Source organism: Pezoporus occidentalis, unplaced genomic scaffold, assembly GCF_034315485.1.
Source record: "Pezoporus occidentalis ecotype Australia unplaced genomic scaffold, CSIRO_AGI_Poc_V1 ctg97, whole genome shotgun sequence".
NCBI lineage: Eukaryota > Metazoa > Chordata > Aves > Psittaciformes > Psittacidae > Pezoporus > Pezoporus occidentalis.
In genome coordinates, this window is record NW_026916336.1 from 1,072,513 (window position 1) to 1,360,870 (window position 288,358).

The 288,358-nt window shown below is 44.5% G+C and overlaps 4 long non-coding RNA genes across 4 annotated transcripts; 2 read left to right on the forward strand and 2 right to left on the reverse strand.

Moving 5' to 3' along the window:
• The first annotated feature begins 47,208 nt into the window (after nt 1–47,208).
• Nucleotides 47,209–209,688, forward strand: LOC134157498 (uncharacterized). Its single transcript, XR_009962339.1, has 5 exons — nt 47,209–47,342; nt 200,308–200,402; nt 206,225–206,265; nt 208,315–208,406; nt 208,517–209,688. It is a non-coding gene; the product is annotated as an uncharacterized LOC134157498 (long non-coding RNA).
• A 27,649-nt stretch (nt 209,689–237,337) lies between these two features.
• Nucleotides 237,338–241,963, reverse strand: LOC134157489 (uncharacterized). The gene is made up of 3 exons (XR_009962335.1): nt 241,363–241,963; nt 239,804–239,907; nt 237,338–238,582 (listed from the first exon to the last, which is right to left on the reverse strand). It is a non-coding gene; the product is annotated as an uncharacterized LOC134157489 (long non-coding RNA).
• Nucleotides 241,964–265,729: 23,766 nt separating this feature from the next.
• Nucleotides 265,730–283,285, reverse strand: LOC134157492 (uncharacterized). The gene is made up of 3 exons (XR_009962337.1): nt 283,140–283,285; nt 281,275–281,819; nt 265,730–265,873 (listed from the first exon to the last, which is right to left on the reverse strand). It is a non-coding gene; the product is annotated as an uncharacterized LOC134157492 (long non-coding RNA).
• On the forward strand, nt 283,064–285,074 carry LOC134157491 (uncharacterized). Its single transcript, XR_009962336.1, has 2 exons — nt 283,064–283,172; nt 284,728–285,074. It is a non-coding gene; the product is annotated as an uncharacterized LOC134157491 (long non-coding RNA).
• The last annotated feature ends 3,284 nt before the right edge of the window (nt 285,075–288,358 follow it).

A 288,358-nucleotide genomic window follows, 5' to 3' on the forward strand; every position in this document is an offset into this window, starting at 1 on the left:
GCTGTTATGGCTGCAGAGAGAAATCTGTGCTGCTTATGGAGTGATGCAGAGCTGCTCTGGAGCTGCTGCAGCTTCCCTGTCTGCAGCAAAACATTCACAATGGTGGCCTGAAAGCCTGCAAAATAAATCATGCTTCCTCTTGCTCCTGGTGTGAGGCAGCTGCTCCTGCAATTAAGGAACATGCATCTCAGAAAATACTCTGCCAGGCTGGGACATGGGCTCATGCTGAACCAAAGGTAAGAACGGGCTGAAAAAGAAACAGCAGTTCCTTGTCAGTTTGCAAAACCACCCATCTACAGCCCAGCACAGCTGCCCTAACACACTGGCTGTGTTACTGCCAAGTAGGGATGAGGCAGCTTGTATCCATGGGACCCTGCAGATCTCAGGCAGGTCAACGTGCTGCCTCCAAACCTTTCATTTTCTGGGACTGCCACCTCAAAAGCCTTTTTGCAGCAGCACAGAAATGGGGACTCAGGGATGTCTCCTTGACTGGCAGATGACAGGCTTTCCCCTCATATTAGAGGTCTGGGCATCTCAAATCTCATTAAGGCTGCCCTAGAGACCATGAGCTATTGCTTTGAGTTGTCAGCAAGGAAGCTAACAAAGCTTTACTGCCCTGCAAGAATACAGCATGGTGAGGGAGCCTGAGAAGTCCAGAGTGGCCAGGCAGTGATTTGTTGTGAGAACTGGGAGTCAAACTCCAGCTAAGTGGCAATTTAGTGAAGAGACTGGACTTAGTCTCCCTCCTGCCTTCCAAGGGCGATCCCTGGCCAGCCTAGTCAGAGTGAGGGGCTCCCATCTGTGCCCCCAACCCAGCAGCTCCTGGCATTCTGCAATGCTCCCCATCATATTGCAACCAGCAGCTGAGAGGAGTGTGAACTATTGATTAGCGGGCATTGCAAGCTCACTTAAACAGATGGGCTTTTAGAAGTAAATTAGAGGAAGTGTGCAACTAGAAAAGCATGAAAAACGTATATGGTTCCTTGAGCTAATCACAGCAATAATGCATGTTTACTGACAAGGCTTTCTTCACTTACAGAGCAACCCCCATTTATCCAATTTATCCATTTATCTGAAAAGCAGGTATCACGGTAAACAACAACTTAGCAGCAAGTCCACAGCAATAATTCAGCATTTTTTCTGAGGAGTAAGTAGAAGGCTAGGCCTTGGCATAACAGTTTTGCACCTCAAGTAGAAATTGCTCAATTCTGAAGTCTGAGAGGATGCTGGCAGACCTTACATGTAGCGAGCGGGTGCTGAATTTTAGTTAGGCTTCTTCTTCATTTACCATGCCAGCACCAGGCTCAGAGTTCAAAATATTATCTTTGCTTTGCTTTAACAGAGGACCGTACTCCAGCTGAGCATCCCCATTGCTTATAGGAAATTACAGTATATTCTTATTACTTTTCATGATATCCCTCACAATTAAATCACTTCTCATTCTGCTCTCTAGGCCTAACGACTTCAGTGCTTGTGATGCCTCTCTGCATCATACTGTTCTGGTTAATTATTTTTTCTCACTGCCAAAAAGCTAACAAACAGAAAGGCAGCAAGAGAGTTGGGGCGGGGCAGGGGGGAAGGAAAAGAAAAAAAACATGAAAATCTGAAATGGTTGCAAAAAGATTTACTTTCTTTGCATGAAAGGTGTCCAGTGTGCGTTAATGTTTCTAGATTCAGTAAAGAATAGTAATTTCTGCTTGTAATTAAATTCTTAGAGTCTGCATTCAAGTTTGCCTTTCATAAACAGGAAGGCAGTTAATGGCTTTCATTAATGCTATTTGTCTCCTTCTTGTAAGTCTGCCTGACAGGGAAGCAGTCTGTTACAAGGAGGCGATACCTGTTTGGGACAAAAGGATGCCTTTTTAGGAACATGGATTTCAAGTCCCAGTCTTCGGGTGATCTATATTTACAGATCCTATCATATACTGAACGATTCATTAATGAGAGATAGACAAGGTAGAAGCAGGATGGGAGATGCAATAAAAAGCCTATTTGTTATTCCAGCAGCCTGAGAAACATCTTGATAGATTGGTTTCCATTAGAAAGAGGAAAAAAAAAATAAAAAATCCTTCACTTCTTGTGCTTAACCGTGGTGTCTATTGCTGTTAATGGAGATAGCCAACAATCTCCTCTCCTCATCAATTTTGATTACCAATTGTTTCCTGAAGGTGGAGTCCAATTTTTGTTAGCAATGTTTGCCCACAGGACAGCAAATGTCAGGTTGACCTGAGAGTTGTTCCTCACTGTCTGTCCTTTGAGTGCTCTTTGTTCAGAAAGTTGTGTCCAACTTAACTTCACCTTGGTTACAGTCCCATGCATCATCCTCTCCCAGTTTTTTGTCTACCACAGGCATCACACTGCCGTGTGTTGACAGACAGCCCACGTTTGCTGGTGAGTTTCCTGGCAGTCTTTAAGCCTCTTAAACCAAACACATGAGAGCATTTAGCAAGCTACATTTCACTATAAAACATGTTCCTGGGTAGCATTCACACATAAGCATGTCATTGATGTTCCCAAAGCACCAGTCTTGCCAGATGTGTAATGGGGAAAGCTTCTGCTAAAGCTCAGCTTCCCTCCAGGATGCTGCTTTGGCCTCAGGAGGGGAGCAACTGAATGTATGTGTCAGCTTTGTGAGCATGTGCCGCCAGAAAGCTTGGTGGCCTGTCTGCAAGATGTGCAGGTCTGGGTCCCAGGGCACAGGAAAGCCTTCACAATGATGAGAAAAGCTCTCTTCTCGGCTGGATGACCTGCTGAAAGCTTATGTGGCTACAGTGAGTGGATTAGAGCAGCTCCCTGGGGAATGTGAAGTGAGAGTAGATATCACTGAACCTCCTAGCACAAAATTCTGTGACAGGTTCTACTTTAGCATAAACCTGATGAGCTAAAAGAAGTTTTGGGGAAGAAATCGACAGGGCAGTTCTGGCTGGAATGCTCCCAGAAGAGGGTATGATGCTACCTGAGAGGAGGGTCTGGGAGGGAATGTTGAGAACATCATCATGGAGCTGGGAGAACATAGTTATTTAAAGCAGTGTGTTAGCATTTCTAGACAGCGTGTAATAAACTTGTTGAACAGAAAAGATAAGTGAAATAAAGAGTGAATGGCTGGCCAGAGAAAGGGAAGCCCAGACTTCTACAAGCATTGAGCAGTGAGGGGATCTTCTCTGCCACTCAGGTGTCCAAGATCCCATATCCTCTCAATTTTAGTGCCGCTGGTTCAAAGCAAGTCTCTAGCAGGCTCTATTTAGGATTGCAAATGCCTGGCACACCTGCAGAGCCAGGGATGGAGATCCTCACCCCTTCACGCTCAGTGGTAGGCCTCTGAAAGCTAAATATCCTGAGCCGAGTAATTTCCAGTTGACCTCTAGAAAGTATGAAGACAGCTTCCTGGAATGGGTTGGATGAGTCCCTGTGGAAGAGTTTCTCTCACATCACATTGGCTAGGAAAGGAGCCCGGATAACTGCTTGTTTTCAAACATTTCATTACAACACTTGCTCTTTAGCTCATGCATGAGTGTGTGCATGTGTGTGCTTAGGGAACCTTCAGGCAGGGGGCAGAAGAGCAGCTTCCAGTGCACAGAGCAAAAACCACGTTCCTTCCAGTGCACCCCTTGGAGCTCATGGAGAAACTAGAAGGTGATTTTTAACTTCCCTGCAGCCCAGTCCATGGCATTAAGGAGAAAACTAAAATGGTTCTTGTGTCTTCCTGTGCACCTTCCCAGCTTCATCTCCTCATCCGAAATCATGCTCTTTGACATCCTCAGCTCCTATCCCATCTTGTGTGAGCTCCTTCCTTGCGCGCTTTCCAGGCCTGTGCAACTGCTACTACATCATCCTTCTGCTCTCTCCTTTTTCTTCCCGTTTCTTCATTGGTTTTCTCCTTTAGTTAGAGCCCAGCCTCTAAGGTTTCAGCTTCCAGTCACCAACAAACAGATAAAAGGGATGGTGAAAACTGGCTTTTTCAGGAGCTATTGACTTGGAATGAATTGGCTTGAGTGAATTTCCAAGAGGCCACCATTGGCCTCAGCTGCTCTGCCAAACAGTGGGCTTTTTTTGCCTGGGAAGGTAGTAAAACTGTTTAAATGTGAGAGGGGAAAAAGACAAGATTTTGCTTACTTCACTTGCCAAGAAAAGCTGAACCCTGCCAGGCACCCAGCCAAGCAAGTTTCAGCCCAAAGAATTAAAATCTAGCAAAATTATAAGCAGGTGGGTTTTTATATATATAAAGGACATACTGTCAGAAAACTGTAAATAGAAGTATTGGTGCTTGCTCTGCATGATAAGGAACAGTAATAATTGTGTACCATAGATGTGCTCTCATCTGCTTTTTCTCTCTCAGAAACAAGCATTTAAAGTAATTTATTATGAAGATACATTCATAAACTAAGAATTCTGAATTTATTATTTCACATTATTCATATAATGACACCACCCTAAGTTTGCTCAGCACTGTGCGGAAGGAGAGGAAGATAAAGCCTCGGGCCCAAAGAGACTTCTAATACATGGAAATAAGGTTTAGACCTGTTTGTGTGTGTGTGTGTGTGTGTATAATTTTTAAACATAACTGAAGAAACTGTGGGAGAAAAATTGCATTATACATCAGCATATTCACCACCAGGAAAAGGGGAAAAAAACGGGAAAGTCTGCATGCTCTTGATAACATTTTAATAATTTACAAACTCAAATTTCACCCTGGGAGTGGCTTTCATGAGAAGTAAGAAATCCTGTGACTGTAAACACAGCTGGAAATAAGCAGAAAATCATGGTGAATCCTTCACATAGGGAGAGGAAGTGGCAGGAGGAGAAGGAGGATGGCTGCTGTTGCCTGCGGAAATGGGGACACTCTTCGTGTTCCTTATTGGAGAAGACAGTAGGGATGGGACAGAGCACTGGCCTCCCAGAAGCCCACGTTTATGTCCCTGCCCACATTACATCCACCCATTTGCCCCTTCCCCCCCCCCCCCCAAACATGTATAGCCTCACTCTGCATGCAGGAAACAAGGTGCAGAAGTGGTAATGCTGCTGTGCAAGCAGGATTTCATTCACCCACAAGGTCAACTGTGGGCTTCTGAAAGCGACAGCTGGAGGGGGTCGAGTGGCTGGGGGTTATCTGCCCATCCCATAATTGGTGCCTTGTCTCCTACTGGCTGCAGCAGGGAGAAGGTGGCAGTGATTCAGAATGATGTTCACCATGGGTTATTGATGAATACTAAGAGCATAACAGTGTCTTACAGTGTGCTTATGGGGCTGTGCTCTGCTCTGCCCCATCCCAGGCCTGCCTTATCTGCTTAGGTGGGCACCAACCCCATGGTGGCCCCTGTGGGCACAGAGCTTAGGTTTTGGGAAGGCCATGATACAACCATATGGTGCAGGATCAGTGCCAAACCCAGGGCTGAAAGGCTGTGGAGAGCTGTAACACAACTTTGTGTGCAAACTGCTGAAAGTGCCTTGGCGTGGGGCGGTTGTGGCTTTCCCACATTGCTGATAAATCTGTTTTCAGCCAGGAAAATGGTAGCAAAAGTGTGAATGCTGTCCTTTAGCTTCCCCTGGCTCCTGCCTGCAGTGCTGCAGTGCATGCAGGTGCCAGGGGACTGGTGACAAGAACACCAGCACGCATGGATCTCTGTGATTACTGTTTGCTGCTTGTTTGTGCTTCTCAGGCTGCTTTTGTGTGAATTTCTTCATCCAGCAGGCACTGCGGGACCTACATTTCTATTTGCCAGAGAACACAGGCTTGCTGTATTCATTGGAAGTGGTGTGAAAAAACCTTATTGCTACTACCCAGTCACCCTCACTGCTTCTGTTTCTGGGTGGTTTGCACAACTGTGATAATTTTGTTGACCAGGGAAGCTTGAGGAGGATTTCCAGCTTGTCTTAGCTGGAAGAGCTGGCACACAGTAGCACCTAGGGACCACGGCAGGGTCTGGGGCATGGCAGCAGTCAGCAGCAGGGTTTAGGAACCCAGCCAGGAGACAGGGACACCAAAAACAGAGTGCACTGAGACATTGTCTTGTCTGACTGCCTGCAAGAGGGCAGAATGCCTGCATCTGCTAAAGGGACATCCCTGTCAAAATCCCTGTCACTCCCTGCTGAGAGTGGACAGTGGGTGTTTTTGTTTGGAGAAGGTTTTGTTGTAAAATGACTCCTACAAAAGCCACCTTGGCAGCATGAGTGGAAAGCAGCGGCCTCCGTACAGTTTTACAGGATGCCCCTTTCTCCTTCCCCATTAATATGGGAAGAGGTCACACTGGGAACTCCCCATCCCCACTGCTTGGCACCTCCTCCTGCCTGTTCCTCTAACGTTGCTGAGTGTCTACATGCATGGGAGGCTGCACAGGTCTTTGTCTACTGAAACCCATTGTTCCAAGCCCAGAGGAGACCATAGAATAGTTGCCAGCACAGGGACTATCAGAGCCAGAGAGACAAAACCCAACAGCATGTTGAAAAACAGGAGGGACCATGTAATTTATTAACAGTGTCCCATGGAGCAGTGATGATTGCCAGTATCTTTTTTTGCCCTGCAGAAAGGCTGTTGGTTTCATCCATGGAAGGTGGCCCTTGGAGACAGTCTGTGGTGTCTCCTGCTCAGCCCCACTCTGCTCAGTTCGGGGATGTACAGGATTTGGGCTCTGGAAGCCACTAGATGTCAGGGTTACTCTGTTGCAGCTTTGACACTTGCCGGATGTGGCACAGCTGGCTTGACCTGGAGGAGACAGGTCCCCTGTGTCCCCACTCCCAGGGCAGGCCGGGGCCAAGCAACGTACAGGAGCTGTAAATCATGCCAGGAATTCGGTGGAAACAGAAGAAAGTGGGATGAAGACTTTGTCCCTTTGCTCACATTTGCTATATGCCTCTTGAACAACAGACACGGTTCGGTTTGGTTTGTCCAGTGAACTTCTGACCATTGATGTTGCAGGAACAGCCACACCAAATGGTCAAAAGCCTGTCCTAAAGTCATGAGTAGCTTCAAAATTGAGCGCTGGTGGTCTCCCACCAGCATGTGGAATAGGAATGTGCATTTATAACCAGGGTGGGTTTGGATTAGCTGTTGGAGACATGTCAAGCTGTCATCTGAACACCCCACCTCTGCATTCCTTATGAGCAACTGTAACCCCTCAGTCCACAGCCTGCCTGTACCACTGCTTGGCTGGAAACATGTTTTGATCATTTAGCCCTTAAAATCACCCTCTTATTTGCTTAAAAACCTACTGAATTGGGGTGGGAGGGGAGAGAAAAGTTCTAGTTTTACAAGTCAGAAAAAGTTCACATTTTGCAGAGACTCCAATGTTTTCCCTAGATTAAAAGCAATGTAAAATACAGAGTTTAGATGAAACTGCACAATTTTCTGAAACGTGACAATTGTTTTATTACATTTATCCTAACATTGTAAACTGAGTTAATCTCATAAATAAGGGTTAGAAAGAACTCATTTTAATGTATTAGAAACTAAGGGAAGTTATTTCATTATAAACAGGAGGATGTAGCAGTAGCAGCTTAAATGACTGAGACTTCTTTTCCCTGGAGAAAATGTTCACCGGACTGGAGTTAAACAGCAGATACAGGGATATCCAAGCTTTGGTAAGTCACATGCTCAGCTAGCTTCCGACCTTGCTCCTCACCACATACTTTGTAAAGTGGGACAAGACCCTCAGTTTTTAGATATTTTTGTGTCCTGCCTAAAGACTTATCTTGATCTATAGAAGAGAGTCACAAACTTGGGATATGCAACTTCATATCACTTCCAAACCCTTTTAAGCCATAGCTATAGTGATTGTGGGCTTCTGACTACACATTTAATGCCTGAGGGGGGTTTTAATCTTGCCATATTCTTGAGCTGAATGACTTTCTGTGGTGAGAAGTCCCATGGACTAATTATGCTGTATATGAAAATCTGTTTTCCTTTATCAGTTTAAATGTTCTGCCTTCATGGGAAAGCAGGTTATTTATTGGGAAAAAATAACTCCGTGGCTTTTTGTAGTTCTAGCTTCTGAGATCACTTTCTCACTGAAGGAATCAACAATTAAAGTTGGCTATGAGTTGCATCACCACTTAGTCATGATAGATATGCAATTTCATAGTTTTCATTATAGAAAATAGGCACCAAAGTACATCAATAAACTATATAATGTGAAGGAATACTGATAAAAACATGCTATTAGGTTCATTAGTGCTAATCAGAAGAAAAGCATCGATGGTTACTCATTGACAATACTCAGTTAAAAAAGCAGTTTCTTAGGGTGAATGATTTTCAGTGATATGGGATCGTTGAAAAGAGTCTAAAAGAAAATGTCAAACCTGCCTCATTCATTGAGCATTGCCACTAAAGGAAGGGAAAAACCCCTTAGATGAGATCATACCATTAACATTTTTATTACAGATAAGGGCAAAGGAAAGAACATAATGGCAGCAAATGAGTGAGTGTAAGGAACAAAGAAGACAGTGAAAGTGTGGATGAACATTTCTGTTAGTTGGTATGTGAATGGCACTGCTTTGTAACCACAGCATCTTTCAGGGGGAAAAGATGTGGGTGTGGGGGATGCAGCCAGAGGTAGAGGACAGCCTGGGACCTCCTGGCATACAGAGGAAAGAAGAGGACAAAAGAACAACCCCACACCTATAGATATGACTGTGGATATGATGAGAAGGTTTCTTCAGGCAGGATCCAATTCCACAAATTCATTGTCATTTTAGACTTGCTTGCTGCTGTTGGATTGGTCATAGAAAACAATGCTGGTGACTAACCATGAGAAGGCTATTTGAAATTGAGGGGGGGAAAAAGTAAATGTAGATCTCTCTCAAATTCACAAGGACAAACTTGGGGGAATCCAGGAAACTTGTTAGAAACTTGTTGGAAAACTTGGAAGCCTGAAGGTTAGAAGGCAGTCTGGAAGTTGTCTGACAAGTAACAAGGAAAGTGTGTTTGAAAAAATTCCAGCTATGACAGGATGACTAACTGTCTCTAAAAATATATTAGCAGTAAGTTGAGAACCTGCAGAAAGGAGAGAAAAAAGACTGATCATCAAAGAGAGATGTGACATAGAGGTCAGAAATTGTAGAGAGAAAAGGGAAATTGAGAAATTCAAACTTAACTGGAACTTGCAAAATAAATTAAAACCTCGGGAAAAAAAGGTTGCCTCTAGAGCCACAATTCTTTCTTGTTCTTTTCCTGTGTAGCTAGAGATTGTAGCTAATCTAAGTAGGACAAAACTGAAAATGAATGTGTTTCTAGAGATTATGTTGAAGGCTGAAATGAAGGCAGAGTGGAACTGCAGGAAAAGAAACGAGGTGGATGCAGAATGAAAATGTCAGTGCACTTAGAGTGGTGGGGTGAGGGTGGGAGAGGGACTGAAACAGCAAGAACAGTCTCCATCTTGAATGCTGAGATCCTTCCCCTGGTTTTGCAGGTCTCCTGGCAAGGGTTGGATGTCCAGTTGGTGGGGATATCATCCAACAAAAGAACAAAGGCAGTGACTGTATGAAAGAGAAAAGCAATAACCGGAGTAACTACAGGTGAGATACTCTGCGTGCGATGATATGCAAGACTGTAAAGCAGGTCTAGAAGGAAAAATCAGTTATTTTAAAGAAATATGTGGAAAATCAGGGAAAGAAAGAACATGGATCTCCTCAAGCTAGAATGCCTTCTAAATAGTGCAAAGCAGGCTAGGCACAGGTAAAACTACATGGTGTTTACTGATGGGGAAGGAGATCCCTACAAGACCCATAAGGTAGATAATATGACAGCAATGATCAGCCACTGCTCCTGCTAAAGAGCTCTCCATTGTCAATGACAGCCTACTGTATCTAGTTGAGAGGGACTAGCCTAAGACTTTCCAGCAGCCTTTGGTATGTCTGCACAATGCACAAAGGAACCACAAGACAGCTTGCCTTCTCCTCCAGGGCATCACATTTCCTACCAGCATGTGTCTCAACATAGTAAGACTTATCTGAAAGGTAAGTGAGACTTCGTTTGTAGCATCTCACAAAGACAGAAAGGATCTAATCCTTTGGCTTCAAGTCTACCACAGCCCCTGACAGGGGTACAGGGTTCCAATACAACACTCAGCTCTGCCATCTCGCTTGGCTGCCCTTTGGCAAGCTGCTTTGTAATTCTGTTTTCCCATCATGTAAATCACAGGATGGCATTACCTTGCTCTGCATGTACATGTGTCATCTGGCACCATGTTGATTTTATCTTGAAGCCTGCTAGTCTAATCATGATGAGAAGGACAGCTGTTGGCAGAGGCAAAGTGTCAGATCTAAAATCATACAGAATTTAGTGAGACTGCAGGACTTTTTCTGAGCTATGGACAAATATTGACTGGGGCCAGTTCCAACAGCCTCCTTTCTTAATAGATGCTCTAACATTGAACACGAGTGGTGACAAACTGGTGCAATTACTCACCGTGTTACTAATCACACCATTTCCCTCCCTCCGTTATTGATTTTGGAAACAGTTTGAAAAGAAAAAAAAAACCACAACCCTTTGTTGCTTGTAAAACCTAAATGGAAATTTAATCCCTCTTCCATCTACCATCCCCTCTCTGCGTTTATTTTCAAGACACATTCTGATTGTTTTGTTTACTGCTTACTGTGTTTATGATTATTTTAATAGGAAGTGTTATGTGATACATTTTGTATGAAGGTCACTGCTTAGATATTCTCCATAGATGCTTTATTCGAGCAGCACTGATTCATAATGAATTCATGCCAGCCTCTTGCAGGGGGTTCTTTCCATTTCCAGACGGGGGTCCCACTGTAATTGACATTAGCAATGCACTGAATAAATAAGATTATCTGCTGCGGTATTTAGCAGTCACTGCAAATAGTGTAAAGGCCACTGTGAAGCTGCTGAGGCCTATCATTTTACCCAGGGGTTAATATACTGTCAATAAATGGGGACACAAGCAACGCTGGAGCAGTTAGCTCACCAGAAGCCAGAGATGTGATAAATGGAAGATTTCATCTTCTCTCCAGCTAGAGAAACGCCAAAGGCGTTCCCCTCCTCTCAGTGCCAAGCTCCAAATGAGCTCCGAGACGGCAGTGCTCACTAACAGAAGACTGAAATCTGGCTTTCTCAAGTGCCCATTTCTCCCCAGAGGATTTCTCTCAGTCTGCTGAAATCATCAGTGTTTGCTTATCTTCTGTGCAGAGCTGTGAACACTGTTGTGTAGTGCTCAGTGAACCCTTGATTCTCCCCAGGCTCCCACTCAGCTTTCTCCCTGCACCCTACCAATGAGACAAGATTTGTTTTGTCTTCTTGACCTACTTGCAACAGGTCTCCCTCCTGGGTCTGACCTCCACCCTGTGCAGTAATGAACACTTAAACTGCACTTATGGCAAGAGGTGTTGTATGAGTTGTAAGGGATACCCTTTGCCGGAATATTCTTTTCATGTACTGAACATAAGAGGCTACATCTGCTTGGATTCACCTGGATAAGGTGTAATGACCATCAGAGAGCCAGTCTTTCCCAGCTGTGAAGATAATGGCTAGCATACAAGGATCTAACATAATTTCACAGAAGTTTTAGTGTATTCTGTGATGTATTCTGTGAGGACTTGTACTAACCACAGAGAGGGAGAAAGCCTGTACTAGCATAATTGTCTCTCTAGACCTTGGCAGATTAAAGTCTGTTTGGATAAAGGATCTATTTCAATGTGGATTATGTTCTGAGCGAGGTAATGCTCCCCACAAACACTCCCTCGGGCTCCAACAGCAGGGGTTTTGTTGTCCATGTGCAATTTCTCTCTATTCATGATTTCTCCGCCATGGGCTTGTCTACTCTGCTTTTGCGTGCAGGCAGCTTCTCACAAGTCACCATATCCTTTGGTGTACACAGCATGCAGAGGAACCCATGCCCTTCTGTTTGTCCGAACCAGCTTCTGTTCACTTCCTTTGCAATCCTCTTATTCTTGTATAAGAAGGGAAGATTTTCCAGGGGTACCACTGGGTTTGTAGCTCAGGTTGCTGTGGAAAACTTTGCATGGGCCTTGCTCTGCTCCAGCATGTCTTTCTTGCTCCTTATACCAGATACGCAATGGGGAGGGCCCTGATGTTCTCATAGGTGTGTACCCTTCTGAATCCTGCTTGAAATGGCTAGATCCAAACTGCCTTCAGACCCTTTCTTTCTTTCTTCCTGGGAACTGGACACTGAAGGGCTCTGGGCTTGGTTCCCATCTCCTGGTTATGATTAGATGCTCAATAGCTCATCACTGGCAAAGGAAGAGATCCCTCCAGCTCTCCCCCCAGCTATTATTGTTTGGTTTAGAGTGGTCTGGGATCCATTAGCATACGGGAAAAAAATCACAGATAATAAAAAAAAAACCAAACAAAACACAGCTCCTAATGATTTTATGCAGTCTGGCTTCTATTTCAGTAAAACACAAGCAGAACTATCTTTCCAAAAGTTCCCAGAGAACAATCAGACATAAATGCTTGACTTCGCTATACAGACTGTGTGCTTTCATCTCAATACATCAGGAGACACCGCGTTTATCTTTGCATTCATCATCTTTTATTCCTACCACTTGCTAATACCTGGAACCATACCTGGACTGAATTTTTGCCTGTTTAGTAATCTTTTTCTTTTCTATTATTGTGTTGCATAGCTCTATGCTGTGTTTCATGGTTCATTTTCTCCAAGAAGGGCTTTCTCATTTAAATATTCAGCGATACAGCCTCTGAAATATAAGTGGGCTTTACAAAGAGAAAAGCATCTGGAAAGGTAAACCCCTGGTTTAGCTTAGCCATTCAAGAGTTTGTTCTTCCCTGCAAGGCAATCTGGGTACATGGCCAGGAAGGTTGTCAGGTATCAGTGGCACTTCCCTGTCACAACAAAAAGATGTACATAGGTACAATCAGGAAGGAAAAGACATTCCAAGGAGTTCCCAGAAACTGTGGTTGCCAAAACCATTCTTTCTAGTTTCTTTAGAGAACAGTAGAAGCAAGAGTAAAAGCATGTCTGCCATATGGCCCTATTCTATTATATTTGGGGCAGGTTGGGGAGAATTGTAGCCTAGCATTCATGGCCAAAGAGGTCCCTCCTGCATTTGACACCTCATTCACGAGTCAGAAAAAGCCTCACTTGTCAGCTTTGTGAGTCTCTATTCCAAGTGAGAGCTCTAATTGAAGTGCCTCCATTTTCCTCCTTTAAAATGAAATAATTGTCCATGCTTTCTCAGACTTCATGAACAATTTTGACCAGGGACTGTCAGCACCTGGCATTTAATCTTTCATGTTCAGACTGGAAGGTGAATCTTTTTAGACTTTGTCCAGAGCTGGTGGTAAGGACAGACTGACTCCACTTCTGAGTCATTCCCAAGAAGACTCCCTCTTTCTCCACTGACCAGAGAGGAAAAAAAGGATTCTGACTCTGGCAGCACAGGCTTTGTGTGACAGACTTTGCAGAGGCACTCCTGAGTAATTAGCAGGGACGACTCTGGAAACTGTTCCAGTCCTGGAAGTGAACAAGACCATTTCTCACACCCTTTCTATCGGCAGAGCTGGGGTCTTGAAACATCAAGACTGAACTTGGTGTGCTATTGCTCCTCCTCCCAGCTGCTCACCTTTCAAAAAAGCATGCTTTTTAGCACAGAAAGATGATGTTGTGGGGATCAGGGAATGGAGGCTAAACTGGTAACATGAGAGGCAGAAAAGATGACTTCTCCCAAAGTGCTCAGAACAAGACTTCCCAAGTTTGCCACTGCAGATCTTGCTGTGGTACAAGGGGTGCATTGGACAGGCTGGGGAGCATTTCTAGGTGTGTAGCACCAGATTTTGATGATCATTGCTTCAAGACCAACAGGAAGCACAGGGCAAATTCAAACAAATCTGCTCTCAAAGCATCCACGTCTGGAAAGCCACTTCATGATGTAAAGCTTAAGGAACTCAAGTGAGCTCCATCAAGAGAGGTGAAAAGTAGGGACCATTAAATTATGTAGGAACAGGGTGCTTGCTCAGGATTTTTTTTTTTCTGCCATGCCATAAATCTAAAAATATATTGATATCATCCTGCTGTCTTCTGCTCTTGTCTGTAACAGATATATTCTGTCTTTAGGTTCAAAACATTATCCATAATTTGTATTTTGGTTTGACATAGATGTCTGGGTGACCTTTACCAGCCTGTGATATATTGAAAAGCTGATTACATGTTGTTTTGTTTCATAGGAAGGATCAATAAGAACAAGATTGGGAAAAAAACTGCAATTTCATTTGTATTAAACAAATTCTGACAGTGGTTTATTTGAGAAACTCTACACCTCCAGTGCTTGGAACAAGGGTTTGAGAACTGGCACAGAGTCACTCTGCTGTCACAGATGTGTCATTTGACATAGCTGTAAAACATCTGCTCAGACTCATCCAGCCTATAAACCTCTAAGGATCTTCCTTTCTATGGGTTCAGTTCTTGCTTCAAGAGAAGGCGATGAGGTCTCTGAGAGCAAATCTTAAAGCATGAGAGAGATGAGAACCTACTGTTCTTGCAGCCCTGGGTGGAGGTTATCCTCTACCACATTGTTTTCTTTTTTAAACCTCTCTACAGCATTACATTTCCTTGCAGTCTTCTTGGTAGCAAGATTTCTCTTGGTAAGCCACAGCCTGCTGGAGCAGCTCTCCCTGATTTCCATCAATAGTGTTTTCAATGGTAATTCAGGTTTGGATAGTAGGAGACTCATTTCCAAGATCTAGAGTAAGTGCAATCACAGTGGAAGTGCTGCAGAACAAATTAGGAAAGGCTTTGAATGTGTGGGCTTGTCCTTCACTTCCAGACATCATGAGTGTCCAAGCTGTTTTGACCTGTAAATCCAACCCTGGGACATGAATGTGCAAGAATTTGCCTCTGTCCTATCAAACAATTATCTGAACATCCACGTCTTCATCTGAGCTAGTGAAATGTTGCATCTATGCACACAGATTATACTCAGCCTCCCTACGTAAAGTAGGATTAGGAGACTGCCTGCTTTCCCTTTGGGAATGCTCTGCCAGCTGGCAGTGGAAATGTTTGCTGTCTTTTACAGACTAGCGGCAAAATCTGAGGGACTTCACAGCACATTATGAACACATTGCATTTCATCTTCAGCATGAAATCCACTCTCCCAGCTACCCTCCTGCTGCAGTTCTAAATGTGACTTTCTTCATAATCTGTGGAGACTGAGCAAGTTGAAGCAGTTCTTGGCCCCTGGAGCCTTGGAAGAAAGACCAAACCAATTTGTAATGCTCAAGAATCTCATGATGCTAATGAAATAATCAATTGCAGTCCCTTTTGTGGGGATAAAGACGTTGGCTGTAATCCCTTGTTAGTGCCTCCCATCATTTCTGCAAGTCACCCAGACAGGTGAGCATGGCAGTGAAGCTCACAACCTCTACATCTGTCCTTTGCTGTTGACATGCCTTCTCAATAAGGATGATTATTTCTGCTGCCGGGGTGAGCAGCTGTGCTCCTAATGCCAGCTATGCTATCTTGTGTTTTCACAAATAAAGGCAGTGATTATCTCATTTGTTTGTTTTCCCTCGCAGATAAATGTATTTGTTCCATATCCCCCAAAGACTCAGGAGTTTGAAGATGCACCTGCAAACATAAAGAGAGTCTACTCTGTTTCCCAGGAGGACTTCAGGAGAGACTGAGATCAGTCCTTCTCTGTCATTGGAATGTAGCAAAGTCATTACATGATAGAGGAGGTAAGCACATCAAGTACAAACCTCTCCCTGATCTTGCTTCTTCCTGTCATCTGGCCCTGGCAAGTTCAAAACAGATAATGGGCCCTGTGAAACATATAGAAATGGTTTCTCATTTCTACATATAGAAATGGTTTCTCAGAGAATGCTTGCTTTAGCTATCAGTGTATGCTACCACCACAGGTCTGGTCCTTTCCCCTGTGCATGAGGTTTGGGGCTGTGCATAGCACACAGCGTTTTGATACCTGAAGTGGATAAATCTGATATGCCTTGGAAGAGCATTTCAAGGAGATATTCACAGATCAAATCTATGTTTATGCTTACTAAGAAAGCTTTTTTTGTTGTTGTTTTTTTGTTTGTTTGTTTTTTCCTTTGCCTAAGCAGTTACCAAAAAAAACCCCCCAAAACAACAAACCAAAAACCAAACCCCCAAAACAACAACCCTGAGAACTGAGGCATTTGTAGATCTTTTCCCCCCTAAAAGAGCTTTTAATCCAGAAAAGAGAACTACATCCTCATTTGAAAGTAAGGAGAAACACATTAAACAGTTGAACAAACTGTTTTGATTTAATACTAATTAGTCAAAGGCTTGAAGGAAGACTTGATGCTGTTTAAACTTGGAATCAGAGCTAACTCTTTTCTAAGGCTGCTGGCACTCTGAACTTCTGTTTATCTTGTCCCATCTTTCTGTCCACCAAATGAACCTTAAGGTGATTTCAAGAAGGGCTGGTCAGCGTTTTGGTTAGTCTGAATGTTCTCAATTCCTGTTTGTATTATTTCCTGAAGCCCAGGATTGCACATTTTCCCTGGCTTTTTTCTGCAGTGCTTTTCACAGTGGACAGGGCTGCAGGAGTTACCTCTACAATTCCCAACCCATCTCTGAAGGATTGGGTAGGGAACTAGGTGTAGCTGAAACTTGGCTCAGCTTTGAGCTGATTTGTGGTACTGTCCGCAGGCAGAAAAGGGACCTGGGTGATTGGTTTCAGTCCACAGAGATACCCAGGATCATTTGAAGGAGTATCCAGCCTGGGCTCCTAAAAGACACTTAAAGAAGGCCTATTTCCCATAGACATCTCAGATACCTCCAGTACCACTGGGGGACATGGCTGAGGATAGAATATTGAAAACAAGACAAGTTCTTCCATGTGAAGGTTAATGTTCTCTTCCCACATTAACTCCCTGTTCACACTGTTTTTATATGAAGAAATGAAAACCCAGAGATGTTTGCAGTAAGTTTCAATGTGAGCTCTGTGCCTAAGAGGTCTCTTCTTGGCTCCTGAATTGTTCACAGGCATTGCTGGAGAACTTTCCCTACCTGCACCTTTCTAGCAATAGCCGCTTGTCCTTTCCTGGCCCACCTTTCTAAAAGAATTCTAGGTACATGCACTCCTGAGTCAGTGAAATACAGAAAAAGCATTTACCAAGATGGGATTGGGAACAGAAATGCAGTCAGTGCTGAAGTGTTTGTGCGGTGGCACAGAGCCAAAGGCAATTAGCAAGCTACATGAATCTTTCTTGCTCGCCACTCAACCATGTGCAAATGGCACTTCTTGTCCTGTGGGTTAAGGAATGGCAGTTTAGTCTGTCAAGTCGTGCTAAAGTTTGCTGATTGAAGGGGTCTGGGGCTGCACTATTACAAAAACTATGTTTAAAAAAAAAAAAATTGCTCTTAATCCCTATTTTATGAGGCACACGCTGAAAAAAGGCGAAGCCTTTTCTTCTTGGAAAAGTAGCAGAATCAGCAGCTAGGGACAGGAGCACATTCTACCCTCCAGTTTGAACAAAGTCAAATTGGAAACTACAAATAAAGGTGTTTATGAACTTGTGAGGGCTCCTACGAATGATCTTAGGCTTTCACTATGACCAGAATAACAGCTCAATGAGGTATTGGTTTCCTGTCCTGCACCCAGCCTCATTTCTTTCTCTCTCAGTCCTTCTTTTTTCACCTTTTTAACCCAGTGATGTGGTTTTATACTGTGTTTTTTCCAAGACTCTTTGCCGCTAGAAATGCCATGTCCCATTGGTGGGGAGCAGAGGAGAGGCCAAGGGATCAGATCTTACTGCATGACTGAAACTGCACATGAACTTACTTTTAGCTGCGGTGAAGAGATGATATTATGCTGGGGCCTTTACTTGTTTAATAGACTTTAGCCAATATAACACTACTAATGTATTCTTAAACCACTTACACTCCATATGACTCATTGATCATATGGGATGAAGGGCTGAGCTGGACCCATCAAATTAGCTACAGGCAAGCCTCCAGGTGCTAGGAGATTTGCTTTGTCTCTGAAAAGAAGCTGTACTTGTGCTCTTCGTGCTTGAGCTAAGTGACTCTATGCATTATTTTGTGGTCCCCATCCCCTCCTCTTGCTCTCTTCAGGCTCCTCTGACCTGTTGTTTTCTGCTTTTGGGTATTTTTCTGCCTGAGCCCAGCATCCATCCTCTCTCTCACCATGAACAGACACGTGGCCACTTGCACCCCTTTCATGTTTCACAGAAGAAAACCTTATGGGATCTTTCTTTCCCTAAGGACATGTTAACCTCTCAGCCAGTTTTAACCTAAGCCACTGGAAGAAAGGAGCTCCTCTCCAAAATACTAAATGTCCTAAAAAAAGTCAGAGGCACATGAGCAGTACCCTGGGAGCTGTAGCTTGAGCTCATTCAACTCTCATCTCCCCTATCTAAAGCAATATGGGTCTTTTAGACACGGCTGAAATTTAGAAAACAAGCCACTTCAGAAGTAATCCCCCTTTTTGTTTTTCAAGCCATGATAATACAGAAGGTGCAAATGCACCCCCCCAGTGCCTAGGAAAAGCTGTATGGGAAATCAGCAAGCAAATGTGAGAACAGAACAGAAAATGGACCCAGGAAATAAAATCTTTTAATGCTTGGGGCTTTTCAAGCTACCTACTAATTTTCCCCATGTTTTAAAACATGATAGTGAGTACTACAGAGAAATAAATCACCAGCTTGTGATACAGATAGGCTGAGGAAGAGGAATCATCCTCTAAAGGTTAATTTCTATGTGCTAACTTTTTAATTGTTTTCATTACTATGCTGATGTGTCCTGTCTCACCCCTAGCCAGAAAGACCTCCCTGGCAGACATCAAACACTTTCCCTTCCTTCCAGTAACAAAAGCTGTTAATAGTGCTTGAAAGCACACTAAGGTGAGAAATGAAGATGTGGTTTTGCTCCAGCCCCATAGCTTTTGTGGTTTCTATAAGCCTTTAGCACAGGGTGGGGAATTGCAGCAGCACCCCAGGGGTTGGCAGCAAAGTGCAACATGTGAGCGCAAATAGGTTGCACGCTGGGTAGGGTTGAAAAGCACCTGAAGCTGCTGTGGTTGCTTCTCCTCAGCTCTGGCTCCGGTGCTGGGTCTGAGTGTATTTCTGCTTCTCTATTTCAGTGACTGTGAAGGGCTGGGGCTGGCCAGCAGAGCTGGGGGGCTCCAACTCTGGTTCGGGAGCTGCTGAGCTGCAAGTAGCTGAGGAGCTTGAGTTTCCATTTGGTATTTGGACTCTTACACGAGCTTCTATTCAGGCTTTTCATGACAAGATACAATGTTTCAATGTAAAGTGAAAGTCAAAACTAAACCGGGAGAAAATCAAACCCAAATGTTTCTACCTCATTGAAATGAAACATTTTGATACATTTGTCAAAACAAACGAAAAAGTTGAAACAATCTGTTTTGATACATCCGAGTCAAAATCAAAACGGCTCCTTCCAAATGTTTTGGTTTCAGGCGGACGGCGTTTTACTATGGGGGGAAAAGCCCACAGCATTCTTCTGAGATGTTTTCAACTGGCTCTAGTGTTGAATTTATTACAAGAACCTCGTTACAGGTCTAGAGGGCTGGTTAGAGAGCAAAATACCATCAGATTAGATATTGAAAATGCATCCATTATCACTGTATTATGATAGGAGGAAAAGGCATCCAGTATTACTGCATTACAATAGAATAGGAGAAAAAGACATCCAGGGCTTTCAGTGTATTACGATAGACTAGGATGGTGGCCCCTAGGAAAATAGGATGATGGTGACATCTCAGGCTCTTTGACCTCCAAATGGAAAATGTTGTCCTGCAGAAGCCAGAGCCATTGGACTCTTCATAGGGATAATGGGATGAAGTGATGGATAGGTAATGGGACCAGAGAGGGAATTTGCGTAGATAAATCACTTTGAATGTAGAATAAGAGCGAAGAAGGACTCAAGGGAAGTTGCCACCAAACCCTTCTTGGTCTTACGGGATGACAATGACGGATGAAGTTGCAATTGCAGTATCTGAATTAATTTCCCAAGGATGAAGTTGCAATTGCAGTATCTGAATTAATTTCCCAAGGATGCATATGCAGCCATCACCCGGGTGCTTGGATTTATAACCTCATCTCTAATTGCAGACCATGACCTGAGGGAGGGAAGTGCTCCCTGGGACCAGTAACTGAAGGGCTGGCTTCATGGTGACCGACAAGCACTGAGCCAGCCCTTGCACTGGGCGAGGTGCCGCCAAAAAGAAGCTGCCAGCACCAAGAATGGCAGAGGAAGGTGCGGGAGGCCTCCTGCTTCACAACTAAAACCCAGCCAAAAGCTGAGCAGCAGTTTTTGCTCCTCTCTCTATCTGCTGCCATTTTGGGTTAACAAAACCACCAGGAGAGGTCAGTGGGCTGTAACTCAATCCAAGGGCTTTGGGTGGGCTCCCAAACCACAGGAGCGCAGACTTCGTGCCCTGCTGCAGCCTCACATTGTTTTAGAAGTATCTCATCCCTCCATCCCTGTCTGTTTCACTCTGATCATCTGAGAACAAAAGGCAAAGTTTTATCAGTTTTCTTTTAACTCTGTTTTCTGACAGACCAGATGCCTCCGATCCTAACTTCTTGGCACATGGATGGCTTAATGTACATGAGACAGGCATGGACTTCATGACATTCCTGCGCTGTTATTATCTCTTGATCTACTGATTGCATAAAACAGATAATTCCTTTTTTGTGTTGTGTGCTCACCCAGGGTCACCCACGTTCCCCTCAGGAAAGAAGATTTCACCATCATACTCAATGTGCAGTAATGATTGAGCTGCTCTGGGGGTCACGGAATTAAATCATCCTCTCGTGGTGGCATAAGAGGAATGCTATTACCCCCACAGCAAGGTCAGATCTTTTTCCTGTGTTAATTAATCAGTAAAATTAAATAGCTTGCTCAGTTAACATTAGTCCCTGGGAAACCAAGTCTCTTATTAAAATGAAGCAGGGAGCCAGGTGGAGTATGACATCCACCATGGAGATCTGTCAGTACCTCTCAAGCTCACCTTTAGACACAGTCCTGACTGTTTCAGCCAGGCATTTCCCTTCAGTGAGGTGGACATTGCTGCTCCATGACATGTCATGCTGGGGAAGGAGGAATTACCTGGGGCCTTCAAGGTCTTATCCATGGGTGAAGCAAGTCTGTAGAAGGACAACTGTCATGGTTTAAGCCCAGTCGGCAACTCAGCCACACAGCCACTCTCTCACTCCCCGCCCTTTCCTCCCTACCACTCCTGGAGGGATGGGGAGGAGAATCAAAAGAATGTAACTCCCATGGGTTGAGATAAGAACAGTCCAGTAGCTAAGGTATAACACAAACCGCTACCGCTACCACCAATAATAATAATGATAAAGGAAATAAAAAGGGAAGAGAATACAACCGCTCACCACCCACTGACCGATACCCAGCCCGACCCCAGCAGTGATCTAGCCCTTCCAGGTAACTCTCAGTTTACATCCTGGCCATGACGTGCTGTGGTATGGAATACCTCTTTGGCAAGTTTGGTCAGGTATCCTGTCTCTGCTTCCTCCTGGCTTCCCCTCCTCCCTGGCAGAGCATGAGACTCACAAAGTCCTTGGTCAGAGTAAACATTACTGAGCAACAACTAAAAACATCAGTGTTATCAGTGCTGTTTCCAGGCTGAGAGTCAAAACCACTGCACTGCACCAGCTACTAAGAAGGAGAAAAATGACTGCTACTGCTGAACCCAGGACAACACCTATGGAGATTAACAGACTTTGAATCAGGGTGTAGAAGTCATTAGTTGCTTGAAAAGATAAGTTCAGGTTTGGCAAGCACAAAAGAGCAAGGACAATATCTAGGAAATAGAAACAGCTTCCTTAGTTTCCTTCCAGAGGATTGAGCTGCCTTCACCTGAACATGGACTCTGTGGGGAAAGCCTGTGCCAGGACTCAGGCAGCCCTTATCAACAGCAGTCTATGATGGTATTCACCTTTTCCTGAAATAGGAAAAAAACCATAACGCTCTCATTTGGTTGGACAATTCCCTCTCTGAGCTCCATTAACTTTATTGACTCAACTCCACCAAGTATCAAGGGAGAGAAGCTTTCCTGGAGGAATCTACGCCATAGACAGACATCTAAGTTAGGTACGATGAAGTTGACTCCAGGAGATCGGTTTCTAACCTGAAAAGAGGTTTCTAACCTGGACAGACTTTGGGTCCCAGAACAGACCCTGTGTGCTAGGGAGAAGTTTGACTGTGAGAAGCTGTTGATGCTCGGGATTTCTTTTTATCGACTTGAAGGAAAGTCTGGGGTGGATCTGCTTAGTTGCAAGTTTAAAGAAGGCAGAGGGGGAAAGAGGTCTTCCTCAAATGATGTGTCGCAGTGGATTCCACCTTAAGACTTGAACTGCATCAAGATCCAACTCCTGTCATCAACCTGGCTCTGCCTGATGACCCAGACTGCTAAGCAGCATATTTCCCCTATAAATCTACAGAAATACCTGCATGAGAAAGCACAACATTTTCATAAGTCTCTGTCAAAACAAAGCTGCGTTGAAAGGGCCCCAAAAGTAAGATCCTTGGCTCTGAGCTGGATGTGCATGGAAAAGTAAGACGCAGGCTGAACAGCAGCAAGTATGGTTTTTAAGTCCTCCTTGCCTGCAAGGCTTCCTGCTCTGCACTGCACCCTCTCCCGCATTGCTTTCACATGTTTTCTAACCTGAAGTTGTAAAATACCTAGGAACAATGAGCTTGTCTTCCTCACAACATGCCTGTGAGGTCCCCCAGCATCTCTGGGGTGGAAGGGAACTATATCCCACCGTGGGAGGCTGACACTTCAGCAGAGGCAGCACATGGAAATACACAACCCAGAGCAACAGAGGGGAGCTGCCCTCAGTGAACACTGAGGTTCTGACTACTGCAGTCAGGATTTGCAGTCAGATGCTGAAAAGAAAAAGAAGACAAAAAATTTCCAACCTGTCAATATTTTGCAAAGAACCCCTCAGACAGAGTTTATCTATGTTGTAGATGCTGACCTCCTGTCCTGACTATGGGGGCAAGGGAAGGCAAAGATAAGGGAATAGGAATGGACAAGACTGCAGAGTGCTGTCAAGAATTTGAGTCTCAAAATAGAAATAGCTATAACAGGCAGTTAAAGATGCACTCTGCACAGAGGGGATCGCCAAGGGGCTGTGGGACAGTGGCTCTTGGGAGCACTGCAGCTGATAGCACAGACCTGCTCACACTGGAGTGCCTGTTCCAGCTGGACATGCTGACCTCCCAGCCAAGGGAGATAATGGGATTCCTTCTTCAGGCAGGAGGGAGGGGAAATGCTCTGCCTTATCCAAATTAGCAAGGCCTGTAGTGACAGGATGTCCTGGGTTCAGCAGTAGCAGTCATGTTTCTCCTTCTTGGTAGCTGGTGTAGTGCTGTGTTTTGACTTTCGGCTCGGGAACAGAGCTGATAACAAGGATGTTTTGGTTTGGCCAAGGACTTTGTGAGCCTCATGCTCTGCCAGGGAGGAGGGGAAGCCAGGAGGAAGCCGAGACAGGACACCTGACCCAAACTGACCAAAGAGGTATTCCATACCACAGCACGTCATGCCCAGGATGTAACTGGGAGTTAGCCGGAAGGGCTGGGAGACTGCAGGGTTGGAGGAGGTATCGGTGGTGCTTGGTTGGGCTGAGGGGGGGCAAGTTATCAGTCGGCTGGTGGTGAGGTGTTGTATTCTCTTCCCTTGTTATTTCCTTTATCATTATTATCATTGGTGGTAGCAGTAGTGATTTGTGTTATACCTTAGTTACTAAACTGTTCTTATCTCAACCCGTGGGAGTTGCATTCTTTTCGATTCTCCTCTCCGTCCCTCCGAGAGCAGGGGGAGGGCAAGAAAGGGGGGGAAGTGAGTGAACGAATTACCTGACTGGGTTTAAACCACGACACAGGACAAGGGGGTAATGGATTTACACTGGCAGAGGGGAGATTTAGACTGGATATTAAGAAGTTCTTCCCTGTGAGGGTGCTGAGGTGCTGGCACAGGTTGCCCAGAGAAGCTGTGGCTGTCCCATCCCTGGCAGTGTTCAAGGCCAGGTTGGATGGGGCTTGGAGTAACCTGGTCTAGTGGAAGGTGTCCCTGCCTGTGGCAGGGGGTTGGAACTGGATAAGCTTTAACGTCCCTTCAACTCAAACCAGTCTGGGTTTCTATAATTTGAGCTTGAGCATGACCATCATTTCCAAAACCCAGCTCTGATTTCTCTGAAGTATTACAACTCAACTCTGAATGGCAGAACAAAGTCATAGATAAGTCTCAATACAGCCAGTTGGCAAAGCCTTCTACTTGTCTCCAGAAGGCTCTAGGACGAAAAAAAGGAGTTGTCCTTTTCATTTTCCCAGGATCATGCTACAACTTCCATTACTTTCATTCTCAAAGACTGTTTTTCTCCCAAACTCTTTTTTCCCCATCTTTTCCCATACTTCCAGGTTTAGTTTATTTGATTTTAAACCAGCAAATATCAGTGAGAATGCTGGTTTAGCCACCTACCTGAATTTCATTTAACCTCTTATATGCAAACAACAAGATTGTTTATAGTACAAGATGTGGTGGATTTCTCAGTGACCCGCTTTGCAATGAACTGTCTTGATGTTTCAGATATGGTTTCTTTTATTGGAAAATTTCAGCTGTTCTTCAGTGATTTAAATCTCCTTTCTCTGATGCATCTCAAGGTTACTGTATAATCTGCTACATACTTCACAGTTAGATAACAATTATTGGCAGATATAAATAGACGTTTTCATGAGCAATATTGTTTAGTATGCTAAATGTTGCTTTAATTTGCTGGTTCAATTTAAAGTGAATTCCTGTCATGCACAGAACAAAATAGATCAATTATATTACTACTAATTATTGTTATTATTTTAAACTGTGCTTCTCAAGCAGATTTAACAAATTTGACAATCCAGCCTGTTCACCTTCTTGAAACTGAACCTGGCAGTCTTGCATACAAATTACTGTAGATTTTCAATGAGCATCGATGATAATTGCAACTGTTTTGTAATTATCTCACCCTAGACTGTCTCTATTTATCAAATCTAGGCCTAAAGGCTCCAACATCTTCATCTGCCAAAAGTATTGATATATAGTCCTATACATTCATAGTAAAAAATTGCATCTTGCAGCAATCCTTACTGTCAGAGTCAGAATAAATAGGCGGAAATACAAATACTTTGAAAAAAAATGTATTTACAACTCAGTCAAAAAAATTCTTGCTGGAAAACCAAATGTTTTCAGCAATATTTTGAGGCAATATGTTAAAATTATCGGAAAAGATCTTCCTTTTCTGCCCAGCTCTGATAAATAGCCTTCTAGATTTCTAGCATCAAAATAGAAGTTCGAAACCTATAAACTATGTGACATCTCTCCTGCTTATCTATAAATGCATGTTTTCTCCATCAGGATATCTTTATCAGAAGGTCATAAATCACAGCCATTCACACTAGAGTGGTGATTCTGACAGGCTGTGCTAAGGCACGTTTCATCTTAAGGTGTTCATTTTTGCAATTCACCATTGCATTATTTACTCTTTTGCTGCAATAATCCATCTCAGGTCAAATATATGTATATATAAACCAGCCTCAGTCCTGAAAAAAACAACAACCAAACCTGTGGGTAATGGTGATAGGTGGACAGAAATTCTGCATTTGTGAAGGATTTTGAGGTCTCTGGGTGTTTTGATTTCCCCCCCAGTTGGAGTGAAGCTATGTTTATAAGCCATGTGGAGGCAAAAAGTTACAAAAGAAGTGAAAAACAGAGGCTGTTCTCAAGCATGAAAGATGAAGAAGAGCATACACCCAGCCAGAGTAAATGTGAAAGCTCATGACAGATGGGACAGGCATGGTGAACGCATGAAAACTGAAACCACAGACCTTTCCAAACACAGCAGAAACAGGAAGCCTGCAGAGACAAGCAGGGGCAATCAAGGAAAAGGGAAAAGAGAAACAGATTATTTTGTTCTTTGTTCACAAGCAATACATCTCCAGAAACCATGGCCCTAAGCTGCTGCCAAATACTGGATTCAGCCTGGGCATCAGGGAGACAGGCAAGGCAAATCTTTAAAACAAGCTCGGGGCAACTCAGCAAAATACAGATCAGCGAGGCTGGTCTTTGGGTTCAGAAATTTAAGGATTAAGGGAAGGGTTAGCAGCCCTGGGAATATGAGACATTCTAGGAAGGAGTCGCCACTCTTTGTAACTGGCACTCATGTCTCACAGATCTAGGAAAATATGAAGAGAAGAGCAGTCTGGTAATGTGCTTTCCTGCAGCTTCCCAAGGCTTTTGGCTAGATCCTGCACCACAAAAACCCCAAAGTATCACAGAGGGAGGCCAGTCTGTTAGGGAAAAAAATGGTAGGAACAAACTGCCAGCTTTCACAGAAGGACAGACTAGCCAGTTGTGACCCAAAAAGGATCTCTGTTGAGACCTGTTTGGATCTGAAGAAGCCAGAGTGATGGAGGACCAGGGGAGCATCCCAGGTTCCAGTGTTTTCTAGGCATCCAGGTGTCCTCTAAGGTATGGAAGTGGGAGAAGCAAGAGCCTCCTTGGAGGCACTAAAGGCTGTGTCTGAGGTTTATCCAGCACATGCAGCCATGTCTAGAAAGACCCTTTCTTCAAGGATGAAGTAGAAAAGGAGTCCTAAGTCCTTTTCCTGACCTTTTTATTTGATCTGCCTCACTCAGCTGCTCAATACTCTGTGTGCAGTACTACCTTGTTCAGATGTATTATATTTGTGCACACACTAATAAAACACAGCTTTAACCTTTGGGGTGCCTTGGAAGGAAGGGATGCTGCTCTGCCACGAGGTGCAGCTGGCTCCACATCCCATTTTGTGATACTGAGTTATCTGGCTTCATCACTTTCAGCAGCGAAGAGCTGTGGTTCAGCCAGAGAAGGAGCTACAGTAGTAAAATGGCAGCTGACACTCAGTGTTGTTAAAAGCAACATAAAGCACATGGGGGGAAAATAACCTGGCTCTACGCTCACCATGAAAGGGACTAAATTGGCTATTACCTCCAAATTGAGATCTGAGTGCGCTGTTGTCTCTGGTTGTGAGCCCAACATGCTGCAGCAACCAGCAAAGGGGCTACAGTGACAGGAGCTATAAGGGGAGAAAGAAAGAGAGAAATAGAGAGTGCAATGCTCCTGCATCAGGCAGTGCTGCTCTTTCATCTTAGGTATCGTGCCACTCCAGAGCATATCACAGAGCAAGGTAAAATTCAGAGAGGGTGGCAATGGGAATGCAGGAGGGAAGCAGCATCTGTCCAAACCCAGGATTTTCAGTGGGAGTGCAGCAGTGACACTGTCTGCGATATTGTCAGTAATGCTGGGAAAATGATTCCTCACCTCCTGAGATTATAGATTGGGAAGGGGGTCCTGCCCTCCACCTCCTTCCTTTCTCATCCTTTTTTTTTTATCCCAAGTTTTCCCATCCAGTCTACAGCCTAAAGGAGCAAACTCCTCTGACTGATCACCCTTGTCAACAGCAGCCTTCCTACCTCATTGGAGTGCATAGTCTTGGATAGGTATAAACAGATTTTATGCATGTGTTCAGACAATACATAACCAGGTTGTGCCCATGGCATAATACAGAGAGAGATGCTCCACAGCAGATGTGCTACAGTGTGCTGCTGGTGGAAGCCGGTGCTCGGCAAGCTGCCAGGCAGAGCAATGGGGTGCAGAGGACCAAGCGCAGGATGTGCGTACATTGTGTTTTGCTACAGCAGATTGCCAATTTTACACATCTCCATATCTCAAAACCCATGTAATGAAGAGAAGATGTTTAAAGCAACAAAAATACAGGAAATGTAATAAATGCAAAAGAGAATTATGTGGAAAACATGCCGGAGGAGTGTTTTCCTTGCTGTTGAGATGCTTACAGTCTACTTGCTTCATGAATATTTAGAAACAACAAGGTTTCTTCCAAATGTCAGTCTAAATGGACAGTTTTCCTTTCTATAAATATTACATTTTATTCCAAGACAGCAGAATGCAGAAAATAGCCAAGACCTCAAAATCCGCTTTTTTCTTGCTCCTCAAGATGGGTTCATTTGGACTGTAAATTCTTCTGGGATATGCGATAAAGATACTTTGCTTTCATCTTCTTCTAAGGTTGCCAAGTCCAAATGATAGGTTGACCTGGAAAATAAAAAGGGTACTGTTGTAAATATTTCACACTTGTGGAACCATGACCAACAACTGCTAATGCTGAGTGGAAGTGAAATACAGAGACTGGCACTACCAAAGAGAGTATCACGCATGAGAAGAGCTCATCTTTTTGGCACCTGGCAAATTAAGATTTTCTCTTTTAAAAGAAATACTCTGTGAGGAGATGATACCTGATTTGTAGAGGATTTGTAAATCAGATGTATGCAATTACTCAGCAGCTCAGCAGGACATTAGTCCTCTAGTCCTGCTCCTGGAGGGTAAATTTGGGGTTCTGTCATTTGTAAAGACAGCCAGGCTCTTTGGGTTTCTGCCACTGAGGAGAATTTTGATGGTCTTGAGTGAAGGAGAAGTAGGCACTTTGATGGGCACGGGGAAAAAAAGCCATTGTAGTATGTCTTTGGATGGCATTCTGCTCAACAGGCAGATCAGAATCAGACACCTCAACCCAGGCAAGACGGGAGCCTTGCTGGAGGAAATAATGGGAGGATTCCCCCTGCTCTCTGTCAAGATTGTATGTCTGCTGACTGTTAATGAGATTTACAATCTTTCCCTAGCCCCGTCTGCTTCCAGACCCTGATGATACACAGTAGCCAATAGGAAAGAGCTAATAATTCATTATGAATCATTTATTTGATGAATTATATTTTTTTTTTTTTTCTGTTTTTTAAATTGCCTCTGAGCAGCACAGTGGTTTTCTTATTCTTGCAACTTGAAATACTTGCTGGCTGATTTCTACAAGTAAATCCTGGCCAATAGACTTCCTTCCCAGGCAGCTGTCATGAATGGGTGTGATTTCCACATGGAGCTATGCTAAACCATAGCTGCCCAAAAGCACCTGGCCTCTCTCTCATGTCAGTCTTCCTACACTGAACCTACACATCCCAAAGGAAAAAATACCAATAAGAAATTATTGATATGATAGTTCTTTGCACCAGAAATGGACTGGGTTTCCCAAGTAACCTGTTTGGATACTCAACTATTTCAGAAAACAGGTTCAAGGATGCCCTTATGCAAACACTAAGGTGCAGGCAAATAACTAATAGTCTTTCAAACTGTTTTCTTTCCTGAGGGCTTCATCAAGAAAATCACTGTTGTTCTCTGAACTTGCCCAAGACCAAACACCTGAAAACTGCAAATGTAAGACTAGGGGCTATTTCAGAAAATGTAGGGCATAGCTTTAGCTCTTCCATGTTACAGTTTTTGATTAAAAAAAATGCCAACAAAAAAGATGTTTGTTTGAGATAATTCTCAAAAGAATGTGCATCGACAAATTCCCAGCAAATGGAATTTGGGATTTTGTTCTATTTATACTCTCAGCAAATCCACAGACAACATAAATGAATCTGAAATACAAAATGGAACGTATTAGCCAGACTAGTGAGAGTCACATATCCTTCATACAGCAGTACATAGAAATCTGGCCAAAATATTTCAGAACTAATTACTGTACAGCCTTCTAATCCCTAGTAGAGAAAAAAAGAAAACCACCCTATATATTTTTGGAAGTTCATTGGAAGCATCTGTTTAAGATGTTACTAATCCGTCATTCCAGAATCATTGACTGGATGATAATGAAACAAGTCTTGTTTGCACTTAGTGTGTTGAGACCTAAAACTCATCATGGTTAAAGCTGATTATTTTGAACAAAGGAGCATAATTCATTCCCTTTCTTCTTAGTTTGCTTTTCTTTCTTTTGGTGGGAACTTTTCACTCCTACTTTGGTTTTGTAGATGTTGGCTGTCAGTAGAAACTGATCAGCTTAAATCTCAAATTTCAATATTGATACAGTGTGGGTACTATTGATTTTGGCATGCCTGCATGACCCCGGGCGTTCACAGCAACCAAAGAGGACTTTTGATGTTTCTGGAACCTCTTCAGTTAGAATTCCTAAAAATCCCCCACCCTTTTAGACGCCAGCAGTGCCAGAATAACTTTCTGTGCAGCCACGGTTTGAGTAGCAGCACAGTGGTGTCTTGGCTTGGGACACCTGCAGATCGGGTAGAGAAGGCATCCCTCTATACCTCAGAGCAAGGGAAGCTGAAAGCATGCCATTGTGCCTAAGACAGGTTGAAGGAAACTTTTAGACCCTCATTTGCTTTCATTGCGAAACAAGCACAAATCAGTATTGGAAATGCAGCCAGGTGAATTCTGGTTTTTGCCATTTCTGTTGAAAGTGCATTTGCAAGGAACCTTACATCTCAGGCTTCCTAACCTTTGAGTACTCGACTGTGTGACTTCAATACTGTTTAACCATATGGGTTTCTCTAAAATTCTAAATTATTTTTTTTTAAAGGTCTGGATTTAATTCTCCTAATAGCCTCAGTGTTTTCACGCTAGCTAAGATCACTCCTTCAGTTTGGTGTAAGTTTGGGACGTTGCCCAGAGCAAACAAAAGAGGAGCTGTGAACTTTTTCTTTTTTCTTTTGTATTTTTTTCTCCTATAAATTTTACAAATTTCAGATTTATGTTTGTGGAGTCTATACTTTTGTTTTTTTTGTTGTTGTTGTTTTTTTTTTTAATCTCATTAAAGATGGCTGAAGAAGGAAATGGATTGCTCTGCCATGCACTGCACTCCAGTACAGCATCCGTCTCTTCCTCCAGGCTGTGACCAGCTAGGGACGAATAAAAAGTGCTTTGGGTGCACACATTTTTGCACCTATTGAAGGCACCTGCACTTGCATTGGATGAGTCACCAGGTCAAGGGGCCTTCCTCTCCCCCCCCCCCCCCCCAGCAGCTGTAAAAGCTATGTGACCACCACAAAGATGACAGATGTTCCTGGTGTGTCCCCCACGAAGTCTGAAAATTGGATATTCAAGAATAAAAGGAATCATTTCCTTACCTCCAAGAAGCATTTCAAGACACTTAAAAATGAGGCTTTTGCAAGAACTGGTATTGCATCTGGTCCTGCAGAACAATTCTGGAGGACAGAGTGCAGACTATCTTCCCAAAATATGTGGTTTGTTCTGCAATGGAAGAAACTGAAGAAAGGGGACAGGTTTGAACACAGGGTGATGCTGGTAATGTAATGAAAAAAGTCTGAAGAATAAAAACAGAGTGGAATTTAATGGGGATGAGGGCAAAGTATTGCTCTTCAGACAGCAGAGAGGAGCTCCTACCAACATTAAGTGGAAAGGTCTGGGTGGGCTATCATCCATCATATCATGGCTGTCATTCAGCAACTTCCCATTGCTGTGAACAGGGACCAGACCCTTCCAGAGTTCTAAAACAAGGAGGCAAAAATTGTGGGATAATGGGGGCTGGGCAGGAGTTTCCAGGCACAGTCCCCCACTGTTTTATCAAGGAGCTGGGCTAGGGGAAGCCTGGGAGGAGACAACAAGAGTGGTCAGAGGCATAGAAAATGCACTATTCAAGGAAAAAAAATAAGAGAACTGGTACTGTTTAATTCACAGAAGAGAATACTAAATGGAAAACACGCAACACTCTGGGAATGTATATTTAGTGTCAGTGGAGAAGAGGTTTTGTTCACTGTGTCCACTGGGTCCATAGCACAGCAAGTGTACCGCTTTCTGAAAAGAGGACAGACAACCTTTTAAAGAACATTTTAAAGAACACTGTGTCTTACACAGCTGCTTTGAAATTTCAAAAATGTCTCCATGATGGCGGGTGAAACTGGAAATTTTGGGAACGTCAGAAACAGTAAAGGATATTTCCAAATAATGGTCAAAATGTTGTCAAAAATTGTGAAAGAGGCTCATGTTTTTTAGTTTTCCTGACCTCCTCCTTCTGAGCAGGCAAAGCAAGCCCAACTATGAAAACTTTGCCTTGTAACACACTGAGATTGGCAACTTAGCTTCCTGCATTCAAATTGGCACACTTCTGCAGCTAAAATAAAACAAAACATTGCTGGGAGGGGGTGCCTTTTTGGTTTTTATTATTATTATTTAACTGTTGAAATCCAAGATGAAATACTTCATCTGGTCCAATCAGCAACAACAACTGTTTCACATTCTCTGCTTTCTAAAATGTGCTCAAGCGCAGCCAGACCCCTGCTGCTCCAGATTGGGGTAGGATGGAGGGGGAGAAGAATGTGTCTGGATTCTGCAGCTCATCTTAGGGTGGAAGAGCTGCTCCCTGCTGTACTTAGTTTTCCAACAGAAGTTTGAAAACCTGTTTCCTTGCAATGTTTTGTGTGTGTGTGTTTTGAAGTGAGTGAGAGCAGTGTCTGAGAATTTCTGAGAAGAAAACCATCTTGTAAATACTTTCTTGGTGAGAGAAGCTGCTGTACGTGGATGTTAGAGAGTTTCATCTCACATTTCACTTATCAGAACTCTTCCAATTGCTTGAGGTTTTGGGATGTTATGGCTCTGACAGGGGAAACTCAACTGTTAGTGATGGGGTGCAGCACGCGCTGTGTCATCCCAAGAGTAAAACTCATCTGAAAACCTTGAATTCTGGAGAGGTAAAAGATCTGGGAAAATATAAGTTTGCGTCTTATTAAACCTTAAGATTACTTTTTAGCTTTCTAAACTTTGTAGACAACTAAAGAGATTGCTTGAGAAAAGGCAAAAAGATAACAAACATCTCCCTTTGAAAAGCAGAACAATAAAGGCTATTCTTTCATCATTTGCATTTCTTACCTAATGAAATTGGATACAGTCTGAAATCCCCCATAAGCCAAAAGCTAATTCATTTCCACATTTGAAATGCGTGTTATCAATTACTGACTGTAGATCTAATGATTTCCATAGCTAGTTTTTATTCTGATTCAAGGGGTTTTGAGAATTTATTGATGACGAGTATATAGAAAGTCAATTCAGAAATGTACACTGAATTCATCTCTGCAGTGTACATGCAGCTATTGGATCTTTGAACCACAGCTCAGTCAGGCAGATAAATATCTTCTTCTCATCAGCAGACTTTAAAGGCAACCTACATCTAAGAGTTGCTTTTGAATTCTCCGTATCTCCTGGAGGCCCAAGTTCCACATGAGGATGAGCAATGGGTATGGGTGTGATGCAGGCATGTCACAGGAAAGGTTATCATCCTCTCTTACCCGGACTTGAAGTCAAAAATGTCCACAGTACCTGTTCAAACTCTAATATTTGTGATTCTCCAGTGTAATATGATCATTACACAATGACTTTTTAAGGAGAGCATAACCTCAGATTGCTCACCAGCTTTATTTTCAGAAACAGGTGGATTCCCCAAGCTGAAACATTAAAATACTACCTCTACCTGATGTAAGCAGCCAGAGCAGTAGCCTTCGGTTTGAATATATGGCTTTCCATACCAAAAATAAGCAACTGGGTTTGTGGTCTTATCACAGGAAACCCTATGATAGAGATGAGGCACGCTGTCCCTCTCGCCTGCCTGCACCATGTCAGTCTACTGCATCTTCACAAATTCCTTTCAGAAAAGAGTGGGGTTTTTTTTTCTTTTTCTGCCTGTCATAGCCATGTGCACAGGTTCATGTTTTCATGGTGACTCTGAGGAACTTCTGTAACACCCTGCTTTAGCCTGAAGGGGAAAGTCACAAGGGAAATGAGGACATCAAGGCTGGCCACCAGCTCCAGCTTACTCTTGGCTGTGGGGACAATGTACTGGGAGAAACTGGAGTGGGTTTGCCTATGGCTGGGAATTTGGGAAGGCAGTATTTTTGTCTGTTTTTACCAGCACAAAAGCCACTCTGTCATTAGTTTATTACAAAACTCGTATATATACATGGCTTATTCTCAAGAGCCTCTGGTTTTCTAATTCTCCCATTTGCCCTTGGTTAATGTCTTGTATTTGACTTCAGTGTTCAACTGGAGAGAAGGCTACCAATCACAAGACTCATTCTTGCTCTTCAAGAGCATAGGGATCATAATTTATGAGATTTCTTGATGTTACTGTGAGCACCTGTGTCTCATCAGAGCTGGTTATTGAGGATCCCAGAACAGCCCTGCAATGCACTCATCCCATCAGACATGGGATGTGCCATACCCACTGGGCTCTTTGGGACTTTTATTCAGGGTAGACACCCCAGCAGAGGTAGGCTTTATGCAAACAGAGACAGTCAGAGCTGCAGGAGCTCCCATGGGTAGGTCCAGTGGGCTCCTACTAAAGCCAAAAGATGCTGATATAATTATGAGAATGGTTTTACTGGGTTTTATAAAAGACCTGATCCCACTCACATTCCTATGTCCCTGCATGGCAGCATACATTCTTTTTTTTTCTTTCTTACTGTATATTAAATAGCTGGCTTCATATTTTCTTAACAGAAAATTTCTAGGACAAAAACTCCAATCACTATAAATCAAGCAGAGCAAGCAAACACAAGGAGTGAAAAGTAAAATCATAGATTACAAATCATTCAGTATTAATAATCTTGGTTGTTATTTGTAGCCAGCAAAGGAAATTGGGCTTTTTAATATGTAACACATTAACCTAAGTGTCTGCCTAAATGGAGCTGCGATTTTAATGTGTTGACATATTAACACAAGTACTCTTTCTCTAATTCCCCCAACCTTAACATAACAATAATATTGTTAAATCATTAGTGGACCTTTAAAGAAATATTAATTCTCCCTAATAAAATATTGAATAACACTTTTTGCTGTTGCCTAGCCACCCCGAATAAGCAGCATTCACCTGATCACTCCTGCTGGGGCTTAGATTTCATAGCTGCAGAAAGCATAAGCTTATGTATGCTGAGAAGAGGTGCAACTTTTTAGCAATAATCCCAGGAGTTTGGTGGACAGGTTTGGTTTGGTTTGGTTGGGTTTGGTTTGGTTTGCAAATATCACAGAGAGCAGGAAAGCTGAACCCCTATTCTTACTGTGTGTTTTCTCTGATGTTGCAGTTTATTGCCAGCATGGAGGAGGTATGACCAAAGAGATAATCCTTATGCCTTCTGCCATCGCATGAGCTCCTGAGAAATCTGCCCATGCTCTGGTAGCCCATCCTGAGTTCTCCAAGTCTGTGGTCAGCTTGCGGCCACAGCCACAAAGTGCCCCTTGTGAGAGTCTCAGAGAGTCACAGTGGATACAAAGGGAATCTGGGACTCAGGCACTGTCTGACTGAGCTCCATGGAGCTCAGCAAAGCAAGAGGACATAAAGCTCATACTACATGAACCAGATACCAGGTATCAGGTAAGGAAGACCAGAAAATTGCTACCCATACTTACACTGGAGAAGTGGACAGTGGTCTGCTCTGTTAATCCTCCTCCTCCCATGGCTTGCTTTATTTTGATGCATTTTTTTCCATGTTTAATATGGTGGTTTTATGAGCAGAATGTGCTCAGGATGGTGTATAATGGAGCCAACTGTGCAGAAATGTCATGCATGCGAAACCTATGCAAAGCCCCTGCTATGCTTTTGCCTGAATCAATTTAAAGAAGACGCTCCATAAAACAGGATAAAGCCAGATTAAAGTGCATACAAATGAGGGAGCCCAGGCAAGGTTTTCAGAATTTGTTGGAGGCAGATGGAATGCAAATGGAGAAAGAGATTGCATTGGCGCATGTGTAAAACGTGCTTGACACATCTATCCAGAGAAGTTGGAGGTGAGAGAAACAGCCTAATGGGAAATCTCCTCTGCAGAGGTTACCTGAAGACAGAAAGGACAACATTAGGCCCATCTTTACAGCTACGTGGTCTTCGGTTTTTCAGCAAAGTCCCTGGATAGCAGCATAGGCTTCTGTGGCAGGCAGTAAAGCCTGTGGCAGCTTCATGAGAAATAGAGGCATTAAATGAATTCAGTGGAGGGAAAAGCTGATCAGCATTGCTGCCCCAATGCTATTTGTTTTGCTTTTGCATTTATTTGATATTCTCCTATCATTTTCATTTTTCAGCCTGCTGCAGGTTTTCCTACTGACAAAGTGTAACAGTCTCCACAGGATGGTAATGCCATACGCGGCAATGCTGGTATGTAAAATATACTGTGAAATAAAGCAAGCAGATTGGGAACTTCTGTTCTTGTAATCTGAGGACGAGGGCAGTGCATTGAAAACTGATGAAAGGAAATACTTTTTTTTTTCACACAATTAGTTGCTGTAAATCACTGCCAGGAGATTTTGCCGAGGCTGAAAACTTGGCAGGCTGCAAAAAATGAATTGTACGTTTATGTGAATGGCAAACACACCTAGCAGCAGGGCCTTAGGAGAGGCACAGCAGGCTATATAGTCCACAGAGTTACCTCAGTAAGGGGTTCTTTTTTGGTTCAGCTTCCTGGGAAAATGCAGTCCCACCACTGGTTTGCAAGCCTGTGTCCATGTGCCAGCCATTGGATTCTTCCTCCATCTAATAACTTGTGCATCTTCTGGTCATGTCCCACTGGAGGTGACAAAGGGCTATGTAATTCAAAGAAAATTCACTTTCTAGCAGAGCTGAGAAATACCAGTGGTCAGGTAGAGATGAAGATGCTTTTCCAGTGTGTCTCCTGTGAATAAACCAATTCATCCATGCCTGGGTATAACCATTGCTAAATCAGGAGGCAGACTCCTCTGACACCAGAGCCTAGTGCTGCAGTACTCATGGAAACTCGGATATTTTCACAGGTACTTTGGGAAAACAATGTGTCCTCAGACTGCTTAGAAAGAGAGCTCAAGGTCTCCAAGCTTTGGGCTTACAGTCAGGAGTAAAAAGCCATGTGAGTAGGAGCTGCTGCTGTGTTTTGTTCATGTCCTTAGGAAGTACGGGCTAGCAGAGATGAGGGTCTACCCCACATAGCACCAAAAACCCCATCTGCTGTTTTGTTTGGGGGCATATTTTAACAAAAAATTTATTCTGAATCTATTTACACAATCCTAAATATTTCATTGGCACTGTTTAAGATATTCCCACAACTTCATAGCAAGCATATGGCCCTACGAGGAAAAGCGGAATGGTAAATAATGACTATCAAACTCCAAAAACGATCTGCAGTCCCTTTTCAACCAAAAAAAAAAAAAAAAAAGGAACATTTAATGCCAATTATTTCAGTAAGTTAACAATAAAGAAACTAAAGTATCTGGCAAGCCCGGATGTATATTCAGTTTGGTGGTTGTCTGCAGAAGACTTTGTTTTTTGTCAAACTTCTTGTTCAACTGTTCAGCCCTATGACAAACCTCATGTGGCCAATGAACACCCCAAAATGCTGCACGGGGTGGCAATTTGCCTTCTGATGTTTAAAAACAGGTTGCCATTCATCGTGATTAAAAATTGGAAGCTTTCAGAAAGGCTGACTTTGCAAGTGTGAAAAGCTGTTACTGCTCTTCAAGAAGTCATTTTTTATGAGGAAAACGGGGAGATGAAGAATGCAACCTGTAAAAACACATGCACCACCTTTTATTTGATTGCCTCTGTATGCTCCTGTGAATAGCTGTGCCAGGGACATGGCCATGTATTATCCTGCTTGAGAAGAATGGGCTCCTGTAGTCTGCCATGGTGGCTCCATCAGCTATGGGGTGCAAGGGCCGAGTCTGGGAGGAGGAAGGAAAAAACATTTCTCCCTCTTCTGCAGCTCTCACTATTTCTAGCTGAATAATTCAGGTCTCAGATTTTAATTATGGTGTCTCTGAAGCTGACAATTTCACTGCCATCTCCACAACAACAAGCCTTTCATTTAAACAGCAGATTAGTTTTGGCTGGAAGCCTGAACTGCTTTTTGTCGATTTGAGGAGTATCCAGAGATGCCAAAGGGTCACCAGATGAGATCCTGTGGTCTTTTCCAAGCAGTTTAAGGACCTCTACTGGGCCCAATCTATTTCCCTTTCCTTCTTGCTTTTAGCCCCAAAATAGAAGCATTTTGCTTTGGTGGGAAGAGTCCTGAGACACTCTTGAGGAAGCTAGACAGATTTTTCCTCAGCCTAGGACAAAGCTTCAGGAGCAAGAAACTTGGTATGGGGAGTGGGTTGGCGGCTTGGTTCTCTGTGGACCTTGAGAATTGTGTCTGTGTGCTATTTTACAGCTATGTAATTCATTGGTGGGATGGGAAGCTCACCCCTACCCACTCCCTCCGTGAGAGAATGACTGCTCTCAGCCTGTCTCAGCAGTAGGTATTTCACACACAAGTGACTTTTTGTCTGCCTTTTCTCCTTACAGACCAAGACTTTTCCAGTCGTCCTCTGCCTTCTCCCCTCCCATGAGGATTCCTGTCCTTTCTGGATCTCCTCATTGTGCTCCACCAGGGGAGACTGTTTCTCAGTGATATCTCCTTTAACTTTGTTACGATATTGAACATAATGCTAGCAGAGTTGTTTTCATTGAAATATTATTTTCCCCTTTTCCCATCCTCTCCAGCCTAAATGCTTTTAAGAAAGATTTGTACTTCACCTGATGAACTTTTTCTTGCCAAAAAAAAAAGGAGAGGAGAGAGACAGGGATGGATTTTGAATTTGTGAAAAGTACTGTTCCAGGATTTTCTTCCTGTGACATGGCTCCCTTAGGAAATATCTTGCTGTTTTCATTGCTCAGCCTCTCAGAAATAGTATTTCTTTGTTTAGAAACTGACCCATCCAGGAACTCAAAAGCAAGGTTGTTCTTGGTACTCTGTGCTACATGATCTGCATCACCTTCTGTTAGGGTAATGCCTGTACCCAAGGCTTTGTGCTGCATCTTTGCAAAAGCAGACAAGGGCTTTGGGATTCCCTAAGAAAGAGAGCATACGAAAAGCAGAAAATCCTAATACCAAGAATAAAATATATTATTATAAATGTTTTTTTTTGTGGACTCCACTAGGACTTGGGAACATACATCAGGTGAAATGTCCCCATAGAACTGGAACCAGAGGGGTACATAAAGTCAGTCCAGCCATGTCTAGGCATCCCTTGGGACAAATATCACATGAAATAGCAATCGTGAAGAAAAGGAGCACACATCACATGCAAGGCATTCCATGGAAATTCATACATCCCTAAGGAGAGATAATTAAGAGCTTCCCTACCAGCTTTGTGAACTGGTGTGCTGCCAGACAGCAAAAACAAAGGACAGCTTACACATCAGACACCATGTTTCCTCCTTGATGGTAATCTCTGGTGTCAAATTCTAGCAACTGGGCAGCTTAAAATTAGGGCCATAGGTTCATTAGAGTTGATAAGGCACAGAGGATTGGAGCCTGTAAAATTCTTCCAGCTCTGTCAGCTCCAGAATCCTGGTGAAAAGCTGACAGTTTCTTTCTAAAGGCTCTGCTCCTGCTTCTATGTCAGAGAAGGGTATTTAGGCACCACAGGCATGGCTAAAGAGGAGGTTAATGCTGTGGGAGCCCCTGGGGCCTACCTGAGTGCTACATGGCTGCAAGAAACAGGCTAATGAGAGAGCTCAGTTTCAAGTGCTTAACAGAGAGACTCCTGAGGGATATTTCATAAATTGCATCTTACCAACCAGAAACTGATGCCTAAAAATTACAAGTTAGTCTAAGTACAAGTAGAAAGTCAGGATGGGCACAAATCTGGCTCTTACAAGGGCAAATGTGGTGCTTAAACTGCCACATCTTCCTTCCCAGCCCCAAAATGTGTCAGACCTGGGAAAGATGATGCTAGTGACTTCCCAGTAGAGAGGAGGTAATTTATCCTGATGAAAATGGACCGATCACCTCTGAGCTGCATGCCCTTTGAGGAAGAAACTCCTATACTTCTCAATCTCCAACACATGGCTTTTATATTACTTATTTCCTCCTTCTTTAAATGTGTTTTAAAAATGGGAATATCCAAAATGAGATGCTTTGTCCCCTCTTTGGCTAGCAGAGAGCATCACCTCCCCTGGCCTGAACGTGATGGAAACATCCACCCCAACAACTACTCGAGCCAGGACACTCTGGGTAAGGTACGTACATTGACTCCACTCCTGCTTGTGATGACTGACCTTCATGGAAAAACATAATCTTAGGAGCTGCAGGTAGGGAAGTGAAGCCATATTTTCTTCTTGCAGGAACAGCTGCCTTGTGCTTTTTTGTATGCTGTTCATTTGCAAAGTCATCCTTGGTCATTTATTTAGAAACATGCTGAGGAACAGATGCTCCAAAACCAAACATGAGAAATCCTCCACAGGGCCCCTTTTGACTTTGTGCAGGGAATTTTTGATCAACAGGAAGAGGAAAAGGGTGAAGGTGACAGGAGCTGTGCGGGTCCTGGTGGTTTTGTACAAAGAATAGCCACAACAAGCCTGATGCACAGTTGCTGCTGGAGCTGCAGCTTTGCTCAGGGGTTGTGGTTGGAGATTAGGTTCAGCCAAGCTCAACTCCTTTGGAGCATATCCTGCAGCAAACTTAATAAGGTTTTCTGCTGCCTGCCTGTGTGGGACTGCCTCCTTCTTGCCCAGGTAGCACTACCTCATGCTCTGCTGTACAGCATACAGGTCAAACAGGCTGTGAACAGCCCAGTGAAGATCAGGGGTTGGTGTCCAGGATCTACCAAGTAACACTGGCTTCCCAAAAAGGCTCCTGAGGGCTCAGAAAAACATTCTTTGAAAGGAAAGGAGATAAGATTGCTCTGGTGAGATAGAGCAGAAGATATGAGCAGTGTGTGGGAGGAAGACCCATGGTAAGGTTGAGGTTAGTCTTCTGAAGCAGAAGAGGATATCTTACTGAAGCTCACAAGTGGAAACAACTCTGTTGCATAAATATACAAAAGTACTTTTGGATCTTCATCCTGGCTGGGCTGAAGTTTGGTTTGGAAGGACCTGAATCTGTGGCTGTGCTTTTCACTAGCAATTAGTATCATTAAATTCTTCCCTGTGAAGGTGCTGAGGCCCTGGCACAGGTTGCCCAGAGAAGCTGTGGCTGCCTGATCCCTGTCAGTATTCAAGGCCAGGTTGGATGGGGCTTGGAGCAACCTGGTCTAGTGGAAGGTGTCCCTGCCTGTGGTGGGGGGTTGGAACGGGATGAGCTTTAAAGTCTCTTCCAGCCCAAACCATTCTATGATTCTATGAGGTTTTCAATACGAAACAAAGATAAAAAGAAAAGTAAAAGGCACAGAGAGGAGGCTGGAGGGACTGAGATCTTTGAAGGTCCCAAGGAGTTCAAACGATGCTCTCAATCTCAGTTAAATCAAGTAACCAGCAGTGAGCCTAGACTGCACTGGGAGCTGTTGGTCCCTAGTTCAAGTCCCTGGCTATGGATGGGGTTGGCTAATCAGAGGATGCAGGGGTCCGCACAGCTCCAGGAAATGACTCTATGGCTCATTGCAATCCCCCCCATATAGGAAAGAGATGCTGGGACAGGGGTCCCTGCTATCTCCAGTGGCCAGTCACGAGGGTCACCACGCTGTTCACCAGACCTCCTTCAGTATACAACCCTGGAGCTCCCACCTCGTTCCCTTTCCAAATCCATTTGCAAGACTGGTGTGCTCAAACTCTATTGCTAGACCCTGGCATGCTTCTGGAGGCCCTGCAGGAGAGGGCTGCAGCACTAGCTCTGAAAGCCACCTGAAATTCAAAATCCAACACTCTGCGGAGGGGGGAAGCAGTGAGGCAAAGCAGATAAAGATTTGCTGTAACAAAGGAGTTATTTTTTCTGTTTTGATTTTTTGTTCCCCAAAACAAAGGAGAGACTGAAGAGCGCCTGTTTAATTTGTGAATTTCACAGATTTGGCTCACCCAAGAGAAGGGGGAAGAATCAACAAAAAGCCCAACAACAGGCATGGAAAGAGCCCCGAGTATTAATGGCAGCTGATCAATAACTAATCCGCAGTGTTCCAGTTACCAGCTTCATGGAGAAAATTCATGGTGCTTAAGTAATTCCAACTAATCTTAATGAATGCCTCCATGCCTCCATGCCTGCAGAGCAGTGTGAAATTTATAGAAAAATGTCATTTCGGTTCTCTGAATATTTTTTTTTCCTTGCAGTCATCAAAGAAGCATAAAAAATGCTCTTAGAAATCTGCTATCTCTCTCTGCCAGATGAGGGCTTCAAAAGGCAAGCACTCATTTTTTTTTGTCGGAAGCAGGGAAGATTATGAATACATTATCTAGTTAACATTAAAAAAAAATCAAAACACCCAATTTTACATTCTTACTTATTTATCCCAAGCCTCTGTCCCCCTTTGTGTGCCTCACCCATTTCCCTGCTGAAGGAAATAATGCCAAGTAGACAAATCAGCTACAAGTAGAAAATGTTGATACATATTTTAGTTCTATTTTTATTTGGCACTACTTAGAAAAATTTCAAAGGATCAGTATGGTGGCTTCAAGCCTTCTCTGTCTTTCCCTGCTAAAAGTTGATGTGTTCCTCTTAAGTTTCTTAGCAGCCTGCAGAAGAGAAGCCTCCCGTAACTTGTCACCAAGCCTGCAAGGAACTTGCTGGGGCTAGCAGAAATGCCGACACCGAGAATGAGCTTTTGTAAAGGTGGAAAGGATGGATGGAAAAAGGCTGGAAAGGATGAAAAGAAGCATAGTGGGCTGGAAATCTTCCAGTGGAAGTTTATTTTCCCCTGGAAAGCCTAAGATGGGGACTTAGCATGGGAATGGAGGGAGCAGCTACAAACAGGATGCGATTTCTGGAAGAGACAGGAGGAAAACCTTGCTCTGGCATGGCGAAGAGCACAAGGGTGATGAGGGAAACAGACTGAAGTTCCTGTTGCACAGATTGGGGTCCCCCTGATCTAGATGAATGCCCCAATCCTAGGTCCCACAATATTGTTAATGAAGAGTTTCACACCCCCACCAGCTGAGTGACCGGTACTGAAGATCTGGCCCTGAAACTAGAGATACCCAGGAGTATTTGGAGATGGATAAAGGAGACGTCACTTAGCCATCACTTCAGGTCACTCCAGCTCTTCAGGTCACTCACCTGCAGCTTAAGACACAGTAAGTAGTATTCAGCATAATTAATTTTAGGGTGTCGATCCTCCCACTTGAGAAACCAGTTTCACCTTACTAGTAAGGCTGCCTGTCTTTGGTGGGCAGTCGTGTCCATGAAACTCTTATTACTTACTGAAAATGCTTCACATCAAAAGGGTCTCTTTTTCTCCTCCGTTTCCCTCAGGGTCCAGCTATGACTCTGTCATAAATTGATGTACAAAGTATGAACAGGATGGTGGGGGTTTTTTATAACAACTTCAGCAATCTTTGTAGTTCATAACTAGGCATGCAGGGTTTTTATTAATTTAAAAGTGTTATTCCCCTTATGAAATATTCATCCCATAGGATTTCTGTGCACATGAAGGTTTTGAAGAAATTGATCTGCAATGCAGTTACTCCTTTAAAAGAATGATTTCTCTATTATCTCTCCCTTTCAGTGATACTGTATATACGAACACTGATTAAATGTGTGATCAATCTCACAAAATCAAACACGTATGTATTTAACTGTGGGTGAATTTACTGTATGAGAGGGCGTATTTGGACAGCCCAGCATGCTGGATGCTTTGCCATGCATCACTTTGTCTGCTCCTCCTCTGGCATCTTTGCAAGCCCTTGGCCTCCCCACCCTGTGGAGATGCCTTCACCCTGCTTCGCATCACCATGCTTGCCAGCTTGGCCGATGCTCCGTTGTCCCATCAAATGGCACACATCTGTTCCCTGAGAGGGCTTTGTGATTGTAATGAACTGTGCAGGGAGAGGTAACTGTTCTTGGGCCATGATACAACAAAACAATTAAGCTTAGACATTTCCCTCAGTGTAAGCTGAGCCCTGTTGACTTCAGTTTCATTGTCATCTCCCCACATTCCTGTGCTGTTTTACAAATAGCTGTTCATTTCACTGGTGAGTGCTGTCATGTCCTTTCTGGACTGCCTCAGGTGGGTAATGATAGCTGGTTTCCAGCCCGCTATGAGTACATACCATGAGATGAAATGTTTCCTGCAGTGCTGGACTCCAAGCAGGGTTCCTGAAAGGTAAGTGAGTCTTGTGTGATTAAAGACCAGAACTTAAGGCCATGCAAAGGGGAGAGATGTGAGTTATTTTGACACCCTTCACAGCAGGATCCTTGCAAGGGCTGACACAGCAAAGCACTGGACTAAAAGCTATCTGATACATCTCACAGGGAAAGCACTATCTCTGCTCCAAATACCCAAGCATTTCAGTCACTTTTAGCCTGCACATGATCCTTGCAAGAGGTATCATCCTGCTCCATATCATGCCAGCAGACCCGTCCAGCTGCACCCTCATCAGTCCCCTCCTCCTTCTGTCCCCACCACACCAGCGCTTGTTTTGGCAGCTTCTGTGCCCTCCCGCCCTGAGCAGCATTAAGCTGTGCTCCCCAGGCCCCCAGCACAAAGGGATAAAGAATAAAGGGCTGAGACTTTACTTTGAGGCATGATGAGAGTCCTCCTCAGGTGCATAACCCAGCTATTACCCCTGTTTCTTCCTCTCAGGCCACACTCTGAAGGATATCACCCTTTGAGATTGGAAAATGTCCCCTTTTACCCTGCCCTTCTGGCCCTCTCCCCTCTCCTTGCACAGGGATACTTTGAACTAACACTGCCAACCCCCAAAGGAGCTAAGTGCAGGAGATTCGCTGGGCATTGTAGGTATTTCTGGAGGGATGTGAAGCCCAGATGCTGTTTGAGGCCATGTCTTGCCTGGTCACTGCTCAGTCTTGTAGTGTCCCCTGGTGTTTGAAGACATCAGCTCAAAGCAGCTGGAGCTGCAGTGCTTACCCCAGGGTTTATTTACCTGGGAACATCCAAGGAAGTACGTACACCTTGGAGATGGACCTGCAGTGCAAAAACCCTTCTGTCATCTACCACTGTATTCCCAGGGACATCCCTGGTAACACTGTGCTCCCAAAAAGGACACTGAATGATCATTTTCAGTACAAGCCTTCTCAGAATTGATATAAAAAGCTCACTTCAACATAAAACCATACAGAAATGTTTACATGGGGGGAACCGGAGGGATTTGCCTCTTGATTTGGGCTCCAGTGGACATAGTGTGGCCATACTGTGCCTGTGCCTGTTTTCCTCCCCACATTAACTCTGAAAGGCTGAAATCACTCAAATCCGAACGGGCACAATTCAGCTCCTACAAGCCTGGCAAGAATAAGCAGCCCTGCAGAAAATATTAATGGCTCTTCATGCTTTCACCTATTTATAAATTGGGCATAAAATCTCTGGTGGGATGTGAGAAACAGAGGGAAATACAGCCTGGGATCATGGAGCTTACTCCATGAGTGAGAAGAGCCAGGAAGCCTTGCAGAGAAAGCCTGCTGGCTTCTCTTGTGGGCCCCTTCCCATGCTAGGGAAGAAGAGTAATATGATGAGCTGAAAAGTTTCTGCATTATGAGCCAAAGGATGTAAATGCAGGCACATCCCAAACTCCCAGTTTGAGCAATATATATGTGCACAGCTATATATATATGTATACACATACTATTTTGGTAGTTAAATCAATCCCTGTATACTAAAGCCTCTTATGTGTATACTAAACCTTATACTGAGAATCTCAAAGGATCAGATTCCTCAGGATTGATGTAAGATTTGTGGATCCTTATCTTCATGGAGGATCAACTTGCGATAAATACATGTGAGATTTTCACCTAATAAAAATCCAGATGGATTGTGTTGTTATCTAGCGTAAGTGCTTGACCTCAGCACTTGCTATGGCTATAACCTACAAGGCAGTATTGTATTTAGAAAGCATGCCTTAGGTTTTGCTGTTCCAAGTTGGTAAACAAAACTGACTGGAGAGACATGCAAGTCTTGGTGAGCTAAAATGATGCTCACGGACAAAGTAGGCGTCCAAGACTGAGAGTATTATCCTAGGTAAAATTTCAGCTGAAACAAAGTTGGTGTTAAATGTAGTTATCTCAAATGAAAGAATATGACCTACTGAAATTGCATTCGAATATTTATCTGATCCCTACAACTAGTTTGATACTTTTTAGCTTCAAAATTTATTGGCACGTCAAACTAGTACTATTCATTTCTGTATACCTTTTTGAAGACAGAGGTCATTTACTGTCTTTGCATACCACCTGATGTGAACTTCGGTTAGTTTGCTGGACATGAGTTTTATAACAAGCCAAACTTTGTAATGTTGACTGAACAGACACATACCTCCCTTTGTATCTTATTAAATCTCACTAATTTTCTGTGCTTTAGTTAAATTCTCTTACTTTTTTTTTTGTTGTTTTTTTTTTTGTTTTTGTTTTTTTTTTCTTGAAGAGAAAACAATGACCTGGGGAAAGCACTGACATCCAGCACTTTCTGTGGCACTGTTAAATACCATGTTGTGTTTCTCTTTAAAGCAAGACAGGCACACATGGAGAGAGAACAGCAGTGAAAAGGCACAGCCCCAGTTCTAATGTGCACCGTGTATGAGCTGGAAATCCATTCATAATCAGGAAAAGATTTGTGCGAGCTCCCATCTACTCCCAAACCTAGAGAGCTTTTCAAGCTGGCTCCCAAGTAATTTCCCTTTTGCAGGGGCACTGCAGCAATTGCAGATACTTCCAGGAGGTGGCAGGAATATTTTTTGCAGAGGAGGAGGAGAGAGAAGGATAAAAAGGAGGAAAGAATACACCTGGCAGCATCAATCTGAAAAGCCTTTTACTCTTCCCATGCTGAGGGGGGTGCAGCTCTCTTCACATGTTGGCCTCTGGGGGACATCCCTGGTCCGAATCACAGAATCATAGAATGGCTAGGGTTGGAAAGGACCTTAAGCATTCTATATATCGCAATTTTCTAAAGAGGGGATATAAAATAGTTTGGTCCCCATTTGGCAATGAGTAGACAAGCCAAGAGGGTTAAGGGAGAGAATCTTCCACTCTGCACTCATTTAGTTAAATGCTATCAGTAGCGCGACACACAAAAGCCTTCAATAGTCTATCCTCTCTGGGAAGTTACTGGTCATATACTGCTTACTGGCAACGTCGAATTATGTCGGAAATACTTCTGATGGGAAAAAAAAAGCAGTGTTTAAGCAGAAAGGGAACCTGGTTCTGAGGCTGTTCTATAGGAGACAGGTGGTGAAGGGCTTAACTAGGTGTGGTGCAACACCCTCATGGGCATAATGGGCTACTGAGGAAGGTGATGGGCTGCTGTTGGGGGTGATTAGGCTATCAAGTGGATGCCTAACGGCCTTCAATGCTGCCTAAGCCAGGTGGAAGAGGGAGTGGTGCTGTTTCATGGTTCTGTTCTGCCCATGGACAGCCAGACCAGGGCTCTCATTATCCCTCTTTTAAATACCCAGATGTAAGGAAGTACTTCTCTGCACCATTCAGGGCAGCAGCACCAGGTAGTTTGGGATTTGAACTTTGCTGTCAGAGGATAAGAGCATGACTTCACTTTGTAGACAAGTTTGTTGGCTCCTCTATCCTCCCCAAAGCAGGGATGCCTCTTTGGTAAGTTTTGCACCTGAAGCTACATTGGATGATACTCTGTGAAACTAAGCTTAATGAATTACCTGTTGGCTATGTTTCCATAGGAGCTCAATTAATTATTAGTTTGCTTTGGGTTTTAGCATTAGCACGAGTGAGTTTGTCAACAGCCATTCCCAATCTGTATTTCTGTTGCTTCAATGAACCACGCTATTCATGAATCTGTAACCATGGAAGCTCTTACTGAGTGTGACTGTATTATTGTGTTGAATTGGTTGTGACTAGAAATGAAGCCTGGCTGTCCCCAGCCCCTCTGATCTCTTGAAGAGTGACTGAAACTCTAACGTTTATTTTCTGCTCGATTCCTATACTCAACATAATGTATTACCCCATTCCCTTAAGTACAAAGGAAGGCTGGAGGATTTCTGAGCAGATCTGGATTCTCAAATGTCTTTGCTCTTCCTACTTCAATTTATAGGTCTCATAAAGGTGACTGCATGTATTGTTATCTCCAGGTATCCCAAGATGGACAGGTGACCTGAAAATCCTGTCCTCCAAAAGCATTCTTTTGTGCTTTGAACTTAGAGGGACCCAACTCTATTGTTAGTATTATTGTCATTACCCCTTAGTAGCATCAGGTGTTGCTGTGGAGGATCAGCTTTGTTGTACATGCACTACAAAACCAAACCATTTTTCAGGGCCTCATTCTCACAGCTGTACCCTCTAAGCATGTAACCTGAGTGCTGCTGAAACACTGGAGTTTGTAGGGTGTCCTCTGAACTCAGCCTCTTGAGACAAGCTGGCATTACAGCAGCAGGGATATTTTCTCAACGAAAGACTTCTCTATTCAGAAATTGATTTTTGACACACTTTAGTGGGACATTATTGAAACCATTTGTAAAATTGCTGTGCTGTATTCATATTGTATCATGCAGGAATTGGAGCAGTAGTGTGGAAATGAACCATTTCAATCTCAGTTAATATGAATTGTTTCAGTCTTATTAAAACACTTTAAGAAGGTCAAAGGAAAATATTGTTGCAATATTTTGCAACAGGGAAGATTTGCCTTTGAGATCACATATAAGTGTGATCATTCCCCAAACAACATGTTCTAAAAAGCCTCACAATAAAGAACCATTCTGCAGGGTAAAGTTAGTAGTCCGAATTTGGAGTTGTTTGACCTAAGAATTTTCCTGCATATGCAGCATCTTAGGAATCTCAGTAAACTATCAGGAAATACTTGCTGACCATCATGAGGTCCTAATGGTGGTTCTCCATCCCCTGGAAGCTCCTCTAGGTTCATTTTCACTGGGTTTAGTGACCACTGTGTAAGTTATTTGGGCTGAGGCTGCACCCTTGATGTGCATTGACTAGGATTCTGAGCCCCAAATTTCATTTCTACCTGTGTGTGCCTATGTATTTGTGCAAAGCCAGAGGTCTGTCAGCAGACCAAAGCATTTGTGGGTTAGTTTCAAAGTATGTGGGTGGTCTAAGGGGACCAATGTGAGCAGTAGATCTGATGGGGTAGTTCCATACTGAGACCCTGCTGTCAGCATCTTTCAAAGCAGGTGTGTTGCGCATGCTAGGTGTGATCTGTAGAGACTCTCTTAGAAAACCAAGTTTCTGCTTGAAGTGTTGATATATCAAAAAAGCTTTAAAGCCTTGAGGTGGACTTGGATTCCAATCTCTTGTCACTTTAAAGGAAAACAGCCTGAATTAAATCAAGGAGAGGTGGAAAATGTCTATTACACACTTGTCTTGGGGTAATGTAACTGCATTTTGTGCTCATCTCTCAGGGCAGATGTGTATTTTAGCTCCTGGTTTTCCTCAGCATTTGCTTTTCAGGTGTCTAGAAGCTCTGGAAAAGGTATCAGTATTCATGTTCCTGTCTTAAAAATGCTGGAGAAAATGTGCCTACCTTTGGGACCAAGAAAGGGAGTGAAGAAATGGAGACACACCAGTCTAAGAAGCTTTCTGTATGCCACGCTGATGGGCTGTTGCCCTTTGTTCAGAGCACAGTTCGCATACCTTCAGACCCTGAGACAGAAAACATGTGAATGGTCTCCGTCTGAAGCATGGGCCAACTCATCCCTGTATTAGGAAGGCCACTGCTTTTCTGTGATCCTGTTGTGCAAACTTTCATCACACAGATATCTTCAGGTTGTGTCTTCTGCCGCTCAGTTTTAGACTGACTGCCAAGGCCAATCACTGACCTTCTTCTTATCCTTTTTTAAACCTTCCTATAGTAAAACTCATCACTTATTGAAAATGTAAGCGTTTTATTTTCTACTTTATCTTCCTTCATTAATCCCCTTTGTCTTTCACCCTCATTTGTAATACAGGGGAATGAGAAAACATCTCTCATTATTTAGCATTAATATTAGTGTTAGGTTTCTATGTGTTCTTTTGCAGAAGCTACCAGAACCTCCTTCAAAAGACCAGTATGTATCTGTAACCAGGGTTTGCATTTCCAGATCATTAACAAACATGGATTTATGAAATTCTGTCAGTTTGTTTCTTTATCACCGAGAAGGAGAAACAGAAACCCCTTCTGCTGTCATCTCCTTTGAAAGCATTTAATACTTTCTCTTCATAGTTCCTCTGCAATTCATGCCAAGAAAATATTCCTGCAAGGTCAGGTCTGCTGGGGAGGCCAAATGAAATGTTGGACCTCAGTGGTATTATGAGATCATCTGGACAGGTAATATTGGCCTTGGGAAAGAGCCTTCCTCCTTGAATTCATAGAGCTGGCTGCAGCCAGCTTGTTTTTTTTAGGAAATAAAACAGTCTTTGAAGGGCCTTATCTACAACTAACACTCGGTAGCTTAAGCCTAAGAGACCCTGGGCTACTATATCTAGTTTTTCCTTTCTCCTGCCTAGCTTCTGACAGCACCTAACCTTGTTGTATTGGCTTTCTTTCCCTAGGAAGTGGGAGAAATGGCAAGCTTTGCCTTAGAAGGCAAAGAAGACCAAAATATGCCACAGAACTATAGGCAGAACTGTTGCAGCAACTGCAGCAGGTTTCTTCTTCTGGTCTCTGCACCTATCTGTAACCATAGTTATTTGTCACCAGAAGACCCAAGGCTGGATATAAAAATCTTTTTTTCCCCCTGTGTTCTTGCTTTAGTCTCCCAGACTAAAAACACCCCAAGCAATCTGATAAACAAGGAAAAAGCTGATATGATAACCAAGTCACAGAAAGCTTGCATGGGTCACCTGATTATCACACCTTGCTCTGTGACTGTTGAGGAGAGAACAGCTGAAATGCATTTTATTGCGATTTCATCCAGAAACAAGGGAAAGCCCTAAATTTGCTCAGAAACACCTGAGCTTCCCAGTGTTAAGGAGTCATTCAAGGCTGGGCACAAGTGTGGGGATTGATGAGATTGCTTTGGGCTCCAGGCAGTCCTTCAGGGTAATGCTAAAGCTTGTTTTTCATCAGAAGAGCAGTTTAGAAAGGAGTATCCTGCTTTATTAATTCTGTGAAGAGTTGTGCCCGCCTGAGCTAAGCGTGGAAACTACATGGAAATATCCATTCAAATCTTGACTGTGAAGGAATGAATTAGTGAGCTAATGTCTTTTTGTGGTCCTTGCCCAGCTCTCTCAGCCCTTCTTCACAGGAGGAAAAAGTTTGTGGGGATGCTGTATGGGTCTGTTTATGTTTTTCTGAGTGGGTCTTCCAGTTAATGCTCCTTTGAGGTGAATGAAGCATTTCACATCTTTCCTAGCATTTTTTTCCCTGCTCTGTAGGTCAAACCAGCCACCAAACTGGTCTTGGCCTGTTGCTTTGAGGGTTGTGGTTTTGCTGTGTTGCCAGAGAAGGAGCTTGTTTTGCTGCAGGCAGGGTAAAGGGCAGCCTTAGAGGAAAGCCAGCCTCAGATGCTGCTGTGTTGTTTCATGTTTAATTAATGTGACTTTGGTTTGTATTTTTGAAAGAAAGCTTTGTTTTTTTTTGCTTTGGTGCTGCATTTGTTGGGGTCTCCTTAAACCTGCTTGTTCCCCATAGGTGATTACAGCTGCTTGGGTACCTCTTTACATGGTGGTTTGAGAACAGTGCTGGCCCTTCTGGAGCAGAGGGAGGTTTGTGCAGGCACTCTTTTCCTTGTCATCCTCTTGTGAAGGGCTGTGAGAACCTCTGTAGTGTCTGTGCCACTGGCACATCCTGCTGCTGCCAGGCAAAGCAGCCCCTGCAGACCTCAAAATGCAGGAGGAAGGTTGCTATTTCTCCTTGGAACAAGCACTCCCATGCAGCCTTAAGGGAGTAGGGGAAGGTATTCCCACTGTTTTTTCTTCCTATTTAAGGTAGTGGGGATCATACTTTCTGAAACATACTGGAATTGGTAAAATAAAGTTGGCCTTCTGAAGAAACTTGCATTTATTTGAGTGATTTTTTTTTTTTTCTCTGATTGTGTGGGTGTGTATATATGCTGGGAAAGGCAATAATGTTTACTGGAATTGTACTACAAATGGTTGGTAACTTCCAATTCGCTACACGATAAATATCATAATTGATACTACAATACGTTAACATTCAAAGCATAAGCTTCTCTTTCATATGGATTTATTTTCATGCATGAATAGTGTGGAAGGTTTTGAAGACATCTTCTTTCAAAGACTAGGACATCTTTGAATCTCCTGTATGAAGAGGATGATAAGACCTCTTTTATGAAGAGGTGGATATTACTGGGCTTTTGTATATAGAAATAAATGATAGAAATTGTTAAAAGCATTTTTTAAGTCTGCAGAGCTGGGTTGAACAACTTGCACCTATATTAAATCTTGGGAACTGGTCAGCAAATCTCAGTGCTTTCACTTCTGTCTGAGCAGGTAATATTAGACTTGTGGTAAATGATGGAAACTATCCGGTCCATTGAAGTTTAGACCAGGTGATCCTTGAGATACTTTCTAACCTGGTATTCTACGATTGTGATTCTGTTGTCATATTGCAGAACATGGAGGGGAATCCTTCCTTTTAAGCTGTAATATAACTTGCAGAAAAAATATGATTTTAGCCATGTGTGAGGTTATGGGATAAAATCAGTGAGCTCAGGAAGGAGGGATTACAGCAGTGTTATATCTGCCTCTATCAAACAACTGGTTTTAGACATGGATTTTAAATGTTCCTTTGCAGTATGTTTTTATACTTGGACTCTTGGGTTCAGATACTCAAATTTTTATTTTGGTGATATATTTCTATCAAAATAGGTAGACATCTAGCACCAAAGTAAGGCTGAGATGAATGTCATGCTTTGGGACTCCATTTATTTTGTGTGTAGAGCCATGGGTTCTGATCCATCATAGCAACTCTTGTGGGGGCTTTCTGGCTCATAACTATTTTTTGAGTGACAATTTGGTATAAATTTTGCTCCCTCTTAAACTAGAGATAGATTTGCATAGAGAATCCTGGGGGCATTTTACAGACTTCTAAACTCATTGTTAGTTATGTTAATAAGCAAATAGCCTTTCTATGTATGTATTGCTTTTTAACACAGTAGCCCTCATTTCATGGCCAGGAAGGTCTCTTGCAGTTTTATTTCCTCAGGTTAAGACAGTGTTTGAGGAATAGTTTACCTATAGATGACTTTTTCTTTCCTTTTCCAGTTTTCCTGGTATTTTGTTTGCAGCTTGTGGAGATCTGACGTTTATGGCTGTGTGTTTGTTTGTGCTCTGCAGGTGGTGGGGGATATGTTTTGGTGGGGGTGGTTTTGATTTTGTTGTTCTAAAGGCAGAACTGTTTCTTTAAGTCTGAACTCAATCTCTTGTTGAGGGGGTTTGCTGATTTTAATAGTAAAATGGGATTAGGCAGGGTTTCACAAAGAAAGTAACTCTTTTCCATATTCTGGCTTTGTGCCTTCATAGAATGTGAACATGTAAAGTCCTTTGAGATTGTTCTCTTTTTATAGAGAAGTAGATGCTTAATGTTACCTCTGGCTTTGGGAGGATTTTCATATATCCAATCTGTGCTCAAGTATTAATTGCACATCTCTTCTCGGATTCAAATCACCCAGTTTGCACAAACCTAGATGTTATTTCTATGTTCCCTACTGGAAAAATAACCTTACACATAGGCTGTTGGATCAGTTAGTTTCACAGCCTGAGGCTTTGGGGTTTATTTTTGTATGGTATCATAATAAAGCCAATATGCCTTCCAGACTAGTGATCTCTGCTGCTTCGTTGTTCTCCTCAGTGATTTCTATTACCTGTTTATAAATAACACACTTGCTTGGAGGGTCAAGTAGAGGGAGAAAGCATTTTATGTCATTTAGCATCAAAAGATGGCACATGTGGTGGGACTAGCAGGATCCTGGGTACCTGGAAACCTTTCCAAGTGCCTCTTTTTCAGGGACAACGCCTCGTTAGCACTATGCATCCCACCCAGGTGTTTTAAGATGAAAGCTGCCTCCAGAGGTTAGGCTGCAGGTGGCAGCAACAGTCTTTCCCTGCGGCAGCTGGAAATGCTGCAGCGGCCCTCGCTGATGCCTGCGCATAATTCAGCTCCTCGCTAAACCAGCTCAGTGGTAAAACAGAAAACTGTAAGCAAAGAGTGCAAAGATTGTCGTCTAACCACTGAGATGTGGGGACACTTCATTTTCCCCTCCCTTTTCTCCTCCTTAGGAGGAGAGGGTGGGGGAGTTTCTGCGTTGCACAGTACCAGGCATACGTGAGAAATCACATTTATGTGGAGTGATTGGTCTGGCTGGGCTTGCCTGAATCCTCTGTTGAGCAGCTACAGGCTTTTTGTGCTTTTGGGTGTGTGTATTTTTCTCTTCCTGCTCCTTCTGTGCTTCACTCTGATAGCAGGGAGCTGTTATGTCATGATACCAGTAACTAAAAAGCAGCAACATCTTTCTATTCATTATTATTCCAGGCAGAGAGATGGACCTCAGAGCTCTGGGGTTTTGAATGCTTAGTACATGAACTTTCTGGATGAGAGAGTTATCACTTCCCAGAACTCCTGGTTCTGGCTGTTGTACCTGCCCATACATGATATGGGTTGCAGTAGTTTACCTGCAAGTGTTGCTTGGATCACATCTGTGCAGTCTTTGTGTGTTACTTCCTGCAGCTCTTGAATGTCAGTGCTGTCACTCAGAGAATCATCTCTATGCTGCTTGGGGGATTTGCACTCCAGGAGGGGAGACCCTATCTGTAGATGTGTTAGGTTTTGGAAGCTGTTTGGAGCTAAATGTTGTAGATGTTGTCCCATAGCTGGGCTCATATTAGCAGATATGCTGTTTCTGTCTCTGTTGAAGAGCTGAGGGAGTTCCATTAGTGTGTTGCATGAATTTTCTGGCTTGCCTCAGGATGGGATGGAGGCATAGATACCATGCGTGCTCCAGCCGGTGACATCTAGTCCAGGGAATGATGTCATCTGACCCATCCCTTTGGCAGAAGGTTGCCAACACCAAAGGAGAAGGGAAGATGTGCTGGGGAACTGCTGCCTTCAAGAGGCCCTCAACTGGGACACAGCTCCTGCACCAAAATGCCTAGACTGATACACAGTAATGAGATACCACCTGCAAGGACACTGAGGTTATACCTCTTTTCATCTGTGTCACCTTATAGAATCACTTAGGTTGGAAAAGACCTTGAAAATCTCAGAGTCCAAGTCTTAACCTAACACTGTCAAGTCCACCACTAAACTGTGCCCCAAAACACCACATCTACATGTCTCTTAAATACCTCCAGGGATGGTAACCACTTCCATGAGCACCCTCTTCCAACGATTCATAACCGTTTTGGTGAAGGTATTTTCCTGATATCCAATCTAAACCTCTCCTGCTACAGCTGTAGGCCATTTTCTCTTGTCCTATTGCTATTGCCTTGTTGGACAGCCCTTGAAGTCCAGAACTGGTGCAGATGTGAAGTGCTCAGATCCATGTTGGGACTATACTCTTATTCATGTTGATTGTATCTCAGATGATAAGATTCTGTTGCTTGCTCATATGCAACCAGTTGCACAATTGGCCCTTTAGCACAAGCTGTGGGAATACTGTGTATGATACAGTAAGTTGTTGTGGCAATAGTTGACGCAGTGTGCAAACAGCAGTGGTATGTGCAAACCAAGTGCTGGAGAATTACAGAAAATGCATGGAATAGTTTGGCACCCTCTTGATAAGAAGAATATGGTAAATGTAAAGACTCTGTGGTGGTTAGGGGGAGAAGGCCAACAAAGCCTCTGTATGCTTAGTGATTAAGTGAGCATAGAGAAGTTAAATTCTTCTAGTACCCTGCAAGCTAACAGTGGCTAACAGAAGGTGCATAGTTGTTCTAGCTGTCCCAGTGCATAAAATCACACAGGGCATTCCTGAGAGACAGAGGAATGCAAAGCATGCAGGTGTATGATAATTACTTGTTTCAAAGTGAGATGCCTGCTAAAGGCAGCTTAGGTCACACTTCTACATCCAGAAACCTGCAGAAATGGCTGCAGTCACCTTAGGCTGTGCTTGAAAGTCCAGCATCTAATGATGGTCATGAGCTGATGCCATCCCCTCATGAATGAAGGGCAGTGCTACCCTGTAGTTGCTACTGTGCTGTATGGGTCAGTGTAGGGCAAAAGTATGTCCTATAGGAGGACAAGAGGGAGAGAGAAGCCTGTGGTCACCGTTCCTCTTTCCCTCATGGTCTGCCACAGGTCAGCCAAGGGAGGGGTAATTCTCTGCAAAGCCATTTGAAGTGCTTAAAGGAAACTGATTACTTACCAGTTCAGAGCTGGGCCCTCCTCTGCTCATAGGAGCTGTGCTTGGAGGCATTTTAATGCATTTTATTTGTTTCTGCACCAAATGAAGATTTGCTAACACAGGTGCTAATCATGACTCTTAAGTGATTGCACCAGATTGTTTTATAACAAAAACCCCTGGGGAGAAAAATACAAGGATTTTCTGCTGACATTTTTGCAAACTCTTCCTTTTTGCTGCTTTTCTGTTGAGCTGACTTTTCATTTCAGACCTTTCTTTAACTTCTTTGAGAAGTTTAGGAGCATTCCAAAAGGACTTTTTCAATTTTGAAGCAGATACGGTAGTCAAGCCAGAATAGGTTTCTCTTTGCTCTCTTCTTCTTTACTCCAACTTCCACAATGTGTAAATCAATCAAAGGAAAAGTATTGCTTGTCTGTTGGACTTCTCATCTAGCAGCTCTTGGGTAGGGTAAAGTGATTGGATTTGTGACCTCTTGGTTCCGAATGCCTGGTTGACAACTCTTTTTTTTTTTTTCCCGTTTGCTGAGGGGCATGACAAAATCCTGAACTTGTCCTTGTTTTGGTTGTGAATTGGCTCAGAAAGATGTCTGTCTGTCTGTCTTTGCACTGATGCATGCTTGACATCTCTAATTCCAGCAGCAATGGGTTAGTAGTCAGTGTGCAGGTGGAAATGCTGGAGCAGAATGATCAATACCCATTAACTCCAGAAACAGGGTGATTTGTGAGGCATTAAAGTATATTTTCTTGTGTTTGAGCAGTCTGATGGCACAACACTAATTACTGTTTATGCATCTTGAGGCACTTCTGTTTCTTCTGTCACCCTTACAGCAACACTGAATGCTTGCAATGTAAAACATAAAGCAACATATACATGGGCTTCCAGAAGTTTAGCTTTTCTAGGTATGAATTCCCCTTTTTATAGGGCTGCCACACTGGAGAGTGGTGGGTTCAACTGCAGCATCTACTCTAATGCCTCTTTAGCAAAACCTTTTTGCTGTGTGAGTCTTTCAGCACCAGCTCCTGAGGATGGCTTGTTTCTTTCCCATCTTTACCTTTCAGTTGTGATGAGTGACCTCCAGAGCTGTATCAGTGTTGTTGTTAGCAGCATGAAGGAGTAATGCTGTGGCACAGTAGAAAGTAAGCATACAGAGCTTCAGTAATGCAGAATGGGTATTAGCTAACTAGATGAATACATAAATGGGTGAATTCATCCTGCTCTGCCAGATTATCCAAATGGGTATTGGTCCTGGTTCTGGCTGGGATAGAATATATTTTCTACCTAGTAGCTGGTACAGTGCTGTGCTTTGGGTTTAGTGGGAGAGTAATAATGAGAACATGCTGGTGTCTTAGTTGTTGTTTAGTAGCACTTGCCTGATCAAGTGCTTGTCAGTCTCTCATGCTCTGCCAGTGAGGAGGGGCACAAGAAGCCAGGAGGGAGCATAGCCAGGGCAGTTGATTCAAACTAGCTAGAGAGAGGTGCCAATTGCTGTGATGGGCTGGGTATCAGTCATAGGTTTTTTTTTGCCTGGTCTTTTTAGTTTAGGGTTGTGATGTTTTTATTATTTTTTTTTTTAATTATTATTCTTTTGTTATTCTGTAGAATAAGGATTACAGGACAGGAACTGGCAAAACCCTGAGCCTTTCTAGTGGGGTATACAGGCAGACAGTTGCAGACTGCTGAAGGGATTGTGAGTAAATAGACAAATTGCTGGTGGCATAATTTCTTGGAAATAAACCTAGCAAATTAGACTTGTTAAAGCAACTGCTGAAATGGCTAATGCCATTGAATTGTCAAAATAGAGAACTGCAAAGATCCTTGGTTCATTTACATATCACCAAAGCAAAAATAATGGAAAAATAATGAGCAATTATTGTCCCTGGCTCTCCCCATTCATTATTTGAAGTAAAGGCATTTATCAATATGGAATTAGGTTGGCAAGATATGCATGTGACATAATTATATTGGTCAGTCAAAACTAGAGGAGATGATGAGGGATTTTGGAAGCACCCATTAGAGGATGGCAAATGGGCAGCACCACTAATATTCACTGTTGCAAGAAACCATGCATCAGAAGGAGCAGTCAGGGCTACTGAAATGTTTTAGCAAGGGCTAGGTCACTTAGAAGGGCAAGAGTTGTATTTCTGAAGGGGAAAAATGAGATTTGGTTCATGTAGAGGACAAATTGTAGTGTAAAATATTAGGACTGTGTCTGGGTTTGGTATGTACTGGTCTTGCTGATGTATCATGGTGCCTGCCAGCTTCTGGCAGATGTTGAGCATCCTGTTTACTCCATAAGCCCTTCAAAAGCTGCTGCAGTTAGGAGACCCCTCCTGAAGTATACCAAGTACATTATCACCCAGCCTATGGAATACACTGGATTGGAGAACATCTTTTCTTTTAGAAGCCATAGAGTGAGGATTTGGAGACCTCCCATCTTTGTGTTTGATGCCAGAAGACCATAATTTGTATTAGAATAAGGCTGCTGAAATTTGGGCTGTGTGTGTCTGCAGGCTGTCTCTGAACTGAAGGTGTAATAGCCCTGCAGGCAGGAGAGGCTTCTGTGCCTTGGCTTCCAGTAGGAATGGTTCATCTGACCTTTAAACCCACCTGCCACTGCCTTTCTGGTGATTACTGTTGGAGCCAGTAAGGCAATTCACAGGGCTGAGCATAGTTTGACTAGCACAATCCCTAGCTCTGCAATGAGGTTTGACAGATGCTATCAGTGTATCTCCCCATAAATAAATATGTAATTGGACTGCGTGCTACACTTTCACATCCTGAGGAGGGAATTCTGACACGCCTGTCCTTTCATCTCTCGCATCCCTCAGCAGCTGTGAAAAAGCCTCTGACCTCGGATGTTCATTTTTATCATTTCATTTCAGCAGGAGTTGGTGCCTGTGGAGTTTTGTTACTCTGTGTTATGAAGGAGGAGGAAAGCAGCAGGCATTTTGTTTAAATTCTTAATTGCAGGCACTGCAGGATTATGGAAATGTCAAGAGGGAAGTGACAGGGAAGACCTGACAAGCACACAGGGCTTTGTTGAGTCGCTGCTTTCTCTTTCCCATCAGGGTCGTGGGTGGGTTCTGAGTCGAATGGATCTTATGTGCTCACTGACCACCCATATGCCAGACTGGTCTCTGTGGTGTGCAGTCTGATGAGTTTAACAGGCCTTGCTCAAGACAAGCCAACGGTTAACAAGAAAGAACTAGCTTGCACCAGCAGAGCTGAAAGGAGTGCCAGAGCAGAGTTTTGATCCCCCTGTAAATGTATACTGATGGAGCCAGTGCTGGATGCTGGCAAAGCACTGTGCTGTGCCACATTCCATACAGTTTGCTTCTCTTGCTCTGTGGGCTCTGAAGCAGGAGAAATTCAGAAGGCTCATTTCCAACTTGTCTGCCTTGCTTTGATTTAGAGTGTTTTACTATTCTATTCCTCCTTCTTTTCTCCTGTTTGACTTCTGCACAAGGCTTTTTTCCCTCATCTTGGGAATCTAGAGCATGGAAGCTTTGTGGGCATGCACTGAGATCGTACTTGAGTTGCTGCCTTCCCTAGACTGTGGAAGAGGAGCCTCTGCACCACTTGGCTCGCCACTCTGAAGAGGGGCAGACGAATTATACTGCTGCTGCTGTGGACTCCCCTGGTGCCAGAGTCTAAGAAGTGGTACACATGGGATTCAAGCTTAGAGCTGCTGCAGAAACGGGAAATTCCTTTAGTCCCTGGGGGGCTGTTGTCCTGCCTGTTATGAGCAATCCTCTCCAAAGCATATCCAGCTGCTGTGCTTGATGTTCCAGTTGCTTGTCAGCATTGAAAGACGGACATGAGAAACCTTTGTGCACCTAGTTGGACTTCATCTCCCAGAGTTGTCTCCAGTAGGTCAGTTATGTCAGCTAGTAAAGCTGAATGGAGAAGCAGAAAAAATGCAGTGGGAGGTCACTGTGCTATCCATGCGGTCTAAGTAGCAGGTTCATCTTGGTTCTGACTGAGCTATAGGAATGAGAGCTGCAAGAGAAGTGCCTCCTGGTGTGAAGGATGGTGTTGTCCCACTGATCTGGACCATGCCAGGGGTCTGTGCATGCAGTGTCATATACTGAAGTCTCCCACAGATCCTCATTTCTGTGTTTATGGTGATATAAACTGGTGCCCATTTCCAGTGTGTGTTTGCTACTGTAAAGACAAGTAGTGAGATGCTCTCATTCCTCTGCTGTTTTCACAGCCAAGTGGTCTGCCAATAGCTGACAGACATTTCTGTGAGTCTGAATGGGCTGTGTTAAGCCTGACAGTGAGTTAGGAGAGACTGTCTTAGTTGGCAGCTACATCTCTTCAGTGTTTTTGGGGCCAGAAAGGAGAAAAGAGGGAGATAGGCAACAAATGTTTCTAAGAGAGAAGACAGTGGGTAAGGGTCAAAATGTGTGGCTGCTATCAGGGGAGAAAAGGGAGATGACAGAGGAGAGAAGGGTTTGCAGAGGAATAAGGTGTCTGTAAAGGGCATACTGGGAGGGTGCCAGACATTTGCAGAAAATGGGTAAATGGGACCTGGAGCATTGCTGTGCCGGCTCTAATTGTGTCACCTCTTCACAAAGGCCACGCTGCTTGATGATATTATTATATCACTTAATATTGAGCCCTCAGTTAGGGTATCCCTGATTTTTGTAACCTGAGTCATTTTGCAAGTCTGTTTGCATGTGTTTTAATAAACTTTGGGAGCATTGTAGGAAAACTCTTGTAGCTGTACTTCTGAAACTGGTCAGCTTAGGAAGGTAGCCAACATGGACACTGGGGACTTATGCTGTGATCTGGGATCACTATGAGACCTCTTGGAGGACAGAGAGTGTGAAAGGAGTTTGGTGCCTGATTCCTGGGTGCTTTGCTGGTTCTAGTGTGGATGAGGCACATGCCAACTGGATTCTCTGGCTCTGGGCCTACCTGGGTCACAGGGAAGGCTCCAGTGGAAGGGCTAAGACTGAAAGAGACACCAGTCAAAATTATATGCAAGGGCTATTTGCAGTAACAGACTCCAGGCACCCAACACTGGCTCTTCTGATGTCAAGATGAAGCTGGGGCAGAAACAGCCTTGTTTTGCTATCAGCTTTGATCTTGAGGCTGTGAGGAGGGGTGGCTAGAGGTCACAACTGGAGGGCATTAAACATTTTCCCACTAACATGAGTGGAATTTGTCTTAGACCTTAAACATGGTGCTTTTGGTGTCTGACCTTGCTTATTTTCACGGTTGCTGGGGAGGGTTCCTGCCTATTGAGGCTGTTTTGCTGCCCTTTTGCTTGCTGAAGAGGTGTTTTTCTTTGGTAGGGTATTAGAAAGGTGTTGACATTTTGAGCTAAACTTTGCTGTTTCAGCAGCCAGCAATGAAGGTGATGCCAGGCAATTGTTCCATAAGCAGCAGAACTAATGAGCCACCGGATTTGTATCCTACTTTCTTAACCTCTGCCTCTCCCTTCATGATATTAGCTCTTCCCACATGACCACTGGGTTTCTCTTTCCTTCCTCCGTGTCCTTTAACTGCTTGGCAGTCATGAGCTGGTACTCGCTGTGGCAGGTTGCTTCATATGGGCTGATGCTGAGAGGCCTGCTTGCCATGAAAAGCAGGTATTCTTTTTCAGCTCGCATGACAGCTGAGGCACTAATTTGGCTCTGTCTCTTCCCATTTTCAGCATATTTTTTTCCCTAGGATTTCTCGGTATTTAATTATCTCTGAACCTTCTGTCAGTCTGAGGGAAAATTAAGTTCCTAGAAGTAGGAATCTGATGGTCAGATGGACGAGCAGTTGTACAGACAGCATGAAAGAAGCTTCTGCAGAATAAATTCCTTTCCTAGAAAAGCCTACATGGTATCCTTTGTCCCTGTAACCTGTATGGAAAGCCAGATACTGCCATGCTGCTGACTGCTGTGGCTTAGACAGGAATAGCCAAGGTATAAACAGAAATAGAGCAAAGAACTGAGCAAGGTGAACAGGACATGAGGACAGCAGACATGCTTGGGAGAAAAGATGAGATGTTTGGGATATCCTAAGCAGTTATCTTGTACAGAAGGAGCTCTTCCTCAGTTTCCCAGAGAAACTGTCCCACCAGTATCATGTACTTCAGGGCATGCCATCCCTTCCCATAAGGTTAAGATAAGCTCTAAGCAGGAGATCAAATAAAGCCACTGTGAGGGCTCAGGAATGAGTGGGTGATATACTGCTTATGTCTTTGTCCCTATCAAATGTTGTTCTTACTGGGATGCAATCAGAAGTCAGAGCAGGACTTTTCCCTGCACTGTGCCCTTGTAATATGCAACCCCTTGCATTAATTTCTCAGCCCAAGTGTTGATGTTCAACTCTTTCATCAGCAGTGCTGCAGCCTTTGCACTGCCTCATGAGGCAGATGCGAGTTGAGTGAAATCCAACTTGTGATCCTCTCTAGGGCACAAGGTTTTGCTGTGGTTTGGCTCAGTGTCCCCTTGCCCTCTAACAGCAGGCTATGCTTGTCTTGCACCGTGGCCTGTAACCCATTCTGTTGTATGGACAGGCATTTGGGGGCAGATGTACTTGTGACAGCAGGGAGTGCAACGCCTGAGGTATTTACCTGTGTGCCAAAATCAGCCTCCAGCATTTAACAGGATGTGGGAGAAATAGACTGGAGCAAACTTGTTTGCAGCTTCTTTGTGCAGGCTCTGTGCCCAGTGGCCCAGCACGGGTATGGATTCTGATACCACTTCTCACACAAGCCCTGCTCCAAAGCTAACTACAATTACTAGGAGGACTCTTTCTGTTAGCTCCACAGCCATTAGAGCAGGTCTGCTGAGCATGACCAAACTCATTTTGGTGCAGCTGGGATTCAGACATTCAATACTGTGTCTGTTACTGTGTATCTGAATGTGACTCAAGCCACTGAGGAAGAAGTGGTAAAGAAGCAGGGGTTGCATTGTGCCTGTGAAAATACATTTAAAGTCAGTGTCCTGAAAGGGCCCAAAATTTATTGTGCTGCTGTTGTCATTTCCCATTCACTGGCCTGACTGAATAAAGGAGTGCTGCACAGAGCTCTGCATAACTTGTTTGACTTTAAGAGTTAGTAAATGATAGATGTCTGTATCCTTGGATGAGGATAATCCAATTGTACAGTCTGGCTGGATTTCTGCTGCTCTCTGAAAAAGGAGTAGAGGATTGAAATATTTGCTTTTGGTACTTCTCACAAGTGGAGATGACAGAGCGTGGGAAAATAAAAGCTAGTCCTGGTAGGCAAGGGTTTCAGGGGAAGAGAACTGGGGGAAATCTAATCTGCTTTCTGGTAGAGAAGGGCATAAAGGGGCTTGGCAAGAAAAGAGCCACTCTCTTGGCTTCTCAGAGGAGTGAAATGAAGGCAGCATATTCAATGAACATAACTCCACAGTTGTCAATGCAGTCAGGTCTGTTTATGCCAGTTGGTCAATTTGACCCAGTGCTTTGATTAAAAAAAAAATTGCCCAAACATTTCAATAAGAAAAAGTTATGAAAAAAACTTGTGCTTTGGATGAAGAGCACCCAATTCTGGAGTCATTTGTAACAGCTGAAAGGATTAAATGTCATCAGGGAAACAAAGAAGAGAGAATCTGTAATTAAATGCTTAGCCCAGCCAAATCAGTATGGCATTGCCAGGTTGAATAATGTATAGAGGAAGCATTCCAAGATCTAAGCGTAACTTTCAATTTTTTCCATTAAGTGAATCTATATTAATACAAAACAAGATTCCTGGGTGATTTTCAATGTACTCTGGATTTGTTAGCATTTTGATGATACTGCAACTCAAAAGCTTCAGTTGAGATCAGTGCCAGCTTGCGCTTGGAGTTATGCAAACACATAAAAGATCTGATATCTGCCAGAAAGAGCAAACAGGAGAGCAAGCAAAACCAGTGAAATGTCTACCGACCCCTGGTTGTGACAGAATTGTGTCTGGAAATCCCTGGCCAGGGCATTCTCCTTGTTACCAGCCTTGCCTGTGCAACTTTGCACAGATTTGTTTAAGAATTGGGAGCAGACATAAGATTTCTTTTTTTAATTAATGTTATTGACTAAACATATGCTGTTCTTTTGCATTGTGATATCAAAGAATATGAGAAATGAATGATCAAATTCAGCTTATAATGCATAGCAATCAAAATGGTGTAAAAAGGTCATTAATTTAACTTGGTTGTATGTTATGATTGTGAGCAGACTGTTTTTTGTCCAAATATGGAGGCTTAGTGCCCAAGATTTGAACTCTAATCAGGCTTACCTATTAGTAGAGGCATTCTCAGTGACAGTTGTCAATTAACCTCAAGATTAGAAATTCAGGATAACAGGAATCACTGCTTAAGCTCATGTCAAAGTCAAAATAATACTCCATAGTATTGAAAGAAACCTTCATCAAATTTTACATGTGTGCGGATAGCCACATCCACATGCTCCAAGCCCCCAATGTACCTGCTACATTCTTAAACTATTTTCCAGTTCTTTTGAAACTTCATTGCTTTGGCAGCTAAATAGTAGTATTAACCTTCAGAGCTTTCTGTCCCACTTAAGCTAATCGAGGCAGCAGCAACTGTTTTTTAGATTGTTGATTCTTCTGTCTCTAAATAGGTTATTTTTCCTGCCTCTCCCCCCAGCTCTAATTGTGTTTGTGGTACCAGGCCTTGAAAATATTTAAGTTTTACCCGGTCTTTCATTTTGCTTCTGCTGTAGCTGGAAAGCACATGCTTGGTTTTTAGAATCAGAGACGATAAGTGTCTTGCAGTTAGAAAGGGATTGCAGTTTGCCTCCCTTTCTCTTCTTCCACCACCTTCCTACAGAGACAGCTAAAGATGCAGGGTAGATGAAATGCTGAATATCAGTGATTAAGTTTGGTAAACCTGCAACTCTTGCTGTCACTTGCCCTTTGATAGGCAAGCAAAGTTATTCCTTGTTCTAATTTTAGTAAAATTGGTTAATAAAATTATGCACAGACTGAACATGAGACTCAAACTATCATTATACTAAAGTAGTGCTTTGTGAAAAAATTGCTTGGAAATGTGCAAAAATCAGAAGCTTCTTGACATGAATCTATGAACAGGAAAAGGAATCTAGAACTGCACAAGCCTGACTAACGGGCTGTCAATAACATTTAGCTTTGGGCCTTGGCAAAAGAGCCTGAAGCAAGGGAGCGTGGGAGGTGGTATATCCTGAAGAGGATACTGTCCTTCATACTAAAGGCCACCTTACTGAGCACTGTGCTGCTAAAACAACTGTCTGACTCTCAGGTATCTGCTCTGCCTTGTTAGACAATGTTGTGTTAAATGAGGGTTAGGTAAGCCTAGAATTACTTTAGAAGATGACCCTTGTGTTCCCAGGAAGGGTGAATTCTTGATGTAGAAAACCTATCTCCCTTTAAATATATGCAGTACTCCTTTAGAGGAAGGATGGCTTTCACTTCCAGTACATTAAAAGAACCATTTAGGTGTGATTTGTGTGAAAGCTTCTGCCAGAGGTACTGGTCAACAACTGGTCAGGCATAAGGAAGTCAGCTTGAGATGGCTACAGTTTTAATGTAGGCATCAAGACTTTGTGCATCTCAGCCATGGCTGAGAGCTCGCTATGTGTGTTGGGTGAAGGTGTGCTGGTGGCTTTGGGCACTCAGCCAGAAAGAGGAGAGTATCTGTACACCCAGTGCCTATGATGAAGGCGCATGACATCATTAAGACATACACTTTATTTTAGTGACCTCTGGGTTACAAGGAGAATTTTAATAGGCTTTGGGTTACATCTCAAGAATTCTGCAACATTTTCAGGTTAATAATGCTGACATGTCTTATCACTCCTTCTCTATCAGAGCTATAATGGGGAAAACCCAGCATATTGTTAGGAGTTTTAAAACTGCCTTGAAATCTGTCAAGGGAGATAAACTATCTTTTATATCAGAAAATAGCTTCCCTCTTGCTATCTTATGGAACAACACATAGCTTCAAAAAAAAGATGCTCCTGCCTAGCAACTTACTAGGAAAAGGGTTCACTCAGACTCCCAGGGTGAAAGGGATGAGAACTGAGGGGGCTTTTGTGCACCACTTGAAGAGGGGAGACTCTGATTTCAAGTAAATGGGATTTCAGGTGAGTGAAAAGATTTCTCTAGAAGGACAACTTAATGCACACTATTGGTACATTCCATAGCAGCATCCTACCTTGCACTCGGTGAAGTGCCATCTACAATGGGAGATGAGATGCTCTGAAGATGAGGCTGTAAAGAAGTTCCATGAATCAGGAGATATATGGTTCTGCTCATACTCATCATAGTGAAAGAGTGGAACTGAACAGTCTGTTTTGCTGGAAATCACAGTATTGCACAAAGATCTGGACAATATTTTTATATGGGCTAGACTGAGATATGGCATTGTGGTGGTTTGGAGAATGCTGCTTTTTGAGTGCTTGAAATTATTTCTGCAAATGAAGCATTTCCTTCCAGGAAATCATTTTGCAATGAAATCCAAAATATTCCATCTGCAAAAATATCTGAGATGTTGACAAAATCTGTATCTAAATTACTTGTCTTAAATGTGTGGCTTTATTGAGTGAAGGCAAATGAAGCTGTAACAAAAACATTTAGAGAAAGGCATTCTTGGGATGGGAACACTTCTGATAGTGGTGACAAGCAACCAGATGTTTGAAATCACTAAAGAGTGTGAGATTTCCAGCTGGTAGTCCTGTCAGGCACTGCAGGTGCCAGCTCAGACAGACCAATCTGAAAAATTGCTGCTTCTTGCAGTTGAGACTGCATCTCACACACCACCACTCTGGATTCCTGTGTCAGCTCGGGGACCATCCTGGAAGATGAAGCTCTTCTGCAAGGCTCAGTATTTGAGGGAGAAAGGCAAGCAAAGCAAACAGCAATTTCTGGCAAGAGGTCCCCTTGTAAAAGACATTAATGAAAAGATTTTGGAGCTAAGGTGTTTTAATCCGAACACATCCCACTCCAGAAAACTGAAACTGAAATCAGAAAGTAGACCTTGGCTCACAGCATATAATTTTGTCAGAAACCGAATTTTCCTGTTGAAAGGCGTTATGCTAATGAACATATCTACTTCATTCACACAGTGAAAGGCATTTCCTTGGCTTCTATTCATTACCCAGAGTTCCTCTGGGAAATGCCACACTCACTCCAGCTCCCTGCTTACTGCAGTTTTTACCATGGCACAGATTGTATTTGGAGACAGGTTTGGAATCACCTTGTTTCATCAACAGCCATCCCCTTCCTGCTAAAGAAGAGGGGGCAACAGGACACTTTTTGGACTGCTTAGTTCTGTGATTGTAAGAGTTAAAATACTGCTGCTCCTCAGCATTTTCTGTGTAATGCCTCTGAGATCCTCTGCTTCAGTGTTGGTGAGGACCTGGTCCTCTCAATAGCGCACATATTGCATTGGCAGTACAGGATGCTTGTCTGAGGAGATAGCTGCACATGGAGAAGGAAAGTTCAGCAAGATCTTGGTGGCTGTGGGAAGACTGTGGGGTGCTGGAAGTTTGTCTCTCTGGATCTGATCTTGCTGTAGGCTGGGACCTGTTCCTGGGAGTCTTCAAAAGATAAAGGTGCCGTTGTCCCATGTTCAGCTGCTTCATGTGAATGGATGCTTGCTTCATGAGCAGGATTAGAACTTCAAATGGACCCTCAAAGCAGTCCATTATCACTTGCAACCTGAGATTTTTCTCATTCATTCCAGTTTTCTCTGGGGAGCATTCCCAATTTAACCTCTGCTGGTTTTCTATCATGATCCTACTTCCCACTAGAGACTCTCTTCTGTCCCTTGATGGGATACAGCCCACTCCCTTCTGGGAATCACTCTTCTGGGTGTATGGACTCATACCTTCAGCCTGCGGTCCTCTTGAAGACCTTTCTTCTGTTTCCTACCCAGCTGGAAATCTGACAGTCTGCCCCTATTCCCAGTGGCTTTCTTTTAGCTTGTTGGCAGAGAATTACTAACTATTCATTGGGCCTTTTCTAACCCTTAGCATGGTTGTAGGTACTAATACCTTCTTTCAGGTATGGATAGGTAAGGGCCTTATTCAGCAAAGAGATGCAAGTATTTTTCTGGGTAATAAGATCAGTATTAAGATGTTCAAAACCCTTCTCTGGCTGATATCTTGATTTCTGCAGCATGTCAGACACTAAGTTGTCCTTGTCCTGAGGCTGCCAGGATGCTCTGGATCAAATCACCAGCAGGGCTTTCTAGCGAGGTTTCCTTTCCCTCTGTTCATTACAGAGCCAGATCTACACACCAGGTGTATCTGCATATTGGGGCTTTCACTGGGTCAGCAGAATGTGCCTCAGACTCATCCTTGGTCTTTAGAGGACTCTTGTGGGAGACCAGTTTGCAGTCCTTGTGTCCTGGGTTCAGCAGTAGCAGTCATGTTTCTCCTTCTTGGTAGCTGGTGCAGTGCTGTGTTTTGACTTTGGGCCTGGGAACAGAGCTGTTAACAATGATGTTTTGGTTTGGCCAAGGACTTTGTGAGCCTCATGCTCTGCCAGGGAGGAGGGGAAGCCAGGAGGAAGCAGAGACAGGACACCTGACCCAAACTGACCAAAGAGGTATTCCATACCACAGCACGTCATGCCCAGGATGTAACTGGGAGTTAGCCGGAAGGGCTGGGAGACTGCGGGGTTGGAGGAGGTATCGGTGGGTGCTTGGTTGGGCGGGGGGGGGGGAGTTATCAGTTGGCTGGTGGTGAGATGTTGTATTCTCTTCCCTTGTTATTTCCTTTATCATTATTATGATTGGTGGCAGCAGCAGTGATCTGTGTTATACCTTAGTTACTAAACTGTTCTTATCTCAACCCGTGGGAGTTGCATTCTTTTCGATTCTCTTCTTTGTCCCTCTGGTAGTAGGGGGAGGGAAAGAAGGGGGGGAGTGAGTGAACGAGTTACCTGACTGGGTTTAAACCACGACACCTTGTTCTTGCTGTTTTGGGTGATCTTGATTCAAAAGGTTGGTGGCACAGCAGCAAGCTCAGCCTGTAGATTAAGGTCTGTGATTGTCTCATGCTGGTCATAATGGAGAAGCTGTGGTTTCCCCTTGGATGACTGTGTCATGTTGTGGACAGTACTATAAAGACTGATACACAGGGGCTCTTGAAAAGTAAGAAAGTTCTGTGGAAAGGAAATCTGAGACTTTTAGGCTTTAACATTGACAAAAGTAACATTGATAGTAATGCCTTGGCTGCGGGAGGTGGGGTTTCTCTTTTATTTCTGGTATGTGTAGAGACCTTTCCAACACTAGTTTTTTGTTCTGAATCTATGTTCTGGGTGTTAGATTTTTTGGGAGTGGGAGGTTGGCTGCCCTTTCCTCCAGATGGCTCATCAGAAGACTTTCTCAGGGTATTCACTTCCATGGAGAGGAAGCAGATGAGATAAAAACAGCAAAGCTGAAGGTCAGTTTCTGAACTAGGTTGGTTTTTACTGCCATGAGCCAGGAGCTGCTGTTGTGTTTGTGCTCATAAGTTGGTTAGTGTAGGAGGGTAGGCAGTAGGAAGGGTGGGGGAAGCAATGTTTTTAAATAGATATTTATGGAGGATATCAACATTTGGCATTTCCTGATTTCAGAACAGTGGAGGAGGAACCAAGAACTTCATCCTGCATCCTCCTTCCCTCTATGCCAATTAGGACCACAGTCTGCTACCCTTCACCACATGGAGCAGCCACTTACTAGCTTGTGCCTAGCAGCACCTTTCTTCATGAGCTGTTTTCCTTTCATTGGTTAAGAGATGCAGACCTATCCTTGGGAGGTTTCCTGTATGCTGGGTATGTGCAAACTGGCTGTTTCAGTGAATTAGTCTAGTTTCAAGATAATCTCTTCCACTCCTTCTAGTGCAGCTACCTGTTGCCCCTTAAGTGCTTTCTGTGGTTTAAACCCAGTCAGGCAACTCGTTCGCTCACTCCCCCCCTTCTTTCCCTCCCCCTCGGATTGCTTTTTTCCGAGCTCAAGATCAGAGCATCCCGACATGTAGGAAGTCAAGGAAGAGGGCCAGGAGACCTGCATGGCTAAATAGGGAATTGCTGGGTATGCTCAAGTGGAGGAGGAGAGTTTACAGGTCATGGAAGGAGGGGCTGGCCACTTGGGAGGAATATAAGGCTGCTGCTAGAGGATGTAGGAAGGCAGCTAGGAGGACTAAGGCCTCCTTAGAATTAAACCTGGCGAGAAGGGTCAAGGACAGCAAAAAGAGCTTTTTCAAATACATGGCAGATAAAACTAACACCAGAGGCAATGTAGGCCCACTGATGAATGGGATGGGTGCCCTGGTGACAGAAGATACAGAGATGGCAGAGTTACTGAATGCCTTCTTTGTCTCTGTCTACTCTGCTGCAGGCAGCCCTGAAGAGCCCTGTACCCCTGAGACCTTAAATGAAGTCAGCTCAACAGAGCGGTTTGCCTTAGTCGATGAGGAATGGGTTAGAGACCAGTTGAGCAATCTGGACATCCATGGGTCCAGATGGGATGCACCCGTGGGTGCTGAGGGAACTGGCGGAAGTCATTGCTAGACCACTCTCCATCATCTTTACCAAGTCTTGGGAAATGGGAGAGGTGCCCGAGGATTGGAGGAAAGCAAATGTCACTCCAGTCTCCAAAAAGGGCAAGAAGGAGGACCCGGGTAACTATAGACCGGTCAGCCTCACCTCCATCCCTGGGGAAAGTGATGGAACACCTTAACCTTGGTGCCATCTTAAGGCATATCAAGGATAAGAGGGTTATGAGGGGCAGTCAACATGGCTTCACCAAGGGGAAATCATGTTTGACCAATCTCTTAGCCTTTTATGAGGAAATAACACGGTGGATGGATGATGGCAGAGCGGTGGATGTGGTCTACCTTGACTTCAGCAAAGCATTTGACACAGTCTCCCACAGCATCCTCACAGCTAAATTGAGGAAGTGTGGTCTGGATGATCAGGTAGTGAGGTGGACTGCGAACTGGCTGAAGGAGAGAAGCCAGAGAGTTGTAGTCTATGGGGCGGAGTCTAGTTGGAGGCCTGTAACTAGTGGAGTGCCTCAAGGGTCAGTACTGGGACCAGCATTATTTAATATATTCATCAACGATTTAGATGAGGGAATTGAGTGTACTATCAGCAAGTTTGCTGATGACACTAAGCTGGGAGGAGTGGCTGACACGCCAGAAGGCTGTGCTGCCATCCAGCGAGACCTGGACAGGCTGGAGAGCTGGGCAGGAAATAACTGGATGAAATGTAACAAGGGAAAGTGTAGAGTCCTGCATCTGGGCAGGAACAACCCCAGGTTCCAGTATAGGTTGGGAAACGACCTGTTAGAGAGCAGTGTAGGGGAGAGGGAGCTGGGGGTCCTAGTGGACGACAGGATGACCATGAGCCAACACTGTGCCCTTGTGGCTAAGAAGGCCAATGGCATCCTGGGGTGTATTAGAAGGGGGGTGGTTAGTAGATCGAGAGAGGTCCTCCTTCCCCTCTACTCTGCCCTGGTGAGACCGCATCTGGAATATTGTGTCCAGTTCTGGGCCCCACAGTTCAAGAAGGACAGGGACCTGCTGGAGAGAGTCCAGCGCAGGGCAACAAAGAGGATTAAGGGATCTTAATCCTCCCTTATGAGGAAAGACTGAGGGAGCTGGGTCTCTATAGTTTAGAGAAGAGGAGACTGAGGGGTGACCTTATTAGTGTATGTAAATACATAAAGGGGGAGTGTCACGAGGATGGAGCCAGGCTCTACTCAGTGGCAAACAATGATAGGACAAGGGGTAATGGGTACAAACTGGAACACAAGAGGTTCCACTTAAACTTGAGAAGAAACTTCTTCTCAGTGAGGGTGACAGAACACTGGAACAGGCTGCCCAGGGAGGTTGTGGAGTCTCCTTCCCTGGAGACATTCAAAACCCGCCTGGACACATTCCTGTGTAACATTATCTAGGTGTTCCTGCTTCGGCAGGGGGATTGGACTAGATGATCTTTCGAGGTCCCTTCCAATCTCTAGCATAGTGTGATACCTCTTTGGCTAGCTTGGGTCAGGTGCCCGTCTGCTTCCTCCTGGCTTCCCCTCCTCCCTGGCAGAGCATGAGGCTCACAAAGTCCTTGGCCAAACCAAAACATCGCTATCAGCTCTGTTCCCGAGCTGAAAGTCAAAACACAGCGCTGCACCAGCTACCAAGAAGGAGAGAAATGACTGCTACTGCTGAACCCAGGACTGTGCTGAGGTCTAGGAGGCAGTCATGTACTAGGAGGCAGCTTTTTTGTTTACACCCTTGGAAATAGGTGGCCCTTTCTGACCGAGGGTGATTAGAGCATCTGAGTAGAACATCAGTTCTCTCTACAGCCAGGCATGTGGACGCTTCCCACCAGCTCTAGAACTCGCCTATGTGTTTGGATAAAGTATCATATCCTGCCACTCACCACCTCCCAGGTAGTTGCTGAAAGTCCCCTGCTAATCTGCATTCCTATGAGCTGCCTCCTCTAGTCTGGAGGTTCCAAGTCTCAAGCAGTCTTTGCCTCTGTTCTGGGCCAGTTTCCCAAATATTTGCATTTCCTTTCTCCATATCCTGCCATCACCTGCTGCCACTGCACTTTGCATCTTGGCAGCCTGTTTCTGTCATAGGGATTGAGCCAAAACATTGCAAGGTGTTGGAAAATCTTAAATGCATTGAAATGAGAAGCTGTTATTTTAGCAGCATCTGGAGCTTCCAGCTCCTGTCTTTGCGGCTGGTGATTTCAATTGCTGCTCCTTGGCAGTGGTATAAAGTACCTGGGGAGCTCTTTTCCCTTATCGTCTGGTGAATGTGCTAAGCATAGGAGTCTTCAGATCATGCATTGCTCTTGGCACAAGAACTGATTTTCCCCTGGGTGCCTTGGACTGTTGCTTTTGGGGTGCATGGATTGCAGTGATTTATGCTTTTGCATTTTGGAGCTCCTGCACCCAGAACTGTTTGTGGTCAAAGCCTAGAGGAAGCTGGTACCAAGCTTAAAGATTTTCAGCTGGTCCTGAGTGCTGCCTGCCCCAAGTTGTGCTTGAAGGGCTATGGTGGAGGACAGAGCATGGCCACTGCTTCAGCTTGTTTGGGGAGTTGTGTAGTCAGTTATAACTTTCTGAAGGGTGCTCAGAGCATAGAGCTGAGAGCAGAGAAACTGGTGAAGCTGCTCAGTGAACTGAAGGATAAGGTAGGACATAAAAGTTGCTTTCAAGGCTGAGGTATTCAGGATTAATAAGGAAGGGAGTCATGAAGGGATGCCTGGTTCTCAGTTTAGCCTGTATGGAGGGAGGAAGGGAAGAAGAGAAATGACACAGAGCAGAAATCAAGAGGCTTTTATGCATAGAACATCCTCTTCTGACTCCACTTCCACAAGGAAGATGTTTTTCAGTGGTGCCCTCAAACTTTTTTTATTCCTCCCAGAGCTTAAGCCTGAGCCATTCTTTAATTCCATTTTAGTCCACACCTCTCTTAGCTACAAAAAATGGAAATCCTAGTGTGACATACCTAGGTGAATTCCAACACCAAAGCCCCCCAAAAAGTAGACCTTTATCCAGTAAGATAAGGTTACTTTGCAGGGAATGGGATAGTTCCACTTGCTCACTTTTTTTTTTTTTGTCTGGAGGATGGATTGCAAATTTTATTTTGCTTCAAATTGTCTCACATTATTGAGAACCAGTGTACAAATTTTCTAAATAAATCCTGTCCTCTTTGTTTAAAAGGGGATGAATCTAGCAGCAGGGAGTTTTTGAAGAAAGGTATGTGCTCTGTTTGGATTGCATTTGAATGTATTATAAATATCTAAGCCTTGAGGACTTTAGGATCAAATACAGCTTGTGAAATCAGAAGTAAAACTTACAATTAAAAAAAAATCTTTCCTATTAATATTTGCCTACCAGTTGTGTATGTATCAACATAGCAGCTTGGAAAGAACTGGAAACAGGATTTTTATCCCTTTTATATGTGCTCATTAAAGTCAGCATAAAAGTCCTGCTGATCGGTACTGTGGTGTCAGCTGGGAGCTGTCTCTTGTGCCAGCACAGATGCACAGGACAGCCCAGCTAACACAGCATGGAGGGATTTGATTTTGTGATGATTAAAGAATTTGGTTGTGTTTATGTTTGCACAGGTTAGTACTAAGCCCATGCTGTCCTGAATCAGCAGTGAGGGATCATCTGCATTTCTAATTGAAGTTCCTTTGATTGCCTTCAGATCCTTTTAATGATTGCTTTGTGGGAGTTGCCGTGTTTGCAGAAGGTGCCCTGGAAAAGCCAATGTACTGTGGAGCTGGGGAAGCTGAGGGTTTTGGCTTTCTCTGTAGCAACCAGCTAACCCATAGCTCAGGGAGATGGACTGAAGCATCATGAAGCCTTGCCCCAAGCCTGGACTTGTTGTGTGCCCATGCACAGCCTCTTTGTTTGCTTTCATTTGCCATTTCCAGGGACGTTTTTACTTGAGCTGCAGACAGTATTAACACAAAAGAGTCTTGCTATCTGGGATACTGTGGGTCCAGCAGACTTTTCTGTACACATTACTCGGCTGAAGTTGCAGCATTTCTCCCAGATACTGGGACAAGAACTTTCTCTCTTTCAGAGAGTACTTATCTGTATGGAAAATGTTAGAAGATCTCACTGCTCATCAGTTCAGCAGGATGGGGGGAAGAAGCAAACCAAAGTCACTGCTGCAAACTAAGCAGATCATGCTCTTATTGCAGTACTCTTCTTGTTTCTGAGTGATCTCAGTTCACAGATGGAACCCGAGCTCTGGCTTCCAGGCTCTGCTGGTAAAGCCTGGCTTTGCCTTCCCTGAAACTTTGCTCTCTGGTAGTGTGACAACATGCTGTGGCATCTCACAGGGCTGCTGAGATGTTCCAGGAGAAGGCAGATAACAAAGGAGACTTGGGTTATACCATGTAGCTGGACTGCTTCTGCTTAAACCTCTGAGGGGCAGAGTGGAGGGCAAATAGTCATAGGAAGAAATGGAGAAAGTAGTGGATAACCCAAAATACTGTCCATCTGGTCTGTTTTACTGGTAAGGTGTGTTGTGAGCCTGGTAGAATTGGTACTTGTGGAAGGGTCCAGGAGCTGACATTGCTCTAGAGGCACATAGATGTGGAGCCCTTAAAGCCCAACCTTACTGGTCTGAGCATGATGATTGTCTTTATGGTAGCTTGAGCTGCTGTCACACCCCACTGAGAGAGAACCTGTATAATTTAGAAGTGGTGGCATCTCACTGTGTTGGGACTCAGGCCAGCCTTGCTGAGCTCCATGTTGCTCATCTCCTGAGGCTGCCCCCAGCCAGGCTTCCCAGAGCTTGGCTGGATCACCATTTACTTGGGAGAGGCACTATAAACTCCAGACTTGTTTGCTAATAGCTAATGTGTTTCCAGAATTAAAGGAAGTGGCTAAGCTCCTATCTTCCTGGGCTGAGGGATGGGATTTGACTCATTGCCAAGGGTCAGAGCTCAGAGCTGTGAAGCTGTGATGGCTGGAGTTTGCTGTGCACAGAGCATCAAATTCTTACAATGACCAAGAAACATTTGGCTCAGTTTTGGGCCAGATACACCACCTGGTAACACAGAGCCTGGAGTAGATAATATTCCATCAATGGGCAGAAGAGGGGTGGGATGGAACCACTCAGTTTTTTGTTCTCCTTATCTTTGATGGAGATGGAGACTGTATCAGACAGGGGGAGGATGTGGGAGGAGAAGCTGAGGGTTTGTCTGATGTCTGTAGGCTTCAGAAATGAATCCAGAGGGGATCAAAGACAGAGCCAGGAGTGAATGGCAGGGAGCATTCGATCGAGGCATCAGACACTGGTTGTCTTTATGTGGCATTTCAGACAGTGTGGGCAGTTTGCTCAATTTTTCTCTGTAGACACTGCTTTGTTTGGAAGGTTGTAGACACATGTCAGCAGTGATGGATAGATTTGTTTGACTTCCTGTCAAATCAATGATTACTCATAGAAATCTCTTTTATTAGTTTATCATAGGAAGTTCTATGTCATTTATCCCAACGGAGGCTTGGCTAGCTGATGTCAGTGAGCAATTCTGTGAGAGTTATTGCTGATTTTTATTGTGTTGCTGCTTCTCTTTTATTTTTTTTTACACAGTGTTTATTTTTGCCTTGGTTTTACACTAGGGAAGCTTATACCTCTTGAGGTGGGTATGATACGGCTACATAGAAACACACTTTGTGTGACTTTGCATTATTCACTCTAGTGTAGCCTCTTTTCCTCTCTCAGGGCCAAAGATTTCAGTGTGTTCAAGGGATGTGGTTGCCCTGTTACTCCAGGAACTCCTAAGTCAAGCTGGGCCATACTTTTAATATGTTGACCTTTGACTTCCACAAGGAGAGGAGTATCTGCAATTTTTTCCCCTCAAAGAGATGTACTTTCATGGTAGGGAAGGCATTTTTGCCACTGAGCTGGAGGGCGACTTGGAGCCTGCTTTAGATTCAAGCTGGATAGGACGCCTAGCTTTAGATGGATGGCTACTCCTTAATTAAGAGGCAGGTGGATGCTCCACCAAGTGCTTCTCATGCCTGTTTCACCCTCATATACAGTTCCATGTCTTGGTCCTGGTTACTTGTTGACCTTGAGCTCTGTGCAGCTGGATATCTGGAATTTGTACTGAGCAAAGCAAACCTAAAGGGAGAACAGTATCCAGATGATGTACTGTGTCATGGTTGTGACCAAGCTTGGAGTAATTCAGGCTGTGGGGAGAGGAGGGAGTCATTGAAGTTTTTGGTGTAAAGATAAAAGCCTTTTCTCAGATCAAAAGCAGTGTGGGAAAGGTGCACTTTTCTTGAAAGCAAATAATGAACCAAGCTACCAGTCTCCAAATACTAGGCTTGGATTTTTCTGTCGCTGAGCTGAAGGCATAGCATATCCCTACATCAGCAGCCAATCCCTTGCTCAGAAACAGTAGCCTAACAACAAACAGCAGTTGCCTCCCTTCTGATGGGTTACTAGAACTCTGTATGGTAAGAAAGCAATAACCTGTTGCCTTCCCAGTAAAGGAATCTGTTCCTTCTGATGAGAAATACTACCAGAGAGAGAAATCAATTTGAACTGTTATCAGAGTTTTCTACCCAGTAGTTAATGTGACCTAACATCTGATTTGATTTTCAGGCAGTTCGCAAATTAGTAAGTAGCACAGGGTGTTGAAGTCACCCAGAGAAGGAACAGAAGCATGGAGTAATCCTTGGGAGAGGTGCCCAGCATTTGCTAGCCCAGGGGGCCCCATTAATTTTGCCAGCATGTAATGCAGAATGCAATGACTGCTCCAAACAGAAATTATTTAACCTTGAATGAGAGAAACATAACTAAACAGTAGCAATGGAACAATAAAGAAATTCCATCTCTGATCTCTTGTGACCCACGTTCTGCTCAAATGGCTCAGATGTCACTGATACATTATTTTCATGAGTGACTGTAAGTGCATTATGCATGAGTGTGTGGCCACTGGTGAATAAACTAAGAATTCTTCAAGGGAGCATATATAATCTATTTGATTTCATGGAGCTGGACTGTATTCCTTTATTCTTTTGAAAGATGTTTGCCACTTGGAGGAAGAGTGTGATTGTGCCTATGTGAATTTGGCACCAAAAGGGGTTTCTCATACAGTTCCCTGTGGGTATGAATTGTTGCAGACCCCAGCAAGAGGCTTTGCTCTTTAGCTCAAGTGGTAGCAGCATGTTTGGTGCTCTGTATATGTTGGGTTTGTTCTCAGTGCGTTGATATAGGGTGAAGCTGAAGCATGCACATCCCCAGCTCTTGGCATCTAACCAGACAGTTTGTCAGCTGGTGGCGGTGTGCTTGCTACCCCTCCTACTGTAGGGGAAATGGCACTTTGCTGTGCCAAGGCTAATCCAGTGCATTTTGCTTGTCTGAAAGAGGCTAGGTGCTCTCCTACCACATGGGTTTAGGAAAGCAAGACATATCGCAAGCTAAACTGGAGGTCAAAAGGTCTCATGGACAGCCCGAAGCACAGGAGGTCAAATCTCACTTGTGCTGTTTTGTTTCCTGAGCATATTGCTCTGACTCCTGCCCTGCAAGGCAATCAAAGCCGTTCTATCCACAAGTAAAGGTAAAAAAGGATGCGTAAGCATGGTTTAGGCAGAGTGGGGACTGTTGGCAGTCCTGGCTCTCGCCTGTCCATTCACATTACTTGAAGACTTCCACAATCCCTCATTGTCAGAGAAGCATCCTGTACCAGAACCAACATCCTGCTTTCTAGTGTAGTAGTTGTAAGGAAGTAAGTGCCCATCCTTCCTGCCCTCTGCCTCTCCAAATATGTGATTGCTGCATCTGATGTTATAAGTTAAAATACTCATCTGTAGTAAAGAAACCAGTCCCACTAGCCAGGCTGTGTCTGAAGAGCTGTGGCTATGCCATAAGCATATAAGCTCTACAAGGAACAGGTGGTTGAGAAGTGGTCCTCTGTATTGTTGAGCCTTCTCTGCCTTGGGAAGATGTAGTAATGAAGCGTGCTCCCCCAGAAACAGGCTGAGAGTCCAGCAGGGTTGGCTCCAGCATCTGAGTGGGTTCATCCAGCTGCCCAAAGAGGAGCTGTGTGTGAAAGTGTTGAGACCTGGTGTGAGACACGATGACTAGTGCACAGGTATGCACTGAAGTATTTGGGCTTGGAGCAGGCTGGTCTAGTGGAAGGTGTCCCTGCCTATGGTAGGGGGTTGGAACTAGATAATATTTAAGGTCCCTTACAAGACAAATCATTCCATGATTCTATATAGAATAATAGCTGCAGTGTTACAGCTCTGTGGGAGATCTGTTAGGTGGTAGGAGGTAACAGTCTGCTAAATGAAAGCATGTTTTTTCATTAGGTAAAACAATACATCAGAGGGAAAGTGAATTTTAAACAACAAAAGGCTCACAGCATATTTTGCCTCATCTAATCTTACAAGCTGTGTTTGATAGGATTATATTTTCCATTATAGTTTACATTCCCCTAGCAAAGCTCAGATTCCCCTCCTAGGCTTTTATTCTGCTTTCCCCAGTGCTCCCTGGGATCATCCAGACAGTCTCAGGCCAAAAGGCTGTCGGGTGCCCTGGAGACAAAAAGGTTGCATCAAGTGAGCTGTTGTTTGGCTGTGGATCTCATGGGCCGCGCAGTGCATCAACATTGCTGCATCTGGGTAGCCCGGAGGGAGTGGTTTTCCCCCAGGAACTTGGTTTGGCTGGTTTAGTTTGCTTTGAAACTGTTTATACTTTTCCCTACCAAAGGGCTTCAGCTCAGCAGCTAGTATTGTAGAGGTTTAAGAGGTTGGTTTCTTTTCATTATCACAAACATTTGTCCCATGCCATGGCTTAGGTACAGTTTGTGGTTGGCTTGAGCCACAGCTGAACTGAGCTGGAGGCTGTAGACCAGGAATGGAAGACTGGAGTTGTATTTAAAAGGGATTATTCAGTACTGGTTGTGTCACCTTGCTGGACTGTTCTGCAAAGAGGTCAGGGAGAGGCACACAATTGGTCTGTAGGACTTCCAGTTTCCAAGGGACACTCAGGAGCATCCACCCTTGATACTGTTTCCTCCAGGAGCAGAAATAAGGGAAAGAGGCATGTGCTCCTGGGTGTTCAAACCCCTTCAACTTTAGGCTTCACTGAATTAGTTTCTGCTTAGTGAAGCTGGGAGAAAATGAGCAGTACTATTTTCAGCAACCCTTACCTGAAAAGTTCCTGCTTTGGTATCCCAAAACATAGTAACCCAGCTGCACTGATGTTGCTTCTGAACATAAACAGGTAGTTGTAAGGAATCGGGGGAACTATTCTGTAGGCATGTAGAACATCTTGCAAAACCAAAATGTCATATATCATTGTCTAAAAGTGTGAGGCACTGGTGCAGGACACTATTAGCTTGTGCTTGCTGTCCCCCCAGAGACTGGTGTCTCCCTGCATCAGTGCTGGCGTTACCAACCTGTAGATGCCAGAATTGCAAAAGAAGTAGCCAGAGCCATTCTTCAGCAGTTCCTGTTACTTCACGGCAATCTCTTCCATTTCAGGTCACTTTATGTTCACTTTGTGTGGGATAAGAACACAGCACTAATTAAGTCAGAATCCTGAGCAGTTTTGCATCTGTATGTTGGAGTCTGCTGGTTGTGATGGGATACTCTTCCACTTCTGAGACTGCAGAGTAGTCTGGAGCAAAGAGCTGTGACATTCCCAGATCACCACAGGAAACAAACTGGCCCCTAAAACAGTATGCACGCAGTGCACAGCGCACCAGGCAAAGCTCTGACTGACCTGAAACAACGCGCTTCATCTCTTTTTCAGCTTTTGTCATATCCATTCTCTTGTACGTGCTCTGGGGCAAGAATTTCCACTTGTGTATGTGCATGCAGAATGATGAGTCTTTGATCTCAGCAGCTGCATCCTGTATTACAGCAGAAAGAGCATTTTAATAAGAGTCAGAATCCAATTAATAATTTTAAATGTGTATGCATATGTGCTTCTCTAAGACACATGCAATCCTTGTCTGGTTCCTGCAACAAGTTTGTATTGGGAGTGCAAATGAGACACTTGCCCTATTTAGAAAGTCCGTACCTGACTGCACAAACACTCGCTATAACAACTGGAGGGGCATTGTGCTTTTTTTGTCTTCTTGTGACTGGGTTTCTTTTCCTGTCCAAGTGTTGTTTAAAGGCCACTCAGAGCTCTGCAGTGACCTATCAAAACATGCCCCAGCTAGGACATGAAGATGCTGTGTGAGGAGATAGTGCTACCTCCCGCTTTGCAACACTCCTATGTTGTCATGCTGTGGCCTGGCTGTAAGCAGGTTTGGTTGATTTGAGATGTGTAGATGCTGTGCAAGGCCCTGGCCTCTCCTTCATTAGCCTTGATTGAGATGCCTCCCTCTCCATACAGAGATGAAGGGCTGTCTCTCATGGCAAGAATTTGTGGGGACAGAGTGTCTTTCCTCTGTTTCTTATTGAACTGAAGACCAACAGTGGTGTATTTTCTACAAAATTATTTCAGGAGATGCTTCATAAGCTCAGGAGTGTTACCTGCTCAGCCTGAATGCATGCTAAGGTGCTTGTGAAGCCCAAGGAATGCATGGCTGCCTTGCTTTGTGAAGGGAATTATCTGTGCCTTGTACTGCAGATGTTAAAAGTGAGCCTGACACATCTCATTTTCTCCTTGTGCCTTTGTCTTTTAATTTTGTAGGATGTACTTTTCCTGACCGAATTTCCAATTCGGTTTGTTTTCTGTCTGCCATGGGAGGGGAGGAAGAGAGGTGGTTTGAGGGGCTTGCTGCATGTATTATTAATTGTCCTCAATTCAAGATAGCGTAGTCTTTCTGCCTGATATTCCCATTTTCTCCTAACTAATACTGGCTGGAGACTTGAAAGAGGCTTGGCATTTGAAATGATACGGATTTCTTTGTGATGGCAGTGTGTTTACAGCTAGAGAATGAGGTTCTTCTGTTTATCTGAAGCTAAAATGGCACTGTATTAATCATCAACCAGTTGAACAGCGTGTTGTAGAGCAGTTGATTATTGAGGTGGCCTATGTTTTCTGGGCTGCTTAAAACATCGCCCAAAAGATGTTGTGTCAGAACCTATCCACTAGACATCATTAAATCTGCAGAAGCAGGAAGATGTTTTTGCTCATAGATGAACAGTTTTGGGTCATTCCCATCTCTGTTGATCCTGTTACAAGGCAAGCGTGGTCTTGGAAAATAGGCAGTTTTTCATGTTGAGGCTATGTAGTGCTACATGTTGATTTTTTGGGTCTATCAGCTCATCTTCTGACCAAGCTTAGGGTCCCAGGTAAAATGAGTGTTGTGATTTCAGCCCAGTTCCTGATGAATGCTCTCACATAGCAGGATAAAAGCATGTTTCAACTCAGTGGAACATGATTCAAGTTTCATGTTGCTAAAGCTATTTAAATAAATGAAGCACTTCAGCCTAAAGGAAGTGAAATCCAGAATGCCATCCAGAGGGACCTTGACACACTTGTGAGGTGGGCTGATGCCAACCTCATGAAGCTTAACCATGTCAAGTGCAAGGTCCTACACCTGGGTCGGAGCAATCCCAGGCACAGCTACAGGTTGGACAAAGAAGAGATTCAAAGCAGCCCTGCGGAGAAGGACTTGGGGGTGTTGGTCAATGAGAAAATGAACATGGGCCAGCAGTGTGTGCTTGCAGCCCAGAAAGCCAAGCGTATCCTGGGCTGCATCAAAAGGAGTGTGACCAGCAGGTTGAAGGAGGTGATCCTGCCCCTCTACTCTGCTCTTGTGAGACCTCACTTGGAGTATTGTGTGCAGTTCTGGTGTCCTCAACATCAAAAGGACATGGAACTGTTGGAACAAGTCCAGAGGAGGGCCACGAGGATGATCAGGGGACTGGAGCACCTCCTGTATGAAGACAGGCTGAGAAAAGTTTGGGCTGTTCAGCCTGGAGAAGAGAAGGCTGCGTGGAGACCTCACAGCAGCCTTCCAGTATCTGAAGGGGGCCTATAGGGATGCTGGGGAGGAACTCTTCATTAGGGACTGTAGTGACAGGACAAGGGGTGACGGGTTAAAACTTAAACAGGAGAAGTTTAGATTGGATATAAGGAGGAAATTCTTTACTGTTAGGGTGGTGAGGCACTGGAATGGGTTGTCCAGGGAGGTTGTGAATGCTCCATCCCTGGCAGTGTTCAAGACCAGGTTGGATGGGGCCTTGGGTGAGATGGTTTAGTGTGAGGTGTCCCTGCCCATGGCAGGGGGGTTGGAACTTGATGATCTTAAGGTCCTTTCCAGCCCTAACTATTCTATGAAAAGTCTCTAGACAGCAGTCTTGGGGTCAGGGTGACCATTCAGTTTCTATATGAGCCACACTTGAAAGAAGGTAACAACATGTTTGCCAGCAGAAGTAACTAACCTGTTAATGAACCTGAGAGGAGCAGTGGCAAACTGCACAGGATCAGCACAAGTCTGACTCCTGCTTTTCCTACCCCTCTGCCTATAATTCTCATCTTTCCTCATAAGTCTTTTCAAGGCATTTGTAATTTCAGTAAATTTTGGACACAGTGGCTGGGTATGGGTGACTGCTACTACATTTCAGATGTAAAGCAAATGGGGAAGTGCCTGCTGAGAGCTAAGAACCTTCCTCAGATGTATGTGCAAAACATGGCAGTCCCTGGGAGGAGAAGATCTTTCAACCTACTACTGAACTGTCCAGGTCTCTCAGGTCAGCAGCCAGCCAGTGTCTGGTAAATTCTCTCCTGGAATGAGCTGAGAAGCAAGGGGGCAACTGGGATTCTCTCCCACCAGAGCTCCATCTAGGATGACTTTCTTAGTTGTTGTGGGCCAAGGTAACAGCTGCACTACCCCTCTCTCTGACTTCATCTTGCCTGGCTCAGGCTTATCTGCTGGATACCAAGCCTGCAGTTTGCCCCTTGATCATAGTGCCATCCCCATGTCCAAATAGTATTCCTTGTTAGCCTCTAAACAGCATCCAGTGCTTTGTAGTCTAGACAGACTGTTCATGGGAAGCAGCTCTGCCCTGGCCTTGTTTGCACCAGTAGTTCTGCTGTTTCCCTGGCTTTCCTGGAGCTAGTGTAATGGGATTGTCTTCTCTTCCACTCACTAGCTCCTTTCAGCTCAGCCCCCTCCTGTGCTGTCGTGCAGTTTGTTGTCTCTGCAGTGTGCGGTGCTGAGCTGCGGTGGAATCCAGCCATGCTCCTGCTACAAAGGCAAACATCTAAAGCCAATCAGAGCATGTCGAATGGGATTTGTGGTGCTTCCAACCTCTGTACGTTATTGACTCGCCCTTTCAAGTGTGGCCAGGACTTTATCTGTTGGTAATAGGGAGAATTAATAATTTCCTTTAAAAAAAAATCAGCTTAAACTCTCCATCTTTTTATTTATTTATTTTTACATAAAAAGGCAAGTAGAAGACATAATAAAGTTGTTAAAAGTTCAAAAGGAACGCTAATCCCTGTAATGTGGGCTAATCAACTTTTATCCAGACAATATCTTTCAGGCCTTATAGTGTGGTTAAGGATTCCCACAGGCAAGTGCTGGGCTTTAACTCCTTTAGAGCTGCTTTAAAGCCTATAGTTACTCTTCCTGGAGCAATACTGCCATACTATCACTCAGAAACAGTCTGGCATGTTGTTAGACTCAGAACAGCTTCAAAGGTACTTGAACTTCCCAGGCTAATCTTTCAAATAGATGTGGAAACAAAAAGTTCCTTTTCCTTGGACAGAGAAATCAGTCCAGTGTGGAGATCTTTAGTAGAGCTGCTCCAGCTTCAGTTGTTTTAACTGCTGAGGATAAAGTGACATGGAGTCTAGGCAGAATGCTTACAAGTGAACAGTTCTTCGGTATGGTGACTCTAAGAACAAGCTCTCTGGCAGCAAACATGTGCTATGTAGGGCATAATGGCCGGTGGTGTCAGCTACATTCAGCTTGTGTTTGCTTAGATGCCTGTTTGCTACTCCAGCCTTTGTCACACTGTATGTGTAGACATCTTGAGGGATGATAGACAGCCAGAAATGTGTTCTTTCCTTTGGCAAAGATGATGCTATTTGAAGAGGCCATCTTCAAACAAATATCCTAAGGTGTCTGTTATCCCTTGTGTTAATTTAGTTTTCATTGATATCAGGAAGAAGCAGGGTCTAACACCTTGACTTAAAAAAAATACAAGAGAGGTAAAGGTTTGTAGCATTCTTAGGTCTTGGAGTAGTAGATATTCACTGGGCTTTACAAGTGATTCTTTGCTGTCTTCAATACTATATTAATATCCCTGGATGTTTTGTGTATTGCAATGAGACTTTTACAGCTGCCCAGCTAAAAACCCAGGTGGTGGTGATGGTCTTTTCTGGAAGTGGAAGAAATGGAGAAAGGCTCACCTGCAGAGACAGATGTATTTGTGCTCTCAAAATCACTGCCAGAGGTAGACATAGCCACACTGTTTCAGGCTTAGTAACAGTTGTTAAAGTAAAGCCTTCTGCTTCTTTTACATCTTAGACAGTAGGATGTTAATCTAATTGTTCTTTACTGACAGGCATTCAGCTGTCACATTTTCTCTGGCAATAGCAGACCCTGTTCTTGTGTTTTGCTTGTTTGCTGGAGTTTGAGCTTGCACAATGAGTGGCATGCAGGCAACCCCAAGGAGCTTGCACATGTATGCCTGGTTCTTAGGTACTAAGAATGAGAAGATAAGCTTGATCTTCTTTGCTCTAAGCTGTGTGGTAGCAGGGAGTGGTTGTTTCCACTATCCAGAAACATGCAGCTTCTCAAGAGGTGGTTTATTGTTTGTGATCTGTGTGAATAGGGATGTAGTTGAGTTGGTCTCCTTGAAATTCTGAGCATTTATTAACAGTCCAGCCCCAGGCATTAGCTGAGGATGGACTTCCCACCATGTCTCCTCAGTGCGCGGTTTCACTTCACTGCTGTGAGCTGTATGCAGACTGTAATCCACTGGTGCGATGCAAAGCAAGGTGTGATTGCACCCTGGCTCAAATCTGGCAACTGGATCCCAGCTGGTGTGAGAGACAGCTGGAATGGGTTTGCCTTTAGCAGCATGTCAGCTTACATCAAAAAGGATGAAAGAATAAAATTGAGGCAGGGTAGGAGAAGGCAAAAGGGCTACATCAGAGGAGCTGCTTGTCACCAGCAAGTGGGTTGCCCTTATACAGCCGTTCCCTGCTGTGCAGTCATCCAGACATCAAGCTTCTTAAGATTTCATGGTTACTTTGCCAAACTGTGATAAAGATCCAACCAGTCATGAAGCAGGTTCTCTTGGAAGCTGGTATACATTGAGGAAAACATTGGAGCATTTCACAGTATCACAGTATCACACTATGCTGGAGATTGGAAGGGACCTCAAAAGATCATCTAGTCCAATCCTCCTGCCAGAGCAGGAACACCTAGATAACGTTACACAGGAATGTGTCCAGGCGGGCTTTGAATGTCTCCAGGGAAGGAGACTCCACAACCTCCCTGGGCAGCCTGTTCCAGTGTTCCGTCACCCTCACTGAGAAGAAGTTTCTTCTCAAGTTTAAGTGGAACCTCTTGTGTTCCAGTTTGCACCCATTACCCCTTGTCCTATCATTGTTTGCCACTGAGTAGAGCCTGGCTCCATCCTCGTGACATTCCCCCTTTATATATTTATAGACACTAATAAGGTCACCCCTCAGTCTCCTCTTCTCTAAACTATAGAGACCCAGCTCCCTCAGTCTTTCCTCATAAGGGAGATGCTCCACTCCCTTAATCATCTTGGTTGCCCTGCGCTGGACTCTCTCCAGCAGCTCCCTGTCCTTCTTGAACTGAGGGGCCCAGAACTGGACACAATATTCCAGATGCGGTCTCACCAGGGCAGAGTAGAGGGGAAGGAGGACCTCTCTCGACCTACTAACCACCGCCCTTCTAATACATCCCAGGATGCCATTGGCCTTCTTAGCCACAAGGGCACAGTGTTGGCTCATGGTCATCCTGTCGTCCACTAGGACCCCCAGGTCCCTCTCCCCTACACTGCTCTCTAGCAGGTCGTTCCCCAACCTATACTGGAGCCTGGGGTTGTTCCTGCCCAGATGCAGGACTCTACACTTTCCCTTGTTATATTTCATCCCGTTATTCCCTGCCCAACTCTCCAGCCTGTCCAGGTCTCGCTGGATGGCAGCACAGCCTTCTGGTGTGTCAGCCACTCCTCCCAGCTTAGTGTCATCAGCAAACTTGCTGATGGTACACTCAATTCCCTCATCTAAATCATTGATGAATATATTAAATAATACCGGTCCCAGTACTGACCCTTGAGGCACTCCACTAGTTACAGGCCTCCAACTAGACTCAGCCCCATAGACTACAACTCTCTGGCTTCTCTCCTTCAGCCAGTTCGCAGTCCACCTCACTACCTGGTCATCCAGTCCACACTTCCTCAATTTAGCCGTGAGGATGCTGTGGGAGACTGTGTCAAAGGCTTTGCTGAAGTCAAGGTAGACCACATCCACCGCTCTGCCATCATCCATCCACCGTGTTATTTCCTCATAATGGAAGGTTTAGATTAAAAAAATCAGTAATATTTTCTGATTTAATAATTCCTTAAATACTTTGTATATAGCTTTAAAAAAACACTCAAAATTTGGGCTGTTGTGTGGTGCTTTTTTTTGTGTGTTATTTTTGTTTGGTTTGTAAACTTAATTCTGCATCCCAAAATAATTTTAGGGTTTTAGATTTCCTCTGAAGGTATCTGGGCATTTTTTCTAAAATGACTTCCACTGCCTGGAGTGATTTAGGGGTTAACAGGTTAATTAAATGTTGGAGAAACTCACTGAGATGTGAGCTGACTTTTGTTATCACTTTGTGTTTGAAAATCAAGATGGGACTGGTGCAGAAATCCCTGGGCAGCCATCTCCTCTCCAGAAGGGGAGGTGGGGTAGATGGAATTACTGCAGTGGGCACTCCTTTCTATGCAAGCTCTGATCTTTGGGAGCATTCTCAGAGGACATCCCTAGGTACCTACTAATTACCTCTCCTCTGCTGTACAGATTTCCCTCTTGGGTCAAGCTTCAGTATTGACGCTCTCAGACAAAGCCCACATTGATCTGCTGTGCACCGTGTGGTGGGAGGGGAAGGCTGGCTTCAGCAATATTGCTTCTGTCTTTGTGCTTCACAGCAAAGAGTGTAGCCACAGTGAGTACCATGGAGGCAGGAGACCTTTGCTGGTGCCATACAGCAGCAGAGCATCCAATGCTTTTCTTAGTCCTAGTCCCCACAGCAGCTGGAGAAATGGAGAAGCACCACTCCAGATCTGACCGACTGGGAATTTTCTATGAACACATTACACACAAAGACTACAGGGTTAGCCATAGCCCTCACTTGAGGGTCATACATCCTGCCAGCTAGAGAAATTGGTGCTGTCTTAGGGATGGTCAAGGCCATACATGGCCTTGTAGTGAGCCTTCCACGCACACACACACCCTCTGTGCTCAGTGTCGAGATGGAGTGAAACCTTCTAATTTATTCCTGGAAGTGAATGACTCAAATATGCCACATCTATCATTGTATCTCCTTAACTAAATGGATTAATTTTTTTGTCCTCTTCACAGGCTTAATTAGCAATCTGTAGCACAAATTAAATCACTATCAACTAATTCCAACTATCCCTTCAGAGTAGCCATTAGCTAGCTAAATAATCTGGTTAGCATTGAAATGAGCCCGCATCTTACATTGCAATCACACCACCGTGATTCACAAAGCTGCTTTTTCTTTCTTTCCTTTCCTCCAATGCTGATAACGCTTTGTCCTTCCTAATGAGGGCAGCAGTCACTTGTGCTTGGAGTGTGCTTGCTTGCAGGCATTTAAGCAGTGTTTGAGAGTTTTTGTTGCTGTGTGTGAGATGACAGCTGATCCGTGGTGAGGGTTCCTGTCCTGATAGGAAGAAGGAACAGCGAAGACAACTCTTTTCCCGCAGTTACGGACTAACTCAAGAGCAGTGTTCCTTTCATTGACCTGTAGGCGAACACAGGGATATCTAGTGTATCAACCTCTGTGGGCAAATGAAACATCACACATATTAGTGTATTGGCTTAAATATATGAACAAGCCTTCAGAAACTGCTGGAAACATTAAGAAAGCTGCATAAGCCTGTGATCCTTCAGGCACACAGCCAGGGCCCTGCAGACTCTATCCCACTGTTTCTCCTTTGCTTTGTCTCTTCCATTGTCAGCACCATCAGCAAAAGCTGGTTGTAAAACAACAGTTCTCATCTGGCACAATTTTACAGGGCTTGGACGAGGACAGGAAAGTCTGATAAAAGTTCTGGGGCAGTTCTGGCCAAAGACTTTGCCAGAAAAAGTTGAAAAAACTGGAGAGTGCTGAGGTTCCTACTGAGGGATTTTTTTTTGGCATTTCTGCTTAGGTTATTTTCTAACACTTTCTATGTTGCTGGTGTGTGAAGTGCAAGGGGATTATGACTTCCTCCTCCAAATCCTTTTAGTCGTGTTTGTCCATGCTCTTGTTTTTGCTACAGCCAGAATGCAAGCTGTTTGGGTATGGATGTTAAATGTACGTAGTTCATAATCTCCAGGGTCCTTATGCTTGCAATAACAAATCTACAGTAAACTTTTGCTATGCCCTTCCTTCCCATTTTGCTTGGTTATTGCAAAAGGAATAGAAAGAGCAGGAGAGCGGAACTGACAAACAGAAGTGGTCTTGACTATCCAGACTCAGTTGTGAATTTATTGGCCTTCATGATTTTGGAAGGGAGGATTCAGATTCATGAGTTTCTGGAGAGACAAAAGTGGTCAAAACAGTGTTGCTACTTTCTTCTGGTCACACAAGAATCACTGGGGAAATGTCTTGGTGGAGATTCAGGAAGACTGCTTTACTGCAACTGGGTATCAAGTTTCTTTAAGTATTTCCATGTTAATGATTTTACATACTGCTTTGGGTTTTGGAAGGAATTAGGCTGGAGCAGCATTTTCTTCTGGACAGAGGAAATGTAAATCCCTAGTCTGCTATAATAATACCTTCTGACAAAGCATGCAGTTTTCAGTGGACATCATTGCTTTGTATAGCTTGCATTTGATTGTTAAGGAGAAATAGAAGGAGGATATTGCTAATAATATTTCATAGTTGTGCCCAGGAGGTGCCAAGGGGTCAAAACCCTTATGTCAGTTTTCCTCAGTGGATTATATAAAGCACAATATCTGGGTTTTCTTTCCCTCACAGATTTGAAATATGGAAATGTAATTTGGATGGAAGCATAGAGTGAGTTCTCAAAGGTTTGTGTCTCTGAACAATTTGGTGTAGGGAGTAGAGGATGGCAGAGATCAGGCAGGAAGGCAACCTTTTTTCTTTGTCTCTGGCTATACCATTGCTGTGCCTCACCCTCTATGAGTCCCTCATTCTCCTTCCTCATAAAAGCTTCTCTCTGCCTCACCTTCTTTCACTTTAGGGGGTAAATTACATGGGAATTTCCAGTTGTGATCTTTAGATCTCTGAATGCTGTGCTGTGTATGTTAAGAGGTGGTGATGCTGCAGTTGAAATCGCCTGTCTTTGGAAAGGGAAGTGGAGACCAAACCAGCTGCTTGTTCCTCTTTAACTGCAGGCTTAGAGCTATCTGCAGTCTCCAGACAAACTGGTCAGAGCAGTTGGATATGGGATAAAAGCACAGGGCCTGCCTTTCCTTTGTAGTAAGCCTAATGTCAAACCTTATTCCTATATCTAAGCGTGTATTTAAATGCAGTAATGTAGTCTGTAGGAGACAGAGTACCTGAATAGCTCTTCAGGAATCCAGGTGGCTTTGAGAGAGCCTTTTTACTGCTTTGTGCTTCGTTTTTTCCTTCTTGTCAGTGGGGCAAATAACACTGGTTCTCTTCATGGGGTTTTCTAGAAACCTCAGGGCAGAGGGCAAGTGAAGTGCTGTGTGTGGTGTTGCTTTTGTACTCAAAGTCCTTTTCTTTTCCCCTGAATAAAGAGGGCAAAAAGAGCTCCTACCAAGTGATTGAATAAGGGACTAGAAGCAGAAACAAGTGAGAGAACTAAATCTGGGAATATACAGAAAGCAGACTCCTCTGCTAATTGTCTCTTCACATACTTTGCTGAAAACACTATGCAGCAGCGAGCCTCTGAAGTCTCTTCCCATGGATAATAATGGAAAGGTCCTTTCCAACCCTAACTATTCTATGATTCTGATGCAACGTGACACTCCCTACCTCCTTTTCTCATAAAAGATTAATGCACATATTCTTTCACTCTTTTCTCTACCCAAAGCATCACTGACAAAATTTTGCATAACCAGTGTGCCACAGACTGTGCAAAAGTTTATTGCTTCCCCAGCTCCTGGTCAGCATGAGGAATGATTTAGTGAGTTAGTATTGCTACCCCGTTAGAAATGACTGTAGCACAGGCTCTGGTGGCACATTCATTAAGTGCTCCAAGCAGCCATTGGTATGCAAAATGACACTGAGTTTAGTGCTTACCCTTAATAGCAAGTAAATTCAGAGTTATACCTGTTGGGCTCTGCCTATGGCTTTATTATAAAACATGGCTCTTCATTTGACGAGTTTGTTAAAATTTGCCCCCAGCTATGTCCTAAACTTAGTTTACTATTTTAAAATTAGCATATGTTTTTATATATGTTATAAATATTTAACCTGCTGACCACCATTAACATCAGCCCCCTAGCCTTTGCAAAATAAAGTAATTGCAATGTAAAGCAAACTTACAGAATGGAAGGATGTCTATGTCAGTATTCCTCTGTTTGAAATGGTTTCTCAGACTTGATCCTGAAGGGATGAATAAAATCAAACTTACTGATTATAATTTAGGCCAAATTTACTTTCTCCATTTGGAGGAAGGAGCTCTATTAATCAGCTTCATTTCCTGGTTCACGTGAAGAGTGATCCTGTGTACCTTTCAGAAGCTTCGTGATAAATACATATAAATATATACGCATGCTTGAGCATAAATATATAGATGCTAAAATAGCATTTAAGTCTTTCTGTCATCTGCTCCATTACTGCTGTGATAGGTAGAGAGATAAAAACCCTCAAGGTTAAATTTTCACATTTCATTTTCTCATTTCTTGCTAATTTCCAAGTACCTGGACCCGTAAAGAAGCTGGGCTCTTAAGAAGTGGAATTAAAGGAAAATTTCAGGCTTGTGTGTGAAACAACCACCAATGGAAATTTACTGAAAGGTTAAAGGAGAGGACAAGAGGCAAACCGGGAAAAATCCTTTAAAAATCTAAGCATAGTAGATGTTGTTTCCTGCACTTTAGTGCACATAAATTAAGACAATAATTCTAGGAGCTGAAGGCTCCAGTTTAACACTTGTGGTTTCTTGTGGCCCTCGAGTCTCTCTGTGGACCTGCAACTTCATTATGTACAGCTGAGGAGACATTATTCTTTACATTATCTACTGTGCTAACACAGTTACCACTGATGCACTAGTGCTATTTGGATTCTCAAACGTAATGGGCAGATATGTTCTGCAACCATTTATGTGGCTTTTCTGCCAATTTGCGACTGAAATGACTTTCATTGTTGAGAAAAGTGTATTTACCGCATCTAATTCCTGTGCTTCTCCAGGTTTGCTCAGCATTTCTGTTTGGATGGATGATGTGGGCTGGTCCAGTTATGGGTTGAGTGCCTGTGAGCTATGTCCTAGGGGAAAAAAAAAGTGGTACACTGATGTTCAAGAGAAATACGTATTTTACTTTTTCTTATGTAGTATGTGGGGTTTGTGGTAAATTCTCTGAATAATCTTTCCCCTTTTACCCCTGCTTCTTTCTGTATACAAGATGAAAGTCTGAGTAGGAAGATGGCATTTCTCTTTTTTTCTGAGGAGGCTTAAATGTGCAGGTTAAACAAATAGGTCCTTGTACTTTCGTGTAGGGGAAATTTTAGGTCAGAAAGAGGCCAGTGAGCTTGTGTTAATTGAAAACAGTATCTCATGTCCTGTAGCAAAAAAATATCTAAGTTTGGTCCTGGATTGCTGCAGAGCTCAACAGAGTCTTGATGGTTTTTCAAAGAGATTTCATTGTGTAATACTGGCCTATTTCTCTTTTTCAGCAGGTCATTTAAGACAAGAGAGTTAAAAACATGCTCCCATAAAACTGCATGAAGCTGAATTTGGTGCTTGGGGTATGTCACAGCAGCCTGAATGGGTTATGACATTGCAGATGACAAAGTGAAGCTGTTTGGATTGGACAACTCTTAGGGCATCAGCTCCCACCAAGGGGGAGGCCTTGGAAACCCTGGAGGGGGATAATCTGGAAAAGGTTGAGGCAGGCATAGCTGAGGTTTAAATCTGCAGCCCAATCCTGGTTATCCTCCTCTGGGGTAACCTGTGCCCAAGGACAGCAGGTGTTGGCCGTGCCAGAGACATCGTCCATGCTGCAGGAACCTCCTGGTTCCACCGTTGATGCTCTGAGTGCAGATGGCTCCATCTCTAATATTCCCTCTGTGATATCAATGAAATTTCTGCAAGACCCCAGGTCTGCCAGGATTCCAGAGACCTTGGGGGGGGGGGAAGGAAGAAAGTCACATAAGGTAGCTGACCAGAGGAAGATGCTGAGTGGCTGATCTCTGATTTTGATTTTATTTTTCTTCCCTCTGCATCCTGAAGTGTTTGTTTGCTTTTCAAGCCCCAGCTGTTGGAGTCAGGGGATCACACAAGAACATCAGGTCTCCTTTCTTAAACAAACAAGTGCAGCAGGCTTTACCAGAGGAAAAACATGAAAGTGCAAATCCCAGGGGCTAAAAACCCTCTGGAAGACAAAAGCTGCAACATTTATTAATTTGTTGAATAACCTGTTGGGGCCTGACTTGATTTTCAAATAAATAGAATTAGAATATCAATACCAGAAGGCCAGGTTCCTAAAATATTCAAAAGCAGCTTGCTTTTATGGTAGTGCCTTTCATGGAAACTGCTTCATAAGGTGATTTGCAGTGCTAAATAATAAATAACAACACACATACACACACAGAGACATTAACAGCTGTGGCCAAGGGAGGAAAAGATGTATTTTCAGATGAGATGAAGAGAGAAACGAGGAGTCAATGAGGCAGAGAGATACAAGAGGGGTTGGATCTGGGTCAGCTGTTTAATTTTGACCTTGGTAATTATTAGTCATTGGAGATAAAATATAGCTAGTGTCTCCAGAGCGTTCTCCATATACTTTGTATTGCAAGAACCAGGAAGTATGGAGAGAAAGAATCTGGCTGGATTCTGAGCAGGGAAGGCTAGATAGGATAAGGTTTTACTCTTATAGAAGGCAGCTTGCACTGAAGCAGACTCCTGCTGGCTGTTCAGCTGCAGCCCGTGCACATACATTTACCTGATAGCTTCAAGAGATTAATATTAATGCTTAAGCCATAGAAGACTAAGCTAGTGATTAAGGCAGGTACAATTTACGTGCACAGATGTTCACCTTGAAGGAAAGGACCAGGAAATGTGTTTCCCACCCAGAGCTTGAATCTTGATCATTTCCCATGTAGCAACAGCCATTTCCCCAGTTTCTCTTCTGCACTTGTTGCTTTTGGTGCTGAGTGCCATTTCCTTTGCAATATGTGTGCTTGTGTAGAATCAAGTCCCTCTACCTCATGCTTCTTACTGGGAGATCACACCAGCCCTTTGAGACCCCTTTCAGTCTCAGCACTAAGATTTTTGGGCTATTGTAAAGCTAAAGAGCAATCCATCCTCTGCCAGTCCTCAAGTAGGAAACTGCTTGAGTTTTCCTGGTGCTTAACTTGATATGTACAGTCAGCTGCAGTGGCTTTATAGCGCTATAAGAGCATCAGTTTTATGGAAAGTGAAGATAAATTATGAATTTAAGCAGTAGTTGTGCACATGGTGAGCTCCAGAACCTTCAAAGGCAGCAGTATTGTACTTTACTTCCCTGCCAGTGAATGGGGAATGTTAGCCATTCCCTACCCTCAGAAGAGCTGGGACAGTATACTGAGACTGTGAAGCCTGTACTCATAGAAGTGAGTAGTTAAAGAAGTGCAGCTTTCTCTATCCATGCATCCTGTGTATGAGTGAAGAGTTGCAGGTGCGTATGTTTCCTCTTTCTTTCTTAGGGATACTCATAGTTTGCAGAAACCTTGGATACTCTTTATTTTGCCTTTGTATTCTGGGTTTCTTGAAATACATAATTCTAAGTGGGGATGCAAGTGAAACAATTCCTTAAAGGGCTGTAGGTTCCAGTAGTATTCCAGAAATGGTCACCTTAGAGCAGAAATCACGTTGTTTGCTCAAATGCTGTAACATACATATTTTCAATTTGGTTTTAAAAGAAAGACCTCTTATGAACCTAACAGGATTCATACCGACCTCTGGCTGGTTACTTTCTCCCAAAGTCCGGTTTTGTTTTAATCTTTTGGAGGCAAACCTGGTGGACTTGTACCTTTCAGATGGTTTGGAATTGACTAGGTTCTTTAAACAGGCTTTAGGCCATAAATACCTTTTGTTTCTCCTTCCACTGAGGGCTTCACATAAGTGGAACAGATTTCTTATCTGGGACTGGGGTCACTGGCCAGCTCTTATGAGGCTAATGACAGTGAGTGCTTGCCATTTCCTTGATAATCATGTGTTACCCTTATGCCTTGGGTCCTGTGCAAGACTCTGGGATCTGCTTTACAGAAAGAATCAATATTTATGAGCCCACAGAATGTAAATTAACACTTGTTAGCAGAGAGAACATGTAGAAGTGGAATAAAATACCAAACCAAAATATTTGCCATAAATCTTCATCATGTATTATCCTATTTTCTGAAGTTTATCCTGGTATCTACTTAGTGGAAATATTCATTTAAATGTGCTTCTTAGCAATTGCTTGCAGCATTTGCATCTTTAGATGCTTTCTGTACTTGAAGGATTGCTGTTTCTGTTCTAACACTGTGCTGATACTCCAAAGAAATTGTCCCTGTGGTTTATGGATAGGTCCATTCATTATGCCTTTAGTAAAGTATCAGGATGGTAATACTTTAGTCCCAGCTTTTATCAGTCACTTAGGTACTGGCAGTGGGGACTGCTTACAAAGCACAGAGCTGCTCTGTGGATCTATACCTCTCTCCTTGGAGGTGAAGAAGGGAGTGCTTAGCCCCCACAGTATCATTCACTGTTGTAGAGAAGAAATAATTTTCTTATCCTTACACAACTGATGATTAAGAAAGCAGCAGTGATTACTCTCCTCACCTAGTCACTGCCTGTAGTGTTCAGGGACAGGAAAATACCCCAGGGACCCAAGCCTTGGTCATACAAAGCAGTTCAAAAATCCACTAGAGTGCTCTTAGCATCCTGTGATACCTCAGATTCATGCTGATTAACCTCTCTTTGAGGTTCAGACCCACAAGAGTCCCCAAAACCAGGATGAGCGCAGTGTGTTTCACAGGGGATATTTCACGTGTCGGATACCACAAACCTGCTCATAGCCTGCTCATCTTAGCATAACTTCCACTAGCATGCTGCCTGTCAGCTCCCTCCAGTGAGTACATAAGTGTTTCTGTCCTCTTAGGTGATGTGGTGTAGGTTTAGTCCTGTAAATGAGGGCACAGGATTCCTACGAAGCTACTTCACACTGAATCCTAGCTGCATGCTTGGATTGCAGTCCTGGATTCACGTTTTTAACAATTTAGCACATAATGCTTTCTAGATAGAACCTCTGGGATTTTCTGCTGACTTAAGGTTTCAGCCAATGCCAGCCTGTATTCCAGCTCTTGTTGGGGAAATCACGTGCAATTCCAGCTCCCAGTCTGATGCCGTTCCACATACAAAGTGGTTCTTGGGCAACAGTCAACAGAATTGCTGGGTGAGTAAAGGCTGAAGGGTTGTCGGATCAGGTCTCCAATGGCAATTTTGTGGAAAACAAATAGTTTATTTTTGTTTCATATCTCCTTAAAAATATAAGAACTTGCAAGAAGCACTCCTGAGCAAGCTAAAAAGCCATGCTGCCCAAATCACAGTTCAGTGTGTAGGGTGGTGGGAAAGGCTCTGGCAGGAAAGCAGTTTGGTTATCAAATATCTGAAAACCTTTTATAGTTGTTTTAAGCAACCTCTGTTCTTGCCTTTTGGTGAAACAATTACCATGAAGCAGTCTGTTGCTGGGCTACCTTTGAATTGCTCTGCCCAGTTGAGTGATGTGATTTGGTGTAAAGCTTGGAGTTCTCAATCTTTATTTCCTTGCTATGTCTCCTTTCTCATCACCAGGAGCTTTGGATTTCCCCTCTGCACTGCAGATCGCTTAATTCCCCACATGGAGATTATACTTTCGGTGTGTTCACAACTGTGTTTGCTCAGAGTAAGTCCTTCCTGCCACTGCCCAATTGTGGAGTTTCACTCAAGTGGAACAAGTAATGACAGAAATATACAGCTCTTGCTGCCTTCATTTGGCTTCTTAGGTGGCAGGGAGCAAACCATTTCTTTCTCCTGCAAAATGGTTAACTGGGGCTTTGGGAGAGGAGCTAGAGGAGGTTTTCATATGGCACCAAATGCAGATAAATAATCCTCTTTGGCCCTTTGAACTTGGCATTACTCCTGCGGCTGTTGAAGAGGGCGAATGTTGTGAGGAAGGGGAGATGATAGCAGCAGCTCTTAATGTGGCAACCCTCACTGTGCCTGTACTGAAGGCTGGGGACAAAGGTAGTGAGCCTGGCACTTTAAAAAGGAATGGGTTCAGTGCTAGGTTGAAGGTAGCATACCACGTTTGATAACTGCTGCCATGAAGTCTGTACCCTGCAGTGGGGCACATTAACAGTGTAAGCATTATTTGTACAGCAGAGCAGCTTCTGGTCAGAGGGAAGGAGGGGGTGGTGGAGTGGTCAGGGCTCTGTGCTGGGTAGATTTTGTCCTTCTCTCTTGGAGAATCACTGTCTTCTGCTTTGCTTTCTAAGCTTGAAGATGAGGTTGCTAGCATTTCTGCTGTTCATGGGACTGCAAGAATGAGCTGTCTGAAGAGCTCAGAGGCTAGCTTGAGCAGGCTTAGAAAAAGATGAGGATGCATTCTTCTATTTGTGTGCATGAGTAGCACCTCTGAATCTGCTGTTCCTCCTACCCGCTAGCCCTGGGCTGTCCTTGCATGGTTGATTTTCTGCTCCATGTGTGGGGAGGGCCAATTTTATCAGTGAAGCAGAACAAGAACCACCCTGCCCAGCAGGTGGAGAGGGACAGTTTTAGTGTGATGCTCTGTGAGACAATAAACACCCTGTGAGACATAAAGAACAGTAATTTGGCTGTTGTGATCGCATATTTCTGAAGGAAAAAAAGACCCCTTTGGGGCACGTAAGGGCAGCACTTTCCTCCTCTGCTGCCTGGGATGAGAAGAAGAGGAGGGAAAGACCCTCTGGGGAAGGTGAAAAGCTGCTGCTCCGATTTGCAGCCCCTACAAGTGGTGTTGCTGGTGGAGGGCACTTGTTAGCAAACAGGTGCCTGGTTCAGTCTCTAACTGAGAAAGTGACCCCTACCAGGAGGACAAATTCAGCCTCAGCAACGATATCTGTTTCAAAGGAAAACACAAATAACAAAATTGAGTGCAGTGGTGTTGTTCCTTTGAATTGCTGTTTGATGCCCTTGGGCTCTAACAGGCTGGCTGGGATTGGGAGGGGAGAGAGGGCAGCTTGTGCAAGCTGTGTTCCTGCGATAGTGTTTTAATTTCTTTCTCTTCTGTTCCTGGTTTACACTTTAACATAGTTTAATTTTAAAGTCTCCTCTTTTTTTCTCCCTCTTTTTTTTTTCCTTCTCTTTCCAAGGTGAATCTCGAGCAGTAATGTAATGAAAAGTTGACAGGCACAGATCTTTTTTAATAACTCTTATGTTGCATAGCTTAAATTGGTTTAACTATAGCTGAGCTGAATAATAAGTGAATTCATCTCATGAACCATGAATACTTTTAAGTCTACTTTTGGAAAGGGTTCGATAGCTCTGGCTCTCATTCTGAAAGAATGGGACCATGGTTTGTTGGTCACTGTGTGAGAGCTGGGAAGAGTGACAGATGGGACACAACATCCTCAAATTGAAGTGAGATGAGAAGGCAAGTCTGCTGCCTTTCAGGCAGCTCAAGTTTCCTCTGTACAATGTAGAGCTGCACCAGCTCTGTAGGGTTGCACCAACAGTATCAGTGGGCAGCTTTGGGTTTGAATGCGATTTTGAGAGGGGCTGAAAACCAAGATGCTTTCCAGCCCTCTTTTGCAACACCCGTCACATGAAGCTGCAGTATAACCGTGCATGGGGGAGACTCTGGGACAGCAGAGGGAGCTGAGCGGCAAGGTTAAACCGTGCAGCTGCATGCGCTCAGACCTTCCACTAGACCACGTTGTTCCAGGCCCTTTCCAGCCTGGCCTTGAACACTGCCAGGGATGGGGCAGCCACAGATTCTCTGGGCACCCTGTTCCAGTGCCTCATAGTGAAGAACTTCTTCCTGATGTCTCCTCTCTGTCAGTTTACAGCCATTCCGCCTTGTCCTGTCCCTACCTGCTTTTGTCGAAAGTCTCTTCAGATTTCTTGTTGGCCCCTTTATGAGCTGGAGCTGCTCTAAGGTCTCCCTGGAGCCTTCTCTTCTCCGGGCTGAACAAGCCCAATAGCTGGATGCAGGACTGCAAGGGTGTCTCAGAAGAGCACGGTAGAGTAGGAAAATGTCCTCCCTTGACCTGCTGATCATGCAGTCCAGGACACAAGTTGTTTCTGGGCTGCAAGCACACACTTGGGTGAAATCGGTGTGCTCAGCTCGCTCCCTGAAATGTCTGTACACCAATGCGCGCAGCATGGGAAATAAACAGGAGGAGTTGGAAACCTGTGTTAAGTCAGGAGACTATGATCTGGTGGCAATTACAGAGACTTGGTGGGACAGCTCACATGACTGGAATATAGTCATGGAGGGCTATGTCCTTTTCAGGAAAGACAGACCAGCCAGGAGGGGTGGTGGGGTTGCTCTTTATGTGCGGGAGGAACTACAATGCACCGAGTTCTGTCCGGGGACAGATGATGAGCGAGTTGAGAGTCTGTGGGTGAGAATTAAGGGGCAGGCTGGCAGGGGGGATACTGTTGTAGGTGTCTGTTACAGACCACCGGATCAGGGTGAGGAAGTTGACGAGGCCTTCTACAGGCAGCTGAGAGAGGCCTCACAGTCACAGGCCGTGGTCGTCATGGGGGATTTTAACTTCCCTGATGTTTGCTGGAAGGACCACTCAGCAACCCAGCCGCAGTCCAGGAGGTTCCTCCAGTGTGTGGATGATAACTTCCTCCTGCAAATGGTGGATGAGCCGATCAGGAGAGGAGCGCTGCTGGATCTCATCCTCACTAACAAGGAGGGTCTGGTCGAAGCAGTAAGGGTAGAGGGCTGCCTTGGTTGCAGCGACCACGAGATGGTGAAGTTCAGGATCTTGTGTGGTAGGACTAGTAGAATACCAAGTAGAATTGCAACCCTGGACTTTAGCAGGGCAAACTTTGGCCTTTTCAAGCAATTGCTAGGGGAAATCCCATGGGCGAGGCTGCTTGAAGGAAAAGGGGCCCAAGATAGTTGGCTGACATTCAAGGACTGCTTTTTCCGTGCTCAAGATCGGAGCATCCCGACACGTAGGAAGTCAAGGAAGAGGGCCAAGAGACCTGTGTGGCTAAATAGGGAATTGCTGGGTATGCTCAAGTGGAAGAGGAGAGTTTACAGGTCATGGAAGGAGGGGCTGGCCACTTGGGAGGAATATAAGGCTGCTGCTAGGGGATGTAGGAAGGCAGCTAGGAGGACTAAGGCTTCCTTAGAATTAAACCTGGCAAGAAGGGTCAAGGACAGCAAAAAGAGCTTTTTCAAGTACATGGCAGACAAAACTAACACCAGAGGCAATGTAGGCCCACTGATGAACGGGATGGGTGCCCTGGTGACAGAAGATGCAGAGATGGCAGGGTTACTGAATGCCTTCTTTGTCTCTGTCTACTCTGCTGCAGGCAGTCCTGAAGAGCCCTGTACCCCTGAGACCTTAGATGAAGTCAGGTCGACGGAGCGACTTGCCTTAGTCGATGAGGAATGGGTTAGAGATCAGTTGAGCAATCTGGACATCCATAAATCCATGGGTCCAGATGGGATGCACCCGCGGGTGCTGAGGGAACTGGCGGAAGTCATTGCTAGACCGCTCTCCATCATCTTTACCAAGTCCTGGGAAACGGGAGAGGTGCCTGAGGACTGGAGGAAAGCAAATGTCACTCCAGTCTTCAAAAAGGGCAAGAAAGAGGACCCGGGTAACTATAGACCGGTCAGCCTCACCTCCATCCCTGGGAAAGTGATGGAACACCTTATCCTTGGTGCCATCTTAAAGCATATCAAGGATAAGAGGGTTATGAGGGGCAGTCAACATGGCTTCACCAGGGGGAAATCATGTTTGACCAATCTCTTAGCCTTTTATGAGGAAATAACATGGTGGATGGATGATGGCAGAGCGGTGGATGTGGTCTACCTTGACTTCAGCAAAGCCTTTGACACAGTCTCCCACAGCATCCTCACGGCTAAATTGAGGAAGTGTGGACTGGATGACCAGGTAGTGAGGTGGACTGCGAACTGGCTGAAGGAGAGAAGCCAGAGAGTTGTAGTCTATGGGGCTGAGTCTAGTTGGAGGCCTGTAACTAGTGGAGTGCCTCAAGGGCAGTACTGGGACCGGTATTATTTAATATATTCATCAATGATTTAGATGAGGGAATTGAGTGTACTATCAGCAAGTTTGCTGATGACACTAAGCTGGGAGGAGTGGCTGACACGCCAGAAGGCTGTGCTGCCATCCAGCGAGACCTGGACAGGCTGGAGAGTTGGGCAGGGAATAACTTGATGAAATATAACAAGGGAAAGTGTAGAGTCCTGCATCTGGGCAGGAACAACCCCAGGTTCCAGTATAGGTTGGGGAACGACCTGCTAGAGAGCAGTGTAGGGGAGAGGGACCTGGGGGTCCTAGTGGACGACAGGATGACCATGAGCCAACACTGTGCCCTTGTGGCTAAGAAGGCCAATGGCATCCTGGGATGTATTAGAAGGGCGGTGGTTAGTAGGTCGAGAGAGGTCCTCCTTCCCCTCTACTCTGCCCTGGTGAGACCCCATCTGGAATATTGTGTCCAGTTCTGGGCCCCACAGTTCAAGAAGGACAGGGAGCTGCTGGAGAGAGTCCAGCGCAGGGCAACCAAGATGATTAGGGGAGTGGAGCATCTCCCTTATGAGGAAAGACTGAGGGAGCTGGGTCTTTATAGTTTAGAGAAGAGGAGACTGAGGGGTGACCTGATTAGTGTCTATAAATATATGATGGGGGAGTGTCACGAGGATGGAGCCAGGCTCTACTCAGTGGCAAACAATGATAGGACAAGGGGTAATGGGTGCAAACTGGAACACAAGAGGTTCCACTTAAACTTGAGAAGGAACTTCTTCTCAGTGAGGGTGACGGAACACTGGAACAGGCTGCCCAGGGAGGTTGTGGAGTCTCCTTCCCTGGAGACATTCAAAGCCCGCCTGGACACATTCCTGTGTAACGTTATCTAGGTGTTCCTGCTCTGGCAGGGGGATTGGACTAGATGATCTTTTGAGGTCCCTTCCAATCTCCAGCATACTGTGATACTGTGATACTTCTGGGTCATGATGAGTTTCTCATCAACACCCTCAAGTCATTCTTCATATTGTTGCTCTCAATGTTAACTACCAGGTGGAAAGAAGAAGTAGAGGCTGCTTCAAAGTATTTTAGTGACACATTTGAGCAAGGCTAGTGAGGGCCGAGGACCCCTCAGGGGTTTTGTGGGGGAATGGTGTTGCAGATCCCAAATGAAGAAAGACAACCTGCAGATAGGAGGGATGCTTGGCTGCCATGAGAATGTTGAATCTTGTTTTCTGGCTATAGCATGGCCAAAAGAGGTTTCTAGAGGACTGGGAGCTGAGGGACAAAAGCTGTCAGTCCTTGAGATTTGTTTCTGCATAGGGAGTGGAGTACACATAAATCCCCTCTTACCTTAAGTGTTTCAGTTCTAGTGAAAAGCCAATCCTACAACACAAAATCTCTCCCCATATTCTGTCTCTAGGTGTTTCGTCTCTTCTTTTTTCATCTTCTCACTGAAAACACCATTCATCATCCATTCATTCCTGGTTGTTTTGGTTTTTTTTTTCAGGGATAACTTTGTTGTATTTCCTCAGTTTTAGCTCTTTCTTCTGAATGCTTTGTATAAATTTACTTCATTCTCTCTCTCCATCATCATGGCAGCAACAATATGGAGAAGCATCCTTCTGACCTCTGCTATGAGCAAAATGGGTATGAAACAGGTTCCAGTGAATTCCAAAGAAAAGCAGCCCCTGTGATAAAAAGTGTGATGAGGTTACCCTATCAAGCACTTAAGACATGTCCATTTAGGGGCTGTTAGGAGTAGATCTTTATTTCATCTCCTCTGCACAGATTTTCTCTTACACAGCCTTTAATACATGGCCATACATTACTTACTCTGCCTGCTACCTTGCTCAGTGCTTGCAATGAGAGCTAGTTAGAAATGTTCAGCGTCGCAATTCCCATTGTAAAATATGGCTTGAATTAAACAGTATTTCTTGTGAAATTGTATTTCACAATAAAATGCCTGCAATACTGGAAGTGCATGCTTTTTAACATTAATATTTTGCATTTGCTTCCTGGCTATAGGGTTGTTTTTTCTTTTGGATTGGAATGAATTTTACATTAAGGACTTTGAAACCAGGAGGGTTGATCTAAAAATGAGACCTTTCCTTTGACCCTGAGCAGTTCTTTCGCCCTGAGCTCATTCAGAAAACAACTTCAGCATTGTGCCTTTCAAAATGGTGACTTTTTAAATCCCTCAGGAAGTCCACCCACAGAACAGCTCTGCATTTTGGGTGCTGACATGTGATGCCCTGCACTGTGCATAAGAGGGGCGTTCCTCTAGGAATGGTGCATGGGTGGTGCAAAGCACAGCACGGGCTGTGGGGACAGGAAAGAACAGCCTCTTGAAGTCATGGGCTGGGTTGGAAGATAGGAATCACTAGCCAAGCATCTTCTGTGATGCAGAGCAAGAAACTGAACTTATTAGCAACTGCATGCCTCGTCTTCTGAATGCAGATTGTAGGGCTGATGTGTAGAAATGCAGATAACTTCAGTCAAAAGCTTATTTGAAGGTTTAACTCAGTATATTCGAGTCAGTGACATGCTAAATGCTCTGGAGTTCATCAGACTGATGCCTGGAGTATTACAAAATGAGCTGTTATATTCAGTAGCTTTAATCTCCGTGTGCTTCAGTCTTCGCTTTTATATCTGATGTTGCTGAGAAATGAATTTATATATGAAATCACTTGCACATAGTATGCTGTGCTGAGAAGAAAATGCTCTGAAGTTTTCAGCTACATCGGTTAGAAAAATCTAGCCAGGTTCAAGAGGAAATGCGCAGTTTTCTGCTTGAGACAGGGTTTGGATGTTGTATACTAAATAATAATTAGGGTGATAAAAGTCTGTAGTGAACGATTATCCATTCAGCAAACAAGGCAGGTGTTTTGGAGGGGGGAAATAGGAGGCAATTGGGTAATTAGACTGTACCATAACATGTGAGCACAATAAAATTTGCACAGGCAATTTTAAATCTGGCACAGTCTACTCTCTGAGCGCCTGACTCAGAAACCTGAGTACTTCGACATTGCTTTTGATGTAACACCACATTACCAATTACAAGTATTCCTGAGCAAAATTACTCGGTGATTTCTGGCTGAAACTCAGGCACTGTAACAATTTGAGCTATAGAAGAAACAAAATAATTTATGGTGTCTTGGTGGTAAGAAGGGAAATGCTGAATGGATAAGCATAAGAGAGGGGAGAGTTGGCTGTTGCATGGTGACTAGCTTGGGTAAAGGGAGCACATTTGTTGATCCACCCTTTTTCCTTCAGTTCAGTTCACTGAAAGTCCATCCCCATAAGAAAAGAGACAGGCGTACGGGGATTATTTGCTGCTTTGCAAATAGAGAGCTCCTGGGCTGGTCAGACAGGCTTACAGGGAGAGTCCTGACTGCACACACTGTGGCAATGAGACTTTGCTGGCAGCCCTGGTACGGTGGAGTCAATTATTCATCCCTGCCACAGGATTTGTGGAGTGGAGGGAAGGCAATCCCTCCACATCCCTGCTCCCAGTGTGCAGTGCTTCGGATGTGGGCAGCCTGTGCCAGCCTGCTGATAGACTGTGGACATCAAATGCCTTGCAGATGCCTTTGCATGCCCCTGCAGAAGGGACTGCACAGCTATAGACTCACTACCTTGCTGGCTGAAAATGTTTCATCTCAAACAAACACTTGTCTCATTATCTGGCTGTGCTAGCTTTGCACTATCTGGTTACTGCCTGGCTTGGAGACACCTGTTCTGTGTCCAAGCATTTTAGAGGGGAAAAAAAAAAGCTATCCGAATCTGTCAACAGACATAAAAAGGCTGCCTGTTTCCATGGGAACATGCTCTGCTGAGCCCTGAGTATAATGAGCTGCTCCCTGTGCTGCAGAAACACTGGACCTTGCTGAAAGAGCCAAGGGGATTGTTCACGGGGCTAGTTTAGAGATGCAATTCCCTTCAGTGGCTGTCCTGTTTGAGCAGTGTTCAAGGAGAATGCCTCTGGGGAGACAGTGCTGTGTCTTGGCAGTGCCTGTGGAGAGGAGGGACATGTTTTGCAGATAGCAAGATGGAGGATGGGGATGGTGGTGTGGGTGCCTGTGCTTGGAAGAGTGGTGTGTGCACTGCTCGCTGCTGGGCTTCCCCTATGCTTGCTCCCTCTGGAGCTTGGAGATTCCAGCTTCTCAAAAGTGGTGTGTATGACGGATGGGAGAGTCAGACAAAACAACATCATGTGAGCTGCTAAAAAATCATTTTTGTAAGAATTTTTTAGCCATGGGTTCTACGTCTCTTTCAGTAATGAAGTATTGGAAGAGTTCTTGTGGTGCAACCTCAAATGTATGTCATGTCCAATTTGAGTCTGCTGTGGCCACTGTTTCCTTCTGTTGCTGTAAGCACTTTGAGGATGAAGGCAAGTGATGCCTGCAGCTGAGGGCTCAGAAGATTAGGTTGCATTGCATCCTTTGCTGGGGAGCTTTGTCTCTTCAGCCCACGCCCTAGTAATTAGCACTTTTAGCTCTCGAAGACTCCCTATCAATTCATGATGTTTCAGCACAGATGAGAGACTTTATGCTAATGTGTCTACAGCCTTTTTACCATGCCACAGAATCATATAATGGTTTGGGTTAGAAGGGATCTTAAAGCACATCCAATTCTAACACCCTGCCAGGGGATGAGACACCTTCCACTAGACCAGGTTGCTCCAAGCCCCGTCCAACCTGGCCTTGGACACTGCCAGGGATGGGGCAGCCACAGCTTCTCTGTGCAATCTGTGCCAGTGCCTCAGCACCCTCATGGTGAAGAATTTCTTCCTAATATATAATCTAAATCTCTCCTCTATCAGCTTAAAGTCATTCCTCCTTGTCCTGTCACTACATGACCTTGTAAAAAGGCCCTCTCTAAAGAAAATATCTTCAAAAAAAGGTTGTGCAAACCATATTGCAAGTGCAGAAATTACTAGATCTATTTGTGAGTCTTAAGGATGGAAAAGCTGAACTGCAGTGGGGAACTTTTCAGTTAAAACTGCATTGGCACAAGAAGTAGTCTTATGAAAAGCAGCTTATGTGATGGTGGTTCTCGAAAGGGCTCTGTGGAGGTCCAGGGAAAGACTTAAACTGGGATAACTGGAGAAAAGAAAGAACTGGATCAACATGCAGCTGGATAAGTAGGACAGTATGTCCTTTGGAAAGGGCAGGTATCAAGCCTTGCAAATCTCTTGAGAAATCTTTGAAGGTGTCAGAGAGCATGTAGACAAGGTAAGTCCAATTGACAAAATCCACTTAGATTTCTGGAAGGCTTTTAATCAGTTTCCTCAGTGAAGGAGCTTAAGGCAACTAAGCCACTATGGGCTAAGAAGAAAAGTCATCTGATAGGTAACTGCTTAAAAGACAGGAAGAGCCACACACCTCTGCAAGGGAGGGAAGTCAGCAGTGGTGCTCTGCAGAGACCTGTGCCAGCAGCACTCATGCTCTGTGTATCTTAAATGATCTGGAAGACAAGTCAAGACTGTGTGAAGACTGATGATGATAGTAATGGTGGTAAAAAGAAAGCCAACTTGAGTGACTAGGCAATAAATAGCAGGTGAAATTCAATGCAGATAAATGAAGTGATGCACATGGGGAAAGGCAGTTGTCAGCTTTTATGCAAAATTGAGTTCTGAGCTGGGATCTTACTCCTCAGTGACACTTGGGAGCTACTTGTAAATTATCCTATGGAAATGGCATTGTAGAGCCCAGCAACTGTCAAAAGGTAAGAGGCTTGATGGAAAAGAATCAAAGAGCAAAACAGATTATAGCTAGAGCTCTGTCTTCTCATCTGAGTGCTCTTCTGTACCCCCATCTCAAAAATGCCTTCTTGGAGCTAGGAAAGGCATAGAGGACCAGCAAGTGCTAGCAACATGGGAAGCACCTGAATGTAAAGAATGATTAAATAAAACCTATACAGCAGGGGACTGCAGATCACTAGTTGTACAATACTACTATGCGTGGAAGGAGAATTGGAACAAGAGGTTTTCTATCTCTTACAGCACAAGAACTTGGGCCATAAAAAGAAATGCAGATGGAACAGTCAAATGAGAGGTGACAGTTCTTCATAAAACATGTAACAGGTTTCTTGTAGCTATCTTGAGTACTGCAAGTTCAAACAACATTTGTATAAATTATAGGGAGCAATACATCAAGAAGTACTCGCAAACCTTTTCTGGTGCTCCAAGTCCTGGAGGCTTGGAACAGGTATTCAAGAAGTATTAGTACATTACCCTTCACAGGGTACCTTCAGACTGGATGTTCAGTTTGATAGACCTCTCATCTGATGCAGCATAGTCATTCCTCTGTGAAGAGAGGGATAAAAAAGGAAACAAATGATATTTTCACATTGTTGGGTTTCCATTTCATACTGTGGTGTCTCACTGTTAACATAAAAAATTGCAAAAGCCCCGGAATACCACTTTGTGCCATTCATCAAATGTTTTCTATATAGTTCATGGCCCTTTAAAAGCTTTAAAAAACATGTTCCTCTCTCTGTGAGGCTTCTGGTTTTCTTAAGTGAGATTAGACAATGTGTAAAATCATCAGACCTTTCTGCAGAGAGAGAACAGTGAAGTGTCAAGCAGGGAAAGAAGGAAAACCACTCTTGGGAGCACTTGTCACTTCTATCTGTTACTTCAGGTCTCTCAGGCTCCTGTCACAGCTTCAGAGCAGTTTGTTCTGTTTATCTGATGTTCTAGTCCAAAGTAAAAGGTGAACTGGGGAAGTGATTGTTTGCATTGGATGGCCATGATCCCAAAGGAGGTTGAAGAATTCCCATTTGCTGCTGGTGAGTGGATCTCCTAAGACCCATTCCCAGCTCAGAAGCTAGTTATCAGATATATCTAAGCCCAAAATAAAGCTACAGGAACCAAAAGCCATCTTAGTGCTCAAGCCTGTAGCTAAAGTGCTGTAGGGATTATTCTACAGCTTCTACTGATTTTCATTAGGAGTATTTCTGCTTTATTGCCCAGGAGCCATAATTGTGCACTGCCACTCTCATGTTAGATGCTGTAGGAGAGTAAAAGCAAGCAAGTCTAACTGTGGAATAGGTCATCCTAATGTCAGAGATATTAGGTGTAAGTATGCTGCTGATAGGATAGATGTGGCTAGCCCCAGGTCAGTAAAGTGTATGATGGTAGAGCAGAGGACTGCTGTGTGCTTAATGCTGAGAAGGTGCTTCAGTGCCCTGCCGTGTCAGGGCTTAATAATTTGTCCCTGTTCAAATCTCTGCAGCAGCCTGGCAGTGCTGGTGCTTGATCTTCTGCAAAGTTGGTGCCTTGTCGTGGGGAGCCCTGAGAGCTGACTGCAGTGGTGAGGGTCTCTGCACTGCGAAGTGCAAGACCCTGTCCCAAAGGAGGAGCCTGAAGTGAGATTTGTTACCCTGGGCTGCTCTTTTAAAAAAACGACAAGAAAACAGACCCAAAAGAAAATTTAAATATAATAATGAAAAAAAAGTAAAAAAAAGTTAGTTTTGCAAGAGGCTGATGGGGTTGGTGAAGTGTTCATTATATGCTGTATCAGTAAGTATATGAAATGTCAGTGTGAAGGGAATTCATTTCCCTGTAACAAGCATGACAGACTATTGAATTGCACACAGAGGCTGTCTGCAGGTGGCAGGGTGGGGAGGCCCTCATCAGGATCTCACTTTGAAGGAGTTTACTTGAACAGCATGCTGGTTTTGAGCTTTTAGAAGTCCAATTTTTTTTGGCCAAAAGCATTTTTGTCATTCCTCTGTGCACATATGTGCTGTTGAGAGGAGACTCGGCATTCATGGGGTGGGGTGCTCTGGGTATACCCTGGCTCCCTGCTTGGCTGCAGAGGGATTGTCCCTTTTCTTCTGCTCTCTTTCATTTTCCTGATGTCTTTTGCTTTTTCTGGACTCGGAAATCCCACTGGGTATCTGTGCTCACCTTTCAAGGACTTTGTGCCTTCTAGTATGAAATGGAAAACCTCTTATGGGCAAATCCTTTCCTTCTATGGTGCTCTGCTGAATTCAGCAGTAGTTGTGGACTGGGGAGAAGAATATTATCTCACACATGCTGTGAAGGGTGGGAACACAACAGCAGAGACTGTGAAGAGAGAGAAGGGAACAAGCTGAACCACAGGGATGAGAGTTTAAAGGTAATTGGCAAGCAAGGGCTAAATCTGGACTTACGTATGTGCGTCTTGGCCAAAACCTACTTCACAGGGTCAGGCTGGAGGTGAGGATTGCATGGGCTGTGGAGATCAGTCAACACAAAAGCAAATATACACACACAGATAGGGCCTTTCAGTAGATGGTTGTGCCAAAGTGGAGTCACATGCAGAGAGGAGTGAGACACGGCTTGTGATTAGGAGCTGTTTCTCCAGAGCACAGTGCCCACTGACAGGAGGATTGTGGGCAGGATGGCATACCTGGGGAACCTGGGCTCACCTGGCCAAGCATGAAGCTTTCACCAAACCACAGTTTTAACATCCAGAATAAAACTTGCTTTTCGTCTGCCTTAAAACCGGGCTGTAGTTTGAAATAGCTCATCAAACTCTTCAGTGAACTTCAAGAGGTGGGATGGTGGAGTGCAGTTACCAATGCAGGCATTGCCTGCAGATTGAAGCAAGGTTACTGCTGGAAAGCCTTTAGTTCAGCTAGGAACCATTCTGAGTCCTCCCCTGGAATAGTCACTCTCTCTTCCTTGGATCCTGATCTCTCAAATCCCCTACTGTCATTAAGTGCCACTCAACCTGTGGTGGCAGAGACTTCCAGGCAGGGGCCCTTCAGAGTTCCATCTTTCCCATAGTTTTCCTTGTTAAATCCATCCTAGATCCCTGCTGTCCTGGTTTTCATTAGGGCTGTACCTTTCTCTCCCGTCTTTTGGAAGAGCATGACTGCCATGCTGGATAACTTGCTTCATCTGGGCTTGAGCTGAACTCTGCATACAGCCGGATGGATGAAACTCAATGTTCTGTGTTATACAAGTCAGACTAAGGGACTGTTGGATCTGGTATATCTCAGATGGTGAATACATAGCTCCAGGATGAATGCTCTACAAATGAAACTTGTATTAGGTTTAAGAAAAAAAAGAGAAAGGAACTGAGAGGTAGGAATATAAAGATGGAAGTCCTCCAAAAGAGACACATTTATTGCGCTGTGACTTAGAAAGACTTAGTGTATTATTTTTTTTATTGCTGCAAGAGTCTGCTCAGTAATTGGTGCTGCTCTATTATTGCAACAGAATTAATTGCATAGTGGCTATTACTGAGCACTGGGGATCTACGCCAGGCAGTGATGGCCGAAACAGCTGAATGTCTGTAACCTTCAGAACTGGACTGGTGTGGGAGTACTTGGCTATGAAGCTCTTTCCTTGCGATTGAACCAGAAAATGGAAGATCTGAGAATTAAAGGCTGAAACAAATGACAGTATTCAAACCTTACAATGTGATTTTTAAATTAATATCTTCATCCCCTTTGGGCTACCTGCATAGACAGTACCAGCTGTCTCATTCAGTGTTCATGCCAGGGGCTGGAGCACCTTCACTCTTCTTTGAAGTCCTCTGCTCTATGACAAGGCACACTGATTAAAAAATGGAGTGAAAAGAATAAAAGGAAAGAGTTCAGCAGGACCGAGGACTATGTAGGGCTAGTGGGGTTTCAGCCAGCAGCACTGCTGTTGCAAATGTTATGCTGGCAATGTGGCCTTTCCCTGTAGCTCGTGTCATCAAATAACTTGGTCATGCAAGGTCTCTCTAAGGTGCAGAGCTCAGGTAGCAGGAGGCTCTCCTGCTCCCAAAAACAGCTAGAAACAGAAGCAGGAGTATTTGAAGCTAGATTGAAGATGGATTTTTGAGAAAATTAAATGTATTTGGCTATTTGGACAGCTTAGTTACAGGCTGCAGTGGATTCTCCCAAGGACAGACTTGTCTCTCTAAACGTCAGCTCTTGAAGGTACTGAGGTAATTTGGTTGAATTTCTGTTTATACCCCTGTGTTTCAAATATAGGAAGATAACACACCAAGCTGTGGGGCTGCAGGTGATAAGAGCCTTCAAGGATCAGAGCTGCTGTCAAATAGGAATCCAGTATCTTTAAGCCTGCTTGATGCAGTGCAGCATCTCTTGGCTTGTTGGGGTATGTGACTGCAACAACTCAACTCTGCATGGGCTGTAGTGATCTGGTTAGGGATACGAGGTGCTACTCTGCATCTGCTCTGCTTCCAGGTCCATGGTTGGTGACTCTAGAGCCCCAACTGTGAGTCTCCACACCTTCTTGGCCTGTCCTCCATATTTTTTGTATTTGAGTAAATCAAATAATATGTTAAAGGTCGTAATAGATAGTCAAATCCACTCTTTCTCATGAGGGCCTCCCCTGGCTTCTCTACATTTAATCAGAGCTATGTATCCATACTCTCAGCAGTTGGCAAGATAGGGTAAGGCAGCATCTCTGATTCACTTTCTAGGCAAAGGGTGGCGTGCTCACCTCCCACTTTATTTTCTTATTCCACTTCATAGGTACCCTTTACAGTACTTCATTATTCTTCCATTTTCCTGAAGGAACCTAGTGTTTGAAGCTGGGTGATGCTTTTAACATTGTGTTTTTGCATGACAGCATGACAAAGTCTTGTACAGGGAGCACAGCCCTGCCTGTGACTGACATGTCTGATAGAGTGTATACAAGGTACATGACTCAGACCTCTGTGAGTTCACCCCAATGGGGCTTTGTGGTGTTGCTTTGGGCATGGTAACTGCCTGCATCCCTTTCCCTCCCTGCACTGTTCCAGTGCAGGGTTCAGCTGAATGCCTATCTCTCTGGCATGACTTGCAAACGAGTAATTGAGGTATTAGCCTTGTTCCCATTGGGTTCAGATTTCTGTTAATCATTTCAGCCTCCATAACAGCAGAACTCTCTCATCAGGCTGTTCTTCTCAGACCCGCAACTGTCAGCAGCTTTTCGGCTGCTTCCCAGGCCCCACTGTGTGCTCACTTAAACCCCTCTGGTTGGACCGACTCCTTGCTGAGGTGGGGGAGATGCTGCTTGGAGGAGGCCACCCACTTTGGACGTGTGATCCTGATGTTGCCAGAGGCAGGAGGATTGCCTGTGAAGCGCTAGGCTTTATAGATATGTTTTCTGGCACTGGGGCTGAGCAGCTCAGTGGGGGCATGGCCAGACAGCCCAATCTGTAACAAATCAGAGGGCTATCAACTGCTTTGTTGTGCTTCTGGCTGAAGGATTGAGAAGTTTCCTGCCTTCGCTCCTCTCCTGTTCCCTTGCAGGAGATGAAGCCTTGTGTTAAGACTGCAGTAACAAGTACAAAGGCTGCAGGGGGCTTGCTGGGGAGAGAATTCCATTGGAGAAGAATGGAGGCTGTACCCGTGTTTTCCTGTATGCCCTCTCTGTGCAGGCCTTGTTCTAGGCAGGCATAGAGATCTGCTTCAGCCAACTTTGCCATGAGCAAAATTCACCCTGTGGCAGGGCACCCCAGGGCCAGAAATGCTGTGCACATGTGCTTTTGGCAGGGTGAGCCAGTTGCTTGTAGGCAAGACTTTCACATGTGCATAAACATCCCAACACTGGTGATGTTTATGGAGGCATACAATGATTTGGGTCTAATTACATCATTGAAACTTGTGATGTGTGACTTGTAAATTAATCCTGTGTACTGCTGGCAGCTGCCTCACTGATGAGTGGGAGCTGCTCCCATGGTCCAACACCCATGGTCAATGGGTCAGCTGAAAACCCAAAGCTGTAGCAGAGATGTTTTAAGTAACTTCTTCCATAGAAGATAGCTGTTGTGTTGTCCTTGATTTGTACTCCTGAAGTCTGGTGCTCTGGAGGTCTCTTTGTCATCTCTGGTGTACTAGGCAAGTTTTAGGTATATGTTTAAATTCAGAAATGGGCAGGCTGATGAAAATGGAGCAAGGACCTGGAGACCATGATATCTGCCATGCCTTGCTCACAGTGGGCTGCAAAAGCCGTAGCACTCAATGCAGGACAAAACTGAAAATAAATTGAAACCACGATGGTTTTCTTTTCTAATAGAAGAATAATCAAAGGGAAGATGATACCCCACTACTTTCTATTGCTTTAGATGCTGTTGTAACTTGCTTCCAGTGGGGTGCTTTTAGGATTAGGTAGCTGATTTTGCTTGTGCATTGAACATAAACAAAACCATAATGTTGTTACACAGCCAGCATCTAGGGCAAAGAAGATCCCAGACCTGGGGATGTTGATTTCTGTGGCTTACAGGCTGTCTGAAGATGATGAAAGTAGTCTCCCTTTCTTTAGGGTGATACTGCATTTTTACCTCAGTACCATGAAGAGGTTAAGAAGCATCTGGAGCTATTGTACCTCTGCTCCTCAAAAATGCAAATCCAGGGGTTGGTATTCACAGGTCTGCTCCAAGTGGTCCTGAAGATCAAAGAAATAGCTGTATGGATGTGGCATGGCTGTGATGCCTCCGTCATGATGGGAAAGTCAGCCTGTGGGGAGAGGTAAAGCTGAGAACAGCCACAAAACCTGTTCTTGCTTTCCAGTGCTCACTGTGTAGCCTAGGCTTGCCTATGCTGCTCCCTTTGTGCTTACAGAGGTTCATGGTGCTGTCTCCTCATTCAGTGGCATTCAGCAATGAGCCAGAGGGAGCCTGGGGTGATTGCCCAGTGCCAGCCTGGCATTCATGGTGGTAACTGCACATTTTCCCAGTCTGTAGAGAAAACAGCTTATGGAAATGCATCATTAAACTGATTCTTGCAAACCAGAGACGCTTTTCCTTAAGGTACTTGGGAAGAAAGACATTCATGTTAAATGTAATGAGTTAATACAAATGACACAGATGAGATGTTTTGCCTCAGGATCAGTCAAAGAGCCAGTTGCTTTTGTCACAGAGCGGTGCTAAGTTAAACCTTCACCTTAAGGAAGGAGATTTACCCAACAGAAAGCATTGCCAGCATGCAGGGATTAACTTCTGCAGAGGATTTGGTGGGGGTTATGGTAACATAAGGCATCATTTTGCTGTGTGATTGCTGCTGCCAAAGCCCCCAAACACTTTAACATTTCTGGGGGGGAAAAAGAGTCAAAACCTTTGGAATAATAGTTTCTCTTAGGTGAAAACACTTAGTCAAAAATATGCTGGGGAAAAACAGGATTTCACCACACTTCTTACACCACATCATGATAGATAGGAATGAGATCTTCCATTCCTAACGGTTTCTGCTACATGTGTCTTTTTGGAGTTGAAACAAGGTTTAACTAAAGCTACAGAGGTGTATGTTCTGCGTACCCTGCAATCACTGTGCACACGGGAATACATGTTTGCAAATTAATCATTCCAGGTTTACCAGCTTCTCTTAGAAATACGTAATGTAACAAAGCAGACAAAAGTTACTTTAAATAGAGTAACTTTATCAGACGTACTCCTAGGATTCTCATCACAGGCTTATGACGGGATGATGTGACAGTAATGCCACGTGGAAATGCTCTGCCATCCTTCCCAGAAGAAATAAGGGGCTGTGATACTGGAGCCTGTCATGTCTTGACAGGACTCATAACATCTGGTGACAGTGTAGTAATTAACTTGCATCACTGGTGAGCATTAACGGTTTTGCTTGCACATGGTGTGTAATAATGGGGATTAATTTGGGATATTATTTATTTATTGTGAATTGGAATACAGTCCTGCAAGTGCCAGGCCACTGACAGGAGGAATCTGAGATTTGTAGACCTGACATTTAATACCAGCTAGTTCCCTGCCTCTTATGCAGGGAGTAGCTGGGCTGGCTGGAGTGACAGTATCTGATGCAGAGAGCTGGTGTTGAGAAAGGGAAATCCTGGCAGGGATTGTGACTGGGTTAAGTCTGTGGTGTGGTTTAACCCTAGCCAGCAACTACCATTTAGACTAAATACCATGCAGATTATCTCTCACCCCTCCTACTTTTCCCCCAAGCAAGATGAGGAGGATAATTGGAGAAGGTAAAACCCATGGGTTGAGATAAGAACGGTTAAATAATTGAAATGAAGTAAAATAACAATAATAACAGCTCAGGTCAGGTGTCCTGTCTCTGCTCCCTACTGGCGTGTTGTGTTCCTCCTCATTGAGGACAGCATGAGAGACTGAAAAGTCCTTGATCAGGGTAAGCACTACTTAGCAACAACTAAAACATCAGTGTATTATCGACATTGTTCTTGCACTAAATCCAAAACACAGCACTGCACCAGGTACTAGGAAGAAAATTATCTCTACCCCAGCCAGAACCAGGACATTGGTGAAATGGCCAAGGGAGAAAATGCAGTGTATTTTGTTCTGCCTGATGTATATAAAAAGAGACACTGAGAAAAGATGAATCAGAGGTGGAGGAGGCATGAAGAGAGAGTTTAAAGGCTGTATTAAGGGAAGTGATTTGTACAAAGACCCAGGCAGCAATGTAGGCAACCAGTGGGAGGCAGTGAATGGCTGTGTTTTGCTGGTGTCCTGTGCCAGCCCCTGCATGTGCCCTGGCAGCACTGCCTGCATCACCCTGTGGACTCGGCTGTTCTGCACCCTACTGGTACAGCTTCATGCTTGTGGGCCTTCCTGATAGAGCTCTTCTTCAGTTTTCCCTGTTCACCACTCCTCCATGCAGTGGTGACTTCCACTGAAGCTCACAGTCCTACATCTTTTGCTGTATACCAAAGACTGAAATAAACAATTTCTTGTTAATTTGTTTTTTCTTTACCTGTTTCTATAGTTCAAAAATCCCAACTGTTTCTGCTTATAAAATCCCTCTCTACCACAGTGTTTCATCAGTGGGGGGTACATCCCCACATTCATATGTGGGAAAGAGGCATACGTGAAGCAGAGGGCAGGAGGAGTATCCTTCCTCTTGACTTCCCCCAGGCCTCTGCATTCTGGTGTATGATTTTTTACTCTTAGCTTCTCCCTATGTTCCTTGTAGCTCTAGCGTATCTCAGAGGAGGAGGAGAGAGCCCGATGCTGGGAAATGTCTTGCTTCATCTCCTCCCTGCCAAGTCAATGCTTTGCCAGCAAGGTGGATGTATATTCTCTCCTCCCCTCCAACTCAGCTGCAGTATGCGGAAAGCTTATTGAGCAGTTCAGCAGCAGCTCATATGCATGGCCTCATTCCCAGTCTATAATGGGTTCTGCCTAATGTATATTCTCCTTCTTTCTAATTAAGTGGTAACACCTTGGTGGCAGAGCGAGCCTGTAAAATAATAAAGGATTTTGCACTTGGAGGCACGGTAAGGCAGGCCCTGGGGAGTGATCCTCCCCAAGATACAGGAATTATTGCAATTATAGAGCAATTGTATGGAAAGGAGAATGGAATAGCAGACTTCTCAGACACACTTTTCCAGCATTAATATTTTTAATTAAGGCTATTGGCAGTGAGTTATGACTTCGGCATAAGAGGCAGCACAACCTCTGCTGGCAAAGCATATGCACTATACTGTCTTTTCCTGTGGTGGGTGAGAATGTGCAAGCATGTTCCTGCAAATATTACCTTGGTCCTGTGCAAACTCTTCTTAACTATTGATGTGGAGCACTGTGGGAGCAGCACAATTCTCTTGCAATTCAGGGACAGCTTTACTAATGCCAGGTAATTCTGAGAGATCATCTTGGCTCCTGGCAGCTGCCTTGGCTTCTGCTTTTGCAAATGGGAAACCTGGGATCCAGGAGATGTGGTGGGAGTACCAGAGGATCAAAGGCACTGATCATTGACTTTAAAATCAAGGTGTGTTAGGTGCTTCTGGAAGTTCTTCCTTCTTTGTCTCACCTTTGACATCAGTAACACTCTTATAAGGTTAAGGATCTTTAAATATCAGGCAGTAAATGGGTTTATCCAGGGTCAAAAAGAAAAGAAAGTGTCAGATTAAGGAGCCAAAGCCATGTACCTATTTACCAACCTAAAGCATTAGGGCAAAAGGTTCTGCTGCGAGGGTTTTGTTATTGTTATAGGTGTTTGGGGGGTATTCAGTAACCATAAAGGGCTAACTCCCTCAAGTTTTTCAGTTTGAAAATGTCATGGTTGGGTTATTCTGCCAAAAACTGACCCAGGATCAAGAAAGCAGAGAGCTGTTGAGAGGAGATTGTTGCCCAGTACATGGGATTACTTCAGCTTCTGTGGGAAGGGCGTGGTGGTTTTACTTTAAAGATAGGAAGGCAGCAGCAGCCAAGAAACCAAGTACTTGTATTAATCAGAAGCATTTAGGTTTTGGAGCGTTTGCTGTTGTATGTTTGCATGATTAGGAAGTAAGAGGTTTTGGGACCATACAAAATATCCCACGTAGGGTTTTGCAGCTCAGGTCAGTGATCACAAGGCTTAAGGTTAACCTTTGCAACAGTGGCTGAGTGATCTGAGTTCTCAGCTGTAAAATGGGGCCAATAATGTGGGTCCTTATACAATGTCTTTTTTTTTTGTCTGTAACTGTAATCTAAAGCTGGCCAGGTATCCTTTGCTCTCTGTTGCAAGAGCTGTGCTGTGTAACAGGCAGTGAAGCAAGATACTTTGCTATACCATGAACAGGCTGCAATGCACCCCTTCAGCATTTTAAATAGCTGGCTGCAGCTCTCGGCATAGCTGAAAGAACACTAACCTACTTACCTGGACCACTTCTGTTTTGCAGGCTGCAAGGCCAGTAAGCTGAATCCGTTACAGTCTGTGACTCCAAGCAAGACATTCAACCTCTTTGTTTCTCTGTGGCTTTATCATTAAAGTTCAGGAACAAGGTGCGACCTCAGGGGGGATTGTGTGGGTGTAGAAATAGAAGAGTAGGTGAGAAGTCATCGAGATACAGAGGTACGGAGATCTTTAGTTCCTCTGAAGTCTGTGATAGTCCTTGCTGTTTACTCTCAGATATGAGGAAAGAAGGAGGTTTTCTCAAGTCTTCCCAAAATGACATCATAGAATAGTTAGGGTTGGAAAGGACCTTAAGATCATCAAGCTCCAACCCCCATGTCACCCAAGGCTCTGTCCAACCTGGCCTTGAACACCACCAGGGATGGAGCGTTTACAACTTCCACAGAACAATGACTGTTCTTGTGCATCTTTAGCTAGTTTGGAGTGATATAGGGATTTTCACTAGCCAGTTTTGGTGCTGTCAGCACTAATGTGCGCAGTGTTACTAGAGTGATTGGGGGTTTCAAAGCTTGCTGCATTAAAGACTGCATTTTCTGGAGCTTAGATAAAGGTCAGCTCTACACATTGATACCATATTTCAAAGTTAACACCTTTTCTTCTACTCTGGAGAAACTTTGCTTCCATCTTTGTCAAAGCTAACAGGAAAAGTTTCATCCAGACTTTCCGAGAGTATTCACTGTAGAGTAAAATATGTGTGGGAAAAGTGAGCAGAGGGGCAATGTCCTGAGCTCTGCGAGGTGTAATGGAAGCTGTCCTGCATCACACAGGGTGTAATGCTAGTTGAAACCCACAGGCACAATTCATATGTCTGAGATGATTGTTGTTGATATCATAAAGTAATATTCATTTTAATTATGTAGACAGCAGGCAGCTTAACCCATCTCTGCTATTTCATTTTCCCTTTAGACACAGATGTAATTTATCAACAAACTGTAGTTTTCTATTGTGTTAATTTATAAACTATTTGTCAGGAGTACACTCGGAGGATTTTATTAACAGTATAAATTCCATAAGGCTTCTTGTTTTGCAATGTCTATTAACGTAGGTGCTGATTTAATCATTTAGGTTTCCAGTATGACCTGTCCTCAGATTTTAGAAGTAAAGTTCAAACTGTGTCTCTGTACACAGTAGGATGCTTTTCTTTTAAGCATTATAGCACTTTCCCTAGAGTTCTGTGCAGGGGTCTGCATATGGGATACTTCTGTGTACTGTTCTTCTGAAAGGTCCCAGGGCATGCGTCATTTATGCCTTTGCTCAGCAGCCTTGGCCTCCAAAGCCTTGCCACTAGGCAGCCAAAAACATCTCCCTATCTTTCACTGGGTCTGCAGATGTTGTCAGGTCAGTCTTTTGTCACTTTTGCTCTAGATTAATCAACTCAGTTACCAGGAAGGTGACCTCTTTCCCAATCAGGTGATGTTCACCAGAGTCACCCTGCTACCTCTTCCTTCTGTTTGTTTTGTTTTTCCTTACAAATTGGAGATGCAGGTAGAAGAGAAAGAAAAATAGCAGATGCACCGTGTTTGCAGATGAACTCCTTGTCCAGTGGGACACAGGCCCAAGAGAGGACAAAGCCAACCTGCAGGCTTTGGGGATCAGGCAGCATATTGGGCAAAAAAAAGAAAAACACTGCTCTTGTCTCTTAGTCCTTGGCAGGGCTTTGGTGCTGTGGAGCCTTGTGCTGCCTGGAGCGTGGGGCTGAGCCACAGAGTGCAACTCACCAGAAGTAATTTCTAGGCAAAATTGCTGTAAAGAAAAAATATTGACTTTTGACATAGTCTGATAAGCGCCGATGTTTGTTTCCAAGAGTTTGTATTTTATGCAATTTAATACTTAACAATGAATGACAACAGTAGTGATGGTGAAAAACATTAGAAATGAGGAAACTGCAGTCATTTCAGTTAGCTGCAAGCTTCTCTCCTGGTATGTTTTCTACTGCCTGAACCCTATGATTTTTAGCATAAAGCCTGATCTTTCATGTGCCACTGGTTTTGGAGGCTGAGGCTTGCATCTCTAAACATCAAATTTCCAGCTGAACATAAAACCTCCATGAAGGATGCATTAAACGTAGCCTAATCTTTAAAAGGAAAACATCTTTTCCCTATATGATTATCTTTATGAATGGGGAAAATTAAATGAGGATTAATGTAGGTTGTGTCCTTCTATGAAACACCCCTTAATTGGGGTCCTTGCTGAAAGCTCTGTTTTGAAGGAAAGAAAAACTAGTTAAGCTTGGTGTTTTCCCTCATCAATCATTTCTGTTCAGATCGATACTTCTGTTAGGACAAATAAAACAAGGATTTGGAGGCAGAGGGCCAGAGAGAGGGTAGAAAGGAATAAACAGCATCACCCTCTGATTCTTCTTTACTGATGGTTGACATAGTATGATCTAAAATAAATCACATTGTGAGTCTCGGGACCTCTTTTTGAGTTCTTCAGCTTGGTGTACCTTCTGTCCATTCCCTGTTCCTTGTCTTCCACAGTGCAAGATCTGCTCACTCTTCCCTTACCTGTCCTGTGAATGTGACACTGGTGAGGTAGAATATAGCAACCCTTCCCAAGGCATGGGGATGGTACAAGAAGCAAGCGAGCAGGGAGCAAGAGGACAGGTGAGTTGAAACACACAAGTGATACAGGTAAGGCTTCCTCCAAAACTAGAACTTGCCAGCGTTTGAAACATCCTGTCCGAGATGCTTGTTGATTTGTCAAGAATGGAGGTACAGGGCGGAGGATACAGCCTGCATATGATGCCCAGAAGCTTGGTGTGAAGATATACCAAAATCCTCTGGTATTTTTCCTAAAGAAGTTTCCTTAATGGTAGGAGCTGTTCACATTACATTGAAGTGTCTGGTTGAATGTGGTAGCTAGTGGTTCAAACACTTATCTTTGTTTTGGTGTAATTCTTGATCATCACCATGGCAGGTATTAACCCAGTCACCCAGTTTTTACAGACTGATCCAAGGATCCTGAGTCAAAGTCTCTCCTCATGTCATAGCTGAGAGATTTCCATCTGGGTTCTGATACCTGTTTATAATCCTGTAACTACCAGTAGCTCGTGGGGTGGTTAGAAAGTGATGAAGTCTTCTGAAGCGAGAGGTGAGGAGTCAGCAGAAGTTGTCTGAGAGTCTGAAGCATCAATACGTCATGCCAACTATAGAGACCCCTTTGTTTATTCACCTCTTTAGTCACCATCGTCGTTATTTATTAATAAATTTTGCTTGCCAATCCAACAGTGTGAGCTCATGTCTGGACTCAAGTGCATCTATAATTAATTGCTAACTGTTGCTTTATGTTGTTGTGACCAAAGAATTGCTGAGTCTCAACAAAAAGCTTCTGGGAATTCAGATATTATGTGCCACAATCTGACTGCTCTTTGAGCAGGAAGAAGATCTGGAGCCATATGTGTTGAGCATGTACCTTTAAGAGGTATACGTTTGCACTACACCTTAAGAAATGAATGATCCTATGTCACCCTGTCAGAAATCTTCCTTAACAGCTCAAAGTCTACTTTAAATCAAATAAAGCTTTTCCTTTTAATAACAACTTACTTCCTGCACTCTGCTGACCTTAGAATGAGAATCAAAGGGAAAAAGATATCGTACATAAAACAAAAAGAAAGAAAACCACAAAAAAGTGAATTGAATTCCACCTAAATGTCACCTTGCAAGTTGGCTTTTATTGTTTTGATAGCAAAGCAATTTCGCTGACAAATCTGTTATCGGCTGCATGTTGTACAAAAGCAAAGGTAGGCATGTTACAGGTCGTGGAGAAGTCATTTTTAAATAATGTTGGTCTAAGTAGTGCATCGGAATGCTTGTTAGGGAGTATGTATATAAATGCACTCAGAGCATACAGATGCCCCGGAGAATACTGTATAGGGGGCATAAATCAATCCTGTTTAAGCTGTACTGTTCCCCAAAAAGTCTTGGCATTTCGACGCACAACACAGGAAGCTTGAGCTCCTCTGGGCAAGGGACAGAGGCAGCAGCCTCCTGTTTCTGATAAGAGGATTTTATGCTAAACTTCAGCAGGGTGCCTTTCCCTCTCTCTGAGATAGAGCCATGTGGTGAGAAATTTCCAATATTAATGTGAGATCAGGGGAGGGAAGAGAAAGAATTAAAAAACCTCAATCCCCCAAATCCCCTGCCACCCTTTCTAATTTTATTGCCCTCTTGTGCCTTAAGCCCTCATACTGATTAATACATAAAGGTGCTTTTCTTCCCCCAGGATACAGAAGTTGCATGAACACCTGCTGGTAATGGTAATAGGGGTGCTTGTAGGTCTCTGTTGCTTGCATCAAAGGCAGTGCAAGTGACATGATATAGTCATGCTTGGTGCAGCCTCACCAACTCACTTGCACCTGTGCATCTGCAAGACTTTCAGTGTGAAAAAAAGGAAGGTTTTTAAGGGCTGGGAATGTAGGTGGGCACAGGTCAGGAGAGCTTGAATTTGAGTAAGCTAGCATGCACTAACTCAGCTGGATTTTTGGTGTTTCACTTACATCTTTACTGTCTGCCATGACAGTGATTTATATGCTGATGCTCCCCTTTTCCCATTCTTTGTAAGTTTGCTTCCTTGCTTATACTTTTTAACGCTAGTACAGATAGTGTACAGTACCGTTCTGACTCTTTGGCTGAAAGAATTTAAAAATGTGTAGAGCTGAGCAAAAATTTGTGCTCAAAGACCAAGAGTAAACCTTGAATTCCAGCAGTTTCATGTATTTGTTGGGGGTATTTTTTGGGTTGATTGTTTGTTTGTTTTTTTCTTATTCAAAGACATGTTTTGTAAAAAGCCCACATGAAAATATCCAGATACATGGGGGTACTTACATGTTGCAATTGCGTACTAAAAAACCCCACTACATTTAATTGTGTCTGTGCAGTCATGGGACTGCAAAGGCCATGACTTGTCTGCATGTGGGGAGTTCCAAGGAGCCAGGCCTATTACCACATGCTTCTATGCTTACTTTAGAGCACATGCAGTTCCTGTACTTGTTATGTTTGATATTTTATTACAAGGGCAGATATTGAGAAAAGAAAAGCAATTGCCCAAATGTTCTCGATACCCTCCACAAAAGGCTCAATTTCTCCATGGTTTCGGGTCTGTAAATCAAATGGGAGCAGGAGCTAATTGCACCCCACATCTTTGGAGGCAGTGGCAGAATGGTAGCACTGAGGATTTGTGTTGAGCATGCAAGACAGTCCTACACGTATAGCTGTGAATGTGTTCATTTTTTTTTTAGCTTCAACAAGGTCATTCACACTGCTAAGCATAATCCCGACGCGTTAGCAGGAGTGCTGTCCAATTCATTCTCACTCCATTAAGCAACATGCTAGTGAAGCTTTCCTCCTCTCTCCCTAGTTCTTTTTCTCCCAGTTATATACATTGAGTCACCCCTTAGAAGCCCAGATACGCATGAGCAAAAGAAACTGTATTCTGCAGTGCTTGCAGCTTGGTTTTGGAGACGGTTGCAACACTGGAGGCTGGTAGGACTGGGAATCCCAATGAGGCAACTGGACTGTAAACATTTCCTTGAGCTGCAGGGTAAAATGGTGTGCCCTAGCCTCTCTACTGCTGGGTCGGGGATCTTCACCTACACTGTGGGTTTCAGCTTAAGAAAAGTCATTGACATTCCTAATGTTTGTTGTCAGCATTTCATCTTTGCAGGGGGACGTGGCAAGCTGATTTTCCTTTTGCCTCAACCTGGGATTTGCATGAAACTTTCCACAAACCCATGCTTGCATTTCAGACTTCTGGGTAAAAATGCGGTGCTGGGCTTTTGACAGCAACCTCTCCACTGAATCCGAAAGATTCTCTTTGGGTTTATTTTGCTGACTTGATTTTGTGAGAAAGCTCAAGGAGAATTGTGCTTCCTTATTCTGCTAGGACAGATGTCAGTTCTGCATGAGTTAGGCCAACTTGGGAGGTTTTCAGAAGGAAATATGCCCTGTTGATTAAACTGCAGAAAGTGTCAACAGGAGCGAAGTGAACCAGTCTCCTTTGAGAAATCTCCTCTGGGGAGATGAGGGCCTTCTCCTATATCAGCCAGCAGTCCATCAGTTGCTTGTCCATTCAGATGTGCTCACAGCTGGGAGCATAGGCTGGTATACCAGGATACAAACTCCCTGTCTCCTAGAGCTTTCCTTAGTTTTGTTCTGGCTTCCCAGCTGTGGCTGTCCCCAGTTCAAGCCCCTTCTTTAGAGATGCTCTTTATTTTCTTTACAGCTTTTAGGCCAATAATCAGCTGATTTCCAGGCATATCAGTAGGCTAGAGACTGTGGAGAGTTCTGCTTTAGTTCTGATTATTCCTCAGCTGGCTTTGTGATGCTAAATAAATAACTGAAGACTCCTCTGTGCATGTCTCTTTCCCCCTTTGACTCTTTGTCATGCCTGGTTAGATCACAGATTGCTTACAGACAAGGTTTTCTCTGTCCCTGAGTGCAGTTCTGCTCTCTGAGCTGCCCCTGAAGCCATGGCCATAGAGACACTGGGTAGCAAGGATGGTTTGAAAGAAACCTTGAAGCTTGAAGTTGTCATCCTTCCTTGGTCTGCTGGGACGCTTCAGGTGCATGCCTCTCTTGCCCTGACTTGGAGAGAGCTGGCTCAGCCCACAGATGCCTCCCATGCAGTGCTCATGGTGATATGCTGTCTTGGATCAAATCCCCAACTTTAACTGAAGTCTCGGTAGAATAATGTGAGTCCATGGAAATCGATGGAGAAGAGCTGAAAACAATTGATTTGAATCAAAACACACTGCAATCAAATTTGGAGGGATTGAACTAATGGATCATAAGGTGGCTTGTGAATGGGTCTGATTGAATTGAACTGAAAGGTCTTGTATCTTCATTACAGCTAACTGAAACTAGTATAAATGATGAATTTTCTAACAATGTTTAGTGTCTCTTTTTCTGTGCTGATATAGCTGGATTGCAAACCAGCACTTGTGAATTATTTATATATATAGTGTTGGGAGAGGGTAGGTTAGAATTTGCTGGTCATGGGTTGTTCTATGTATGCAGACAGGACAATGACTGGATTTTATAGTTATCTTGACTGTTGACTCCTTTATTTTGCCCCATTTATTACTTCCAGGATTAGCTATCTATTTCTCCTGCCTTGTTATGGCAGAGTTTTGAGGTGGAGAGACATGTTTTCTGCCAGATGATCTACATTCAGGCAAAATTTTGACGAAGGTGCACTTATTGTTGCATTTTTTTATTTTGGCAACAGCAGTTTGTAGCATCTTCTCTTATTCCACCAAATCCTGGAAATTCTTTGGAATTTCTATTATCCTAATGTAAGTCTCCTCTATGTCCCAGAAACAGAAGGCAAGAATGATCCACCGTTTCTTATAGCATCTCATTTTTTGGTCAGACTGAACTTCCCATGCTCTAAGGTATGATTTATTACTGCAGTGATTAAGGCACATAGTTGATGTTTCTGAAAATGTTCTTTCAGAGCTGAAGGCTTGCCTATGAGTCAAAAGACAGTAGAAATACATGAATAACTGAGTGTGTAATGAAGCGTTTGCCATTCCCTATTAAGAAGAAACTCGTATTTGTTTCATGCTCCTATGGATGGGCATAGTGAATCAGGTACCAAGTTGTCTAACTGCACTTGTTCTATGTGAGCCCTGATACAGATGTGAAAGGAAAATGTTTCTCATGAACTCAGCACCTTGATTTATCTTGTGACAGCCTTAAACTGATAGTCTTTAATCTTGTTATTGTGCTTGCCTAGTAACTCTCCTTCTGGTTGGACACAGCCTAGCATTAGGACACACTGCCTGCATTTAAATCCCTTCTCACTGTGAAAGTGATGAGGCACTGGCACAAGCTGCCCAGAGAAATTGTGAAACCTGGTCTAATGGAAGGTGTCCCTGCCCATGGTATGGGGATTGGACCTAAGTTCCTTTCTAACCTAAATCAGATGCCAGAGCTTTCAATAGCAAATCAATCTCCTAAGCATTTTTACCACAAAGGGGAAAAACTAAAACCTCTTTAAGAAGCTGTCGACATTCCTGCATCCCTGGTATTTCTGTGCAAGGCAAAGCTGTTTGTGCCCTATGGAATCAATAAGTATCTCTGGGTAGAAGGATAGCAGGGGAAGAGATCCACAGCAGCAATGAAGCAGTGCCTCTCCTTCATAGGAGTAACGTACATAGAAGTACTTCTGAACCTACTGCTGCGTGTCGTATGCAGATGGAGCTCCTTGGTTATGCCTGTCAGGTATAAGTGGGTTGCTGATTTACTTTTTTTCAGCTTGTTTATCAGACCTAATAGAAAATGAAGTTTCTTCGGGTTGATGACCAATGTGAATTGTTGTCTCTTTCCTTGGCTACCCACCTGAAAGATGCACTTAATAACCATTGATTGTCTGGGAGGAGAAAGAGTGTGGCTGTAAATGTACCTTTCCACCCTTACAAGGTGTCTGATTAAAGAGCAGAGGTAGCAGCAGATCGATGGGAATTGTAGGCAGAGAACTCCTACAGTGGATCCTGGTGGCTCTCATTAGCACCATCCTTGCTCACCTCAAACGTAACGGCTTTCTGTTGTGTTTGCAGACAGCTCAAGACATGGATGCATTTGTGCAGCACAGTGAGGGTCACTGGGAGGCTGAAGAGCGATTGAAAACTAGCAGGCCCACTGGGAGAGATGGGTGATGTGCTAATGAATGCATGAGCCCCAGGGAGCAGCAGATTGACACTGGGGTTTCAGCTCGATCAGGGAGAGTTACCAAAAGTTAGTTACTTCCGTGTACATGGTCCAAGGTGTTTTCTTGATGACAAAGCACAACTCTAAGCCACATGTCTGAGATCCCACTGGTGTGATTCTTTTATCTGTTAGCCCTCAGCCTAATCTAAAGATCACAAGGTAACTGATTGCAAGAGGTGGTTGACCAAGCCCTCTCTGAGCCCAGCAACAGGAGCTGTGAGATTTGCTGCTGACACTGTAGTTTTTGTTTAGTCCAGACCAGAGGTTACTAGAAATAAAAGAGGGGTTTTGCAAAGGAAGGCAAAAGAGAGTGAGATGAAGACATGTTTTTTGGAAGGCCTCTGGTTAAGAATGCAGGGTGTTGGGTCACCAAAGAATGCTTTTTTAAGAACAAGCAGCATATTCCACAGTTCTCAGAAAGCACTCTGGTGTCCTTTGGAGAGTCCTTTGAGTGCAGCTGCTCTCATGAGTCAAACTGCTCCATTGTTTGCTTCAGTTTCTCCTTGGCCATAGGCAAAAGGATACTGACTCTGTTCTTCCTCCTGTTCAGCAAAATTGCACCTCAGGATCACTTTTGGTTTAATAAAATGAGCAGATAAAGCTGGCTTTGGGATTTCTCTCAGTTCTTCGGTACTGTGCTGCTTTACCAGAAGCATCTTTCTGCAAGGCACTAGAAAACTTGATAGCTTGAGCATAAATAAGTGTTTGTATAAAGGGTGCAAAGTGAAAAACAGAAAATGGAAAAAATTTCCAGTGAGGTAAATATTTAGGAACAGGGTCTAAACCAAACCTGATCTGTTAATTGAGATCTAAGTGTTTTGTTTTCCATTCTAACTCATTAGTTAGGTTGAAATTAAGAAGTACCTCCTGAATACAAAGCTCTTCATTCCAGGTTAAAGTGGTTTTCTCTAGTTCAAAGCAATCCTGGGCAGGGAAAAGTGACAAAGTGCTGTGAGTATATCTTCCAAATTTTTGAAACTAATTCTTCGTTTCTTTGTGCAGGCAGGTGGTTGTTGAGAACACCAGAAAGTAACATTCTTCCATGAGTTCAAATGACAATATGAGCCCCTGCAGCCGGCTTGTAATCTCTAGGTATGAACTGTTCCCACTTTCCCTCTTTATTTAAGTTGCCCTTCTCCCAGCTCTGCCCCAGGATGAGTCTTTAGGGGTTCATATTAACTTCAGTCAATGCTTCTGTTTTTGTTGCACTTTGCAACAAACCCGTGTTTGCAAGAAACTCAGATCTGACTTTAAAGGTAGGACCTAGGTCCTTTAAGTTATGCTCCGATACCTTTGAAAACTGTATCTGTCAACAGAGGCTGACAAATACTTGCGAAGTAGTGTGAAAGGCAAGAAAAGAGAAAGTAAAAGAGACACCTCCTGTAGCTTGGAGCTGATAAGCATCCATCCTCAGGGTTTGTCACGTTACTTGCTCTACTTGAGAATGTTTGAGACCACAGAGTCCAGCTCGCATGCTCCTTATTAAAAACAAAAATAACCGGAAAAAATGTCCACTGTCACAACCTGGGAAAATTCGTATCCAAGAGACTAGCAGCAGTGTATTTGCATAACAATTCAAATCAGTATCAATCACCTCCCAGAGCAGGCTGTCAACTGCTCGTAAACATGTCCCCACTGTGACAGATTAGCTCCTCGGTGAAGGAGTGCTCTGTCTGCAATCATGGACTGTCAGGACTAACTCTTAAGACAGCACATCCTTCAAAGATGGCTCTTAGAGAGAGATCCAAATTCCCCAGCGTCACTTCTTGAGCTTCTCAGGTCAGTGGTCTTTGGGCCAATAGGCCCAAAGAGCTGGCTGTCTGGTGCGGTTTTTCTTTCCTCATTTGAGTTCATGCTTTTCATCTTAAGTTTTAGGGTTTTTTTTTCTTTCTTTTTGCTTTTACTGTGCTTGAGAGTTTTTTCTAACAGCTAGGGAAGATTTTCTCTGTTGGCTCTAAATCCAACACCAAACTATGTCCAGTTTACTTTGCAGATTGTAAATCCAAAATGAAAACCAAATCTGATCCAGCTCAAGCCTTCTCTAGTAAGTGATATTACTTGAGCAGATACTAGCCTTTTGAGCAGTTACTAGCCACATGATCATACTGTTATTGGGAAAGCTCTCCCAGGATGAGAGATGAGGCTCATCTCACAGGATGAGCCAGATGTTTACAAATTCTGCCAATGTTTATCATGGTGAATACCACATTGAAAGTCAGTGAGCAGGCTCAGAGGCATTTCCCAGCAGCTGCAATCCCTGCCTTACAAGACCTGACATAGATTGGAGGGGGTGTGTGTCACAGCTGCTGCAAGCATCACTCAGAGTAATAAGCAGATCTTGCTCTTTACAGGCAGGAGTTTAGTACTTCTGGTGCCATGGGATTGCAGTAATCACATGCTCAGAAATCAGGAGGGCTTTTGAATTGACCTGAGAACGTCATGCTGGATTCACACCCAGGGTCAACAGTCAGGTTCAGTGTTCAGTATCCAGGCTCCTGGTTCCATATTCTGCCATCTCCTGGAAGGGATGTGTGATTTGAACAGTTACAGAATTTGTGCAAAGATCGACAATAATCCTCTGTAAACACTGCTAGAAAGTCAGCCAAGGTTTTGGTTGGTACACCTCATGGCTAAGTAGCCAGCACAAAGATCTAGCTCAACTTATCCACATCTTGGACACACCCACCAATAACTGTGGAGTTGTATCAGGACTGGGGGTCTCTGTCAGGCTGAAGCGAGCCTTCCTCTTTCCTCTAGAAGATGCAACAGCATCATAACTTGGGCCTGTCATTACTCTTAGAATTAACTGCTCATTGTCATTACAGCCATACACAGGGCAGGGTAGGTGCTTCATAGATGTGCAGCAAGACCGTGCTACAATACACTTGCTTGTTTGAGGATAATTTAATCAGAAATATCATAAAGAAGTCCTTGCATGTTAATTACCAATTCATATTGAGCCACCTGTAAAGCTTGTGAAATAAGTCACAAATGTATTCAAAAGAAATTTCTTAGGCACTAAGAGCAGAATTCTTTTTGCTAAACACTAAAAGTTTTGCTTCTCACTAAAAGTTAGGCATCTGTCTTAAGCTAATCGTGTGAGTTATCATCAGTGATGGGCAACATGCACTTCCAGATGCATCCAATCCCGTCCTGAGTTAGATGAGAGACAGCCTGCCTTACAGCCAAATCCCTGATTCAGGGAGCTCTGTATGGACACTTCATGTATTTTTACTTGTAGACGTAGGTCTTTAACTGTTTATGCTCGCTCTCTCTCTGTTAGTTTATGCCAGGGGAGGGCAGGGAGGGCAGTGCTCAAACCTAGGTTCCTCTAACTCATCACTAATGATGCTACTGCATGGGAGAGGAAGGGCAGCCTTGCATTTGTCAGAAATAACAGTGAAAGCTGAGCCTGAGGATCCTTTTTTTGTGCACATCCATCCTCCCTCCACTAATTGCTTGGCTCTGCAATATTGCTGTAGGCTAGTGGGCTTTACACTTCAAAACTCACCCTGGGAAATTTGGTACAGAATAAAACACAGTGTTCAGGAGAACACTGCAATTGTTCACAAAGCCCACAGGGGTTTCAGACCAGCCTTAGAATGTGGGTGTTGTTTTGTTTTTTTTTAGGGGTGAATTCCTTTTTCTAGTAAATCACCAAAGAATATAGCATTGAAGAACAGGTTTCTCTAAGCATCCCATTAATTTTTTTCATTTAGTTTGAGCTAAGCTAATATCTTCTGCTTCTGTGATGAGGAAAATGGAAGCTGCAATGTAAAGTGCTCAGGGCAATGCTGCTACCTATCATGTCCTTGCAATATATCTGCTTATTCATCCCTTTTGAAACTAGAAGGTAACACTTTCTCCATTGTAAAATATGTTCAATTTCTCGCTCTGGAGAGAAAAGGGGAAAAAATCCTAAAGCACAGTTGATACTTTTCCCTGTATATTCAGGATCAGCCCATAAACTACACTCACCTGCAGAATTACCATTAAATTGTATCATATGTAGATCAAGAAATTCTTCTCTCATTGCACAGATGCTAGCATATTACAGCTTATATATATATATATATATATATATATATATATATATATATAAATTTTTTCACAAAGATTAAGAAATAACCAGGGAACTTGTTCTGAAAAATATGAATGTAAGACCATGTTGTTTCATCTTAGTGCAGAACGCAAAATACCAAGTTTTTCTGCGTCTTCAGACAGCTCTTAAATGGGTATTCTATTAAAAGCCTATAACCACTGACCAAAATAACCAATATGCTTAAATCAGGAGTCTCAAAATATCTCACACCACAGATCTTTATTATATGACACACTTAACCTGACTTAATGTATTATATAGCACCCATTAATGGAATATATTAACTTCAGATGTTTGCCTTTCTACATTAATAATGCAATCATAAATTTAAGCCAGACATTTTCTGCTCTACACTCTGCAAGAAAGAGATCTCAAAAAATACAGAAAACTCCTCATGTGCATCTATTGAATAAGAAATATTTTATTTTGTAATAATTTGTATTAATCAAAGAGCTTGAAAACAAAATATTTAAGGATTGGAACAACTGACATGAAGATAAGCCAAACAGCAGTGTACTGGTCAAGGTTAAGACTCTTTTATCATAATGAAAGATATGTTCCTCTGAGCTTGCCATGGATGGTGTGTTTGTTCATTAGATGGGGAGTGTAAGAAGCCTGGTATCTTCACTTGTTGGCTTTTAACTGCTTGTGTTTTTGAAAATGAGATGATAGGTAATTAAAATACAATTGCTACTTAGCAATCTGTATTAGCCTTTGGTGTGATGGCCCTTTTGTGTAACTTGGGAGGCTTTTAATATGGTGGTCTGAGCAAATTCTTTATACTTAAGACAAGAACTATTTGGCATGCCTTCTCAAATGCTTGCCTGGTTGCATTGTCTAGATGGGTTTGTTTTTCTGTGAAAGGATACAAAAAAGGCAATCTGAACAAGTCACAATCACGGGGTTGTAAATATCCAATTTTGACATCGGGTATCTTCCCAAAATCAGCTAACATGGTGAAAAAAAAATCCCAACCTCAAAATCACCAGCCACTGTGTTGAATAATCTTCAACAGAAAGAAACCACAATTAGCTCATGCACATTCCATGAGCAGAGAGACTGAATTTGTCATCTAAGTCATTTATTGTAAATTACTCACTCTATCTTATTACAGGTACTAGCAAGGCAGGAACTTTTCCTTAGAAAGCAGGAACCAAATATGGAAACTAGGGAAAAATACTTTTGCCTGGTACCTCAGAAATACCACTGTTCATTTTAATATGAGTGAGAAAACAGTATTATCTGAGAACCAGGCAGTAAGTCTGCTGACTTCAGGTTGTTTCTAACTGATGCATCCTTGTTTATACATATTTTTTATTTATGCTGAAATCACTATACTCCAGTTTTTCTCCTCTGCGTATCCATCTAGAAGTGCTGACACACATTTTGATGTCTCAGCCTGCTGCATGCATTTGGCATTGCACTGTGCCCATAATGTATTTGCCATTCTCAAGCTGTGGTTGTGTCTTGCCCATTTCCAAAGGGAGTTCTGTTTGGGTGGATCTGCCCTGCAGTCAGCTTGCACAGTGCCTCCCAACAGGGCTTTGGTCTTGTTTTGGTCCTCCAAGCATTGCTATGAAATAAATCCTAATCAAGGAGAAATAGGAATGCTGAAGATGTAGCTAATAGACCGGCAACCATTTGAGGTACACAGCTGGCACTAATACATCATCTCTGCCAGTGCTGGATGCATTTGCATATCCATATTAACAAGCTCCTGAAGCAATGATTGCTAGATAAGTTCTTGGCTCTGCTTGTTGGGCCTATCCCAGTGGATTGTTGTCTCCCCACAGTTGCCCAGGGTCAGTGCTTATGGGATATTGAACAAACCTGGTAGATCAATCCCTTAGGGACATGGTTTAGTGGTAGACTTGGCAGTCCTGGGGTAGAGGTTGAACTTGGTGATCTTAAAGGTCTTTTCCAACCTAGCTGATTCTATGATTCGACGAATCTGGTGGAGGTCGGTAAAGAAAATTGAGGACCGGGATCCTTTTCTTGTCAAAACCAAACTGCTCCCCCTGAGATTGAAGGCTCAGAGTCCCTTCATGTCTGTGCATTTAAATTGGGTTTCTCTTCATCCCCACTCATCACAGGAATGGAATAGCTGCAAGCAGGCAGGTTTCTCATAATGTGGATCCCTCACATTCACTGGTGGATGATCTTCTTTCTCAAGGCCAGGAGCTGCTGTTCCCTGCCTGCTCAGCCTTATACCTGGTCTGGTCCTCAAGCTTCACCTCCACTCCCCTTCACTCTGACCTGGAAACAGTGAGCAAAGCAGGAGTAGGACTGCTCTGGCAGAGAGAAATCCCTGCCCCATTCTCCAAGAACAGTCCTTGGAGAAGGAACCTGCAGGAGCTCACAGAGACATTTAGCTGCAGAGGTCTGCTCCCTGATGGAGCAAACTGTTTGAGGCTGGAGCTGAGGGAGCTGCTGTCAGTTAGCTGTGCAGTGAGCTGCAGAGAGCCAGCTGTCAGAGCTGTGTCTGCAGAGAGAGCACGGATTTCCTTTTCCCTCCCTTCCTCACACCTTTGGGTAGTACTAAGATAGAGCAAGGCAGGGAGCAGATGAGGATACCATTCCAGCAGCCTCTGCAATCCTTCCCAGGAGAATAATGGGTGGTGTCAATTGTGCTGGGAGTCTTGAGGCCTCTGTGGAAGTGTGGAAGGGATTCAGGCATCCAAAGGCAGCTTGACCATAGGACATGTCCCAGTGTCACATCCCCTTGCAGTGACACTGGGCTGGGGATGCACTTGGAGGTTCTGCTCTGCTTCTTGTGCCCCATCCAGCACACAGCAAGTACCTGAAGAGCAACCCTGGGATATGGGTTAATGCCAAATTCCTGGTAGCATGTAGGGAAGCTGAGGGCTCATCCTGTGCTATGCCCATGGGGTTAGAAGTTGCCACCCACCCCCTTCATGTGGTTTGAGGCACACCCAGTGCAAGGCAGATAGGGTGCATAGGGTCTTGGGAGTCTGTGCTGATTTTCTATGAAGAAACACAAAAGGAGGAAAGAAACACAGGAACAAATCCCTCTCTTCTTGTATTTCCAGCTCTGTGTAGTCCACTAATATCTGTACACAAATGGGATGGCTGGAATCAGTAACTGCTTCTGGTGCCCTGGCACTTTCTAGCAGCTATACCCTCTACTGCAGCTCTTTGTTTTTTGTTTATTGGGCTCACCAGACATAACCTTTCCAACAGCACAGGAAAGAGACTTGAAAAATAATTGGACCAAGTGGGAAATGCAGCTACTGCCTTCCTAAGTCTGCCTACGTCTCATGGGAGCAGGGAGCAAGCACAAATCCTGACCAGGAGACCCCGAGCCTGTGTTGGCTGCAGCACTCCCACTTGCACCCAGGGCACTTTGGAAACGGCTGCCACTGTGCAACAGCAGCTCCCTGACCTCAATTTTCTCAGTGGAGAAAAGAGCAGGTCAAGTGGAAAGTGCTTAAGGAGGAAATTTGTTCGTTACAGACAGGGAGTCAGAGAGACAGGCGGCTATCGCGTGTGCTGGAATAAACCAAATTAATTTTATACTGTGCAGTGAATTGAGGAGCTGGAGGGCAAGGCGGAGAAGGAAGCGTGGAAGATAATAGACTTTGATGTTTTACTTGAACTCAACAAAACACCTGGCAAGAAGCAGGGATGCACTACAACTGCAGCTCAAAATGCTCCTAACCCAGGCAACTGTTTCCCTTTTGTTTTCTTTCTTTACAATCTAATCCCAAGCATTAACCAGAGTAGCTTGTATTTCCACTGTAATAAAAGGTGCATTGTAAAGGGGAGATGGAGACAAGAGACTTTAATAACTTCTTTTGCTTCTCCCAGAGGGTTTGTGCTATCCAGCTCTTGCAACGCAAAAACCGTCAAGTGATACCCCAGTGTGGAGGGGAGGGCTGGAGGGAGGACGCAGCAGGCCTTGGGAGGAAGTGGTTCTCCAAAAGCAAGACTAGTGCCAAGGCTTTCTGAGCAGGCTCTTTCCAAGCCACTGTGTGCTCCTGCTACTGTGACTGGGGCAGGAAGGATTCTGAATGCTGCTATCGTGTTAAAAATGTTGCTGCAGACATTATCTTCCTCTCTACTGCTTCATTTTCTTCCCCTCCATCATCTGTGAAATCATCTCTTCATTAAATCCCTTAAACCAGGTTCAGCCTGGATTGTTTATTTTGGTTTATAGATACCTGTCAAACCTCTGCTTTCTCCTTTCCCCATTTTTGGGGCACAAACCAGAGCAAACTATTCCAATTCTTCTCTCAAAAAAACCTCAAACTTTAAAGTCAGGCTGGGATAAAATTGTCAGTGCTCTGCTAATGTGAGCTTCTAAAAATACATTTCATGGTTTATAATTGAATGTAAGGTTGAAAGAAACTTTTAAGCAGAAGTAAGAGCTGCCTATTTCTGGCAAATTCCCATTTCATCCAGCTCCTTGTGAAATGAAATTGCCTATCAATATTGCCTTGCTGGAAATTTTGGGTAAACTGGCAACCTCTGCTGAAAGAGCATCTAGCTGGCTAGCTCTTGGCTTTATCTAAAAGCATCTCTGGGCTGTTTAGTTCACCAGCATCTCTTCTGTTATGCCCATGGCTGGGTCCCAGGACCCCTCTTTGCCTCTTCTTGTATCTTGGAGGATTATTGCCTCCTTGACGTAGATTTGTCCCTTGTGCCATGCACGAATCCCAGACAAGGAGCTGCTGGGGCAGGATGCTAGCTAAGGATGTTTTATATTGTTTCACCAAAAAAACCACCAAACTTACTGCTTCATTTGTGTCTCTGTGTGCAGTGTTTTGTTCTTTGGAAGCTCAGCATGGACCTGGTTAATAACAGGTTTCCCAGGGAAATGTTACCGTTTTTTGCTTGCTGGACCTAAGCATTCTGGGACATTCATATAAATTTGTGGCTATATAATAAGGGCTTTCAGGATACCTTTCCATCATTATTTACAGGTCTGCAAATCAATAAAGTGTGTTATTCTGAGAAAACTAATTTATTAACCTCAAACTAGTTTTGCCCAATTTATCACCTTATTCCAATGCATGGATATATCTCTTTGGTTGAAAATGGGAAGGCTGAGCTCATTAGCTTTAGCTTTCCTTCAACAGTAGTGTTTTTGCAGCCTGACTATAAAATGCAGTTCCACAAAATGGTGTGGATTAGGTAATGATGTGAATTCACATTTTTCTGATAAAAATAGGTTTTTGGCTTTGGTTATTTTTTTTCTTTCCCCTAAGTTTGAAAGTGATGAAATGCCAAATATACTGCATGAGAAGCTGGTCCTGAGACTCGTGCTTCCTGTAGTGAGCAGGGTCTGGTGTCACAAGTAGCTCTACAGAGGTCAGTGGGAGGAGAGGGTGAGTGTTTCCCTCATGAACTGCAAAATCCCTTTGCATGGCTGTAGCCTTTTATCACAGTATCACAGTATGCTAGAGATTGGAAGGGACCTCGAAAGATCATCTAGTCCAATCCCCCTGCCGAAGCAGGAACACCTAGATAGTGTTACACAGGAATGTGTCCAGGCGGGTTTTGAATGTCTCCAGGGAAGGAGACTCCACAACCTCCCTGGGCAGCCTGTTCCAGTGTTCCGTCACCCTCACTGAGAAGAAGCTTCTTCTCAAGTTTAAGTGGAACCTCTTGTGTTCCAGTTTGTACCCATTACCCCTTGTCCTATCATTGTTTGCCACTGAGTAGAGCCTGGCTCCATCCTCGTGACACTCCCCCTTTATATATTTATAGACACTTATAAGGTCACCCCTCAGTCTCCTCCAAACTATAGAGACCCAGCTCCCTCAGTCTTTCCTCATAAGGGAGGATTAAGATCCCTTAATCATCTTAGTTGCCCTGCGCTGGACTCTCTCCAGCAGCTCCCTGTCCGTCTTGAACTGTGGGGCCCAGAACTGGACACAATATTCCAGATGCGGTCTCACCAGGGCAGAGTAGAGGGGAAGGAGGACCTCTCTCTATCTACTAACCACCCCCCTTCTAATACACCCCAGGATGCCATTGGCCTTCTTGGCCACAAGGGCACAGTGTTGGCTCATGGTCATCCTGTCGTCCACTAGGACCCCCAGGTCCCTCTCCCCTACACTGCTCTCTAACAGGTCGTTCCCCAACCTATACTGGAACCTGGGGTTGTTCCTGCCCAGACACAGGACTCTACACTTTCCCTTGTTATATTTCATCAAGTTATTCCCTGCCCAACTCTCCAGCCTGTCCAGGTCTCGCTGGATGGCAGCACAGCCTTCTGGCGTGTCAGCCACTCCTCCCAGCTTAGTGTCATCAGCAAACTTGCTGATGGTACACTCAATTCCCTCATCTAAATCATTGATGAATATATTAAATAATGCTGGTCCCAGTACTGACCCTTGAGGCACTCCACTAGTTACAGGCCTCCAACTAGACTCAGCCCCATAGACTACAACTCTCTGGCTTCTCTCCTTCAGCCAGTTCGCAGTCCACCTCACTACCTGATCATCCAGTCCACACTTCCTCAAGGAAGTGCAAGGTAGATGTAGGAGTTTCAAGCATAGGACTTCCCTTGCTGACTTTCTGGCCAAAGAAAGCCCTTTTCTCCTTCTCTTGTAGTCTGTACTTCTTGTGGTTTGGAGACAAGGAGAGAAATTTCTCTAAAGCATATAAGTAATAAGAAAGCAAAGTCTCACTGAAAGACAGTGGCACTTACTCTCCTAAGTGTGTTTTGAATATGGATGTGTCGAGATCAAGCAGGCCAGAGAAAGCTGTGAAAGACAAACCTATTTTGAATCCTGCCTTGCCCTCACACAAGCTGAAGTCCATTCCCCTTTTCTGTGTGACTTCAGTAATGATTTTGGAAGTGGCCGTAGCTCTGCATTCCACAACATAAATCCTCAGTAGGAGTTCATCCAGCTGAACCTTAAAGCTGACTGCCTTGCTTTATGGAGATCTCTCACATTTTTCATTGCCTTTGCATCAGACCTCATCGGTCCTGCTCTCCTGGCAGAGTATGAAGTGCCATGAAAAATCTGATCTCTTTGAAGATGATAGTAAGTTATGGCAAATACATATGTCGCTTCAACACAGTTTCAGCTATTCGCGTTGTTCCAGTGCACTGTACAAAGATATTGTCCAAGTAAGTAACTACCCATCTGACCTCCATTATTATCTTTGAGATTTTTGGAATAAAAGTAAATTAGTCTTTCTCTGGGGGCTCTCTTTTATTTCATACAAAGGTTTTTTTAGACCTTAGTTCAGCTCAGTGCACATATCTGCTTAAATTCAGTTCTGTGGATTCAAAAAACTCCAGGACGTTCCTAGAGCCATAGCTCATAAGGCCACTAGGACATTAAGATAACATGGCTGGAGGTAAAAGCAAAGGCAATCTCCCAGGCCCTTGCCACTGGACTACATTTTCTTGGCCAGCAGCATTCTTATCAACTGCAGTAGCGAGTTCATCCATACTTTTTGTCTACCCATTTTCTGGACCAGTTTTTATCCTGTATGTTTTTCTCCTGTGCAATCCTCCAAGGACTCTCAATCTGTTCTCCTGTTATGATAGTGTAGTATTGTGCTTGTAAACACATGCCTGTGGCCTTTTCCAAACAGCAACACTTGGGCACAGAGGTACTAGTGCTACGAACAGGAATGGGTGCCTGCTTGTGGATGCAGAGCTGAACATCTGTACACAGGGCCAGTTAATGAAAAAGGAAACGGATCTCTCACTCTGGAAAGAAATGGTTCGGAAAATCTTCTCTGTGGCTGTGCTCCTTATTTCCGAAGTTTTTATCCATGGTGGAGCCAACGCAGTGACAGCCTCCTGCTAATCATGTGGGGCTTAGGGGTGATTTGCTGAAGGAGACTGGAGGCTTAGTAATTATTTAATTAATAAGGAGATTCAGTGTTGTCAGCTCATACTTTGAGCTGGGAACTTTGAGCAGAAAAAGAAGTTGTCTGAGCTAAATATGAAGCAGATTTGAAGCACTCAAAGCTGTTGAAACTGAAATGTTAGCATCAATCTACTGAAGTTTGATTATGTGCTCCCTGCATGTATGAACAAAAATAGAGTTGGGGGATTATAGTTGAATGATTTTTGTTGTTTTATTGATGCTTGATGGACAGATCAGCAATAAATCAGGCACGTTCTACAGAGACATGCTAGTATTAATCTCATTGCAACAGCAATGGATAACACTCTGAAAATGCAGTCTGGAGTTGGTATTTCATACTTGGTTAATGATGCATTTCCCTGTATCTGGGCATCTGACACAAGCACATTGTAACGAGACCTCTCATCTCACTAATGTTTCCTCTGTAAAGCTGCTGTTTTAGACTGTTTAGCTTTTGTCAAGCTGCCAGGCTCACAAAAGCACTCAAGCTTGCATTCGTGATGCTTTGGTTCACTGCACCCTGAGTTCACTACCTGGTGCTGGGTGTGAATCTCAGTGCTGGCATTTGGATTAATGTTCCTGGTATGTGAAATGGTGGGCCAGGCACGCAGGGTAGCAGCTGGGATGCTCTGCACTGTGACTCCAGAGAAAACCAGAAAATCCCTGAAATGTACTCTCCCACGTAAACCAGCAGTTCTGGGACCTGGGATTCAGAGACCAGACAGCCTTTGGCTCCTGTGGGTAAGGGCATGTAATCTGTGGCCAGTCCTGATTTCTTCCTGATCCTGACCCTGTCCTGGGACATGCCTTCCTAACCTGTGGATTCCACAAGCTTTCCTCCAACCAAGCCTTACTACTCCCATGCAAATCAGACATGTTTGCAGAAGAATCATAGAATAGTTTGGGTTGGAAGGGACTTTTAAGAACATCTAGTTCCAACCAAAAGGACTGATCTCCCTCTTACTTCCCATGAAAGTGCAGTCATCCACTAGTGTACGGGTCAATGCCTGTTATAGTGCTATTGCATAGAAATGTGGTTCTATTGATTCTCTGTGCTTTACTTTCTCTTACAACCCCCAAAACTTCTCCTTTTTGTCAGGCTCCTGTGAGCCATCCTCATAAGCCAAGAAAATGGGCATTGTTATGGGAAATCTTGCTGCCTTTCCTTCACCGAAAGAAATTCTGCCCTTTTATCATTCATACAAGGTGTCTAAGCCATGCTGATTTCTTGGTACCTTGTTTATCAGCAAAATCTAAGAATTCTGTTCTAAAAAATAATTTACCTCCTTTGCCAGTATCCTTCACAAATAGACATGAAAGCAAATGAAGACAGTAGCCAGAAATGCGTCTGGGAACATATTGAAATTTGCTGGGACAAACGCAGTAGGAAAAATGAATATGATGCTTGTGTTAGTAATTAGCATAATCTTCCCTAAATCTTCTGCACAGTAATGGTTATTAAGAAATGTGTCTTCCCCAGACTGTTCTTCTTATCTTAAAAAGAAGCTCAGAGCATTATAATATTGATGGATCCTGTGGAGCTCCTTACTGCTAGGGTTGGGATAAGGATATTTTCTTATTTGTGTGTGGTGTGCAAGTGAAAGGTAAGAATTTGGACTTTCTGCCAGTTCTCTGAGATGGCCTGGAGAGAAGGAAAAGGAGATTTTTCAGAAACAGTAATTATTGGTTTAAGTAGGAAGCTGCCAATGGCAGAAAGGTAAAACCAGCCTAAGTGCTTTTCTAAGGCTGCATTCTTCACCCAGTATAGTGCCTGATGCTTTCCAAAACCCATAGTCCTGGAGACAGCTCTTTGGAGAGGGATGAAACTATTGCCTTTGCCTCAACTAGGTATCTCCATTCACTGCAAATCTGGTCTGTATTTCTTCGTCCCATTCACTTGCTTTGATAAAACCATTGCTGCCAGCTTGGAGATTACTGCTGGACAAAAGAAGTCTCTTTTTTGGCCTTTGTTCCCTCTCCCACTCCACGTCTGTCTCATCCAGTTAGGCTGCAAATTCACTGGAGCCAGTGTACACCATGGTGCTCCATGTTATTTGCTGCCCCCTGCATGCTGTGACACGAGTATAAATATCGTAGCCTTTTAGTTTTATTATTCATCCACCAAATGAGTTGGTTGTGAAAGGGCGTTCACAGTATCAAAGCTCAGGTGCTGGGTGCATGGAGTAGCTATAAAGTCAAATGCCTGGTAAAAGTCTCAGCACAGACACTGCCAGTGCAAACAATGAAATCTTCTAGGTGCTGTAGGCAATTCTTTTGTTTACACCCTGCTTTTCTTAAATCTTGTCTGAGAGAAAAGGAAAGCTGCTGTACAGAGCTGGGAGGATTTAAGGGGTGCTGCTGGCACCTTGGGGAACTCACCATTAGTGTGGGAAAGGAAGGACCAGTCGACGTGCCATGGGATGCAGGAGCAGCCATTGCACGTGGGCTCCTTTACAGCTCCTCATTCTCACTCTGTATTTTATCCCAGCTCAGCTGTTATCGCAGGGAACTGAGCTGGGACTGCTCTCTTTGTTCTCGGAGATTGGTGAGTGACGTACAACAGCCATTCCTGACACGTGTCAGATGTGTTTCTGTAACATAGAAATAAAGGACTGTGTTGCACCAAGACACATTCTGTCGCCTAACTAGCCACCTTGCTTGTGACTAGCAAAAAGACACAAGTTTTCTTCCCTGCAGGCAGGTAGTACATTAATGGAAAGATAAGATGGCCAGGCAGGCAGGCATGCGTATGATTTGCAGCTCAAGTTTGAAACCCCTACAGAGCGTAGTCCAGGCTTTATAAAATAAAAGCTAATAAGAATCATAACAATTTTGCTTTCTCGCTATAGCCTGCAGCAAGCCAGTCGCAACATGGGAATTGAAGAATAAAGGCCATCAACTTCCCATGGCTCCCCTCCTCCTACCTTCCTCCTCTTGCTCCAAATTGTTTTGAAAACATTGCTTCTCCCTTGCCTATTTCATTTCTGCAATGAAGTCATCAAACAAGATGACAGGGACTTTTGGAGACTGAAATCAATCAGCAAGTTTCTCTTTTGCTTTTTCTGCTCAGGCAGGAAACAGGGGAATAAATTTTAAGGGAATCCAAGGCAATGGAAGGGGGCAATGGGTGGGTTAGAGCCAGCATGGGGAGGTGTAGGTAAACAGATGGAGCTTCTGGACTACATCCAGCCCATCAAAAATAAATAAGCCCCTAGCATGTGTTTGTTCTGATGCGAGAAGTTTGAGCAAGTCACAGTGGTTTTCTGTTGTCCACTGGAAAATAAAAGAGACATCCTCAGTAGATCCTGTCCCCTGTCACAGCAGTTCTGCTTGAAAGGGAATTGTGGTTTTTCCAGAGGGCTCCCCCCACCTCCCCAGATGAATAGTCCAATTTCAGTACTAAAAATCGCGTTTAAATCCTGCCAGGCTTGAACTCTCCTACTCATATCAGTGATTAAAGACCTCGTGTACTGTTCTGTGATGCTGATGAACTGGTGCCTGTGTAGTGCCTAGCTGGAGACTGGCTCCATCTTATGTACCCAAGCGGATGGGGGATTGTCATCTGGGGGTGCTTTTCTCTGGCTTCTTCAGGGGGAGCCTGAATAATAAGCTTGGAGCAGATACGTAATTTATGGAGGTGGCTGAAGGTAATGGAAAGAACTTATCCAGTGTGATCACCCTGCTTCAATTTCTTTTGCTAATCATAAGGATTGTCTGAGCTCAGGCTGAGGCTACTTTAGGAGTAGATTTAGCACTTAAGATTTACTGGGATACACAGCTGGCAATGGAGTGATGGCCAGGTAGTCACATTTTCAACACACAGAGGTAGGAAAAGCCATTGTCATTTTTTATGATGATTTTTATGCTGGCTTCTTCACTATTCCTCTCCCCTGTTCAGCAGGGACAGGCCATGCATGGGAAGTGTTGTCTCTGTAACTGCAGCCCTTTCCTCCAAAAGCAATCTGAATGCAGTCAGAGAGCAGTAATTTGCTTATATGGTATACAAAGAAAGTGCTGACCCAGTAGCACAAAAAAAAAAATCACAAAACAACAGCTTTTACCAGAAAAGTGTTTGGTTTCAGCAAAAAGATTTGGAGTTTTGAATGAAAAGTTGACAGTTTGCCCTAAAATTACTTCATCTTTTACAGTACTCACTTTGTTGAGACCCTCTGTTCTTGTCTTTTCCCAAATAAAGCAAACAAACGAGAGGCAAAAACGACAACACTGACCTAGCTCCATCAGTACATTTCTCATTGGCAACTTGTTTTAGGGAAGATTTATCTCAGCTTCACTGATGCTAATGAGCATCAGTCAGGTTGGTAACTAAACCAGCTTTTCTTGTGCGTCTTTAAAGGCTTCTAAAATAAGAGTGTTTATTAGGTGAGTCTTCTGCAAGGTTTTATTTCTTGCCTGTAAAGATGCACACTTACGGCCAAAACATTATCTCAAGTAGAAGCAAATGTTGACTCTGTTTGTTGTTATTGATAACATATGCCCACATAGTTGGCCCAAGCCAGAGTATTCTCAGTATGTTTTGGTTGGAATGCAAAGGGTAGGGAATGCAAAGGGTAGGGAATGCAAAGGGCAGTCATGCCATACCCTGGTTAATTAGGGGCCTGGATGGTCCTGCAAGCCTCCTTGAGCAACACAGGGTGCTTCAGGATGGGTCATGCCAAGTGGCAGGGGGTTTGCTAGCAGTTAGGATCCTCTGGAAGGTATTGTGCAGAAGCCACAAAGTGACAAAGATTACTGGGGGGGGGGTGGTGGTGGTGTCAGGAATTAGCATTTCTGAAGATAGAGACTTGAAGGACTTGGAGGCACCACAGGCTGATTTCCAGGGACAGGCAGGCTGTTAAGGATGTCAAGTGAGGTACCTTTGTCTTTTCCCCCTGGAACCCAGCCATCATGCAGTCATAGTTTTTAATGCTTTGCGCCTAGTCTTTGGGTGACTTGAGCACAGAGCAAAAGACAGTGCTATCCTGCTTGTTCCCTGGGGAGGCTGAGACAGCCACGCCATGGCCATGAGTTTCCCTGTGCATTGCAAAGGTGTTTCAGTCCACTTTGGGTGGGACATTTTTCCTGTGCACAAGCTAGAAGTTATGAGAACAGATTGGGGTGTTCAGCCCCCCAGCAGTGCAGAGTAGCACCAGTGCAGGGATAAATTGTGGTCGATGTTGGTGCCAGTGATACAAGGAGCACTGTGCTGTCTCTGCTTGATACCTAACAGCAGATGCCAGCTACAACAGACAGTATTAGGACATGCTGATACCTTTTATGTGCAGCAGTGCCAGTACAGAGCACGAGCCTGGTGTTAATATGGAAATATGGATAAGAGCTTATGCTGTGACAATGATTTACTGCTTTGGTAACTACACTTGATAACACAAATTTATCTAGGTCTCTCCACTTCAATTATATTTTTTCTAATATGTGTTTCGAAATACAGATTCTCTCGGTCACATGCATTTATAGACACCACTGTGTGACTCAGAGAATTCAAATTGATACAGGAACATTTCTTTGCATTATGTTCCATTGTCTTCCCATGTATATTATACCTTGCCAAGTAACACATTTTTTCATATATGCATAAGATAAAGAGAGTAAAAAGAGCAGGCAGGCTCAGGCAGCATCCATGTGACATGGATCATCATCACTCCTAAATTACCCGCTGGAGTTTGGCAGCAGCAGCTGGATGTCTTCTCAGCGTTTGTAATCTGGGTGGGGGGTGTTTGCTTGTGGCACAACAGGGCTGAGCTCAAGAAGGGTAGTCCCCAAGTGCTGAACTGCTTGCAGTACCTCTGTGGTAGCAATTCTGCAACCACAGGGTTCTGCTTCCCTCATTGCCATGGGCCCAGGCAGCTGGCAGGCCCCCAGAGAGCAAGACTAATACCTCCTCCTCCTGGTACAGCTCAGAAGAGATTCAGCAAGGGATCATGCATCCATGTAAAATATATATTCTGTAAGGGCTTTTCTCGCTGTGTCTTAATTGCTGCTCCTGGAAGAAAGCACTGGCAAAGTTGTTCCCTTACAGCAAAGGTAGTAGCAGAAATCTGAACATCAGGACTCTGCCTTACCTAAATAGGGAGCAAAACCCCTGGTGGGCTATTCATGCTTTTCTAATGATGTAATGGAGAAGCCAGATTAGTACCAAGCAGTGTTATAAGTAGCAGTTAATCTCTAATGAATATGTTAGGCAAGAAACCACACCAGGCAACTACAGCAACCAGAAATATGTTCCTGCCACACAGCAGTAACTGAGGTCACTTTTCAGTTTACTTGAAAACACAGCTTTTGGTGGTGGTTTGAATGCTGGACACGAGAAAGCACATCTGACCTTTGAGCTGGAGCAAATGCCATTTGGTCCATAAATAAAAAGGTGTGGAATTTTGATAGGACAAGTCATTAGTCCACCTGCTCGTGCTCACCAGCTGATAGCTGCAATTATTCTTCGACATTCTCCAAATTTCCACAGAGGTAAAAGGTTCCATTACTTTTTTGAGGCTGCTGTTGTGCTCTCAGTCCTGCTACTGCTGCTTTTCTCTGTCTATGGAGTGGAGCAGCTCTTTCTAATGCTCCAGGTACTGCAGGTACATGGGAGATGTCAGGAGCTGGTAGAGCTGGTTGTCTGGAAAAAGATATCCCACTGCAGCTTCCACTGAGGGGTGGACAGATGTCTTTTAACAGGTGGAATGCAGATCTTTTCTTCTCCAAACCCGAGTGCTGGTCTCCCTCAGTCAAGGGTGAGTCTCTGGATCCCACATATTTGATCTGATGCCATGGCTCAGCACTATTAAGTACAGATATTGCTGGTCTTCTGTTAGTCTCGTGATTTTCTTCTGGGGGCTGCTCTGTCTCTTGGATCTGGACACAAGATGCTTGGGGACTCAGCATCACATTTTACTTGTGCTAGCAGCAAGAGCAGGGGATCTCCTCGACAACTTTCATCAGTGACATTGTGCAGGCCATCCTGTACAATGATGAGAAGTATCTTCTGGATTCTGTTACTGTTCAAGGAACAGTATCACAGGCAACGTGAACCAGATTCACCCAATCTTTCTTGCACGTGTCCTCTTTGGGTTTGGAGCTGTTTTCTTTCCCAGAAGAGAGTATGACTATACTACCACAGTAGCACATCCATACTTTAAGATCAAACTATACACAAGACTTCAAAATCCAGTCTTGTTCCAGCAGATCATTGTATCTGCTTCTGTAGTCAGAAAGTGGGGAGGTGTAGGCATCAAAGAGCTGGGTTCTCCTGCAGTCATGAAGCTTCATGTGATTGGATCTTCTCCCAGTGGCCTGCTTTCAAAGGGCTGTCAGAACTATGAGCATTTAGAGAAACCTTGATTTATGAAAGGGCTTGATTTTGGGGTTTTGTTTGTTTTTTTTTTCTTGTTTATTTTTGTTTTAAGTTTCTCAACAAACCTGCCTAAGGAAGAATCACCTATTTCTACAAAGGCCTAATATCTCACTGTAATGACAGGTATTCTCAAAGATATTGCAGATTAAAAAGGCAATGGTCCCCAGGCAATATGATATTCAAAGGTATGTTCAGAAGAGTTTCTGATGGCCATTAGTAAAGAACACAGTGTAGTCATTTCCGTTTCTGTAAAACTGAGAGTAGGTGGCTTGTTGCCCTGGAGGAGAGGGAAAGCAGAGATCTACAAAAACCCATTTCAGTTGGTTTGCCCCCACCCCAGGAAAAATGGTCTAACCAGATGTCATTATTGAAAAATACTATGTTTCTGCCTGAAAACTGTGCCTTTCTTTATCTCTAAGCTTACCTTCCATATCTGTAATAGTTACCTATATAGAAAAAGATCCTTTAAGTGAATGTGAGTGTTTGGACGGATAGCTATATAAAATGAAGACATCATCATTATTACTACTACTGCTGGTAGATACATCAGCCATGTATAAGTCATTCTATAAAATAATAACACTCTCTCAGAGTGTAAGTAAGTCAAGAGTCAAAGAAGATGTAAATTCTCAGTGTTTGCTGGTGTTGCTAAGATATGTTGCACTGCTCAGTGAGTCAAGGTTACCCTCAGCTGAGCAGTGTAAATAAACTATTCACAAATGGTTGCCAATTCCAACTCAGGATTCAATCCAACCATGTCCGTGCAAATATTTTTTATTTGCACAAATGTACAGAGAGGAACTTTTGTTCTTGCAAGCATATGGAGTCTGGAAAGGCTTTCTGTGCTTCTGAGTGCCTTAGCCTGCAGAGAGACCATTACAGATGGATGGTCTGTAAGTTGGTGCTGGGTTAGGAGAGGTCCTGGGACAGTAATTCCTACTCTAGAGACTGTTGCTTTGGTTTATGCTATGGCTATCTTGTAAAATACTCATTAGCCAGTTTAGAAACAGTCTGAAGTTTTTCTTGTGAGCACTCCCAACAACTAAGTGAGGGAGCCACATTCTCCTGATAAAGAAACTTCCTTCTCTCTCCTCTAAGTATCTTGATGTTTTCACTGTATATTTGCATAGCTTAAGCCAGAAGACTGAGCTGTGATCCCTATCTCCTCTGGCAGCTTCCTGCAAAAATCATAGGAGTCTGGGCATCCTTAGAAGAGGCAGAAGATCTCAGGCTCAGTCTGAGGAAGGCACTAAATCTGCATCTACCTTTTCTCCATGAAGAAGAGAGAAATGCAAATTGTGGGTGCTCTTCCTCTTCACGACAGTCTACACAGAGAATCTCTTCTAGAGAGGTGAAGGGATGCAGGCAGGTATAGACAGGAGGTGGCCACAAAGCTGACCACCCTCAAGGTCCTTTTGCACATGTCTGGGGTGCTCCTGGTCCCTGAAGTCCACTGGAGTTTCTCGAAGGGTTTTTGTACAGCTGTGGGTAGGGGAAGAAAGAAGAAAGAGTTCTTAGTGACTCAAGGTCAGTTTAATTGAAACATGAGGCTCAGAGCTGTGTGTGACAATGGCCCTTTGGCTCCCAGAGTTGCTGGAGAGATTTAGAAGAAAACCACCCTGTGCGGTACAGGTCTTACATTACAGAGAAAGGGTTTGTTGTGCTCATCCATCACACATGGGTGTTGTACCAGATACGTGTTAAAGATTGTGCAGTAACTAGGTATGCCTACAATGGGAATTGTGTAGGTACCACGGGTAGAAAAAGCAATTTGGATGTAAATCCCACACATCAAATACTAAATCTAGTTTATGTTCTTTCTTTCCTCCTCAGTCAGGGAAAAGTTCTGGAATTAGTACAACAAAATACGACAGTCTTTATGGAGAGGGAAAGACTGGAAAAGGTTTCTGGTGAGATTTGGGGGTAAATTGCAGCCTTATATTCTGAAAAACAAAGAAAAAAACAAAATCTGTAGACAACTTTAAACAGAGGTTAAAGTTTCTAGAAGCAATCATATTTTAAGGTTAGGATCCTCACAGTTCCATCCCCTCATTTTAGACAGCTTTTCAAGGGGAATGGCAGAGAATGGGAGACATGACTTCATTAGCAACAGGTACAATGTTGACAGGTTCTATTTTTATGTGTTCATTTGTCCTTTACTTTGTCTTTACTTCTATCCCATAATAGTATTATGGAAGGTAAAGGAGAGATGTGTTTATTTGTGCCTGCCTGAATTCTGTCCTCCAGGAATGGGAACAAGGCTCCATTTATCCTTCAGTGCAGTGATGGTAAAATAGAATTACTGGTTAATATATCAAGTTAAATTATTTTCCTTTAACGCTTGAGGAGAAGAACCGTGCCCACTATCAACCTAACATGGAAACCCTGGTGTGAACAGTCTGTGTGCAGTCATCAAAGTCTATGTTAACTTCATAAATGTCACAAAACTTATTTTAATATCTCTTCCATGGTTTTCTGTCGGATATCAGTGCCCTCTGCTTAAGTCCATATTTCAACAGACCAGACTTTCTCTCTGTACAAGTGAGTTTTCAGAATATGGGATTGAATAGAACTATGTGATGTAGCTATAAGCAATGGTAAGTTCCCGTAGTAGTGACTTGGTACCTAAAGCTATTTTGTAGCTTCAGCAGGAAAGTTTAATTTACTTGCTTGTATACTTTTTTTACCCTTCCTAGTTTTCTTCTCCCTTTTGAAAGCACTTAGTCTTTTTCAACAAAACAGAAGTAGTTGGAGTAAATGTTTTCACTGCAGCATTTGTTTTGCTGTTAAACAAGCAAATAGAAAGAGAAAACTTCCTGCCACTTCACACATTGGTGTTTTGAAAACCAAGCTATATTTTAAACAAGCTGGAAAATGTAAGCATAAAGAAGAGAGTTTTGCTCAGTTTCAGCAAGCTAAGTAAAACCGTAAGAGGAAATTTTGTTTGTCTGAATATTTTCCTTTCCTCTTCAGAAATATGTTTCCTATTTCCTAGCCCTTGGTGTTTGTTGTCCTGTGCCATCCAGTTCTCCCGCCTGCTCCAAAACCCAAGAGGAGCTGCAAGAGGGGAGCACAGGAGATTTACGATTAGCACAGATGAAGGGCTCAAAGATCTATGCAAATACTGACCTATGCTTGCTTCCAGAGTGGGTGCTCCAGCTTTGTACGCCTGGGTAAGGATACTGGTAAACTCCCATCCCCAGCTCACTAAACTCCACGTTTGACCTTGAAAAGTGAATGCATTAATCCACAGCACTGCGCGGTCCATCGTGCTCCTAATCCTCTTGCTGATGAAGGACAATATTATCATGTTGGCAAAGTCAGTGGTAATGGCTTACGACAGCCTCCCGCCCTGCAGCAGCTTTTGCATTATATGAACTTTATCTACAGATTGCTGAGCCCCTGGCAGAAAGAGAGGAGCAGAAGGAAAGGATTTCTACCTGCCACGTTAGACAATAACCTGCTTCAGTGGCAGCTGTGGGGAATACTAAAGAGCTCAGGGAATGAAAGGGCTGTGTTTCCAAGGGGCAGCCCCCCCTGCACCCTGGTTTTGGGAGGCATCCTGGAAAGGTGTGCATGCTCTGGGCTGGGTACCCGCCTCACAGCAGCGTCACCATGCCAACAAGCAGGGGGATAAAGCTGCTGCCATTGATTTCTTATTCTCTTCTGTACTTCCTCCTCCCTCTGAAAAGTAACCTCCCCTGGAATTATAAATGACAAGCCTTCATCCTCTGGGTAGCAGCTTTCCTTCCCAAGCTGCACCTCTTCCTTTGGTTCAGAGGAGAGGAAAATGTGCAAATAGGAGATAGGGAAAAAGATGGAGGGGGAAAAGCCAGGAGTCTCAGAAATCTGGGCTGCCCTGCTCAGGGCCCAGACTGGACTGAGAGGTTTTGTTTCATCCTGTGCACTACTGAATTAGTTTTGGACTGGATAAAGGTTGTGCAAGAACCTGGGATGGATGGTCTGGGGCTCAGAGCCTAACAGCGGTGCAGCAGTGGTCTATGGATGAGGGAAGCCCATGGCACAGCTCAGCTATTCCTGAGAAGCTGTCTGGGTTACCATGGGGGTAACTGGATCAGGAATAGGATTTGGGAGTTACAAAACACCTCATGGCTTTGGCATTTCCTCTGCATTATATTATTAGACCTTGCAAGAGCTTTCATATAAAACAAGAAGTTTTATTTTAGGGAAAATCTCTGCAGGGAAACCTCCTGACTAAAGAAGTCATGGGGAAGCTTCAGTTGATGTGTTTAATTTGGAACTAGGGCTTGTACGTGAAGTAGGCTACATCAGTGCCTTCCATCTCATCTCTAGGATCAGGAGCTTTCTTCATGCTCCTTCTCCTTGCCACTGTGGCTGTGTGGAGAAGGTAGATGAGGCTGTGAAGTGAATGCATATTCCCATGCTTCAAACAGTAATTCAGTGCGGTTTGGAGTCTGGCTTTCACATTATCCCTTCAGCATTCCTCGGTCTGACTCTCCCTCATCTTTGTCATCTGGCCTTTGGAAAATCTTTGTATTGAAATCAAGAGTTTCTGTGTCAAATCTGTATTCTCAGGCCAAAGCTAGGAAGTTAAAAAAGTCCCTACCTATGGGCCCTTCCTGGCCTGAGGTGTTCACAAAACCTGAGTGGCCCAAACCCTTCTGGGAAGGGTTCTTCAGTGATGGTTTCCACAGCTTTCCTGTGCATCAGCATGAAGCCTCTTCCTGTTATATCTAGGGCTTTCAGGGTGAAGGGTTTCAGGTGGACCTTAGAGCTTTTATTCCCCAGTGCAGGGGATTGGGATGGATTTTCCTTCAGTTTGGTGCTTAACCACATGGTTAATTTAAAGCATGTGCTGCACTTAGTGAAGTTGGCTGGGGTTTAAGCGTATGCTTAAAGTTAACTACAACTTTATGAGGTTGCAGACTCTGGAGGCTATCTCTGTGGATGTCCCGATGTTTGCCAAGAACATTTGCTTGTGTAGATGTTTACAGAAACACCCCAGTAGAGATAAGCCCAGGCAACTGCTTTCCTTCCAACAAATGTTCTCTTGTAATCCCCACAGTGTTGTTCCTGCAGCACTTACCCAGTCTCCTACCCTGGGTACCAACAAGAGTTCTGGAGACCCTTGTGGGTCTTCCTCCATCAACAGGATTTTCTTCCCTTAAATACAGTTTCAGTAGGAAATAGTATCTACATCGGCTCATGGCAGAGCATCAATGCTGCAGGGAGCTCTTGGGGGGAGATAGTGCATTGCTTCATCCTTTCCATCCAAACCCTCTTTAAAGCCTGTCACTAATAGTGGTTTTTTTTCTGTATTTCCTTTGCCTAGAAAGAGCAGTAAGTAAAAAGGAAGAATTAGAGTAGAAGTTTTCTTGTGTGATTGGACAGCATGTAATACACATTAAAGAAGGTCTGCAAGAGAAAACCAGCTGCTGTGGGTTGATATCCTCAGCATTTTTGTAGCCTGGTTTTGTCAGACAGCCATGGAGCTTAGTGAAAGGAATAAAAAAGATTTTCCTTGTCTCCCTCTATCTTTTACCCTCTTAAAATCAATCCCTTGCCCTTCCCACACATATTGGCTGAATGACCCTGCCTTTCACCTTTCCCACGAACCACAATCATTCTCCTTTGATTTTACCTCCAGCCTCTGGGCTACTCCACACTGTTGCCTGACCTTCAGCAGGCTGAGCAAGAGGAAAGCATCTGTGCCTGCTTGTCTCCAGGGCCCATGGTAAAAACTGCCACAGAGCAACATGGAGCTGAGGGTGACTGAAATGATGATAGTGGCCATTAGTGGGCCAGATTGTTTCTAATTGTAATCCCAGCAAAGCAAAAGGAGAAACAACGCTACAAACCACTGTGAAAGGGCCAGAAATAATCGCAGCAGACAGCAAGGTTGCTGCAGGAGCAGTTCATTGCTGGATGGAGAGGATCCCATGGGAAAACAAGGCGTGGGGTGGAGGAAAAATCAAGCCTAGAGGCTGTGGTTTGTAAGCTTTATAGATAATGGTTCCTTGCTTTTTCACAGCTTCCCTTTTTCAGAAACATGTTTCAGGTTCCCTCTCTTGCATTTGGCTTCCAAACTTGCCATCAGCAAGTTCTGAAGAAGAACCCAGGGAAAAGTAAGGCTAAATACTAACCTAAGGGTCATTGTTGTAATAGTACAGGGATATTTTTGTGTGATTGTTTTTGGCTGGAGTTTAAAATATTGTTTTGCTATGATAGCTGTATGAGCCTTGGATGTTCTTATCCATGCTTCTGCTGGACTACATCCAGTGTCTTTGCTCAGGCTTCCTGAACTCCATGAGAGATATACACTGTAAGTGAAGGGTGAGAAGCCCTGGGGCAGAAGACCCTGCCCTGGACACTGAGGTGCTTAGGCAGATGCCTGTCTAAGGTGGAAGAGGTGGTGTGTATGGGTCATACTGACCCTCAGTGCTGGGCTTATGAACTTTGGTGTGACTCCTATGACAACAGTCATTTGGATGGGTTATATTAAGTGTTAGGAGAGGAAGCAAAGAAGGAAATGGTTGGAAAGAGGAAAGGGAAATGCAGATTCAGGGGGCTTTTACTTAAAACAGGGTTTCTTAAAAAAGGATTATTTTTCTTTTGTCTATGATCTCTTCAACAAGGTAGGGCTGAGACAGCCCTGAGCAAGAACTGTTTTAAACTTTACAGGGTGTGATGAAAGGATGTGTTGATTCCATTTCCATGGCCTCACTGCCCTCCCAGCCACGTGTGCCTTCTGCAGCGCAACCAGTACCTCCCAGTGCTGAGCTTCAGAATGTCCCAGGTGTGCAGCACTGGCCTCCTCCCCTCTTAATGCAAATCATAACTTTGGGAGGGGACAGGAATCTTCTGCTGATCCCCTCAGCTGCTTTTAAGCAACCCCTTGGCTGCAGAGGCGCCACTGTCCCCGCTCCTCCCTACCTTTTTTCCCGTGCATTTGGCCAGGATTCTTGTCACTGGCCAGACTCCCATTTATGAACAACCCAGGTAAGATGTGTTGTTCATAACAGAGAAAATACAAGTAAATCATCTCAGATTCGTTGGAAGGTAAATACCGTTCCCCCCATTACCCCTAACAGCCCACAACACAGCTGAATTCCCCGCAGGAGCACACTGCTATTAATCACCTTCAAAATGGATCGTTCCACCTCACAGTTTTTGCTGTGGCGTAAGGTTAGGCTGGAAAACTGCTTCCAATCCCGTACGCTTCTCGTTTGGGGAAAATCCGATGCTGGAGGGGAGCCAGCGCTCACTTATCTGCCTTGCTTCCAGCTGCTGGGAAGAATGAAATGTTTTTCATTCGGTTGTTGCACTGTGTTTTTCCTTTCCTTTTCACCTCCCTTTTTCTTTTTTTCTTCTTTAATTTTTCCCCTTCTTTTAACACATCTGAGAAGAGATGAGAGGGAATCCACTTATCGCTGGCTGTACAGGGCTCTGGCGCTGAGCCGCAGCAGGCGCTGCGTGTGCAGGGCCCTGCTAGCACCATTATAGCTTTGGGATTATAAAAAAGCATTCTGCACACTGCTAATAAGAAAAGGAGGAGAGAGGATTATAATTTTTTTTTTTTCTCCTGAAAGGGGTATGGATTATCCGTGCCAATAAACATCACTGCAACATGGCCCGTATTCTCTTACAATGGATTTGTTGATAATGTTTAAGTGTTCAGATGCAATTTGCGAGGACTGAAAGCTTGCTGCAGTCAGTGGGAGGTTTTACACTGCCTTCCCTGGGCTCCAGAACAGGCCTTTACTGACTTGTTGTCCCCTCTCACTTTATTGTCGGTCTTGAAAAGCTTCTTTGTTAATCTGCCTTTACAAGCTGAGTTTTGCCTCCTGACTTGTTCTCTCCCCATAACAGCCTCCTCCCTGTTAATGTTCTCAGTGTTCTCACAGCCCCAGCTCCATGTTTGCTTTTCTAACCAGGGTCCTGCCTTGCACCAGTACTGCCTTCCTTCTTAAAGCTGCTGAGAGAAATGAGTCCTGAAGGTCCTACCTCTTACCTTGCACATCTTTAGTTAAAAATGTGTCATTTGCACAGATTCTCTTCTCAAAGCAGTTGTAGCTAGAGGCAGCAGTCAGTCCTGAAAATAGCCAATCATGAGGGTTAAGGAAAAGATTTCCATAGCTGTGTTGCAAATTTAGCCATGCTATAGCCTTCTATTAACTAAGGAGAGGGTACACTCCATAGGACTGTTGTCTTCCCTAGTGCGGAGTTAGGACTGATCACATGGGAAAAGGATGCCTGGGGACTGTCTCAGGCAAAGGCAACTATCCAGCTGGTGCAGTCAGGGACAGCCTGTGTGTACTCGACAAATGGTCTGCCCCAAGCATTGTCCTGCACCATAAACCAGTAGCACCTGGAGCACTGTACAGCTAGAACATCTGTACAGCTAGAACATCTGTACAGCTAGAAGAGAGGAAAGACGAGCTCTAGAGGATGCTTTCTGAGTCCCAACCCTTTGGACCAGGCTCACAGAGTCCACTGTTAGCAATATGTATAGCGGGAGGATGTGCTCTGCTGCCTCTTGCTCTTGTCTTTTGGAAACTTATCTTTATTTTTGTAAAGGAATCTTCAGGATGCCCTCAGTCCTGCAAGGTGCCTTGAGGTTTAGAAAACTCTAGCATCACTTGGCTGGAGGACAAGCCTTGCTCTGGTCTCCCACAAGAAATCTATACAACAGAGCTTAATATTGCTGCATGCTCTGACTTGGGTTTCTAGTGGGCTTCAGATATCTAGCTCCTGTGATCTCCCCAAAACTCCTCTGAAATGATGGCTTCCTTTAGAGGTGCCAGCTCTGCTAACCAAATGGGAGCAAAGTGCCACAGAGGGGAAGGAATGGCCATGTTAACAACAGAGACTTTTCTGGTGGAAGCAGTTAATCAAAACAGGATTAGCACTTCAAAGCCTCTGGACACGGTGCACTGAGTTTTCCCTGTCCTACACCACTCTCTTGCTGCCTCATTACCTGCAATACCTAATTTTCAGTGCTGCTGGAAGTGGCTGCCTCAGGAGGATCCCAATGCTCAGGAGGGGAGACTGCCTTCTCCAGCAAGGTCTCTCCCTCCTTATCATTGCTTCGCTGACCTGCGTCTTTAGCCTCCTGGGTTGAAGTAGCCCTGTCTTTTTTTTACCATAGACCACCTGACTCCACTCTCACAAGCTCCACACAGCTTTTAAAACACTGTTCATCTTCTCAAAGTGCTTTTAATTGCTGCACCTCAGCCAGCGGGCTTAGAGAAGCAGCTGGAAGGCTCAAAGGTCTCCTTTGCTGGGAAGTTAGGCTTTTTCAAATTTGGAAGACCTCAATTAATAAAATATTCCTAATTTTCCTAAGGTCAGGTTTAGCAGCCAGGCCTTGTGATTAAATGAGTGCTTTTTCCTCAGGATTGTCTGCTTGCTTGCTGGAATCTCATTAATATATGCTCATGCAACACAAGTAAAAGCTAAATAGGATGGGAAGTGGCTGTTTTCACTTTGCCTCCCCAGGGATCTGATGTGAGGCAAGTGGAACTTGTGCCACTGCATTTTACCCTTTCTGCCCCACTAATCAGATTTATTCTTTCACTCGATGCATACCCACCCTTCATATTGCTGCAAATCTCTGCTGATTTGTGCAGAATTCAGGGCAAAATGGTGTCTGGCAACTAGATGAGGAGCCCTTTGTGCTTCTGGCAGTACGAATTTTTGCAGCTCTGACTTTTTGAATTTCTGTCTTCTTGTGTGAATGAGGCCAGCAGAATGACCCCAGGTTTCCACCCTGTTTAGATGGAAGCAGAGTGCAGCTCTTGGTTTCTAAATTCATAAGTCACCATCAGAACATCCATTTTAATAGAGTTCAGGCTATACACCCTTGAAGGAAATTGTTCTGCAATAACGAGCTCATGTGTAATAGTTATGCCCGAAGTGAAAGCTTCTCGCTGCAGTGTGTGATTTCACTCCTCACTGAGGTGCACTTCTTCGATGACTTACTATTATTATTTATTATTTCTACAGTAACATAAATGTGCATGGCACTTAGACCAAGCACAGGACAATACCCCCGCCTTGAAGAGGTTACAATGTCCCTGCTCTTACTCCAGCCAGACTTGTGACATGATACAGATAAATAACTGGCATATGGAGAAGGAAGAAACAATTGCCATCTGAAATAATGTAGCGTTGGTACCCACTGCCCATTTGCAGATAAAATACCAGGCACTAACGCAATTATAAACTGGGAAGTAACTGGGAGAAACAACTAAGAAAATAAAGTTGCATGGCCCTGGCAAATCCACAATTATGCAGTATTTCCATGACCAGCAAAGACTTTTAGAGTGAAGCTTGGTGAGGTATTGAGTGAAGGAATGGTACATACTCCTTTCCCCTTCAACTGTGGTGCTCGACAGTGCACGTCAAAGGGCTGATCTTTGTATGTCCCATATGGGAATCTGTACCCCAAATGACATGCGGACTCCAGGCAATGCCATCACTTTCATGTGCAATTAAAACTTGACAAACTCAAACCAGAAGCCCAGATGGAAGTGCAGACCAGCCTCTGGCATCTGCAGTGTCCTCTCTGGTGTGCTCTGGGGACTGGGGGGGGGGGGGCATTTCTTTCAGAGGTTTTCTTCATGTAAAAGTGTTTTCTTCACGTACTTCAACATTTGGGAACACCTACACTCTACTCCCCAGGAAAGATCCCTGATGGCTGTCTGCGTATCTCCCATGCCTTGTGTTCTTATCCTTCCAGTACTGTATTCCTGTAAAAAGCGTATATTCTTGAAATAAAAACCGGGGACCAAATTCTTGGCTCAGTCAGACTTTACCAAGTCAGTGGTAAAGGTGGCACATTTGCAGCACTACCATACTCAAAAACAGAATTTGGGAGCTTTTATTTATCATTACATTGGACTTGTCTGAACACCAGCCCACATCTCTATAATACATACGAGCCCAGAGCTTGAATCTACATCGTTCTTCCAGCAATAGTCTTCCTTGGGTACCACAACCCAAACACCTTCCTGGAGTGAGCAGGCTTTCCTAAGCCCAGGTGTCTAGAGAGACCATGGCTGCTCCCCATTTTACACAAACACGGGATAAGTGTCTTTTGCAGTGTGGCTATAGCATCCATGGACAAAATCTGGGGATGCGACGGAAATGAAGCCGTCGCAAGAGGTTTTGCCATGCCCTGGGGGCAGGTTTTCTAGCACTGCACAGCCCTTTCTGACTATGCTGCTTTTCTGTAAGCACACTCCTCCTGTATTTTCTGCAGCAGCTGAGCTGAGCAGAGCAACCTTACTTTGACACAAACATTTTTGCCAGGGATTTCACAATTGGCTGCCTTCCCTCACCTCCGAACCGGGACTTCTTGCCAAGTATGTGTTTCCCAGCAATGCACTTCCAACCCTGTCACCTGCAAACACAATTACTCCTTGCTTTCGATCAGCTTCATTAGTGATGAGGATGGAAAAGGACTGAAATGGAGCATGCTGCATTCACCGGGGGGAACACGTTGTTAGCAGGCAAAGGCAAAGGACATTTGCCAAACCAGCTCTGTCAAACCTAGTGCAGCTGTTCTTGGTGAAGCTCTCACTCTCTCATACAAATCAGCGAGCCATGAAGAAGGCTTCTGGCTGCTGGAGAAGGGACCTTATTAATACTGGTATTTAAGCATACAGAGAACATAGCTGTAATAGATCCAACCTTGCTGTTGGCTTTGACTAGAACTCAACACCTTTCTTTTTCAGGGGTGGCAGAGGAGGTGCCAGTTAAGAGTGGCTGCTCAGGGTCTTCAATAAGGAGGTTTTGATCTTTTTCATAGTCTTTGACATTGGAGTTTGTTTTCATGGGGAAAAGCAGGCTGGAAGAAGCAGCACAGTCATTTAGTGCATTGAATAGTGATCTTTGGTAAATGCAGAAGAGATGATTAAAGCTTTCTTGCCAATCACCACTTTGAGAACTTTGCTTTCTTTTTTTATTTCCTAGATTGAGAGCACCTCAAGATGTCTGAGTACCTCTGACCTTCCCTGTGTGGTTAGGATGTCATTCTGGGGGTCAAGCTTGTTTGAGTTTCAACAACTGCTTCTTCGTGGCAGATGGTGTAGAAGTGGTGTAGATGGTCTCTTGCAGTCTTACACAGTTGTTTGTCATGTTGTGGGCAGGCTGGACCTTTCTCGAAAACCAGGCTGATCTTTAGTGCATGTTCCTGAGAAAGACGAATAGTTTGGGAGAGGTGAAGAAGGGAGGAGAGAGTAAAAATGAGGCCTGAGGTTACGAGATATGTGGTGAAGGTATTAATGAGGTGTGTTAGTTGCAACAGCCTGATAACAGTGATGGGCTGCTGATGTGGGTGATTAAGCTATCAGGTAGAGAGGCCAGGTGGAAGAAGGAGTGATGTTAATGTTTTGTGGTTCTGTTCTGCCCTTGCAAAAGACAGCCCTTGAGCAGCCTGACAGAAGGTAATTGAAACTCTTGTTAACCCTCATTTACATACAAAGAATGCACCAAAGTGAGGAAGTGGTGACCCTCACACACCATCTATAGCAGCAGCAACAGGTAATTTGACTGCAGTCTCACCTCCGTGTCTTTCAAAAGTATAAATCTGGGATTTGAACTCCTCTATAGCAGAGGATGAGAGCATGATCTCACTCTAGAGACAACTTTGCTGACTCCTCTCCCCTCCCCAAAGCAAGGATCCTCCTGGGTAAGTTTTGCACCTCTGACTGCTTTGGATGATATCAGGTGAAATTAAATTTAACAAATTACCAATTGATTATATTTCTGTAGGAGCTCCATTAATGGCTGGTTAGCTTTGGATTTTGGTGCCAATGCAGTGAGTGAGTTTATTAACAGCAATTCCCAATCTGTATTTCTGTTGCTTCAACAGACTGTGCTATTTGTCAGTCTGTAATCATGTAAGTTCTTATTGAATGTGACTGGATTATCATGTTGAATTGGTTATAATCAGAAATGAAGTTTGGATCCCCTCAGCCCCTCTGATCTCTGAGGACGGGCTGGAACTTGAGGGGTTTATTCTTTTCACAATTCCTATACTCCTAACACAACAGAGAGGAAGAAAAAACATTTTATTCTGTGCAACCATTTTTATATCAGTAACTTTGAACTCATTGCTGAAAAACCAACAGGAGCAGACCTCTCCTGCCAAAACCCAGAGGCCAACTCCAGCATAGAAAGTCTGGTGTTCTCTACACCAGCAGCTTGAAGTGCTGAGGGATTGTGGTGGATATGGTTGAATAGCCTATTTCTAGTTCCTGGTACCTTGGGTTTGACAGACTGGTTTTAGGCAGTGATGTGGCCAAGAAACTGTTTTTGATCTGTCACACAAGGCATTTGTAGCCTGTTCCTACCCATCCCTAGGAGTGAAACTTAGCCTTTCACTTGCTTTTTATATACACTTAGGGGACTGTTACTTCCTAGCTTCCTGTAGCAAGAATTTGAGCTTTTCTGGCTGAGGTGCACTGTGAGAGCTAAACCCAGTATCTGCTGGCTGGCTCACAGTACTTTTCTCTTTAGCAGGAATTAACTGGGTTTCATTCTCTATGACTGTGTCTTATGGGGGTACCAAGGGCTTTAGGGCTGCAGAGGTCTACTGCAGTTCATACAGTCATCATTTGTGGAAAGACCGAAAATGGAGGCATCTCTCACAAACACTGCTGCAAAAAAATCCCCAAGCATGTATTTTAATCTAATCTGGATTGAATTTTGTGAGAACAGCAAATTTCACCACAGAGAACTAGATTTCTGTTGATTTTCAAGTATAGAGCATGAATGGTTCATGTTCTTCCAAAGCAGGCAGAGTTTTCTTGGCATCCGTTGAAAATGCTGTGTCACTGCTTTTGTTAATGTTATCAGCAGCAAATTTGAGCCCAAAGCAGGCAGTAGGCATGGGCAATTTTTTTATGAGTCATCACAGTTTGGCAGGCTATGGACAAATGGAGGAGTGTTACGTGACCTTATTAGTAGAGAGTCTCCTGTAGTAACCGGCAGCTTGCTTTCAGCAAAGAGCATTGTGCTGTGGGGTTGAATCACGCCTCTGGCAGCAGAAGTGGTAGAAGGGGGCTGAGAAAGAAGCAATGGGCACAGGGATCCATCTCATAGTGCTCATCTCTTTGGGCAGCCTTAGAGCACACGTCCAATGAGCCTGTGCTTCAAGGCATTTATTTCTTTTGGGGTGGCTGGCAAAATGCACTTTCCACCTTCATGGATGAAAACGTGGAAGGATGGTGAGCTGCATGGAAAGAAAGGAAGCGATGGTATGTGTCACACTGCCCTTTTCTTTCTTTGTTGTTCTCCTATTCAACCCCCCTAAGTTCTTGCTCTTGCTCAAAACTTCCTGTGGGACTGAAGGAGGAAGAGACCATGCAGCTGCACATCAACCTTCTTATAGCTGGTGCTGGGCACGTAACAACCAACTGTGAGCTCATATTTCATGTCCCTGAGAGCTTCGGGCAAGGCAGGCTGCTTCCAGTGAGTGATTTACTCAGTGGATTTTGAATGCTGGCAGAATTCATTATTTTGCTAGTATCTTTCATTATCCCGTTTTCTCTGTGTGCTCCTAACACCTTGCTATCTGAACACCTCCTGGTAGTGCCTAGAGCAATTCAGCTAGTGTCTGCTTTGTGCGGTTTGTTTTCTCATCCGGTTCCTCAGGAGAGTTGCAGGAGAGTTGAGGTGGAGGAAGGCTGTTGGTTTGGTCTCCATTTATTTACTCGTAACTAGTTTCTATACAGGTTTGTGGTTACGTTAGAAATAAACACACCAAGCAAGCACTCATTGCATTTGAAGCTGGCATTCCTGGAGAGGCTGTTCTTGTGACACAGGCAGGCTTCCATCTGTCTGTGAGCACCCATGGTGCCACAAAGCAAGGCTGTCCACACAATCTTCACAGTGGGCTGTGTGTGTCCTATATAGCCCAAGTCAGTGCCATGGAGTACCTTCAAAATCAGGAGCAAGACCTTATCCTAATTTGCTCTTCTGTTGGGAGTCAGCGTGAAAACCAAGAGGCTGGCGAGGTCACCTCATGTTCCTGAAAGACTGTGGTTGAAGAGCTCAAATGTGACTGTAGGCTCTTTCAAAGATTTCTCTTTGCCAGAAAATTTGTGCTAGAATCAGCCTCATTCCAGATGTGCTCTTGGCCAAGCACTGGCCCATGTTGACAGCAGGTATGTGGCGAAACAGAAAGCCTCTTGCAGAAAGCTGATGCTTGAATCCATCTTCTCTGGCCAGTTTGCAGTCAAGCTGCTCTTGGTGATGGAGCAGGTCTGAAGAGAGAACTGGTCTTTGTGTGAATGTTATGAGGGAAGTGCAGGTTCCTGTCGTGGTTTGGGTGTATCCCACCAGGAAGGCCTCGGAGCAATTCTCGTATCTGCTGGATGCATGCCACCTTGCAGGCAAGAGAGCAGTACTACACACTCTTTCATTATCAACCAGTACTATGGACGTGACATATTGCTTTCATTATCTTTATTTTTTAGCTTCTGTCTCCTCCTAGCACATCTGCTCCTATACAGGCTGTGCACCATCAGCCAGGAGCAAGCAGCCAGAGATGGAGGAGAGAGATTCCTGCTGATCACACCAAGAAGCCTGTGGGAGACCAAAACACTAGAGTTTGGACTAGAGAGTTGTAGAGTTTGTGAAGTAATTGTTCCCAGGTTTGTTGCTGAGTCTTTGGTATTATGGAAAGAAGGACTTCTCTGAAACCTGGCCATGCTTCTCATATTCCTGTCTTTCTGCTGCATTCCAAGAGGTGTTTACTGAAAGCAGCCAGCTGGGATAGCAAACAAGACCTTACTGCTCCTGAGCCATCCAGGCTTTTGTACAAACACCAATGCCAGCATGGCCCCTTTATATTCATCCAAAACAGCAGAACTCTTCCTGGGGCTGGATCTCCCCATGGCGGCTACCCTGTGGAGCTCCACAGAGTCAGCTGCTGTTGCATTGCAGAACACAGTTAGCAAGTAGATTCTCGTTACAACCAGAATTACTCTTTCAACCCTTTTTGTCATTTTCTATTATATTCCTCAATCCACCACATCCCCCAAGTGCACAGCCACCCCCTTCCGTTGACATTCAGATTAGCTCCTTCCCCCACAACCTCCACCCTCCTTTCCAGTGCTCAGAGCTCAGTCTGTAGAGAAAAGACGTGTCAGAGGTTATACTGAAAGAACAGCAGCTCCTGGGATTTATATTCATTTCATTTCTAGAAGATCAGGCTGTAGAAGACTTCTTCACAGGTCCTGTGGGGAGCTGCTTGGGAAACAGAACCCTCAGCACCTCACCTCACTTAAATCCTCCTTTTTAGTTCCCAGTGGAACTAAACTGATTAGGCTGACAAAGAAATGAAAGCTGCCGAAGCACTTACTTTAAGCAGAGACTGTGCAAAATGAGACTGAAGAGGATGGAATGAGCAGTGTTTCTCTGTAAAGGTTTCAAAAATTCCCTCATCTGATAAGCAGAAGTAGCTTGTAACAGAGAAATAGGCAGAAGCCCCAGCAGTAACCTGCTGACGTTTCATTAATTTTAACTCCATAAAACTGTTAGAATCCATATATTCTCCTCAGGACTGAACAAAATGAGCTTTAGATGGTACCATGTGGTCAGAGACTCAAGGAAAATGTGTATGGTGTGCTGGGAAGCGGACTTTCAAAACAGTCTTTTGTGTCACAAAAAAAATGTGCAGAAGCAGTGTGACCAAATTGGTGCAACCATCGAACCTAATATCTTTTGGTCCAAGTCCTCCTATGCTTGCAGTAATCCTTGTACAAGTTGCAGAGTCAGTGTTGTCCCCATATGATATATGAGTTAAGAGATTTTTAACAATACTACAGGTTGTGGTGGCCCACAGCAGAGGAATGTCATCTGTTGGGCAGGTAGCAGCTTTGTGCTGCATCAGGGAGTCCAGGATATGTTTCCCGGATTTCATTCAAAGCAGCAGTTTTCATTTTTGCTCTCAGGGCAGACACTTCTCTAAAGAAACAGAATATAGCCAGGGACTGTAAACTGAGGTGTTAATTCAGACTCATGGGAGGTAGATGAAACATTGTGTAACTGAAGACTAGCACAACGGAATAGATGCAGCAAGCTGCCCGTCTCATCCCATCTTTTCTCTCTGTGCTGGTATTTTGTTGGGAAGGGTTATTGTTACAATCTCACTGTGTAAATTACCAGTCTAAATATCCCCTGACTCATAATGCAAACACTATGAAGGGAGTCTGTGTGGTGTGAGCATAAAGCACATCCCATGCCAGATCCCCAGAGAAATCACTGCAGGATCTGGTTCACCTTTACATAGAAGATGGATCTATCATGCCTGTCTTGGGGTCCTCAAAGTTAGACTTCCAGGCAAGCCTGGTTTTCTGGGCTCCTATATTCAGAGATAGGCAGTTCCAAAAGATGGCCCCGCCCTTACACAATGGGATTCTGAGGCCCATCTCTCTCTGATAACTGTAGAACAGCTTTCTATTCAACTACCAGGCTAGGTGAAGTTGTTGCCAGAAGGACTGTACAGCATGGACGGCTTCACATTCCCTTTCCCTTGTCCCTTCTTGGTCAATAAGATGCATTATTTGTCTTGAGTACCTACTAATGCCTGAGCAGTGAATTAGGCCTATAGGAAGTGTTATTACTGAAATCATCACAGTTCAATGTGGAACATGCATCAGAATGGATTTTTGCTCTATTGCTACTGCCAAAATGCAATTAAATTACTCCAGTATGTGAAAAGACAAGAAGAAAATCTCCATGCCACAGCAGGGATCTTGCATGATTCCTTTGGCTGAGCTAGCAGCAAGGTGAAGCTGGGAAGGTCTCTGCTTTGTGACTGAAAAGAACTTGAAACCAGGCTCCCACCCCACCCTGGTTGCTTAAGGCTGATGAGTTCCTTGGGACTGTGCTGAGCCAGCCTATGTTGCTCTCATCATGTGATAGAAAATAACCTACAAACATGTGACGTTTGTACAGAGCCCGGTTTTTACACTTTGAGAGCATGTTACAGACTCTAAGGAGGTCACAGAATCAGCTAGGTTGGAAAAGACCTTTAAGATCATCATATCCAACCTTTAAGAAGAGGTCATCCTCCTCCAAGCCACACCTGAGCTACCACTTCACCAAAGGCCATGTCTTGCTGTCTCTGCTTTGATTTTTGCTGATAAAACTTTGGCATCTCCATGCTCTTGCTTGGCCTGCACTAGACAGATTAGGAGAGCAATAAATTTGGCATGCAAGGGGTGAACTGATCCTGGGACTTAGATTTCTCATCAGAGAATTTAGCTCTGAATCCCAGGAAATCGGAAGGATTGGGTATATGAAGGTGAGCATCTGTGCTGCACTCAGCCATTCCTGCTGGCTCTCTTGGCACTATGTGTGTCCTACAGCAAGGGAATGATATTGGCCAGCTCTAGCCAGCTCTAGCATCCTTCTTTTTGAACACCAAGAGAGGCAGTGTGTCCTTCATCCACCTCCATCCAGCTGCATCTGACACAACGGCCTCTCACCAAGCCATGTGAGCTCTGGGTGCTCCAGAGAAAGAGGTTGCAGATGTTTCAATGCTGTTTTTAGCTCTGAATGGCACATATCATTTTCCATCTCCAAAGCAGCTTTTATTCATGTGTGCACTGTGTGTGACTCCTTGCTTGCTCTGAAAAGCCTTGTTTCTCCTTGCTTCCCTGTTGCTCATGCCTCTGCCTGGTAAATCACCAATATTCCGTCTTCTAATCCTTCATCAGAGTCCTGTTCTGCTGTCCTTGGGCATGGCTCTGGCACGGATAACCTTTTGGAGGTGCTGTTGAGGGGCAATGAGGCTAAATCCTGGGCTGATAGTGATTCACGGGATGTGATGGAATGATGAGGCAGGCTGTTTGGCTTTTAGTGATGGCTGAACAACCCACAGATCCATACGTACATCCAGGCGTGAGATAGCAGAGTGACTTTGATCTGGCTGGTGCCCACTTGCTTCTGGAGCAGAGTCCCACATCTAAAACACCCACTTGCAAAATGCCAAGCTGTGCAGAGAGAGCCAATGCTGTAGGTCATGACGATCATCAGTTTTCTGTCATCAGCAAGACAAGCTGACTCATGAAGCAAGAGCAGGAACAAAGAGTGGAGATGAATAAATGAGCTGCTGAGCAGCTGTTGAAGCAATGCCTTGGGGTGCATCCTCACTAGGACAAGCCTCTGGAGCCCCACCTAGCTTTGGCTGATGGGTGAGAAGGTACTGAATTATACCTCATGTGATGATCAAGATGACAGATGCCTGTTCCAGGTTTCATTAGGGTCTGTAGTGCAGAGGTTCTTCATACATCACTTGCTCATCTGTCTGGTCAACACCAAGTGATCATTCCCAATGTGAAGCCTGCTCTTTCTCCTGCTGTTCATGCTCTATGGCTGGTAATTTCCCTGGCATGCAAAAGCTTTGGAAAATTAACGTAGAGCACAGGTTCTCACCTTGTCACAAAGATGCAAAGTTTAATAAACTGTGGAGCCAAACTGCTGGCTCCTTTGCATTAATGCAGGTGAGCAGCTGGCAATAACTCTACATAAGAAACTCACAGCAGGATGCAAGTCAGAGCACCCAGAAATTCTACAGCAGCTGCTTTGCTCAGCTGCTGAAGTGATTGCCTCTGGAAACAGTGACTGTCTTGATCCAACCAAAGAGGAACAGAGCCCTAGGCAAAAAAAAACATTAAAAGTGTATGTACAGTCTTGCAGAGATCTAGAAAAACATTTTTTCACCCTCCTGCATCTACGGAGATTTTAAAGATGAGCCCAGCCCATTTCAAGGTGTCACTGGAGTATCCAACCCCCCCTAGAGCTTTCCACAGCCTTGTGGGTCTTCTGAACACCAGGCTCCTTCAGAGAGGTCCCTCTGAAGAGGTTGGGATGTAATCTCATGTTTTGTGTCATCTTCTTCAGGCAGCAGCTGTTGGAGCAGGGATTGCATAGTGCAGCACCTTTGCTTTCACCGGGGCTAAGCAGGAACATACAAATCACCATTAAGCACACATTTGTAGAAATGTGTACTTACTGAAAGAGAAGGGACACACTTTCTACCACTGTGCCTCTTAGAGCAAGCTGATGACTTTGAAAACCATGTTCTTTCCTAAAAAATCAGACTGCTCCATTTGGGCCTGCTGTAAAATGTCTTACTTTTCTTGTACTGTTAGTTGGTAGAACCAACGTGGAACAGTCACAGGTTATCAGCTCAACCTTTGCAGTATTGGGGGAGGGCTCTCACCAAGTGCAAAGAGTGTTTCAGAGCAGCATTTGCAGCAGGGGAACATGACGTAGGCTTGCCTCAGGGCCACGGGGATGGCTCTCTGGGGAAAGAGGGCAGATGTACGGCATTCAGCCCCCACGCCTGTGGGCTGCAGAGCCTAGGTTCTTATTCCCACTATAGGATCCACCCACTGCCTTTAATGATTCATATCACTCACTTGTATCACTTAACCCATTCTTAAAGCATGCACTTAAATAATTTTGAGTCTGTTATTTAATCATATTTGCTAGGCCTCCTTTTTTTTAATGCGTCAGCTGAAATCGTGTTCAAATGCATGAACTAAGGAGAGTCATGTACTCCACTAAGTGTTTTGGCTGTGGAACGGGAACAAATGTGTGGACACGCTGTTTTCATATCCAAGAATTGCTCTGGCAAAGTATGTTAACACTGTTGTCTCTGCAGCACCTCTTCCTCCACTGGCTTTGTTCAGGGGGTCTCATTAAGCTGTGTGATGGTAAGCATGCTTTATCATGCGCCCAGCCATGAAGCTCAAGGTTTCATATATTGTGCTAAGCACAGGAATGTTTTGGCTGCCTTTGGTTCTGGAGAAGGTCTTGTCCATGGACAGACTGGATGCTTTGGCACAAGAAATCTAAAAAGAGGAACCAAGTCTAGTATATATATATATATATTTTAATCACACTTTTTAAGCTTATCTTGTACGTGCTTGGCATCTGAATTGTGGTATTTCACTGCCTGGCTTTGGCAAAAAAAGTCAGATGCCAGTGGGATGTAAATCTTGTGCAGGAAATCTCTCAGCATTAAGAGTTCCTCTGGGTTTCAGTGGTGTCTTCATGCTACCCGCAATCCAAGTACTGCAAAATGAGTCAATATGGGTGTTTCGCCAAGTGCAGAAAGTACACAGGGCGTGCATAAGCTTCTTAAAAGAGACCCAGTGATCTCTGAAGGGATCAATTCATCTAAGTTCAGCTTCACTGTGACAGCTCAAATGGTGGAAAAAATTATTGTTGTCTGGAAGCAGCTTGAACATGCCTTATTTTGGGACTGAGCTGAAAAAGGCCCAGTGAAGAATAGCTCCTGCAGTGGTAAGAGGAAGAGCCCAGATTAATTACAACTGTCTAACCGGGAAGGGTTATAACTGCTTTTTATGACTGATTATCATGCACAGCATGAGGGCTTATTGTGAGAGGTCGCACACCTCTTTCTTCCCAGCCATCCTTTGCACATTCAGGTTGTGGTGAAACAGCGGCTGTGTTGTCAGCTGTGCATGGTAGGTCATATTTACCAAGCAGAGGCAGCTAATCCTGATTCCTCTGCAGGATTTGTTGCACCAGAAAAGATGTCTCGAGGAGAGAGTTTTCTAGGTTCTGGCATGCATTATTTGGCCTTGTGAATAATTTCTCTTGCTGCCGACTTCAGCATTTGTTATAGGCATGAGCTTTTCCCCCTACAGTCATGAAAAAAGACAACTCCAACACTTGCTTGAAATTGGAGTGAGAAACATGGGACAGCCCAAAAACATTGATGTTTTGCAATTACTAATAGACATCAAGAATCTCCAAAAGGCAAAATAAATTAACAGAGTGATTTTAAATACGGAGCCTATATCAAGGAGACAATTAAAACATTCCTTCTTAGTCATTCACAAAACATCTGGACAAAGTGCAGGTGGAAGAGATCTATCTTTGTAAAGGAGGGGAAAAAAAAAAGACAAGAAAAACCAATAGCATATTTCTTTTAAAACCTTCTTTGATGTGTATGATGTGCTAGAAGAGGGAGGCACGCACCCATTCCCACCAAGCTCCTGCAAAAACTGAGTTTCTGGAAAGCCAGCAGAAGACTTCTTCATAGAATCATAGAATCGTTAGGATTGGAAAGGACCTTAAGATCATCTAGTTCCAACCCCCCTGCCATGGGCAGGGACACCTTACACTAAATCGTATCAACCAAGGCCTCGTCCAACCTGGCCTTGAACACTGCCAGGGATGGAAAATTCACAACCTCCCTGGGCAACCTATTCCAGAGCCTCACCACCCTAACAGGAAAGAATTTCCTCCTTATATCCAATCTAAACTTCCCCTGTTTAAGTTTTAACCCGTTACCCCTTGTCCTATCACTACAGTCTCTAATGAAGAGTTCCTTCCCAGCATCCTTATAGGCCCTCTTCAGATACTGGAAGGCTGCTATGAGGTCTCCACGCAGCCTTCTCTTCCACAGGCTGAACAGCCCCAACTTCCTCAGCCCGTCTTCATACGGGAGGTGCTCCAGTTCCCTGATCATCCTCGTGGCCCTTCTCTGGACTTGTTGCAACAGTTCCATGTCCTTTTTATGTTGAGGACACCAGAACTGCATGGGGATCGTGCAGCAGTGAGCCCAAGAAAGGACCAGCATTGCTGTCCCCTGTGTGCCATCCCCCAAGTACCAGCACCTTTTGCATGAGCGTGGGAGCCATGTGCATCTGCCCTCGCTTCCCCTTGCGTGTCCTCAGAGAGGTGTGAAATCCAAAATGAGTATTGCTCATTTTGAGCTGCTGAGGTAGAGCTTGACGTTTTAATCTCAGCTTTGTGAAAGTGAGAAGCCAGAGGAAGAGCATGGTCATAAAAATGCACAGCCATTTGTAGCATTTTAATAATGGGAATGGATCTGGCTGCATCCCTCTTTAGCAGGCAACCATTCCCACTTTGCTGACGTGACCTCAGGATTGTTGTGCTTTGTGATGGGCTGTGTTGCCATGGAGACTACCAGGATGGCATCAATAAATGCACAGCAAGGTTATGTGCAAACAGAATATAGGGACCTTGAGAGTGTAAAAATTAAAATGAAGCGAAATGGGATTTGTGCAGAAGTCCAAAAAGTGATTAGGGAATACCTGCACTCATCAAAGAACTGTGAGATTGCTTGGTAGACGGAAGGGTAATATTTCATGGTGGCACATTGTGTTAACTGTGTTTCAAGAAGTGCTTTGTGCAGATGGTAGACCATGGCTGGGCTGTAGAACACCAGCTCAGCTGGAGATTGGCTGGTTGTTTCTTTCACAAAAACTTACTAGAGCTGTTCACTGTTCTCTCTCATTATTCCTTCCATCTCCCCGCACCTTTCTCTTTGGGTAAGTCTTTTCCATCTCCCTACCAGTTGGCATTTTTTTCTGGCTTCAGCATCACTCATCTCTAAGGACAAGCCTTTCTGGCAGATAGTGCAAAACCATCCTCAAGCCCTTTTTGAGATGGTAAGAACAGTCCTGGTGTGCTCTTGAGGATGGTGAGCTACCAACCTGTCTGGTTCAGGAAGAAAGATGGTTATGGGCTGATGGTGGCTGACTGAGGTTTAGCAGTTCTGACACAGTAGTTCAGTGCAGCAGTGGGAGCCCAGGTAGGGTACAGGTGGGTATGAAATCCTGGACCAGCCTTCCTCAGTGCCTATGTTATTTATAAATATGTCCTTAGAGGTGGACTTGCCATGTTCACAGCTGCTCCTTATCACATAATATCCACAAAGTCTTATGTATGTTTCATCTCTTTGTAGAAGGAAAGAAACAGCCTGAGTGGTTTTCTTGCCTCAAATGTCAAGTTTTTCAAAACTGGTATGGTCCAGTTTCTGTGCAGTCCCTTTGCCCAAAGGTGCTGTGATCCTGCTTGGGGCTGCTACTTATGATTGCATTAGAAACAATAAATAGGAATCAGATTTGTCAGGGCTGATCCCAGCAGCATCCCTGCATAGTATAACCTCTCCTTTTCATTGTCTACACCAAGCTGTGACAACAGCACAACCCTGCTGCTTTAATGTGAAGGCCAGCTCCTCTTGTCCAATGTGCTGCACAGCATCAGAAAGGCTGCGAGTGACTTCTTCCCAAGAGCTGGCAGGACAAAAACACTGACAATTTGAAACCTTTCATATTCCATTTTCATTGTGTGTAGTCACTGGCTGCCACAGCTAAGCACAAGTGTTTGCACTGCAGCAGTGATTGAGGGTTACAAGCAGCATCAGTGGGTCTGCGCATTGAGAAGGGGCTTGGCTGGAAGAGACTGTGAAACAGAGATGAATTTTATACCTTTCTTTTTCTTCCCTCATGGCAAGCAAATGCACCGTTTCTTCCTCCCCTTTCCATCTCCCAGAACCAATATACAGTTCTGACAAATAAGCCCTGAATGCAAATCCAATAAAGTTAGCATAATTGTCTTTGTTATGAGGAGCTGGAACAGGCTGCTCTGCATGAAAATCAAAATAATAAACCACTAAAACACAATGCAAATAGGGTGATGGTAAACCTGGCTCCGTGTGCTCAAGAAGGTGTGGGGTAGGGGAAGCTGTGTAAGGGGAGGTCCCTGGGGCTGAGCTGGGCAGCTCCAAGTGGCTTTTTTTAAGCTTGCTGGCCTTTTTTTAAAGGAAACATGCAATGGAGAGAGAGGCAGATTGTTTTTGTGGATTAATGTTTAGCAGATGAAGAAGTAAAACTAAAGCATTTCATGATTGTGGAAACTAACTGCAAGCTCTTGCTCCTTTCTATGTTAATTGTGTCTGATTTGAAAAGATCACGCAAATAAATCAAAATATTTTAGAAAATATTGACACAAAACCGGCTTTTCCCTTTTCCTTTTTTATTTTTTTTTTTCTGTTTTTTTCCTTTTTTTCCCCCTTTTCTCCAGGGAACTGTTCCAAAATAAACAGTTCCCTTAACATGAATCTGAAAGATGTGATGTGAGCGAGCCCTAACAAATGTTTAGGTAGTAAAAGCGTTCACTGTTTGTTCCTAAGCTTCAGGTCCAGGAGCCTTGAGAATGCAGAATTGCAGCTTTTGTTGAAAAAAAAACCCACACAAACACAAAAGCTGTGGCTTTTCTGATTAAGAAATTATCTGGCTGCGATGTTTTAGAGAGCTGAGGTCTAACCCGGTCAGTGGAAGTGGAGGCTGTTTACCCTGAGGGAGGTGATGGGGGTCTCTTCCCTTCTCCCTCCTGGCCTTCGGTCTCCTTTCCCTCCCCAAAGAATCCTGCTTACACCCACATTAGAGGCATACACCAACTGCTCTGTAAATAATTGCTTTTAGCAGGTTTCCCTATGTACCTTGTGGCTGTGAGGGTGATGTGACCCAAGAATAATTCATGCGCTTTCTCTTGCCTTTGCCAAGCAGGCATCAGACCAATTCACAAGAACCTAAACCTCTTGCCCTGCTCCCAGCCCTGCTGTTGGAGCTGGGGAGTGGGGGCTGCATCCAGCTTGGGGAGAAACAGCTTCCCAAAGATTGCATTTAGAAGAGGTCCAGCTCCAGAAACTTTGAAAGTGGGGGATCAAGACTTGAGGTGCTGGAAGAGCCCAGGAAGAGCAGTTTCTGACTTGGGATGAATTGATTTTCAAAGCTATTGATGTTGCTTTTGAAATTCATCCTGCTGTTCGCTGGCATTTAGATCACCTTTCTCTCTGCTGCACCCGCCTTTGTTGTTTTAACATCAAAGGAATGCTGCCCTGCTCCACTAAGAAATGGCCTCCCCCCTGCTATTCTGGGTATTTCCAGTCTTAATGCTGGAGTAGGGTTCAGCTCTGCAAGGGGAGGCAGGGAACCTCCACAGCCCTGATATGAAGATGGGCTTTGACCTGCTATGGGCTGAGGATTACGTCTGAAAGACAGGGTGTCAAGGTGTCAATGGTGTGATGGGACACCACAGTGGATGCTGTGCCACCCCATCTGATGGAAGGCTGGGGCTTGGGTTTTTCCCCTCCTTATCTCTGAGTGGGGTTTACTTGTCTCCTGTTGATTGTTCTCCAATCCCTTGTGTTGCTTGGTCCCTAGCTCTCACATGGCATGGCTTTAGATGGCCCCACTGGGCTTCTGTGGCCACAGAAATGCTGGCAGAGCCTGTTGCAGCTGCCTCTTGCTTCTTGCAGAAAAGTCAGCTCTGTTCTGCCTGAGCAGAAGGTATTGGGGGGGTTGGCAAGCAAATCACGTCTGGAAGTGACAGTATCAGCTCCTTTGGCTTTACGTGTTTTTTTCTCTCCCCCTCCCCCAGTCTCCTGCTTCAACCTGTGTTCTTAAAGACGCTTTAGAGCTCATCTGTGCTATTGTGCAAAGGAAACCTAGAAAAGGTTAAACCAATCCAAATTGCTGAGTCTTTGAAATAAAATAAGAGTCCCTCCTAGCAGGAGATTTGCTGAACAAAAGGGCTTCAGCAGCCAGCTTGATTTCAGCAGCTGTTCATAGGAGATTCAAAGGGGTGACCCCACGTCCAGATTCCTGCAGAAAGCAAGCTAACCCCTTTTCAGAGGAAGCGTGTCTTCCCAGAGACTCTCTTTCTCTCCCTGCAGTCGGGCTTCCATCTTATACCTGGACAAGGTGACCGATACCCTGGGTGAGCAGCTGGGGCTGGGGTGGTAACAGGGACCGCCCCCCTACTCAAGTTGGCTCCACACAAGGGGAATCAACAGGAGCTATCAGAGGCCCTGCCTCCTCCTGGGGCATTTCACCTGCAGGGATGCCATCTCATCCACACAAGTGGCAAAAATCTGCCCTGTGTAGCATGCCTCCTAGGTAGGGATTGATGCTGTTTGCCTCTGCGCTGTAAACAGGCTTCGTGTTCACAGATGCTTCTGCACAAGTGTTCCCTGTTCTGGGTGGAAAATGTACTCCCTTTCAGTTTGTTCTCTTTCCTGTTTGCATAATTGAGAGAAATTACAGAGCATTTAGCCTGCTTGTAGCGTTTACATCATAGGCCTTGTGATATTTGTTTTTCTTCAATCTTCCCAGCATGGTCCAGAGATCCTTCCTCTCGCGCTAGCCAAGCAAATGCCAAGGTCTAGAGCCTGAGCATGCAGCGGTGACAGACATCATCAGAAACACTCTTCCACTTTGTGTAAATAATTGCATGTCCTTTGGGACACAGGAGGTAGAACAGGAGGTAGAACATGGCATCTTGTGAACTCTGCTGGAGACTTTGGCCTCTTTCGCTGTGCCACATTCGTCGTTAAGAGCTGTAGGAGCGGTGCGGAACAATAATCCCTTTTATGAATCAATCCTTAAGTCCTCTGGGACAAGAACAGCATGGGGACCTTGATCACAGCCACAGGAACTGCCAGTGTTGCTGTCATAAAAAATAAGAAGAAAATATAGCTTTCAATCCTCTTAATTGGTTGCATTACTGATTCTCTCTGGTGCTGGCTGGGGAATGAGAAAATCTATAAACTGGTCTGGTTTGTCCATCCCAGCTTGTGCCTGGGACAGTGCTGTCATTCAGAAGGGGGAGAAGAAAGCACCTGAGCTCTCACCAAAAAAAATCTCCTGCACTCTCCATCAGCCCTGCACTGGGAAACTGACCCCATTGGACCAGATTAAATTTGTAGCACCCAGAAACCATTTACAGTGAAGACATCAAGAGTCTAATAAGGGACTTTTTTTTCTTTTTTTTTTTTTTGCTTTTGGAGAGCCTAGTTTTCTTCCCTAAACCTTTGCCAATGACAGACACTCTCATAAAGCATTTTTATTGGATTTTCAAGCAATTTAATTAGCGTCTCCATCCGTGATGGCTGCAGAATTGGTGCAGAGCAGTCTCTGGGGATAGTAAAACCGAAGTGGCAGCAGTGCTCTGCGTGCGTGGGATGAAGGGGAAGGGCAGCTAAAATGGAGAGAGCAGAAGGACTTGAGGGGAAACAGCTTGGCCATATCTCCTCCATGGGCTGAGAAGAACCCAGGTGCATTGACACGTTCACCCTCTTCTTCACGCTGTCTTGAGAGGCTTTTCAGGGTGGGCACAGCCCTGAAAGGTGCAGACCTGGCTGAGCTTGCTCCTGGTTCACAGCTGGAACTTTGTCTTTACTCTGGAGCAAACCGAGACATTCGCCTGGCAGAGATGCTTGGCCTTGGGAACAGCATGAACGTATCCAAAAGACCAAGGTGCCTACCACAAGCCCAGCCTTGTTCTCCCTTCACCCCTTGCCATGGCAAAGGTGCTTTGAACTTTTAAAATGAGCCAGACATTAACATGAAGCTCTCATTCATGGCCATGGCATTTCAGGATCTACTATGCTACCTCTTATATGATGTTTGAGGAGAATAGCTCAAGGTTCCCAAGCCCCATTTGGATGCTTTAAGATCAAGTTTTAGCAGCTGCAGCCACTACTCTAGATACGAAGGCTGCACAGGGCAGACTTCAGCCCACACATGAACCCTTGTTTTCCTTTGCCACCCACAGACACATTGGGGCTGGATGAGCCAAAGGGAGGAACACACTGACAGCAGCCCATGTGCTGCTGGTCATGGGCCCGACATCTCTTTAAAAATGGGTTTCAGTTATTTGCAGGAGTAGAGATACAAAGGGAATCGGAGTAGCTGCGCCATGCAGAAGCAATATGTTTATGAGTTTGAATTCCAATTAATACCCAGGGGCTGTCTGGTTTATATCAGTGCACGGCATTGGCGTCCAGCTATTCTTTTATATGGAGAAAGTACGTGCTGCATGATTCATTTAGGGCCCGCAGAGTCACACAGATTCCTGTGTCCCAGCAGCAACATCTGGCTGGCGTCCTGCCACCCGGGCTATGCTGAATCCAGGGGCTCTGCTGCCCCACTCCGTGCCGTGCCGAAGCAGTGCGGTGGAGCTGGCCCCAAAGCTGACTGATCACCAGATCCAAAAAGCAAGAGATGAGAAGCAGGACAGGAAAGAAGAGGAGAAAACAAGAGGGTGAAGTCATGTATCAGGGAAGAGCTAATGGAGAGCAGCCAAGCTGAGTGCTTCCAGCCAGCTTCCTGACACAGGATTTGGAGGAATTCTGCAGTTTTGTGGCAGAAATAGGTGCCCTGCATCCCTAATCTTCCACTTGTCCCAGGGACAGGCCCAGGAATTAACTGTTCCTGGGGACAAAGCCTATTTTTCAACAAGACAGGTTTTCAGCAAGGAAAGGTAAAAAAGATTCTGGCTGGTCTGGAGCAAGGGAAGGAAGGCTTTGCTTATGGAGGACTTATATTTAATTTTATCCAGTTTATTAATACATCTTGTATTCCAAGCACAGGGACAGGCCCTGGATCATTCTCACAGACTGGTTGCAAATCTATGTGTGTAGATTTTCCTGCCTAGCTTTCAGGGAGTTCAGAATAATCCCTAAAAGGTTTCTTCCAAGCTTGACAAGGCACTCATCCCAGTCTGCTGGTGAATCTTGCTATGTTTTTCATGCTCCATCACACCTAAATCCCCCATTGCAGCACTTGGGGCAGATTTTCCTTGGTTTCAGCCCTATATTTCTTTGGGAATGAGCTTTCTAGAAGAAAGCTCACCTTCCCGTGCCTGGCTATGTGACACCTAATGCAGATTGCAATCCCAGCGGCAAGGAACTGGGGGCTTGGACCTGGCTGGAAAACCCTGGGTCAGCTTTGGGCTAATCTGAGCTGCTGGACTCAGCACATTTAAGATGTGTCAGCTGTTTCTGGAAGCAGTCACCCTTCTCTCTTTCCACCCATTGTCTCTCAGCTCTTCGACTCAGCTGATGGACTGCAGACCTATTCCCCCCCATGCCCAGGCAAAGACCCCATGTTTTAACTGCATGGTGGAGATTTTTCTAGGGAGCATAGAAAGGTAATTTCTTCCTGTACAGTAAATTATTGTTAAAGGAATGGGGGAGAAGAACCAAACGCTTTCATTTTTAGAGTAAAAAGTGGTTCAAATTACTCCAGCAAATCTGTCCCTGTGGGTATCCTCTTTGATGTGCAAAGGAAAGAAATGTTTTAGCTGATCTCAATAGTTTTAATTCTCTTGCTGATTTCAGAGCCCTCTTTAGTGTGAGCTACCGAAGGCTTGCAGATTACCCTGTAAAAGCAGTTATGTTATTGTCTCTTTTAACCCCACCTAGCCTTCAATTTCCTGCCATCAGTTTTATTTGGTCTTCTTTCAACTGGGAATGAGCAATGAGCTTTACTAGATGAAAAGGTGAGATATATAATAAGAAAAGCCCCTCTTTTCTTACTGTATCATGCCAGAGGCAGGCACCCCAGTTGGGTAAGCTATGCCATGTGAACACAGCACTAGGCTTCTCCAAAACCCACCCATGCTCTCCCATCTGGAAGGAGCTGCAGGGGCTCTCTGCTAGCACAACTTTTGTAATTCAGAAGGTCTGATCAAAAGTTTCCCAATGTTCTTTTTCGTATTTCTGTAATAGATTCATGCTTACAGCAGCTTTGGCAATTTGGCCAACTTGTGGTCCTTTTCTGAGCCAGGTTCTGAGGCAGGTCTGTTTCTCCTTTTTCAAGAGGACAATGTTTTTCTTGTCATTGGAATGGAGGAGATAGGAAAAATGAGAAAAACGTTGGAGAAGGGAAGCTCCTTTTGCCCCTCACCCTCCCAAAAGCCATTTGGTTTTTACCTCTCCCATCAGTATGGTATATATTTGTTCAGTGAGAAACAAAAGAGAAACTGCCAGGGAAAATTTCCTTTTAAATAAGCTCCCATCTCATTTATTTTGAAAATTTCCAAAAACATAATGCATGCCTCTTTCATTAAGCTGTAAGAATAAATTCAGGCCCTTAAAAGCCTTTCCTTGCTCCCTCCCCGATGTTGTTAACAGTCTGTTGTGCCACTTCTGCATTTCTTACACAAAGCTCTAACATTATAAGCATATTTTTGATACCAGGACCAGGCAAAGGTCTCTTTACAGTCTCCGAATACTAAAGATTTTTTATTTTTTTTTTTTGCAGTGATAGTAGTCAGCAAGGTCTACAATTAAGCAATGAAACGCTGCCTAAATTTCAGAGGCTATTTGCTTCTGTCATTCAGTATATTGTTAATGCACTGATTTTATGGTGCCACTAGTAAAATAAAGAATGTTTATCCCTTACATTGAAGAATTCACTCCCTTTCCTTTGTAAGGGTAAATCTTTATTTGCACCAAGATTGACTCTCGATGATACAGCTTGCTTACTCAGTGGTTGCCTGTTTCAGATAATTGTTCTATTGCTATTAACACAAATTCAAATGCTGTTCAATTGTGGGAATGTACAGAACGTTATTGCCAATCAGGGTCATTTGGAAGCTGAGCTGAATGCTGATAGGGCTGTAAAGGTAGTGTTTGTGCAGAGAGCCCTGCTTGTTCTCTTAACGTTTTATTTTTCATATCATTTTAAGATCTTAAAATAGTAGCTGTCTAGGTATGCTGAAGGGCTTAGCAAAGGAAGATCGACTGGCAGATATCGTATAGTGCAAAAGCCTCAGCTGTAACAGAGCAGTGTTTCTGAAGTAATAATGTAAGGTAAAACTAATGTGCGTTTCAAGATAAAGGATGTTCTTTGTGTTGTGGGTGTTCAAACAGAGCACAACAACATTTCTTTCAGCGCACTCTTTAATTCTCAGTTAAAATAGATCCCCTATAATTGTAGCTTAATCCTGGTTGAAAGCTCCCTGACAATTTTCAGTTGAAACCTGAGTTTTATTGGAGAAATGTTTTCACTTTCAGATCTGCTCTTCTTCAACATTTGGTTTGCTAAAATCATCCAGCAACAACAAAAAAACCCTCAACCACTGTAAAATGCATTTGGAACCTGACAAGCAGATTGGTTTGAGTCAAGAAAAAAATCAGCAGCTTCCGTCAGATTTTTGTTTGCTTGAGGGCTTTAGGGGGAGGTGGCAGGTTTAATACAACAATTCAGAGTTGCTGTTTGCAGGGTTTGGTTTTCCAACACGTAAGTCAACACCATCTCCTGAGAACTGGAACAAAGACAAAACAAATCTACTTTCATTTAAACTTTCAGCAGAATAATGCTGGTTTTTCCTTCCCATTTCCCCTCTGAATACATGGTTTAGTTCCACCTGAAGGAAAACAGCCCTTCAGTACACTGCAGTCACCAGTGGACTTTCTTCCAACACCAAGAAGCAATCCATGGCATTTTCCTGGCCTGGCTCAAAATCAGAGGGCTCAACCGAGATGATTTTGTTTCTCCTTTCATTTGATCTTCCCCTGCTTTAGAGTTTCTTGCCAAACCTCCTGGAGACCCTTTTGCTGCAAAGGAGTAGCCCAAGTAAGACCAAGAAGTTCCTGCCATCTTCTGGGTTAGTCTCAAGGTGTGTAGAATTACCATGAAGTGAAATGGTTTTGGGGCACGGTGTAGAAAGCAGGAACAGAGGAAGTGCATGTACCTGAGCAGGCTGCATTTGCATGACCTGTTGAACAGGGCAGCTTTGCTAGTGCTCAGAACATGGCATCACTCTGGCATGATAGGGAGTGGACTTGTCCCTTTGCATGGGGCTAAGGACAACATATTCCCACATTCTTCCATACCCCCAGACTCTCAGAGTCTTCCCCATAGAGAAAATAACTGCCTCATCCCTCCTGAAAATGGAGATTAACATCTTTAGAGTATAAAAAGCCTAGTTTGCAAGCTGACACTTCTGTGTAATTGCCCCTTCTTTTTCTGTGCTGCGCAAGAACTTCAACATCTCTCTTTAATTGTTTAACTCCCTCACTCATCACATCTCTGAGAAGATAACTGGCTTCATAAGAAGCCATCCAGCCAGAATGAATTCTTCCCGCAATAGCAGGTATAAAACTCCTATGCAGCCCAACCCAAAATGCCTGATTCTTACAAGACCTAACTCCCTTCTGTGCCTCCCATGGTCTTTGCCAAACTTTCAGACCTCCTGTGTGGATTGCAGTGCTGGAGCAGGGGTTGATGTGCATGCAGCAGGCAGGAGGACCAGGAGTGATCCCTGCTACTGAGTGGGCAGTGACAGGGGGCAGCAGGGGTGTTGCAGGGCCCCTGCCACCAATCAATGCTTGTTCCCTGCAGTCACTGGCGCATGGCTGAAGTCAGAGTGTTGTTGTGCAGTGGTTTGTAGGCTGTAATTAGTTTAATGTTTGGCTTACCCGTTAGTATTGATAAATGGAGTAACATCAGCCTCCTTCCACTAGCACCAGAAACAAACCTCCACAGACCTGGAAAACTTTGCTGGAGTTCACGTTGCTGTTTGCTCGTTAGCCTTGCACAGCAGATCCACATCTACTTGGAGGCTTTGAGCTGCAGGTAGATGGACAGCACTTTGGGGCATCCCTTAGTTATGGCATTGTCTAACCAGGGGAAAGGGGTGATTTGTCTGCTGCTCAGTCTGCCTCTTGCTCACCCTTTAAATGAGCCCACTGAGGTGCCAGTCCAAGAGGGCCCTTCCATTGGCACTGCTTCAGATGGGCATGGTGAAAGGGGAGAAGGAAGATGGTGGAAAGAGAAAGTCCATCCCATCTTCAAGAGCCCTGCAAGCTTCGTTCCACAGGCTGGTGCCTCCATGGGATTGGGCTCATGGGATTCAGAACGTCACTTAATTCAGTGCTCTCTTTCCTTCTCCCCAGCCTCAGCTCAAGTAATGATGGGCGAGGTAGCAGCACAGCGGGAATGTGCATATGGCTGGGCCAAGACCTGGTCAGCCTGTCCTTGCCTCTAGCTAATGCCAGCACAATTCCTCACTGGCTCTCAGAGGTGGCACTTACCAAGCTTTCTTCCTCATATCCCAGCTGTGTGTAGTGGGATGTCTTCCGGCTCAGCTGGAGGAGGTTTTCATCTGGAGGAATGGGGGATTCTGGTACACCCAAGTCTCAAAGCCTACAGAGGTGTTCTAGGTCAGAGATCCTAGGCTTCTGGAGCTGATGTCCTTTTGTGGGCTGCATCAGAAGGTCTCCTTGCCTGTCTTGGCCATCTTGATAGTTATGGAGTGGCTGGTGGACTATAACAGACAGGCAGGGGACCAGCAGAGCAGCCATGGTGCCTGGGACCTGGGTGTACCTTCATTGCTCTGACCATTCTTAGCTGGGATCTCTACCCATACACCTTTTGCCAATGGCCCAGCAGCTATATTTAAGCTCAATTTGCCTGGTCTGGAGCTACCTCTGATATGCCCACTAGTAGAGCTGGGACATGCCAAATTTGCAGGACTGCCACTCTGCCTGGGGACAGGGTCAGTGTTGCCATGTGGTGTGCATGGAGGCCACTTGAGCTGATGCCTGCGGCAAGAGCTTGTGCTGGTCTTGGATTTCCAAACGCTAGTGAAATTTTGCAGGTCTTGGCCTGGGAGGAAGGGAAGGTGTCAGTTCTTGTTTTAGAAGCATGTAAACAACATTAAACCCCTGTGAATTGAGGAATGCTGATTGGGTTTATCTCCATGATGAAGGTAGGAACTTATGTCATAGTGCTAAGTGATACAGGTAATATTTCCAAAACAAAATCTCCAGTTTGAAATCCAATTAGGGTTGCTAAGTAACAACATAGTTAACCAGCCAATATTTGCTAAACCCAGGTTTTTGCAAGCAAGGAAACTGCTTCAACAAACTGCACTAACAATGTATAAATACATTAACATTAAACCAAAACAAAAATATATGGTTTACTGCAACACAAAACCTTTTAACAGTGAATGCTAGGATTTTCCTTGTGATCCGTTTGATTTCAGAAGCTGGTTTAGTGCTTTTCACTTCCATGGCTGAGTGGTCTGTACTTAAACTGCAGTATTGGTAGGATGGGAGTAGGAATCTGTATATTTAGTTTACAAGGTACTATGTAACCTTATTGACAAGTGTATCTCTTAATGTGTCTGAATTAAGGGTCTGAAAAGTAATTTTGATGAAAATTGGTTGCTTGAGAATGCTTTTCAGTTGTCAGCTACTTCAGTGTAACTGATCCACCTCCAAAAGATACTTCAAGTATTACTAAAACGGGTTGGTTTTTAAGCCTGTTCTCAGCAGATACATACATTGATCTAAACATTCCTTCTGGCTCTGTCCAAAACACAGCTCTGAGCCTCCTCTCTGAGGAGCTTCAATGACTCTTGTACCTGTGAGCCTCCTACAGCAGCAGGCACTTGGTACAGGTCTAGACTTGCTCTGGGACAACAGTACACCCCATCAGGAGGTCCCAAAGTGGGACACGTGCATTGCAGTGGAACTCCAAATCACCATGCATCAGCCTCCAGCATGAACACAGAATCTGCCAAGCAGTCCTCACCACCTCAAAATCTGCCTGACTCTGCAGCTGTATTGGCACAATGCATAAGCCTGGGCTGGGTGTCTTAGGTTTTATTTGGAAACCAGTTTTACATTTGAATGGTCTTTCCTGTTTGATAGAACCCTAGATTGGCTGAGGCATAGGACTTCTCAATTTTTTCTTCCAATAGAAAAGCAGGATTTCTCCAGTAGAGCTCATCTGGGGCAGAGACACCCTGTGCAATGAGAATTCTTTCTTCTCTGGTTCAGTGGCTTTAGGACTTCAGCTTTGTTCTTTTCTGAATGTGTTGGGAGGAATACTTCATGGGAGCCTGCACCACTGCTCCACAGCTCTGCGGGTCCCCTGCCTAGCCACGTACAGCTCTATCATCCCTTGATGAAAGGGAAGTGCTATGTGTGATGGGTATCTGAACTCTCCCAGCATTAATGGTTTGCTGCAGAAAGCAGTGGGGTTAGGATTTTCCTGTCTGACAAGGCTCATAGATGTGGATATAAGCTCCCCACATTTGGCTTGTGTGGATACTTCAGTGTCTGAGCCACGCTTGCAGCGAGTGAAGATCCTTGTCATGCTGAAGAGGCCTCCTCTTGCATCCTGCTTTATTCTTCCCTAGCTGCTGCTTTGTCCTGACTGTGTAAGATAGCAATACTTTTGCATTTGTTAGGCTTCTTTGGGTGCCCACATGAACTGAAGTCGAAGGTAATGGCCTTTGATGTGGGGAGCATGTTAATGTGTTTTCTGTGCAGAAACCTGCTTTAGTTTTTCTGAGTGTTCATCCCAGCAAATTGCCCTGTCTCTGCTCAAGGATCTTTGTAAATATATGGACTAGAAATGTCAGTAGCTGCAGAGTAGCATATTTTACCAAGGAAAGATTATACTTCAAGACTTCCTCCTTTATATCAAATGAAAGCAGAAAATCTTTCTTAGATCAACCTGTCTTAAAGCAGATGTCCAACTTTCTTATGGCTCCCTCCTTATTTGTTCAGTGTGGAGTATTTGTTCTCTAGCAGCTTCTTAGCTTGAGGTATGGCTTCCAAATTCCCTCTTTGAAAGGGCTTTGCTTTCCAGCACTGAACCACATGGCAGATGACCCTTCAGATAAGCAAAGCGTAAGACTGTGCTGTGGCTAGTGAGAGGAGGCTCAGGGTTTGTCTTGTGCCAGCTGCAGTGATTTTTTTGTAATCCTGAGCAGCCCAGAGACTGCCTGTGCAGGCTGGCTTCTTGGGAGAAGGGCTGGGAAGAGTAGGGAGCAGGTGCTTCAATGCATGGAAATAAGCAGCTGGAAAATATCTACATTTCCAGCTCTCTCCCAACCTTCCTTTGATGGGGAGAATATTGGGGAGAGAACCACAATATTGTGGTAGAGGTTGAGGATCTTTATGCTCCTGATTCAAGTAGCTCCTCTGAAGCTTTCCAGAAACTTTGGGAAGTTGGGCAGGTACGCCACTAGAAGAGCGCTTAGCTCAGGGACTCCAGTGACCCAGCTTCTCCAGTTCGTTGCTGCAGTCAGAGGCTGTTTTTCAGCATCTGAAGCGTGTGGTGTTGGGCTACCTGTGGGCTAGCTTCACAGTTATATAAGCTTCCAGAAGCTGAGCAGATGCTTGGAAAGTTGACTGACAGCAAACTAACTGGACTTCTGATGGTACACATCATATTGCCTCCATCCTTCAGTAAATTAAAACATTTCTGTGCGAGAGAATGGAAACAGTGTGGACTATCTCTGACAGCTGCCTCCTGATACAGAGATGAATATGGCTTGGGGTGATGGAGCGTAGCAGTGTCCTAGCAGACCCATGGCATTTGCACATGCTAAAGCCAGTGCCCAGGAATCACTGCTGGCCAGTTTGTTGCCATAACATGCACGCAGTTGGGACCCCAGAGACCAGAACATCAGGCTCTTGCCCAAAGTCAGCAGCAATATCAAACATCGTGCCAGCCAGCTGAGACTGGATATAATGGAAGTAATGAACAGTGCAGCTTCAAATTAAAATAAAGCTAATGGAGAGGGCGAAGACCTTAACTGTCACTCTGATGCATCTCAGCAGAGTTGCTTATGCTATGCTGAGCTCACCAACTCTGGGTAGCGTGACCCTTTGGGTCTGAGGCTGGTGTGCCATTCTAATGATGTGTACCCACCCCTCCCAAGGGGAGCAGGGTGAAGGGCTTGAGGAATGAGGGCTTGAGGGCAGACACCTTTATTTAATACACCCTGACAATGCATAACTAAACCTCTTTATCTCACTGGATTTTGCTGATAGGTGGCAGTTCTAGCATGGGTCTGATGAAGTCTGTCCCAGCCTTTCCAATGGCACTGCTTTAACTTTTGTCCCTTCACTGCCTCTTTGCTGTTGCTATTCCCATTTGGAGGTGAGTGCTTTGTCCCTCAAAAAAGGAGACTAAGATGGGAAATTACTTTACTAATACTGGTTCTTCTGCGTCCTCCTTGATAAGAACAATGAAATCTCTCTCACCTGTGGGGTGTCCTGCTCCCCTTGCATAGGCACACCACAACAGTTAAGAGCTTTTTATCATGGCAGGGAGGAAAATAAATAGAGATTTCCATTTGGTTTCTTTGAAGTTCTTCTCCAGGCAGAGCACCAAAGAGGGGTAAGAGTCCAGTCTTCTCTCCAGGTCACCTCTCAGAGCTACAGCTTTCGTTTGAAAATGTACTTGGATAGCTAGGGAATGGGTATTTGTCAGAAGAGTGCTTCTGAGCAGGAGGGCTTTGTGTCTTGGATGCCATAAAACCACTTCTGGAGGCTTTGTCTCACTCCTTGAGAGGTTTTGTATCTAATTGAGAATTCAGCAAACACTCCTGTGGGTTTAGAAAATAGAGCTTGGACCAACTGCATGTACAGGAAGATGACTGGGATGGGAAGAAATCTGTTCAGAACCCTGAGTGTGAAAACTGCTAGGTTGTGACCCCCAGGTATTTTCCTCCTGAGAAATGCCTACCACATTATTGTGTCCTTTCCACAGGGGAAGAGGGTGAAGTGCTAAATGTCCTTGTTATTTGTCCAGATGGTTAAATCCAGTACTACCCTGTCAGGTTTTCCATGTAGTGACAGATGGGAAACTCACTGGTTCCCCTGGGTCTCACTAAGCACCTTTCATCTTCCAGAATGAAAGAAGGATGCAGCAAAAAATCAGCCTAAATCTCACTGAAATGTTTCACCATGTTTCTCTTGAGTGTGAGAAGTAAGAAGACCCTAACCTCCATTTCCAATTGAATGTGCATGGGGCCACAAGAGCTGAGGCCAGAATCACTGCAAGGGCTGAACTGAGACTTATTCAGGAGGCCATGGGGTGGAGGAGCTCCCACCCCACAGCTCAAAATGGGAAGCATTGTTGTTAGAGCAGGGTCCAGCTCAATCCCAAACTGATGCGGGTGGGCAGAGCTGGAGGCCAGATGTGGTACCAAACCTGAGCAGCATTATGCAAGGGCCAAAGCATACAAGTGGTTGGAGAAGGGTAGGTGCTGTATGTGCATGACTGCCATTTGGTTTTCAAGCAGAGGTGGAGTGAGCAACTGCAGGCTGCTCCCAGGGAATGTGTAGAGTTCACGCATGCTGTCCTTGCACCCCTTACAGTCCTTCAGCCAGACCAGCAGCTTCTTGAAGGGTGCTTGGCTGTCTCTGGTACTTGCTATTCCTGTGGGCTTTGCCCTCCTTTTTCCCACATCTCACTGACAGAGGAAGGGAATTGAAAACCTGAGACCTGGAAAGTAGCTTCTCAGAGGCCTCGACATCAATCGATCTGCCAGTAACCTGAGCAGAGGGGCATCTGCTGACTTGGGTGAAGCAACCCAATGATAAATTGGTTTAGAAAAACTGCTGGATATTGGTGCTTGGGGATGCAGGACAGCAGAGACTGTGTTAAGGGAGAAGTGGCATAATGAATGGCTCCTCTCTCGGAGGCTTTGAAATGCTACCTGTGCAGCATGAGCCTTTGAGGTTTCCTGGGGAGATGCAAGGTGTCTCTGGACCCTGGCCTTGCCCCGCAGAGGTTCCCAACCTGTACTATGCAGGGACCCTGCACTTCTTGCTACTTTTAGGAGTGCTGCTGGTAAATTAGGCTGGTTACTGAAAAGAGTATGGTAGAAGAATGACATAAGGTGGGGGAGTAGCAATAGTGAGTTTCCATGGTTGATAAGGGATTGTGAAACCAGGAAACTGAGCTGCATTAAATGATTGTTCTGTCTTGCCTGGAGGAAGAAGGCAGAGAAAAGGCTTCCAAACCCCTCTTTCCTCTGAGCCTGGCTTTCCCCAAAAAGCTGGTCTGCTGTGTTTGTCCACTTAATAAGAACTGAGGAACCCACAGGGAAAGTGGGGCAGTGCCTGACTTGTCAAAATAAGTCATGTGCACGAGGGAAAACCCAAAATCAAACCATGACAGCTGTGAAAATGTGATGCAAGCCTCTTTGCAAGGTCTTCACCTCTTCACTGAGACGTCTTCATGGTGGCTGTGCCCAAAACCTCATATGAGAGGGTCAAAGTAAAAAGAGTTGGTACGGGTGAGACAGCTCTGCTAGGAACCACGTGAGGTGAAGTACACAGCCGGGCTGTGGGACACCCTGCTAGGGCTGCATCTCTTGTGCACATCTTGCACTCGTGTCAGGAAACACTTTCTTGCAGCTCAGGTATTTCCTGGAGGAGCAGCAGGATGACAATCTTGATTCTGGGCTTCAACAACAGCCCCAGTTCTGGCAAACCATAGGTGCCAGCACAGTATTGCATGGAGGGCAGAAATTCTATGGTACTCTTTGCTGCAGTGGACCTGCAGTGTCACAGGACCATGTGAGAGGTCACGGGCAGGCTCATGCTTCTCCTCCAAGAAGGGAGATCTAAGGGGGAGGACTGAGTCATGCAATATTGCTTAAGCTGCTTCCCAAGTCCCCCAGAGTACAGTTTAAGCCAAAGAAGCAATCCTCGCAGCAGGCTCAAGGAGGCATTACCAAGCAGCAGGAGGTCTGCCTGGGTGCCTGGCACATGGCAAAGGGATGACCATGGGCCTTTAACAAGGCGAACTCACATTTGCTGCTGCCCAGAAAGAAGGACAAGGATGTGGATAAGTGGAGAAGTCAGGAAGGATTAATGCATGTCCTGCTGTGGGAACAAGCCTCACACATGTGTTTCTAGTACAGCATTTACTGCTGATGTTTGCAACAGCACTGCTAAGTTCTGGGGTGCTTCTGCCTCTGTATGGTTATCCAAAGGAGCTGAGGATGCAGTGCTCATCAGGAGTCTCAATGGAGCATAAATACCTCCTGCGTATGTAGCACAGTGATGAAAACCAATAGCTGCATGAATATTTAGTATCTGCTACTCTCTGCTCTGAGAGGATTTTCATGCTAGGTCCTCCTGCTCCTCTGGAGATGATGTTACTTGGTTATAGTGACAATAAGGCTGCATATGAGTGAGGGCAGGGTAACAGCCACTGTTGGCAATCATGTGCCATTGGGATGTGCCCTTCAGAGGAGGATGGAAACAAATGGCATCACTAACAGCTTGTGTGACAGAGCAGCCAGAAAATCAAGGAACAGCTGGCACTAGGCACACGGCACCGTTGAACACATTTGGAAGGTATAGATCTATAGAGCTGTGTGGGTAATAAAGCATGAAGCTATTGGAGCTCTTGACAGTTCCCAAAGCAAGGGAGAAAAGGAAATAGGTTCAACCCTTGCTGTTCCCGGAGGTGGGAAGTGGATTCTGCCATGGAGTTAAGGACCGTGGGCTCCTGCAGCACTGATCGGCATGGAACAGCTCAATTGTAGTGGCTCGTTTGAAGTGAGATCTGGAACTGGAGGGATACAGAAAATATTGAAACCACGGGGAAGCCATGAAATACCTGTGGAGATCTGATGAAGGAAACAGCATAACATTTAAGTGTGTAACTCTCATCTGAAAACGTTGATTAAAATGTCACTAAATCCTAGGGAAAAACAGGTCTTTGTGCTGGTCTCTGATAATACAAGCTGATCTGGAAAGGTGTGGCTTGCAAAGAGGCACCTCCTGGAGAGATGTGGTGAATAATGTGGTTCTGAGCTGTCATGAACAAGGCTCCAAGGAAACATAACTGTGCTCCTTTCCTTGCCCCTGAGAACAAGAGGGCTGGTGTGTACAGTCAGGCTGTCTCCTGTCCCCTGCCTCTCCCAGCAAGCTTTAGGCATGTAGCTTTGCTCAGCCCTCCCTATCTCCTGTGACCATCTGAACTCCATTGCTGTGTTCCAGCAAGCTTTTCCTATAGCACTTTAACTGTGCAGAGGCTTTGTAAGCTTTCTATGACTTGCTCATACTCAAATGAGTTCTTGTAACTTCCCACCAACTTGGACTATGCTTGGAACTACATTCACTTAGCAAATACCTCACCCATACCAACCTCCCCTGCCCTGGATGCTCAGCTTGTGAGTTAAGGGTCATCAGAAAACTTGGTTGAAGATATAGGTTTACAGTATACAGAGCAATCTGGCAAAGGTTCAGAGCAGAGGTCATTAAGATGCAAGACATCTTCCCCTGGAGATTGAGTTTGCTAATTAAAAATGCATTAATAAATCCAATGTTTTGGTCTTAGACAGTGAAGGAGCAGTCAGGAGCTGTTAAGGATAGTGAGGAGGCAGTACCAGACAAGCCAAAGTCTTGGCACACTTCAGGACCATGTTGTCTGGGCCCTGCCTGAAAAAGTCACTGAGGTGCTTGTGGGTGGGATCCCAGGCACTCGGTGGGAAGAGCCCTGTGAGGGGGCCATGTGTATGGATGAGAGCTGGGAAACAGCCTGATGTGCCTGGCAGCTGGACTCTCTGATCCTTGCTGAAGCCAAACTGGCCTAATCAGTCCAGACTTTATGTAGGTTCCTGATAAAAGCAGTGCTGCAAGTGCAGGTGGATTGTGGAGCTGCTTACAGGCTCTCTGAAGTCTCTTGCATGATCTCAGATGTCTGTGCTGTGTTCCTTCTTCCTTGTGTGAATTTTGTCATCACATCCTCACCTCATCCCTGAAAGGACTTGTTGAGTAACCATACATCTTGGGCAGCTTAGGGGAGCTGAGTGAGCCCATGAAAGGTTAAGTGGTGTCATTGTCTCCTGGGTTGATGATGTCCCCAGATGATGCAGGCAGAACATTATTTACTGAGGACACCAAGCAGGCAATTGTTCTTCAGGAGAAAGTGATAAATCTTGTTATGTCTCAGTGATCCTGTCACTGTTACTCACAGCGCCAGCAGCACAGGGCTGTGCTTGTTCCAGGGGCGGGCAGGATGGATTCTGCTTTTGTTAAAGCAAAAGGACATGTTAACAAACCAAATACTGCTTTTTCTTGGACCTTATAGGGAGCAAGCCTTGGGGAGGCTGTTCATGGGGTGTGTGTATTATCACTGTAGTCAAGCTGCAGTAGCAGCTCTTACTGTGAAAAGTTTGCAGACTGGTTGGTGAGGAGACTGCTCAGCTTTCCTGTCTGTTCCCATATGCTCTCTATACCCATAAATTGTAAGTTGATCCCCCACCTTCTCAGTATAAGCTTTGTTCTAATTAAAGCCCTTACAGAGTTGGAAGTGGAAAGGGATGAGGACATAAAGACAAGTCATTGATCTGCAGAAGTGAGGGGGCTATTCACATGCTGGAAGGCAGCAACATCATGGAGGAACATCCTTGGTTTTAACAATTCCTGCTTGAGGATCCTTGAACTTACCAACAAGAGCACTCATAGAGGACAAGCCAGGGATAAGGGGGAAATAAAGGATCCATGATCTGCATTTGTAAAGAAGAGCCCCACCGGCATATCGGAGCATCTTGTAAGCTCCATTTTCTTAAAGAATGTTGAAAGTCCTTCCTCAGTCTGGCCCCAGTCTTCAGTTTCTACCCTTCATCTTTTGCTGGAAGATGTGACCTTATCCTCATTGGGAAGAGTCTTCTTGGCTGGTAGGGAAAGGCATGTTCCTGTCCTGTAAACCTACTTGAGCACTTCAGAGGGGGAATGGCCATCAATAAATGGATTTTTCTTGGCTCAAGCCCTGCCCAGTTTAGTTCTTTGATAATTTAGTGTGCCATTTCCTGATGCACTGCTAAAATATATAGCATGCAGCTGGCAAGAGAGGAGGCAGACCTTGTCTGTGGAGATGGGGGTCATGTCCTGATGGAGGAGGGGATGTAGCAGCATGCCACTGAGTGCAGCCTATGGGGTGTCCAGAGAGGATTGTTGTTAATTGAATTGAAGAAGACAAATAGCCATTAGCTTAGTCTCCAAAGGACAATAACTGTACTAATAATGAAGCTGAACTCCCTAATACTGATCTCTAGTATCTGTGAATTTATATAATTGATGGAATATCATTGAGTAAGAGGAAAATGTCCAAATGCAGGTGGCGGGGAGGGCATTTACAGGATTTGCTGAGATCTAATACGTACAGCAAAACTTCAGAGACAGCTTTTCTGAAGCAGAGAGACTTTTGAGGCTTATTTTTTATCCTCCTGCTCCCTCCCCCCCCTCCTTTTTTTAAGACAAAATTACATTCCAGACAATGATTGCAGTGACATTATGCTCAAGTGATCAAAAACTGTTTTGCTGCACCAATGTCAGGTGTTGAAGGGACAAGTGCCTGTGATGAATGTCTAATATCTGCCCATCTTCCTTGATGTGTATCCCAGGAGGAAGACAAGAAATGATCTGATCAGCTTAGCAATCCCCTTGGCATTTCCATTGCCTCTGGAGCCATATTTCTCAAAGAGCTTCAGGACATCTTTCCAGGGAGGAGTCACACTTGATGCTGCTTTGACAAACAGTCTTTGGCCAGGGCTGTGGGGCAGAGGAGGTTTTCTGTCAGAAAACACCAATTCATCATAATTGAACTTTTTTGCAGGTTTTGAAGAAAACTTAGTTAGGAAAAAAGCTTTCTATTAATAATGTTGGGCTGGAGCTAGAGCAGCAAGGAAACCATGACACCATTCTGCATGCTACTCTTCTACGAGTCCCTCAGACCAAGGAGGGTGAACTGGTCACATCTTGGACCTGCAGACTTGACACATGATGATGATAAATTGCTGGCAGATGAAGAGCTGTGGAAGGGACTGTAGGTTGGTTAAGCATGTGGGCTTAAGGAAAAAGCCCTTCTCAGTAGGGGATGAGGACGACAGTGGGGCTGGAGGCAGTAGGTGGGGTGCAAAAATAAATTTGCTTCCCTGGAAGCAGAAATGTTGCTGCTATTCCAGAAACTTTGTGCGTACTCTTCCATAGCAATCATGGCCTTGTAACTACACACTCTCCAATAACATCACCCAAGTGATTTCCCCCTAGGCAATAAGGTTAAGTCATGGGAAACAATTTCTATTTTTAATAACATTTTTGCTAAATATCCCATCTCTGACTTTCCCTAGAGGCTCAGAATTCATCTGCAAAAAGGGGGCTTTAAAAGGACTTTAATAATAAATATGATACCACCACTCTTTTATGCTTATAACTATTCATGCTTGAGTGAATTCCCTGATCTTTTTACGGGCCTGCTGAAATATATTGCGCAAGTCAAGGGCAGGCCTGTTTTGAAGCTTCTTGTGCTTCCCTGCTTTAATTATTTTCATCTCTAGGTGACAGTCTGGATAATGCTGTCCTAGTGCTGCCCATGTACAATAGCAACCAAACCTGGAGAGCTGCGTACAACCTTGCTGTACACAGGGAGGGGACAGCCCTGTTTTCCAGCTCTGACTACCCAGTGCTGACTCTCGAAGGCCATAAGAGCTCCCACAGAAGTACTGCAAGGAGCTACAGCACCTCTGAAAGACCTCGCAAGCATGAATAACAGTAGGGAAGATGAACTTCTGTCTGCCTGATAGGCAGACCCCCTTGGTTTGGCAGGGAGGGTTAGAGCCATCAGAAACAATTTTTTACCCCATTTAGAAAAAAACACAAAATTGTCCTAAACATCTTTTCAGCCCAGCCCCATATATGTCCTGCAAAAGAAAATGTTCCCTCCCTGTTCCTTTTATTCACTTAGATTTCAAACTGCCTAGAGGTCCTGTAGCTGTCTCCTTTGACATTCCTTTAGAGCCTCCTCAAGAAGCAAACATGCTCTCTCTGAAGCTGTGAGAGCACTAGACATTCATTGCCCTGAGCAGCCTCATCTGGGATTTCTACTCCCCCATCCTCTGCTCCACCAGCTCCATTTGAGATCAGGTCTGAGCTTTAACCTGTAGGTGTGTGTGCCAGCCCCCCTCATCTGCTGCTGCAGGAACACTGTAGTTTCTTTCCTTGGGCATTTTTTTATCTTTGAGGTATTACTGCCTTTTCTCTCTGATCCCTGTCAGCTCAGAGCTTTCTTCTACTGAGCACAGGTTTGTGTTTCTGCCCCAGACATGTCTTTGCTCAGCTTTTCCTTGTGAATGAGCCTGCATCTGCAGCAGCCAGTGAAGTCCTTGGCTGACTGTGGCAGAGCTGAGGGAGTTTGTCCTCTGAGCATGACAGGCAGAAAGATGGGAATTCCTGAACTAATTTGCTGTAAACAATAATGCATAATAGGTCACTTCTCTCTTCAGCAACTTGGCAATTAAATCCATCAGAGACATAAATGTAATTGGACTACTGGCAATTAGCACTTGGAAGTGCTGGAGGAGTCCGGAGGGCCTTTCCATCAAATTGCTCTGGATTTTTTTGTCTTTTGGCTGAGCTGCTGGAGTTTAGAAATCCCACTGCCTTGCCCATGGGTACCAGAGTGCCCCAGGATTTGAGGTCTGTGAAACTGAAAGCCCGTAAGAAAAGGCATGAGGTACCCTCATTATGATGAACATTCACACAGAGAGTGTGGTCCAGAGCAGAGTCCCACTTAGCCCTGGAGTCTTCCTGCTATGCTAAAGCTGCTGCTGAAAGTCTTTTTCATTTAAAGAGAGATCAACTGATGGCAGATCAAAGCAGGGTTTGCTACTGGGGGTCTTGGTGGCTCTGCTGGGCTTTAGCTTCCCTCTGAAGGAGAAGGGGTCAGTTAGGAGGAAGCCTTAGCTGCTGCCTTGCTCATGTGAGGCTTCAGAGTGGGGCTAGGAACTTGCCTTATAGCAGGTACCTGGGCCATCCTTGCCTGCCATCATCACAGCAATTGCAATGCACAAGCTGCTAGAGGTTGGACATGCAAAAATGACTGAAGTCACTAATGACTTTATTGCATCCAAGACAAAAATTACCAATGTGGACACCATCCAAGCAATCACAGCATAGGACTCAACAACAACAAAAAACAACCCCAAATCCTAGTTCTTGAATGAAAATATTTTTATTGCAGGGCCAGAAAAGGTGAAAGAACTCTTTGAATCCAATCTAGAGAGCAGAAACTTTGTCGAGATTAGCCTTTGCTTAAAGAGTTTGGATTGGGGCCATACTTGGAGACATGCTGCCTCTTGCTCAGCAGGTCTCTGGGGACAACTTCAGAGTGCCTCACTGAGATTTTCAGGAGTGGCCAGTGATGATGGAGGGTCTGTTTAAGACAGGTCAAACCAGTCACCTTGAAAATTGTGGACTTTCATGTCATTTCCACTTGGACCATTAAGTATGAAAGCCCATAAAATAATTCATCCTCTTCTGCTGTGGCCTATTCATTCAGCCTCCCCCTCCTCTCCCTCATGATAAACTGTTTCATCCAATAGGGTTTGTCTGAGATACTTTGGGTTTCAGCCATATGTATATTATTTTTATCTATCTTGCTATTTTACTTGCCTTTTGAACATCCAAGATCACTCTTTTATCTGTAATTTTAACAGTATGGATATGAATTAGAGGATTTTTATTTCACTTGTGGGTTTCCTTTCACTACTGTGTATTAAACCAAGCTTCTTTTCAACACAATAATAATAATAATCCTTTGTCTTCCCCTTTGTAATACAGTGATCTGTTTGCCTGTATGAGAGAAGAGTTCTGCAATATCATCACCCAAAGTCCCCAATATCTCTACCATATTCCAGTTAATTATATGGTGCTGCTGTTTCATGTGGATCCCAATAGGATCATTTTGCTGCAGACATTATTTTAGGAGGAAAGTAGATGCTATTAAGTTTAACAAACAATTTTTTTATAAGGGATCAAAGCCACCCAAATCTGGCTTTCTACAGTAGTCCCAGGATAAATCTGTGTTGCATATGTACATGCTGCTGTTAGCACAAGCAGAGCTGACAGGATTTAACCAAAAAAAAGCACAAAAATTTTGTGTTTTTTCATTGAAAAAAATCTTACTTTCAGGATAGCAAAAGTGATTGTCATCAGTGGTGGACTGTTTTAGGGTCATGTCTTTTTCCCACTGTCCCGCCAAAACCTTGCTAATATGGTTTTACTGAAAAGTAGATTAAAATGTAGTAATTCAACAAATAAGAAATGCTGTAGCTTTTAGTGGAAAAAAATTCGGAGGTGCCTTTAATTTTGATTTGTCAGGAAATAAAGTACCTCTTTCTGGAGGGTGCTGTTGGAAAATCGGTCATGTATTAGTGCAGCTGTGATAGTACCACAAAGCTGAGCATGTTTGGAGACCTTCTCCAGTGATACCATCTCTAGGGAGGCCTGCTGGTACTTCACTTTCAGTTAAGGCCCAGTTATCTAGTTCACATTATTTTTTAGCCTCCTGCTTGTTCTTGTCTATTCAGGACACCTTGTGTGTTTGCTCTTTGAAGACAGTGCAAGTCAGCAGCAGCCCCCACTCAGCAAAGGGCAGCTTGAAGGCTTGTGGCAGGGGGAAGGCAAGGATGTTGGAGTGCCTTAATCTCAGAGTTTCACACATCCATGTGTTTATGAAAAGTGTGGAGAAACCCTTTCCACCTCTATGGGAGTGGTGATGAGAAGAAAACACTGCAGACTTGAGGTTGTTGATGAATTTAAGGCATGTTCTGGGAAACCCTCTGCAAAGCAGATGAAGTTTAGTGTAATCTGAAATAAATAATAAAATCCTGATCAGCCCAGTTTTAAAATTTGGTCCAGTTGAGAAGCAGAGGTAATTAATGATCTTTTCTGTAGCTTTTGCAAAGAGCATTTCCATTTAAATGCATGCTCTGACCTTCCTCTCAGGCAGAATAAATAACCAATACGTTATTCAAAGAAGCATTTAACAGAGGTAAAAATTAACACTTGCGTCAGTGCAGGTAATCAGCTTCTGGGCTGGTTTGACATTGGTCCAGCTGCAGGGTGGGATGGGATGGGAACTGCCAGGAGGTCCACAAGCCCTCAGCCTAACTACTGTGCGAAAAGCCACTTTCTCTCTAGGAACATTTCTTTATCATGGCTTTCCAGGCCCAATCCCTGAAGGAGATGTAGGAGACATGGGATATTTCTTCCAAGGCTGGCAGGAAATCTCAATGCTTGGATGAAACTGTGCAAGGGAGATGGAAAGAGTGGGACAAATTGAAGAGACACTTCATGTTAGCTCGTGATGAGAGTGGCTAAGGCATAACCTGGAAGAAAATAGATATCTGCCAGCTCCAATGGCTCTTGCTCCCTCTTATAAGGGAAATGGGTCTCTGACTGCAAAAAAATCGATGAGAAGCTAGATTCCATTGTATGGAAATTGATATGAGGCAGAGGAAAGGATATTGCAGCTGCCCCTTACGAGGCTGTCTTGTATCTGGTCATTAAAGGTGACTTTTATCCACTTGCATGGAGACCTCCAGGGCTTTCTGGCAGTCCTTCAAAGCAGCAACCCTAACGCTGTGCAAGCGGGTGGCACATGTACCCTGAGGCTGGTTTGTCAGAGGACATGTGCCAGGAGGTAAAAGAGCGTGTGGGCCACACTGGAGCCTGCTGTAGTGTTGATCTGCACATAGTCATCCGAATTAGGGTAACGCTTGGAGCTTAGAGTGCAGCCAGGCAACACCTTCTGCTGCTGGCTGATCTGGTTTGAGCAGTTACTGCCCTGACACTGGCTTCCTGGTGTCCTTAACCTCCCCTCTCCCCATCAGAAGCTGTTATTTGCTTTAGCCCTGCTGGCACCACCATGCTCCTTAACTCCTGTTAGGTGAGTTAAAGTGCATGCAAGCATTGTTTGGCATGATGTCCTTCCATAGTTAATCACTGCTGCTGTTTTTTAATATAACAAAAAATAGTCTGTATTTGGTGACTCACTCTGGAGGCAAAATGTAAAGCAAGGAGCGGTGGGGATGCCTGGAGCAGTTTTTCCACATAGTGCCCAGGCTGCTGCTGGCACTGGGTGTCCAGGAGGCTGTGCTCGAAGGTCTTGCTCCAGGTTGGCATCTGGTGCCTGGCAAGGCTGGATATGGTGGTTGATTCACCCTACTGGGTGCTAGAAACATACTCCCTCCCTCTCATCCTCATCATATTTCTACAAGCAAGGTAGGGAACAGTTACAAAGAAAAAGAGTAGAATTAGTGTAGTGATGAGACTGCAGCTGGGGAGGACGTGTGAAAAATACACAATTCCAAATACAGCCTTTATCACAGACTGATTGGGAGGTTGGCAGTAAACCAGGGTCTGAGATCACCCAGTTAGCCTTAAGAAACTATCTTCAGGCAGCCCGTGCTTGGCACTGATTGGCATTAGAGTGAGCTGCAGAACTGAAGTCCATCATAAGTGGAAAGAAAAAACTCTTTTCTTTAAAAAAATAGGTGGGGTGGAGATGTTCTTTTTTTTAGTATGTCTCTAACCCAAGGTCTTGCCAAAGGGGTGGAAAAATATTCCAAAAGCTGGAAGAAAAAGTGTTTCTTTCATCAAGGGTGGCAACAGAGCAGACTGAAAACCCTAAGCATGTGTTTTGTTTGATATTAAAACACTTTCTGGATAAAAAATTACTGATGGAGATCAATTCTAATGAAGGAATGTTTGCCCCAGTAGAGAGGAGGTTTTCTAAGGGCTGCAAGACATGAGCACCAAGGGCTTGGTCCTCCTGCAGTCCCCAGATGATCAGCTCACGGCCCAAAGCTGTGTGCCATGGATGAAGAGGAGAAGCAATGCGAGCTGGTCCTGCCTTTCCAAGCCCTGCTGGCCACACCAGGATGACCAAGGGATGATGCAATCTGAGCAGACAAAGACCTCACAAATGTGCACATCATGCTCCCGCCTGCAGGACCACCTCGCTGCTGGTGCTAGGTCGTGCATGAGGAAGAGCTTGATGCTTGTCTGTGGGTTCCTTTCCCCCTTGTTCTTTGGCATCTCCTTCTTTGGACATGTCATGGTTTAAACCCTAGCCAGACATCTTGTTCACTCACTCCCAGTGAGTGGTGCCGGGCTGAGAGCAATCAAGGCCCTCCCCCCCAGGCCTCTCCCCTTCCCAGCTTCCGGAGGGATGGGGAGGAGGATCAAAAGAGTGCAACTCCCACGGGTTGAGACAAGAACAGTCCAGCAACCAATGTACAACACAAATCACCACCGCTACCACCAACAACAACGATAAGAGAAAATAACAAGGGAAGAGAATACAGTACCACCGGCCAAGAAACAAGTCCCACCCGGAAGCCCATGTCCTTCCGGCTAACTCCCAGTTACCCCCCACCCCGGGCATGACGTGCTGTGGTATGGAATACCTCCTTGGCTAGCCTGGGTCAGGCGCCCCGTCTCTGCTTCCTCCTGGCTTCCCCTCTCCCTGGCAGAGCATGAAGCTCACAAAGTCCTTGGTCAGGGTAAACATCACTTAGCAACAACTGAAAACATCGGCTTCACCAGCACTGTTCCCAGGCTGGAAGTCAAAACACAGCACTGCTGAACCCAGGAAGTTATCCACCCCTTATTCCATACCATTCACATCATGCTCAGATCCCACATTTTCAATACACCATTGCTCTCCCACATATATACATCCATATACACACAGACCAAGACAAAAAGATCATTTTCTTAGTGCATGGACCAATCCCTATAATGCTTCTGAGTCCATTCGGTCCATGATGTCAGGTTCCATCTGTTGTAACAATCTTTCAGGGCAGGAAAGGCTGTGTGCAGTATTGGATCGTTGCCTGCTGATGCTGGTCGTTCCTTTCCTGCGGAACTCATCCGGTTCTATCAAAGTTCATTCTCTGTTAGGATGATGGTTAGAAGGAAGTCAGGGCTAGTCGCTGGTGACCTGGAGACATCTAGTTGATGGGCTATAAAAGTATTACACAGCAGGCAACAGCATATAATTGAGTTCACTGGCTGTTTTCCCCTAAAATCAAATCCCCTTGAGGTATACATCGGACTTCCCCATCTTCCCACATTACCCACCAAGTATATCCAGGTCCCTGAGCAAAAGCAATCCCACGAGTGGGTTTGCCTTTACCTGAAGCAGGAATTACCCAGACTGTCTTCCCCAGCAAATTCTTCATATGCACCACGGGAACTTTGTCCCCCTCTACAATATGTAAAAGTTCTGACTGGGCTGGGCCAGCCCTGTTGGCAGATCCTCTGGTGTTGACCAACCAGGTGGCCTTTGGTAAGTGTGTATCCCAATGCTTGAAAGTTCCCCCACCCATTGCTCTCAGTGTAGTTTTTAACAGCCCTTGTACCGTTTGATTTTCCCAGAGGCTGGTGCATGGTAGGGGATGTGATTTGGCCCAAATATCTGTAAGGTTATTCCGGAAATGAGTCCCATTTTCTGACTCAGTTCTCTCTGGGGTGCCGTGTCGCCACAAAATCTGTTTCTCAAGGCCCAGGATGGTGTTCCGGGCAGTGGCATGGGGCACAGCGTATGTCTCCAGCCACCCAGTGGTTGCTTCCACCATGGTAAGCACATGGCGCTTGCCTTGGTGGGATGTCAGCAGTGTGATATAGTCAATCTGCCAGGCCTCCCCATATTTATACTTCAACCATAGTCCTCCATACCAAAGAGGCTTTAACCACTTGGCTTGTTTAATTGCAGCACATGTTTCACACTCATGAATAACCTGGGCAATAGTGTCCATTGTTAAGTCCACCCCTTGCTCACGGGCCCATCTATATGTTGCATCTCTGCCCTGATGGGCTGAAGTGTCATGGGCCCACCGGGCCAAAAATAATTCACCTTTATGTTGCCAATCTAAGTCCATCTGAGCCACTTCAATCTTAGCCGCTTTATCCACTTGTTGGCTGTTCTGCTGTTCCTCAGTGGCCCGACTCTTGGGTACATGGGCATCAACATGACGTACCTTCACCACCAGGTTCTGCACCCTGGCAGCAATATCTTTCCACAGTGCAGCAGCCCAGATGGGTTTACCTCTGTGTTGCCAGTTGCTCTGCTTCCATTGCTTCAACCACCCCCACAGGGCATTTGCCACCATCCATGAGTCAGTAGAGAGGTAAAGTACTGGCCACTTTTCTCGTTCAGCAATGTCCAGGGCCAGCTGGATGGCTTTCACCTCAGCAAACTGACTCGATTCACCCTCTCCTTCAGCAGTTTCTGCAACTTGTTGTCCAGGACTCCACACAGCTGCCTTCCATCTCCGATGCTTTCCCACAATACGGCAAGAGCCATCAGTAAACAAGGCATACTGCTTTTCACTTTCTGACAGTTCATTATATGGTGGGGCCTCTTCAGCACGCACCGCCTCCTCCTTTGGTGACATTCCAAATCTTTGCCCTCTGGCCAGTCCATGACGACTTCTAGAACTCCTGCACGACTGAGATTTCCTATTCGAGTTCATTGTGCAATTAGTGCAGCCCATTTACTCCATGTAGCATCAGTTGCATGATGTGTAGAGGAGACCCTGCCTTTGAACATCCAGCCCAGCGCAGGCAACCAGCTCTGCTTCAGTGCCAATCACTTCCAAAGCAGCTCGAACCCCTTCATAGGCTGCCAGTATCTCTTTTTCTCTTTCTCAGTTGGGGTATAGCTGGCCTCAGATCCTTTGTATCCCCGACTCCAAAAGCCGAGGGGTCGACCTCGTGTCTCCCCTGGAGCTTTCTGCCAGAGGCTCCAGGTAGGACCGTTCTCCCCAGCTGCAGTGCACAGTACATTTTTTACATCTGGCCTGGTCCGGAGAGGTCCAAAGGGCTACTGCATGAACTATCTCGTGTTTAATTTGCTCAAAGGCTTGTTGTTGCTCAGGGCCCCATTTAAAATCATTCTTCTTCCGGGTCACATGATAGAGAGGGCTTACAATCGAACCATAATTTGGGATGTGCATTCTCCAGAACCCCACTGCACCCAAAAAAAGAAGGAGAAAAATGACCAAGAAGGAGAAAAATGACTGCTACTGCTGAACCCAGCACAGGACAGAAGGCAGTGGAGTGATATTTTGGGGTCCTTACTTGCAGCCATACCTGTGGCGGCCACACACCCCATTGATCTAAACCCTGACATGTGGACCGAACCACCCAGCTAGACCTTGGACTTGCCTTGTCTCTATGGACTTGCTCAGTGACCTCAGACCGTCTTGACTGCAGTGCTTCTTGTAGAAATCCCAGTTTCTGAGCTCACATGCACAGAAGAGAGCATTTGTTTTCATCTGCAGCATTTCTAGTCCATGTAGGCTGTAAGAAGGCATCACCAGAATGCACTCTAATGGCACAAAAGACTTTCATGACAATTCAGATGCAGCATTCAGTGATTATTTTAGTATCTTCTCAGTTTTTAAGCTGCTCTTCCTTCTTGCCTGATTTGACTGAAGATTTTTGAACTCTTGGGAGCAGTGCTGCTGTTTCTTCCCTCGGCTTATCACGCCGAGGTGCCTCCAGTGTGGTGGTTCGGTTATCTGATTGTTCTCCACCATTTGGCTGCAGCATGGAGGACTTACTAGCTTTCTGCAGATATAAATTATTTCAAGGATAGCCCTGAACCCTGCAGCAAGAAAATCTGATCTCTTTGAGTGCATATAGGTTGATTTCTGAGAAGCAATGGCCTGAGTAGGATTGCAGCTGTAATGCTGAGCTTGCATTTATCCCCGTTTCTATCAGCCCTGATAGGTGTGTTGGGTGAAGGGAGTAATTATTCTTTAAAAGATTTAAGCATTTAATATGGCACCACTTTGACTTCTTTTGGAGAAAGCATCTGGACACTTACTCTATTGGGCCAAGAAAAACATCCTGCTTGAAATTGCTAAGTGGTTCCTATAGTATTTTAGCAAATATTAGCATGGGCTCTTGGAGGAGGCAGTGCAAGGAAACAGGAATACTGAAATATTCCAGGAGTCCATTGTAAAACAAGGAACGAGGACTTTGCCATGGAGAATATATTTCCTAAACTAAGCCAGATAATTCCAGAATCAGAAAAAGCTGCTATTAATATTAAAATCAAGTGGTACTTGATGCTGTAGTCCTTACTGAATTCAAATGCTCCCAGAAATTACAAAATTAAGAGGGTTACTTATGGCAGCTTGAACAGGAAATATCTCCAGCTGGACTGAGCCTGAAACCTGAATTAAAAATGGCCTGTTGGTGCTGTACCAAAGACTATTAATTACAAGCCATGGCTTTTTGAAGAAACAGGCGTTTTTGTAACACTGCAATGATTCTCTATATGAAAGAGAAGCCCCTCTTCAGAGAGACAATTTACACTATTTTAGGGTAAGAAAGGGGAGAAAATCTCAAAGAAATGCTAATGATTAAATGAATTACATTTTTCAGGACTCCTGGGTTGTGTTTCCAAGGAAGATAGCATCCCCTAACCAGCACAGCATCCTTAGCCTTGATCCTAGACCCTACCATGCTGACAATGCCAAGTAAGTGGCTTTCTTGCTGTCTGCCTCAGTTTCCCCATGAGCAAACTTGCAGTAACAGAGAACAACTTAAACTGATAAAAGTGACAGAGGTAAAAGCAGCAATACTTACCGTCAGCTCTAAACTGAACAAGTTGCTGTTCCGTGCTAATCCACACGTAATATAAAAGGTCATCCCAACTGTAAAAGTGAGATGCTTTTTTTAGGCATAAAGATTATTATTAAAGTGGAAATGGAAAATAACCTGAAAAGAGGAATTGAAAACACAACACAAATGTTACCCATATTTCACTGAAAACAAGGAATTGCTTGAGTCTTGACAGCATCCTTCCTCCTACAAGGATGGATTTTTATAACAGTGCATTATTAATAGCCACATCAATACATGAGTCAGAGGAGAGACTATCTGCTAAACAGAAGCTGGTTGGGATATTGCCATATTACGTTAACTTTATTTCTGTTGGGCCAAGTATTTCTCCCAGTTTGGGATTTTTCTCTTTTCCTTCCCAGCAAGGATATTTGAAGTCATTCCCACGGAAAGGCCTATTTGTTCTCAGCACAAACGCTTGTAATAAGTATATGCTCTCCACAGAAACAAGATCCTTTCTACTCTACAAGTGACCATGTAAAGCCAAAAATATCTCACTGGAGATGGAAGGGCTTGAATGTGATTTGAGAGGGTTTTGCTGTGGTTCTGTATATTGCTGGTCTCCCCTGTGGACTCAGACCTGAGGGAACGGGTGTCAGAGCAGAAATATCCGCCCCAAGATGTTTCTGCCTTCTGGGGAGATGTTCTGTTGAAATCAAAATGCTTCCAGAGAGTTTAAGTTAAACTGACATGTTCTGTCCGCATTTTCCGGGGTAAACAAGACTTCCTTTTGAAAGAAGCCACTTCATCCATTCATGTCTGGGAAGCAAGGTGTTAGGATAGACAGAAATGACCCTAATGCAGAAGGTACCAGATCCAGGCTCTGGGTCCTGGCTCCCTGCATTTGCTAAGCCATGAGTGTGCCAAAAGGAAGAATACCACACTTTGTTTTCAGCTTGTCTGTACTGAAGTGCTGGCTCACCTCTAGCTGTTGCCCAGTGCTTCTTCCAGCACTTGGTACGTATTGCTTTCAACAAAGTTGGAGGCATAAGGTACTGGAGACACAGAGAAATAGGCTGCTGGAAATATAATTTGTAGGTGTTTTGGAAAGGTGGTTTTTTTTGATACAAAGATGCCTGAGTAAGTTTTGATGCCAGCATTACCATGGAGCTCTTCTACTACTGTATAGCTCCTCTTGTGCCTCTGTGCCCAGGGAGCCTTACACTTACATGGGTAGGTGTAAACTCTTCCTTGGTGGACATGTTTGGGGGCTGTATCTGCAGACACCTGCCACCAGCTGCAGTATTTCCTGCTGTCGGTAACACCTCTGCCTTCTGATGTGATTAATGGTGCTAAACCCTGAGCTTGACTAACAGCTGTTGCTAAGATCAGGCCTCCAAATTAGGTTCCAAATAGCAGTGAAGCAGTGAAACCTCCAAATCCAGGGAAGCCTGGAAACAGGGAACTGGCCTCAGAATATCAAATCCAGGAAAGGTCTGTGCAGGAGCACAGCCAGTCCAGGAGCAGGGATTTTTACAGTGGATGCTCAGGGCCTGTTATTGCTGCAGCAGTTGTGGTACCCAGCAGTGTGGCTGTGAACAAGAGGCCAATTCCTGCCTGGCACAGGCTGTCCCTGCTGCAGCATTTCCCAGGGAGCTGCAGAGGCTGGCTGGCTGCATCCGAGGTATTTGCTCAAAAAACCAGGTGTTGTTTCTGTGAACACTGTGAGCTGTCATCTTGGCTTTCTCTTTTTTATTATTTAAAAGACAGAGAACAAATAAGAGAAAATGAATGCAAATAATGACTAACAGCACTTCCAGTCCAAATATTTGCTCACATAATCATGTGGAAACTTTGAAGACTTGTGAGTAGCTCTAGTGCTGTTTATAATACAGCTTGGCCCAAAGACGGTCAAGATGCTCGTCTCCCAATGTCAGAAGAACCCTCAGCACTGAGAGCTATATTCAGGGCTTCTTGCCATATCCTGGTCCTCAGAGAAGTGAGGTAACAGACGGTGAAAAGATGTTGTAGTAGATCTACTGTCTGGAAGCACCCTTTCAGACAGGACGCTGCAGCCCTAGGAAGCTCTGCCCCACTTGCACATGCTGGTCAATGTCTCTGCTTTCAAACAGGGCTCCTTATAGAGGATGTATTTGTGTTTCATAAGTTTAAGGCCTGGGCTCAAACTAGCATTATCCAATTAATTATATATATTTCTTTTTTTTCCTCCCCTAGTTTGAACCCTTGGAAGCTGAACATAATTTTCTTCCAGCCATGCAGCACTGAGCAGTAAGGTTGTGGTCACTTGGCTTCTCAAGAAAAATAGTGCAAACATGTCTTATTTCAGTGCAGGTTCAGTTTTATAACCCATTAAAAGCATAGGAACTGTAGCCTATGGCAAGGGGAATTCACCAATGGAGAGAGGCTTCCCAACTCACTCAGGGGTGTTGCAGGTGGCTATATAACCTGGTATGAGGCTTAGGGGAGTACCCAACCATTTGGTCTCTGTTTTTTTGACAGGAAAGCAGCCAGCCAGTGTGTGGATCTTAACCTGGTGTTTTAAGCTCTGTAATACACAAGTTAGGTGAGTCCCTCAACTTAACTTGGCCATGGTGGCTGATATAATAATTACAAAAGAAGCTCCTGGAAATACAGGTATCTTTGTTTCCCCCACTGTCACATTGACTGATACTAGTATCCTTCTTGGCACTAGGTTGGGTGGGTTTTTTGCCTGTGTCTGTGGACAATGCCTGAAGGAAGAGGATGTGAGGGAGCCTTGTAGGACAATGCTTTAGAAATTTTTAGGAGTGCCTTCCTGTCCTTCATGGCAAGTCAGGAGGTGCCAGGTTATCCAAGGGCCGAGAGGAGGAAGGATCCCCACTTTCAGATTGTAGAGGTTGATGCAAGGTCCCTTAGACTCTTTTCGCCTAATTAAGACTTTTCTGGGAGTTCAGCTGAGAAATGTGAGCATTTATCCCAATATCCCACTAGTGACAGCAGGACTTCTGGAACCAGTGTTAGGAGACCCTGCAGCCCTCCAGTTCTGGTCAGCAGTACTTGTGTTCTCCAGCTCGGCTTTTGGCAGCTGGGCTCAGCAGAAGGCTTGAGCTACTCATGCTCAGTTGGTTCATCAACAGTACATGGTACGAGTAGGTGGGGATTGAGCAAGCCTCCTACCATTGGCATGGATGAAGAGGAACTTGGGCACAGAGCTGCTAAATGCTCTTCCCAATGATAATTCTGCACTTGCAAGAGAGCCAAGCCGAAGTGCAAGGTTTTAGAGGTCTTTTAACTGAACATAATGAATTATTTTGCTTCTTGTAATTAAGGAGGTGCAATTAAGAATGATATAAATAGCAAGGTAGTGTTTGGCATTTACAGAAAACCGTAGGCTGTGCAATTCAGGATGTATTGCTATTAGTGGCCAGCCATTTTTTGCCATTAAAATATCAAGAGATCCTGTACAGTACTGGGTGCTGTTGATTTGTGATCAAAGCTAGCATGCAGGTAGCAGGTGGCATTTCTTCAGTTCCTGCAGGGAATATATCCCAAAACGTCAAATTCGTCCCTTTCTATTAGAGAAGAAAGTGTGAGAGGAGGACTGGGGGAAGAGAAGGAAGGAAGGAGACTGTTTCTCTATTTTAAAAATAATATTTTAGCTTACAAGTGTGAAGGTGGCTTGCAAAATTAGGAGACTCTAAAAAACAGAGTAAAGGGAAATGTAATTTTTCTCTTTGTTGCCACCATTTTTTCTTTGACTCCCAAACTTTTGTCTACCAGACAACACACATCTTTTCTAGATAAAAATACTCAAAACCTTTGAAACTTGGAGAAAAATGTGTTTTTCCAAAATATGCTTTTGGAATGAAAAAAATCCTGGTCCCTAATGCATCACTACTTGTCCTGACTTCTGCAGAGGCCAAATGTGCCTTTGAAAGCCTCCTCTATAGCATTATTGTCAAATTCACTTTTGAAGTAGAAGGGACAGAGTAAACCCAGCTCTTCCCACCCCCAGAAAGGACTAACTGGGATCCTCTCAAGTAATTGTTATTGTATTAATGCTGGAGAAAGCTTCATGTTGAGGAAACATTTTATTGCTTTTATTCTCCCCACCAGTCTCAAGAGATTCTTATCATTGCTGCTGGTAGCTGGTACGTGGTCTCATCCAGACAGACAGTTGCAAGCAAGATACTGCTGTGCCTCTTCTCCAGCTTCCCTGAGAGGCATGTTGGTGTTTATAGCGCGCCTTGAAACAAGAGAATGGTTTATCTCTCATTTTAATGGGGCTCACCATATTATGGCCCTTGTGCAGCTTTCTCTAAATCTATGACGACCATAAATGTGATTTGTTCAGTATCAGAAGCAGAGCTGACAGATGGGCAAGGACAGTGTCCTGGGTTTTGGCATGGCTGGCACTGGGGGAATAATTCTTGTGGGACATTTTCCTGCTTGTGTGAGTGTTTTCAGAACATCTTTAGAAGTGCCAGCCTCTCCCCTGCTGTATGCTTTTTCTGTATAAATCTTGATGGAAGAAGGATTTCAGCTCAAACATAAAGATTCCTCCTACCTGAGCAGCTCGGGGCAAATCTGGGATCAAACCCATGAACCAAAATGCATTTATTACTATTATAAATTTAATCCAGAGCTTTTAGTGAAAATAACCAACTACCGTCCAAAGTGATTCTGCTTGAAAGCAGAGTTTCCCAGACTGAAGGTCTGAAATACATGATAAACCTGAAAGATAATGGGCTGGGAGGGGGTTTGGACAGCCAGGTCCCTCTCAGCTTGCTCTGGTGGTGGAAGTAATCCACCCAGCCTGGAAAAGTTCTGTCAGCAAAGCAGTGGTTTCTCAGAGGCTTGCATCTCTCCCTCCTTAAGGATGGAGGGAGGTTTCCAAAGACTTCCCAAACATCTCCATGTAAAGCTTCCCAATCTCAAACACCTTGCTGCATCCTGTAGAACAATGAAACATAAAAGAAATGGAGATGCTACCAAGATGCTTTCTGCTTTGGTCACCCTGCCCCTAAAGGAGTTTTTAACTGCTCAGCATCTCACTGTTTAATTTTGCTCTTGACAGCCGGCATTTGAATAATTTAATCCAGTGCCCTGCTCTGCTGTGCCTTGTAGATCACGGTGGGTGACGAGCGGCTTGTCAGCTAGGGAGAGCTCAAGAGCATTCTCATCCGGGCACTGAGGGCTTGCCAAGAGCAAGCAAACATGCCATCAAGAGCCTAATAAAGCATAGGGGGGAACATGACTGCTCCCAGCAGTGAGGGTTATAGACACAGGCATGGTAGTCCCTGCCTGCATCTCCTTCCATTTTTTCACCTTCCCTTTTTCCCGTGCCCTATGCCTTTTCATTCATCTCCTCTTTTCTGTGGGCTAATTCACACTTTTCCAGGCGCCTTTTATCACTGCCATTTCTTTTCCCTGCTTGCCCTTGATCCGCAGCAAAGGAACGAGAGTGTCAATTGGTGGGGCGCAGGGAGGGAGCTGGGGTGGCAGATGGCTGTGTGGCAGGGCCGAGCCAGGGCTTATCCATCACTGCTGTGGGCACAGCATTTACAGCAGGGCCGGCGTTCAGAGGGGTGAGCCGGAACAGGTAATTGTTGGCAGAGAGGATGCATTTTTCATTTCTGATGAGGAGGAGAGGGGCAGGGTTAGGGTTGTGCTAATGCCACAGTGAAGGATGAATTCATCACAGATTCTCTTTTTTTTTCTGCATTAATTCGTCCAGCTTTGATTGACGCTGGAGTACTCCCAAATGCCAAGCAGCTGGTAAGTCTAAAGCAGAAACCTTCCCACAAGCTAAGCTGCTGGGAAACAGCCAGGGTGTGCTGAGATCCCTGATGCTCTTGTCATTGTCACCCTTATCACTAAAGTCAAAGGGTCAAAAAATGCCTCCCCTGCTTTCACCCAGAGACTCTGGTTTGGGTCATGGTGCTGCAGCAGGGTTCACCTGCATTAGAGCTGTAAAGTGCCATCAACAAACAGATGGCACAATGGTGCAAAAAGGCAGATGTGGTTAGCGATGAGCCAGTTTTACAGTTTACACACCCCAAAATATGCTTTCAGCAGAGACAGACACCAGAACTAGGGCTTTCCTCCTGCCAGATCCTATCCAAGAAACTCCCAGAAGCTCTGTGGCTCAGGGACCTTATACAGGTGACAGTCCCACAAGCAGGAATGAATTTGGCCATGACATTGCTCCGAGCCAGATCTGAGGCATTTTGGTATTGATGCTCGCTTTTGGCTTACTAGAGTTTGTTGTGGTTGTGCTTGGATGGCTCCCAGGGCTGTCAGTTAGTCAAGAATAACAGCAAAAGTGTTTACCATGCGCAGGCTCGTAGGCTGGATGTACACTTAGAAAAGACCCCAATGTGAGGAGTGAAACACAAGAGAGAATATAATTAAGAGGGGTGAAAAAATTCATCTGTTTCCCCTCTATTTTTAGTTGTAGACATTTTCAGAATCCAGCCACTTCTGAAGCTGATTTCTAAATTTATTCTGTCCCTTTTTAGAGAACTTTCTGCATTTCCCCCCCTAATTTAAGTGTCTTCTAAAGTATTTTTAAAAGTGGCAGTCTTGGCCAACTGAGCAAAACTACTTCTTTGCCTATTGAAGTTATCTCACATTTGTGTTTAAGAGACAATAAATAAAGGCATTATAATGGGAACTGGCAGGACTGTACAAGTCTATATGCAGCAAAATTTAGTTCTATCCTCCCCAGAATGTATCTCTGCTGGAAAGCAGTTCTTGGATGGTTTCAAGTGGGAATTTGCAAAGACTTTAATTCGTCATATCTCTCTGTTCTGCTGCAAATCATTCACACAGCATGTGGGAGGGGGCTCATTCATCTAATTTCAGCCATTCAATATAGAGGTTTTAAGCCTAAATTCCATGTTGTGGTTCCCTTGTGTTTCAGAGGGAGATTGGCACCAGCAACACCAGTCTCTCCTAGCATATTGACTACTTCAGTCAAGATGCTTTGTTTCCAGGTGACCATATTCAGGGAATGACACATCTGCCCGGTTCTCACTATCCTTCCTTATATTTCTCGAGTATTGTGTTATGTTTTTCTTTGCTACCTGATGTATCAGTGCTCGGTTTACACTGTCTGCTTGAAGATGATTTGACCAAGGCACAAAGTGCTATTCCCCTCTGTAAACACAGATTTAGCAGTGCTTTGCTTTGACTGGCTGTATTACAACTTCTGCTTTGCCCAGGTTGTGGGTTATTCACTATATACAGACTGCAGAGACAATTGTATTCTTTCCTCTTCCTACTTGTGGAATATTCTGACATTCCCCTGTGTCTGTAGTGATTCAGTCCAGTTTTTAAATAAATATCTGGCTTTCCCATAGGAAAAGCTCCTACCTGGGCTGCGCCTTTCCAGCTATCTGAGTTTTCTTCATCAGAATATTGAGCTATGGAATCATAGAGGGTTTGGAGGTTGTGGGATTGGTGGCGGTGGGGTAGGAATTGGCTTTAGACAAAGAAGAGCCATACCAAATTGGAGTCCCAACAGTCTACACCCACCATCCTCTGTGTTTTGTTATCTTTTGGCCAAAGACTTTCAGTTTTCAGGTCAAATAGAAAAGTCACTGTTTTCTAAAGGAGAGACAGAGGCAGTCCTGTGTTTATTGAAATATTCTGCTAGGTAACAACTAGAGGAGGATTTTTCCACCCATAAACAAAAGTAGTTCTCAGATTTGGGAAGAAGAAGTTTTTCTTGCTGCTCTTCTCAGCATTGTGGTGTTGGTGTTTATGTCATTTTCTGACTATTGCTTATAAGATGCTTGGCTTCTAACTGAATATGTCTTGTAGGAGGAGGCTGCACTTTGCTTTCAGCCCAGGCTTTAGCATTTGCCTGGTATCTGAAGGGACGTTTCAAGACCCATTTGAAGTAGAGAGAAGAGGTAAGTAACATTCTTAAAAAAGCATTATCTCATCCATGAGTTCTTGTGAAAGTTGACACAGGTGCCAGGTGGGTAATCACAGATATTATCTTCCTTTCCCATATTTTCAGGCTAGGTGTCCTGTGGAGAACCAGAGTCTCAGCATCAAAAGTTAATTCATGTCAGACTTGGATTTTATTGTAAAAAAGGCCAAATCATCCTTAAATGCCTCGAAAGCTGGAATACACCAGACATCCTGTGGAATGAGGTATTTGTAGTAGGTGGGGCTGTCTGGTGATGGTTACTGGTATGGGGGAAGGCTGCATCTGAAATGCTGATTCTTCCCAGAGCCATGGCAATTCCAACCTCCTCAGTAGCTTCCCACACCTGATTGTCACCTAAGCAGCCAGGTGATGGGTGCTCTCCTCCCCAGTACTGGTGGGATGCTTTACAGTTTGCCACCCAAAGGACAGATCATAGAATCATCATAGAATCACAGAATGGTTTGGGTTGGAGGGAACCTTAAAGACCATCTAGTTCCAAACCCCTGCCATGAGGGCAGATAGGCTTTCAGTATGCTTTAAACATAAGACCTGACTCAGCAGAACCACATGTATGCACCCCAGCTGCAGAGCTGCCCATTGTATCAAATCTATAGGGGAGATGAAAACATAAGTGGCTTTTCATCAGGTAAGATGACTGATTATGCTTAGGAGCCCTGATGGTGCCATGTGTTTTGGATGCTCTATTAAATATCTGATTTTTAGCTAAAATTTCAGCTCAATGTGGACAAGTTATCATACAGCTGCCTGCTATGAAGGTCTTGAGCTTTCCCTGAATCATCTAACAGCAGGCAGAGATGGGGCCATGGGTTGGTGGAGCCTCTGCCAGGCTGTTTCCAGCACCCACGGGGAATACAGACCACAGCAAATGCCAGAAAACAAACTTTCTGATCTAAATTGTGCCTATTGACAAACAACTGTGCTAGAAATCAATCTTGTTACTCCCTGGATGTCAGCACTTCTTATATTTAAAAGAAAAAAACCCTCAACCTTGCTCTTATTTTAGTGCTGTTTTTTTTTTAGCCTTACTTGCTTGCAAACTTTTTATTAAAAGAAGAATTTGATGGTTTTGAGTGAGCACATATGGTTCATGGAAGCCAGACGTGCTGAGTGATGCTCTCAGAGCAGAGTTGGCATTTACAAGTGCACACACCCAAAAGCAAACCGTAGGGTGGATTAGCCCGTGCTATTCCCATGCCCTTACCAGCCTACATGCATCTCTCAGCCATGCTTAGTCACACTTGGAGCTCGTGGTTGCTTGCCCAAGCTGTGCAGCAAGGACGTGGGCCAGCTCATGCTTTTTCTACTGTTACTTTACTGGGAAGCACCAGATCTCTTGCAGTGCTGTGCTGTAGACAGAAGGTCTCTGCAGCAGCTTGGCACTGCCGTACCAGCTGCACAGAGGTGATGGACACCTCCTTCGTGCCAAGATCTGCTGGTGCAGGTATGAGTGGGAGGGCTGGTATTTCATGCTACTACCCAAATAACACAAGGCAGTAGGAAAAGGCATTTAAATTGAAAACGCTTACCCCAAGCCCCAGCTCTGTAGTCCAGGACTCACCCTGTGTGCTAAGCAGTGCCAGGGCACTCACAAGTAAGGTCACTAATTCAGAGCAAACTTTATTTTTAACTGGAAACTTACAAGCAACAGGTTCATGTTTCTTCTCACATATGCCTCACATATTTGCCTTTTGTTGTTTTGGCTAAAGCTATTCTCCCAGGACCTTACAAGCACACCGAGTAGCATATGGACTTCTACTTGCTCCATTTCCAGCCCTCATTTTTTCCCACAGTAAACCAGACTTTTTCAGGCAATACTAATCCCTTGTGTCTGTCACTGGTAGAGAAAAGCACTAATAACTGCAGTTATCCTGGAAATATCTGTCACTCGCATTTGTTTTTTGTTTCCCTTTGGGTAATCATGCTCCAGATCTAATTACTGCAGAAATTTCTTTTGCTCCAATGAACAGCATTTTGGGTTACTCCCCTGGCTGGTAGTAAGCTTAATTCCACTGGTGATGGGAGCTCCATATTGATTTACGTTGGCCAAGGATCCACTGTTTCTCATCTTTATTCTGTGTGTGGCAATGACACATGCCTGAGAAGGCATCTCCTCCTCCCTGTGCCACCAAAAGAGGGACCAAAAGCACCATCTTACGGGAGTGTGCTGGGAACTTGCAGGTCAGGTACAGCCAGCCCCTGGGTGAACTGGTCAGACTGGGGAGAGAAGCAGAGCCACTAGGAGAGTCAGACTGCAAAATTAATCTCTGTATAACACAACATGTGAATTTGCCACTGAATAAAAGGTGTAAAAGGGTGAAAAGGAGTCACCCAAGAAGGGTGTTACTGGAGTCGGATTAATGGGAGCTCAGGAAGCATGTGGATGGAGTGGGGACCAAGGGAGCTGGGTTGGGAAGGTGGCAGGGCAAGGAGTAGGACTGGTATAATTCGCTTACACAGGTGGGAGCAGGGTGGGCTCAGAAGCAGACTAAATAGCCTGAGCTACAGCAAACACAGCACTGCATTTGGGTTTTTAGGCACACAAGACAGTGGAAGAGACTATTGCACCAGATAAGCATAGGTTATGGCTCCTAATAGAAGTAAATGGTACAAGGAGCTCATATATGAACTGGTGCCTGAACAAAAGCACCCGATTACCCGTGGTGAGCAAGATGGATAGCATTGTGCGACCCTGGAGGTGATTCAGGAACAGGACACCGACCCTTGGGACTGGTGCGGTAAGTCTGAAATGAGCACTTAAAGCTATCATAAGTCAATGGATTTGGGATCTTTCCTGGCTTAGCTTTAGCAGCTGAGGCCATGTGAGAGAATTGATGTTCAGGACAAAGCTCACCCAACCACTTCCACTTACAGAGAGGCAAAAAAAAAAAAGAAAATTGATATATTATCCACAAGAGGGAAGAGGAAAGTTTTGAGTTTTGCTCATTTTGCTCCCCAGCAATATTCTGGACATGAATGGAGAGAAAGAGGATGTAAAGAAAAAAAAAAAAAAACAACAAGGAAGGGGGAAACAAAAGAGAGACAAGATGTCTTTTCTTTTTTCCTTAATTAATCTTGGAAGGTGATGACAGCGTAGGATGAGAAATGGGAAGTAAATGCTCTGCTAACAGCCTTTCATAAAGATCTCTGGGCTTGACAAATGAGCTCAAAGCCACAGGACCAGGAACCAGAGCTCTGCCTGTACGTTATAGATAATCCAGTGGTCAGAGGGAAGGAGAGTAGAGGTTGGGATGGGAAAAAATGCCCTCAGCCCCCTCTAGAAATGCGCCCAGCGTCTTGGCTTGCAATTACTCAGGTTCCTGGGGCTGCAGTTTGAAACCCACCTGGTGCCTGCTTGGGACTTGCCTAAACATTTGCCTTTGTTCAGTGGCCTTGCTGCTCTCACATCTGTGCTGGGCTTCCCTGCCCAGCTGAGCAGCACTGTGCCTGCTGAAGGTTCCTCAGCTCCATCCTGCTCACCTTATGCTTCAGGGCAAGGTATCTTTTAATTGGTGTTTTAGCAGCAGGGCCAGTGGCTCTGGCCAAACTTTCACTGGTCTATCACTAGCATTGGCAGTTGGGGATCCTGAATCTGTTTTCTCCTGCCATGGATATTTTGATTGCATTGGACAAATCACTTGATCTTCTTGTGCTTTTAAAAGTACCAATCCCAGCCTACACCAGAGAGCGATTGTGAGAATAGATGTACAAAAGACTATAAATATGTTAAGAGTGAACATCAGAAATCCCAATATTTTGTGGGACAAAATTATGAAGAAGAAATGGAAGAATTAAACAAAAGAATAGGATGGAAACACAATACAATAATTTGAAAGGCGTTTTTAAACAATAAAATCCTACACTTGTACAGGATTACTTTTTAATTTGTTCATCATTGTTTTTCTGTAATTTTTATTCCAAGATAAGAACTGTATTTTGGCTTTTTGCTTGGATTCTGATTATTCATGAGCAAACTGAGGCTGGGGTTGGCAATGGCTTCTGCAATCTCCTGAGAGCAGTTAGAGACACGTAGAAGTTACTCCCCCAGGACAACCCAAACTATAAACTTTATTGCCCTATAAAGAGTAACCTGCAACATCAAAGGCTTTTCAGGCATCAATAAAATCAGAGTTAACTAAATTGTCAGCAGCCACTATTCCCTTCCCCCAGTCTGCTCAGCTATTCGGTTCCAATTATGCTAAATTGGGACTTGAAATTTTGGGTGAAAGCCAAACTGTCAATCTCATAATCAGTTATGAACAATGTAAGCAATGTCTATCTAATCTGTAAATGACCAGCTAGTCTGAGAGGCTCCTATAATGATGCTAAAATAACCATTGGGTTGGTAATTATTCATGTCTGGAAAGATGGGGGAAAAAAAAGAACCAATTGGGAACTGCTGGTCCCAGCAGTTCAGAGTGCTTCAAACCCTAGTGCAGCACATTCCTAAAGGGTCAGTAGGAAATGTAAGAAAATGGGAAAAAATTAAAGATGTGAGGGTATTTCAGGTATTTTTAGGGACAAAAATAGGTGCCCTATAACTTTGCAAATGGCCATGTAGGGTGGGAGAAAAGCTGGGGCAGCCAGGGTATTTTTAGTGTCAGGTGTGAGATGATGTGAGCAGTCTGAGCTCAGTAGAGAAATATTGCCCTAGGTAAATAATTTTTCACAAGGGCATCTTCCTGTCAGCCAGTCCAAACACCTGAATATTCCAGTGTAGGCAGCAAACAACCCCCTGCAGTGAAGCAACTGCCAGCACGCTCACAGATTTCCATTTAACCAGAGCATCGCTTAATAGGTGTGAAAAGAGGCGGCATGCAAAATGCAAACATCTATCGAGGAATGTGGAGCTTCATTTAGTGGAGGGGCAATGGCAAATCGTGCAGAAAAAAAACAAGTAAATAACATTTACTCGGAGGTGGTCTCTGTGGCAAGGCAGTATTGTTTGTAAACCAAGCAGTGAGACGGAAACACTGCAGATGATGCTCCTGCTCACCATCATGGGAGCTGCTTGGTGCCAGACTGGGGCCAGGAGCACAATGTTTTGGGGTGATTTGGAGGAAACCCCATGGGTGAGCATTAGGGTTTTCCCTAGGGAGGGCTCAGGGTCTAAGCATCCTCCGCAGACCATACACACTTCCTCCACTGGAAGTGGAGGGCGAGCTTTGGTGAGTAAACACCCCGATTTTTCCCCTCTATTAGAACATGCTCTGTTTTAGCACACACACTGTGTAAGGATTCAGGAAGAATTTCCTAAATTTATCATTTACCCTTGAATACTTATCAAAGCCTCTGTCTACTCTAATGCCTTTTCTCATCTCCAGCCAGCCATCATCAGCACAGGTAAGAATACCAATGATAAAAAATTAAAAGCTACAATAAACATTATTGATGCCATTCCTAATGAGACAGAGAAAGAGAAAGAGAGGATGCTGGGGTGATAAATATCATCTGTCAGCAATAAATTACAGCCATCTTTAGGTTTCTACAGTGGGCCCTGACAAATTGTTTTGTGGAAGTACATGCTTAGCTGCACCTTACACAGTCTCAGCTATTCCAAGACTGCACCTTAAAAAAAAAAGAGTAAATCTATGAAATTGATTCTGTATCAATCTGAAATGCACCATGTAGCACTGGAATAGTGCTCAGTGCTAGGTACCGCTCCAGCCATGGCTGAACTTCTTGGATAGGATAAGGGTAATAGGATTTTTTTGCAGTGGGCAACAGATTGGATAAAACAGGGTAAGGAAAGCACAGGCTGGGCTCTGCATAGCTCTGTATGGCTCACCTGTAAGTCCACAGCTGTGTTTGCAGGCTGCCCTGACCCTGCCAGCTTCCTTATTTGGGAATTTGTGCTCTTTTATTTTTAATGAAGGATGGGCTCTTCCTTGGTCATATGGGGATGATCCCCAGCAAGCACTGCTCTGCCCCTTCAGGAGACTTGCAACACTGCTGCAGAGCCGCACTGTCCCAAATCCGTGAGTGCAGGAGCTGTCTCAGGCTACACCACGGCACTGAACTGGGCAGCAGCCTGGTGATCTCATGGTTAGAAAAAGTGGGTTTGATGTGATCAGAGGGAGCACACTGCAGGATGAGTCCACCTCGTCCCTATGCACATATGTACCATTGCACCTTTGGATTAGCTTCCAGCCCTCTCCTTGCAGCAAACCTAGGACTGCCTCCACCACACACCTTATAGACCTTAATTTGCAGAACAGCAGAGAAAAGGGGAAAAAAAACATGTTGCAGTGCAGTCTTTACAAAAGCCATTCATCCCGGTGCTCTTACTAACAGGCATCAAATGAGATTCCTGCAGTAGATGATTTGTTTTGTCCTTCTCCTGCCGGCTCAGATTAATCTCTGCTCCTGAAGTAGTGGTGTCATTTCTCGGAGACATACAGCAGCAGGAATCAGAGAGCCCCATAAATTAGAAACAATTCAGGATCCATCCGTCTTCCTTCCCACTCTCCATCCCTGTGCTTTCCTGCAGGGCAAGGGCAGGCCCCGCAGGTACCGGCACAGCTGCCTTTTTGTAGACTAATAAATAAAAAATCCTCAACAAACTCAAGATGAGAGAGGTTCGAACAGAAGAAGGATTCTTGTGGTCAAAAGCAATTTGCCTTCCGCTGTTTTCCTTGCTTTAGGTTTGCACGAATGGGATCATGGCTGGCAGTGAAATGCCCTGTCCCCAAGAGCGTTCCTTCTCTCCTGGCTCAGACAGCACTCAGCAGTGATACCAGCCACAAGACACAGCACCAACTACGCAAACCTTTAAGGTTTACAGAACCCCATATAAACTAATTCCTCCCAGGTATGTTAATCACTAGATTTCTCTAGGTTTTGTTCAAATGAGAGCTGGGTTTGATTTCTTTTTTCCCACACTGGCAGGCTTTTTTTTTTGTAAAAAAATCCAAGTTTTAGCAAGAAAAGTCTTTTTACATGTTTCAAAACTCATTGCAACAGCTTGACTAAAAAGGCTTCAAAAGAGGCAAGCACAGGGAGATGGGATGCATGCATGGTTGTAGGAATGGCATAGGAGCTCAGTGTGCACCTGATATATTCCTATCCTGCTTGCAGTGGTCTCAGATCTGTCCCCTCCTAGTCCACATAATGGTAATATATACACTAAATACATCTATAAGTCTGCCTTTATATACAGATACACAATGTGTATATATGTAAATGCACATATAGAGAGATAGATCTATTATATCTATTAATATATCTATTATGTATATATATAGGGAGAGATCTATTATACTTCATTCTGGATGAAATGAAAGCTTGGAGGATACAGGAACACTACCGTTTATCATTTATGGAATCCACACGCTGACAAGCAGTGTACAGGCATAAAAGCAAGTGCGGTCTCTCCCCTAAGGAGTCTACAAGCTTGCTTAGACATAGACAAACTGGTGCAAGAGCCCAGAGGGCTGGAGGGAGCTGGAAAAGGCTGGAAGAAAGTGATGAGGCTTCAGCATACTTCAAAATCTGGCTGTTCCCTCTGTTGGCAGTCATCAGCGTAACACATCATTGACCGCTGTTTTGTTCCATTGCTCTCAGAGTCATCAGATGCTGCTGAGGGTGGAGGGTGACAGGGACCTGGAGAAGGACTAGTCCTTACTCTTGTGTCACACTCCTATCGAGAGCTATCACCTGCTTGTCCCCTTGGCCAAGCCAGGTAGCCACACCTTAGAAATAGAGCGAAAGGCCAGCTATTTATTTTGTATGAATTTTTAAAGATGGCTCGTTTCGTATGAGTGCCTGTCTGTCTCTGTCTGTTTGCCACTGCTGAGAAGATTCATTACTTTGATGGATTTGTGTAATTTTTTCAGGTGCTCCCGGTGACAAACAATAAAGCACACTTCACACTTGGCTCTGGAGCTGCAGTGAAGTGAGGGGCTTCAGGGAGAGCAGGGAATGCTATGGAGGGGGGATTTTTCTGGGAGAAAAATGACTCATCCCACTCAGTTTGGTCTGAGCCCCTCCCTGGCTGTCATCACTAGGCAAAGCCCTGCAGGGTGGGGGGAGTTTGGGGTATTTTTAGTGATGTAGCTGCTGGAAAGGGCAAGGCTATGGGTGTGAGCAAACTGCTGAGGCTCTAGACATCACAGGGAAGTGGGCAGGTGGGGACACAGGATATATACCGATGGCGGTGGCTTGTGAACACTGCTATGTTTTTCCATAGGAGCCCTCCAGAGGGAAAGATTTTATCCCAAGCATTGTTTCTTGAGCAGGTGATCATCTCTGCTGTAACTGCATGGGCTCCAAAGGAATAAATTATGCCAGACAGGCTCAATCACTGCTCGTGACAGAGGCACAGGATTTACAGCTGCGAAGATCGTGGACACGGGAGTGCAGCATAGCTTCAGACACCCATTATCTGCAATGATACTGGACCCAGACAGCAGAAACGGCCCAGTGCCATAGCCCCCATGCCAGGTGAGTGGAGCAGACAGGTTGGTAGCAATGACAGTGAAACCAAGACAAGGTTGAGACACAGAGTTAAGTCTTACAGAAATAAGTTTTATTGAATCTGTCTATACTTTGTTTTTAAACCATTAGTTATAGGAACATCTTGATTTAAGAAGTTGGCCTTCATGTTACCATGAGTTGCTGTACTGCTTGAAATCCGATGCTGTGCTGTTTGAAGTCCCTGTTCTCTGTAACATGTTAGCCTTAGTCATAGAATCATAGAATCGTTAGGGTTGGAAAGGACTGTAAGATCTTACTCTCTAGACCATAACCAGAGCACCTAGGGTCTATTGTGTATAGGATGAGTTATTTGACAATCTGTCAAGGTAGATATCTAGCCAGCCAACTTGGAAACAAAATAAGATGAGGGTGTCCTTTAGATGAACTATTGTCTTTATACTCTAATTATAATACTAAAAAACACACCTGCAGATCAAGAACTCCCTTGCCCAGGTGAATACTTTTCCTCCACACAAGCGTACTAACAGAAGAGAATGACACAGAAGATATTATAATTATATGCAAATCAACAGTTAATCATTGTAACCGTGAGTGTACTAACTTGCAATTTTTGTGTAGAAAAGTAACGACAAAAGCAGCATGGGGTGTACTTGATTTGTGGAAATTCCACCGAGCACCCAGCGCTAGGTGCCTCTTACTACAACATTGATATTAAGGAGTTTTATTCTCCTGACTTTCAGTGACATGGGGATCTGGCTGAGGTCACTGGAATGGCATTTTTCTGTCTTAAATGTTTTGTGGTGCTCTGGAGGAGCAGAGGAGAAGGGGATGAGAAGTGACTTCCCCTGTAGCAGAGCCAAGAACAAGCACATTCCTTGTGCTAAGGCCATGCCTGCAATTTTAGTTGAGATCTTTGGCTGTTTTTTGAGTTAATGGGGTTCATATTATGAAAGAAGGCTGTTCCAATGGCCAAAATACTTGTCTAGCTTTGGCTTACACCTTCCCAATTCCCCATCCCTGTAACAAGACTTTCTGTGTTATACTGAAAATTCCCTAAGTGCTATGAATCACAGGAAAGGAGGACATGCACTGGGATGGCTGATGACAAAGCATTCTCTTCACAGAGATAAGCCTGAACCACAGAGATTTCCACAAATTTCTCTGGTACCAAAAACACAACCCAAGAGCTCTGCCTGGCTTCCCACAAGCACTTGGCTATTAGTGTGACCACTGGAGAGCTGTATTCTTAGCTTTCCATGCAGCCAAGACAAGACAAAGATGGAAAGGTCACTGTCTCTACAGAGCCATCCCAGAGGGAGCAGAAAACAAGTGGTGTATGGCAGGAGGATGCACTGGATGGAGGATAAGACACCCTTACGGAAGCAAAACCCATCCCACCTAATGGATGAGGTACTGGGCTGCCACCTTCATGATCTGAATCTCCAGCCAGTCTGCGTGTTGTCCTCTGAAAATAACCTTCCCTATGCCGTCTGCCAGGGTTAAGCAGACCTGGGCATCTCCATCCACATCATGGCATGCAAAGAGGAATATCACAGCACCAAAGCTACTCAAGTCCAGAGCATAAGATGTTTAGACAATGTGTACAAACAGACAAGAGCAAAGTTGGGAAGCAGAGGTATTTGCTTGTTCTTCACCCTTTGTGTAATAAAAAGCAATAACTAAGGAGAGTGGGAAGTAGAGGCACTAACAGCCTGGATTTATTCAGCTTTTGGAGAAAAATCTCTACTGCTGACCTCTAGATGAAAGCGCAGACAACTGTTTTAGTTTCCACAGAGGATAGCCTCAATTCTTGCATGAAAAACCGATTTCTAGTCCTTGGGGGAATGAGAAGGACCTAGATCTATTGCTCTGGCTTCCAAAGAGCAAATGAAATGATTTTTCTTTTAATCCACATCCCAAAAGGACTAGTCGTCATGAAAAATGAGAGCGCCTCCCTCGAAGGGAGATTACCAATGCCACTTCCCGTCTGAAACCCTTGCTTCTGGTTGATGCTGTTGGCAAAGACCCATCATGCCCCAAACCTGCTCTTGCCTTTGAGAAACTTCTCCATCAAGTGTGTGACAGTTGATGGGGAGAAGAAAGGGAGGGAAGACCAAGGGGAGACAGACTGGGAGGGGGGGAAGAGCAGAAAAGATGAAGAGGAAGGAGAAAGAGAAAGAGAAGGAGGAGGAGAAAGAGAAGGAGAAGTAGGAGGAGGAAGAGAAGGAGAAGAAGGAGAAGGAGGAGGAGAAGGAGGAGAAGGAAAAGATTTCCCAGAGCAAGAAGCAGAGCAATAGGTTTCTCTGCCACTGAGAGTTTGCATGTGTTTTGTCACTTACAAAAATATCCTCACTGCTCCCCAAAGAACTCTTGACTCTTCTAGCAGAAACTGAGAAAACATCTCTGGAAACTTTTCACCAAGTGGCTTTGGGGTTTTGTGTTTTGAGGGGCTTTGGATGAAGAGCTCCACTTTCCTCTAGGGCAAAAGGAGTCGTGCTCTAGGCTGGCCAAAACAATTTTTTTGAGATTTCTTCTTTGGACAAAAGAAATGGAAGTGAAGTGAGCAGTCTGAAAGAAATATCAAAATCACCGAGCAAGAAATATCATCAAACACCGAGCAGTTCAATCTCTTTTCTTTCATCCCACCCTCTTTTGACCCCAGAATCCTCCAGCAGTATTGGTACAAAGTCCCAGTTTTTTTCCTTTGCCCTGCACACACACTTGCTGGGCTGAAACACGTCAGTGGATGTTTGAGTTCACACCACTTTATTCCTTGGAGTCACAAAAAGCAATGGCTGCATCATGGCCAGTCCCCTTCATTTGTAGTGGGCTACTCAAAAGACTTAATTCCTAAAATTCCCAGTTTATTAGTGCAGTTACAGGGCACTGAATTTGCAGGACTTAAGCACATGCAGGTGAGGGTTGCTCAGGAAAGGAATGTTTTCTTGAGTTGGAGCTGACACATTTTGCACTTGAAGATTTCTGGGAAAGGAATAATGCATTTGCTAAACATTGTTATTACTTAAGTGACAAGAGTGAAAATTGAAAAGAAAATCTGTTTACCAAAAATATCAACAGCAGATATTTGTCATCTCTGTCAGATACTCAGACCCACACAATTTCATAGGTTTCATAAGCTCTCGTTAATTTTCTTGTTTGGGAGGATTTGCTATTTTAATGAAACCTATTTACATTAGCAGCTGCTGGAAAATCATTCATTAGTGGACGAGAACTACAAGAACTATTGATTATTTTCATCCAACTACTCAGCCACATTCTAGCCAATTACTGTAAACAATAAATAAAGAAATATCAACCTTGCATTTGTGCCACTATCTCCAGTAGAGCTTCATTCCCCTGGATAACACATATGCCAGCCTCAGGGAAATGCTGAGCCAGAGAAAGCTCCTTTAACATTTATGTCACATTGCAAGCTTCTGGAGAGCTGAATAGCCCCAAGAAAGTGAAGACTGCTAGTTAGTGCTTTAATATATTTAGTAAAGAAAGTATTTACTGAACACATGGCAAGAATTACTGAAAAAATAGTGTGAGGTTTAAAGAAATGCCTGGCTAATGGCCGGATCTGAAACTCTTGGTTTACTATGCAAATATTTGGCCTGATTTGCAGAAGTCCTGAACTCTGGATGGAGGATTCATCTTACCTGACTAAGTGAGAAATCTGATTGCTCACAGAGGTGCTGGTCTGTTTTAGTGGTCTCCAAGACCAGATCAGCACTGCAGGTACCCGTGGACAAGGAAGGCTCAAGTTTAAGCTTGACAAATCACTTTAAAAAAGCAAACCTTAAGAAACTTGAATTTGTCCATACATTTCAACCTGTAGCTTTGCTGGTACTCAGCCTCCTTAATAGTGCAATGTTTTATTTAAATATTATATTACGATAGGAGCCATGGCTTTAAAACCTTGGCCTTTCATATACATTTTAATGGGCTTGGGGGAAAAAAGGGAGAAATCTGTCTCCAGCTTTTTGACAGAGTTGTAATTAAAGAAGATTTTTCATAGAGAACATCTGTTTCTCTTGACAGCTATATTCTTGTTGGGAGAAAAAGAAGTGCCTAAAAAAATAGTTTGTTAGTCTGAGCTTTTTATAGGTTTTCATCCAAGAATATTTATCTTGAGGCCTTTTTTTAACAAAAAAAAAAAGTTGATATTTCCTGAAAGGAGAGCTATTCTGATCAAGGCTTGTGTTTCAGCAAATGTTGACAGAGTGGTGGCAGCCCCAGGTTCTTGCTGAGCTGCCTCCTCCACAGTCCCTACAGTGGGAGAAAGTCAGCTCTCACCCTTCCCAGCCACTGTGCCAACAAGTCAAAGAATTAATATGTCATTAAAAGAAAATCAGAGACAAGATGATGAATGGCTGGCTGAAGGGGTCACGCTCTCACATATACGTGCATGCAAATGTCTGTGTCTGTGTGTATATATATATATATATAAAAAGTTTTCTTTCTATTTCTTTCCAAGCTGAAAGCACTGAAAATTCCTCCTGAGTAATTTCCCAGTAGTCCTCGTTAATTCCTTAAGATTTTCCCCACCTTTTTTCAAAGCCTGAAGTTCAAAGACTCAGGAAGGAGCTGCCTCAGCACTTTCTTTTCTCCTTGTTTTTTTAAGTTTTTCAGCAAAGTCCAATCAAGCCTATTAACTCTTTTCTTTCATTTTTTTTTTCCCCCTCCTTAAAGGAGAAATGGACGTGGGGCTCAGCCAAGGCTGCCAAATGCAACTGTCTGCAGAATTTCCCTATCCCCACTGCTGTGGGTGATGCCCAGTTTCTTGGCAGCCGTGTCCACATGGATCTGCTAAACACCCGTAAATCCTACCTCTGCTCCTGGAGGGCTCTGAGAAGAGGCTGGCCAACCTGCCCTGCCCAGGAAGAGCAGGACAAGCTGGATCACAGGTCACTCTGCAGAGGGGGTAAGCTCCTCATGGTCCCAGCATCCCCCAGTGCAAGTCAAGGAGGCTTCCAGAGAAGTCCTACAAGCAAACAGTCGTTACCTTTTAAGATGCCTTAACCATGCATTCTCCTTACACCTTTTTTTCCTCAAATTTTCAATTTCTATATTACAGGGAAAAAGTGTCATGTCCTTGCTTGATTATAAAGCAGCACCCTGCCTGCAGGCTATGCGCAGCAGTGTCATTCCTATGTAGGCATTTCAGTCAACTGTGGGTGCAAAGTGCTTTGAAAAGTCTCAGTCTCTCCATGCAAGGCACAATAATTAATCGCAAGCTCATAAGCAATGATTTTCCTTTGTCCCTCAGGATGCAGATCCCTTGGTGTCTGAACAGTTTGCTTCACTATATCACCCTGAGCATTAATATGAACTGCAGACAGTAATTATACCAGGCATTAAAATTCTTTAATTGTATGTACTGTGTTCATATTTATAATGCAACAGCAATCTTTGAGCTCTTGCAGTACTTCTTGCTCCGCAGCACCGTCTGTCTGTGAAAAGGCAGAGGCAAGCCACATTAAATATAAAATAAAATCCAAATATATAAAGGTCAGGGTAGTAAATATAAAGATAAGCATCACATCCCGTTAAATATTTATCATTAGTGACATTTTCATTATGGGAGGGCTGGGACTTACCGTGTAGCAAACGTGAGAATGGCCGGTCCCAAATCTCTTCCTTCAGGTCACTAGGGCAATAAAAAAAGGCTTTGAAATGGGATGAAAAATATGTTGAAAATGGATATGAATTACAGGCATTGTTATGTCCTCTGTGAAGTAGCCTTAGCTTAGTAAGTAGTGCATTGAAGGGGAACACCACACCCCAGGGTAACTCCTGGATTGGCCCTGGGCATGCTGCTATCCCGAAGGAAATAAGGATTTGGTATGGGGGATTGAGAACAACCCTTCCCCTGCCCCCACGCCTGCTCACTACTCCCTTCTCACAGTGGGGACCTGACCTAAAAAATGAAATAAAAACCTGAAAGGCTTTTGTAATTGACTGAACAAAGGCAGAATTCTAACGAAGACATGTCGTAAGGAGGGAAATGGGATTGAAAAGCAAGAATAAAGGTAGGTGATGTCCAATTCTAGTTAAAATACTCCATGTACACAAAAAAATCTTCGGTGTGAAGGGAGAAGAATCTCCTCCTCCTGGGAGCGTATGACCTCACCGTGGAGCACCAGAAGATGTGGCTGAGTAAAGAGCATTCCTCTGGCAAACACCACTGTACAATATGTCCTTAGCACCAGTGATGGATCTGAGCTGGGAAAGCACCCCTCAAATAAGAAATGCTCCCTTTTGGAATGGCTCTTGAGAAAGGTTTAATATTTTTAAATCCCTTGACTAAGTGCCAATTCATCAACGCACTTCATCTGTTCCTCCCGTCCGTGCCTTAATTGTAACATTTTCCTTTTAATGAGGTGAAGCAGGAAAATGGGAAGGTAATTGTGACAGTGCTGATGGAGGGTTTCCTTTATGTTTTTAAAACTAATGATGACATGAAGCATGTGTTATTTCTGTTCAAAGGACTTTCTCCCCCGGAGGAGGTAGATTAACAGGAGAAGGACTAATCCCATGTATGAGGTGAGTCTCATTTAGATAACCCCTAGTAGGGTGGGGAGAAACATCACAGAAGGCTGATGAGAGCACAGTATAAGTCAGACAGCTCCCATTGCTGTAACGCAAAAGTAGGTGAGTGTATATGACTGTATACATGATACATATTCACCAGGGTTTCCTCTGACACCATTCGTGGCTTCCCTAGAATAAAAACAGGCTCTGATGGCAAGGGGCGTGTATTTTGTGCCTATTTTTCTGGACAAATCCCAAGTATTGATCACCATAAATGCACACTTCTGGGTCTCTCTCTGGTCTCTTGTAAGCAGAAGGAGTGACATAAACAGTAAAGCACTCACACAGGGCTCCTTCCCAAACCAGCTTTGAAGCTGTCAGGGCATTCTCTACAGTGACAGTCCTCAGCACTTTCTTCACCCACTGGTTCATGCTGTCCTGCAGCATTGCCTCTCCCTTTCCTATCCATGTCCCACACATGAAGTGGCTTCACTCCTTGCTTTGGGGTACAGGAAGGCAGGGGACCAGAAAACCTTTCAATAGTCTTCAGAGGAAAATCAAGGGGACAGATTTGGGCAGTGTTGCTCTATACAGTGGTGTTGGAAGCCATCAGCATCATTTTGATCTCCCACTGCATGGTCTGAGCACCGGAAGAGCAGCTTACCATTGATTTCTCGTTCTCAAATGTCATCCTCTTCATTTCTGAACTGCTGGTGATCCAAAGACCTGAGAAACAATGGGTGCCTCCCAGTATTTTGCTGAGATGTTCTCGCTTTCCTGGGGTTCTGCATTGGCAATGACAAAGGAAGAGTTAACTGCACCATGGAGTTGGGTGGCACAAACAACTTAAGGGTCCCTTTCAGCCCTGTCTTCTCGCTAATTCATATAATCACTTCTACACCATCACTACAGGATGGCCTAGCCTTCACTTACTGCAAGGCTACCTACTTTTCCACCTGTTACCAGGTGAGCCAAAGTAGTCTGGCCTAGAAATTCGCCTCACACTTTATTTCTCAAAAATAAAAGTAAAATATTTTGGCCTAGAAACTTCAAATGTGATTTAGTACCTTGCCCATAGCAAAGAGTGTTGCCCCTGGAGAGACTGGGGCATCTTCCATTATTAACAACAGGATCTGTGCATGCAATGAAGTGAGCATGGCAGATACGTGCATCAGAAAGCACAGCTCAGGGCCTGACTTTGTAATTGTTATAATTATGCTGGGGCCCTGAGAACTGTTTCAAGCACTATTGGTCTCCTTGTGTTGACTGCACTGCTGTGACATCTACAGCAGTGACCTTGGGGAGTCAACACAAGCGGAATCGCTGGAGGCACGAAGGGAAGTGTGCTGGGAAACCTGCTATGGGCACATCTGGGGAAGTTTAGTCTTGAAAAAGAATAAAAAGTCACAACAGCAGAACACTGCAACAAATTACAAAATTCATGGATTCAGAAAAGTTGTTTCGAGTCTCTGCATATTCATAGGTCTGCTAGAGAAGTGGATGGAGGACAGACAGAAGGCTTCAGCCCTCAGGCATCCCATGGGACAGGAGGTGTCCCATATCCAGCTGGGCTCTTGAGCAAGCACTGAATTAATCACAAAGCCATAAGAAAGACTGTGGAAAGGCAGCCATGAGGACATTTCTGCAAAGAATGCATGGCCTTTCCTTCATCACACCTTGACCAGCCCCCTTGTAAACTGGCTGGTGGCAGAGGTACTGTGCCCTCCTCAGGCAGTCTCAGAGCATGAAAGTCAGAGATGCTCCCCAAAGACCTATAGGACAACCCCTCATCCCCTTCCCTGCTGAACTGCTCTTCCTCAGCAGTGTTTTCATGCCCCCCTCAGCCCCCATCATCCAAGCACTGGAGACCAGTGTGACAGCACACGTACTGGCTCCCAGTTCATCCCTGCTTTCATGTCTTCCTCTTCATGCAAGCTGTGTTCCTTTTGTCTCCTGCAACTCCTTTCCTTGGGGAAATGTCGAGATTTATCATACAGCAGTGGCTCTGCCTTCCCCATCTCCCCACGTCACCCTGTGGTCACAGTCCCTCCATCCCCTTCTCTTCACAGCTTCCTTCCAAGCTTTATTTTCAGCTCCTTCCTCCCTCTTAGTAAAACATCTTAACAAGCTCAAACCTTGCTTTGTGTTAAATTCAACTCTGAATGGTATGGAAGAGCTCAGAAAAACATGATTTTAATGGTGCTGTGCCCACTCACATCAGATTAAGTCTATAGAAGTAACTTACTGCATATAGAAACTGGAAGGCAGAGGCCAGCTCATTAATATCCAGGATTATTATTATTATTGTACTAAACCTAGTAAATGTAAGTTTATAATACAAATAAGAAAGCCCGCCCATACCAGTCCTTACAGATCACTATGGATTTCAGGAGGGAGAAAAAAGGAGGAAGAAAAACAGCAGAACAAGAATATGCCAAGAGTCTAAAACCTCACATAGGCAACAATTTAAAGGATTTCAAAGACTGTTTTCATAAGCCTTTTGGGACTCAAATGTAGCATATTGATTAAACTTCGGAAGCAGCTAAAAGCAGCTTCAACATGGCTAATTAATACAGTGATGCCCCGATGCCCCTTCTACTTGTTTTACTGAGGTTCAGGCTGTCAAATCAATTAATATTCACAACCCTGATGAAAGCAGAAACCTTGTTTATCATTTGATAAAGTAATCAATGTATTGACTCACTCAACATAATGAAGTGACCTGTCCTGTGGGGTTGAATGTGGTGTCCTGCAGATGCTTTTGGGGTGACACAAGACAAGCAAATTTATAAAGACCCTTGTTTTGCCTCTGTAATCACATTGACAGGGTTTCTGATTTGATGTCAGCCTGTGTAACTAGTTCTCTGTAAACCCTTGGTATACAACATTTCAAGAAGAAATGTCTGTGATTATTCCGTTTGAACAGAGCTGCTGGTGCTTGTAGGACACACTGACAGCATTCAGCATGTAGTCTGCAGGGGCTGGAGGACAGCACCCCCTTCTCTGGGGAAAACCCCTTTACTTCTGTCATTAAAGACAACATTTGACACAGGGATGTGATATGGCCTTTTGCATTTGTCAGCTTCCACCCACCCTTTGTTGTAGACCACCACGCATTTCCTCCATACGTGCCTCATTTCCTAATCTACACGGAACCATTTTCCACCTGTTCAGTGGAGCCTGTGGCAGATGCTGTCTCTCACTGTACTTCAGTTCAGAACTAGCTCAGTGCTGCCATAACCAACCCGTTCGGGACTGTAATATCACATTTTACCATTGGGCAAAATATTCTAAAGTGGGGCTTTTTACAAGTCTCCTTGAATGGAAGATCACACCTGGTTTCAGGTTCCTGCCTTCTAAACTTCCTCACCCGAATCCACTCTGAATAAGTCAAGTCAGATGCAACCATAAGACCTTCTGGAAGGTCTTTAAGGCAGTCATATATTTATGCATGCTTTCTTTTAAGACTAAGGAGCCAGATTTACATCCTTTTGGCTCACTGGAGAAGGTGAATTACTGGACAAAGGAGTGATACAAGGCAGGAATATGCAGAGTGCATATCATCAGGATGATGTGCTGACCAGGGTGACACTAGACGCAGTGGAGGTATATGAGCTGGCTCTGTTATGTCATGTTTTTGGGAGCCTTTGATAGCTTCTGGGGTGAGCTGCTGGTTCTGGGTTACTTGGGACTTTCAAAAGTAAGGCAGAGAAATGTTGGTGCATGTGCATGTACTTTGCTTCGGATGAGGTGTCAGCTTTGATTTAGAGCATTTTTTGATGCCCCCTAATAAACTGCCATGAGCTGTTTATTGAGTTTTAATTCGATGCACCTCATTAAAAAAACAAGGGAAGAAAAAGGAGAGAAAACAGTTGAATGAAATAATTTCAGCAACATCTGCTGCCTTTCTAAGATATTCCACCAAAAGCCTATGGAGATCAAATATTTTCCTCTAATTAGAGTACTTTCCTCACAAACAGCTATCCTGTATGCAAAAATATATTGACACCTCCCTCACTACCCAGAGAGCCTCCTGGGACCTGCAGCATTGCCAACACAGATAAACACACATCTCTCTTTTAAGTTATCCTTGGTGCAAATACATAGCTTTCCCAGGAGGGAAAAAGTTGTTCAACTCCTCTCCTCTTCCTTTCAACAGATCACTCTCCAATACTCCCCTTGGTTTTGCTCAGCCAGAACAGTTGCTTCCCTGGCCAAAGAAGCCAGCATGATTCAAATGCCCACTGGTAGCTCTGTGGAGCACTGCCAGTCCATTCCTGATAGCCTGTGAGCCTCTGATGGTTTGCTTCTTTGGTGGTTATTGGGGAGAACTAGTTCACATTTACAAAATCTTTTTCAGAAGCCTGTTTCTCTGCATTTTCAGTTGCACTGGCTGTACCCAACTGCTGTTACGATAAATGGCACTACGCCATGATTAAGTAAACATGTCTTACCATGAACCTTTGTGAATATACATGCAAGTTGATAAAGCATCCTGGGTGCCCAAGATGTCCCACTGTGAATGAACTCTTCTAACTACTTAGCAGTGAACCTCCTCGAATACCAACCTGGTGATTATTCTTTTAAGCTCCTGAAGATGCTCTGAATGCTCACAGATTTGTCAGGTCATTTTCTAGGTCTAGCACAATACAGGTCAAATCACTTGCTCTAATATTATAAAGCCTTTAAAGAATAAAAAGATGAAGGTGAGAGCTTTGACCTAAAGGTTATGTTGTTATGCTGTCACTCTCAGGTGGAGCTGGTCATGTTTGGGTTGCTGGAAAATCAGTGTGAAAAGCTACCTGGGCATATGCTATTTCTCCTAGCATTCTCCAAGCTGACCCTGCAAGCATCCTTCAAAGAGCAGGAATGCTTCAAAACCCAGCCCTTGGCTGCTGCTGAAGAGGATTTCTACCACATGCTGTGCTCCCAGGGGGAACAGGTTGGTGACATGGCAATGTCACCTTCAAGTGGCCAAATCCTACTTCAAAACCCTGAGGAGCTCCTTGGTATGCTGGCAAGATCTGCAAGGTGGGCAGATTACTTTCAGAACAATTGCAAGGAAATCACCCCAGTAGGTACCCCTGGATATTCTCAGGTGGCAAGCTTTACCTGGGAAAAGACTGGATTCTTCCTCTCCACTTCCCCCCTTGTTATTGTGGTGTATCAGAGAAGAGAAAAAAAAAAAAATATCCATCAAACAGTTTTTAGCCTTAATGAAATTAATGTTTTACAGGAGAGAGAAGGATCACAGTTGCTTTAGCCTGTAGGTTTAGATAACTAACTCATATCTGATCCACGTGGAAATTGCAGTCCATTCCCATGGACAGGTATGGCAGGGAATTGCTCCAAAACGATCCCAATAGCCTGTGGATGATTTATGAGGCACACTTGTAAAGAGCAAAGGAAACCTGGGTTGTTAGCTCTGATATTTAGAGATGATAAAAAACATGAAAGGGAGATCAGTATTACGTTTTTTAATGTCTCTACACAGATGCAAAACAAGTAGTATGGGTTTAAATTAAACATAGGGAAATATTGGCTTAAAAGGAGGGGAAAACTTCCTGGCAGAGGCATCTGTTATGAACAGATCTATGCTACAAATTGACTTCCCAGAGGAAGGGCTCCAAACCCTATTCCCTCATCCACTGAAAGCCAGACCAGTATCCATCATGCAGCAGAGACCATGCTGGTCCTCCAGCAGCAGATGGGCCAGCTGAGCAAGGTGCCTACTGATTCCCCACATTTTCCAAGCTCTTCCATGTAGCAGGAGCTACCATGTACCTTCCTGCTGTCTTGCTTTAGTAGAAGGTCTGGGACAGTATAAATCCATCACCCTCCATTTTCCAGGAGGAAGGAGAACATTTTCCCCCCTGATTTTTCTTCCCCATCCTCAGATGTTTCACCAATAACCTCTGTGGGCTGCAGCAGCAATGGGACCACACAAACCATTCCTATTTTGCCTGTGTTTTGTCCTTCTCTGGCAATCACCACAATTAATTCCTAAACCACAGCAATTATTTCAAAAGCACGGCATATATGGCACAGCAGGATCCCAAACCCCAGGCATCCAAGGGGATCCTGAATCCAAGCAGCATGCAAACAGGAATGACAGTCCCAAACCTGGGAAAACACAAAGCTGCCTTAATTACTGCTCCTGCTGCAGCCTGCTAATTTGCTGATACCGGTGTCTTCCAACACAGCCCCTGTGATCTGCTTCATAATTGGGATACTCACAACAAACTGGGAGGATGGAGCCAAAAGGAGGTTTCTTTGCTTCCCCACACATTTTCAGCTAATCTTTAATCACAGCATTTGCAAAGGTTGAGTGTATTCCTCATTAGCCTCCAGACCAGTATCTCCATGAGAGTCTGGTGTCCTTGAGATCAAAGGGAAGAGAGAGTTGTAACGTGAAGGAGGTGAAAGACAAAGTAACAACCCAAAAGCCATAGGATCTTCCCCCAGGAGGTGGCTGGACAGATTTTTTGTCAGGACAGGTCCTCAACAGGGTGCAGGGACCAACGTGCTGGGAAATGTCAGCCAACAGGACAACTGGGGAGGTGTACCAGGCGCTCAGTACCAGAAGGTATCCTGACACTGGGGTAACAGTTCAGACAAAAAAAGATTGGTTTTGTGGTGAGAAATAGCCTTTTCTAGAAGAGTTAGTGAAAAATGTTGCTTTGCCCTATGCACTTCAAAAATTACCATTTACCTCAGCGCTACTTAAGGGTAAAACTACCTGGTTAAAAAAGTGTGTGAGTCAGTGAGATATTTCAAAATGCATTTAAGAATTAATCCTACCAAAGATGGATGAATAATTTTACAGAAAAAAATTAACAAAACCCAGAAAATAATTTCTCCTTTTACAGCTGAAACTGTGTTTTCATGGAAATAGTTTCCCTTCACTATATTGTCACTGAGCAGAGATGTCTACAGCAGTTCCTTGAAACTGCCATTTGCTGAACCCTTCCTGGTGCTATACCACTGCAGTTTCTCTTCATCCTTTGACAAAAGCAATGTTCGAAGGGAGGAAGACACTTTCCAGCAGCATAGCACAGCAGGGGGTAGGGGCAGGATACTACAGAGTCTGGACAACACCACCTCAAGCTGTGGGATGCAGACGATGATGTTTAAGATCTCTTCTACCATGTCTTTCTTTCCCATGACCTGTTAAATATTCAACTACCAGCCCGCTTTTCATGAGAACACAGATGTCTTAATTTACTGATGCCCTATCTGAAGATCAGAAATAGGAATACCCATCCTCTCCCACCCCAAAAGGCAGCAAAGGCAGTAGGGCTGTGCAGTAGGGTTGTGCAGCAGGGTTGTGCAGCAGACAGCCACGTCTTCTTTGACTATCTAGGAGGCTGTACTAACTATGTTTTGAAAGACCAATGGTAAAAGCACATATATTCAACTTTATCCTCTCTGACACCAAGCAAGGAAAGATATTTCTGGTCCGCCTACCTGGATGACAAGTTGCTGCTCCAGTACCCCACACCAGACAGGCAGGGTTTCTCCAAGCAGTAGGGGTTTATTTGGGGACCTTTTGCTAATGAATATGCACAGGTTTTGATTCTTCACTTGCCTGTTCCGACTTGCAAATCCCATCCATAATAAATACCCCAAATTTTCAAATACATCCAAGGCCCACTTTTGAGCTTGAAGCCATACATTAGTCAGACTCATTTGCCTAGGAACATGAAAGTCCCTTCCTATTTATCTCCTCATTTGAGCTACATAAATAACTTACAGCAAAAACTCCTCATCTTTCCAGCATTCCAACAAATAGCAGCCTTTGAAAAAGAAAAATTAGTAGTGGGTAATTATTTTTGAGGCAGATACCAAAATGATAATTTCTTAAACAATTACTTTGAAATATTAACAATTGTTCTCTAAATTCCAATTTAATTCCTGATATGAATTATAGTTTGTCAGATCTGTGCTTCTGAAACATTTGTTCCTTGAAAAGAGCATAAAAAATGCCAGCATAACCTTTTGCCTCTTTGTCCTCCAAGCAAAGTATAATGCCTTCGCTCTTGTTTTATGAACACGAATAATTAAAACACAAGAGAATGTTTGGGATTTATACAGTTGTTTTTGGCATCTTATTCATATTTATTTGATCTGTAAGATATCATTTTAATTAAAAGCTCACTCTCTTCCTCCCCCCTCTGCCCAGAGAATAAATTATTTATAATCCCCTTGCTGCCTCACGCTATCAGATAGCCACCGCTTGTGATGCTGGATGCTGGCAGTGAACCACGCACCACTTGGGCACCTTGAGTGCCATGAGAAGAGGTTCGCCTTTCTTAGCTGCTCTCTGCCCTTGGGAAAGATAAAACCCCTGGGGTGATGGCTGGGTCCATCCAGCTGCCTTCTGTAGGGGAACACTGTGGCAGTGTTTTCCCCTTGAAATCAAAAAGTGTTTTCTTCTGTCTGAGGAAGACAGAAGACAGAATTTATTTAAAAACTAATCTCTGCTGCTGCAGTTAGAGGCAGGGGTTGGGATTATTTATATGTACCCCTATAAGCAGAAGGCAGCCCAGTAGGATTCAGCTTTGTCCCAGGACACAGGACCCCAGCCATCAAGCTGGGAAGTCTCTTGCTGGAGCACACTTACGACAAAGACCTTTTCATTTCATTTTTTCCTTCTCTCCCTTTGCTCACCATCAGACAACCTTCAGTCACTCCTTTTTGGTGGGTTTTACATGCAACTCAGTGCAGAGTGTTAAAAAAAAAAATAAATCAGATTTTTTTTTGTTTCCTTTGAATTCCAAGGGCGAAATCTAGATAAGGAGCCTTCCCACTGAATGCAATGCTTATCGGAGCCAGGTTGAAATCCCTTAGTTTAGCTGGAGTTTTCCCATGCATGGCTGGCTGGCATCTGCACTGGTTAAGGGCTAGTATTCTGTATCCTCTTTGCAAACACATTATTTATAGGTAACAGAGTCCTCCAGTTTGCAGAGCAGAGTCTTCAGCACATACCAAGGGCCAAGTACATGACCATTACTGGGAGATAATGCCCTGCTTCTAAGTGGTCTTCCCTAGGACTCCTGACAGTTAAAATGCAGCTCCCAATAGTAGGCGTGAAATTTGTACGTAAGTTAAATTATCCTTGATTAGTGCTAGTATTGATAACAAGCTACAGGTAAGCATTTGAGCTGGGTCCTCATCCCTTTCTTCTCTATGGCTGCTCTGGCAGCAACTCAATGTCCACTTAATACTGTGGTTTCCGTTCAGAAAGACTCTGATCTCCACAAATGAGGCAAAAATCCCTCCACAGTATAGGTCACATAATTAAATACTAGTACCCAGAATTATTTATGAGACCATATAGCTATGTAAATTGAGCACTTGAAGCATTTTCATAAGTATTTATGAGTAACCATGAGAAGATCAACCCAAGCTGCCAGTTGAAAGCAAGGGTTGGTTTTATCTAAAATTAGGCACCCTCCAGTTAGCGAGAGGGCTTTTGTCCAGGTTAACAGCTGGCCTCATACCTTTGAGAGGCCCGCTTTTTAGGTTGTTTTTTTTTTTAACACAAGGACTTAGAGAATAAATGCCACCAATTTAGTGCAAGAGAAGAAGCTGTCAATGCAGTTACAAGGACAGTGTGGAGGAATGTGCCATTGTGTCTTTGCAATTCAAGGGCAAAGCCACACTGGTGGCCACGGACATGTGCTTCCTGTCCCAGGGGCTATGCAGGTTATGGGGACCATGGAGGGTTAACAGGGTCATGGAGCATCTGTCAGGGGCCTGGAGGGGCTCTTCTTACCCCACAAAGGCAGCATCACTTGGGGCAGAACTGGCCCTTGGGTTTGGATCACTCACATGATCTACTGGTAGTCCCTCACACCATGACTTGCAGCTCCAGGGTGGTATCTTCTGTGATGCTGCTACCTTCTTTAAGAGTCTACATTCTCCCACTAGGGAGGCTAAATAGAGAACAGGGAGGTTAAAGAAAAATAAAACCAAACAAATAAAATCCCTTTCATAATGACTCTGAAGCAAGCCCATTAGAAGATGCAGAGATACAATTAGGTGAGGACCAGAAGAGTCACACAAAAGATGTCTCTGCTCCCCACATGGTCTGGTTTTACATATAATAAATACAGCCAGGCTGAGAAAGACCCTGTAAAGTATCATGGGCATCTGCTTCCCTCTGCAAGAGGCTCACTCACGTGCAACAGCAGCCGCCTCCTGGGCCAGGCTCAGCAATACTGCCTCACAGACACGCGTGCACATACATGCATGTGTGTGTGTGTAATCCTGAGCTCTCAATGGAAGCAAAAGACACTGCACCCCCCAGAACCTCTGTCCTCCCTATGGGCATTAGCCCATCTCCTCCAAACTTGGTACTTCATCACAGTGCCTAACCCCAATGGGTGATTCTCCGTGGAGAAGCATCAGTGAGCAGACTCAGAAAATTTTTCCCAGCTTGGTCTGTATTTATTCTGTTTATTTTCCATGTTCCTTCTCTTTACCCAGAACCCCTTTTTCCCCTTTCTCTCTGGCCCCTGTCTCCAGATACCTTCAAGCTTTCACAAGGAAAGAAACTGCTTTCAAGTAAGAATAAAATAAACAAGGTCATTGGAAAAGATAAAAAATAATGAGTTCCTTTCTGTAGGACTTCTTACTCGTCACTCCCTCGCGTTCCCCCCTTTCATCTCACTCTAGAAAAAGGAAAATAAATCTTTACTAATCCCTGTAGAGCCCTGCCTACAGATCAGCCTGAAAATGGTAGTTTCCACGGCCTCAGACTCCATGAAAACAGATTGATTGCCCATTCAGTAACACCTCCTTCTTCCTCCTGTCCCAGAGCCACCTCCCCATGCAGGAGCATTGCAGCCCACCTATATGGGTCAGGCTCAGACCAGTCAATGGCCACCAGTATGACATCTTCTCCCGTTCTATTTATTGGTTTAAAAGTCCTAGGGATTTGGAAAGTGATGAAAGTTTCCGAGATGGGTTTTAAATAGTTGATTAAAGAGCAGTCAGCAGAGAAGTAGGAGGAAGCTCTTGGAGAATGAAGATGCTTTTGGCTAACAGTTACAACAAGGTTGCATCCCGTTCTCCAGGAGCTTACAACGCCATAGAGCACTCACCAAAAAGGTTAACTTCACCAGAAAACAGACTTGTTCCTACATCCATGTGGGGAGAAAAGGAGTTTTAGAAGTTGAACTTTTTTGCTCTGCCACTTTGTAAAAAGGAATATTATTCTAGTCAATGTTCTGAAATGACATTTCAGTCTGAAAGTGAATAAATCATTTCATTTGATCTAAAATTAATCGGGGTGGGGAGGAGAAGGGTTTATTTTAGTAAGGGAATAAAAAGAATCAAAGGGTCTTTACTTTGCATTGATCCAAACCACTTAATTTTTTCTTCTTCTTTTTTTTTTTTTTTTGGTGGATGACTGAGCAGTGAGCTGAGACGTTTTTCATTTGTTCAGCTCGCCTTAGCTGCTGGACTTGTGGGGTGGGGAAGAGGTTATTAAATAAAAGAACGGCCACAGCATCATCTTACCCTCTTCAAGGTGCTTTATGGCTCCTCTAAATGATAATGCCACATGATGTTTAACCTCAAATCATGTTTTAATGTTAGCAATAGAGTTTGGAAACACCTTTGTCTGACATATTTGGCCCAGCCTAGATGAGTGGTCTTCAGATGTGTTGATCCTGGACAGGCAAGATGGTTGGACATCCCCAGCTCTGGTGTTGTGAGTGTTGGTGTCATGAAATATGTGTTAAGTAAAATAGGGTAAAAGAGGTCACTCCCTACAATGGACCAGACAAGCTAGGACAATCTTGGGTTCAGATTTGATGGCTGGCCATCTCCAAAAGAGAGCTACTGGGGAGGGACTCTTCATTAGGGACTGTAGTGATAGGACAAGGGGTAACGGGTTCAAACTTAAACAGGGGAAGTTTAGATTGGGTATAAGGAGGAAATTCTTTCCTATTAGGGTGGTGAGGCACTGGAATGGGTTGCCCAGAGAGGTTGTGAATGCTCCATCCCTGGTGGTGTTCAAGGCCAGGTTGGACGTAGCTTGAGTGATATGGTTTAGTGTGAGGTGTCCCTGCCCATGGCAGGGGGGTTGGAACTTGATGATCTTAAGGTCTTTTCCAACCCTAACTATTCTGTGATTCTATGATTCTACTGCCCTGTGCGATCAGCAGCATGTTATGTCTCCAGCTGGACACCAGAACACCCCTCTATGATTGCCCTAGTCCTTGCACTGATCTGGGCTGTAGCCCCAAACTCATCTGAGCCAGTCCTGACAGCAAAGAACCTTCAGACCCTCCTCTTCCTCCCTGATGCAACCAATTCCAACCTCAACGTTCACTCTGTGGCGTCCGCCTGCTCTGGGGTTGGGGAAGTCACATTGTTACCTTGTGCATCCAGCCCTGGCCAGCCCTGCCCAGACAAGACCTTGCTCAGCCCCAGGGGCTATTTGCTGCTCCAAGCTGAGCAACATTGCTACCGTGCTGCCTACATGGCCCGCACTGAAAGCCGCTGATGGACTCCAGAGCTGATGAAATCAAAAAAGCTTTAAATGAAAATTGCTCTGAAGAGCACTGCAGAGAGGGGGGAGGCAGGAGACAGGAGGCAGAGAGGAGCTCCACACCTGTTTTGTTTCATGTCCTTTAAAGTTCCTGTTATGATGTTTTTGTTTTAATTAAATTTTTTTTTTTTAGGAGGCTGCTGGGATTTACTGTTCCTTGTCCTTGCTGGAGGTGAGGTGCACGGAGAGAATTCAAAAGCTGGTGGAGGGACGAGGGAGGAGGTGCCACAGCCACAGGAGAATAGTGCAAGGTGATAGCAGTGGCATGGCAGGATCCGATCTTGCCCAGCCTTGTGTGCACAGATGAAGGGGAGATGCAGGAAGAAAGCATGGATTCTGATCAAGACCCTTAGATAGGGAAAAAATAGTTCCCCATTCCCGTGCTCGTGCCTTGCTTATCTAAATGTGTTGCTTTACCAGCCCTGTGACTTAAGGCTGTGGCTGGTGGGTGAGAAGCCTGGCCACATCTGCTTTTGGAGGCACAGATCTATGTAAAACTAATACTTTCTCATGCTAAAACGTGCCCTAAAACCTTTACCTACAAAGAAATGCTGTGCTTTAATCCCAGCCGGCCTGAATTTTCTGTGTATTTGTAAAACAAATGATCTTTCCACGCTTAGCCAAAGCAGTTATTAATGTTTTCACACCAGAAGACACACGCATTGCAATTTCAGTACCTGTTAGTGATGAATAATAAACACCTAAAAAAAAAAGAAGAAAACCAGCATTTCTTCATAGGAGATTGGTAACAAGAACACAGGGCTGCAATTAAAACCACTGTTTGACCTGTGCTTGTCTTGAACCCCCCCCCCCCCCGAATCTCCTTGGTGAGACAGAAACATTACCATGGTCCTCCTCCCTTCTTCCAGTTGTAGCACCTGGCTGAGGCAAGGTTATCTGATCATGATAAGTGGGTAAATGATAGCAGTGAGATAAGCAGCGCTCTGCTCCACACCAGGGCTTTGCACAATATCATGGTTCATTATAAAGGAACGCAAATACCCTGGCAGAATCCTAACCTAATGGAAGTCTTATTTTCCAGAGTAACAGTTCATTACCGGACTTGATGTGCAGCCTAAACCCCTAAGGTGGAAACCCCCCCCTACACAGTGCTTCTGAATGAGCAGCAAAATCCTAGTGGGCTTGAACATTTGCAATTCTGCTACATCTCTTTGCAGGAAGGAAAATGCTGCTTGCTCTGAATAAAAGGGCTTTTTAAGACTCTAAGGGTTTTCTTAGGACTCTAAGGGTGGATGCTGTGCTCACAGGGTGGCAGGTGCAACGCAAGGACCACTGCCCAGCCTGGTACTCTCCTGATGGCACAGAAGCATCCATAAGCGGATACCTGTGTAACCTGGCATAGGAGATCTGACTAGCAGCTTGCAAGCCTGAGTTCAAACACATTTATAAACATGGCAAGATGAGCTGGGAGAGCTATGGAGCCCCAGGTACCTGTGATCAGTAAACCTTCATCTCCTTGCAGGAATCTCAGCTTTGCATGCTGCCCTCAAGGCAATGCTTGGGAGCAGGATGAGGGCTGTGATTACAGGGGAGACTTTCCAAAGGCATATATGAAATAAGAAGAGAAAAAAAAAGCCTTCTCCCCCAGCACGTAGTGTCACAGCCTTCCCCTTCCCCGGGACAGCCATCATGGACTGCAGTCTGTGGACAACCTGCCAGGGTCCTGCAGAGACACGTCTGGTAAAATAAAGCAACTCATCCTTGCTTCCAGCAGTAAAAGACAAAATATTGTCATCGATGCCTTTTTCTCACCTCATCTGTTCAAAAATACAGGGGAAAAAATAGCAAGACACCCAAGTGAGAGACTTTCCACTGCAAGGGCACGCTGGGATCCCCAGCCTGGAAAAAGATAACACCTTCCAATCAAGTGATGCTTTCATCCTGGCCCAACTGAGCATGAGCAAAACAGTGGGAGCAGAGCATGAGTCCAGCCCGAAACAATGCCTGCTTCTATATCCCAGCCCATCTCTGTCTCTGCAAGCTGGTGATAATCCAGGTGCTTCAAGATGTAAAATACACTTACACTCCTCCAAAACAGAAGGGAAAAAATCCCCAAACCAGGCAGTGATGCAAAGCAACAGTAACTGATCAGGAAATGGGCAGAAAAAATACTATTTTCTACTCCAACCTTATGCTGGAGAGCCTACCCTCTACTTTGGTGATGCAATAGATACATTTTTCAGTCCACCCATAAGTGGCTCATGAATCTGCTTACATTGTTAGAGGATGTCACAGATGAAGTCCCATGGCTTTTGGTAAGACTACAGCTCTTCCATGGAAGAATACAAGGAAGGCTCCTTACTCTCCCAGGTCTGCAACACCAAGCAGTGCAGCTCCCTTTGGGACAGGACAAATCATCTTCTGGAAGAAACTTGCTTCTGCACAGACTACAGAGAGACCTAACATGAGCACTTACCTAATTTACATGATGGGTGAGGTGAGAGGAATCCCAGCCCATATGTTTAAACACATCAGTTCTTCTTTCATGACATCCTTCACAATTATTAGTAGCGCCTCTTCCCAGCTTCTTTATCCAGAATATTATTGAATGTGTCCATTCACTGCAACAGGAAGGTTTGCTGTAAATAAAAAGAAGGAAGGAGTGCTCCTGTGTGGCCCAGCATTGCCTTTGAGCCGTGCTCCCTCTTCCCCAGCACATTGGCATTTTGTCTCTTTTCTACCTTCCTTCTCAAAGTCAATCTCTGTAGGCTAAGCCCCAGTGAAATGCAGTAATTTCCTTTTCCACAGCACCGTCTGAGGTGACAAAGACATCCATGAACATATATTTAATGATATTACCATTAACAGCCCATCTTTCCTAGTCCTATCTGGCTATAATTGGGATCCTTCTCAATCATGGATGTCAATTCCAGCTCCCAGAAGAGCTGAAAAGAGCAAGAAAGCAAAAATTAAATCACTCCTGGCTTCCAGTGAACAGGCTGAGGATGACATGATGATGAAGGAGAGATATGCCTTACTGTCTCTTTAAACAGTGATCAACAAACCACAGGTACCACATAAAACAGAGCCCTGATCCCCTAACCAAGACTGCCTGACTGGTGGGACTGCTTGCAGGCATCAGCAGCCATGCAGAAGGGACAAGTTCTGATGTCAGCAGAGCCCTGGAACTGAGTGCCTGCCAAGTGCCCTGAGGACCCATTACCATCACCCATGTAGGATAGTTGCTGGAGTAGACACAGTCCACACAAGGTCTAGGGAGGAACAAAACACTTGGTACCTAAGAAGGGAGGTACTTGCTGGATCTGTGAGCTTCTCAATTCTACCTCTAGGCAGGTGGAAGAACTGCTCCACACCTAGAGATCAGGATGGTGCCTGGCACTTTTGAATGTCCAAAGACCAAAGCATACGATATAAAAATACAACCACAATGTCCTTATTGCCACTTTCACCTAAGCTTGAGAGTGAATGGGAGTGATGCACTTCTGCTTTAGCTTCCTGTTCTACAAAACAGGACTAACTGCAACAGGCCACCTTCAGAAATCACTTAAGGCTCTTTGGAGAAAAGGAAACCTAAAACTAGTTGGTCTATTTATAATCTTCACAGGTAATGGCATGCTAATATGATTCATTAACACTCAGACACTGCTCATTAGTGTCTTTTCACTCTTTCTTCACAAAGCCCATATTTCTATTTTACACATAATCTGTTTTATTAAGCAGTTTCTTAATAGAAAAAAGTATTATCTTCCATGCAGGTTCTTATAAATTCCCTCAAATTTAATTAGGCCCCAAAAGGTTCAAGGAAGTTTGGGTATGCTTCTAAACTTTAGAAAACTCACTTGCAACTTCACTTCCAAAGCACTTCAATTCTACTGATCACTGCTACATGCTCCACGTAACATCAGACAATATAATTATTCTGGTTTTCAAGATCACAGCTATCCTGAGAAAGAAAAGGGAGTTTGTACTATCTCCTGATAGCCAAAACCCCAGCATCAGCTTCTACAAGAACATCCATTTTCCAGCCCTTGGAAAATAAGAACAACTGAGCAGGACTTAAGAAGTTCTTCCCAGCTGATTTTCTACACTGAAACATGAAACCTCCCAGGCAATGGATTCTCCTCCTGGACTTGGTTTACCTTGCCATGCTTGGAATGCTTGATGTCCTGAACCCCAGGATTGCAGTAGTGCTCGAGGTCTACTTCAGACATGCTTGATTCAGTACTGGAAAAGCAAATGAACTAAAGCTCATCTTGCCTGGTGCTTCCAGCAGGAGCCAGGGCATTTCAAAGCCATGAACAGAAAAATCAGTCTGGGACCTGCCTCACACCAGACTCCACATCCTCATTCAATCCTAGGTCTTATCCAAATTTCAGACTTTGTGTGGCAACACCCCCACTGGACCATTTTTCTGCTAGCAGGCTTTGCTAGAGAAAGCATCCCAGACACGAGTACTGGTGAACCTGCAAGGCATCCAGATGCGTCCTTGCCAGCCAGGATACATCCCCAGCCCAGGACCTGAATCCTCACTGGCAGTCCAGCAGTTATCCTTCCCAAGGGCAAACATCATCAAGCGCTTTGATGCTACAAAGACAAAACCCCATGTAACAGTGGCAACACACATTTTGAAGCCAAGTGGTTGTCGCATGTAGAGCTCTCACTGTGCCCGGGCTTTGCACTGCTGCCTTGCAAGCTGCAGCCTCTTTTCTAGCTGTCAAGCTTTCCACAAGCAAGCAGGATTTGCATTCCTCTGTAGCTTTGCTATCCGCTCCCTTTCCCGCTGCTACACACACACACACACACACACACCCCATCCCTGCCAGGTAGAAGATTTTTGAGCTGCCATTCCCCCTCATTACCATAAAACAGTTAGCTACGTATTGTTCTACTTTATTCAGAAATTGCAATTTCATCTGTAGCTTTAAACAAATGGGAAAATGTTCTAAAACATGGGCTTTTATTGAATTAAATATTAACATAAATACAGAGCTGAATGCAGCACTGGATTATTAATTTTAATATTTAATCCAACCAGAAGCCTCATGGTTGTTTTAGGGTGGTTTGTTTTCTTTAATCCAATTCATTTCCCATCAGCACTAAAATTAAGTTTTCTTAATGAAGGAAGGTGATCAGGAAAGTGTACTCTCGTGGTACAGAATATTAGGCACTGGTGACTGAGAGCATACCAATAATGAAAAGAGAAAGCAATAGCAGTAATGATACCCTTGTGTTGGCGCAGACAAGAATAAAAGAAGCATAATTAATATGATGCACAGCTCATATGAATACAAGCCAGAGGAGATTAAAGAAAGCAGGTGACCCTTAAGTGTTTATCATTCAGAGTGAAAACAGCACAGATGGCTGACTTTGAGCAAGACGCCTTTAAACACAAGTTCACCTAGCCAGCAGCAGCAGAAATGCTTAAGGAGGCCCCTTCAGCCCAGGTCCATGCCTTCCAGCTGGTGTGGCCATCCCCATGTCAGTGCTGCACCATGACACCGAAGGCATTGGGGCTTAGCAGGGACATTGAGAGAGCTGCACATGCCAGCGCTAGAGGCGTCCTTTAAGATGATGCTCCTCCTTCCAGCTTGATCTGGCACATCTGCCAGCTGTCAGGTCCAACAGCCCTGTGCCTTTGAGGGATACTTGTGGTGTGCTCTGGAGGAAGGGTATTGGAAGTGCTGAGAAAGAGAACAGGTTGGACTTATTCATGAGAAGCACAGCATTTCTATCTCTGAACTCAGCCTGGGTCTGATGTTTCTTAGCCATCCTGCTGGCTGCTAGTTGCCGACTGGGCTGTGTGTCTGGATTTGAGCAATGACATTTTAAGTTGGGGGAAGGTAGAAAAAGAAAAACAACTTGGCAGGAAAATGCTTTGGGAAAAGTATTTTACAGCAGCTGCAGCTAGAGTAAACCAGTCTAGCGCTTTTTTATTTACACCAGCTGGGGGGATCTGGTCCAGAAGCCTGGGAGGATTCTTCCTTCCCCAAATGGAGCACCCTTTCTTCTGCCTTTTTTTTTAAATCCAGGTTTTATATACTCCTGTTCTCTGCCTTTATAACACAATAGCCAGTTGCACTTCTATAGGACACATCACAGTGGGCAGAGAAAGCCACCTTTGCTGATATGTGATCTGTGTCTTGGGGTTTCTTTGGCTTCTCGGACAATCGCTGTTTCTCACAGTAACTACAAGGTGGCAGGTGAAGTTCTTGCTTTGGAAAGTTGCTCTGTGATATGAGCTGGGCATGCAGAGAGAGAGAAAGAGAGGGGCAGCTGCTGAAGCTAGCAAAGGAGGACAAGAGGCATCCAAGAGTGGAGGAGACTGAACAAGAGAGACCAAGCCAGTGGCAGAAGGTGGTGAGGCTTCACTGGGATTCAGAGGCTTCCAAATGAGGAAGCAGACAGTGGCTGACCACTGATGCTGAATAGTAACAAGCTTCCCAATGCGCTGGGCACCTACCTGCAATTAAATTCAGGCAGCACTGTCTATCTGGAACCAGGTTGGGAATGACAGCACCTGAGATGGCTCTTAATGCACCCTACAATAGCTTCCAAAAGCCCTGAGGACCCCTTGCATCCAATACCCATAAAGCCACAGTCATTAGCACTGGAGAAGAGGGAGAAACCATACAAAGGGCTGCCAGGCAGACTGGGTCAGTGAGTTTAAGATGGCATGACCCTGCGAGGATTAACCCTGTTTGACTAGCTGAAGGTCTGACTGTCTCACCTTCCCAGCAAGCCAATGAAAAGCCTGTACATACCTGATTAGGTTGTGATGGCAAGGCACAGGTATTTTCCTTCCCAGGCTGACACCAAGCAGAGCTGTGCACAGGCTCATCAGGCACCGAGAGGAAAAATGGCCCATTCATGCCAACACATCCTTATGTTTCATTAAGCTCTTAAGCTCCTATTTGAATTTGAGCTGTAAAACATTGAACTGATTAAAAAAAAAAGCCCTCCTTAATCCAGAGGAGAGGGCTGGATGAGTGTTTCAGCCAGCCATGTCTTTGCTGCATGGAAGCAGCTTTCCCTATCAACTCTGCCATTTCCCAGGGCAATGGAAGGGGGATCCCTTTCCCACAGCAGAAAAGCCAAAGCTGTGTTCTGCCAGGTTCCACTAGTTTCCTGCCTTGTGTTAGTGGCAAAAGGGGCAGAAAACACAGGAATAAATCTTTCTGTGCTACCTGTTTCTTGCCAGAGAGGGGCCTGCAACGCAATCCTTTGACAATAATGTAGCGTCAAGATTATGACCTGTCACTACAGAGCCAGCAAAACACACTGACCTCCAGCATCTGGCTGTTGGGGAGCTGGAGATGAAAGAGTGCCAATACAAAGACAGCAAAACTTGCCTTGGAAACAGTGACATGATGATTATTGCTATTGCTTATAATCACACTTAATGGTGGCACTGAAGAGTACCATTGCCATAGGGAATTGATTTATCACCAGCCCATCCAGGTCTGACAGAAAGCAACAAAGACAAATGTCCCTAAATGCCAAGACAAGTCAACAATGCGCATGTTGACATCTTGGTCACAAAGCGGACACCTGCATTAAAGATGATGTTGCTTGGCCCAATATTACATCTCACATTGTGGAGGAAAATAACATAATTAGGGGCTGCTGTGGCTGTCCTTATTAATAACGTTTCAGTTTTTCATTTTCATGCATATGTTGCTTGCACATCAGGGTCCACAACCAAGGCCTGGGGTGATGACCATGTGAGCAGCTAACGCCCTGTGGTCTCCTGCATAGAAAGGTGTGAAAAATATGGCAATCAAAGGTGAAAATCAAGTCTATGAAAGGATGTGACTGCAGCAGCTTGGGAAGAAAAAGGGATCCAGTTTTGCATGGCAGAACAGGCTGGCCCTGCACTGAGCATCATTAACTGCTTCGCACTATGGAAAGAACTCATGAAGAAAGGTGGGAACATCTTCCCCACAAAGCCAGGAAAAGCCTGGACACCCAAACTGCTGGTGCACAAAGCAGCTGGGGTCTGGTACACAAGTAGGTCTGTGCCCGGGAAGGAATACAGCTGGGACAATAAAATCTGTCAAGCTTTGAACCAGGTTCTCCCAGATGCGTTCTCCATGCAAAAACAGCCACAGTGTTCCTGTGCTGGCACAGCTGCATGGCGCTGAGCTGAATCCCAGCGACTCACCCGAAGGTATCCACTGGCTCTCTGTTACTCCTCCTTATGCAGTAGAGGCAACCCAGAAGGATGAATTTGTGACTGGCAGACTCCAGGAAACCCTGTGGAGCAGAAGGAATCTGCAAAACAAGTATGAGCAGATGAAGGATGGTCAGAGGGTTTTAGTTTGGTTTAGAATGGTGGTTTATTTGCTCCGTACCTGGTTACAAGTGCTAATAAAGCAGGTCTTCACTCTCCTAGGAAAGCAGAAAAAGAAGAAGAAAGCAGAAGAATAAGAAGAAAATGGTGACAAAAATTCTCCACTTCAGGTAAGACTTTCCTACCCCTGCCACTGCAAAAAGCCACTTACGAGACTTTTTTTGTTGAGATTTAGAAGAAACTTGAACAGTATTGCTGCTTTGGAGGGGAAGATAACATCACCATGACCACACTTCCTACTCCACAGAAACAGGGAGAGAAAAAAAAGTAACAGGGCACAGAAAATACTGGTAAACTGATAATACCATAGAGATTTCTTGCAGCGTGATGTGTACAAGCAATCACTAACCATGCTCAGAGGAGCAAGACAGCTCTGGCACATATTTACCACAGAGAGGGGCTTGTGTGGGCTGCCAGGACACAGCAGAGGGCTAAATCCCACTAACCATGCCATCTCACAGTAAAAGCTGTTGCTGCTCCAACACCCACTATTCCCACTACTGTGTATTATGGGTACATGTCACCAACAAGGCCACGCGCAATTCTCAGGAGTCATGGCATGACCAAAGGATAACGTTGCAGAGGTGTGTAAGGGAGTGGGGGCTGGATGCTCGGACCAGTATGGATGGACAAGAGCTAAATGCTACCCTACTCATATATACACACAACCCTTATACCCTCCTTATATATGTATTACCCTCCTCATAGAATCACAGGATCAGCTGGGTTGGAAAGGACCTTTAAGATCATCAAGTTCAACCTTAAGGCAGGAAATTCCTGCTGGGCATGTCTTTACCCTTCTCTTATTTTCTTATGGACTCTCTAGCTATTGTTCCTGTCGGTAGCTATTTCTTGTCTTGCTTTTGGCTTTTACTTGTCCCATTTCACAGAGATGGAGAGCAGGCTTACCAGCAAAGCACTACAAAATGTGTAACTGGGAGGGAGTGATCCCTCAAAGTCTCTCCAGAGCAATCAGATGCCCAAACTACAGGTCTCTTTCTTTAGCAAGGCTAGGAAGAATTTGTAAAGCCAGCTCAGCTCCAGCAGGGATGGACACTACCTGCCCCAGGGCGCTGTCAAGGCTGAGCCATCAGAGCACATATTGCAAATGCACAGCACTAACAAGGAGGCAGTGGGAACCATCAGGCTACCTGTCATCCTCACATCCCTTCGTAGACAGTAAAATCACTGTTGCGCAGAGGCAGAGCAGCAAGTGTGGGGTGTACAGGGGGACAAAGAGATGCCTTCTCCCCTCCCAGGTCTTTGTAGCATCCCCTTGAGCAGCAGGATGCTGCCCCTGTGGGGTACCAGGGGACAGGTTAGGCATTTCTGAACGCCACCTTAAACTTACTCGTTACATCCTCACCCCTTCCCTCCCCTCTACCTTGTGGAAAGCAGCGTTGTTGCCCACCATTACAACCTCTGGGATCCGACAAAACACTGTTTTGTCATGCACACTTTCCTAACAACAAACTTCCTCTGTTCTAGAAAGCTGGAACCAATCATCATGTTCCTCCTGCCTCATTTTCTTCTTCCTTCAACTCAAATCAGTGATGGGCAACCAGTGGCTTCCAGCCTGACACTAAGAGCTGTGCAACACAAGCATAGAAGCACAGTATACTTTGGGTTGGAAGGGACCTTCAAAGGTCCTAGGGATGTATCAGGGGAATGGGGGCTGCTGAGATGCCTTTGCATGTGGTTGCAGAAGTAGGAAGCTCCAGTCAAAGAAGTTTGTCTCTAAAATACCCATGAAGTTCCAGGACACCCCGTTTTTCCCCCCAGTTTCTCTCCATGGGTGCTATTAACACCGTTCTGCTCTGAGGCTGCAGAAATGCCATTTACCACGAGAGGACACCATCCTACCTCCGACTTCCTCCACACACAACGGCTGGGTAAAAATATCCATAATAATATTACAGCGACCGACTGGAACACACACGTTGGAGAGGAGAGCAAGAAAGAAACAATATGTTTATCATCCTGCTATATCCAGCAAGAACACTGCCCTCCCATTTATTTATGCAGCAAGCAGCCCTTTAAATATACAAATCGCAGGAACATTAGGCTGTAATAGGCAGACCAGGGATTAGCCTGAATATACTTCATCTGGTAATTTGTGAGTGCCTGTGTGTGAGAGGGTACGTATGTGTGCATGCGTGTGTGTTGGTTGACTTTAAAATGGAATAAACCACATTTAGCAGCTAGGTAGCTATGGAAACATAACCAAAATTGTTCTACCACCTTTCTGCCGCACTGCTTTCTGCAGCCCTGCAAATACTGTCAAGGGAGGACTGAATATTGTTTCTTATAAATAATAGAATGTAAAGAGCTACAGAAAGATTCATTAAATTAGGATCTTGAAGTGGAGATAGTTCAGGGGAAAAAAAAAAAAAAAGCCCAGTAGCTGTAATAGTTTCTGGTGACTTAGCAATGGCAAGGGACTTTATTTTGTTCTTTTGTCTGTATTTTTGCAATGTACAGAAAGATGCAGGCTGAGGAAATGTACGTATTTTGTTGCATGTACTTGTGGGGAGGTAAGGATGTGTGTGTATATATATAAATATACATGCACAAACACAGTCCAAACGGCATATGCACAAACAGAAATCTATCAACAGCATTTTGGTGCTTAAAAAGCAAAGGGCTTCACCTGCTGCCAGCTTTTTCTGCACACCACAGCCACAGCCAGAAGCAATCCCAGTGCTGCAGCTTCGCTCTGCCCTGGCTGGGCTCCCCAGTTTCTCTCCCAACCTACGGATTTGCCATTAATCCTGCCCATGGCCCTTCCAAAGCACTGCCAATCTTGTTGAGGTATTTAGAGGCTGAGAAGTCTGGTTATATATCACAGCTGATTTAAAGAGCTTTTAAAATGTGGAATTAAATTCTGGCCCACTGGATTCAACCAGAAAATGCTTGGTTGTTTGCACTGGGGCCAGGATTTAATCCTCAGATGCACAGAGTTTTTCCAGTACTGAGCAGTCAGGGTGAGTCCATTTAAGTCTTTTAGAGCTGCAGTTTGTCACCCAGTGCAGCCCAGATGACAGCATGATGCACAAATGGCACCTTCCTGCTACCTGGCTTGCAACCCTCCACAGAGCAAGAGGAGCTGGTGGGAATGGCCAGGATAAGGAATGGGGGCAAGGTGGAACTTGCTGTCTACAGGCAAATGGCAGCTGGGGTCCAATTAGGTGTGCTGCTTCTTACTGATCTGCCCTCACTGATCTACGCTTTTTGGGTGCTGGCACAGTTCAGTTGTCCTAACTGCCGAATACAGAAACCCACAGTTATTCCTCTGTACAGCATTAGCTCTGGCCAGAGAAGAGATCCTCCCAGCTCTATGTTCACCTTCTCCAAGCCACTCGTGACTTTCTTCCTCCTTTGCTCCTTCAGTCCTCTTCAGTTTAAGGTCTCCTGGTCACTGAAAGTCCTGCTGCTACAATAAGTAGCTCTAGTTTCCTTTCACATGTTCTGTTGTGCCTGACCCCATGAAACACAGACACCAGAAATGCACACAGCACCCGAGTACCACAGGATGCACAGTCACGTAATAATAGGCTCTGTTTTATTGTCCATTTCTTCCTCACATTGCTCTTGCCTTTGTGATCACTGCTAACATTTCCAGAAATGGCCTGCAATGCCTCTATAATCTCCTTCCAGAGAGATAAATAGCTCGTTTAGATCGTGCCACTGTACAGGTTGGCCACCGTTGATTTTTCTCCATGTGCAGTTGGCAACCACAAATCTCCTCTGTGATGTGTCGTCACATAGCCATCAGTACACTGCAGCCCTTCTGGACTTCTTTGCAGTCAGCTTTTGCTGGCACTGCCCTGAATAATGCTATGTCCTTGCAAATTTTGTTCTTCTGTCTGCTCCTCTTCCCAGATCCCTCGTAGATAGACAGCAAAAGCCCTGCCACAAATCCCTGGAGGACTTCACATGATATCTGTGTGCAAAGGGATTGCTATTTCTCAGACACCACTGGAGAAGTCTGTTGGTTCACAACAGCACCTTCACTCCTATGCCATGGCAACTGTATTTTCCAAAGTCTTTATGGAGGACTCAGAAAAGCAGCCCAGTGCCCAAAATTTTCTGAGCTTATGCAAATACTGCTTTATGCCAGGACCACAAGCAATCAGCACTCTCCTTTTCATCTTGGTGCACGTGCACACTTGCTTTCTGTCCCTCTTCCCCCTTCAAGCTAGCAAAGTCACATCTTACCCTGCTCTCACATTTGGGAATCCATTAGATAAAGCTCCCAAAAGAGCCAGCTCCTCAGCCACCAGGCTCATCTCCAGCAGCACTTGGATTTCATACCACATTGCAGTTCAAGAGAAGGGTAGAAGTTTCTTCTGCATCTGTACCACTGGCCCTCCTCTGTGATCCACCAGGCACCCAGTGAATGGGAACCTCTACCAGGACTGAGACTTGAGCTAGAAGACAACTTGCACTGGGCTTGCAGGAAGGCCATCAACCCTCACTAGGACTGCTGTGCTTGCAGCCAGGGTTGTCCAAGGGAGCCCCAAGGATGTGGATGCTGAAGCACACATTTACTGTACTTTAGGGTCTGAAGCCAGATTTGCTCCTGCAGATGTTAGCCTGTCTACATGTCAGATGTCCAAAAAAAAAATCATGTAGAGTCAAACTATGATCTGTCCAGAGAGGTCAACCCCTCTGGCTACTGAGCTCTTAGTGCTGCTGATTAGCAACAGAAGAGGGCTTCAAAGACAGCTGTGCTGCTCCATCCCCTCTGCCATCATCAGGCCAACCTTGTGATGAGGCCCTGACCTTTTCAGATATTGGATTTGCTGTGCACGGAAGCGGTAATGCCAACTTCTTCATCCTGCCTGATGGACAGTGCACTACCCAGTCATAATACAAACCCTTACTGTGATTCTGGATTCAGAGACTGGGAGCAGGTCCCTCTTCAGTCCAACCTGTTGTTGCTTTAACAATCAGGAGGATGGAAAACCAAAACCCTTTACTGTCTATTGTTAAACTTTACTGTCTAATGTTTTAATAAACAGTCAAGTTTTTCCTCCGATCATTAAATCAGCAGTAAAGCAGGATGGAGACTGGTTTATGAGATTCTATCACAAACATACAAATGGGAGGTCTTGGCAGCTGCAAACAGCTACTCCCAGTTGCATGGATTCCTGCCCACTTCAAGAGCTGGATCTGCTGCTGGTTTGGAAGAAGTACAGCCCATCCCACCTCATGAGAGATGGGAAAGAAAATACTGTAGATACGAAGTTCTGCCCCCAAGAAGGATTAGGAAATCTTCCTGGAAATGGTGAATGGGGTACATCTTCTCAGACTGGTTTAGGATAGGCAAGCTGAGCAGTGCTGTTTACTCCTAAGTCTTTGGCAATTGAAAGGAAGCATTAAATGGCAGCAGTTGACCATGTACAATGGTCAGAGGCACACTTTACAATTAGCCTATTAGCTAATAGCTCCTGTTGTACATTCACAGCATTTCGGAGGGGTCATCAGGAGTCTCAAAGGATGCTTGCTAGATGGAAACTAAACCAGCTACAGATATGGGCTTTAAAGTAGAAATAATTAAAACTACAGGATCTGGGGTGAGAGGGATGGGGCATATTATCACACATCTTAGGTGAAACCAACAGTCATCCTGCAGCAGCAGATTCTGGCTCTGTGCTCCACAGCATTAAAGCTGAGGCACTGCTCAGTGGACTCAAGTGCCATGCAATTAGACAGCACCCAAAGAAACTCAAACCCTTTATTATCTCTGGGATGATTCATGTTTGCTTGAAAGCATTAACACTCTTTAGTCTTTGTTTTTCCAGAAATCCCCAGCATCCAGCCCAGCAGCTGTGGGCTCTATGGAACTGAGCAAGAGCAGATATAGTGGTCCATTGAATTCACTCCATGTAGGACTGATTTCTAAACACCTTCCAAAAAGCTTATCTGCCACTTTTACTCTGAAAGTAGTAATGATCATCTTAGCACCCATTCCCAAAGTAATATTTAATAGCTCATAGTTGTTGCATCGACTTCGATTATTAACAGTGAGGTTTTATGTCCTCAGGGGTGGTTCTCTTGGCAATAGATACCAGGTTTCCTGCTTACCACCATTTGTGGGCTTTTCCAACTGTTTGTCCAGTCATAAAATTATTAACACATTATCCCTGGGTAATGGCTTGTAATCTTCTCTTTTTATTACTCAATAAACAGTTTAGAAACCAACCCCCCAGAGTGACAATAGAAACTAACTTACTACTTACACATACGTAATTGATGCTGCAAAGAGACATGGTGAAGGAACACTGAAAGCTATCAAACAAAAACAACAGAAAGGAGAGAACACTTTTTAAGACTTTTTTTTTTGTATATTTATATATATATATACACACATATATATATAAAATGAAAGGAAAATGTGGTATAAGACATTTTCAGGGAAATGGGGGAAAGAGGCCAAACCTTGAGAAGTCCTGCAGGAATAAATTTCCTTGATACCAGCTCCAGCAGCACTCGCCCTGGTTTTCCATACCTTGGTCACAAATGCCAACACTCCCAAGTGAGCATGTCTAGATGCCTGGAGAGCCTTGGGAAACTAAAATACAGCAGTTGGCTGACACAGTATAGCTATAGTCATTCCAGCTATATTATAGCTATATATTTTTAGCTATGGCTAAGAGAAGAGGCTTTGATGGAGGAAGGAGATTGTTCTACATGAAAAAGAAATGCAGTTTACAGAGTGTGAAAACTAGTCCTAAATCTAAGCCTAATTGATTTATAAATAGCCTGGATGCTTTCTTTCCATTCATAAGCTTGTTAGACTTCCAAATATATGTCTATGTAATCTTAAATTTGCTAAACATTTCTATTCAATTTTCTGTTTCAATGTGACATTTTCTATTTCAAAGTTGACCTATTTTGAGGCATAAGAAAATTAGCTGTATTCCTCCAAATCAAAATGCTTCACCCTGGGTTGAATAAAATATTAGAAGTGATTGTTTTTTTTTTCCTTTCTCCAAAGAAATATACTCCTCACTGGGAGCTACCGGAACAGATTTTATTTATTCTTTTGAAGTCCAGTTCACCCATGGAACAGAAAAAGCCCCAAACCTCTATGCAATTTGCACAGCAATGATTTCCAGCCTACTTTTCACATTTCCAATTAAACTATCCAATCCATTCCATAGATTTAGGATATAGGAATTTGAAGCGTAACTAGGGATTGACAAATTAAGTAATGGGTTTTGTCTAAACCAATGGCTTCTTGGAGCAGTATCTCCCACAAAAGAACTGACTGTAGCTTACTCTGCCCTGTTGGACACAGACTATCTTGATACCCACCACTGCAGTTCATTGGCAGCTTTGGACATGAAGGTGAGCAGAAATTTTGTATTGTGCACCAGTCTGACAGACCAGTCTCTGGATGAATTCACTCACAGCTGAGTAGCAGCTTTTAGGAGTCATTCTTCAAACATTTGGAACTTCCCCTGTCAGTATTTGATTACAGAGATTTTTAATCAATGCGCAATACCTGACAACACAGCTGCCATCGGGGTGAGAGGGAGTAAAAACCTCGCAACAGTCCTGAAAGCCAAAGATCTATAATAGAGCACTTGTGGAAGCCTGCATGTTTCAGTCTGTTGTTCTTGGAGAGGCTTGTTAATAAGGATGTCTTAATCTTTGCAAACAGTGGCAATGCTTTTGGTACATGAGAGATGGGCCTCGACAGAGCTGGGAAAGACTGTCCCACTGGAAGGTCTGTGCAGTATGACACGGCAGGAGGTTTTCTTTCTGATGCTGTTTACTTTGGAGCTGATGTCATTTTCCCACTCTGCAACAATGTTAGACTGGAGTTAAAAAAAAAAAAAAATCCATTTGGATTACTATTTGCATATCTCAGAGCCTTTGCTCCAGGCTGCCTGGAGGCTGTTGGAAAACTCTGCACCATCACCAGGTTTCTTTGACAATGCCTACAAGATTTTCTTTCTAAAGCTGGACTCTGAGGCACAGATCTCTGCACACCAGCCCTTGCAAACCATTTGAAGATTCAGCCGCCAGAATATGCGATGGAGTGAGACCTGTGTAACATTCTGATAGCATAGCAGGAAGCTCAACTTTCCAAAACTTTTCACAAAAGGTTGTGTTGGGACTGCTCAGTGCAATCAGTGCATGAGCTGTTAATGTGGAACTCATGATTGCTTGCAGCAATCACGGGGTCTGAAAACGCAGCAGGATTCAAAGGAAGATCAGCCACTCACACAAGGTAACAAGGACATCTTAAAATGAGCAGCTATTGAACTGGGATTGGGAGCTAATTTATCCCAAGGGAAGGTTATTTGTTAACTGCCTCTTGAAGAGTTTCTGATAGAACTGAAGGAAGGGTGAAATTCCTCTTCACAACAACCCCCAAGGATTAGTCATCCTTATGTGGAATGAAAACTAAAGCTTCTTGAAGGAGGCGGACAGGGACTACAGACAGCAGCGCAGATCCTTCAGGTTCAAATCCCTGGTGCCTGAGCAAGACAGAGGTTCTCCAGCCCCAGAGACCAGGCCTGACACCATCCCGTTTGGGATGTCCCAGCATATCCACCATCCCAGCTTGCTGCCACTCCAGATGGACACACCATATCTGCAGCTACTGTACAGGTGCTCAGTACCTGTCACTAGTACCAAACACCACAGTTAGGTGTCTGCATTCATATTCAAAAATGTCTTCAGCCAAATAGTGGGCATTTGAGATACAGAAAAACTTGTTATTCAGGCAAAGATGCTTCTTCTGATTCTACTACCATTCATACTTCCTTACTTTGATAGGCAGCTGTATCACTGACAACTTGCTAGACCCTTGGTTGGCCAGCTCCCAAAGCCAGAAACATCATAAATACATCAGTATTTATTTCTTTCCCTTAAATTTCTTTCAACATTTCCCAGTCCTTCTCTTAGGATCTCTGTGAGAGACATATCTCATCAGCCTGAGACATACCTGGGCCCTGCTTACCTTCAGGAACTTCAACAGGCACAGTGTGTTTTGACATGGATAACATGTGACTGCCTCACATAGAAAAGTCTCCTTTAAGGTGTTCAGAGTCCTGAGGACATGGTAGAGTTGGTCAAATGGAGTAAGTCCCCTAAAAGATCAAGGACATGAAGTTAAGACAGAGAGGCTCAATTTGAACAGCCAGCTATGGGTGGCTGCAAGAAGTCAGAAGTCTGATTGAGAAGCAGAGTTATTTCCTCCTAGGAAGTTCAGTGGGTCACGCTCCTCCCCAGCCTACCAGCTCATTCAGACCCAGGCAGAGCTGAACATCCATTTTTATCAGCCCTCAAATGCCCTACAGGATGGAGACCGTTTAACCCCTTAAAACCTCAGGTAAGTGGACCCCTGTGAAAGGGAGGGTGCCCTATGCAGGCAACTCATCCTGGCATCGCTGCAGAAGGCATCCAGCATCCAGTCCTGGGACTCTGCTCCACAGACAGCATCTGACCCCAAATGCAAGCAAAGACAAAAAAAAGAGGTTCAGAGAAAGCAGGAGAATAAATCAGTGACAGAATCTCAAAAAGAGACAAATGAAGTTGAAATTCATCCTTGTTTATGTTAATGTTTGAAATGTTCTCGAGGTGATTTATACCCCCGCTGCAGTGCGTTTCTGTCTCTTTGTCTCACTCTCTCCCCTCCCTTTTTTAAATTTAAAAAAAAACACCAAAACAAACAAAAAACAACAAACAAAAAAGCAGACAACAACAACAAAAAAAAAAAAAACAAAAAAAAAATGAAAAAGGGAAAGAAATATTTGGGAGTTAATTGGATTTCCAGGTTTCGCAGCCAGACACTGTAATTGATCTCCGAAGAGATGGATTTGGCAGTTATCTGGGCATGAATCTGACAACAGGAGAGGGAGTGGAAGAAAGATTTCTGCCTGAACACAGAGCAAGAGGGGATCACACTGTCAGAGCCTGCAACCCAGGGCAAAGACTCCCCCTTCTCCCTGACCTTGTCCTAGATTTCCAACTTAAATATCACTTGCTACTTTGGGCTCCTTCAAATAAGATGGCCAGGACATTTGAGCTGACCATGCCCTTGTTTAGAGCTATGTCTCAGGAATTTCTAGGTTTCTATTTTGTTCCAGGTTTTTTAAGCTACACATAGAAAAATGTCTGTTTGCCTTTCATCTGTGACATGGGATACCCATTGCTTTCCCATTCCCTCCTCTTTTTTGCCCTGCCTTGATAGTGCATTACCTCCAAAGTATGGATGCGTGAAACAAGATGCCCATAACTGCCATCTTAAATCTCCTTGAACTTCTTGTCACAGTAGACTGCTTCACGCTGTGATGTGAAGAAGAGGCACTGAGTTGGGGGGTGCAAAAATACACCTGACTGCCCATACCCATTTTGCCCAGTTTCCAAGAGTCCCCATGAAGCCAAGGTCACACTGTGAGGCAGGGGATGGTAGGCAGCACAACAAACCTTCAGCATGCAACAGAGATTTCTTGTCTGTTGTATGTAGAAAAGAAATGCATGTTCTGGTCTCAGCTTAGCTACTGTGAGAGGCCTGATCCTGTTGTATGGACCGAGCTGTACTGGAGGATGCTGTGCCTGAAGGTACATTGCTAAAACCTGTCACAGTCCCCTGCTCTCTACTGCCCAGCTCTGCAACAGATGGTAAGCAGCCGTTCTTGACAGACTGCAGCGTGCTCTGGCAGCACCCATGGGGAATCCAGGCTCCCACAGATCTCTGCAGGTAAGTCCACATGGGAATTTAGTGCAAAATGCACATAGGAGCAAATTTCCAAAAGTCATCTGCATGGTTTAGCATTATCTGCCTCCAGAGCAGACAAGAAAGGCATTTCTGGAAGTGTCACTGCACAGTGCAGCAACAGGACAAGCACTGGCTTCCCAAACAGATCATCCTTCTCCCATCACAGAAATGCACCTATCCCTGAAGACTCAAGCCTAAGCTATCAAAAGGCTTTAGTTATCCTGGAGAGTGCCACATCCCTGGGAAAAAGCTCTCTGCAAAACTCATCTCTTCAGTGTGAGACTCTCCTTGGCTCATTTCAATTTTTGCTGCAGTTATCCAAAATCCCAGTCTGGCAGTTCACTGGCAGAGCTTGCAAGGAACCAGGAAAAATTGACAGCCTTTCTGAGACAGACTCCCTTTTCCCCTTATGGGTAGCCCATAGGAAGGTATCACATTCCCATACACCTGCCAACCTGCCCTGGAGGTGAGGAATTTCAGTCCTTTTATCCTTTAGAAGCCTGTCTGAAAAGCCAAACACAATCAGAGCCTGCACTAGTTATGCTGTGCTGATGTTTTGCCATTCAGAAGCAACCCTATAATGACTGACCCAGCATTTCTGTGCTGCTGACACCACCCTGGCAGAGGCCTGCAGAAGGAAACACGTGGTTTGCACAATACATAATTAAACTATGGCGCTAACTTCCATGGGAAGTTATCGTAGCCAAGAATTTGTGACATTTCAGAGAGGAAGCAGGCAGGTACATGGATAACAAGAATAGCCGGAGCTACAACAGCTAAATACCAACATTGCTGCTGAAAGTGATATTAATATTGCAGGCACTCTCCAGATATTGGTGGTGATGGAGGAGGTCTAACACAGGGCAGGTTTGCCTTCTGTTGAACCTCCCTTTGCAATACCTGCTTCTGGCCACCCCTTGAAGATGATATGAAATTACATGGATCCCATCCAGTTTCTGCAGTTCCTCTTTTCTTTTTTATCCCAAAGCCCATGTAAAAAAAGATTATGCAGTCATATTTTGCCATTGTTTTCACTGGATATAAAATTCTATGCAATGGGAGATTTCTGGAATTGCAAAGCAAGTTTATAGGCAGAAATGCTGCTCTGTGCAGGTGTAAGATATCACTCACTCCTGAGCACTACAGCTACTACAAACTGTGACAAGAAAGAAACTCACAAATGGTCACGCAAAGGAAAACATCTGTTACGAGCTAGCAGGTACACAGATCATCTGCAAATTGCACAGCTTGTGCCTGATTTTCTCTTGCTTTGTTTAGCAACTTGCAGTGCCGTGATGCAGGAGGCAGCTGCTCACAGAAGAGACCTCCACGGCGCAGAGCTGGAGATGATGGAGGTGAGGCAGAATCAGGCGCAGCATCCCCCTGACCCTGCAGAAGATCTAGATCATGCTACAGGCATTATCTAACTCAGGACCACTTGAGAAAGTCAAGTTTCAGGTTACACTTTACAGCAGGCATGGTACCCCTTCCCCCTGCAGGGCCAGGTCTCTCTGGCCCAGAGGTGCCTAATTTTCCCTCTGCATGGGTTCCTCAGGCAGGCAGCACGCAGCGTTGCTGTTTGCCTCCACCTTGCACACAAAAGATTTCCTGATCTTGACTAGACCTTTACATCTGCTTTGTGTTATGGGGCTCAGATCAGGAAACAGAAGGATTCTGTTTCCATAAGACAGAATCTCTGGTTGATCTCCAGCCAACCTTGGGACTCAACAGCCATTCCCAGCACCACGTGCCTCTGTGGAAAGGAGCATCCTCCCGCACCTCTTTTGATCACCTACTCCCTGCATTCCCACCTGTGTAAAAGGACTCAATCAGCTCAGATGCAGATCACAGCACTGGTTGTGTCCAAAATTTCTCTGCCTGCTCAGAATTCAGGCCTCTGGAGTCCTTCTCTGCATTGCATAAGCCCTGCCTCCGTCCATCAGGGAGACAAGGGTACATTTTTGCCTTCTTTCTTCTTTCTTGAAAAAAAAGAAAAAGGATTTAACAATTTTTATATGCTCTTTACTCCCTGAGCAAAGCCGAGGGGGCAGGAAGAGAAGACCTGTCCCTGGCTCCACACTGTCATTGTCTGCTTGAGCCTGCTCAAGCCTGCTCGTCTCAGCCCTCTATCAGACATACCAATGCCTTTAGCACGTGATTCATCATGTTAAGAGGAATTCACCACTTCTGCACTGAGCAATGAGACTTATTCAGTCCTGGACACACACCTTTGCAATCAATAGGAATTTCAACTATGACTTCCTTGAGAAAGGGATCAAACCTTTTAAAATCCCATTCCTCAAACACAATGGTCTTGCATGTTACAGAAGCCCCATGTAAACACTGGGGCTTCTTAGGCATCTGCATGTACTTCAGGTGGGCAACGGGTCACTGTACAGAGTCTGGTGAGACTGCACGTGAAGCAGTGCAACCCTTGTAACCCAAAACTGGGGTCAAGGATGGTGAGCTCAGACTGGAACTGGCTCAGAGGAAAGCTATCCAGACCATCAGAGCAAAGGTGGCCTTTTACAAGAGTCAGCTGCTAGGAAAGCCTGACTTGTTAGTCTAAGAAAATGAAGGTGGAGAGGTGATAAAATTGTTCTCTCTCCATGTATCAGGAGGTTTAACATGAAGGAAGAGAAAGTGCTATTTAAGGTGAAAGGACAACATCAGCAAAAGGTCACAAATCACCCATGAATAAATTTAAGTGAGAAACTAAAATAAGGCTTCTCACTGTCCAAATAATTCAGGAAAAAGCCAATGCAATATGAAGGGGTGTTTCAGCCTAGGAGAGGGACAGGAGGCTTCATCAGCAGAAAGCAGGACTTGATGGCTCGGAGGTCCTGCCCCCACCCTGTTTTGGTTGTTAAAGCAACATTACTGCAGTGTTGCAGACTAAGGATGCTAGAGAGGCAAAGCGAGAGACCACACATTTGTGCACAGTCAACTGTTTTAACTGGAAAAAAAATATGACAAGTTTGGAGGTTTGGATCTGACATAGAGCAGTAAAAACCAAGGGAAATGAATATAAAAAGACTACAGCAATGCCCAGAAATCAGCTGACCAGCCACCGAGTGCCAGGGGAAGAGAGGACGAAGCACAGGCAGAAGCTCTCTGCTGACAGAACAGCTCTGGCTGTCCCACAGCAGCCCACACAGAAATCCATATAGAAAATCATTAAACAATTACAGCCTCTGTTGGAAGACCATCCTTTGAAGACATTTCCCCAGAAAGCTCCGTTCGCAGCTTTCAAATAACCCCCTGCCTCATCAGAATAATTGCCAGGAGTAAATGCTTTGTAGATCAGCAAACACAAAGCAGAAGGAGAGCAAAGCAAAACGAGCCAAAGCAACACCATAAGCTCTATCTCCATGCAAAGCCATGGGCCCCATACCAAGCCGAACCAAAATACCACCACATCAAGCACCCATGGAGCTGTCAGCAGCTTCAAACCTTACAAGCCGCAGTGACCTCCAGGGAAACAGGCTGTTTCCAGTGGAGGAAAGGCTTTATTCATAGAATAATCACTTCGTGCAAGCTCAGTGGTTTGCCAGAGGAAATGATCCGCCTCAAAAGATTACGCAGCCAAAAAAGTAAGGTCTCACACACTGGCTGATTTAACACACAGTATTATCACTCCCTACAGATGGAAGCTTCTCTTATTTTGAAGGTGATTAAAAACCTGATTTCAGTTAGGCCTAAATACTTCTCGAAAATCTGGCCCTTCGTGCAGAACTAAGATTATCTTTGAAGACACAGCAACTCAACTGGCTTTGCTAAATCAATCTCGCTGGTATTTCATTCAGGGTAAAAAAGTTCCCAGGGATCACGTTTCTACCAGAACTTGTTAACATTTTACAACTATCACCTTAATCATTAGAAACAAACAATAGGAAACGGAAAAAAAAAAAAAAGGATAAATCATTCAATTAATCCTTGATCTGGAATCCCAAAAGAGAAAATTAATTATTTTTTAAGACTGCAAGAATTAGGGGCCAACCTTCCAGATCGTGCTAAAACACGAAAAAGCAAGAGTCTGCTTACACTGCCAGGCAGCATCTGAGGCTGCTGGAGGATGGGAGGGGGTTTTGCATTGCTTTGAAGCTTTGCTGTCATTCTCTACAGAGCCTGGCAACCACATTGTGATAGAGCAAGGCGATGTTCAAGGCAGGATGAGCCTTTAAAGCTTTCAGAATTATTTCCAAAGGAGCATGGGCTGCACTGAGCATTACAGTTAATGTGCTGGAGCTCTACTGTGGTCACTTCATCCTGAGCAAGGAGAACCAAGGCCTGCTGAAACACCATGAGGACCCAGACCACAGCCTGCCACGCCTGGGCTCTTGGGGAAAGCACATGCCTCTTTCCTAGGAAGCTCTGACTGCTCTGCCACACTGTGTTCCCATTAAAATTAACATTCCTCCCACCCTTCCGTGTTTCTGACAGCCGAGTGGGCTCCTGGTCCCTGACCAAACTCATAAATTAAGGCAACAAGGCCTGTAGGAAACATTAGGAGCTTTTATTAGACCAGCTGATAGAGACAGAAACAAGGACACATCTTGGATGCAAATGCTGCTCTTGTCTCATGAGACTCCAAGCCAACATACTTGTCAGGTTTGGGTTGGATTTTTTTGTTGTTGTTTTTTTTCCTCCCATTTGGACTAATAAAGGTATAAACTGTCCTATAAAAACAAATTCACCACACTTACAACCCCACCATCGCTAAAATAAATGCCTATGTTAGATGGAGAAAAAACAGCACAGCAGCAGGAGGAGTGGGGAAGCACCTTTCAGTGCGGGACACGGGAAGGCTGAAGCAGGCCTCATGATAGGATCCCAGCATCAATCCCAGCCCAAGGTTTGCCAACACATACTTCATGCCCTGCACGTAATTGCGTAACTCAAGGTGATAATGGTAACGGATGGACTAAGGTATGAAAGCTGAAGGGATAAAACGTGCTCTCCAGCTAACTGTATGCATACGCAATGCTGGACGTAGCTCACACATAGTGAGGCCTGGAAAATACAGTATTTCCTTCCACTTGCCTGAAGGAAGCGCTCTTCTTCGACAGAGCAACATGCACATGGCTAAGCAGGCTGGTCTACCCAACAGAGGGCACTGATACACTGACCATGGCACCATCCTTTCCCAGTCCTCCCCACAAGTGTTACCTTCTCCTCCCCATCACACCAGTGACAACCTTCCCACTATCCAGTTCCCCATCAGACTTCTGGCAGCGGTTGCCACGTCCCCACCCAACGCAAATCAATGGGGCGTCACCTCCATGGGGCAAGAACGGAAGGGAACGTCCCAGCACCGTGCCAAAACAACTTCCTTACCGGTGCTGCCACCATGTGAAAGGGCAGTCAGAAGGAAAGCTGGTGGAAAAACCTGGATGGAGGGGGGAGAAGGGGGGAAATGGGGGCCTTCACTTTTTCAGGCTGTTAACTGTAATTAGCCTGGTTTCTGAGATGTAATTATCTCGCAATCTCAAAGCAAACACCCTGGAGGAAATTGCACAGTTAAAGACAGCATGGCATTAAAAATAAATTATGAGAGTCCTGCCTGCTATTGCTGCAGATCTGTCAGCATTTTCACTCTAAAATCCCTGGCTTGGGGGAGCTGGAATCACCCAGCTGTGACTTTCCCTGCCAAACTGTCTGCCTAGACAGAGGATTGCACTGCCTCGCTCATACAACGCAGAATTACAAACAGCAACCCCTCCCCGATCAGGAGACATTCAGCTTTGTCACAGCCCAATTACAACACCGCCGCACTATGGGGGTGGGGAGGCTGCTCTGGTTTGGGTTTTTTCCCAGAGGAATTAAATTCTGCAGGCTATTTAATACAGTGCACGAACAAAGCGTACTAGGTGTTTGGAAACAAGTCAGCTGCTAACAGATCACAATAGTCCTTCCTCTTGCAGAAGGAGCTCCCAAGCCCTTTTTCCATTGCCCTTTCTGTTGCTGCTTGAGTGATTCCTGTAATTAGGACTGTGCTTTATCCCAAATTGCCATGTCAGGGACTCATCCAGGGAGGTGGAGGAACCCAAACAGTTCAAGAGCTGGAGTCAATGGGAAGCTGCATCTCCCCAGATACTCATGGCTCATCCTTTGCTTGGGTTCTGACCTGCAGAGTTTTGCTCAGCCCCCAGCTCCATAGCCAGGCCACTGCTCCGAGATGGGTGTCTGAAGCGTGGGTGAGGGAAAGGAGAAGAGGGAAGCAGGGCTGAGCTCCTCACACAGCTATGGAGCATGCAGTGAAGCCACCAGGGAGGACTTGAAGCTTGCTGTTGGCTTACTTCTAATTTTGGAATGTTTCTTACCATCCACTGCTGTAAGACACCACCAGCCCAGACTCAGACTGGCTTAGCTCAGCAGGAGACCCCCCCCAACATAATACCAAAGTACCTTCCCTTGTGGCACTCCTCTCCCATGGCAAGTCCCTTCACGTGGACAAAACTTCAGATTACAAGAAGGTATGAACTTAATGGAGCACATATCCCAACCAAGACATGGTGCATCACACAAAGAGGAACATCCTGGGAAGGAATCTGTACCTTAATGACTTTAAAATCTGTGAGCAACACTCAAACACCTCCTTCACAGCTGCAGAGAGCCGGGACATGCCTCAATATCCAAACCTCATTACACAAACCATCACTTCATTTATTCTGCCCAGTTGAGGTGGGACAAGGGACACCAACAAATACACTGAGCCCCTGATAAGATGCTCTCTCTACAAGATATGACTCAAAAAAGGCCACAGCTGTGCCTTTCATCAAAAACACAACTTCCTTTAGGAGTCCTACAAATGGGCTTCTCCAGAGCAGAGCCCTGCCCTATGTTGTGGGTAATTAGTGGGCACGTCTGGAGAACGAGATACAACCTCGAGCAGCACCAAGCCCCACTTAGTTAAAACCCTAATACTTCTTACAGTATGAATCAATCCCACTGTCTCTCCTCTCCACATATCTCCACTCCACTCAGATAATGCAAAAAGCAAGTCTGGAGAGCCCATTAAAAGCCACTCAACTGGAAAATAGTTTCTGGCCTAATTCTAGCACTGGGGTCTTAGTCAGGGAGAGAAATCTGACAGCAAGAGTGTGTCTGCAGGGAGGAGGAGGCAGAGATGTTAACTACTTCACCAATCTAATGTATAGCACTCTCCAAGAGTAATTAATAATTAATATTCGTAGCCTGCTTAAATCTGTTGACTCTGTAAACCGCAGCCTCTCACTTAAAGGACTCTCGGCATGCTGAGACAAACTGAAGAACATTCCCCATGGAGAGACTCAGCATAAACAAGAGCAATGGCAGCTCCCAGCTACTCAACCCTAGTTTTAATCCCTCTGCTTCTCTTGCTTTCTTTGTCTTGTTGAATTAATTATAATTCCTCAGCAGTGTCTCTGACCAGAGATGGACAGAAAGTTCAGCAACGCTACCACTGCTTCAACGGAATCAGTAAGATCCTGGGTTGGCACAGGACACTGAAGTCACCAATTCCAACCTCCCTCAAAGGGCCTGCTCAGATTTTATGGGCCATGGGCCACACACACTGCACATTAGAGGACATGCAGGACAGCAGTGGAGAAGGGTCTTTAGTACAGACAAATGCTGCCAACAAATGTTAGTCTTGTCTCCTTTCAAGCACTTGAGGTTATCAACAAAGATATTTATAGATGGAGTTATCAGATTCAAGAGTTGAGCTTATTGCATCAAAGATCAATTAGAGCTTTCTGAAGACTGAAATGCACCGTTAGAGCATTTGAGCTCATCTTGTAGAAGCCCTGAGCCCGCCATAATTCAAACCATTGCCCTCTTTTGCAACAGCCAAGCAGTGAAGGACTCTTTGAGAAGGCTGAAGCTCTGCACACTTCCCTCAGCAACAGCTGACCATATTAAGAAGATGATTAACTAGCCACCACTAATCCCTTATTCTTTCAGGGCAATGTTCAAGCACAGCTCCCTGTGTGCTCTTCACTAGCATCCAGACTCACTCTAAACCCTGTACTGTGGTGGGAAATCACAGCTAGGTACAGAGCTGGATGGTTTAAAGTCAACACAGAGATACAGCAAGCTGTCAATGTAAACTGCCCTTCTGTGAGCATACTGCTCAAGGTCCATTTCTCAAGTGACCTCTAGGTATCAGCGAACTAAAATGGCCCAAAACCAATACAATACAGTCAGGAAAATAGCAAGGTCTTTCTCAGAAGACGCTGGTTAGGCCCACATGAAAAGTCACAGTTTTGGTCACAAAACTCCAGTTCGCTGCCTTCAATCCAACCAATTCTCCTTTCTCTGGTGCAGCCCATAATCCATTTAGCCCTCTTTCAAAGCTGCAGATGTAATCCATAGTTTCCCTCTTTTCCCCACTTTCCAGCGTTGTCTCAATCTTAATCCGAGTTTCAGCCACCGCAAGACACTAGATGTCTAGGCATCATGGGCATGGTATCTGTTGGATTTGGGTCATACGAGTTAATAGCATAGGGGTGCCTATCAACAGTGTCACAGTTTAAGCCCAGCCACGCACCTCATTCACTCACTCCCCCGCTTCCTCCCTCAACTCCTGGAGCGATAGGGAGAATGGAAAGACTGTAACTCCCACAGGCTGAGATAAGAATAATCCAGTCACTAAGGTGTAACACAAACCACTACTGCTACCACCAATAATAATAATGAGAAGGGAAATAACAAGGGAAGAGAATACAACCGCTCACCACCCGCCAACCAATACCCAGCCCAGCCCTGGCAGTGTTCTAGCCCTTTCGGGTAACTGCCCCTAGTTCTACAGCCTGGGCATGACTTGCTGTGGTATGGAATACTTCTTTGGCTAGTTTGGGTTGTGTGTCCAGTCTCTGCTTCCTCCTGGCTTCCCCTCCTCCCTGGCAGAGCATGAGACTCACAAAGTCCTTGGTCAGAGTAAACATTACTGAGCAGCCACTAAAAACATCGGTGTTATCAGCACTGTTCCCAGGCCAAAATTCAAAATCACAGCACTGCACCAGCTACTAAGAAAGAGAAAAATGACTGCTACTATTGAACCCAGGACAAACAGCATGCTGAAATCAAGCTATAGTAAACCACTTGAGGTTTCCCATGTTGAAAAGTGGTGATACAGGGCAAGACAGATTTTCCTGATGGGAACCACAACTCTTGAAGAACAAGATTGTCTCCTCCTAATGGCACAAACCAGAAGAATTAGGCATCTTTGTGAATCTAGCCTATGGGATCACCCAAACTGTCCTAATTTTGTTTCTGTAGGATCATCCCCAGAGTTAAGCTGACTTCCACAGGAATCACAGATCACCTTTTCTTTTGGTTTTACTCAAGACTAGGAGGAGACCCTTTAAATACCATAAATTGAGGTAAGTTGATATACACATGCATGACTTGTTTTGTAGCAGATTTGGGTCATTCATTACATGCGTATATTACTACTTCTGCTGTATTCCAGGTTTGGTAGAACACAAATAAATCCTTTCGCATTATTCTATGATTTGCATTATGAGTTGTATTTTATCATAGCTACAATTTAATCTGGTGATCACCTTCTAAGATACAGGAAATAGTTGAACATAGTAGGTCACATTTTATACCTTATTTCCCATGAAAACTCTAAATTCTGTTTAGTTACTTTAATCAGTATTCAACAAATACAGTCCCACTGAAATTTGTTTTTCTTTCCAAAGTGTAATGGAAAAAAGGCCTGCTTGCTAGCATTCAGATGTGAGCACACCAAAAAATACCTAATATCAGGAAACAATTACACATCTTCCCTTGAATTAATAATTTGCATTTAGAAAGGAGGAAAATAAGATCATAAATAACTTTCTCCCTAGCTTCTTATAAAAGCAAGGACAACCAATGTTATTCCACAGTTAAAATGTACTAAGGACATGGTTGTCCTGCAAAGATGTGAGCATGTTTTAAACACTGAGAAACCAAGCCTTGTGAGAATGAACCATGGGAGAATGTGGCAATTTTTGCACTGTGGTGCAAAACATCAATATTTTGGAGAAAAGAAACCCAAAGAAACCTCACTTGTTACTTGCCTCTGTGTTTGTGCATATTGCCTTAACACTCCAAGCCAATAAGACCTTCCCTGGAGATTCACAGTGAGACAGATTTAACAGTTCTAGTTCCCCAAAGATTTAAAAACCTGAGGAAAAATTAATAAATACCTTTTCTACTAAAATTCCTTTTTCTAATAAATTCCTTTTCTACTAAAATGAGAAAAGCAATCATTTGCGTTTGAATGAAACCTCTTAACTTAAACAAAATGCTTCATTTGGTCACCAAGCATCTGTAAAGAGCTTGGTGAGATTTCCAGACAAATGTGTGTAAGAGTTGAAACCTAAAGTCCAACATTTTCATTAGGACATGAAACAAAAGGCATCAAGGCAAAACAGGAGGTTTTGGGGGGTACAATTTCTTTCCCATATCCCTCACCCTTATATGAGGGAAGTCTAAATGAATTTCCAAATATTTCAGGGTTGTCAGATATTGAGAGGGAGGCCACAATAAAAAATACCCCTATTGAAAACAGTAGTCTACCCAACCCTCTATCAAGGGTTTATCAAGGGAGGCCCATTGGGTCCACAATGTCTGCTATAGCTTCCAATTGCTAAGGAGATAGGTGCCACCATGCAGGCAATGGGTTTGCTGGACTCACCTTGCAGCAGTTGAGTGCTGTCAGCTGAATTCCAGGCTTTTCCACTTCACTGGTGTATTTCAATCGTCAGAGCAAAAGCATCTCTTCATGTCCAAGAAACATGGATTTAAGGAGAGAGGTATCAGACTGTACTGCCAGGAACAGACCTAAGGCACACAAGACACAGAAGGAGCATGGGAAAATGGCTGCTTTTTCTCTGATTTCTACTGATGTTGCCATTAGCAGCTTCTCTGAGCTTCCTGCTGCTAAACTTGACACCCACCAGCACTCTCTCACACCAATTCTTCTCCATGTAATCTCCATTCTTTCTTCACCCCCTTAGGTTCAACCCTACTGAGAACAACAACATCTCCCTGTAAGAAAGATGGAACAAGCAAGGCTGGAGAGCACGAGTCTCCTCCTGAAAGCACTCCCACAGCCAGCAGCTCCGGACAACAACATCCATTTCGCTAATGACTGGAATAATGACGACATTCTTGTTAGTAACTGTGGCGATAACAAGGCAAACACTAGTCGTAATTATTGTAAAATGTGCAGAAGGCAATTTAGAATAATAAATGTTTTGAATGCAGAGAGCACATGCGCACACAAAAGAGCCCATAGCTAGCTGGATCTCTGCACCTGTGGTGCACAAGGGCCCTCCTGATTGCATTGTCTGGAACAATGTGTCGTGTGGTGGTGCTCAAATTGAACAATGCCAGGTTCCCCCCACTTTGCAGGCAGAAGTGGGGCGTGCTGGGGCCTCTGCTTGCAAGGCATCCTGCTGGCTTTCCAGCCAAACCAGAAAACTAAAGGCTGACCAAGTCCCCAGGGAGGAGAGTTAAAAAACAGTGCCCAGGGGAAGAACAACCCCAGAGCTGGGGTACTCCAATGTGTCTGCCCCATGCAGATATCATCCTGATACCCCAGCAGGAGGCACACCATCTGCCTGGCCATGAAGTAAGATCCCATATTCAACAAGCCTGGTACTGAACGGGGACATCTCTTTGCAGTAGATGAAGACTGGTTTCCATGCATGGATAAACCTTTGCTCTTATGTTCTGGAGAGGAACTTTTTACAACAGCCTGTAGTGACAGAACAAGGAGGAATGGCTTTAAACTGACAGAGGGGAGACTGAGATTAGATATTAATAAGAAATTGTTCTACTGTGAGGGTGCTGAGGTGCTGGCACAGGTGCCCAGAGAAGCTGTGGCTGCCCCATCCCTGGCAGTGCTCAAGGCCAGGTTGGACGTGGCTTGGAGCAACCTGGTCTAGTGGAAGGTGTCCCAGCTCATGGCAGGGAGTTGGAACTGGATGAGCTTTAAGGTCCCTTCCAACCAAAACAAATCTGTGATTCTATGTAAGGCAGCATTTGAGGTGAAATGTGAATTATGGGCAGCAGTAGGAGATGAGAGGCCAAGAAAGAGACCAAAGGGAGAAGGAGAAGGGTGGAGTAAGAAGAGGGGTCCAGAGGATGAGCAAAGTGGATGAAGAAAGCATGGGAGAAGAAAAGGGGCCTGGGAAGCTCTCATTTAAAAAGCTGGAAGCTCCCTGCCAAAGTAAACAGTTGGACATGTAGGGTTCTACATGTCTCTGCTTAATTTTGACCATCTGGCATTTATTGAAATTGCTTCCCTTTGTATTTGCTATGATGAAGTGGTTTTGTATTCCTACTTTCTCTTCCTCCTTTCTCCTCTCAGTCTGACATGTAGCTTCTGTCCTGCCTTTCATCTGAACACGTCCCTGCGGTGACTGTTGAACAAAGAAGACAACTGTGGGGAGCGAATCCCAAGAGGGTACCAGGCATGGGGAGCAAATGCCTGCATACAGACAGCCACGGAGAGCTTACAGCTCTGCCCACACTGCTACCCCTAGTCTTACGTATTTCGCTTCCCTTGGCTCCAGTCTGGGAAAGTAACAGACTGAGAGGAAAGAAGGAAAGAGAAATCAGAGCAGAAGTTAAACAGGATAACAGAAAAGCAGGGAAGAAAAAAACTTAAAAAGGTGAAATTGCAAAGTGATGACAGGCTGGTGGAAGGGAATTAGAAGAGAGGAGGGCTCTGTTCACGTCCTCCTCTCCATGAACTGCCATGTGATTAGCCAAAAGAGCCATTTTGTAGGGAACTTTGGCACCAGCCACTCTCCTGCAACAAGGGCGAGAGACTGAAATAATCAACATTTTCTGCAGAACAGAAATGCAAACATTCAAATTCACGTCTCAACTGACAGTTTCAGTCAAAATACATCACCCTGACGTTCTTCAATTAGAAGAGATTCACAGACTCATTTCGCGGCATAGCCTGCAGTCCCAGGCCAAATTATACAGCCACGCTGCCATAGCTTGTATTTCCTGTAAGTGAGCAAGAAACCTCTGAGGCTCACCGTGCACTCCCAAGCCTATAGCAAGGAGGAGCTTTTTCAGTATTTTTTCCAGGAAGCCTGTCCCAGTGGAAAAAAGACATGAAAGCAACACAACCACAAGGGTGGGGAGATGTTTCCTTTGCCCTGTTCAGCCTCTGAACACTTCAGAGCCAGAACATTATTCATTGCAAGGTTTTTACACAGCAAATGCATGGCTCTGTCACTTTGGTATACCGTTACGATGCTTCTCGTAGCCACAATGCTGGGAGGACTGCAGGCAGAAAGAAGCTCAGTGGCTGTGCTGGCACAAATTAGTGGAGCTGAAACTTTAGATCAGTGACAGAGAGTCTGCCTCCTGGGAGCAGTAAATTGTGATGCTGGTCCCTAAAGACCCTCCTTGCCATTAAGTGATTAATGAATTCATTAACACCTCTTAGAACACAGGAAATATGATATGGACAGCCTGCCTAGGCTTTGCAAAGGTTTTTAGTTGGGTTTTGTTTTTTTTTTTTCCTTTTAAGAAACAGCAGAGAATAGTGACTAATTAAGCTATATGGCCCATGATAGCACTACTACATTTATCCACTGGGGATGAGCAGAGCGGTAAGATTCTCTTGTCTCATGCTCTGGCAAGCTTTTATTTGACCCATAACAAGATGCTAAAATAAGGGGTTTATTGCTATTATAAACCTTTCATTTGAAAGGGAGGGGGGAAGACTTTTTGCTGTAATGGCTTTAAATGACTTTCCCAGTGCTCCCAATCCAACGGTGGAATAGTCCCAGGGTAACTGGAGGTAACAGTCAGGGCAAGGAAAGGGGGAGGAATTGCACAATGGTCTCTTCAAGCCCTACAGAGAGCCTTAATTCTTGCCCTAAAGCCACATTCAAGACCCATTTCAGTGACAGTTTTATTTACCAAATGTAACATACCCAACAGGCTAAACACTTGGGATAAAGTGTGAGCTGGACTCAGTGTCTGACACCTGCATTAAATCAGGGCACAAGATTACCTCCCACACTGTACATCAGCAAGACACTCCTGGTGCTCCTGTGGCTCCAGCCAAGCAGCTGACAAGAGGTAATCATCCCCTGCCGCAGTGATAACAAGTGCCTCTCACCCCACATGTGCCTTGGGAGGGTATCTGAGGTCCAGCTTCCTGCTGAGCCTGCAATCTAACCTCACCAGTCATGGATGAAGATGCCCCAGCAGCAGCCAGGCAGGGCTAGCACTGTCTTGCTCAGGAAGTGATGCCCACATTACCCACTCTGAAGGGATAAATAGTTGCTACTTGAAGCTCATTTCCTTTTACTCCTCTTGGGTTTGCTTGTACCCATGTCACATATTTGCTGTATGATTGCAGAGAACGCAGGATTCATCTCTACAGCCACCAACTTCTGCAGAAATTCCTTTCCATAACACAAATGGAACAACTGCCCTTCACCACAAAATGGCACAGCAACCCTGAGGCTGGCTCTTTGCCTTAGTTTGCAGTGTCCTATAAGACCTGTCATGGGAACATGAGCTTGGGCTACATCACAGTTCACTTCTAGATACAGTTTGAGTTTGCTTGTGAAGGGCCACACAAGTCCAAGGGGACAGGAGATGCTCTGTACATAACACTTTGCCACTGAACATAAATGGAGGTGACAAGGAGCCACCACGTATTCCTGCCTATGGGCAAGCGTCAGGGCTTTGGGAAATTGGAAATTGTGGAGAATCAGGCCCAAAGACAACACTTTCAAAGAGTAAATTGAAGAGAGCTGAAAGAAAGCCCCTACACAAAGATTAAAGGGCATGAGGTATTGATTTACTTAGGAAGATCAAAAGAGCTATATTTGTATATAGTAGTTCAGCTAAGTGATGACTAAGTGTTTAAAAGGAAGAGTTTGAAGGACATAAACCAAGAGAGGGACCATTAGGGTGAGTGCAGTGAAGAGGGTTAACAGGAGCAGTAGTAGAGTGAAAGAAAAGGAAATGAAGATCTCAACTGCCTGCCCACAGACACTTTTTAGCAGGCCCCATCAGCACTGAACCGAAAGCCACATTTGGCAAACCAGCTTCCCAATGCATTCCAAGCCGCATCCTGAACCCTGCAGCTCACTGCGCCTCCACTAACAATGCAGCTTGTGCTATGCCACGGCATCCAGGAGCATGCAGGAAGGTCCTCAAGGGGACTTGGTACCATCACAGCCCATGCAGCACTTTTCAGATTGGCAATACCAACATACCTCAGACTCTCAACGGTGGAAGCCCTGTGCCTGCCCAGCTCACACAATACCCCAGACAGACACAGAAACAAGGGAGCTGTATATCTCAGAATCACTTCTGAGGAATCAAGTGTCCTGCTGCATCCAGTCCAAGGCCTAAGGACCTCGTCCCCAGACTTTAAACTCATTTAAACTTTATCGGAGCTATTTCTTCTTGTCTGGAAATAGTGTTTGCAAAGCACTAACCTGAATAATGGCACAAAACTTAATCCATCCGCACGGTTTGGTAACACCCCAGACCTTCTGCTTGATTCTGCTTTCTCAGACTGCTCTACCTTTACTGAGCTACACAGGATTTGCAGGGCTAGAGCTGGGATCACAGCCAGAATACCAAAAGCTATTCTGTTCCTCAAGATAATTCAGACTCAGGTGAGAAAAAGTTAGTTAAAGTGACTTTTTAATAAGTGACCTTCCTTTAGCCTCCCTCTGTGGGCTCAAGTTGACAGATGTCTACCTAGTGCTTCCAAAAGCAGCAGCCAGAAGCATTTCAGATACTGGTACCTTGGAAATCCTCCATGGAAAAAAGTCTGTGTACATAAGACAGGCAAGAAACACATCTTTCTCATCCTGGGGAGTCTGACGGTGAGCCTCAAGGCACGAGGGTGTGCAGGACTGGATCTGGGGAGGACCTGGAGGCCAGATGTTTCATTAAGCAGCTGAATTTTTGCATTACCTCACAGTGTCATGTCTGCTTACTCTGTTAAAGGCTGCAGCTGCCCATTCTAGCAATGCATAACCAGCCCTTTAGAGAAAGCACTTCCTACCCTGATGGAGAAGAGAAGAGAAAGATAAACAAGACAAAGAGAATCTGATAAGAGAGCCTGATGGAGCTGTTCTGCCATTGCCTGGAATATCCAGAAAACTTTATGACCTCACTTCTTCGTCCAAAAAAAACACCAACAAAAAGCTTTTGCTCTGGGATTGACAGGTACTTCCAGGCAGTTTAAATCAATGCCAATGCTCTGCACCCTGTTCACATCATTCGGCATTTTATCCACCATTTGCTGGAGCTATACTCTTTGCTGGGCACATTTATAGACAGCAGAAAGAGAGGTCATGCAATAAGTAATGATGAGAACAGGGTAGGCTACAGAGTAGGCTAAATGAGATCAGATACAAAGGGCAGGATTCATGGCCCATTACAGAGCCACTAAATACATTTTAGTCACCCTATTCTATTAGGTGCCAACAGAGCCTACCCCTGATCGAGGGCCCCCTGATCCATGGATTCAAGAGGATCAGCATTTGTACACCTCCAACAAGCAGGTGACATAACATACAGGCTGTTTTGTTCAGCCATGCATGGTCCCTTCACCACAAGCTGCTCACCCCTGTCTACATTGCCTATGTACATTACTGGGGAAAAATGTCTTCTGATGCAACCAAATGCAAGATAACACCTCTGGGAACCAGGAATGCAAATTGCAGCTACTTACAATATGGGAAATTACCTCAGAAAGCACTGACTGCAGCAAGGACTAAAAATGCTTTCCATAGAGGAGGTGAATATTCATCCAAGCAGGGATAGGAACTGCGCTTTCCCTGCCCCTTTGCATTTGCTCTCTCTGTTACCCACCATTTTGCCCCTCTTTTATCTCCATTTACATAACTCCATATGGAAAAAAAAGAACAAAACCAAACCCTTCAACATTTTAAATTGAAGTTTAGCTCTTGTGCAGAGCATTCCATAGCTCTCCATTCAGAGAGCTTTTCCAGGAGATGTAGGGATGTCTTAGGCAGAAAATACAACTACCCCTTCTTCAGCAACCATGAGCCACTCAGAGGCAGGGGACATCAATACATTCCTTTCCAGGAGAGCTGTGAGGCAAGTGTGGACCATAAGAGGTTAACACAGGATGCTGTCAGTTTGGGCTCAGTACCAGCTGCTCAACCCTCCTAAGGTACTGCCTCTGGGACTGGCCAAGCAGGACATGGGGGTGACAACAAAGCTGCTAAATATTCAACCATGTGCAACCAGCCTTCTCTTCCATAGGCTGTGCCTCAGCCCTTGGTGTCCATGCAGGGAGAGGAGACCCCAGGGGCATTCAAACGGAGGCCAGAGAGACACGGCTGAGAGCTGGAAAAACTCATAACTCAGCCTGTTCAGTTTGTCAAAGAGTTGCTTGAGAGATCACAATATGTCTAGACATCTCAAACATGGAAATATCCTGGGTTGCAGGGGACTTCCTAGGCCTTTGACAATGACATGGTGAGATTCAATGCCTGGAAGTTCAGGTCAGATAAATCCCCAAAAACAGTGCAATTTCCCAGCAGGGAGGGAAACTGAACACTGGAGGACCTCACAAGGGTGTGGATCGTCTTCATTTGACATCATTAGCCCAGCAGCAGATAACTTTTGAACAGCTAGGCTTTAATCCAGCTGGAGGGGGAAATCCAAACCCCAGGCTTGGAGGGAGTGGAGCTGGATGGCGCAGGGCACACCTCGGTGCCCCTGCTCCCTTCCTTCTCCCCTCAACCATGACAAGAACAGGAAATTCTGCATAATCTGCTCAGCCTCGGAGCTCCTCATTAAGCCAGTAGCTGCAGTCCAATCTCATTCCCCAAGACCTCAGCTGGTTGCCTGCAGACATAAGGAAGGAATTCATTTATTTGTTTTCCTCCTCCAGGCTCATTTGGCCAGACAGATGTTGCTTGCTATTTCTGTATGCTTGGTTTAGGTTTGTTTTCCCTTCCCTTCCTCTGAATGATCAGAGATTAACTATAGCTGGAGACACCCTGTTGAAGGTGCAGCCCAGGGTTTACAGATGTGTCAAAAGTGGGGTATGGGGATTGCCTTTTGCTGCACCCTATGTGATCAGTTAATGCCACCTCATCCAGTTACCTGGACAGCATCTGCTGTAATGTGGGTCACAGACACTGAGGTTCAGTGAAGTTCTGCTGTGATGGTTAGTATCGTATGCAGAGTTTGCAACCCATGCATCAGATGCTCTGGTCTTTCAAATGTTGCCGCTATTCAGAGCCTTGCAGATTGCCTAAATAAACATATGTAAATTTAAATTCAATCTCTCCCTTGCCCTGTCCCCTGTAAAACTCTTTGATGACTAAGCCCATTAGGGGAGGAGCAAGTCTCTTTTGAAATGTCACAGCTGATCTCTTCTGACCTTATCAAAGTGCAGGATCAATACACTGACCCATTTGGAGTAGAAAACCTCAAGCAAAAGCCAGAGAGAAGCAATTATAGCAGAATTTCAAGAATGAGAGGGGAGGAGGGAGAAGAAATACCCTGCTATGTCTCTGGAGAGTGAAAAACCAAATGAGCCAAAAGTAGCCATGATGCTTAGAATTATCATATACATAATTAGTATTTGATAAAGCAGGAAATAAAACATAACGTCCATTCATCATGCTGACAGCTGCAGAAACATATTGCAGGCTCTCACGTGTTAGCGGTGTGTGAGTGCCTGTGGCATTGCAGGTACTAATCCACACCACCAGCTCAGGGAGCCAAACACACCATGCTCTTTGCAGGATGCTGGCAGCACATCTCAGGATCTGTATCTGAGCATGGAAGGCATGATCACATGTTCCTGACTGCCTGGGTTCGAAGAATGGAGAGGCATCAGTAAAAGCCTTGACAGCAGCCAAGGTGCTTCCATCAAGCCTGTGAACTTCAGGCATGCAGGGACGTTCAGGCATCCTAGAAAGGTAAACCAAATTTCCTGATGTCTAGACCTTGGCCAACTGCACCATCTCATGATTGCAGCAGTCCCTGACATGGTTTTGAACTGGGCTAATTATCACCAGTTTGATCAATAGCTTGTTCCATTCATTTCAAATAAACAAACTTCAGACAGCAGAAATAGAGACACGAGCCAGGGTACAGTTATGGGTACCCAAATATATGCAGCCAAAGGTTTTATGGTCAGACACAACCCATTTCCCTGGCACCTATAAACCATAAAGCAGCACCTCCACCACCTAGCGCCAAGGCCCCACGAGTCTTCATAAGACGTAGAAGTATTTAGAGATAAACTTGTCATTAACTTTCCCATGAAGAGGGCAGTCAGCAGGGTAGAGAACCTAGGTCAAAGAGCAGCTATGATTCCCATGGAGAAGAGTTGACATAGAAGGAGTAGATGACATAGAAAACACTCTCAAAATCAGAGAGGGGGATTGAAAGATAAAGAACTTGTAGGACTGCAGGCTCTGTCTAGAGCAGGTCTCTCTACAGGGCTTTGCCCAAGTGAGGGAGGTTTTTTCTTCCCTTCATGGATGTTTTTGAGATATACCTTTCCTCACAAGGGCGAACACGAGCCATTTACAAGCAACTCAGTGACAAAACAGGAAGATATCAGCTTCTGCCTCGCCTGACAAAAATAGCCAAGTGCCTGATGGCAAAGCCACACACCCATCCTTGCTCTGCCTGGCTGGAGCGGAGCTGTGCCACAGACTCCCGCGGCACATGCTGCTCGCCAGATTGCTGACTTGGGATAGGTCCCTGTCCATCTGTCGAGGCAGAATTATTCCACTTGAAAGACACTAAAAAAATTCCCTGGAGTACTGCAACTGTCCCAGTTCCCACGTGAGCCGTCTCACCATCAACCGCAAGCTGCTCTGAGGAATGGGAAGAGCTCCGGTCAAAGCCCTTCCCCTCATTCCCACCCTTTTTATTTGCAGATAAAGCCACCACCTCTAACTTCATCAACCCTTTTTTTACGGCTGTCTCCTTATAAACCTGTTAACCAACATAAGGCAGGATCCTCAGCTCTCTGGCTGTCCATCTTTATCCAGCAGGGAAAGAGCACCGTGAACAATCTCCTTTGGAGGTTATCAAAAAAGCAATCAAAGAAAGTCTCTGCTGTCCTGGGAAATTTTCTATGCACTAGGAGTCTCATCAAACCAGGGGAAAGAAAGCAATAGCAAATTTAACAGTGCCATCCATAGCAGACACAGATGGCTGCAGTTCCTAAATAAGCATTACATTAGTGCAAAGGAGAGGGGAAAAAAATTAAAGGGAGAAAGAAAAATATAACAGCTGTATCTTAAGCCTGGAGGCTGATGCTAAATCTATGTTTGTAGATGCTTTCGCACTGGCAATAAAAGTCAAGTTGCTTCCATGCTAAAGGGGCACAGCTGAGTGCTTTATGCACTGTCCTTGACCTGCTAATCATTTGGTGGGAATACCCTCCAGCTGCCTGTCAGCCTGAGGCACCTGCAGCAGAACAGGAGGAGACAGGGGCAGAGAAGGAGAGCAGTGGGGGAAAGCATTAATATTTAAAGCAGTGCTTTGCACTGCTGTGAATGGAGTTCTGCTTAATAAAAAAATAAATTAAAGAAATCAATAGCACGCGATGTCCTGCACTGCACTGACAGAAAGATCATTCGCCCCTTCGTCACTGCTGGCAAGCTAAGGCCACAACTCAGACACTTTCCCCAGCACGTGTCCTGTAATCCTGCAGGGCAGACAAAAAGGAGATAAAAGAATTGAGGGCCCTAGACTTGAAATGTTGACCCCTCCAAAGATCAGTGCCTCACTCTGGAGGGAGCAGGGAGCTCAGGCAGGGTTCAGAGAAAGCTCTGCTCCCAACCCAGGGATGCTGGAGACTTTTCTCCACAGTCTGGAAGGGAAAACATGAGGTTGATGCCAGCAAAGTTCACAGTTGACACAAATATTGGAGGAGCAGTAAATGCCGGCATGAATGGGTTGGTTACAGTAGGCAAGCTGTGTTGGCAGATAGGCAGGCTAAAAGTGGCTTTTAAAATACCCACGTGCCAGGCCGGGCCTGAGAAACAAAAGAATATAAGTGCACTTAAAAATGCAGGCAGTTTGAGGAGAGCTTCCTAGGGCAAGAGCATAACCCCATTCCTGGAAGTACAAACAAGGATGCAATAAGGAAGGAGTTCCTCCAATACCATGCAAGACTGGCACCATGGTCCTGAATCAACATGGTCTCCATACTCGTGACCACATCCAGTGTGCAGCAAATTCAGCCAAGCACTTGAAAGAAGCATTTTCCTGAGTGAGCATCTATCCCACGGATGGATGCAGCACACAGGCTGCTCCTCTGCAACGCACCTGGTCTTCATAAACAGAGGCAACTTCAATCACTTAGGATCCTGAAACACCAAGCTCAAATGACACATATGTTGGCCTTTGGGGGATGAGATTTCTTGCAATCTCACACATCTGGTTTTCCCCTCCTCTGCTTTGTAGTAGCAACCAGTGAGGTTTCATTCCTGCTAATGTTTCCATTAGTCTATGACAAAGTGCAAAATTTCACAGCTATGCTGTGTCAGAGCTGTGGTACCTTCTGCCTCTTGTTGACCTGGTCAGCATTACTTATCAATTGCCCTCTGTGACTATCCCCATAGCTCACAAACATTGAAGCATTATTACATTTAACTATGATATTCTCTATAGTAGCTACACTGATTACTTATCAGCCTTTGGGATTGCTCATAGAGCACAAGCCTTAAGCCTGAGTAGTGAAAAGGATGGCATGTGGGCAAGGTTTGGCTGCTTTTACCAGAACTGCTTGGGGATTTTCCATCAGGAGCATGCTGATTTCTTGCAAAAAGAACAACTCACCTGGGCATGCCAATACCAACATGTTCTTGTTTCCAAACAAAAAAAATTACCTGAAAGTTTAGATAACATCAAAACATTATGTTTCCTGAATATGAGGGCATATAATACTTTGATTTTCATTCTAAAGCAACTTTTCACTTGGAATTGATATATACACACTGATTTTAAATGCCAAAATCAACTCAAAATATGTAACAAATTTTTAAATAGTTTCACAAGGGCATTTTTGAACAAAAACTCTATTTAAATTAAATGCCAGAATTTTGCCAGGAAATAGAAAATACATTTCTTGTTCAGCTCTAGACATGAGCGTAACACCTTGATAAGCTTTAATATAACTGAGAGAACACACTGGGCTAACAGGGGCAGCTGTAAAAATGCTGGGAGAGCAAGGAGGCAGAAGGACGAGCTGAGAGCAATGCTGTAGGTCAGGGAAATGTGAATTTGTGATGCCAGGTGGGGTACCTGCACATGGGCCAGGTTTCAGAGAGTCTGGGGATGCGAATGGAGAAGCTGCCAAAGAAGGATATTTCAGAGCATTCACTTCAAGGGCAAACCACTGAATCATTTTAAATCACATCAGTTAGTGGAAAAAAAAAACAAACCAAATTTCCTTCTCTCCAAAGCAGATTCCCTGATGTGCCAATTCGGTGTGCCATAGTGGTGCTCTTGGTGGCATCAAGGAGGAAACTGGGAAGCATCATCTCTGTCTGCCCAAGCCATTCTGAGCCCTAGTCATCAGAGAAAGTGGATCAGTGCTGAGTGGATGGCCGAGATAAAAGGTATAGCTCTAAAGCACATTAATTGCTTATTAATTACCCCATGAATCATGGTGACACCTTTGTCTGCGTTCCCAGTAACACACTTGGAGTTAGCTGGGACTGTCACACTGCTTTGTGTAAACTGACATAGCTTTGCTGCCTCCTTCCACGCCCTCCTGGATCCCAAAGGGTGAAAAACAAACCCGAAAACCCCCACAGCTTAGCAATGGTAAGCTACCCATCGGTAGCATGGCAGTCTGTGACCCAGTGCAGGCAGTTTGGAAATATGCCCTCTCAATGGCAATGGGCAGGACAAGAAAGCACAGATGTCAGGATACTCACAGGACAATGATGAGCTGAAGTCCTCAAAAGTTTGAGATCCAGGTTACAATTTGCAAAGCGTCACCTTATGGAGCCCATCCAGGGCTCTGCTGCAGCTTCCCACAAGGAACTGCAAGTTCCCATTAAATCACAGAGAGCTGTAAACCAATCACCACAGAAAATTTCTGTTCCATCACCAGTGCTCTTTCTTTATTTTTTTATTTATAGCACTCTCTGATTTCCAGCAACTTTTTTATTACAAAAAAATTATTTTCTTTGTCTGAAAATTGATATAAAAAGAAATCCATCTCTCAGCCGTCATTTCTCTTAATGATGTTTACATCAGCAGATGGGGAAAAAATCACTTTTTAAACAGAATTTATTACCCGCTGACCCAAAGCTTTACCATATATCACTGTGGTTTCAGAAAGTTAGTTTCCACAGCAACATGATGTAACTCTCCAGCGTGTCTGTGAGCTGCTGATGTTAACTCTTCCAGCTCCTAGCCTCATTTTTGTGAAGGGGTATCTTAGCCACATGGCAGTCACTAGGAGACCTCAAAGTTGGTTAAGATGTGGGAGCTCATGCTCAGGAACCCTGTGCAGATAGGGCCATCTTTAAATTCCCTCATTTAATGAGATAACGAGTAACAGCTTAAAGCAAAAGTGAAAGCCTGCAGGTATCCCAGGTAAAGGACACAGCTCTGTGCCCACCAGCAGCACTAGTTGGGTAGAGGTAACACAGAAGGAAGAAGACTACAGATGACTAGAGATACCTACTAGTACAGTATGCTTGTCCAGAGAATGGGGTGGCAAAACAATACAGTCATTAGGATGATTCAGAAAAAGGGAGGAGGGTCTTAGAGAGACTAAGAGAGTCTAGCCAAGCATACAAGCCTACCCATAATATGCTTGCCCAGATACTTAGGGACAAGCAGATACTACTGCTTGTATTTATACTATGCTGCTTGTATCTGTACTACACTGCCTCCAAGCAGTAGTAACTGCTTGTCTGTAAGCACAGATGTCCTCACCTCTGGGTGAGGAACTGGGTTGGGTATTTTGTTCCATGGCTCTCCTCTTCACTGTGAAACTGTGGCTTGGTATAGAAATACCCGAAGACCAGATGCCTTCCTGACTGCTGATCACATTTGTGCAAGCATCTAGAGAGCTCTCACAGCTAGACAGCAGAGAGATCAGAGAGAATGAGCACAGAGCAATAACAGCCACTGTCTTGGGGAAGGGCCTGGGACAGCAAAAGGCAACTCTCTGCTCCTCTGAAGACTTGTGCTCTGAGATCACCTCCAAGCTTTGGCCACACAGGTACAGCCAAGCATCAGGCACAATCGGCTTTAGCAAAAAAGCTGGCTGCTTAGCAATCAAGGTTCAGCTCCAATAGAGACAGTTGCACCTATCACTGCACTTATTGATTGCTGGAATGTTGATAAACAATTGATTTTTTTCTGCAGATGTCACCTGGAAGGAGTTTTATACTTCTCTCTACAGGGAACAAATGATAGCGAGAACCTAACAAACACAAAGAAAGCAAAGAAACACAAATCTTCTGATACGGCTGATAATTCTTGATAGAAAGTGGCCAAGTAATAGAATTAAGTTGCTTCTACTGGGATTTGAGAGTCTACCATGGTGGGAGATGGGAAAAGCATTACTCAGTGCTTTGGCTCTGACTTCAGAATGACACTTTGGCACCTTATCAAAGAAATCCAACATCTACAGCCTCTTGGCTTGAGCCAGATACAGAGCAATAACCGATCCACCTGATGAGAGATGTTAATCAGCTTTCAGCAACAGATCATAAGCCAGGAGAATAAAGGCTGTTGGAACTGTGGGAAGTGCATGACAATATGCAGAGACACAAACTGTGCAGAGGAGAAAGCAAACTCAGATAAGCCAGGTTCCAAGAACACCATACATGGAGCTCTTGAGAAAAAACAACAGGCATTTACAGAGAAGATGAGAAAACTGCTAGTTACCTGGCTCTAAGACTACCTGGAAAATGATACTATGTATCGTGTTTGGAACCAGAGGACCATTTAAAAGACTATTGTATCACCCTAAATTGGGAAATTTAAAGTAGTATTCACAGGAGACAGCAAAGCATGAAGGGCAGCAATACACAGGAAACCAGACGCTGCCAGCTCTGATCTCCTGAAGAATCCTTGGGAGATCAGGGTTGGTAAGGCAAAGCTCTGCTGTGAGAGCCCTCTCAGGAACCCCGAACATACTTTGCAGTCTTAATCTGGGCATTTCTCTCTAGACATCAGCCCCATGTGTCCTGTGCAACCACACACTGACATAACTATTATAAGGGTCTACTGAGGTAGACCTTCTTCCTATTCCAGGCTCAGGAAGATCTCAAAAGGTTGCTGCAGCAATCGCGATGCCGTCACCAGTTCAGTACTATGGACCAGTCTTCCAGACAGACCAAACAGTTCTTGGGAGGAAAGCTAGCAGCTTTTGTTTCCTGCCATGCTTGGAGCCTGGTTTTTAATAGTAAGCATCTGGCCTCGAAGACCAAAGTCCCAAAGCCATTGAGCCCAAGGTCTAAACCCAAATCTCCACACCCCAGCACTGTAACCATTGGGTCTGAAGGATAGATAAACCTTCCCAGTCCTAACGTATTTCTTTCTGCTCTACCTTGCACATTTTAAAAGCCTTTACACAATGGCCAGAAATCTTCCCCAACATACTGCATGAGAGGTGCTTCACAATCTATCGCCCACAGCCTATAAGGATGCAATGCAACCCTGTACTGAACCACTTCTCACCTTTCCCAGAGCACAAAGCTTCCCAAACCTCATGGCTTCATGAGTAGCACAAATAAAAGGTAGTCTCTGTCCTCCTCTGTCTGAATAAAAGGATTTGTAGCATTTGGAGATGTTTTCTGAAACAAAAAAGTCCCCACTTGTAAATGCATTTTGACTGGTGTGTCTAATGTGTACTCAGCACCACAATAATTAACCAGCAAATACATATCAAGTTTGGGAAAGCTGTCTCAGGAGGTTGTGACCATATTTAGCCAAGATCACTTGTTCTCATTGATTTTTTACCTAAAAACAATTCAAGCTTCCTTTTCTGCATTCAGTATGGCAGCTCTTGCACAAGTTAAAGTCTCCAGTAAAGCTCCTCTGTGCTAATAAACATTGGTTCTGCCAAAGAAAGACACCAGCCACATTTTCAGAGATATGAGCAGCACACTGACAGGGTTAGAATCGTTATCAAAGATCAGATACAAGATTAGTATCATTATCAAAATCAGCCTACCAATGCCATTTCCTCCACTTACCTTAAAATCCTGGAGTCTATCAGAGGATGTTGACCTTTATATCAAAAAATGTCAAGCAGCCTATTTAGTAGAAAGGTTCAAATTAGATGACCTAGAAGGAGAAAGCTTTTCCAGAAGCAGCTCCCATCCTCTTCAGCAGGGAGATGGTGCATGTGCTGTGAAAGGCACAGGCAGGTTGCAGCCCACACCTCAGGAAGCCGGCTTCAGGCTCGTCAAAATAGTCTGCTTGATGGAAGGAGATGTACTAATTGATCAGGCATCACAGTCATGAGATGTTGTACAATTCCTGCCGAGGATGGAGAGATACATCCATCATCACAGCTGGCTACGCCGGGCAGGAGCAGCGTGAGCAGCGGAGCTTTAAAACCTTGGCCTTTTTAACAATGCTGTCCTGTGCTATGAGACGAAGCTTGTGATTGAGCTTGCAGTGGAGGAAGCCGCAGCAGCATCACATCATGCTGCGGACAGTATCATGGGACTGGGAAATGTGCATTCCTGCCCTGTGCTCTGTGCAAGGGCCACAGCCCTTCTCCTGCTTAGGGACCCTGTGAGAGAAACCACAGTGGAGCAGGACTCGGGACCGGGTTGTGGATGCATGTTGCCACATCAACGACAGTCCTTTCCCAAAGCTTTCCATATCCATTGCTTGGGTCAGGCTATAGTTCATCTCCAGCTCTGACAGTAATTTGAGCTAGTGAAAAATGAATCTGTTGGAAAGAGAAGACCAGGATACACAAACCACGACAGAGGCTTGAGCTCAGGCAAGTGAGTGGTAGAAATAACCCCACGTATGCTCCCAGCCCTTTGGCACTAGGTATGCCAGCAGCCAGCCACCGCAGCTTGGCAGGTGTCTGGGCAGGATTTGCCTGTGATCATCTGTCTGTCCTCAGATCCAGCATCCTTCACTCATTTCCAGTGATCCCAAGGTCCTCACAACATGCTACCACATAAACTGGAGCCACTCAAGATCTTGGTACCAACACTAAGTGCCACAGAATGCTCCTTCACAGCCTTTCTGCCCCAGGGATCTGTCATTGGACTCAGCCTGAGTCCAGCAGCATTCACTCAAAACTCCCACTGGATTTAGAAGGAACATTAAATAAAACCAGCTGCTCTTTGCTGTCACAGCCTAAGTGCATTAATGTCTTTTTATCTACATGGGGCACTGCAGCTGACCCCTGTTTCCATGCAATTGGTGTTAATAAAATCTTTCTCTGCAGAAGTGACAAGGGAAAGATACACTTCAATTGGCATGTTTTATTTGAATTGAAATTTGAGTGCAAGTCTCATGATTCATAAAAACCTGTGTTGATAACTCTGATCCACGACCCTCCTCTGAGACCAGCTTTTGGGCTGACTATTTCTGAAGAAAATGCTTAGGAAACATCTATATAAGGCAGCCCCCAGCACTGGCTTACAATCAAGTCATCTTTGAAACACTTATTTCAGCCAGTTTAGGTTACTTTCACTGAAAAATTAGAAGCAAAAATAGTCCAGAGACAAAACATTATAAAGAGCATATGGGAAATAACATACAGAGTAGGTCTTGAATCTTGGCCGAAAACTGATTAGTTTAGATTTATGTAAGAGTCCTTCAAGCCAAGAAGCAGTAAGCTGAAGCTAAACCTGAGGAAATTAAAATAGCTGTTACAGCCTCTTTTTCAGCAAGCATGGGCAAAGGAGGACAATAGCTGTAGTCTGTAGCTGAGCATAGCTGTCCAACAACTCCACAGGAGGAAGAAATGCTATTGCAATAGGTGGGAAAGAAGAGAACTGGGCATGCAGCTGAGCAAGAAACACCTGACTGGATCTCTGGATGCAGCAAAAAAAGGAGAGAAAGCTAGCAAGTATTTTTGGCTACCTACAGAAGCAGGAGGAACATCTCTGAGGCATAACAGGTAGGCTCACCATGTGACTAAAATGTGCAGAAAGGCAGCAATATGGAAGGGAAGCAAAGGGATTGCTGAAGAGGGCCAGGTTAGCAACATCTTCCTCTGATGCCATAGAAATTGAGCTGTATTCCCCTGCTGTCCTGACACACACAAGGATAAATGCATGCATCTGTGTCTGTTAATGTGCTGTGCACTAGGGGTTATGCAGACACTGTGGCTGCACCCCACATGCCACCTTCTAGTTAAGCCTGAATGTCCAAGTGAAGTCCTCAAGCCATTCAGAAATGTTTCTGGAGGTATTTCACTGGAACCTTAATGGCTAAAGAACCAAGGCAAGACACAGTCTTAATACTTGTTCTCTGATCTCCCATTATACTGGCCCAAACTTTTCCTTTCTCTGTGTCCTGGTTTATACTGGGATACAGTTAATTTTCTTCCTAGTAGCTGGTACAGTGCTGTGTTTTGAATTTAATATGAGAATAATGTTGAAAACACTTCCAGCTTGAAAGTTGGAAGAAAATTCTCTAATCCAGCAGAAACCAGGACACCCTATCTACAAAATAAGTTGATCCTGCTTAGATCTTCCTCCTTGCTCTTGAAGTGATGTTCATAGGGTGTTTTATTCAGTTTCAAACTACTTCTACCTCTTCCCTATAGATCACTTAACTCTGTTTTAAATTTATACTAACCATTTTGCCAGAAGCTCCTTTTCTAAGCAGGCTCCTATATTAAGACCAACTGTACCTGTCCATGCCAAATGAAAAGAAATGATGAATGTGCTTCATCAGCCAGGGCAGGAAAAGTGATAGTAATGTGAAGAGACAGTAAATAAGCAAAGCATCCACAGAGTATTTCAAAAGTAAATCAAGTTATGGAAACAATTAAAAGAAATAGAGAATTTGTGTACAATTAGTAGTCATATTGCTTCTCCCACCCATACAGGCAGTTCTGCAGTATCAAAATGAAGAACTGACTTGCATTTTTGAAGTCTCAACATTTCATTAGTAATAGCAGATTTTTTTCCAATTGGGAGAACATGTATAATCTCCCTCTCTTCTTCCCTATTTAGGCAGCTCTGCTGAGAGGGAACTCAGTTATAACTTGAATATTAGATTCAAAAACAAGGCAGAACCGAAGCTATAGTGGTTGAATCTCAGCCAAGACCTCCCTGCACACAGGTCCAGTAGAGCTTTTTGCAGGAGGTTTCAACCAGATAGGAAATAAACGCAGACCAAAAGCAAAACGCAGCTGAAAGATTTAATTTGCCATTCTCCTGGTGCATTTTTCAGAAGTTCTCATTGTAGCAGGTGAACCTCACTCTTCCCAGTCTGTATTAAAAGAATGGCAATAACGATTTCTTGGTCTATGCTACCCCTGCCCAATGCACAAACGGCAGTACTGCCACCTTGGTACTGAAAAAGACTAAAATATTGACTGGCACTATCTGATCAATTGTGGAAGGCAAGTGATTATAGACTGGGAAAGAGGGCAGTGATTTGTGTAAATTTTACAATTATTCTGATTAATAACCCCCAATTTATTTATTTCTATCTCTCCATAGGCAAAAGGAGATGTATGACTGCTGCAGAGGAAGACACAGCCCAGCATCTCTGACAACTTCAGGATGACAACTCAAGCTTGCAAGGGTCACTGCTGTCCCAGGCACCACTTCAGAATCCAAAACCCCTTCTACGAGCATGGGGGAATGGATCAACTCCCCTCAGAGATATTCTCTGACAATAAGTGCACTTAAACTTCTGATGTGCTCAGACGCAGGGAGACAGAAGCCGGGACAGAAGGATACATCTCTCCTGCAAGGCACTGGAGCATAGCAGCCCAGCAGGCTCTTGCCTTCAGCTAGGAGAATGCCCTTGTAATGTTCTCCCTGTTAAAATCTTTATGCTTTGAGCTGCCTGCAACCCTTTCCAACCCAAGCAAGCTACTTCAGAAAGCTGAATCCTGTGGCAGAGATTCTCGTAGGTAAAATACAGATTTTTCCCTCAGTGTGGAGTTTTTGCAGGGTTTATTTGACCTATGGATGAGCTGAATGAAATTTTTTGGGAAGCATTTGTTGCAGAACTGAGATGGAAACTCTTCACCTGGTCCAGCCTATGGGAAGGGTCTGAATCTCCACAACACTCCCCAGGACCCCAGTCACTCTTGGGGCAGACTGGGATTTTAAGCAGCAAGAATAAATAAGCAGAAAGAATGAAAATGACAATTTGCACAAGTTGGAAGATGCCTCAAGAGGAGCTTAACCACAGAGTCAGTTAAGACCTTCCTTAGCATCACAGCCTAAGTTAAGGCTCCCCAGTCTCACTCCCACCCTCCTCTTTCTTACCTTGTTGCAACTTCCAGTCTCCCACATAGTCACCTCGGTCGAAGTCCCAGAGGAGATAACACAGGTCACATCACTGTCTTCTTATAATCATTCTAATCACCTCATTATGCACCTCACATTTACCCCAGCATGGGGACAGAGCAGGAGAGGCAAGGCAGCCTTTCCCACATCAAGCTCACTGCCCTGAGGCTGGAGGGGGACAGCCCTTCCAGAGACAGAAGGCAGAAAGAGAAGCCAAAAATGGCTACAAGTCAGGGAGATTGGAGCAAATTATGAAACCCACTTGTCAAACATATATGGCAGTGTCAGGCTTTGCCTGGAGCTTCCCTTCCTGCTAAAAGAAATGTGACAAATTAGGGTAGGGAAGCATACACTATTGCTGTCCTGAAGAGCAGGGGAGATGTTTTATGTATTTTGCTCTCGTAAGTCAGACAAAAGTTCAGCAACTCCTAAGTTTGCAAAATAAAAAAAAAAAACAACCCACACAAACCAACAAAACAAAAAAATACAGTAGAGAAGAAATTTGGCCCAAGGGTTGCAGTGCTCCAGTCTGAGTCAGGGCAAACTTCAGCTCATTTGAAAGTCCCACAAAGCAACTGGAGCTTTTAATTTAAAGAGAATATTTTAAACATCCCAGATTTTCTGCTTTTAAAATTATGTTTGTTTTAATCAAATGAAAAAAATAATTTAAAAAAATATTCCTTGGTAAAAAAGCATCAGTGGAAAGCTTCTGAAATGAAAAATTCTCTTGCAGGTTTCTTCTGAAGAGGAAAAGGCATTATGCATTTTTCATTGAAATGGATGGCATGTGTCTTTTTTCCTGATGAAAGAGAACGGTGCTTCTAGACAAATCCTGAGCTGGTGCAGAGGTGGATTATAACATACCCGGCTCCAGCCAGAAGCAAGGAAATGGTATGAGAAGCCCAAACAGCTCTGTGCTGCTGCTTGCTTAACCAACTCAGACAGGTGTAATGGAGTTTCCCCCAAAGTGAGACTCAGAATAGAATCAAGAAAACCTCAGTTTTATCTTAACTTGGGATGCCTTAAGATCCTTTCAGAGCTGGGCTTTTAAGGTGTGTGTTTCTGCAAAGTTGTGTGGAGTCATAGGAATCGTAGCTTGGGATTGTCAGTCTGTTTTCCAGAGTGTTCAGTTCCCCTGGCTAAGGGCATGACACTAGAGAGCACAGTAAAGAGGAGCTTGCTCCAAGGAGGACAGCCCATGCCAAGGAACAGAGCATCTGCATCACAATTCCCCAAAACCAGCCCTGGCAGAAGCTCTCCAGCACTGAATTTACTAACTGCAGGCTTCGGTTCATTTAAAGCAAAGAATATGATTCAATCCCAAACAAAGTTCTTCAATTTGGATTTGCCCCAGTTTTGGGGTTTTGGTTGCTTGTTTGTAAGCTTTTCTGTACAGTGTAAGCTAGAAATCAAGAATTACAGAAATTGCTATGCCCAGTAATTAGCATTTCCACTGCAGTGGAAAATTCCCATCCAGCTCTGGCCCCAAGCTGAGAGCAGGTCCTAAACACATTATTCACTTTGAAGAACCAAATGAATTTTCCCCCAAGTTACATCAGGAAGCTGTAATGAAATATCCTCTTCTGGAATAAAAAACACCCTGCTAACTTCCAGCAAAAATCCCAGCATTAAAAGGGTTCATTAATGCAGGCAAGATTTGCCCTGCCAGACAAGAGTGCTGGTGCCCTACCAGTGCAGAGCATTGTCTCTGGAAGTGCTTAATTCCATATGCTTCAGAGGACAGAAGAGGAAAAAAAAATAATTAAAAGGCTCTTAATGCATCTGGCCAAATAAGTAAAGCTGTAAATGGTGAGGAAATAATTCCTTCCTGACCCCTGCAGCAATCATCTGCTGACCTGAAGCATGAGAATTGATTAGCCTTATCTTACTGTAGCATGTATAACTACAAATGTTATTATTGGCCATAAAATCATCCAGCCCTTTATGGAACCTATCGGTGGCATTTGGCTCCATGGCCTCTCAAACCATGAATTTTGCTAGCTAGAACAAATCCCCACGTGGTGGGAGAAGCCCTGCTTTGCTTCCCTGTCAAAGTGGGTCGAGAGGGAAATGGTTTCCTGCCGTGGGCAGCACTGTCCCTCTTTACCACAGTCCAGCCCTCAATAGATTCGGTGATGTGCAGGGTAAAGTGCTCAAAGGAATAAGATAACACTTACAGCTCTGAACTGCTGGTATCATTCTTCACTGCCAATGGCTTGGCCTTTGTGCTGACATGGGGGTAAAGGAGGAGAGCCCAGGCTTCACCTCACCTACTCTCACTCAATTAATAACACAGCTGTCAGCACCAGGCTGAGACTTCTGAGAGACAGCAAAGCCTGGGGTGGGATTTACCCTTATCTTCCTCAACCCTACTCACCAAGAAAAACCCATCTCTCTAATGCAGATGCTCACACAGCATCTGCACTGGAGCCCCCTCCAGACCAATGTCACTTACAAAAGCCGAAGCATCACCTCCTGAGCTGATCAATAAGTAATTGCCAGCTCTCTCACAGCACAGAGTGGTCTCTCCATCTGTCATGCCTCTTTCTGCTACCTCCCTTGACCTTTTCTGTGAGACTAGATGCATAGGGAATCACGTTTGGTCTTCAGGAGGTCTGGGAAGCAAACTGCCAAGTGACATTAGGAATAGGGAACAACTTATCTCCTTTAAGAGAGGGAGCTGTATTATCTGGTGACCTGAGCTAGTGTCGACAGCACTGATGCTGCTACATGGTACATTCAGAAAAACTGGATAAACAACAGTACTCGGTGACTTCAGTACTTTAAGGGTATGGAGGACATCTCAGTAGAGGTACTGGAGTTGTAGCCC